The following is a 283,119-nucleotide window of genomic DNA, read 5'->3' as shown; positions in this document are numbered from 1 at the left end:
TTAGTGTGCATCTCCAGTGCAGCTCCCCAGAGTCCGTGCTTCTCTGAAGCTGGAGGGAGTGATCCTCTCTCTGCAGACAGCTCCTCTGCTATAGCTCTGATATGGTATGGCTCAAATCCACAGCAGCCACCAATGTAGCGAATCCCTGCATTGTAAGCCTCTCTGGCGTATTTATGAACATCCCAGCGGGTGATTACTCTGGTCTCCATTGCTGAGAGGGGAATATAATATTCCACTTTGTAGATTTTGTTGTAACAATACTCTCATCAAAGTGTACATATTGATTAAAGGTAGCAAAACATGAGCTCTACACTCAAATGCTGATTCTATACTTAAATTACAAAAAATTACAAATACACAAAAAAATAAAAAATACACAAAACAAATATACAAATGCTAACCAAAGGGGTACTCAGGTAGGCTGGTGTATCCACCGAGGTTGCACTCAGGTGTGTGAAAGCCCAGCGGCTGGATCATGAGATGGGCTCTGAGACCAGCTTTCTCTAATCCCTCTTTCATCAGCTTCACTGTACGAACACACGTCAGAGGGTCCAGGTGGCAGTTTACTCCAACAATGTCGGCTCCTGTACACGAACGCACGGACACAAAACACAAAACACATTCAGATTGCACAGCTAAGACTCTCTGACATGAAGTACCACCTGACAGGAGGTCCACGTACCAGCTCTGACCAGCCTGACGGCACACTCTCCAGGTGGGACTCCGTGCATGTCTCCATGAGGGGAGATGCACAGTGTTGCACCCACTGGTTTACCGCTGGTCTTCAGCACCTCCACCGCCCACACTGCCTCTTCCACATGATCGACAAACTGCAGGAGAAACGTGCATTGGATCGGTCATTCTTCGCTTGGGACAAAAAGCAGTAGAAACGAACATTGAGATCTGTTTTATCTGCTTGTACCTCTACTATAAAGAAATCGACGTCCTTTTTGAGGAAGTCGTCCATTTGTTTCTTAAAGATGGCCTTGACCTCGGTCTCACTGTGACTCTTCTCATAACAGGGAGTCTTAGACACGCACCCAGCGACCAGCGCATTACCCTCATTGGCTACCTCCCTGGCCAGGTCACAGGCTGCCTCATTGATCTGAGCCCCCTGAGTCAGAGGAGAACCAACCGGAGTCATCTAATGTAAGCAAAATAATAAAGATATAAGATTTTCTGATTTAACTGCTTGATTTTTTTTTTACTTACAGTGATGTTGGTGACGTTGCCACTGATCTCCAGCTTATCCTCACTGCAGTAGAAGGTGAATGTCTGAATCACATTGGCTCCCGCTCTCAGAAACTCCCTGTGCAGCTGCCGCACTGACAGAGCGAGGAAGAAACAAGGCTCGACTTATTGTGAAAACAAAGGCAAATACATAAACAGATAAAAAAGAGAAGCAAGTCTGCTGTCATGTTAATAAATGACGAGAGTATGTAACATGTACCAGCTTCAGGGTGTTCAACAGCAGCCTCAGGTGTCCAGTGTCCTGCCTTCACATAGCCACGTCGCTCTAGCTGCATAACATAACCTCCATCTCCTACAATCAACTCCCCAGCATTCAGACGCTCCAAGATGCCCTGGATACACACACACACACACACACACACACACACAAGCCTAACTCAGGTGCCTGAGATATACGTCATGATGCACTCTGTTCACTTTAATTAAGGTTTTCTGAAAATGGTCTGTCTCACATTGTTGTGCAGAATATTTAATGCATTTTTAATATTTAGTGCATGAATACGTCATGTAATTATTGATATCAAACACTTACAACACAGCCTCCATAAGTAGGTCAACGCGTCAATCAGTTGTGCTCACTTGTCAATATTATTTATGACCTGTGTATTTCTTACTGTCACCTTTCTTTGTGGAATAACATCATAAATAGTTAATATTTTACATTGCCCCCCTGACAAGAAGTGTATGAAAGACCAGTACACTCAAATTGAGCAAAGCATATCTTAAACTCAAATCAATTTGGCCAAATCAAATGATCAGATGATAAATGTCCACAGCTATCCTGCTCTTGTGTAAAAAGTGTATCACTTTTGTTTCATTTACTGATCTATCAGAATAGAAGAACACACACACTACACACATCTTACACGGTGCATACAGTGTAGCTTGTTAATCTGGAGGCACTAAACAGCATGAGGTGAACTTCCACCTCCTTCTCTTCAGCGCAGAGGCGCCTGTTCACCTTTTCTACTTGCAGACTAGTGCATTTCATATGTTCAGGGAGCGAATTTCTGTTGATCGACCACCTGCTCTCAGGAGTGAAGCCCATAACACTCAGCGCAGACCTACGCGAAACCACCTGCAGTTTCTCATACCTTGCTCTTCTTGCTCTCCATCGCTGACAGGTCGTCTGGGTGCAGCGGTCAGCACCAAACCTGCGCAGAAATCACTGCTCTCCGGCCGACGGTGCACAGAGAGCAGCACGATAATCTCGCGATATTATAGAAGCTCTCCTGATTTATCTTGTAAAAACAAAAACAAACGGAAGAAAGAAAGGACTGATTCATGCACTCATTCCGTGCGTCAGATGCAGAATACCAACCAAGAAAGTCTGGAGATGATGGAAATGAGTACTTTCTGTTTGGACACTGGCGCTGCGTCATGTTTAATGAATCAAGTCTACCTTTAGCTAATAGCTAATAGCTATTAGCACATATTAGCACATTAGCACGTCCTTTTACACGCATGTATGGAAATATTAAGATAAGAAGAAACATTATCGTATTGGTCTTGTAACACATCCATGGATGTATTGGTCTTATGACACATCCACGGTCCGCACACAGACTCGGCAGCCGTCGCTCCCGGCCCGCAGGGGGCGCTGCGCAGAAACGTGACGGGCTGTCGTCACTTCCTGGCGGGGTTTGCATCTCAAACGAACCGGTGTAAACAAAACCTCCTCTGAAGCGACAGTAAACAAAGCTTCACGTGTGAAATCTTTTTTCAGCCGTAGTTAGTGGCTAACGTAACACTGTCTTTGTCTAATTTCGGTGTAAGGGCAACGTTTAGGTCAATTAAACGAGGTAAGGTGTTTTAATTCACCTCCACCAGCCCCCAGTTTCATCTCGGTAACGTTATATAGGAGATAAATGTTGACTTTGACTAAAGCATGTTGTGGCGTGAAATGTTTGTGTACTTTACCGGAGGCAGAGTACATTAACCGAGGTGTTGGGCTGAAGTACATTTTTACGCACTTGTACTTGGAGTAGTTTCATTTCCTGCTCCATGTGTACCACCAGAGGCGAACACCTCACTTTAACTTCTTCGACTAGTTTCTCATACTGTGTCATTCTACACAAGCAGTAAGTCACTGTTGTTTCTCATGTAGACAAGACCACTAGTTGATTATTAGTTTAACTTTAGCAAATTGCATAGTAACGAGTAGTGATCTGTCAGTACTGCACTGGTCCAGTGGTTGTGCTCCTTGGATCAAACACAGGAGATCTGAAGTAGACTTTCTCTGATGGACCCATCTGACAGCCTGGGGAACCTCAACCACACGATGGAGGCCGTGGCACTGAATGACCTTCCTGCTCCTGATGGTTCCTCCGGAGAGAGGGATACCTCGCCTGCAGACATGCTGAGGTTCTTCTTCCACATCTGCTTTAACACTTCAATTTTTATTCATTTCACAGTGGCTGAGTGCTGGTTTATTTGATAAATCACACCCCAACACCAGTGGTTAAGATTCACTTTCCATCCACGTGTATCACGCACCCATGAAAGCTTTTGTCCTGTGACAATGGTTGAAATCTTTGTAATTGCCGGATTCACTCTCTTGTCAGAATAAGACAGCAGATGTCCAACCAGTGCTTTGAGATGGCAGTACAGCTCCACGCAGGTATATGAAAGTGCTTTATTTCCGTCATGCTATATTTTCATGAAGTACACAAACAAGGCATTAAAATCAAGTTTCCTGTAACAGGAAAAAGTAAGAGATCATGCAGCACATCTGAAGCTGAGAGAGACTTGTGAGTATTTGCATTTAGCCTAATTTTGCGGCTCTAAAATTTCAAACAAATGTAAGATTAAAGTTAACTTCAGAATTCACACTGTTCACATATATTTTTCATCAATTGTTCCAGACCAGATTATGTCAATGAACTGGAAATTGTCAAGACGAATCATTTTAACAGCACGTTGCCACTGCACAGGTGAACTGCTTTAAGAACTATCTTTTTTTTGTGATAAATGCTGGATTTCTCTGCATATATGATAAAACAATATAAAAGTATATTATATGATATACAAGGCATGAACCTTTGTTAACTTTGACCATTCACTAATTTGACTGGGGTCTTTCAGAATGCAGATGTGGCATGCTATTGGAGAAAAGCTGAAACAGAGTGATTCAGAGGCTGAGTATGTCAACTCACAACTTACTGAAACAACTCGTTCATTCATTTTGTTAAGACTTTATTTTGATGATTTTAACATTTCTGCTTTTATTTCAGTGGACTGAAAGCTTTGAGCGATCACGGCATGAGTCTTTGTGCTCGTATAAAACAACTTCAGACAGTAAGCAGCCTCAACGTCCATTGTGTGTCCATCATTTAATCATTGCTCCATTGTCTGCACTGTTATTGTTGTGTTTAAACATTTTTGTGTATAAAGTAGTTTAGCATTTTGCTCATGAAAAAGTTTCCACAAACTGGTTTCCCACTCATTTACTTACTTTAAACTTGAAAATTCCCAGTGTGTGGTCATATCAATTATTTTTTTTTGTTTATTTGCTGGTTAAAACAGATTTATTTGCAATTATTAATTCGATCTGAAAGGTGGAATTTGTTCCTACAGCTGATGCTTGTATTAAAATTATTGTTATTCCAAATTAAGGTTATTAATTTCATACCCAAATCCTTCTTGTTTTTTCAACAGGAGTCAAGAGCTCTTCAAGATGAAATTACAGAAATACAGAAGAAGAGACTTGGTATGTTCGCAGTTCATTTTTAATTTTGGTGTGATGGAGTTTTCCCCTGCTCCATGTGTACTTGACAAATGACTAACAATGAGTAATTTTCTGTTAAACAACTGTATGACTAATTGTTTTGACGCGAGACTAAATTTGGCACTGATGTTTTTTTGTGTTTGTGTGTGTGTAGAGATGAAACGGCTCACACATGAGAAAATGAAACAGACAGAAGAGTTGATGTCCAAGAAAGAGCATCCAGATACAGAGAAGTACAGAGCAGCGTTGGAGAAAGGCCAGGCCAACCTGGAGAAATATAAAAAGATGGCCATCATGACACAGAATGTCCTCAGGGTAAATTGTACAAAAAATGAAATGGTTAATGGTTAATGCATGCAGTGAACTTAGCAACTAATGTATTACTGTGTGTTTCTCCTCAGGGCATCCTCTTGGCCTGCAAAGTCAACTGGCTGGATGATCCCAAACTTCAAGACATTGTCATGACACTGGAAGAGTTTCCTATCTCCGACTAGAGAAGGAATCTATTCTCTCATGTTTATGTGTTTGTGTTGTATTGTCAGAAATGAATAAAACTGTTTAAAAAAAAAAAAAAAAAAAAACTGTTAAAAGCAACAGTATGAATTATTTGTAAAAGCAATGTAGATGCTGTCCTCTAGAGGGCGACGCAGAAAAGGAAGACAGACTTTAAACTTATGGCACATCCTGTCAGAGAAGAAGAAGCCGGGGTTCACACGTGTTTCACGACACCAGACGGATATATTTCAATAATTGTTTTAAATTTGGCCTTTAATCGGGAATATAACCGAGTAAAAATGCCGAAGGTTAAGGCGGAGAAGAAGAGCAGGCAGCACCAAGAGGTGAAGAACCAAGGTAGGAAGCGGTGTTAGCGTTAGCATGACGGCAAACACCGCGGTCAGCTGCTGGAAGAAAATGGGCTTTAAAGTCAAAGTTCATCGTCATGTCGATACAAAACAGCAGTTTTCAACCCTGGTACCATATTAGTGTCAGACAACACGCATGAAAGGCAACTGCAGTTCTCGCTGTCACGAGTGTTGATATTAAAGGTTTGTTTACCTTAGTAAAGCTCTGCTCACGGTCCCAATTATGCTCCAACGTACCAAACTTTATTTAAAAAACTATTGATTTGAATTGTCTCGTCGTGCCCGCTGATACCCACATGTCATGCGGCACTGTTTAAGATACTTGTTGAATTATCAGATGTCTTGTGCGTCTTTCGGCATTGCAAAGAGTCCACCAAATTATCAGTTAATGTTGAAACTATTGCCTATCAAGTGCTAAGTGTTTGCCTTTTGTTTCCATTGTAAAACCACTACATTGTATTTCCCATTATATTAATGAATACAGTCATTACTTTTCTCACTACATTATTTTTGTGATCCCATGTTACACTCACCACACAGACTGAATTTGGTGTTGTACCCTACAGAGCAGACTAAGATATTTTTGAAGGTTGTTTTTTTAGATGTGGATGTGCATATTATCTTAAGCCCAGCTCTATAGAGCCCTTGACTTAGAAGTAGGTTGTCAATGGTGGAAGTAGGAAATAGAATCTAATTGTTTTAACATGAATTGCTTTAGTGAATGACATGGCACAAGCCCAACATGCAGTGTCCTGTTTGTTGTCTCTTGCAGGGATCATGTTCAACACCGGCATCGGCCAGCACATCCTGAAGAATCCTTTGGTTGTAAATGGTATCATTGAAAAGGTGGGTTGTACTAATTTCGCTCTGGCACTGAGAAGCTCATGTACAGTTGAGTTTGTTTTTTTTTTTTTTTTTTTTACACATGCATACTTGGAAAAACAAAGGCATATTAAAGACAAATCCTGTGCGCAGACAATCGTGATACGCAGTCTTCCTTGTTGTGTCTGAGCTGGCGTGTGTCATGTTTTTCAGGCTGCTCTGAGGCCGACAGATGTGGTTCTAGAGGTGGGACCTGGTACTGGTAATATGACAGTTAAACTCCTGGAAAAGGCCAAGAAGGTGAGTCAAAAGGTGCTGTCTTGCTCCGGGTTGAGACAGGAATTTTTCTGAGATTAAATAATGCCTTTCTGTGTGGTATTTTATATAAACTGCAGTGTGCATGATGTTTGTATTCAGCTTTCCAAATTTCCTCCTATATCCTTATAAGAAGGGTCAGAGGACATAATCCAAATGTACACAGCTGTAAGTAAAGATTGTCTACACAACTAAGATTCCTGGGTTTGTAGTGTCCCTGGTGTATCACTACTGAATCACTTAAGTAATGCATTTAATATTTGCACAGAATTTGCTTCTTTGTAATGTTAATTTTTGACATGATTTGTGTATTCTTGTCCTTATTTACCTTTTGAGAAATCTGCTCGGTCTGATGCTGCTCACTCTGCTGCAGCCTCTTACTGTCTTCTTACAGTCAAATGGGGCAATAATCATTTAGGCCTATGTTATTTGTCACTGTTCAGTTTAAACAGTAATTGCTATCTCTGCAGGTGGTGGCCTGCGAGTTGGACGGCAGATTGGTGGCTGAACTTCAGAAAAGAGTACAGTGCACGTGAGTGACAACGACGGCACTTTGCCAACATATATTTGCATAGTATCTGCATTTAAATACAAAGTGAATATGTGAGGTAATGAAAGGACATTTATGTTTTTTAACAGACCCATGCAGACCAAACTTCAAATATTAGTTGGAGATGTATTAAAAACAGATCTACCTTTCTTTGACGTCTGTGTGGCTAATTTACCCTACCAGGTAAAGACGTGCTCTCCTCCATGCTCCACACGGTTGATTTGATGATATTATTTATTTCATTTATCTGAAGCTGGACATTTCTTAATGTCTTGTACAGATTTCATCACCATTTGTCTTCAAGCTACTGCTGCATCGACCTTTCTTCAGGTAAGAAAGTTTTAAAAAAAAAAAAACAAAACCATTTTTAACTGCATTCTTCTCATGACCACATGAAGTATTCAGCACCTCTTTTGTTTGCTTTTGTTCAGGTGTGCAGTGTTGATGTTCCAGAGAGAGTTTGCCATGCGACTGGTGGCTAAACCTGGAGACAAGCTGTACTGCAGACTGTCCATCAACACACAGCTACTGGCTCGTGTGGACCACCTCATGAAGGTCTGTGTGCACGTGCTGATGTTTTTCCACCCTGCTAACGGCAACTCTCTAGGCGCCACAGCGTCATGGCAGTCTCTTGTAAATGGTTAATTCATCAGGATTTTTCATGTGTTGCAACAAGTGTATCTCAGTGTTGTTGTTGTTGTTGTTGTTGTTGTTGTTGTTTCCCCCTTTCATCAGGTAGGGAAGAATAATTTCCGTCCTCCTCCAAAAGTGGAGTCAAGTGTTGTCAGGATAGAGCCCAAAAATCCTCCCCCTCCAGTTAACTTCCAGGTGAGATTTGATTCTTAAAGTGGTCAACGCTGTGGTCAATGGATTAGATGAATTAGTAGATACTTAACATTGTGTTTTCTTTTCTCCTGGAAAGGAGTGGGACGGCCTGGTCAGAATAGCCTTTGTAAGGAAAAACAAAACCCTCAATGCAGCTTTCAAGTGAGTACCTGCCTGCTGCAGACGCCGCCACTCTTAACTGAAGCGTGCACTGTCAAAAGAGCATGTTGGGGGAAACAAAACGGATGATCATGCTGATTCATAATTTCCAGGTCGACTGCGGTGGAACAGCTTCTGGAAAAGAACTACAGAATTCACTGCTCTGTACACAATGTGGTGAGTGAACATCCCAGTGTGCAGCTTTGTCGACTGACAGGGCACTGTAAATACTGCCCTTTGAATCTAAAGTCATGTGCTTCACCTCAACAGGAAGTCCCAGCAGACTTCAGCATCAGCAAGAAGATTGAGAGTGTTTTACAGCAGGCTGATTTCAGTGAGAAGAGAGCTAGGTCCATGGACATAGATGATTTCATGGTGTAAGTTGAGCATCTGTTAATCGATTGTTTCTTCGATTGCTCTTTGCCAAAGAACCTACTTTAAAATAAATGACTGATTTGACATGTTTAATTGTGGGTGTTTTCCTCATCCTCAGGCTGCTGCATGCATTCAACTCTGCAGGGATCCACTTTTCCTAAATGGCAGTGGGGACTGAAGAGAACAGCCTCATGACTCTTCTTCAATGCCTTTTTGATGAGTGGAAAGAAAGAGACTACTGGACTCATTTTTCCTCTTGTGGAGATTTGCTTGGATGAACTGAATTTCCAATGTTGCCATACTTGGATAGAATACATAAAGAATATTGGAGGATACATTTAAAGAGCTCATATTGAGTTTGCTGTTTTACCCTTACAAATATACATGTGTATATGCATGGACGATATTTGATGGAAGTTGTATGAGCCTTCTCGGTTGATTGAGGGACAGTCCGAGTGCGTGAGAAGTCAACATTCATCAAAAAGGATCTGTGATGGATTATTATTCTAATCAAAAATCAGTCTACAAGTTTTCTAAATCATTCAAAATATTTAATAAATGTAGTCGAGTGTGTGCATTCTCTCAAAATAAATTCAGATTGTCCACAAGTTTTCTTTTTGTCATTTTTCTGTGCTCACACCATCTGTTACTAAATTGTACCGCAGACTAGTGCTGCAGCTGTTACTTACTTTCTTATCAATTCATTTGTTTAAATTCATCATTTTGTCCAAAAAAAAATCACAAAGATTTCCCAGAGGCCAGGTATTTGTATTTATTACATTACGTGTTACAGTCTCAATATGTAGCTCTTTCAGTGACAGTCTTTTCTCTACCATGACCGCAGACTATGCAGATGTAGTTTCTCACTATGACCGCTAGAGGGCGATGAACATACTGAGTATGCTCCCCAGCTTCAGTCACCGCTGGCTCCTGCGGTATCAAGGAGGACATTGACATTAGTGCTTCCTGTGAAACCCTTTCACAATAAAACATTCAAACTAGGCAAAGACCCCCCCATACTTTGTAGAAGTCACATCCTCTTTAAAACAAGATGTTTGTTTACAGTCAAAATGGTGGCATCTGCGGGTCAACGCTATTATTGCAGCTGTATAACATCTGATGTGACGAACGAGACTCCTTAATGGTGGGGATGTATTCAGTTTGTCCTAGACATGCTGCTGAATCAACCCTTCAGGTAAGAAACTGGTTTTACCCATTCACAGCTGTGTGCAGCGTCACCTTCACGCCCACCTCTAAACCCGTCATCCTCACGTCACTTCAATGCATGACGTCACATTGGTTTCAATAGAGGGTGCCAGGGAAAGTTTGGGATGCACTTGTCACAGGAAGCGTCTGTCACTATGGGTATTGATGCACATTGTTTCCCTAGCTGCTGTCACAATGCGGTGTTTCTCTGTAAATGCAAAAACAACTCCACAAAGTATAATGCTATAAGATGCTAGGATACATGCTACATGTAGTTATTGTAAGTGGGATCTAATTGTTTTTGCGCTATTTGAATTCACCATGAGAGGTAAGACTTTGGTTATGCACACATTTGACCAAAATGTGAAGGTGAAATCTATGAAGCGGAGTATGATGCTAGTACAGGACGCTGTCAGAGGGTTTTATAACATAACCCATTTCTCCTTAGGTCTGAGGTGGCTTAATGGAAGTTATTCAGTCCATTTCTTTGGATAAGTAATTCTCACAAAAGCCATTCAAATGAGACACATGAATCTTTATTACTTCATCCAGCATTACACCCGGTGCAAACACTGAGCAACATAACCTATGGTAGGTCAGGTGTCTTCACTATACATTTATTAATAGCAGGTTTTTCTAGTTTCATTTTTGTAACAAAGTGTTAAACAGGGGTGGAAAACATGTTTTACATTAAGTAAGAATTCTTGAGTCAGTTGCCACATACAATGCAATGGCACAAACTGAAGCAAACTACATGTAAAAAATCTCTCAGGGACACAAGGAAAGAAACACAACAGAAGAAGCACAACTGTGGTTAAAGGCTTCTTCCAAACTGGTAGAAACTCTGAGAAGGAAGAAAAAAGAGAAGAGACTGCCTATCATGAGATATGACTTTACAAAGCCAACTGAGGACTCAAAAGCATGAAAACTGAGGACAGTGGCATACATACGCTATCACAGAGTGCACATGCAGACATGTCAGCCAGGGCAACCAGAAATTAAATACTGGTTTTGTGTGGTAAACCTTAAAACGTGTTCAATGAAGATCTCTTAAGCCAGGTCAAAAATATCCTGTTCAAATAAAGTACAAATAAGTATAAAAGAAAATAATTTAAGAAGAGCAGGGAGAGGAAACTAAACAATCTTAATGAAAAAAAAACCTACTAAAAAAGGAAGGAAATAGAACTATTTTCCCTCCTAAGTTTTCTAACAAGACCATAGTGAGTAAACAGCCAGTTTTGTTAGGAGAGGGATCATAACAAATGCAATTCCTTGAGCCTGTTGATACATCAGACAGTCCTTTCATTCTTGTTTTCACTGCTGCTCTTGACAGCACCAGTTGTGCCAAACATCTAGTGGTTATGTTTCTGTATGTGTCACTTAAACCTCTTCAGCCTTCAGTTTCTAAAGAGCACGTGGCCTCTTGGGATTGATCTGCTTACTGGCTTGCTCCTCCTCCTGGAGTGCAGAGCGGAATGACTTCACCTTATCTGTTGAAGAGAGGACAGAGAGGAACAGACATAATCATTAAAAAAAGTGATTGGGTTTTGTTGCAGCAGGATGTATTATCAACATATCTGTACTTGAGTCATACCTCGGAGCTCAGTGAGGATTTCTATCTTCTGATCTAGGATCTGCTCCAGTTGTGTGGCGTATGACTCCACATCATAATCCACCTCCTCTGTCATCTCCAGCAGCACCTTTTCATCCTCCAGCCACCGGATGGACTCCTGCTCACACAGTATACAATACACAAGAGCATAATTAGTTTATGAAGTAGTACCGGCACCACCGAACAATGACCTCCTACTTATTACAGCCTTCACAAATGCATGTGTTAGGAGTGTCAAGTTTTCTAGAGAGAACATGGAAAATGCAACTCCTTGTCACACAGATTTACCAAAATTATCAATAATGTGTCAAACTGTTGTATAAAATACCATACACAGCCTTTATTTAGTGTTTATGATGTCAAAGTGTGAATATAATTGTATTTGCATGACTAAAAACTGACTGTAAAGAAGTGAGCTGTAGTATTCTAAAAGTCATCTAAGTTTTCTTCTGTGTTCTGACCTGGAAAACAGCTCGGTGGTCCTCCAGGACCTGCTCCTCCATCTCCACTAACTGAGACACTGCCTCATGGAAGGTAAAGAGCTGGGGAGACACCTCCTCCTCCTGGAAAACACAATTACATGGTCAAACAGGGACACACAAATAGAGGTAACATGGCTTCAGTATCAATAAAAAGTGAACACGACAGACATATCTGGATTTCAGTGGACATTACTGATCATGTCGATTCTTTATTTGAAATGGTCTCGACCAAAAGTGGTGACACTTGATTTATTGGATTAGCCAAAAATAAACATTTCTATCTAGTCACTTTAAACTGTTTCTTAATTTTCGACAAAATTAAATATATCATAATATACTGTTTACCAATAAGCAATATGACGTTGCATATATCTTGGGAAAAAATGCATATTGCTCAAAGGGTAAACTCTGTTTAGAAGAAATAATTCTGTGTACTTACATTCTGCTCACAGAGCAGTTTGAGGTCGTCTCTCTGTGGCGAGATACTCAGCCACTCCTCGTCCAAAAGATCCAGCTGGTTCACCGCATGGATGTTGGGTCGACCCCCCTCCATCACTTGGTTGGGGTCTACTGTCAGCTCCTTCACCCTGCAGAGAAGAGACGTTGAACTGGTCAGGACTGAGTCTTTCACAGAGCAGACCCACTCTAAACGTGGCTGCCGTTTGATTAGGGGGGTGAGGTTAACTGCAGGGTCAAAAGTGTTCACAAACAGCACAGGATGGTAGCATCATGAAAGCAGTGACATCATGCATGAGGAAAGATGACTGTGTTGGTCCCTTCAGTGTTTTAAAAAAAAAAACCCTTATACAGTTTGTCTGGTTCACCTGTACAATATAATGCAATCCACTACAATGCTTCCCATGGGAAGTTACAATACTAACGACTCAGAGCTCATGTTTAATGAGGCCTCACAGAGCTGGTGAGATAGCCCTGTACCTGACCTGCAGGCGCAATGCTAATTAATTAGGATTATATGAGAGGGATTACCAGAACAAACAAAAGCTCATCCTGGATGCTCTTACTGAACAGCTTCATGGATGCTTTAGTGTTATTACTGACACCAAACAGCAACTACACCTCATTGAGTTTTGAACTGCCATGTATTCATTCTTTCTATGAATCACAACCACCTTTCACAGATATCCTGGCGTCACCACTGATGGTGTCACACAGGACAAATAAAAAGACACAGCGACATGGGTGGACGGAAGTATTGCTCTTCGGGAGTGAAAAGAAAACTATTATGTCCACAGCTTAGTCAAAGATAAAAGTGAATGCACAAGTCAAAGCATGGGAGGAGGATGAAAAGTGTCACATCATGCAGATGAGAGGAAGGATAAGACTGTGACAGTGCAGGTTTTCCACAGTGAACAGCTGATGAAGTGAATGAAAGCTGCTAAAATGAGATCATGGATGTGTATCATAATGTCATCAAAACCTGAAGGGAGTGCATGCACTGTGTGCGTGCGTGTGCATGTGTGTGTGTGCATTTGCGCAGTGCTTTGGGGAGTGCTTGACCTGCTGGGAGAGGTAGCAGCAAAGTCATCATACTCAAAGGTATTGGTGGGCGAGTGGTCAGGGCGATTCCCCTGACTGCCCTGGGAGAAGGGGATGTCCGAAGGACTAATCCCAAACTCCTTCACTCTACACAGCAGCACCAGCCACAGCAGCGCACAGAGGAGCAGAGGGCAGGAGAGAAAAGGGAAACAAAGCAGGAAAAAGAGAAGTGAGAGGGGACACAAGAGAGTTAGAGAGAACTACTGAGAGTAGGCAGAGAAACTTACATTAACAACATTGGTACAGCTAATTCCCATCGTATATTCCAATATCAGTACTACAGGAGCTACAATTGTATAATCTTTGTTGGTTCCTGTGGCTAAAAGGCATTGTCAAAATCACTGTAGTAGTTTAACATATTCCCACCTGTTGGCATAGCGTAGTGTGTTGAGTGTATTCTCACAGGAAGTCATACCAGGAGAGATGGTTGCAATCTGTTTGGAGACAGAGAGGACCATTCAGAGCAATGTCATCTAGGGAAGAGATATGAAACCATGTGCATAGATTATTTATGAAAACAATGAACTGACCATGCATGTGCGTGAATTTTCCCCAATGAAGGAGTCTCTCAGGACCTGGGTCAGCTTACTAGCTCTAAATGGAGTATGGGGCTTGTTACGGCCAAGAGCCCTGATACACTCCTGAAACATGAAGAGAAGCGACACGTGACGTCGTAATTAAAAAAGAGCAATTTGCAATCTCCGTGTATTTCGTCGTTTCACAAACAAACAAAAAAAATATATAAAAGAAAACAGCAGCAAATGCTTGGGACTCTAAAACAGAGCTACTGCCACTTTCATGTCAACAGACCTTCAGGGCCAACAGGCTTTTGTTGATCTCAGCTCCCTCCAGACGAGTCTGGCGGTCAGCACTCGATGTATCAGCCCCCCTCTCATTTCCCGCCAGGTCGATGAGCGAGAACTTGCCGTGCATCTTCCCCTTCCTCCGCAGAATGATCTGGAATACAGCGTGGCTGCGAGATGAGTGAGCGTTGGCCGACGTCTGCCCTGATGTTCTGGGAGAGAGAGGAAGGAGACATAAAGCTGAACAGAGTGCAAAGGTGAAGAGAGCAAGAAAAGAACAATTGCACGAGCAAGACAAGGTTAAAAATCACAACTCTCCTTGAATTGCCATAAACATGAAGTACAGGGAATATCACCAGGGAAGTCAAAGTTCATGCAGTTTTACAATATCATCATAATAACCTGTACTGAACAAATACAAGAATTCAAAGTCTTGGGATTGCACCACTAACAACAACTACACTGACCAAATTTCTGTTGTCATACCTGCAGCTGTTTCCCACTTCTATGAGTTTCAGAACATCTTCTGTACACTTGACCTCCTTCTCCTGAAGCCCAACAACCTGCACCTGCTGTTTCCCGTCCTCCAGCACCCTGAGCTTGGCCTTACGATTCAGCAGGTCAAACACCTAACAATACATACACACAGTCAGCGGTGGTTAATGTGGTTGAAGCAAAAAAAAAAAAAAAAAAAAAAAAAAACCCCAAACAAACAAATGATTACATATCACTTGCCTTTCCACTGTAGATTTCAAAGAAGGTTGCGTACACTTGTAGATCTAGCTTCTTGTAGTTGGGTTTCTTCAACATGAGAAATACATCCCGAGCTGCAGGAAAAGAGATTATATGAATAACCATAAGTAATAATGTAATAACCAAACAAATTATATTTGACATCCTCACTAGAACACCACAAATTAGCACAGAAAACATACCAGCTAATGCATAAATTCCTTTAGAGCAGTCTTGGTTCTTCCCAGAGAAATCTCCACCCATAGTCTAAAATACAGTGCACAACACAATATAAGTAAAGAGGTATTTTCAAATTATATGCAAGGGTAATAAAATAAAGCATCTCTTTAAATGAACAATAAGGTTTGATCTGTGTTAAGTGATGCACTTTTTTAGCTTTTTGAAGGAGACACTGCAGGTAACTCACATGTGTTTTTCCACTGCCTGTCTGTCCGTAGGCAAAGCAGGTAGCCATTCCTCTCTCAAAAATGGTCTCCACTAGAGGTCTGGCAGTGAACCTGCAGGATAAGACACATCACACATCCATTCACTACTCAATCTGCAAAAGCAAGATATAACATCTAACCATTACGGACCATAAGAAATATGTTAATCATGAATTCAGTTCTGCATTATCCCGATCCCATCAAGTGTAACCCATGTGAACTATTACAGCACATGAAGCAGCTTGGTCTCAGGGCTCGGTTGGTTTGTTGTTACAGACCTGTAAACCATCTCGTTGGTGGTGCTGTCATCAAAGGCGTAGTCAAAGCGGAAGGTCTGGTTCTCCAGGTAGCGAGTGAGGTCGACTTTTTGTTTAGGTTCATGAACCATCACCACGTCCTTACTGGGAATGGTGATCACATCCAAATCCTTCATGGCCAACTCTGGAACACAGCAGAGCCGAGATGTTCAATCACATTAAGACTTTGGAGAAAAATATTTTAAACAGAATATGATATATGATCATTGGTCACAAGACCAATGTTGTTAATGGTAAAAGACTCTACCTTTTTTGTTGAGTGGACGTTTCCTCACACAAACACATATTCTGTGCTCTTCAATCTGGAAAGTACAACAGAGAAGGACATTTTATCGTTTGTTACTGAGGGCCAACATAACAACCAGGAGAGAAGAAGCCGCCACTGTCTCTACCCACCAAATCTGCTGTGGTCAGAGGCCGGTAGTCTAGACTGGCTCGGAAATCTCGGATCATGTACAAGATCTCATAGTTAGGAATGGTGGTATCCACCTCCTGAAGAGGACAAGGAGAGACAAAATGACAGTGAGGTGGTGGCAGCTTTTTCACCAACAGGAAAATTACTCTAATGTGTTTCAGTTTATCATCTCAATGTAAATACATTTTGTTCATTAGAAGGGAGAAAGGTGAATAATATTGATGTACCTGAGCTCTCTTCTCCCTTAGCTCCTGTTGCTGAAGCCGACGCCTCTCTCTCTTCTCCTGTAGTTTCTCTACCTCCTTCACACAGTTTGACTTCCTCCTCGCTGCCATAAAGACAAGAAAAAAAGTAACTCTACTGCCTTTCACTGAAAAAGCCAACTGCCTCTCCTTCAAAAATGGTCTCTTCCTCTCTCATCCCTCTTCCAATCTGGTCCTTCTATTTCCTCAATCTTTTCCACTGGCTTGAGCAGCATCTTTCTCTCAGTGAGTCTTTTCTTTCTCTTGGTCTTCCTTCCAATAGAGGGATAAACCTTGGGCTATTTCCAACAAAGCAGAACAGTGATAGTGTTCAAGCACAGACCAGGATGCAGTGGCTTGCACACAGTGCCTCCAGTATAACACTAGCTGCTTTCTCTACATAACCAACAAAAGGCCTTTACAGTGTGTTCAAAACATGCTCTCTTCATTTATCCCTTCTATCTGTGTCCTAAAACACAACTGGACCAGGGGACGGGTCCAATTGTACACATCACTTACAATGCAGGATATGTGCATTGTGTTACTGCAATTACACCAATTAAAATTAGACTTGGTTTCAAAACAAGTGATTACAAAATTGCTTCAATCAACCAGAAGGTTATCCCAAATCTCCCAGCACAGCACACCCACAGATTAGTGTTGTTTCAGGTCAATCATAATCTCTTAGTAACCATAACAAGAAAACACAAGTAGTTAGCAAATATGTGAGTAAAAGCCACTTCTGATTCTCTGCAGAGTTCATAAAAATCAGTGTTATCTGATTAGCTTGCCGCTACAGCCCCAGCTTTCCACTGCAAAGCCTGCCCGAGGCCCTGTAATACAGTCCTGGTCTCCTGCTGGCTCCAGTCCCTGAGAACCCAGACTATCAGAGCAGAGGGATTAATAATCTGCTCTAATCTGGGAGGAGAAGATGAGCTGGGTCAACACCGGGACAAGGCACTGTGAGAGGGTTGCAGCACCGTCACTATTCATGGGTTACTCAGTCTCACGGGCAGTCTGCGGGGGAGCTGAGGGGGAACAAGGCGTTTCCCTCCGTCTCCTTTAATCCATCAAATGACAGCGAACACTTGGAAGGAACGCGGGGTAAAGAAAAAGGTTATTGTTGCTGCCTGAGCCTTGGAGTACCGCAGAGTGCCACACGCTTTTCCACGTGTGCTTGTGTGTGACTCAGCAGAAATCAGATGGGGAAAAGACAGCGCAGTCAAACAGCAGCACAAACCTTTTTTTTAAACTCCCTGTCTAATACCAAGAAAGCCTGTCTGCTGGATGGATTTGTTTTGGTACTTCACCAACACAGCAGAGCACTGAATAGTATATGACAGACATTTTGGGTGTACAATCTTCTCGACTAGAGGACTCTCAGATTCTATTGGGAACTCTATTAGAATCACCATGAAGCACTGAGGGCAGGGGAAACATGCAGGTGATACATACAAAGCTGTCCAGACTCCTTTCTGGATATCGGATGATGTGAGGATTCTGTGATAAACATGTAGTCAACAAAAACATGAGATATTAAAAAGTTATGAGCAGATGTTTGTTTCAGCAGATGGCCTAAATTAATTGATCACAAATGCTGTAAATGTTACAACTGGTTCCCTGAAAACAGTATTTTCTTGAGAAAGCTCACAGTTATATCCCATGATAAACAGTTAGTTAAAACACACATTATTGTTTTGATCATGTTACCATTCTGCAGTTGCTGTTGTGTCTGAGCTTGATTGGGCTGTGCAGGCTGCTGGGATGGAGGCGGTGGTGCCGGCTCTGGTTGCTGAGGCTGCTGGGGTCTGGCCCGGGTCGGGATAACTGAAAACACAAAATCACAAGGACTAAGAAAGAGACCGTTTGACTCATAGGCTACTAAAACACCACTTTTTAGCTTTGGATTGACACAGAGCCCACTGTTCTATACATTTAAATTAACGTAACAAACTTAAAACTAAAATGTGTTTGATCATGGGATCATGAGTTCAATTTTTTTTTTTTTTTAAATATCTTTGTACACTCAGTTTCCAGTTTATGAGGTACACCTAGACAAAACTAATGCAGCCTAGTACAACATCCCTAAAATCCCATAAATCCTACTTTCATAAAGGGTTTAATGTTTAATGTTTGGTTTAATGTTTAATGATTCAACTTCATAATAATTTTGGAGGCTGCAGTGTGGCTGTGGTGCTGTTTCATTGTTTTGTGTTATACACACCTGATTTTGTCCACCCCATTTATATCAGTGCAGGTCGACTAAACAGAAAGACCTCCATAATGCAATACATATAAGGCACTACAAACCAAATCCTCCAAAGTGACCATACAGTTGAATCAATGCCTCTTTACTAAGGTGTACCTTATGAATTTGTAACTGCTTTTTCCTATACATTGTGGGTAAACCAATCATAAGAGATTGTGACATGACACGTATAAAATGTGTGAGATATAGTAACTGAACACTCAGATAACATTTATCACTGACATGTTTGTATGTATTGACCTTTGCATTACTTGATGATAGTAAATTCATTTTAAAGATTTAAGAGTAATCTAGTATGAGCGGATAGTTTTACAAACAAACCTCTATTATCCCTGGACGGAGTGTCATTCTTAGTAGGTGCTATTGTCCGACGGTTCTGCAAGAGAAAACAAAAGCTATTCATAAGATATTCTGGGACAAGAGAATTAGGGATAGGTGATTTCTAATTTCACTTTTTTTATATTACTTTGCTGCTCAAAACTAAAAAAAGAGAGACATCCTTTTTCATATTAACTTTTCAACCTCTTCTGCCTGCCACTGTTATGTAGAGATACAGAAATAGACAAAGCCTGAGAATCAGATTAGAGAACTCTTATATTAACACTAATGTTTGTGATAGAACTGCCAATGCACACATCTTAAGGTATCTTTAAAAAAAAAAAAAAAAAAAAGAAGTAAAAGTCAATCCACTCATATACATCTACCTCTATACACTACCAGTCAAAAGTATCAATTTTTCTATCTGTTCTTTAACATCACTGTGTTCCTGTATAGAAAAGCATAGAAAAAATAAACAATTAAAGATTTTAAAAACAAGCAAACATGGAATATTCATGTTGAACTAAATTTAATCTTAATTTTTTGGCTCATTCAGCGGCTGAATTTACTCGTGGAAATCAAATATTGCAAAGAATGTTCATCCCAACATGATTGCAGAAGTTCCCACAAATGTGTTGCACTGTCCAGTTCTCCCTAAACCAGCTTGATGGGGTTTAAGTCTAGAGACTGTGGGTCTTTCAATGTGTGAAGCCACCTTCAGGTTCTTATCTTGTTTCAGGTCATTATCTTGCTGTAGTAGCTTGCTGAACCACTGACCAACCAGTCTGTCTTTCATTGTTACCTGCCTTTTTTCTCACCATTCTGATAGCTATAAACAGTACTACTTCCTGCAGTATAGTATTGTCCCAATAATGCATCAGAGTGTAGTAACACAGTTTGTTCCAACACTGTGATTGTAGATATAGAAGGTTTGTAAGTGATCAACAAAAGTTGGGTCATATGTATGAGTTTGCATCAGCTTTCAAGGCTTTATTCCATTGCAAGCTGATAGTTAAACAATGTATTAATCCCTGGAAAAGGCAGGTTTTCTATGAAATTTACATGATTTTTCAGCTTTTGCTTTTATCTTTGGCAGTTTTCCACTCACCTACGTACCATTTGAGGATATTCACTGGACCTGAACTGTAGAAATTTCAATAAAAACTGGAAAAATTGGGTTGTTCTAAAAATGTTTGTGTGCATACACAGTAGAGGTCCACAAGTATGAGACCCACTGGTTCTACTGCACAGGTTATGGTAAAGTACTTCAATTATAAAATTGTTACAGGCCAAAATTACAGTCCTTTTACGGTGGCAGAGCCCTATTTCTGGAAACTTAAACAGCACATTCTGAAGTAAAATCATTTTATATAAATCTATTTATATTCAAGCAACATAATATCAGTTAACATTGCCTCGCAGTTTTGACATTAAACGTTTTATATGTTGAAAACCTAAACGGTAATTTATACTATAAAGCAGGTTAAATCACCACTGCAATATTTACCAGAATAATCCAAGTGTTTACATGACAATATGGAGCTGCCCTAATCTACAGTGTACTTCACACACTGTGCTTAACGGAACCAATTAGCTGGTTACATGGAAGGATCCAGGTTCTATATTAAGGTACAGCAAACTGCAACCACATAACTTCCTTAGCAAGTCTGAGCACTTTTAATGCCCTCGTTATAATGTGAATGAATGATATAAAACAGAGGGAGGGAATCCAATTTAAAAAGACAGTAAGTAACCCTTGTATTTAAAACATCTAAAATTACACCTTTCACTGATTTGTTACTGTTGTTGCCAGATATGCTGGGAGTCTGGTACTCACCTTTGCGATTTTGTTGACCTTAACACATGTGGGTGTAGGGGGAGGTGGAGTCTCTGGACTAGGGGCAATCTCCTCATCTGGAGCCACATCTGGGTTAAGTGCAAATATACTCTCCAAGTCAATCTGTCCGGAATCAAAGGAGTATTAATACCAAAGTCAACTGGATACATGTATGCTAGTCAGTGTAATATACTATGTATTCCTAACACTTTCCATTTGTCAGACATAAACATTCAACATAGAAATACTTTGAGTCGATACAGAAAAACTTAGCAACCTGGAAATGAACATTTCAGAAATGCATGTAGTTCACTTCAAGTGTTTTAAGATGGATCATAGCTCTAGTTGTAACCTGTGATCTTTTCTGTTTTATATTTGTGCTTAAGTTAGATACATTTGTTTTCATTTTGACATTAAATAACTTTTTGGTGATAAGTGTTAAAGAAGCTGAACTACATCCTCTGCATTTAACACTGTACACATGTAAAAGAGGGTTGAACACTTTTTACAGGAGCTGCAGTTTTACTTTGTAAATTCAAGAGACTTCAATCACAATCAAATGACTTTAACATTGACTTCATAAAATAAATAAAAAATTAGACTTGCATTTTGACTTGGACACTGGTGAGTTGAGACTTCTCATTATGGGAGGCCAATTTATGAGTGACACTTATAACATAGAAAGAATACAATAAAGCTGGTTTGCAGAGTAGTTGGGTAAACTGTTGAGTATACACAGTGTGGGACATATGACCAGAGTGACAGTTTGTGTTAGTTATGCTAACAACAGCATACAGAAGGTGATGTCTGGTGGGACTGTGGTACATGCAGGCTGGTTGTGTAATCATCACAGCTCCTGAATGTCTTTTGATGCATTATTCATTTCTTTGGAACATAAAAGAACATGCCGCTGCTACTGGTGCTGTGAGTGATCATGAAGGGTGTTTTACCTCTTTCCCTTTTGTGTCTCCATTTTCTATCCACTCCACGGTGACGCTCTCGTTGTCCTCATTCAGTGAGGTCACCATTGCCTGGTGTATACGTCCTGTGAAAGTATCATAGATAGATAGTAAACAGGGGTCGGATTGGCAAAATAACACTATAAAGTGAGGCGGTGCTTACTAAAGCCCAACTACAAGCTTTTGAATGCCAAGTTGACCAAATGATAGCAATACTTTATATTGTTTATGAGAGAAGTAATACCGCTCCTGTAGTATTTGTATTCTCAAGATTTTCTCTGACACACACAGCTTCATATAAAGAGGATTGCACTAATACCTCTCCTTGTAAGGTATCAGTAGGGTTAATTACAAAAGGCCTAATTACCACCTGCTAACCTGATCAGATCTGTACATGGTGCAGATGCAGCAAGATGGAACAACCTGAAAAGAATTCAAAGTTTTTGATTATGTAGTAAATTGTACTAACTCTTTAGTCACAACACCCTGATGTACTGTGTTCATTTCAGTTTTTCCTCATGTGTCTACATAGTGTTATATTCTTATTTTTTAGCTGCCCTGTGCCATTTATCTAATCTTATTTGTGGAAAACATAATAAACACATTAACAGTGATTCAATATTGTAGTTTTTCACAGTTCTCTGCTTTGAACACAGGTTAGTAGTGGAAAATACTCATACTTGTGATCATGATTTCAACCACATTACCCAGACTAAAATACTTCACTAGCAGTGTTTTGAATGATACCCTACTGCTCTGTCTATTATCACATTATAAAGCAATAATATTTTTTTTAGCATTTTTATTTTATCTAAATAAATCAGGAGGCAATGGGTTCCTTTAAGTTTCCAGCGAGAGCACGGTAATAGACTGAGGCTAATTTTGGTAAGTTCTGACCATAAGGTTTGATAATGACCTGTTAAAGAAAATCACTGATAACGGAGACAAGCACAGCTGCTACCGTATGCTTCTGTCCGCCTCTCTGTCTGCAGCGTAATAATACCAGCTGTAAAGAGCTCGCTCAGCCCTCCTATCTTTGTCTCTGTGGATGTGACTATATGCTGTAAATTCCCAGCACAATCCAGGGAAACACCATATTCTTGTATCCATTATTCAGAGACACAGAGAGCTCACAAGCAAAGATGCTTTTAGTGTTCTTAACTGCTGAACATTTGACTGACTTACCTTCCAGTGGTTTTACACTGGCAAAATGCAGAAAAAGCAAATCCAGTGTCTTAAAACACAGGAAGTTGGGAAAACTCTTTTGTGCACCTTAAAGATCAGGTCATTTTGGCTAAAGAGGATAGACCTATCCCATATGTTAAAAAAAGAATAAATTCTCCCCATCAACCCCATACAGTTGTTAATTAACATTTGATCAAGAAAACATCTGAATTAATTTGCTATGCATGTAAATGAAACAATAAATAACTATGCATAATTTTGTATACATAATCCACACTGGAATTCATGCCACAGCCATAAAACCTTCACAAACATTGATGATGTCAGCCTACCATCCAGTCTAACCCGTTAAAAATGACTGTGGGCCTCAAAAATCTGTTACTCTATTTTAGTGGTTGAACCAGTGCTCAAACCCCGAGCTCATAACGGAGACAAAAGTTTGATTTTTACTGTACTTCAATAACTACTGTCCTGACATCTGCAAGGTCTGGACTGTGGAAAGACAGCTAGTAAAACACCAGTGCAAATAATCTATTGTCAAACTATGATAATGTAGCTTGCATACAAACCCTGATGACAGTAAAGATGGCTGGAATAACAGGCATGTTGCGCATGGTGTCACGCCTCTACATAAGAAGTATTGAAAGCACGCCATGCTGCAATAGTGACTGCAAGAGTCACAGGATTTACAGAGGCAACAGTCAGTCAGTAAAAGGCCCTCCAAATCACAACTGCTTCCTCCTAATGTCAGAGGTTAGGTTTGAGACCACATATTTCCTGTGGGTTAATAGATTGGACTCCATTCAGCAATATACTGCATGACAGTAGCTGAGCAAAAACTTCCTCCAAACCACTTGCAAGGAAAAATCTTGTTATACTACATATCATCTGGTGAAGCTAAAGTTAATTCAAATATATGTTTTGAAGCACTTTCATTCCTAAAATACACAAATTGTAGTTTTGCCCATTCCAATGGTTTTCTTCCCAACTCTGATGAATTAGCTTGATCTTTCTGTTGTATCAACTAGCACACAGTGCCATCTTTTTTTGTATGTTGACAGCACTTCATCTCTGCATGCCAAGAGAGGTTGACATCCTGGCAAATGCTAAATCAAACCTAAGCAAGGTTATTACTTGTAGAAATATGCAGTTATCAATGGCACAGACTGTATAAACTGAGAATGGAGGCCGAGGCCACAGTAACACCATACACAATAGGGACATGTAGCGCACCTGTCTAACCTGTTGTGGCCAGAGGCCTAGAGATCTGGGGTCATGAAGGCCAAGACATTTTTTTTTTTTTTTTTACTGTAAGACCAACTTACTGCCTCCACATCCAGTGATGACTCAGTGCAATAATGCGACAAAGCTAAATTGAGGACCATTTAGATAATTGATTTAACTATTATTTTTGCTACTAATCATTCCATCTATAAAATGTATTAAAAATAATAATTATCATTAAAAATAATAATTATCAGAGTCCAAGCTCAAAATGTATGTAAATATACTATAGACAGTTAGTGTATATAAAACTACTTTAGGTAGGGAATTATTTGGTGTTGGTATCTTAAACTATTACCGTTGTTTGCCTTTTAGTCAAATGAATAACAATTTCATCATTAAACATTTCATGATAAGTAAAGAGCCCTCAGACTGTTTCAAGGGCACAGCATATGTCCTGTGGCATATGCTGTATACCTACAAGATCCCGGCATATTGCTGTGTACCTGTACACTATGACCTTTTGGAGAAGGGAACATATAATCCACCTATGTCATCAGTGAAGTATATAGGCTGTATGCCTCCTCCTCACAAAGACACACTGTATTCATATCGCCACATGAGCTAAAATTCTAAGTCACATACACTGGCTTGTCTTATACCAGTTGATATGCTGATATTCTGTAACTGAACCAATGTGTCCCACTTTTATACTAAAACCTGGCTGATTGGGTATGCTGACACCTCCCAGTAGCTGAAGGGGCTTAAAAAGGGTTGCTTTGCTACGCCTGAGGAACAAACAAAGCCTTCAAAGCATCAGTTTGCCTTTAAAACTAAAGACACCCATTAATGAAACTGTGTCAACATGTGACAGATCAAGAAAAAATATACAGACTATAATCACTAAGATGATAGGTGCCTCCACGTCTCCAGTTCTCTGTTTTGAAAGACACTATTATATTTCACATATAAATGAATACCTGATAACAAATAATCCATGTCAGAGATTAAACAGGGAATCTATTATTACATTTAAAAAGAGCAAACACACACCATTGCACAGGTGGATATACACTAAGCAATGACTACAGGTCATCAATTGAACAGCGCAAGATTATTCTGTATGACATCTTTCTCTCAAAAGGACTGACTATGAAAGGGAAAAAAAACGCAGAGGGAGTGAGAGTGAGTGCTGGCAGTACTAAGGGAGCTGGCTGCAACAGATGGGGTGGTGGCTAATAGCCTGAATCTGGCTTGAATCTGAACCAGCCCCGCCACCAACCCCCCAGAGAGAGGGCAATCCCTGCTCTGGATGCAACACCAACCGGCAGGGAAACAGACAGACAGAACAGCTTCCCTCTCTGGGCCTGCTGAGTATGTCTTTCACATCTCACCCCTGATCTCAGGACACCAAGGCCGGTATAATCAAACAACTCAGGGATGATGGTGTTAAGGACAATATGATTAACACCAACCCGGAGAATGGTTAAAAATACACACCTGTTCAAAAGGGTATTTATTGTTTAAGGGTTTACTGTAAAACACCACTGGGTTTAGCCTAATCCTGGAAGGGCCAGCAGGAGTGACATAAACTTTTCAGTCATCTTTGGCTGCCTGGCCCTGAAGCAATGATCAACAATTACACAGCACAGGCAGAATAAAGCAGGCATTCTCCCAGAGAAGAGTCATACAACAAACCGCCTCTCCCTTTCTCGGTCTACTTCTCAGTTAACCCTTCAAAAAAACTGCAACTCCAGTGAGTGCACTGTAATCCCAGGTTCTTCTTGGTGGCAGTTTAGCTACATTATGCAGTACTTCTGTAGCAGTCACAGGATCTGTTTTTCTTCATGCTAACGTTATCTTGACATATTATTTATATATTTATATATATATATATATATATATATATATATATTTATATTTATATATATATATATATATATATGATACATAAATCCGTTTCTACTATATTATCATCATTCATTGTCAATATAATAATTACCAAAATTCTAGGGATATGTGTATCTGTGATGTTTCTGTCAGTATATAGCATGTCAAATGTACACGATGTTCAAAACATTATTTGATATTGGGCAAAATTAGAGGGTGTTCATAATTACTAACGTTAGTTCAGTGAGCTCAGTAAAATGTTATAACTAATACATGAATTATATAGGACATAAAACTCAGACAAAGAGCAAACTTCTCGTTAACTAAATGGATCGTGGTTAGGTTTCAGTCCAGTGTTGCTGCTGTAATAAAGCCGGGTAACATTAGCTAGCGTTAGCCGTTTAGCTAGTGACAAGAGACCGTTGCTCTCTATCGAAGCCGCTAACGTTAAGCTAACTTGGTTAGCAATTGAGCTAGCTTGACTAATGTTAAATTTAATTCCTTATTACAATAAATAATTTGGGTGACGTTATATACGAACACCGACGCTGATATTTTAGCTTCGCTAGTTTTCCAATTGACCGCATTTACTGTTACCATACGATAATAATTTAAGGCTAAGGAGTCAAATGTCTCTTGGATTCGCATAGAAGCTAGCTAACAAAGGTAAAGGCTCATTCAAAGGCTTTGGCCATTTTGAAGCACTCCGCCCTGACAGCTAGTATTAACGATTTTCCTGTAGCTAACGTCAACGTTACGCTCCGCAGTCAGCAACAACGGCTGCTGTATTCAACACCGCAGCAACAAAGATCCTCAAACAACTTGCACAGTGCGACGAGGAAAGAATAGACTGGGTGAAACTTACCATCACTGCGCTTTATTTCCACATAGGTACCGACGACAATCTTCCCAAAACCCGACGCCATTCTACATTACTTTAAAAATTAACAGAAAACAGGACTAAAGACTTATTGTAAGCCGGGGAAATGCAGCTTCTCGTGTTTGGCAGGCTTTGGTAGGAGAGGAAGATGCAGGCAACAGAAATCAGCTAGCATTACGTAGCTACCAAGAATAGCTAAGCGTTTCCTGTCATTTCAAAATAAAACCAGGCAAGATTTCATGTGCACATCCTTGCTTGGATGAAAAGATGACATAGGTGAAGTCTTTTCGGTTTAAGCATTTCCAAACAAATTGGGTATTGTATTTTTATATGGCTCTTGTTCAAAGTTGTTCGATCATATACAGAAAGACATGACAGACATCCAGTTGATTGTGGAAACAGACAATAATATATTTTTAAAATCATTTTTCAAAATACACGGCAATATTGAAAGTCTGGTTCCTGTGAATTTTCAGTGGTGGGAAGTGAGTACATTTAATCAGATGTATTTAGTCAAACTATTTGCACTTTACATAAGTATTTCCAATTTATTGACTTGAGTATTTCGAGTTCATACATATTCTTCAAACATTTGCACTTTGCACTCGAATTTTACTTAAGAGCTGCAGTTACTACAATATGTTAGGTAGTAAACTCATAATATAACACTAACGGGTGGAAATCTCCCGCAATTAAGAGTACTTTATGGTATATATTTTTTATTGTATTATTGTACAATTTGCTCATAATACTTCTACTTAAGTACAAATTTTAGTGCAGGACTTTTGCTCGTAAAAGAGAGTGTCTGCATTGTAACTTTTACTTGAGTAAAGAATCTGGGTAGTTCATCCACTGTTGTATAGCTCAGTAATCACTACCTAGGTGTGCGAATCTTTCTCCACTGTAATGGATGTATGTATAATGCCATATGGTGGCACCCTATACATGGAATATTGCCTTTTCCTCCTGTAATAATCGATGAAGAAATAATAGATAATAGAGCGCAAATAAACTGTTCCAAATGCTCTATAGTATTTTTTCTTCTTTATTCTATGTTTTTTCCTCACACTGTACTGTAGGAGCTGTAGTGAAGAGCAGGAGTGGGGAAAAAGAGAGATGCATCAGAAATTATTCCACTGTGGAGGTCCCACATTAAATCTGAGGGGCAAGCTGAAACCCAGTGGACAAAGGCACTTTCAGGGTCAAAGTTTTTTTTTTTTTTTTTTTTTTGGTTTGTATGCCTGTGCATTAAGACATGAGCTACCTCAGTGACACTTGTTGTGACCAGCCACTTTTTTTCACCAGGGAGTAGCTTTACCAGGAGGGCGTAAGCATTTTGAGGCTCTTCATAACACTGATAAATCACACATGGATTACATAACACAACTTTCACAATACCAGTAGTTGGTCAACCACAGACTACTGATACAGATTTCTTTAAATAAGTGAGGATGAGTGGGTGGGGTATTTCTTGTTTCTCCTAAGAATCGTTAACTCTCGAGAACATGACACGTGGGAAACATTTCCTTAAGGCTACATTTTTAGACCTTTGAGCATAAAGAGACTATCTGGGGAAGATTCACTACAAAGGTCTAACTAACATTTGTGCACCCTTCAGGAAATGTTCACAGCATTTCTGAGCCAAAAAATCTATGACATATTTTCTAACCTTAGTTTGTGCATCAGTTCATATTTTCTATTATTCATGCCACATGGTTCCAGTATATTATTTTTGAAGTATGGTTTGAATGAAAAGAAAAATAATTTGATTATTCCAACATAAAATCCTTCATTTATTCTGAACAAGCATCAGGATTTTTATTTTCAAACTTTCTAAAAATATTATTTAAAAAGGCAGGTTAAATTGTTACACTTTAATTTAATAATTCAAATAAAAACACAAGTAATCATTTCATAATTGTCAAATGAAATTAGAGTATGGTCCACCTGCTCTATGTGAAAAGTCTCTTGAGATAACGTCTGTGGTGTGGTGCTATATAAATACTATATGACTTGACTTGATTATATTTTATTAGTTATCTCCCCCCTCTCACGTGACCTGATAACAGATACTGGCTGCTGTAGAAAGTACAACTACTAAAGTGGGATGACCACCTGACATAACTCTTCACTCAATTCTATTACAATTCAATGCATTCTAGTTAATCAAGTAAATGATCAATATCCACATGCTTATTCTTGTAGGTCCCAGCTGAAATAAATAATTTATTCTGACATTTCACAACCCAGCCTACCTAAAACAGGTAATGTTTATTAGGTTTAAATGTCAGGAATTGTGCAAAACTGAGTTTAAATGTATTTGGCTGACGGCATATGTAAACTTCTGACTTCAGCTGTATATTTATGATGATCCTTGTTGATATGATGCATTCTCTAACACCTAACTCTTCCCCTTACCACCACAACTAAATAACTAAACCCATATCATGTGGCTCAAGATCTTTCTCTTTCCAGAAGCTACCAGGTCTCTCTGTGGTTCTACAGCTGTCCCCTCACTGTCTCCATACACACACTCTTGTAAACCCCCCTCCCGCCACTTTGGTATCAGGCATTTGCTGGTGAGTTCTCAGCTGTCCATGCCCTAAATAGACCCTTATCAGGAGCAGACCATCTCTGAGGGGAGTCACTCTCACAGAGGTTTTTGAATGTAAAACAACTGTTGTGTTCATAAAATCATGGATATTTCAAAGACACTGGAAGGATATTAGTTGCAACACCAGAAATCATGGTTTATGTTAATTGTCAGTACAAAGTTGCTTTTAGGGACTTTTGCATGTTTGGAATGAACCCCTATGTGTGATGGATAGTCCACCTTAGCCCTCTCCCACCCCATTGAGATCCAGTATAAATATAAATTGATGTGTTGGTGGGGGAAAGTTACACAATAGTAGTTTTCAACAGACACTAGGGACTAGAGGTGCAGGCCACCCAAGTGAGAGGAAAAAAAAAACCAGAAGAACGTAGAAGAAGATCGAGCAAGACACAGAGCAGAGAATCCTAAAGGTACTGTACAGCTTCGACAGAGACCTTTTTTTTCTTCTGCATGTCAATGGGATAAGGGCACAGGGGGGGATAGACCATGTCTATCAGGGGAGCAGCTGGAGATGGTGTCTGTCCATTGAGAAAGTGGCATTTGTTGCAATGCTCCAACTAGGGTTCGAGACCATGCCCAAATAAGGCCTGAGGGGGGCCATTTAAAGTTAGAGATAGCATGTGCGTGGCCATTTGCTACAGGAGACCCAGGTCAGCAGAACACTTATTAGCAAGAATGGTGAGAATAAAAACATTTCTAATGCTACAGTAGGTTAAAATATTATTATGTTGACAGATTATGATTACCATTTTCCTGGGTGAATGTAATATAAGTGTCTGTGCTGTACGTCTCTGTTGGTTTTGAACTGCTTCTGTACTTCTATTCTAATGCTCTTTACCTAAAATGACAAAAGTGTGATATTGCTTAGCAGATGTGTTTTTAACCTTGAGTGTGTTTGAAATATTTGTTTTCACCCAGAAATCACTTTATGTGATGGGAATGTGTGACTTTGATATGAAGCTTCAGTGGCTTTATTCTGGTTAAAATACTACATGTACATTTGATAGACTGATGACACTGAAACTCCTCAGTTGTGCTTTGGCTGGTGAGGCGATACTGTCACATATAAGAGGTGATGAGACATAAGTGCTGACTGATCAGTTTAGATTTTACATGAAATACTCAAATGTTTTAGGATCTGTAGATTTTATATTTCATATGTGATAAGTCAATTTTCTACCAGATGGGAGACCCGGTCCAGTTAAAAGACGAGGGAAACAAGTACTTCCAGGCTGGAGATATCGACAAGGCCATTGAATGCTACACTGAAGCCATCAAGGTGTGCAAGGACAAAAAGGTGCTGGCTGTCATTCACAGGAACAGATCTGCATGCTACCTAAAAAAGGTAAGCAGTTAGGTAAAGCATACAAGCACCAGATGAAGTATAATTTGTAATTCTTTTGGTGAATAGACTTAAATGTTTCTTTTTTGTTACAGGAAAACTATGCCAGTGCAGCATCCGATGCATCTAAAGGTAGAGTAATAAATATAGAGGTTTAAATCAGACCAACCATGGTATCAACCCAAAGAATAGCAACATTAACTTGAATTATTCTTCCCTTTTTTTAGCAATTGATGTTGATGCAGCAGACATTAAAGCCTTGTATCGGCGATGCCAAGCTCTTGAGAAGCTGGGAAAACTAGATATGGCTTTCAAAGATGTGCAGAGATGCGCCACCCTCGAACCAAAGAACAAGACCTTCCTGGAGACTCTCCGCAGGCTGGGGGCAGACATCCAGGCTAAGGTCAGCATTACACAGACCAACACACCCACACACAGACACAGACTACAGACATCGCTTTACATAAATGAATCCACCTTTCACTAATCCATAACATTAAATCAGCACTGCTAGATGTGTTCTGTAATGATCTTTTGGCAGAAAAATATTATAATCATGATTGCTATTCTTGTGGAATGAAAATGAAATGTACATGACAGGTGGATGCCAGCATCACATGTCCACTGTCGCTTTACTGCTACTGCTGAATGATCAAATTTCACTTCTTTTTTTTTCACAACATTTTTTTTCCCACAGCTCAAAACAACCTTCTCCACAGATTCCAGGGTACAGAACATGTTTGACATTCTCCTCAATGAAGAAATGGACAAGGACAGGAGAGAAAAAGTGGGTATTTTTTATTAATGGAAAAAATGAATCAGCTTCCTACTTTTAATGTTTATCATGATGTTGATGCAAAGTTCATTCAGTTTTACAAAGTACCACTTCTGCTTTCATGTCTAGGCTGCCAACAATCTGATTGTGCTGTCAAGAGAAGATGCAGGAGCAGAGAGGATCTTCCAGAACAATGGAGTGTCTCTGCTGCTCAACATGATAGAGACAGGCAAACCAGAGATGATCCTGGCTGCTGTTCGTACTCTGTCAGGAATGTGCACGGGACACAAAGCTAGGGTGAGTATAGTCTTAGAAAATAAATCAAGACAAAAGGAGAGTGAAAATCGAAAAGCTTATGGGAATCCAGAAAGCCTTTTAACATATGCAGCCTCTTCCAAATACAACCAATCTTTAAAAGTACAACTCCTTTGATGCCCTTAGAAAAAAGAATAATATTATTTTTATGGTATTTTCACAAAATGTATATGTTTTCACTTCCCTAAACAGGCCATGGCTATCATTCACATGGTGGGTGTTGATAAGATGTGCAGCATCATGGCTGTCGACAATGAGGAGATTGCACTGGCAACCTGCAACCTCTTCCAGTGCATTAACGACTCCCTCACTGGCGGAGATACAAGGGAATATGGGAAAGAAGAGGCCTTGGTTTTGGGTGAGACAGAATCATCATCTGTATCTGTATGGCTTCAGCTATTGCCCAGCACTACTGACTGAGACATACAAACTTTTGTATCATCTGTTCCTCTGCAGATGCAGCTAAAGACCTAAAAACCATTCTCCTCTCGCTGCTGGAGATGGTTACTAGTAAGAAAGTATCTGGTCATGGCAGAGACCAGGCACTGAACCTCCTGACCAAGAATGTACCTCGCAGAGACAAAAAAGAAAAAGACAACACCAGGACCCTCTTCACCATTGATCACGGTGAGACAGGCAGCTGCACTACATCACCTACTTGGTTTGACCTGCAATCCATCGCTGCATCCTAGACTCCCTGACATGGTGTATTCAGCAGATAAACATATAAATGCATATATGTGCTTGCTTTCCAGGACTCAAGAAGATCCTCAAGGTGTGTGGTCAGGTTCCTGAACTGCCAGACCAGCTGCCCTTGACAGAAAACACCCAGCTGATTGCCAGCGTGCTCCTCAACAAGCTCTATGATGACCTCAAATGTGACCCAGAGAGAAGTAACTTCAAGGACATTTGTAATGACTATGTCAAGTACGTCCATAAAATAGAGATTCCCCATTTACCAATGCTGTAGCCAAGACTTTCTGAATGGAGACCAAGCTGACATACTTTATGAAAACTCTTATATTTTTCTTTCTTTCCCTTGTTCTCCCATTCTCTTCAACAGGTCCAAAATTGACCCCAACAACATGGACAAGACCATTCATGCTGTCAACACCATCTCAGGGCTGCTGCAGGGCCCCTTTGATGTTGGTAACGCCCTAGTTGGACAGCAAGGTATCATGGAGATGATGGTGGCGCTGTGCGGCTCAGAACGTGAGGTGGACCAGATGGTTGCCGTGGAGGCGCTGATCCATTCCTCCTCAAAGATGAGCCGCGCCTCCTTCATTATTACCAATGGTGTGTCACTGCTCAAGGATATCTACAAGAAGACCAAGAATGAGAGGATTAAAATACGTTCACTGGTGGTGAGTGTGTCTGGGAAAGAATAGAATAGCAGAACGTTATTGTTCAAAGACAATCACAGCATACACACAGTAAAGAATAATAAAACACATGATGAAAACATTGCAGTTAGATGTATGAATAGGACAAGACAGTGCAAGAAAGTAAAAACATAGTGAGCAGCCACTGTTGCTCAACCACACAAAGTGTGATTAGACTACACAACTTGTATCTATGTGTATGTGTATGTGTGCATACTCATGTCCATGTCCTCTCCAGGGTCTCTGTAAACTGGGTTCAGCTGGAGGTGATGATTACAGTTTAAGGCAGTTTGCTGAAGGCTCCACAGAAAAACTGGCCAAGCAGTGCAGAAAGTGAGTAGTCTGTAGAATCTCAGTTTTCATAAATGATAATAGAAAAAATGGTATCCGTTAACAGTAATTTTAAAACATAAGCTAAACACTGAATTTGTTTTTGTCTAACTTTGATGCAAATTGTTGGATTTAATTTCTTAAGTAGGCTTTAAAGTCTCAGAATATCATTGTACCTTGCAGTTATACTACTTGACAACTTGTACTATTCACACTCGCTGTTAAATGTTTGCTATTTTTCTTCCAGGTGGCTCTGTAATCCCCAGATTGATACCAAAACAAGGAAATGGGCTATCGAAGGTCTTGCTTATTTGACAAATGATGCTGATGTGAAAGATGACTTTGTTGAGGATGAGCTTGCCCTGAAAGCCATGTTTGAACTGGCCAAGGTTTGGACATAACAGTCAGAAAGAAACATACAATATATCTGATTAGACTCTGGTAATAACCTCTCTTCTTTCTCTTTACTTTTAGTCTAAGGATAAGACAATCTTATATTCAGTAGCTTGCACCCTGATCAACTGCACAAACTGCTATGATAAGAAGGAAATCATCCCTGAACTGATCCAGCTAGCCAAGTTCTCAAAGCAACATGTGCCTGAGCAACACCCTAAGGTATAAGAAAAAGGAAAAGAAACTAAACCACTCTCTCTGGCAGTTTACTACAGTATGCAAATTGTGCAAGCAGAGCAGGAAATGTTATGCATATGCATAGACACACTTTGTACACTCTCTTTTCAGGACAAGAAGGACTTTATTGAAAAGAGAGTGAAAAGGCTGCTGAAGGCTGGTGTCATATCAGCTCTTGCTGTCATGGTCAAAGCGGACAACGCCATCCTGACTGACCAGACCAAGGAGATGCTGGCAAGGTTGGAGAAGTGTTGCATAGAAAATGATGATATGGCATTTTTCTGAGACAAAGTCATTGTGCAACTAACAGGAATTCCCAAGAAAAAAAACATCCTTAGTCATCATTTATGACTCATCATATGTGACTCATATCATGACATCTGTTTCAACCCAAATAATCTTTTTATTTTTAGACATGCCATTCCCTTTTGCACAAGTTTTTTTCTAAAATGCAAGCAAAAACACAAGTAAATCCAATTTCTTGTGTATTCCTCCTTAAAGTACAATATTGCTTATAAATATCTGATTATCCAATGCTTTTTTTTATCTATAGGGTTTTCTTGGCATTATCAGAGGATCCCAAAGATCGTGGTACTATTGTAGCCCAAGGTGGGGGAAAGGTGAGTGATGAGTTTCAAAAATAATGTACAAGAAAATTTCCATGAAGTCACCGTGACAGACACTCTGTCACATATTCCACAGCTGGATTTCTAGGAAACTCTTTCGAAAAAGACAAGGGTGGAGTGCATTTTAATAATTTGCACTGCTACCACCCAGATAAACTAGCTCTTGCAATTATACTGTCTCCCCTATTGTTTGCTGCATTTTGTTTCTTTTAATCAAACTGTTGATCTTTCCTTAGGCTTTGATACCACTTGCTTTGGAAGGGACAGATGCTGGGAAGGTGAAGGCCAGCCATGCTCTTGCAAAGATCGCAGCTATTTCTAACCCAGAAATCGCCTTCCCTGGTGAGAGGGTAAGATATGCAAAAGTAACTGCTTTGTTTATTTCCGTGGCAGTGAGGTAAGAGGAATGGAAAAATTACTGAGGCACCACATTCTTCATAATCCCCTTCACTACCTCTTTTTGTGTCTGTCTCTTTGTTTACTGGAAAATTATGCAGAATCTATAAATAGTTTTTGATTGCTGTAAGTTTGTTGGTGGTTTTAATCATTAGCGTCATTGTTGCTATTAATCTTTTTTGATCCTGATGTATCTCTGCTGATCTGGCGTTTACCTTATAATAGCTCAACAAGGGACTTTTCACATTTCTAAATTGAGCTGTTTCTTGGTTGACAGGTGTATGAGGTGGTGCGACCTTTGGTTAGTCTCCTTCACGCAGACAAAGATGGAATGCAGAACTTTGAGGCTCTGAAAGGCCTCACCAACTTGGCTGGTTACAGTGAAAAACTAAGGTGACATCCCTCACCATCCCATGATGTTATGGTCATGGTGTTGCTTAACCGCATATCTCTCAGCTTTCAGTTCTTGCCCAATTGTGGTTACATTGTCATTCAACTTTCCAGAGTAAAGATTGTGAAAGAGAAAGCTCTGCCGGAGATTGAGAACTACATGTTTGAGGAGCATGACCAGATCAGACAGGCTGCCACAGAGTGCATGTGCAACCTTGTGACATGTAAAGAGGTGAGAACACACGAGAAGCTAAAATCCTCACATAATAACTGTTGATGCAAAATCAACACACTGTGTATAAACAACCGTTTCTAATTGAAAATTCCGACTCTGTGCATCTTAGGTCCAAGATCGTTACCTGGAGGATGGCAATGATAAGCTCAAGCTACTGGTGTTGCTATGTGGCGAGGATGATGACGATCTTCAGATAGCCGCAGCCGGAGCTCTGGCCATGATCACTTCTTCTCAGAAGAAGCTCTGCAGCAAACTGACTCGGGTGGTATGTACAACAGTGTTCACTGGTGTCTTTAGTGTAGAATATGAATTAGAGAGTGACGCCAGAGTCTGTTATAAAGGCATGTTTGCCCCATGATGAAAAATACCCAGATCCCCTGGTTAGCTTTCTCTCATTAACTGATAACTTAACACTAGCTGGAAGATGCAACAGGAGCAAATCACCTGGACAACACATAACACAGCATGACCCTGTGTTAAACACTTGCTGACCTTTCTAACACCTAACTACACTGCAGCTCATTTCTGTCACATCTATATAACAATATTAAACTTTGAACCTTACTAAAAGACTAAAGGTGCAGGTTGAATTTGACTTTGAACTGACTGATCTCTCCAAACAGACCACCCAGTGGCTTGAGATCCTGCAAAGGTTATGTCTCCATACCAACCCTAAGATCCAGCATCGTGGCCTTGTGATTGTTTACAACATGCTCGACTCAGATGACAATGAGCTGGCCAAGAAGCTGATTGAGAGTGAGATGCTGGAAATCCTCTCAGTGATTGGCAAGGCGGAGGACAATCCCAAGAGGCAGGACCCCATCGATACAGCACGCACATGCCTGGTCAAAGCTATGGAGCTTGGTCTCATCAAACCCTTCTCCAGCCCTTCTTAAAATTCTGCCAGCAATCTAAATGACAGCAATGGACCTTTTCCTTTATTTCCCCTGTTAAATAGCAACTTTTTTCCCCAAACAATTTTTCCATATCAAAGATATTAAATGATTCATCAACCTGGCTCTAAATCTCTATAAAGATATTGTCTCACAATTTTAACCAGAGGCCTTTAACATTTAAACAGAAGTGCATATTTGGGATTTCCCACCATGATGAATCATTCTCTGTTTGAGAGGAGAACATGTTTTTCTTGTTTCTTTCTTCATGCTGAACTGTGACTATAAATGAATGTTTAAAGACTGATCAGGTTGCATGCCACATTGGTTTCGTTAAGCCAAAATATGACCTCTAAATAACACCTCAATATTCCTGTGTCAATTTGGAATTTATACATATAAACAGATGCAAACACAAAGATAACTAATGATAGAAAAAGTTTCATGCACAAGTCTGAATCATCTATCTATCTATCTATCTATCTATCTATCTATCTATCTATCTATCTATCTATCTATCTATCTATCTATCTATCTATCTATCTTCCCCTTACAGCGGTGAACTGTATAATCAGTGATGGTTTTATCAAAGGTCATGTGCTATATGAAATAATGACACAATTCAGCACTTTGTCAAAACACTGACTGAGAACACACAGTGATGTAAATGAAACATTATCAAAGCTTTTTCTGTAACAAAATGCAGAACAGAGATTGAAATAGGGGGTGGGTTGTAGGTAGGAACAGTGCTGACATCCTGGAATCCATGTAAACCAGTAGTAGCAGCAGAGCAGTGGACTGCCCCAGGATCCCACACAACAACTATGATAGGGGAATTTCTTGCCCCTGAACTTCTCTTCTCCTCTGGCACAAGTTGATTATGCAGGCCACCCAGAAAAGGAGTGAGCCTCTCTGTATTGTAGGGGGCAATGAGTGGTTTGTGTAACAGTGAACCATCATTGGACAGTGCTGCACACATTGTGATGTTTGCTCCTCTCTGGCCTGGGACATCCATTGTTGCTCTCTGTCCAAGCACATTTCTTCCCCTGCATCGTGTTTTTGCCAGATTGAAACCAGCTTCAGCCACAAAGACGAATGTATCTGCAGTTTACCTGGCTTGCATCTCCATCACTCTCCAATGTACAGTAATTCCACAGTTTTACAGTAGCTGTGCATGTACCCTGTTTGGTTATTGAACAGACATCTTACCTAAACATATTAATACCAGAGTTCTTTCAGATGCTCACAGTTTCCCTCAAAGGGTACAGTGAACAACTGCTTCATCCTTATTTTATGTTTCTCTAAGACTCTGGTTGTTGTTGTTGTGCTGATCGTATTCACATTCCCAAAATGCTGAAATTGCAATTAGCTGTGTTTGGAATGATTATTATTTCATTTTATTGTAAATGTTCTGCTAAGATTTTCTATATATTTCAATATGGTAACTGCAGAAACACACGACATTTGCCATCATTCTGTTTTGCATGTGTTATGAACAGTTTTGAAAACAGTGTGTTAGCATTTGAAAAATGTGCTGCAAATATATAGTGTTTTGCCGTCGGTGCAGTATGAATGATATGGATTTTGGAAAATGTGTTCACTGAATGCATTATGTGTGAAAGCAATTAAAAAAAAAAAAAGAACCACAGTTTGGTTCACATAGACTTAAGTTTCACAGACTGTGATGAGTAACGAGAATGTGACTTCAGTTTTGATCAGTGACGATCATTATCGGTGCATCACTGACGTGCTGCAAGGTGGAGTTTGCCAGGAAAGGAAGGAACTCTGGTCCCGTAGATCAAGACTGTCAGTCACTTATTGAAATGGGGCACGTTTAAGAAAACAGCTTTCAGCTTAGATAACTTGTGTGTGTGTGTGTGTGCGTGCGTGTGTGTCAGTACATCATTGCCTGACTAAAACTTGAAAAACTCGCAAGCTTGGCATCTGTCATTATCGTATTCAATCTCAAAAATATGAATATATGATTTTCTATATTTGGCATCAGTGACTGTGCACAGTTACGTTCCCACAAACAGCGGGGGAGGTAAGTTGCACAAAACGACTCTCCCCGCCTCCTCTGGGAGAGGTCGCGCTTTGTAGTTGTTTCACTTTGGTTCACTTATCCCTGAGGGACTGGTAACGGACGGCTGGATTTAATCTTTGCACGACTTCCAATTGAGCTGCATCTTTTCGGGTAGGTTGCGTTTAATTGGAGATCACTAGGCTGGCTTCATCAGGCATTATGTAGACAAACACCTCATAAGGGGTGCGCAGGGACTCGACGAGCTATGCGCATCTGGGAGGCAGAGTGAGAGGCCGAGGTACCTGCGCGGTAACTTTCTAATCGAGTGATCTTCTCTGGATTGGAAGAGATTAAAGGTCGGGCGATAATCTTAAAGAAGATATTCCCTTTTGTCAGCACTCGTGTTTTGTTTTTGTTTTGTTTTTTTTCTCCACTGTTTTCAAAGACTCACTTAAAAAAAAAAAAAAAAAGGTGTGCAAGTTTTAAATGAAAAATAGTCCTACCATGCGTTTACTTTTGGAGTATGGAAAATAAATAAAAAAAAATAAATAAAACGACAGCTTGTCTCTTTATATGTTTGTATTGGGGGAAATAACTCGGATGCTGTCGCCATGCTGATCAAAATAATAACAAGCAGACTTAAAAACTGAGTAATCACTGGACTGAGGGCAACTCGTTCAGGGGCATGCCGGGGCAACTTTGTGTTGTTGATTTCTTGCCTCGTTTGACTTGTTTGATTGTGTAAAAGAAAATGCGACAAATTTCTCTCTTCTTCTGTCTTCCTCTCTCTCTCTCTTCTCTCTCTTCCTCTCTCTCTTCCTCTCTCTCTCTCTCTTGAAACCACCCCACGGACCCTTAGCCTGTATACCACAAACTACTCTAACAGGTTGAGTTGGAGTGGAGCTGCGTGATTGCGCCTGAGCTGTGGGTTGGGTGTGGTGGGTCCCGTCCGTGTTGACTTGCCAACCCGCCAGAAAAACCTGTGTCAGCTGTTTATAGGAGGCCAGCTGGAGTCTGCTTCCCCCGTAAATGTTGCTATTGTCATTTTTGCTGGGGCCTGAACCATGAAGAAAGTTGATCATATCCAGGGTATAAAAATGTCACCAACATTTTAGCCAACAAGATGCCAGGATTTGTTTTGCAGTCATTTATCCCCCATCATTCTTGGATCAGCACTGTCCCATCCCGCGTACAAACCAACAGACAGCCACAGTGGACCTGGGGAGGACAGGAAGTTTGTAAGATTAAGTCCTAATTGACCTTGTCTCAAAGCCGCATTTTGACCCAGGAATGATGCGGCTCTGAGGGCCGATGCTTGGTAGTGAATCAGAAGAGCCGGCTCCCAGTTTTTTTTTTTTCCATTCGCTGCTTATCTCAGTGCTCAGCCTGAACTCTGCCCAAGGCAGAACTTTTTTACTGTTTTGATTGGTCAGCATCGCGGCCAATCAGATGTGAGGATATAGGATCATACCATTATGTGAAAATGGCTGAAAATCCGCCGTTCAGGAGTCGAAAGAGCCGGCTCTCTGAAAAGAGCCCAACTTCCCATCACTGGTTCAGGGGACATAGATACTGAAGCTGCAGCACAGTCTCTGCGCGCACATTGGTCACACACTGCGCTGCAAATAAATGATCAGCCTTTGTTTTACAACTTTATTTTCAAAATCTTTTATTTATTTCGGATTTTTTAAATAGTCTGTTTTTTCACTTAACAATTCCAATGTCCGAATATTCTTAAGAATTAAAAGTTCATTGCTCTTTGAAGGGGTGTACTTATGACATGATGATGCCATAATTTGATCAAAATGGTCTTGAAATGACAATAATATTTTCTATCGCAATTGTCTTCCAACAAAAGTGATTTTAGACAGTCCAGAATGAATAGGGAAGAGCTGAGGAAGAGCAAAACAGGAGGAAGTGGTGAGCTGTGAATGTAAAAGGCCATGAAGAGAAAATAGACCAACTTTCATGCTGAAATGTATATCCAACAGGAAGTGTGCGGAGAACACATGTTGTGGTGAATAGCAGTGGAAATCAGCAGGATTGGGTTTTGTGATCCAGAAAACCTTCACAGCACTGACAGAATGAACAGTAGGTTTCTGACAATTCACCAACTTAAACTCTGTTAAATATAGAATATAACCACCAGAGTCTCACTTTAGTTTGTGTTTTTGTCTTGACAGACCTTATGTTCTTTCTGCTGCTGTTTGCTAGTGGTGCACAGTGCTCTCCAGTTATGGCAGGTCAAGGTAGGCATCTTTTCATGCTTACGCCTCTCTCATGATTTAAAAAAAAAAAGGTTGTGTGATGTGTCACTGATATGTCGTATATTACAGGTGGAAACACAACGGTGCATCTGTTTTACTGCAAGCATCCAAGATGTGCCGCTAATGTGGCTCGGGTATATTGCAACGATGAGCTGATCTTCACTCGCACTCCTCAAAACTCAATCTTAAACTGCACAGGACTTCCACCACCCAAGTCGGTCTGTCAGCATGATGGTCGGGCAATTGTTTCCACCGATACAGCTGGTCAATGTGAATTTGAAAGGGAGGCCGGTTTTATTGAGACAGAGAAGTGTACAGGTATTTACTTTTACTTTCTAAAGCCCATTACGTAGGCTTTCTGTGTCGTCCAGTTTTCTTGCAATGATTCACTCCATTCCTGAAATTAAGAATTCCATTTGATAATCCAGAACGCAAGACTGCATGTATTGACTTTGTTCACATGCAAATTAGTATACCAGTTTTTTTTTGTGTAAACCCCTTACGTGGGTTTCAGAAACCTGGGTATCCCCCGGTGCTAGTTTTGAAAACCAGTATATGTGTACGAATGAGCCCAAATTAGGCCCTAGATTAATATTTATTCTCTTTAAAATGTTCATTATGTTCTGTAAGCAGATTACTGATGATATTGATAAATGACATCTTTACAAACAGCACATTTTCTTGATAAAAACTATTGTATATAGTTAAGTTATAGTTATATATCGTCTCTGATCTCCAGTAACTGATGCTCTTCCGAACAACAGCACTTTGTAACACTTATTTTGTTTTCCCAACTAGACAACAGCAGCATATGTGCTCTTATCACTGGTAAGCTTTTCCTGCAGATGCACACTTTACATCATGCTGCCCGCTGTTTTGATTGATCATCGACTGGAGTTTTTCCTCTTTCCTCCAGATACCACACTGGGATCCAGTGAATCGGGAGTGATTCTGACAACCGGTAAACCTGACACTTACTCTGCAAACACCATGTGTCTTTTGCCTCCGTATAAGAAACTGTCAGCAGCTGCATCTTTCTTTCAAATAACTCACGTCCTCCATTAAGTATTTGTTAATTTTCTAGGAAAATATGGCCTTTCGCTGCTATTCAAAACTTGCTTTACTCTGCCTTGCTCTGTCTTCTTGCTTTCGCTCAGGACTCACATGCTTGCCTGTCAAATGCTGGTAATCAGGTCAGATCTAAAGTTTACTGATGCACACTTTCAATCATGCTGCCCGCTGTTTTGATTGAGCATTGACTGGAGTTTTTCCTCTTTCCTCCAGATACCACACCATCAGAACTGCGAGCCACTGAATGGGGACTGATTTGTGGGTTCTGAACACCAGTAAATCTGACACTTAGTCTGCAAACACCATGTTTCTTTTGCCTCTGTATGAGCAACTGTCAACAGTCTTTCAAATCTTGTAACCCACCTCCTCCATTTAGTGTTTGTTAAATTTCTTAGAAAATGTGGCTTTTCGCCGCTATTCAGACTTGCTTTACTTTGCATTCGAGTCCTGAGATCAGTTTTGTATTTATTGTGTATTTAAACATTTATCTTAAATATCCATCTCTTGATTCCTCACGTGTAGTGTCAGTCCTGGTCGGCCTGTCTTCCCTGGTCGGCCTGATTGTATGTTTCTGTAAAAAGAGACAAAACGAAAGGCAAAATCAACAGCAAGGAAGGTAATTGAAATTTGTCATTATTCACTAGGTTTCTTTATTCATATGTTTATCTGTTGTGATATCACCAACATGTTTAATGTGAACTTGTGTCAGTGAACCTGGTGCAGCTGAACTCCTAACAGTGAAGCAAAGCTCTGGAAACAATAGCGAGAGGTTAGTGAACATTAAATATGCATCACATGGCCCGTAGAATGTGCAAATGTAGATGTAAATATACTCATTCTGAGGGGACTTTTTACCCCTTCAGCGATCCCCCTGGTGGTCCTGCGTTGGATGACGGCAGCCCTCCTTCTCAAAATGGAGTCTGAACTTCTGAAGCTTCGTTTCCCTCTTCCTGTTTCATTTTTGATGACATTTTTGAAAATAAATATATCAAATTGAAACAGGCTGCCTTTTTTCCTGTTGTTATTGCACATGTGTCCTCCACAAGCTACTGTATGTGAGTATTTTTCTGCACTCAGTGACAGGGTTGCCAAAATTCTCATCACATGCAACAAAGTCACAAAGCTGGAAATGAAAAAGAAGAAACTTGCACAGCTGAGGGGGACAGGGATGAACTATCAGACTGAGCTGGTGTACGTATTGCTCCTGCAGAGGGCGTGCACGAGTCGCCCTGCATTTCTGCGTCCACAGTGGAGAACTGAATGGCACGGTTGTATGTAAAGAGGCAGGGCAGGGACACAGAGACACACGGGTCCTTGCTGCTCGCTGGAGAGGAGTGAGCCCTCGGTGGTCCACAGTCTGCCTGTGGTGGAAGTAAACACTGCGTAGCCTTTATTATTAACCGCATTCATTTATCGGTGAGGGATCATCGGCTTGGGGAGAGACCTCTCTGTCAGGACTGCGGCGGCCACTCTGAGGGAAATACTGTTTCTACACGGCTGCTCAAAGGAAGACGGCTGGGTGGTAAAGACTACCGTGAGTTTGATGCATCACGCGAAACGTTATTCCGATTCTCAGCGCTGGCACACAGACGCACGGTGTATGTTGTTTACCGATCACTGGGACACTTCGTGGTTCAAAGTGGTCACTTCTAAGGCTGTTGTCGCGACAGGTGAAAAATTGCAGGTGTGCGCTTAAACTGAAAGCCAGTGATCCAGATGTTCAGTTTCCTGGTGAGAAACGGGGGTGTCATTCCCTGGGAAAGACAAAAATAAATAAATAAATAATTAAATAAATAAATAAAACCCAACTCACCTGACCTTAAGCAGAGAGGTTGGATTTCTCTAACAAGCCCCCCCCCCACCTCAGAATCGGTTTTGTATGATTGGATAGATCAGAAGGTTGTAGGCATAAGGTTATGTTTTGTACTTGTCCAAGCTTAATTTTAATTACAATTCAAGTGAATGAGAGATTAAATGTGGTGGTGGTTAAGGGGGTGGTTTATTTGAAGTTCACCTTTATGCTCTTAATTAAAGTCTTGCTGTAATAGTTAGTCAGATAAAAGCCTCTTGTACAACCAGTTCGTGCTACTGTGTAGCTGCTGGACTGTTTGTTGTTTGCTGTATCAACATTTACTTTATGCTGCTGTTTACTAATTAATGAGGAAGTTTTTTTTTTTGTTTTTTTTTTATGTCACTGCAAGTCTGCCTTGCCCATTTAGTGTGAAACTGGAAGTCTGTTCAGTTTGATGGGAAATGAGGCAAGCAAGTTGAAGGTTGTGTAACACATTAAGGGGCCGAGTCACTCACATGACAATAATGGAAATCTGACCTTAACCCCCCCCCCCCCCGTGTGTATGTGTAGAGTAATACTATTGTTTAGCCCCCTTCATGTCTAGATATTGCTTGCTCACACAGCTGCTGGATCCCCTCTGACACACTGTGCTGTAGGTGAGGTGACAGATTTTCTTTATATTATCAGGATACATTATTAGAGGCCGCACTGGACCAGCCTCTCATTTACTGGCTCAGTATCTGTCACATTAACACTGTTCTTTACAGTGAAGTGCTACATTTCTCCCCCTGCTACTTGGCAGCCAAGTTCTTCATGATTCCCCCAGCCTGACCCGTCCCACCACCAGCAGACTCGCCGGGCTGTGACTGTGAAATAGCTTATCAGTGCAAGGAGAAAGAGAGATAGCTGGTTAAGTTTTTTTTTTTTTTTTGCTGTCCTGGGAGACTAAGAGCTGCCCAGTGAGGAGGGAAGTTGCTCAACAACAGCAATGTTTAGTGAATGATCTGGACTCACTGGTTATCATTCAATGACCGTTCAACTGTTGAGCTTGTGTTTACACGTCATTATATCATTGACAAAATACTGAATTTTAATAGACAAAATTATAAAATTTTGTGTCTGATGGGTTTTTTTTTTGCTTTGTCATAATGAAGGATGAAAAGTTGTGGCACATAATGATTTTCGTTTTTCTTAATCTGATGATCTTGAACAACTTTAATGAGAAATGTTTCCCTTTAGAAATGACTCTGTTCTTTTAATTAATGCAGTAGAGTTTCGCGATATAACAATGTGGTTCATTTGCTTTTTCTGCAGTTAAATTCTAAACCCTTTAAGCTCAGAACAGGGACACAGACACAGGGCATCCTGGTGGTGTCACTGATCTGACCTGTGACCCTTGTCATGCTATAGTCCTACGTCTCTGCACTGCAAAGCAGCTGATAAAGCAACAGATGTTAAAATATCTTGGGAGTGTTCCTTGAAAAATCAGAGTCTCAGACACAGTCACTCATTTTGATCAAAGTGTGTGTGTGCACCTGTGTTGGGAGAAAATGAATAATCATGCAAATGTGACTGGCTTCAATTTCAACCTTAGGACAAGGGCAAAGGTGTTACACAGGGATATGAGCCTGTGGTTTCCTTTATGATCTTCCTGTTTCTACCTCATTTGACTTGGAGGCAGTGGCATTGGTCCAGCTTGGGTCAGCTTGGTCAGTTTTGCCGCAGAGGATGTTTGAAAGGGAAAATGGCTCATGCAAATCCCCTCGCTCTCTCTTTGGGGATAACACCTGAGCTCTTATGCTGTGCAGCACACCGTCCTTGTACTGATATGTTGCTTGTCAGAGTGAGCAGCATCTGCACATTATGTAATATTTTCCATCTGAGTAGCAGCAGAAGTGCCACAGCACTGCAGAGCCAAAACCCTGTCAAGACACATCATATTTATTTTGTGACCCTCAGCCCTTTTCCCTTCGTGGGCTTTTACTGTGGTGGATCAGATTCTTTCCCAAATCAGCGATCACATTGTGACAGTGACTGTAACCATAATCAATAACACTGGTTCAAAGCAAGAGGCCATGTTCTTAAACCAACATTAGAGTGTCTTGTTCTTGCTGTATGAGCGTCTTTTGAAGAGGTAGCACAACAATTAACAACTGTAAGGTTTTTTAGTGCTGTCTTGTGATTTTGGGTCAAAGAGCACTCTGTGTACTGTGCTCGTACTGTACCATGGGATCCCAGCAGTGATAGGACCAAAATAACAGGCATATGAGGCTTATTAAGACAGTTACATAAGTCAGTGCCCTGAACAGTAATTCTCCGCTCTCTTTGTCTCATTCCTGATAATGGCCTGACTGACCCATGTGCCTCGTGTCCGCACGCAGGGGTGTGGCCCCCTACTGGGTCCAGCTACATTTAAGATAATAATCTGATAAAATAAAAAAGGGAAAAAAAAACTCACTGTGTTGTGATAATGAAATCTGGCACCTCACAATGTTTGTGTCTGTTTAGTGTGACCTCTCTTCCTACTACACCCACTCTAATTCTTCTCTCAGAGGAGCCTCTCTCACCCCCGTCTACAGTTATATTCTGGGCCGAAGTGCTAATGTGCTACATCCCAGCTGCAGCGAGCTGAAAGCACCACAGCACTTTGTTTTCATGCCAGAACTCGCCCTCTCGGGTTATGGAGCACCATGTCAATGTTTTCCTGACTCCGTTTAGTTTTTAAGACAAGAGTATATAAAAGCAAAAACATGGCATCCATTTTTGGATGCCCTACGAAACATTTGAGCAGTTTCTAATTGAGTGTTTCTGTGTTATGCTGCTAAGCTGTTTCCACAGTGAGTTAGTGCCAGGCCTTTAGGGGTTGCTGCCAATTGTTACTTTTTTATTGGTTAATCGAGTACTGTTTTGGTTAATCAGTTACTAAATTTGTCATTTTTCCTGTAAAATGTTAAACCAGCAAGTGGTCAGTTCACACTGATGAAATTAAAAAGTAAGATACTTTTTATTACCATCTGACTACACTAGATCTTTGAGGCAGATACTGGTTACATTTGAGAGTCTAAAATATTGGTTAACATTCATTTTGTTAACATGATCACACAATATGAATATTTTTGATTAAAGGATTGTGTTCAAGTTATGTACTGATTGAGGCATGGGGACACTTTTCTAAAATACCTCTGTTATAGATGTATTTGGTTATTTCTTTGTTATTTCAGTTTCTTGTTACTTATTGGTGGACATACACACTGATACTGATACTGATAAATCTGGGATAAGCTAATCTTAGTCATCTCAAAGGATCTGTATATGTGAAGCACTCACTAGCATGTTTTGTGTTTTTACCGCATACACAAAATATTTTGTAACTTATCAAAATTGGAATTGATTTGACTAATTGAATCAGGGATTCCAAACATCCTCAGAATACAGATGCACTTTTTTCCATGGCCAGCAGTATGAATCAGAGCACTGCTAAATAAGAGGATTCTTCGTAGCATAAGCCCCAGACAGGTCAGTGGGCAGGTTGACCCACATACTCTGTTGACCTGCTGAAGTTTAACCTCCGCACCTCTGTTCAGCTGTGTTGCACCTCTACCTAGGCACAGGCTGGTCCCTCTCTCTCTCCCTCTCTCTCTGTTATCTCTTCCATTGTGCTCATTTGTCAGCCAGGCTGCGCTCATGTCAGCACATACCACACACAGTACTACTGATAGCCACCAGTACTCAGTCAGGACTTGATAATGAACTGTCTTTTATTATCAGTACCGGGATCAATGTTCACCCTTGTCGATATAAAATATGTTATAAATGAAAGCTAGAGTCTTCCACGTTATTGGTCGCAGCAAAACAACACAAACAACACATGATAATTATCTCCTTAACTTTAAGTCACAGCCTTTATCTTGTGTTTATATGATTTGTTTCTATGATCCAGAGTGCAAGTGCTGTGTAGTAGGTTAAAGTAATCTCATGTTTATGTAAAAAAAAAAATATCCGCAAAATAAGCATTTGCTTTGTGACAGGATTAAAAAAAAAAAACGCACAACATGTTCATAGATGAAGTGAAAACAGATGATAAGTTTATTATGTGTTCTCATAAGCTTATATTGAAGTTCAGTCTTCACTGGCAGACCTCAGTGTCAACAATCCTCCCTGAAAATATGTTTTGACGGCGATGATCACATCTGTGTTTTCTGATTTGTTCACAGTGAAAGTGAAAAAAAGTCAAATGAATAATTAAAAGAAAGCTCCACCAATATGACACATGAATATCATATAATATTAGTCATGGGGAGCACTAACTGAAAACTCTTGTATTCAGTCTTCTATGGCTCTTGACCATTTGCTAAAAAATCTCAGCTTGGAGGCTCTAATGCTTCTTTTGTTGTTGCAAATGTGTAGCAGCTCATTGAAAAGTGAATCAGATTCGAACAGTTTATAGCTCCTTTTAAAATAGCTGAATTGATTTTATTAGAGGTAATATTGGATTTTATTTCGTTATAAATGTCAGTAACTGTGGTTTTTCAGGCACTGTTGCTGTTCTTTGCCCCAAGTCAGAGGTATTGTTGGAGTTAGAAAGTCCAGATATTTCCTACTCTGATGTTTCCTGCTCAGTTGCTCAAAATGATGATTTGAACGATATGACATTAATGCAACTTAAAGAAAAGATACTGTTTGGTTGCTTTATGGGAATTGAGTGTTTTGGCAGCTTTACTCCTGTGGCCCCTTTGAGTAAAGATAAACTTTTGTCACTTTCATGGCACCTTATGTAATCTCAACGTGACCTGACACATATTCGACAGTCAAAGTTGTTTTTCTGCTGCACTGACTTCTTAAATTCATGTTTGTAAAGAGTATTTGACAGAGTTATTATTAGAGTTAGTCAGCCTCTGTTTAAAATGCCCCTCATTTACTTTGCAGCGTCTGAATCTGGATGTAGACTTTTCCCACTATTATCACTTTGATCTTAATGACCTCCAAAGAGGAGTTCCCACCTCCTTGGCCCCGCGGCACGTCAGCACCAGCTTTTGAGAGGGTGGGAAAAAAAATCTCCCAGAGGAGGCCTGCAGCGGTGATTGGTTCATAATTGTTATCCTCTGCGTAATGATTGGTTGGTTGGAGGCTGCTGGCAGAGCGATGTTGGCAGCCTCGCAAGAATTCAGATTATTTGGAGGTTGTGATGTTTGTTGTTGTTGCTTGTTGTTGTTTTGGCCCTGCTGAGAGCCCCCCAGGTCCCCCTCCTACTTTCCTGTCCTGGTAATGATGAGGTTTGTGGAGGCCCACAGAAGAGACCCCATGGTGCGAGTAGGAGGGAGAGATGACAAAATGAAAGCGTCTGACGGCAAGACATGGAAGAGTGGGTGAAGACAAACAAGTAGGAGAAAAAAGTTAAAGAATGTGGAAAGCTGGCAACATGAAACTCCTCCTCTTTATCTTTAGCAGGCTGTGACCTCATATCAATAAGTCAGGTGTATCCACAGAGATATGCACAGGTTATAAACCTGCCTGTCACCCTTGTGGCTTTAAGAAGAGTAAGAGGACCTTTGGACTCCAGGGTAGGGCTAAGTAAGACTAAGCTGAGCTTCGCTGGGACAATTCTCTCGTCCTCTTTGTGTCGTCGGATCAGGTTTTCCCTGATCTGATGACACGGTTGATATCACTGGTGGTTGAATATAATAATCCTGCTGTGAAACGTCCTGTCGTGCTGTAGTGTATCGCTCCGTCAGGGCAGTCTCTCTCTGCGTCTCTAGAGAACATCTCTCTCTGTTTTCTCTCCATACACTCAGCAGCTGTATGGTCGTCCCCCCCCACTCGCTCTGTTGAATCATGTGACTCTCTGGACACAGAGGGTGACCTCCTCCTCACTGCTTCTCATGCAGGGTGGAACTAGAGTGAGACACTGTCTGAATTACAAACACAGAGGCCGAGTCCTCTCCCTGGGCTTCTTGTATTCTTGTCATCTTCATAAAATGAAATATTCATTCTCCTTCTGTATATTTTGTGATTATATAATGCCGCTGATTTATTTTCTTCTTTTCTGTCCTGCAGGGAAAAAATTGCTTTGCTTTCAATAAAGCTTTACATGTGGTCCTATTGTACAGCGTAATTGCAGAAATCACAAGGGAAGCCCCCAACTAAATATTTAAAACTATCACACCTTTTGTTCTCCATCTCTCTTTCTCGCTCCCTTTGTCTTCCTTCTCTGTCCCTTTCATTCATTTTTCACTCTCCCTCTGTCTAGCTCATTTCTTTCTGTTAATGTCACATCTGAAAGGTCAAAACGCCATTTAGGTGTAGCCTCTCTTTACCTCCCACCTATTGTTTCTCTTTATTTGCTGTTCTCAAAAGCTCAAATACCATCCTCACATGCAATGAGTTGTTAAAATGACCAGTGATATGTCTCACACATATCTATGGCTGAGCCCACTAAACTTTTCAGATTTAGTGGGATGATGTGCTTAGTACACACTGTGAACTCTGCATTGTAACTAGCTCTTGTCTCTGTCCTGCCTCTGCTCGCAGCACCATGTTGTTTAAACATAGATCTCTGTGTTTTTAAGATCATTTGTCCAACACCATACATTACATACATTAATTATTACACTACATTTCTATACATGCTGATTGTGCACGTGTTAACATACATGCTACGTACTGGATGTTACATGCTAAACCAGTAAAAATAGTCTCCCTGTTGTTAATCCAACCAATCAATCGTCATCATGAGCTGTTAGTGTCGCTGTAGATATTTAGTCTTGTTAAGTCACGTAGCCTTCACACACACACACACACACACACACACTCTTTGCCAGCTCTGCAGTGCTGCATAGTGCCTGGTGTATGTCTGGTGTGGACAGACACTGCTCTGAAGCTGCAGCACAGATTGTCCCTCAGAGGAAAGATGAAAACAAACACACCTCAAGAGGATACAGTGTAATATGGAACCAAATGCACCACGAACAATCAAAAATAATACCGTGCTGATGTTTTAAAGCTTCACCTGGTTCAGGAGAGGGTGTGTGTGTGTCTAAGATATGTGGGTGTTATATTTGTGTGTATTTGTACATGTTGAAACTGACTGTGTGTGTTTTATGTTGCATTTGCTCCTGTGCTTTTGTTAAGGTGGTCTGTTTGAATTGGGTGGAACCGGAGCAGAGCCTCTGAATTTTATCCTTTCTTGTCTCTTTGAGATTGATGAGCAGATATATATATATTTTTTACTGAACATTTTACAAAGACAGTGTTAGTCTATTCTTCCCCCTGCCTGTCTCTCTATTTGTCTGCCAGCAAAACACTTTCCTCAAATATCCACAACAGCTAGGGGATTGATCTGAAGGTTTTTTAAGGTGGTGGAAGACTACATATCTTTTTAAATTTTTTTTTTAATCATTGTTACTTATAGGCCATAATGGCTGGGAGCCCATACATTAGATGTTTTTTTTCCCAGCTGCGTGATTCATAACAGAACATGTCACATTTCATAGAAGAAACTATTTTACATGGTTGGCGTAACTAACACAATTATGTAATCACGCTGACACATACCAAATAAGTGTTTACACAAGACATCAGAAAGATATTAACTACTGCCCACACCACATAGAGTACATACACACAGGCATGGGGTATATAATACTTAAAGTTGTTATTTTATTTAGTCTATTAGCTTTTGAGTGTATTTCTTATTTGTTTCAGAGTATTATACCATGCTGGAATACACTATTTTTACATCCTGAAAAGAGATTTGATTAAAAAAATATAAGCATCAATGCAACTGAACAAGTTTTATGAGTTCAAATTTGTTTGGGAGGAGTTTATGTGAGCCATAGTCAAGGATCAGAGCAGTTAAGTTGATGAAGCCGATCCGCTACAGGCTGAGCTAAGCTGACTCCCCATGCATCTTCTTGATTGTATTCATCCAAATCCAGATATCTGTGCTTATCTAACGTCTCACAGTCTGGGATTGTGAAGGTCATGAAAGCCCAGTAGTCCAGTCCTCAGCGCTCTGTATTGCTGGTCTGCTATTGATTCTCCATTATGTCTCCAATCTGCTGCAGTAATCCAATAGTATCTGGGGACTGAAGCAAACAGGAACCTATATGTAGTATCTGTGTCCTGGTGATAGTTCTATGAGGGCCATCTTGACTTAATACCTCTCAGCCCTGATGTCATGGTGAGATGGTTTGACGCTCTTAGATAGATCACAGTATTGATAGAGATAAATGGTTTTTAAAATCTGTGTAACATATGTAGTGTGATTGTTCACTGGTACCTCTACATTGCTCATTGGAATCAGTGAGGTAATATTACCACTGCTACCAAGACTTCTTGACAGTTCAGATGTATTGGATCTGCATTTTTATCATACCAGACGGCCCATGTCTGCTCTCAGCAACATATTTTCTTTGCCAGGACTTCTTGGCTGCAGAGCGGCTATTTGACTTCCACGGGGGCTGACTGGCACCCTTGGCAGTATCTCTGAAAATGTGGAGGAGATATGGTATGAGAGCCAGTGTTTGATCTACACTCAAATGTGTTTGTTTGAAGGGTGGCAGGGTTTCTAACAAGGGCATGTGGACGAGTTGGAAGAGAGTTGTTCAGGAACAGAGAGAATGAGGGAAAGAAGAGCTAAGTAAGTAAAGTTTATAATTAAAGTACATTTTAAGAGCAGAAGTCACAAAGTGCTTCAGAAGCAGAAAGATAAAATGAATGCGATGTACTTAACTGACCAGGACTGGTTTTTGACCCAGTCACAGTTGGAGATGAAGTGAATTGCCAAGAAACTGGAGAGCTGCTTTGTCTGTGTATAGTATATTTGTCTCTGCATTAAATCCAAGCTCGACAACTGTGTGGAACAGAGATTTTATCCATAGTGGATTTTTCCTCATTCCATTGAAATTTTCCTCCGGTCTGCATCGTGTAGACATGGCGCTGGACAGTTCAACATTGATGATTCAAATCTTTATATAATCTTGCTTCACTTTCAGAAAGCCACAGGAACAAACACCTCAGCTCAGCCCCTCTACACAGGCCAGATCTGAATGTTTTCAATCACATCTACACTTTCAAGTACAGAGTGTCCTTTCTATTGATCAGCTGTATCATGTTACCCATTCGGTTCTCATCTAGACCACAAAACATCCACCATCTACCAGGGGCATTGATTTGACAATGATGCATTTTTGTATTTGTGGCACACAAGGTATCGTTTTACATATGTGTAACAGTGTACAATGCATGTGCTTGTTTGTTTTCCTCGTTACGCTCCTTTATGCCAGTGGTATTTGCAATTGGTGGTAAGACGTGGATGATTAGGACCATCCAGCCATCCGTCCATTCTCATCCATGTGTCTATCCATCTGTCTGCCTCTCTTTGTCGAGAGGTGAACAACAACAGACGAGCTGTTGTTCACTGCAGCTGCAGGCCTCTCATGGATTGTTCTGGAAACAGTCTGTTAGAGCACCGGCTGGGTTGTGGGGTCAGGTGAGAGAGGGAGGGGGAGAGAGAGAGAGAGAGAGAGAGAGAGAGAGAGAGAGAGAGAGGTCCAAACAATCCCTTCTAACACTGACACCCAGGGCAGGGCCGAGCCAGACAGGCCTGCCCGAAGGCTTGTTAACATTCCTCAGGTTCAGAGCGAACACATCCAGTCATGCAATACAATGGCTTAGGTGGATGAACACCTCATCACTCAGGTTCACTGCTAATGACACATGATCGATAACAAGATTTTGTTTTGTGAGCAGCATTTCAGGTCCCCCTCAGTTCTGGTTGCACAAAATGGACAGATAAAAAAAGCGACAGACATAATCTTTTCAACCAGAATGTGTGACTGTATGAGGCAAACACAAAGAGAAGACCCAAACAAATACAAATAGATGTAGTTATAGCAACAGAGGAGCTGGTGCACAGATAAGGAAGCCTGAAGATAAGAGCTCAGTGTCTGCTACATTCTTTTAATATCTGAATCACTGAGTGTGTGTGAACATGTATTCATGTGAGGGTGTGATTGTCCTTTTGAGGGCTATTTTTACACATGGCTGCAACATATTTGATCCTTTTATTGATGAGTAATACAGCATTGCAACATAGTTTCATCAATGTATCTGATGATGAGACTTTCAAAATAAAAGTGTTCCACTGCACAGTGATGAGAGGTTACATTCTAGGTGGACTGAGATGTAATTGCTGGTCACAGAGCAGGTGACAGGAGGACATGGTGCTGGAAGCGCTGATGAAGCAGAACGATATTGTGCAGTACTGAGGCTCTGAGACCTGCAGGTGCATTTATATGCAGGTGGTACAGTGACTGCAGGCTTGCCAGAGCTTATCAGACAAACCAGCACAAATTCCTTGTATGTTGAAACATACTTGGTAATAAAACTGATTCTGATTCTGATTCTGACAAAGTCCCAGTTTTGCCAGTGTTTCTGTTTCTGTCTCCTCACTTCTCCCTCAGTGTCCCTGTTTTTCCTGAGGCACAGTTATGTCACAGTTTTGTTGACTTATGTCACTCAGCCTTATTTTCTCTGAAGAGTGAAGGAGGAAATCATGCTGGAAAAAAAACATAAGGAGGGAGAACTTCAAAATGAGTGGTACAGTAAAATTCCTTGGGAACATATGAGGAAATGAGACTGTTTTTTGTGGCTCAGTAATGGCTTGGTTGTGCTGTAAGCTGGGCAGGGCCAACATTTCACCTCAGTGACACACACTCTGCAGCTCTGCTCCTTTATGAGCGGTCATTTATCCAACACTCACATAAGGCCTGCAATATGAAAGGAAAAATGGAAAAATATATATCTACCTGCACACTCCCATCATTTGTGAAACGCTGAATTAACAGGCAGGATAGTCTTGTTTCTTCAAAACAAGACTGTAATGAGAGGAGGTTGGACTGTCATTACAAACACATACGCATGAGTCATGAGTGACTGTCATAGCAGAGAGCTCCTGCTGGAGGCCAGTTCAACAGTGAGAGGGAATAGCTTCAACTGCCTCTCTCCTACCAGGCAGAGATCAACAGGAGAGTGATGGCATTAAGATGAACAACGCACAAGTGTATCGCAGTTAATTAAGGAATTTTAGCTGGTGGATCCCCCCCACACACACACACACTCACACACACACACACCCCGTCCTCAGCTTGTCACATCTTAACTTTGCAGCAGCAGAGGCTGTGAGCATTTTTTTGCCCTGGTTTTTTATTGTGTAAGACTAACTCTTTGTGCGTCTGTTCTCTTGTGCAGGGTCCCCTGACAGATCCAAACCTCCTGATGATTTCTCAACCTCACAATCAAGAGATGTCGCCCTGATTGCTGTTTGTTGGGGCACAGCTTTTCATTAAGCAAGGCAGGTTTATGGTCTTGACTTCTCAGCGAATTAGATTTTATTGTAGGCTCTGAAATCAGTAACAGCAATCTGTAAACTTTCTTACAGTCAGTTTGTTCTTCATGGTATTGCGTTGTGTGTCTTTCAGATGTCAACCACAACAGAAAATGGGATGGGAGGGCCTCAGAACACAAGCAGAGAGAAAACATATAAGAAGGTAGGAAAAATGTTTGACTGCTCATACAAGAGCCTCATTGTGTTAGGTTTGGTTTTATTTTACTCTTATGACGAATTTGAACATGCTCCCATTAACATTTATTTTGGAAAGCCACTGTTTAGAGCCAGCAAATCCAAAAGGCCTTTACTTAAGAGTCACATGAGTCCGTATAAATGTCCTTCTACAGCACATAATGTCCTGCCCTCTGCTAGGGCCCACTGCCAGAGATCAGTCAAGTGCTGGTCATACTTGTTTTCTTTTTTTTTTTTTTTTTTTTTTAAACTTTGGACGTCACTGCTTATGGCAGCATTTCTTAAGATGTCACCATTACAAGGCTCTCCACAGTAGCTGCCACTGTTCAGGTTGGGACTAAAAACTGGTCAAAGGTCTTTTTGTGGTGGCAGCAATCGTATGTTTGTGTCCCGGCCTGTAAGAAATGTTTCACTGTGCAGTGTGACGTGTTTGTGTGGAAATTATATCATAAAATTGTACCATACACAAAAGGCTTTCTTGACTTTGACCAAATCAAACTGTATGGTAGACATTCTCAGGTTTAATATTTATAGTGAAGTTAAATAGTGAATGCAGTAGGGATGGCAGTGACAGTGCGCTACAACAGCCAGGCTGATGTCGTGTTTTCTCCTCTATTTTCCCATCTAGACCACGTCATCGGCCTTGAAGGGGTCCATTCAGCTCGGCATTGGCTACACAGTGGGCAACCTTACCTCCAAGCCTGACAGAGATGTGCTTATGCAAGACTTCTATGTGGTGGAGAGTGTCTTTCTACCCAGGTCAGTGCTGCATACTGTCAACTGACACACGTTCATACTTATGCAGACAGATTCTATACACAGCAAGACATCTTCTATGATGTATACATCTTTGTTCAACAAGTTATTCGTGTGGCAATGGTTCGCACACAATAACAGCCAGACTTTTACATAAGCCCAAGGTTATCGGTCTGCAAGAGCCGATGAATCAGAGAGCTCCTTCATGCTGCTTATGTGTAGGTGGTAATGGGCTGCGCTTTGGTTACAATAGTTTCCTGACTCTGCAAAGTCAATGAATGGAAAGCGACTTAAGACTTTGCCCGTCTGCCCGTTTAAATATTATATGTCTGGGTCTTGTATTAAAAACATTTAAATCTATTATTAATCATGCTGAATGGAAACTGCAGTCGGTGGACATCCAGTCCAAAGAAATTATGCTGCTACCACAAACTGCCACCATCATCATTTGACAGTAAAGTGAATTTTGCTTGTCTAAGTCATGATGCAGGGATAAAACTATTCTGGTGGATTATCCAGCCAAGAACTGTGAAATCAGCTTACTGTGTGCCTCTTACAGCCACAGCGCAAAACATGTCGTCTCAGGCTGTCCTCGCAATTACATCAGCAGCTTAAAGAAACGTTTTATATAATCCAGAGCAGACTCAGGAATTCTTTGAAAGTATGACTCATGTATTCACACATTACCGCACACAGTTGACACATACCGTAAACTGTTTTTAAAATCAGTGTATGGAGGTTTCAGTCTGAGTCTCTCAGTAGATAGTACAGTCAGTTTTTGAGAATCTCAGCAGTTATCATTTCCTGTATCAATAGATTGACGCTATTTATTGTTCCCTTCTCTATTTAAATAAGGTGTTCACTAGTTAGTTTTCAATTCTGTCTGTGGCCAAATAAACAGATCATCCAAAACAAGCCTTTAATTTTGAAGCTTCAGGAAGAGAAATGCAGTCCTACCAGGAAATACTTTGTGGTTTACCTTTTCAGATGCTGCACCAGGATATGTAAACTCAGTATGGTTTATGCAAACCTAGGCTTGGCACACACACGTTGACCTTTTACCGTCTTGCTCCTCAGCAACAGACAAACATGACTCTGTTGGGTTAAAAACCTGCTGTAGCTTGTTGAGACAGTGAAGTACAAAGTATGTTTTGTTACATCATCTTCAATCTGCGCCGCATATCATTTTATTTTCACATAATGGTGAAGTAAAATGAAAGTTATAGTCATCTTTAGAGCCAGCACTGTGAAAACTAAAATAATTAATCAAAAAATTTAATTAATTAAAAAAAAATCAAGCCATAATTTGCACAAGACACAACAAACAAAACATAGAGAGAAAATGGGTGTTTTATGTCTGCATCTATTATGACCGTGCGCTTTTTGTTCTTTACTTTATCTAAGCGTTCTGTACTGTAATAGCAAACAAACTCTTCTCTTTCTTTTCACTGACAGAGTATCCTTAGAGAGTAGCTGAGTGATGGAGACGGCTCTCAGATGCTCTTATTGCCTCCCTCCGTCTCACCACTCTTCTCCCTCTCTTCCTCCTCTTGTTGTTGCTCCTCTCTTGAGGCTTTTCCTCTTTTGTTTGTCCTGTCAGTCTAGTTCTGGATGGCCGGAGATGTCGCAGATCACTTTGACTCACACACACGCACACACACGCACACACGCGCGCACACACGCGCGCACACACACACACACACACACACACATTTCTTAGTTCATATATCTCTGGCAACCATCACACCTCTTTGCACAGGCGCACACACACACACACACACACACACACACACACACACACACACACACACACACACACACACACACACACACACACACAGATGGCTTGCTGATTAGATTGAATGAAACATTTCCAGGTGCTGTGTGTTGTGAAATGGTTTCCATGCGAGGCGTACGTTACCTTCATGGACTGTCAGTCACTGATAACAGATAATTGTACCTGCCCTCACAGAGCAGTCAGATTTCATTGTAGAGTAATCACAGGTATAGTATTACACACCAGGGCCTGACTGTTGACTACAGCACCGACTCAAAACAACAACACGGTAGCCTCTTTATCCAGAAAATCATCCAAGTTCTCAAAATATTAACCAGATTTATAGATGCCCTGGAAAACAAAAACCTTTATTAACCTACTTCTTGTAGATTTAGGGTCAGCGAGATTGATTCCAATGAGGGTTTATTTGATGAAAGACTCAACAGCTGACTCACTCTAACCTTGTCAGTCGTGCGTACACCAATGTCATGGTGTTCCCGAGGGGCACAAGTTCGGCTAGTTGCAAAACAGGGTTGGTTTTTGTCAAAGCCCATTAATGTGTCACGTTGCAAAAAAAACTAAAGTAGGTTATTTTGTGGGGTTTTTTTGTGTTTTTACCTTTCTGCTACTCCCTTTCTCCCCCTCGAAGTAAAGGCTCATGTGTTGTTTGGTATTGTTTAGCTCCAGTAATCCAAGCTTTCTTCAGTCTCCAGGCAAAGAACTCACTATACGGGTCAGTTTGTCACAACAAAGCTGGTGAATCTGAGGTTCCCATTGATGACTTCACTGAGGCCTGGGTGGAGTACATTACAGGGCCCACTGATACTCTTACCAGGAGTCAATAGCCTAGATACACAAAGATTAGATGTTAGGGTTTACTTTCCCCCTGCTGTTGCCTGTATGGGATCCTTGTTTGGCCAATCTGTGTCAGTGACACTGACACTGATATGTTTTACTTATGTAATGTCAAAGTTTTTCTTTATCTCTCCTCATTTTAATTGCATTGCTGTATCTAATGTACCAGTGTATGTTTTTGTTTCCTGGGTGGCTTGGTTATTCATTGCACAAACCAGCGAGGGAAGCAACTTGACCCCAGCGCATCACTATCCCGACTTCCGCTTCAAGACCTATGCCCCACTGGCCTTCCGCTACTTCAGGGATCTATTCGGCATCAAACCAGATGACTACCTGGTAAGACTAAAATGTGGCTGAGCTGGTCATTATCTGTCCCACACGCACATGATTATACACACACATAATTCAGTCCTGCTTCCAACCAACTTATTATTAAATCATGCACACATCTGGTTCAGTATGTAGTAAAAAAAACAAAAAAACAAACCAAAAACAACCAAAAAAAAAACTTGTACCCAGAAAAATGAGAATTTTGGATTTTGCATTTGAAACTTAAAGGAATACTTTGACATGTTGGGGAATACGCTTATTTGCAGTGACTTCCATAGTCTCTGCTGGTTGTCTGCCCAGGAACTCACTGCTCTTGGCCAAGAAATAGTCCCGTACATAACCCCCCCCCATAAACCTTCAAATCACCATTTTTACACTTCAGTTTTTGCACAGGTTAAACAAGCTAGATATAATGTTTTATTTGTGATTTATTTAGAGGTGCTGCTAGCTGGAATTTGTCAACTTCAGCTTTAAGCTAGCCACTTGCTAGCTATAGCTTCATGCTGCATTAAAGGTATGGACTTGAGAGTGGTATCAATCTAAATATCAGCAAGACAGCAAAAAAGCATATTACCTAAAATGTGAAACTGTTGCTTACCTCACATCACTTAAAAAGTCTTTGGTGTAAGCACGTTGAGCCATGCACTTTATTTCTGCTCGGTAGCTGGTTTATTTGTCATCATGAACACCCAAGCGTGATTTTGTCTCACTGTTTATACACAACCATATGTCAAAAACAGAAATAGAAGTATGATCACTGGCCTGTTGGTTGTCTTTCTCTTGAATTACTTTCCATTGGCTAATCTTCCACCTTAGTACATACTTAATCATGCCAGAATCCAACATGTTTTTTTATTGAGTAGTGGGTGGGTAATGCCACACACCATCTGTGTGCCAGAAAGGCAGGATGGGAGGGTGAACTCAAGGCACAACATCAGGGCGGTGGCGATAGTGGAAGTAATGACTAAGCTAACGGAGCATGTCCTCATTACAACGGCTTTAACCAGCTCCCAGTGGTGAAGGAAATCAGCTGATGATTTTGTGATTTCCCAGCAGAATCAAAGACACAAACACACACAGACAAAGAGAGACAATGAGAGAGTAATATGTTAGAGGGATTCTGACAGACTTTTTCCAACAGGAGGATTTTAATCATTCATGTTTTTTTGTGTCTGTGAAAATATTCTGACTGACGCCTTGGATGTCTAATATTACTCACGATGCTTTCAAAAACCCCTGTCAAAAGCCTTCATGTTAATTCAATTTGCTGCTCACCCGAGTATACCTTGTTGCTATATTCATCCCTGTCCTACACATATGTTTCTTGCTTGGAACAGAAATTAGATTTTCTGTAATCTTGTTCGGGCTTTATCATGTTATGACGCCGTTTTCCTATTTTACATCTGCCTCCAAGCCTTCCAAAAACCCCACCAGCTGCATTCTTGTTTTTGAATGCCAAATTTGTTTCTGCATAAGTGAAAGACAAAGGGCTCTGGAGGAGAGACAAAGACTAAATGCAACTTCAAGGCAGTAGAGGGAGGATGGCATAAGGCACAGAAGCTTAGGGAATGTGTTCATGATTGATGTCCTTGAGGTGATGATGAATTCATTCAGACAGAGGACACACAGCGGAGTCTAATTAAAAGAGAGAGAACACACACACATTGTATCCTGAATGCAAATGCAATAAACTGCGGATGTGTTCCTGCTGGTAAGTCAATGCGACTGCAGACGGTCATCAGTGGAAGAGTCTCTGGAGAGGGAGAGCGGATGCCTCCAGTGTTTCTCCTCTCCTCTGAACATGTTGCACTCATAACGCACTGATTAACATCTAACGCTGCAGTGTACTGCTCTCACAGGCTCTGCCTCACACGTTGATTCCCATGTCGCAATGAAAGCACAAGCAGTAATTGCTCCTATTACCCTCAGCTGCTGTGAAACAGAACTGGCACTTTTGCAATTAATGGAAATGTGTTTGTGTAACAATAAACCAAATGTCAATAGAGACATGCTTTCATTGATGTGTTAGTAAAATGTATATTTGGCCAAATGTATATGGACAAACTTTTACTTCTTTGTGATTTTGCAACTGAAGGAAATCTTAATGCTACAGAATACAGTGATATTTTAGACAGTTTCAACATCACAATGCGCCTATTCAAAAAGCTAGGACCATGAAGAACTGGTTTTCCCATTTTGTTGTGATAGAGGTTGACTGGCCTGTGCAATGTCATAGCCTCACTTGCCCAAGGATGAATTGGAACATCAAATGCGATCCAGGCCTTATTGCCAAACATCAGTGTCCTACGTCATTACTCCTGTTCTGGCTGAATGGAAGCAAATCCTTGCAGCCAGGTTGCAAGATTTTGTAGAAAGTCTTTACCAAGGCTGCATCAACATACTAGGTTGAAAACTAGGTGTTGGCATCTGTTGATGTCAATTTTTCTCTCACTGACTGTGCACTAGTGTGCATCTAGTACTTGGTACTTAGTAATTGGTTTATGGTCAGCACACATTAATTTAACAATATGTATAAACAGTGATTGTGTTTCAGTTGTGCATACAGTTTATGCAAACACATTTCTGTACACATTTATTGAAATGACCACAAACTAGTTGTCACACAGTCAATCTGAAGCTGCCCATGAGCAGTCACCATTTTCTACCAGCTAGTAAATTAACCTTTGCAGAAAAATGGAGGCTATTATAGCATAATAGTGTTTTTAATATAGTATAAAGTATAATGTATTTAATATATTGACATAGTGATTTTGGAATGATATTGTTAGCGATCACATACAGTATGACTGTAATGTTCAGCAGTCCATATACTTTTGGACACATAGTGTATGGAGCTGCTGAAACAAAAACAAGCATTGGAATCGAAACCTGGTGCTTTGTATCTCAGGACTTACTGTAAATAGACTAAGGCAGTTTTCTGTTCCAGTACTAAACAAACAAAAGATGTCTGTGGTGTAATATCTTTGTGTAATAATAGTTACAAACTTTTTTTTTCTTTTTTGTAGTTTATGTGTTTAGAGCTGTTTTCAATTTTTTAATGTGAAATGTTAAACTGGTTTGTTTATGTTTTTCATTCCTCAGTACTCCCTGGTAAATGAGCCTCTGATTGAACTGGCCAATCCGGGGGCTAGCGGCTCTCTCTTCTACCTAACCAGCGATGACGAGTTCATCATTAAAACCGTCCAGCACAAAGAGGCCAAGTTTCTCCAGAGATTGCTACCCGGATACTACATGGTGAGACACAAATGTTTCTCCATGAGGTCTCCAGTGGGGAGGTGGCAAACCTCCACTTTTGAGTGTTGAATGTGTGTCTAAAATCCTCGTACTGTTAAATCTGAACAGCTATCAGATGCTGAAGTGGCATTAATAAAATACAGTGAATGTTCTCATTAGCTCCAGCTGTAACCATCAGACTGATGCGGCTCAGTCAAGGGGATGCTGCAACACATAAACACCTCAAAAGCTATTACATTAATTAATTAATTAATTAATTACATTAAGGTCAGAGTGGTACTCTATCGTGTGCCTGACTCTGTTAATCTAAAAATGGGCAAAGAGGTGGGGCGTATGTAGAGTCAAGACTTTGGTACATGGGCATCTTGCTTGAAGCCTAATTCATTTGCTAGCTAATTAGCTAGTTAACAAGCTAAGCTAACAAGCCAGGTCTGGTGAGCACACACCAGTACCTGCTAATTAGTGCTAATATATAAATGATATTTTATTAGAGTTTCACTCACCACAAAAAAACAGGAGCACAGACTTCCTTTTGTTCTTAAACGCAAAATCAGTCATATTATTTATCCAATATCTGCATGAAAAATCCTCCAAAAGGTACCAACACCACAAACACAGCCCGAGAGGTCACGTTCAGTAACTTGAGTTAGTGATCCCTACCAGCTAGCGGCTAGACACCGAGTGGCTCGCCAATTGTGATGGCACCTACTTGTCACTCAAAGTGGCCACACCCTCAATTATGCACAACTGTAAGCGTTGATAAAATTTTAATAGGTGAGTTATAAAAATATACAAATTCGGCCCCGGCACAGCTGTCATGAAGAGGGAAACATGGGGATCTATGGAGATTGACTCAATTTTGGAGGCAGCCTCAAGTGGCCATTCAAGGAACTGCAGTTTGACACTTCCAAGTTAGCTTCCTCTTTCAGCCCTTCAGGTTGTCGCTATGGTAATTTGCAACATTAAATAGCCTTTACAAATTAGGAACCAAACAATTTCCTTTTGTCTGCGTTATTAATGTATTAACAAGTGCACCAATGATCCTCTTCACAGCTTTGTGACCCTGTACTATTTTTAAATTCACAGAACTTGAACCAGAATCCACGCACGCTGCTTCCTAAGTTTTACGGCCTATACTGTATCCAGTCTGGAGGCATCAACATTCGACTGGTGGTGATGAACAATGTGCTTCCTCGCTCTGTCAAGATGCACTACAAATATGACCTGAAGGGATCCACCTATAAGAGACGAGCATCCAGGAAAGAGAGGGAGAAAGGCTGTCCGACCTACAAAGATCTGGACTTTCAGGATATGCATGAGGAAGGGCTTTACTTTGACCCTGAGACGTACAACAACCTAATGAAGACCCTACAGAGAGACTGTCGGGTACGTGGTTTTAGTAGTGTATGTGTGGGGGGGTGGTGATTTTGTGTGTGTGTGTGCTCATTCGTATCCTTGTCTGTTCATTGGACTGTCGTTGAAATTGCAAAGTCATACCACAACAGGAGAATCACTATCATTCCAAAAAACTGTACAGCAAACAAGGAAGTACAGAGTCTTTTTTCTATTATCAGATTACTTTCCTTAAAAAGGCTTTGTATGTTGAATTCTCATGCCCTCATTGCTTTGCTAAAACATTTTGACCTGTGTGCAGCAAAGCCCCACATGGACAATATGTCACGTGCCATATCAGAGCTTAGAGCAGATTGAACCTGGGAATTCACTGGAGTGAGCTGTTGATGGGATGTCTTTGACCTCTAATTCTTGTAACCAATTATGGTAGCTTAAAAACCAACACACGCAACCCTATATTGTGGACCAATTCAGGGCAAAATATTTAATGGGAAGAAATGTTTTGAAAAGACTGAAAAGTTTGAAGAGTTTCCATGTGTTTGCAGTGTATTTCCACTGTGTGTTCAGTCAAAGCGCGCAGTTTGCCCCGGGCTTTGTTCTCCCTTGTCTGTGCTGCTATGTTTCAGTACATGACAGCTCTCCAAACACTGAATGTAATTAAGATATGATCCTGGTAGTGTGAGAAACTCAGACCTTGATCCAAAGATAGTCCTCCAATCTAAAGGCTCACATTCTTCTCTATTTTAATGCAGAGACTCGGAGGCTGTCTGCTGGATGAGGACAGACAACACTACTTAAAATTAGTTTTCTGAAATAGATCAAAGAATAAATGATTTCTTATCCTTTTGTCTATCCACATTACATTTGTGTTAGAGGAAATGTATTTGAAAATAGCTTGAAGACCGAAGGACCATGCGCAAAAAATGTTCATATTATGCTGACGTGTTTGCGGACCACAGTTGTAAAGAAAGAACAAGCCTCCAGGCTTTAGACAGCAAGAGAAACAGAAGAGCTGAATTGCTCATTTCCTTGTTCTTTGCCTCTAAAGAAAAAAACAACAGCTGAGAAACTGTGTCTCTAAGACTCTTAGTTATCGCTTTTTAGTTCCTAGATTATATATGCTGTCCCCAAATAGTTCAGTGTAGAACCATTTTACAGGGTACAATAGATAAAAAATGAAAATGCTTATCTAGGTCACAAGAAAAGTCTCCATTTGGAGAAAATAATTATAACAGTAACTCATTTTACACATGTAATGTTAGTGGGAGGAGAGAGGAACCACAGGTTCCAGTTTTACAGGCTAGCTAGCATTAATGCCAGCGAAGCTATATCTGAGTGAAGGCATTCTGTACTACGTACAGGCTTAGCTTAATATATAATGTTTCTGCATTATGATATACTGCTTAGTAACCCAGCTACTTTATTTAATTTATTTTAATATTACAAGGAGCTCATAAATTTCAGTTGACATTAAGTAACATAAATTAAGCAGTTAGCCTTAATATGGCTTAGGCTAACTGACATCGAGCTGACACAGTAGATTAATGCACTTATTTTATGTTGAAATAATCATGCTAAAGAAAGACAGATGGTTAAACTGCAAGAAGTTTCGACATTAAAAAGAGAGAGATGAGTTAAGTTACCACAGACAGCCCCTGTCAAAGACCAGTTTGTGCCAAAAGTGTTTTTTATTCCTTACCAAACTATGAGAACCAGTGATATAAGAGGCTAGGAATAAATAAATAAATAAATAAATAAAAAAGATGGGTTAAAAAACAGTAAAACATTAGATTGATATAGTGACACAGTCATTGTGAAACTACAGTAAATCTTTTTGCGTGGATCCTACCCTGCACTGATTTAAGGTGTCTTATCTTCACAGTGGCTGGCAATGATGATTGAAAGCCCTCCGTGTTTTAATCCTACTTGTTGTGCTTGACATACAGTAGCTGCACATGCACACACATGCAGTATATACACCTACACACAAATACAAGGGGTATTCTGTGATATGTAACCTGAAATCAGACCTGGATGTTAATCTAAGTGTAGATCAGTGTATTAGATGAGGCCCAGTGACCAGGAGGAAAGACTTCCTACCCAAGTTCCAGCTGAGCCAGGTCAACCTGCCTGACCTGGCAAACCTGGCACCATTCAGCTAACAACTTAATGACTTCCATTACACGAGCCCCAACTTAAATGTCTCAGTTTTTAGTGTGTGTGAATAGAAGAAGCTTGACAGTTTTATTGCCAAATGGTGATTGATGGCGTATGGAGAAGAGTTAGTGGTAATGAACAGTGTGATGCTGTGTGTATATTCTCTTCTCTTCTCTTCTCTTCTCTTCTCTTCTCTTCTCTTCTCTTCTCTTCTCTTCTCTTCTCTTCTCTTCTCTTCTCTTCTCTTCTCTTCTCTTCTCTTCTCTTCTGTGTATTAGTGTATCCTCAAGGTAAGGTGTGTAAACAGGAACAACTGTTGCTTTCTCACCTTTTAAGTCAAACAGTATCTTAATCACGAGCACTTTGACAAACCAGGATCTTTGTTGGTTTTAGAGCGAGATTACAGACATTCAACTTCAAGTGATGTCCTCAGGTTATGGCCCTTCTCATCATCATTAACGAAACCGCTGACTTTCCCAATGTTCCCTGTTTTCTCTTTTCATGTTTTTTTAAGCAGATTGCAGACAGAATGACATCCTCCTCTCTTGCTAAGTCAGTGCTTCCTTAATGTTTAACCTGGCAGCACACACACATTTAAAACTGTACCCAAATGTACCAAGACATACACTGTCTATACGCTATGTGCGCATATACAGCCCTCTGTGTGCCACATACTGTGTGTATAAAGTATTTGCTTTGGTGTATATATGTAAGTGAGACTGGCTCGCTAACAGCAGCTGTTTGAGACTCTGTGCTTTGCAGTTTGTTATTGACGTGGCTTCCTGTGTTCGCCTCCTGAGCGGGAAGCAAAGTGCCCTCTAAGCAGAATCTCTGTCCATTTCCATGAGTAAGCAGCTAACCCCATCACCCCAGGAGAGGCCGCGGACCAAAACACAGAGGAGGGGTCGGCAGGAGCCGAGCGACAGGGGGTGAGGGGTGTGGAGGGAGCAAGGAAGTGGAAGGGGGTTGTTGTCCTGTGAAAGTACATGTTGTGAGGCCTATGAAAAATAAATTATTAGCTATTTTTCCAGAGCGTGGTTTGATATGATTTGTATTACATGGGAATGCAGGAGGTCAGAGTTGAGCTGGAGCTGAACGCAGAACACTGAGAGGAAGAGGAGTATGTGCAATGCTTTTGAGAGAATCAGATATTTCCGCTGTGTGGGACACTTGTAGGGAAACGCAGGGTATGCTCTCCATTTTAAGTCTCCTCTCTCCATTACTCTGCAGCTCCACTGATACGCCCCAAATGCCAAAACAACACAAGACATTAATAATTCATGCTGAACTCTACTGTACAGAGAGTGAGACAGAGAGGGTTTATAGTAGAGTGAGAGAGTTACCGGTGTGGTGCTGGCTGTTTGTAATGTGAGCAGCAGAGAAGAGCATCACGACCCTGTTAAATGACAGTGACTGTGTGACAGCAGCCGTCTGTGAGACGAACACAATGATGATAGTGATGCTGGTGATGACGTCAAGCTGTTAAGACAGTTCTGTTCGCAGCACGTGTCATTTCGGGGACAACCCAGACCAAATGACATTAAGATACTCTTAGAGCTGAGCTCGAGTGTTTGTGAAGTGGAAATCCTTTGATTTCAGACACAGACAAGTACAGAAATAGAAAGATTCAGACAGTGCAGGCATGCGTGCTTGGTAGGGGGACAATAATGGGCTTGCATGGCAGCTAGTGTAGCCAATCATAAACAGCCATTTACTGTATAGTTCCCCCTCTTCTCAGCCATGTGATCCTGTGATAACAATGGCCTCTCTCACTCTCAGCTTGCAGAAGACAAAGGCCGTGACCTTGCACTTGAAAGTGAGCAAGGCCTCGACAGGATCCTCAACCACATTCACGCAAATCTGTTTTTACCAGAAGACATGGCTTCAACCTGTTATTTACAGAGGTCCAGGGACGCATTTAATGATTATTTTCATAAGCGAAAAATCTACTGATCACAATATGCAAATGGGAGGCCTTATCATTGGGTTTCCATTTTATATGGCGCCTGTTTACAATCTAATGTAATATAATACAGTAGTCCTTTGTGAAGCTTATAATGTTCATGCTTATGTAAAAGTTTCACAGAGAATGAACAGTGAGAGAAATGTGTGTTTTTTACCATAATGGATAATGCTAAAATCTAAAAATGTTTGTCATTAATTAAAGTGTATGTGCCTTAACAAGTCTGGACAAATGACAAAATTAAAAGCCACATGTCTCTAATCTAATTTGTTGTGTCGTGGGTAGCACGTTGTACTCAGGAATCCTAGATGCATACTTTAGAAACATCCCCGTGATTGTAGCTGAACTCAGAATCAGCGTTTAAGTACCAATGCTTCATCTTGGCCAGAGAGGAGTCTAAGAGGCTCTGTGTCGTGTCTTTTCAGCACATAGTCTCATACTTAAGAAAGCTTGTAGTGTATTAGTGTTACACCAGCAAGCACTATGGGGAAATCTACAGCCCTGCTGGCACAGAGATAGATGGGTGGAGGAGTGCTACAGGGTGGAATATAAACTGAGAGACAGAAATCAGAGATTTGTCGAAGATCAGAGGCTGCTGCGACAAAGCTCACTTCCTACAGGAGTATTAGGATTAGCCTCTCCCATTCACTGTAATAAAATGAGCTGTTTTTGAAATGCGAGCAGAGGGCAGGTTGCCCCAAACATTTGGCTGTTATACCTCGAAGGATCAGTAATATTCTATTCATTGCTCTGATGTTTTTCTGTACCCGTACATATAAACAGCATTTGTCAGAATCCAAAGATTTGCCTTTAGCACAAAAAGCCATAGAAATGTAGCTGTTTTCTTTCTGTTCTGATGGTTCGATTGTTTGCTTGGGAAAGCTGGGGCCAGGACACGCAGTAATGGCCTTCTGTAGGCAGCCTGGTTTGCGTGGCTCTGTTCAAAATGGCTGCTGTTTGAATAGGCTGGGGGAGTTCGAGTGAAGGGATGCAAATCGTTGATATGGAACAGGCAAAGCTCGGACAAAAGCCCCACTGTTTGTTTGAGTCGGTCATTAAGTCTGTTTTGTGTTTGTGTGTTTGCATGCGCATGTATGAATGTGTGTGACTATGACCTGCATACATCAGTAGTGTCACTTGCACATGCAAACAGGAATGTCTTCTTGACTATGCATTGAAAATTAGTTAGAGAAAGATAAGGGGTAGTTGTAGTTCAACTTCAAAACTGTTTTGGTGTCACATCCTTCAGAGAGACAGGCTGGTTTTCTCTGAATTCATGGCTCTCTTTGATTGTATCAGAAGCTTTTTTTCCAGTACAGTATATGAAAATGTTATTTTTGAACTGTAAATGAAAATGTCTAAGATTATGAGGATAAGCTTACCTAGTCTTTTTCCAGGCTAAGTCATAAGATAAGGCTCTCCCTCTTGCCCTTGTCTCGCCACAACACTGCTTTCCTTGAGCACCAGGAGACGTGAAGTCACAGCGTCTCTGGGAAACTGGGCGAAAGGCTCCTCAGTCAGGTCAATGTGTAACACTTGGCTCGCTGTGGAGAAACACCTTGTTTATTTAGCTCAAACCTGGTTTAAACAGAGATTTCCCTTTGCTAGCTTTCTGGTCTTTGAAATGTGTTGGGTGATGAAAGTGTTTTGGGTGGAAAAAAATGTGTTTTTCAAAACATTTAATAGTGTGGCTGTATTTACTGTCGGGGAGTTGAAGGTGAAATAAATCTCTTCAGTGTTCAAACAGGTCACAGAGAATGTGAAGTATCCAGTTATTGCCATCAATTATCAATGGACTCATCAAGCATTTCTCGTAAAATCCCTCTTTCTTTGAACTTGTCATAGGTACTGGAGAGTTTTAAGATCATGGACTACAGTCTGCTGCTGGGTGTGCATGTCCTGGACCAGAGCCAGAGAGAGGGGGGTGAGTCGGGCCAGGCAGGCGGTGATGGCAGGAGACCTGTGGGCCAGAGGGTCCTTTACTCCACCGCCATGGAGTCCATCCAGGGAGACGGCAAGGCAGCTGAGGCCCTCACCACAGACGACACGTGAGTCAGCTCAGGGAGGGGAGAACACACACACACACACACACTCACACACACACACACACACACATTATGAACACATATTTGGGCTTACACACTCTGCCTTTGTCCGTTTCTTAATCTCCACCTTTTCTCTCACAGTCACAGTTACACAACTGTGCTCATACCTCGCACTCAGACGGTGTGCACACAGACTCACCGTCAGGCTCTCATATAACCATAGCTACACAAATACAAACACAGCCACTGTTCTGCATATTTACAGCAATACACACAAATGTAAATACTGTAAGTGCCTCTTTTACAAACACTTGTGAAAGTGCGGAGGCATATTGCCTTTATTTGAACAGTGTGTCAAACACTGCAGAAGAAGAACAGTCGCTCGTCTCTGACTGCTGGTGTGTTTTATCTCTGTTTTAGGATGGGTGGCATCCCTGCCAAAACACACAAAGAAGAAAAGCTGCTCATCTTCCTGGGTATCATAGATATTCTACAGTCATACAGGTACTGATCTTTAGGAGATTATATAAACCTGCTGTCAGACCTTCTGCCACTTTATTTCCAATACTCAGGCTTTCCTATTATTGCTGATTGGAAAATACATAAATCTGTAGATTTTTGGGTCCATGAAACACATTTAAATCTGTCTGTGCGATCTGCAGATATAGTATGTCTGTCTCCATTTCTGGAAACTAAACGGTCTCATCAATAACCAGTAAAGATGACAGTTAAGAGGAAACGTGCATGAATAGTTCCGTATGACAGGATGACAGGATTCGCTCTGAGTAACTGCTTGCACCACAACAAGTCCTCTTAATGTTGAATTATCTCCCTGCGTTGATGGAGAGAGCCACGAGCCACTTTACACACTCCTGAAAAGACTTGAGACTTTTTTTTCCTATCTAACACGATTTAAAAGGACACAGCAGTCAGTCTTCTTTATTTACACATTGATTTTCTTTGTCCCGAGAGCAAGCAGTGAGTCAGGAGGGGGAAGCCTTTTGGCTCATTGGCTTTTCAGACTTGTTGAAATTTAAAAGCGTGACATAAATCTTTGACCTGTTTGGCATCGAATGCACACAGAGTGTGTGTGGCGAGATCAGGTCAGGGAGGAAGGATGAAAAGGCCCAATTTTTCTAAATTTATTCTGCCCTGATTTCTCTTAGCTTGCCTCAGTCAGACGCAAACCTTAAAGGGTAAACGTTACATAACTTAAAGCTTTATTATATTTCTGCTATAATTCTAGAAAAAAAACCTTACACCAAGAGGGAAGCGTCTCAGGTTTGATCAAGCATAAAGGGGAAGTTGTTGTGTAAGCGGACATGTTTGTGACAAGGCTTCCTCTTATTTTGTCTTTCCTCAGGTTCATTAAAAAGCTGGAACACTCATGGAAAGCCCTGGTGTACGATGGTGTAAGTTGATAGTTTGCTCAAATCTGACACTGCTGCTTTTATGAATGAGCCTCTTGTTCAGACACATACTCTCTAAGTCTGCTGGCTAATAAAAGCATTTTTTCTGCCCGTCTCCAGGACTCCGTCTCGGTGCACCGGCCCGGCTTTTATGCCAGCCGCTTCCTCAAGTTCATGAGCACACGGGTCTTCAGGAAGACTCAGCGTAAGTCTGCAGGTTGATGATGGTCACACATGGGAGGGAAGGTAGCCCTTATTGCCCCAAAAACAAAAGGGAAAAGGGCAACAATGGGAAGTGGAAAGTAGGAAATCCCGGCCTGATAAGGAGAGTGAATTTGTGGGCTTCTTTTAGTGTCAGTTGCTGGCTATTAATGTGTCACTACAACATAATCAGATCAGTGGTGACTCATTTCTGTTAATTGAAAGAGTGTCAGGAATAGCATTTCCTTGTATTGTCCTTCCTTGCCCTCCATAGATAGCTGTTGGATTAAGACTTGGAGGCACATGATCCACTGTTTTCAGATTTCTTTGCTTTGATTCAATTTTAGGATTAAATATCAGACTTTTATCATTACAATGAAGGACTTCATGTTGGTTATGTGTAAACAATGATGTGGTGAAGTCATACAAAACAGACAGTGATGTGGCAATCCAGAAACACACACACAAAAAAACAAAAAAAAACCTCAACAAAGAAAAGCAAAAAAGGACACTGTTGTATTTCACTGAGATGAAAAGAACAAAAAGTTAAGGTTGATAAACTCTTCGGTCCAGTAAAGATGACATTGATTACCTCTTTTTAATGCCCACATAAACTGTAGATTTCAGGCATCGGACGCATAACAGCCTGATTCAACCCCTGTCATGTTTACCACGAAACCTTTTTAACCATTTCATCCACAGAGTCTGTTCTCACTGCGGCTGTAGATAAAGTGAGGAAGCTGTTTTAGAACTTCACATTAACATCAAATATAGTAACAAATGTTATGTAACCACGCAGGACCCCCCTTGTGGAAATGAACATGGTCGAGGCAATTATTTGTGGATTTAGCCGTGCTATTTGCCATCGCCAAGTCCGATCAGAGGGAGATGACAAGGAAAGGATTTCATTTCATGCTCCGCTTGGGAGGCTGAACAGGGATGGCTTAGGGGACACTTGTGTAGCCATAATTGTGCATTTTTTGTTTGAACGCTGCTTCAATTGGGATTCCTCTATCTCCTCCTATTACCTGCTCCTCCTACATCTTTTGCCTCTCCTCTTACATCGTTTCTTCTCTTCGGCGTTTTGCTCCGCAGCACTTCGATTCTCCCCTTCAAAGAGGACTCGCACTTCCATCCCGGCTCTGAAGTCGTCCTCCCAGGAGATCCTTTCATCGCAGGCAGATGAGAGGAACGAGGAGGACAGGAGGGACAGGCTGGGAGGAGCCCGCAGTCTCGCCAGTCTGGATGGACAAGGTACACAAAACATTTTCTAGGATGGATACCTCTCTCTGACTGTGACAACTTGTAGCTTACCATGAAGCCATCTTTTCATTCATTTGTCAGGCAGGACGTTTGACGGCGTTCAGGGATATTCATAGAGATGTCTCAATAAATAATGAGATTGCTTGAAACCCAAGACCTAAATGATTTTACCATACGCACTTGCCGTTTTTGCCATTCTCCTCATCCTCACCATCTCTAAACTGCCTCTTAACTAAAGCTATTTCACTCTCATTCATTTTACTGTTTTTCTGGTGTTTTGAAGCTGTTCAGAGACACTTGAGGACCGTAAACAGCCACTTGCATTCGGCCGTAGAAATGTTGTCCTCTCAGCACTGCACCAGGGGAAGAAGCTGTCACTGGCTGATACAGTGCTTGGCCTTAATGGAAAGAAAACAGAGGCTACCTTGTTATTAGCATCAGTGTGTGTCTATGGGGCATGTGCAATAAAAGAGATGCGTGGTTTTAGGCACGTTATCCTCACCTCCTCTCTCACTCTCTCTCATGATCACAATCTGACCCCGGTACGAGAAGGTGTATATGTATTGTTGGACTTCCTAAAGCTCTCCCTTATGGATACTAGTCTGAGAGCGGACAGAGGAAATCTGTTTTACTCTGGGGTGTGAGGTTGATACAGAAAAATATATTACATATCAGTTTTATCAGAACAATTTAATCAATTGATTTAAACCCAAATCTCATGCTCTGCCTTGTCTCAGTCATCAGGCTTATTTAATCTAAACTTAAACTAAACCAAGAATAACTTTTTCCACAGAGGACGATCCAGTGACAGCTTTACATTTGGATCAATACAGCTATATAAAGATGTATTGATTATATTGATTGATGAATGGGGCATTTAGGGTCCTCCTAGGAATCATGGCTGTGGGTGTCGGTTTGCTCATCATGGATAGTACTACTCAGCCTGTGAAAAAAAAAGTTGTGTAATAATGTATCTATGGACCTGGGTGAGCTTTTGAGAGGCGTCATCTCAGCTTGGCCTCAGGGACAACACTTTCATAAAAAAAGAAAAAGGAAAAAACAAACTGTTACAAACTGAGAGCGTGGATGTTGAAAGATGTTAGTTTACCAGGCAGTAAGAGTCAGATGGAAGAGTCACATGAATGTGAATGTTTTCCCCTCAGCTGTGTTCGGTTCATACCTGCGTCCTGATCTGGTCCCTGCCAACCCGTTGTTCTACGAGGGCTCCTCCATGGGAACCATCTCCACCTCCTCCATTTTCGTCAACGTGGACAACCAAACAGAGGAGAGGTACAGTGTCTGCTTGTTTTTCCTTTTCACTTACTTACTTTTGCTTTCACTTTATCATGACACTATGAGTTGATTTACGGGTTGATTGAGTAGTTTGTTGCGACGCTCCTGTATACAATGTGACCTTGAGTACGAGAAGGAAGGAAGAAAAGAGGGCATATAAATTCGCCGCTCCCTACTAAAACGCTCACACACGCCCATGTTGTTGTCACCTGTGCTGCGCTGACGTCACATGGTCTTTTATTGGTGATGTGTGTCATGGAGCAGGTGACTCAGCTGGCTTGGCAACATGCATCCAATACACACACACACACACTTCCTACACAGCAGGTGGACATTACAGTCAAAGGATGAATGATGTGATGGTGGGTACAGTTTGTCACTTCCATTTACAAGACAGGGGGGAAGGATTGCTCCCGAAGTACGACACAAATCTTTCCAGACTTGACTTTATTTAATTTCCCAGCAATTCCTACAGCATCATTTATTTATTTCAATGCTACAGTGTTGAGAAATTGATGGAAACCTTTATGAGGTGTTACCTCATATTATATTGCTGATCAAGTGGTAGTGTACATTATGAAATAATAATCAATGTTTCTCATTAACAGGTGTTATTACACCCTTGCGCGTCACTACATTGTATGGCTGTTTCATTCTTCCTCTTGCTATAAGCTTCTGAACTCTCTGCTCTCTTCATGTTTTCCATCTTTCACCTGTCCTCCTGTCCAGCAGTGTCAGGTTCAGCTTGCTCTCTGAGGCTCCATTGTGTGACTTGTCCGGTCTTGTCCCCTCACCAGTCACCTGCTGCTGCCCTGACATTGTTCTGTCAACTGTTCTCATAAATATTTAAGCAGAGCTGTGACACGGCTGTATACTTGGTGCCATTATGCTGCAAAAAAAAACTGTGAGAGGAGAGGACAAGTGGGGCAAAGGAGACTGAAATACCTGTCTGACAGCTGGTTTGTCTGTTACAGTAGCAACAAGATGTTTGAGGGCAGGACTGCTTTAAAACAAAGCAGTTCTGCTACTCTCTACCTGTCTTTTAATTGACTTTGAACACAGAAAGTAGTCAGTCACAAGGGTCATAGGAGCAAACACACATTCCTGAATTTATCAGGGAGTCACCTGATGTATATAGATGGAAAACAGCTCTCAATGCCCCCTGGTGGTTGGACAACAACTGTGAAGGAAAGGGAGGATGAATAAAGTTGCACCGTGTCTCCTGATTTCTAAACTAAATTTAAAGCCATATATTTACCAGCCACGACAGCGGGGCTGGTATTGTGTGTGTGTGTGTCTTTATGACAACTAGTGTAGTGGGAACTGGGGGCTAGTTTTGAGTACTTTGGCAGGTGTTGTATGTCTGTGGACAGATTTTGTCAAAAGCAATGACACAATTATCAATGATGACACAACTGTGAGATAGTCGGGAAATATTTCAAGTGTATAGTTGAGATCAAAATGAAGGCCAAAGATGGGTGTGGTCCAACCCAAGAGTGCAAAGTACTCATGTAAGAATTTAGTAATGACTGAGTACTCACGGGTCAGAACGTCAACATGTTAGTCTGTAGTTGATTCACATAGTTCACTGTATATAATTATTGAAGTATATTTGTGTGTTGCTAGCTTCGTGCTTTGTATTAAGTTTGAGTTTTTCTTTTCTGCATTTCCATTGACAAGTTAACATGTTGTACTGGCTGCATGGGAATAAAAGCAAAGTTTGGATTTTGTGTCTCGCAGAGTGCCCTAGTGCACTTGCAGGAGCACAAGGGTGGCTCTGTATGCTGTGACATCTTTCATGCAATGACTCGCCCACAAAATGAAACAAAGATTGCTGAAATTGAATTCGTGCAGTTTCCCAGAATAATTCATCTCTTAACTTCATGTTATACGCTGCTACGCTACAGAATGTTCTCCCACCAAGGGTTTCTTTTTGACTTGACACTCTCGAGGACAGTCTATTGTTCATTTCCTGTGGGAGCATTTCCAAGAATATAAGCCTCTCAGCTCTCCACTGGCCTCCACTGGCCTCCACTGGCCCAACACCAGAAAGGTTTCACATCCTGTTCAGTCATTTTGTCTCTTGCCTCTTTTATGTCAGAGTTTCTGTGATAGTCTGTGATTTGTGTCTGGACAGTATGTTTTTAATCAATTTTCGAAGAGTCTTTATACAGCTGCTTTACTTTCACCTAGTCGGTAAACTCCCAGGGCTGTCTACTACGCAGGTCAATATAAAAATATCTTTCTTCTGTTTCAGGGATGATGTTGCATCCAGCTCCACGTTTACCCTGGAGGACAGTGCTATCTGCCTCACTTCTGAGCAGAGCACCATGGATGTGGACATAGACCGCGATGACGGATCTGTTCTCGATGTCTACTTGGTGAGTTGTTCCTCCATCTGTTATTTCAGGTCACTGTGACTTTGCAGCCATTCTTGGGGATTTGTTGTCTTAAGGTTTTCAGGTATTGGTTATATGTTGCTTATGTGCATTTAGTTCACATCAAGAAAATAGGACTGAACTACATTAATAATCTTGTCTTTCCTCTCTTTCCCCCTGCAGTGAAAAGAGCAGCTTTACAACCTTCATTTCCTCCTGCCAATCATAAGACAATCGCCGCACTCCATTGGACAGGCCTGACAGGCCTTTAACTCCACTTCCAGTGCCGCTAGATCCATGTTGCCACTTGTATTGCCAAGACATAAAAAGACTGAGACTCTCCAATGGTTGAAGGACTAAAAGAAGACACAAACAGTCACAGCGATGGACATCTGCAGGAACCATGTGACATATCATGTAATGTGATGAACATCAGGCTGACCTGAGTGTCGCTTTTTAGAGCATGCATCAATGCAGTGCCATTAAGTTTTATATATGTATCCTGTTTTCATGGCCTACACAAGGATCTAAACCTTTACTATATATACACACACACAAGGAAAGGCTCGATACAAATCATTTCTTTAAATGTTTCTTTTTTTCTGCAGACCAGAAGGAATGAAAGACACGTTCAAAGTCTGCAGCTGCATTAGTTGTTGGTCAGATAAAAAATGTTTACAGTGAATTTATGATGGCATGGTTGTCCCTGATGAAGGGGGACGGGACAGCGTCAGACGGAGGACCCAAGCCAGCTTGTAGCCACAGCCAACACAGACGAGGAAAGACCCATAAGGACAGACTTGATTCTGACGCTCCCGAGGCCAAACACAGACTGTGACGTGGTTAAAGTGGCCACCTTTTCCTAACTGGGCTGTTATCCGTGCTGCCCTGACACAAACCTGAAGCTCTGGCGACGGGCGGCTGGAAAGTGATGTGAGAAAAGACAGTTACTGGCTCTTGGATGAAGCACAGAGTGGAGGGACAATGCAATCGCTCTTCACGAAAAGGCACTTTTGACATTGGTTATGATTACTGTAAGAAATATTTTTCTCTAAGGACGTTGCTTAGGTGGGTGGGCTACCTGACATAAGCACAGATTTGGATGTGTGAATATGCACTTTTTTTTTTTTTTTTTTTTCCTCTTTTTACTCTACAAATGCACACCTCTGTAAGTCATCGATACTACATGTACAGAGACAATGAAGGAACTTTGTAGATCATTTTTGATGTGGAGCTATTAGTTTTGTGAGGTTTGCGTCACGACTGGAGATGCTTTTACTCAGGATATCCTTTGATACTGAATAAGTGTGTCCTCTTCAAGAAGTTATGAGACATGCATCCTACACTTAGAAGCCGTCTGATACCTCTTCTTCAAGACCATATCCAACTTTAAATGTTAAATTCCACGATCACACGTCAGTTGAGACCATAATTTATGTAAATCTCAATATTTTACCATTTGCTGAAAAAAATACTTTAATCGCTGAATGTAAAGACAATGCATATTTATATATAGAAGAGACTCATATAAATAAACTGCTAAAAATTCACTGTCTACTTGTGTATAACAACTTTAGCATCTGAAGCAGTACTTTTCAGTGTTCCCAACATTTAACATTCTTTAACACTCTTTGCACATCACTGCTGTGTATCTATGCGTTGTTTATCAGTTAAATCAGAAAATACTCTGCACATCTCAATTCTGTTGTGTAACAATTTTTAATTTACAGAACATTGTCAAATTGCATTACATTTAGTGCAAATAATAACACTTCTGATGTACAACTTAGAAATATACAAAGTGTGTAGATTACTGACAAAATATCAAAATTAAAAACACTAAATGCATTCTTCAGCTGACATTGCTCATAGATCTAGCTCTTGTAATCATCAGCAAAACAATTACCCGGATCCTTCCTGACCTCTGATCCCTTCGACTGAAGATCTGATGGTTACATTTTTTAAGCATGCAGATCTACTGATTGCAAAACTCCCAACTTTTGATGGCATCAAACACAATCTAGAGTAAATATAAATCTTGAGGTAAGATGATGTGAAATGCTGACCCTCCCCTCCCCCCCAGCTTCATTTCAGTGTTGATAAATGCACATCTGGTGGCTGTACAGTAGAGAAAGCCAGGATTTTTAGGGTTCATCCTGGTGTCTAAGGCATTCTAGGGGTAGTTTATCAGTCAAAGGGCAGGAAGCAACTGCACTGTAGTGTGGCGTGTGAAATTTAATGTTACTAGTATGACTGAAAATGTAGGGAGTAGGTGATATCCTGTTCAGCATTATTCAATTTTATTTTATGCTGCAGAATGGCAGCAGGACTAATTTACAAACCTATCACATGAATGGACAGATTTTCTCGTCTGCCTCATCAGGGGCTGAAAATAGTGTTTAAAAAAAAAAAAATCAAAGGTGTGCGAAATGTATCCCCTCAGCGAAAGAGAGGATCAATTATCAGTCACTATGGTTGGTCATTTAGAAATATCTGTCAAAAACTGTGTGTGACATGGAGGTTCAAGACAGACATACTGACAATAGACCGCAACTTAACACCTACAGACCACAGTCACTTATAATTATATAATAATTACTTATCCAATTATTCATTATCAGTTTGACTATGAGTAAAAAAAATATTGTTGAACATGAGTTAATTCGACTTAAAAAAAAAAAAAGCTCTTCATCTCCCATTTCAGGTTTCCTTGGCCCATTACAGTCATCAATTTCAAGCGTTTTAACAGTCAATTCACATTTCTCACATTGGTAAACTAACTGAAAACTTAGTCTGTTTTCTCTGTACAATACATTGTGTCCATGGTGCTCTCTGAAAGCTACTTTATAACAATCTAGAAATATAAAGATTTCAAAGCTTTAGGCTCTGACCCCTCCATCAAACTGCAAAGAGAGTCATCACTAGAGGGACAGGAGAAGGCAAGAAAGAGGAGACACTCTGTACCACACCTCATCAATGCTTTTCCTGTCAATATCTACTGTCCTCACTCATGGTAGTTACTTTAGCAGCAGCGAAACAAGTAGCTGTAATACTAGTGATTAAAGCGAACCCAAAAAGTCAAGAAGTTTGTAATCATAAGAAATGTACAAAACAATTTACAAAAAAAGCAAATAATCGGTTACAACAATTCAAAAACCACTTAGGAAACGTTTGAATTTACATACAAATGTACCCATGACCAACTGATGGTGTTAAGCCATTATAATGTGGCTGGGCTGAGAACTACTGATGGATTAAAGCTGTAAAACCAGTCTCCTCTACAAGCAGGTGTACTGTGGATGATAAGGTGCCCTGCATGTAGTAGTCTCAAAACACCTTCTAATTGTCGGGTGAATGGGTCATATAGTCATCGAGAGCCTGTTCAACTATGAACAATGTAGTCTCTCCAGTGGGCAACCTCGGTCCTCTGTAAACCTGAAACAAGAGGGAAGATTAACAGTTAATATGCCAGAAAGTAACAACACTACAATAATATGAGATTCTGTACATCTGCTGGCTTTCATGGTTCAAAATGACAGATGAAGCACAGGCCAGGAGATGTCTCATCAATGAGCAGCGTCAGCAATGTTCTACCTATCACTTTAGCTGCTTTCTCAGTTCTAAAACAAAGCGTGTATGTTCCTGGTTACCTCTTTGTGTTCAGAAGAGGATGGGCTTCCCAGCAGTTTTCTCCTGGACGTAGGAGGTGAAGCGTTTGAGGAACTTGGGATACTCTCTCTTGGCCACAGCTCTGAGGACTGAGGCTGGAGCCCAGCCTCCCGGGTTTACTGCAGCCACACAGGACAGACTATCAGTAAACTGTATGTATGTGTTAACTCATGATAAAACGATTATGTCATAAACCCAGATTCAGTGCACAGCCTAGGGTGCCCTCTGGTGACAGGCAAGGGTGTAATTCTTCTTGTTTCAAATGAACTTCCATGACCTGCCAGCCTCTCTAACGATAAACTGGTTCAGGATTCCTTCTGCAGCGTTGTTTTAAGTCACAATCTCTACAGAAGCTGTGCAAGTCTGGACTGAAAAATCAAAGACACAAGTGCACAAACTGTCCCGCTCCAGTGTCAGCTACCAGCTGTACAGAGACCAATTAGCAGAAACATTGGCTGATAGGAGGTTGTTCTGAATTATCTGGAGAAAGCTGTAACATTCAAGCTGTTTTTGTTCAGGCTGACGTGACAGTTGAGCTCTTGAGGACTTCACTGCTTGATTTGGCTACTAACAAACACACTATGTTCTCTTTACCAGTTTGCCAGCACATTAGCCTGAATAAATACTGTAATGTTATATCATAAATGATTTCATAAATTTCTACTCTGTAGTCCAGGAAATTCATTGGGTTTTATTTACAATTGTATGGATTGTCTACAGACAACAGCTGGACCCCAACTGATTAGATCTTAGGGCTCATCTTAATACTTCCTTCTGCCACTTTTAGGTTGATTAAAGTTAGATTGATGATGAGAGAATAACTGTTTTTGTTGGCTGCTGATCTTTCCTGGGGTCAATACACTGAGGCTGGACAGGCACTTACCATTGGCAACGTAGGTGATCTTACAAAGGATGTTGTCTCTGCTGATCTCTTTATCACCCTCTGGTGGGCTGACCAGCGTTTGGCATATCATAGCGACATTGATTTTGGCACGTACACACCGGTTTGTGGGCTGGAAGTAAAACAAAAATCTAAATGCAAACAATCGCTTAGCTTCCACAAATCTCACTGTAGGAGATTTGACAGACGTGAAGAGGTCTAAAACTATTCTTTCTTCCATTTACACTTAAAAGGAGCTACACACAAAGTCATGTTCAACTGAGGGATGTTTATAGTTATATGCGGTGATGAATGAAATGCATTTAATCTAATCACAGTGCTAATACATATTGAAAAATAGGCCAAGACAGTTTCTCTCAACTTGATCCACCAGACACTCACTTGCAACACAGCATGATAAGAACAGGTGTGATCTTACAAGGGCATTGTTGTGGTCCACAGAGAAGTTGCAGACCAGCCATGTGTCGGGATCATTTTCGTTTGTTGCCATGATCTTCCTGATGGCCGACAGATAGAGTACATCTCTCTGAGAGGCAGGCCACACTCTCTGAAACACAACCAGAGACATTCATCAAATAGGCAGATCAAATTAGAGATCAAACGTGCAACATGTTTCAGCAACGTCTACAACCACCATAAGGTCAATTTACCTTGTGTGTCTGGTAAACAATGATGGCATTATCGGAGAGCTTTTCCACAACGTTGAAATTTTCAATGGTGGCTGAGGGAGGAAGAGTTCAGTAAGTTCATAACAGTGAAACAGAGAAAGTCAAACGGCGCTAATACGATGGTGACTTCTGAAATAGTGAACTTACTCTCCCAGTCCATTCGGACATCTGTGTCCCAGAAGTAGTGACAGACCTCATGTCCCGTCACCCCCTTCACAGAATGTGTTGCTTTGAGAGGATCCAGGACGATACCGTTCTCCTCCACCTCTCTTCTGTACACCTGTACCACACAGTGCAGAGCGTGAGACAGAACAAATCAGTACTGTAAACATATCATGAGGGATCCTCTTAGCGTTACCATTTACCGATAAGTTTTCAAGTAGGAAAAATTAGCTTAAGAAAATGTGAAATAAATTCATAGTGAAATATGTGGTGTCAGTGATTATTTAAGTAAAATTTTTAAGTGGTGTATTTTTAGAAATTTAATGATTTTTTTTCCCCATTGTGACTTTTTAAGTTTTAAAGCAAATAAGATTTAAATATTCACAGCTAGCAAACAAGGGAAATGATTCCTAAGCAGCGTCTCTCCTCTAGACTCACCTTCATCTCTCCTTCTTCTATTACCAGCTGCCAGTTGGCATCTCCACCCACATCCTGAAGAGAGTAAGTCATATGATTCTGCACCATCTCCTCCACCTGAGAGACAGACAGACATTGATTAAATTCATATGGTGGGAAGTCTTTTACTGTTCTTTACCTGCCTGTTTGAGGTCATGCTTTGAAACTGGACACAGCTCAGGGAAAAGAAGAATATATTGTATTAGGTGCACTACAGTCAAGTTTAATGATTTACAGTCTTGAGCCATCAACACACCTAGCACCTGTGCAGGTATTTTATTACTGAGGTTTTGATAATATTATCGGAGGCAAACAGAAAAAACTTATTTTGCTTTCAGAATCTTAGGAATTCCTTTGGTAAATGTATTAGCCACTGAGCAGTAACCAAGTAAATATTTAACACATGATCCTGCTTGCAGGTGTTATTCAACATCCCGAGTAATGCCTTAAGAACACAGTACGTAGACAGTCTGGATTCATGCCTGTGCGTGCTGTGGAAGACAGTGATGTGAGGAAAAGTGGAGAGGTTTCACTAGATTCCAGCCATGCAACATTAGACTTTTATCAGTGGAGTGATGACAGTCGTTATGTGATGAAGACAACCTGTCGGTCAATCCAGGAATTTAAATTTTGTCCTGTTAGTTTTTTTTTTTTTGTCTTAATACACCAGGTAATACTATAATATCAATGACATTGATATAAAATCTACTCAAAGCACAGAAAACTTCTGTGAAATCCTGGAGACATTGCTCATGCTCTCTCTGACTGCAGTGAAAAAGCAGTAGGCGTTTGCATCCCCTGCAGATACAGGTGCTCTCTGTCGACCTAATACAGTACCTGAGCGCTGAATCTGTGAACGTCATCCAAAGCACTGACCAGCTCAGTGGAAGACAGGGAAGAAGAATGGCTATGGAGCTGTACCGCAGAAAGAGCGTTAAAAAGAGAGAGAAATAAGGAACAAAACTGAAAGAGGTGCCGCTGCAGCAGACCAAAGCACACAATCACAACTTGCTCAAGTAGCATTTCATTTGAAGATATTATGTAAGCCTTAAAATATGGCAATAAGCACAAAGTGATTTGCTGAGCGAAGAAATTAAGTTCAGAGAAACTGCAGAGCTCTACAGTCAGGTCACACTTGTTGTAAGCTGACTAGGCTGCAAACAGAATGGAAAAGTTGTAGAAAAGAGGAGCAACTTGTAGCCTTAGATTAAGTAGGACAGAAATAAAAGTAAACATTAAAGATTATATAAGAAATGTATTGGAAACCTTGTTGGCCAATCGGTGTGTACCAATGGTGGAGTAGGTGTCTCCAGAGGTAACCGAGGAAGAATGAGATATCCTGACCTTCTCTGACTGGCACTGAGGGACACAGAGTAGAAGTTTGACAGAGATTAAGAAGACACACACTGGACAACAGAGACGGGCAACATCTCTGTGTATAATATATGAACTTTGCTTAAGTCATTTTTCCAGAGGTACAAAGAGAACAATAAGGCATAGAGGAACAAAACATATTCAATATGCCTTCTACACTAAATATATAGTTGTTTTATACATCCAAACTGCACTGGACATTTTGACTATGCAAAATAGAATAAATTTAGATCTTCATCACACCTGCTCCTCTATCTTGTCTTGTCTGTCCAGGGCTGCCTCCACCGCATCAAAGAACTCATCTTCATTGATCAGACTGTTTGGCCCCTCCTGTGAAGAGGACGAAACAAATGCTGTAAGATTTATGGGATTCCCTAGAGAACAGCCCTGACCAAGTGCAGAGTGATAAAAATGCACATGTTGGGGCCCATGGGACAAAGTCAAAAAATCATTCTGCTGTGGTTTATCGAGCCGTTTCTACTCCATTTAGTTTATCTATGTTCTTCTTGCCTCATAGTCCGGGCCTCCGTAGTGTGATTTTTTCTTCAGTTCATGCATAGCAGACTTGTAGGCATCTTCTACCCTCCTCCTCTTCTCCAGCTCCTGCACACAGACAGAGCAGTGCAGTACGGTTAGTGCAACTGTATTTAAACAATAAATGATAATGACAGCATGTAAACAGACATGCCAGTCGAGTTTGCATAAAAAAAATAAATATAAAAGACAGGTCTGCATGTCACAGTTTGGCAAACCTACTACATCGTTCAACCGTGTGGGCACTCAAACAGGTTTTACCTAATGTTTCACTCCCTGCCAGAGGCAACACAACACACCTCACACAAATGAACCAGAAACAACACTGCTGCTATACAATGGAGAACTTAAGTCCAGTTTCAGATCTACTGTGTTCATTTCGCTCTTAAAAAAAGCCTGAGCAATTGGTCTCTCTGTGTGAGCAAATGAATCAACAAGTATTTGCCACAGAGACTTTGCTTCGTTCATATTTCAGCCAGAGTTTATCCACAGTGGAATAAGAGAAAGCAAGCAAACTAAAGCAAATCTTGGTAAAAGTATACTGTAATATAAATCAACAGGGCTCTCCAGAAAACACTTAAATGTGGGGAACTCAGACAGAAAGAGACAAACAAAGGAAGGTGTGGACAATTAACACTTCCCACAAAATAAACATGAGGAGATCCTGTTGTCAGATGTGGGTAAAAGACAGACAGAGACCTACTGTAAAGAAGCGGCTGCCCGTCTGTAAGGGTATCCATCTCTGTTTCTGGTATGTGATGGGCTCTGTCCTCCTTTGTAGTGAAGACTTCCAGAAACTGCACCATGACGTCCGAGCAGTCATTTTCTAATTTACTTTCTGTCCAAGTCTGAGCAGGTGTGTCTTCCTCCTTTCTAGTGTGTGTTTTGAAACTATTTCTATTTCCCTACTTCACATCGGCAGCTAAACTTTACACATATAACCAAATACAGATAAGAGTGAGGTAGTTTCACTTCGAACTAACTGAAAGAGCTACCCGGCTTTTGTGAGTTTTAGGGTTGGGCAGCACGCCTTAGCACACAGAGGAGAAAAAAAAGGAAAAAAACTGGTTTGACAACATCAGCTGATCAGGATGCATGTGCAGCTCTCAACAGCATACCTTCACAGACACAGGGAGCTCTCTAGACCAAATGAAATCAATGAATGGATGAGTGTTATGGGAACTCCTGTCAAGGATTAAAAGTCATTATGGGCAACAGGTGCATCTGTGCTGGTAGCAAAGTGCAACTATTGTGAAACTGATATGTTCACACAGCCATAATGCTATATTTGATAAAGCTGCTTTTAAGTTCACACCTATAAACCAGCTACATCCAGTTAAACATACAGCTTCACAGTAATCTGGACTATGGAATTTCAAGACTGTTCTCTTTTTTTTTTTTTCCTGCCTTTGCTTTACATGGAGCTATATTGCAAAATGTCTTGCTATAGGAACCTTCCACTAGATCACATTAACCTTTCCCACAAAAAATATGTTGAGATTAACAGAGTAACTAATTCCTTTACAAGATACAGTTTAAGTTAGCAAATAAAATATGAACAAATAAATCTGGAACAAAAAAAGACTTAAACACATACACCTGTGAGATCTTCCATAACCAAGGGAGAGTTAAAGAATAGGGTCTAGTTGAACCAGATGTGAACTACGCCCTAAGACTGTAGGCTTGTCTTACCTGTTCATTAATAAAACTATACATTTTTTAACAGTATATTTCCCATCAACATGACTGTTTTTCACATACTACAATCGTGGCTAGACATGTCCCACAGAATGTTGCACCACAACCTCATCGCCTTAAAGACAAAACCCAAAACATCAACTCTTGGTCATAATTACCAACTCCTCAAAGACAGCAGAAGGCAACAAATAGCTCCTCAGTCTGCGACACTTCCACAGACCTAACACACCCACTCAGGAAACTGCCTATGATTCACATCACACTTCACTCACTGAGGGGGACATTTATTTTATTTACTGTGAGTAGAGTGCAAGAGCGGACCTTGTCCAATCTTTTCTGCCAGCTGTCCTCTCGTTTGACCATCAGCTCGATGCAGTGGGACAAGGTAGAGAGGATGCCTGCTGTTGTGGCCTTAAAGGTGATGGCCTCACCCTTGAAGTCAATCCCGTTGATACCTTTGGGGCTGGCGGGGGGAAACACTGGCACAGACAGAAACACAAAAGGCGAATCAGCTATTACCAGCACTGAGCAATCAAAATATATTTTTTCACACATATTTGTGATTGAAGCAAAGAATGTTTGGACAGTATGTTCAAGTAAACTCACGTTTCTCTTTGCTGCCATTGTTGTTGTGATTATATTCACCATCGGGTCTTGTAGTGGTAGGAAAGTCATCTTCGTCCTCCTCAACTACTGGTAAGAAAACAACAGCAAACTTAGATCTGTCTAATGTCTATATAGCCACAATATAAAATGGCATAAATACACAAATGTAAACATATAGCTAAGAGTATGTCCTTTAACATTTTCAAACCTATTCAATGGGACTAGTAAGCATTGCAATTTTCTCTTAATTTGATAATCACTGATGACACAATCCAACATTTCCCCATTAAAATGTCTAAAAATTACTAGACCTATGTTATCTATTATGTTGAGTTGTGTGCTTAGACTATCCCAAATGTTTCCAGCAATTTTCAAACCTAGAGAAATCTGTAATTTTAATCAAGGTAATGATCTGTTTCATTCAGTCGCCTGTCAATGGCGTCACATCCCCTTTGAGCATGCATCAGCGTTGTGGTTGTCTGTCAGAAGTGGTCAAAATTAATAATTTTTTAAGCCACTTTGTAGATCCTGGTCATTTTTAACTACATATTTTAACTGGATGAAGGATTTTAGAAATCGGGCGCGAGGATCTTAAATGATCAGTGAAGCATTATTAGCAAATATTGAGCAGCTGCTCGACTCCCAGCCCCTCTGACACTTTCTGTGTCTGCCAAACAGCACAGGAAAAACACTGATTTTTAATGTGAAACTGCTTCATTCAAAGTCTGTTTGTTTTGGAGAGGAGTAGACCTCTGCGTATAATTCAGTTCCCGGTAAAAACATCTTAAACGTCTGGATTGAGGGAAATTCTAACTGGGGGAAGCTGACTGCTGTGACGGCAGTGGTGGTGAAAACGACGACTTCCATAATTCCGCGCTACTTCCCAACATCACCAAACTCTTTTGTAATTGTTGTGATTGAGAGACCCCTAGCGACACAAAAATAAATATTGTGTGTTTAACCTACATAAACCAAGTTCAATATGAAAGTGATTTTGTAGGCTACAGAAAGTGTCTGCCTTGAGATTAAACAACCATCAAAGCTCCCTTTGATTCTCATACTACATGAACCATGTAAAGAAGCTCTCCTTCTATACATTTTTCCCTTTGCCAGTAAACATCAAGACTAATTCATCCTTTCCATGTCAACACTGCTCTAAATATGTGATTTGTTTGGGTAAAACTAATTTAAATCCATTTAAACTAAACCTCTTTGTTACTTTTTATACTATCTCATTAATAGTGTATTTATACAGTACCACATGTTACCTCGGTCTCTCTGAAATTCATCTTTGGAGACAGCATCAGCACAGGAGTCAAAGTATTTCTGCAGGGTGTCTACTTGTCTGCACAGAATGTCCCGAAAAGTTTCCATTTCTGCTAGCTTCTCACGCAACCTGTGCCCCTTCTGTGCAGAGAGAAAGAGAAGTACAGCGACGCAAACAAGAGCAAAAGAAATTTAGACAAAAGGTTGTCAGAGGAAACAGTCTTTTTTGTTTTGTTGTTACCACCATAAAGCACAGAGTCACGTGTGACCATGTTTTGTTTAGTTTTTTTTACCTTGAAGGAGGATGTGGATGTGGCAGACAAGGCACTGGCTGCAGAGGTGAGAGACAGCATGGAACCATGACGCCTCAGACTGGTTTCTGAACCATAACCAGACTCGGCCTACAAACCAGACAAGGGAGAAAGGAAAAGAATGGAGGAAAAGAGAGGTTATGATGAAGAAGATGGGTAAAGACAGAGGAAAACAGAAGATGTGAAAAGAAAGGAGGAGCAAGGGGGGGGGTCCGAAGATCAGTAAGTGTATAAAACACATTGAACAACCTGCCATATAATAAGAAAGTCTGCTGCTCATCGAAACTAGACAGAGACAGAGAAAAAGGGAGATCAATTCTAGCAGTCAGCAGCACTGAGTAATGCTGAGCTGCACCACAGCAGGGCTTACACCTACACAAACAGTCTGTTGAAAGGGACTGGGGCTGATGGACACATGCACCAACTCAGCCAAAAGACCTGATACTAGGTGGCTGAGAAACAGTGGAAATCAATTCAACTGTATCACAGAGTGAACAGATCTAGGCTAGATTGGGACTTTTTGGAGGAAAACACTATATAAGGACATTAAGTGTGCTGTCTCTCATGGCATTATGAAACAGACATATGACTGGGCATATGGGAGTGGCAGTGCTTGCATTTGTTCCATTAAACAGCCAACTTATGACTGGGTGGGGATTGCTCCCACCAAAGAAAAATATTCTTGTTTGTCCCACGTGCAGCTGTTAACTGTTTTCCACTACAATAAAGAGACAGACACCAAATTCATGACCAAATATTAGAGTTAATTACACTTAAATCTATCCCTTTACTCATCCAGTAGAAACAGTAATGTGGAGCCAGTGTGACATGTATGCAGTTCTTCTACTGGATGAAGCAGGATCCTGACATGCTGGTGGTATGTTTTATGAGTCTGAATTTATTTGCTTGGGTTTTGTGTTTAATTTCCCTCTTGATTATTCAATTCACAAGAGACTGTTAGCTATTCTTGCTAGCCAATTGGCATGCAGAGGTATTTCTTAAGAACAGTGACCAAACAGATGAGGGAGTCAAGTGACAAATGTAGACCAGGCCATCAGAAAAAAAGTCTCCATGTTTGCTGTTAAAGGGTAGGTTTACACTCATACAATCCTATAATTGCTGTGATATTAAGATTAAAGTCAGACATTTAAAATTAACACATCATATTCTCTCCCAATCACACAGGTCTGCATGCAGTAGGTGTATCTGATAATTGGGAAATTTACACAGAAATAAATGGGGCATGTTAAGAAAAAACAAGAAGAGATTCAGTTTGACAACCAGAGTCATATTATATTTAACTAGTATCAACTATAATCCCTATCAGATAACGAACTGCAATCAAAAACTGAAACATTTGGTACATTCATACAAGACAAACACAAAGGCAGTGGAAGACCACCCAATAAAATAAAATTCAATAACTCCACCCGCAAAAATGACCTGACCCGTTCGAAACAATAATTGAACATTAGAACATTCACAAAGTTACAATCAGAGCCGTTACTAAAGAGACACTACAGATCAATAAAAATGAAAAAAGTATGTAGAAAATAGTGACTTTTCTTGTGTAAAGACAGACTATGAGTGTAGATATTAGTAATTAACTGTCAGTTTAAACAACAATGTACTGGTTTTCGTCAGGGTAGACTGTGACTGACCAGTCACATTACTACAACACAAAGTAGAATAAAATAAAAAAAGTTGAGTGCCAGGAGTGTTAATTATTAATTACAAATTAAAGTCAATGAGAGTTGACATTTTGACTTGAGGTCCAGAAAGTGCTTTGGCTACAGTGTTTTAAGACCAATTGTTCCACAAATATAAATATTTTGATACCTACGATGCCACAATAATTTTATTTTGTAACTGCTTCTTAACTGCTTTCTGGTTTAAACTAATTCATCCTCACTGTTAGCGTATTCTGTTTCCTGCTACAACAAGACCTTTTACAAACATTTACTTGTTGACCTTTTGACATAGTCAACATTTCAAAGAGCTCATAATGACAGGAAAGCAGTTACATGGGTAAATAAACATTTGACACAAAGTGGTATTAAGGACTACAGGCTGTTCTTACAACACTGTCAGGATCAGATTTTCTGTAGTTTATTTTATTTGATTCGAGTGAGATATTGTGCAGGTTGCTTAAACCATTATTACAGTATTGCTAGTTTGGTCAGAAACCAAGAGGCAAAGCAGTGCACTGCAATGAAGCAATGAAGACCAATCTGTGACAACCCCAGAGACAGCCATCTTTATGCACCTGGTCAGCTGCATGACACACCCACGCAAACTGAACACCCACTCATACACAACATGTGAATTGGCATCTTATGCCCATGGCTTTGTGATGGTAATGAGATGAGTGCAGAGTAGCTGCCAACAGCAACCACCACTGAGTACTTCTACACATCTGAGCACACTGCTGTTTAGGGAATTACCTCTCATTAAAAATGCTGGTTGTCCAGCACACACCCATGCAGCATAAGCCTCATTTATAAATATTATAAATAGTAAATTATTTCTTACAAGACTAACATGCAGTGGAGTTCAATGCTAAAGCTAGCTTAACAGTGCTATTAATGTGAAAAACTGCATGCATGCAAACAGAGAATAATCATTTATTCACTGTTTGGATGAGGCAATGTGTACAGTAATTAATCATGTCACAACACTGGCATACTAATGAAACAAAAATACTTCAGTAATGAGTGACAGTGAGGAAGCAGCATGCCAACATGCTATAAGCCCACCATTCGGCCATTCCGACAGCCAAAGCAGAGCAGGACACTGCTGCAGTCCAGGCTGTTTGCTGCCCCCAACATGGCCCAGACGCTCCCCCAACACTCCCAATGTTCTGACAATTCAGAGGCTTAAATCCAGTATTCCTGTTTCCCTGGACACACCTCACTGATGAACAAAAGAGAAGAGGAGGTGGAGAGGAGAAGAGAAGCCATACAGGCTCAACTTAGCCCATCAAGTAAATCAGAGCTCATTAGATAAGAGAAGGAAAAAGAGAAGAGGAAAAAGTAGTCACTGGCTCCGTAGCAGAGAAAGGAGAGGCAGACACTAGATGCTCTATGAAAGAGAAGAGATGGACTGAGCCGAGAGGAAGAGTCCTGTAATTCCTTGGCAGAGTGAAGCAGGTCTGCTCTCAATCACTTCCTCTGGAGACACACATGTACATGCACTCCAGTTGCTCTGCATATATATATATATATATATATATCTCAACAGACCACACACCGTGATATGTGAAACCTTTTCATTTTGTCTATCTTTATGTCCGGCACCCATCACCGAGCAAGCAACCGTGACTGTGTGTGTTTGCATGGAAGAGAAAGACCGAGAGAGGGGTAAAAATGAAGGGTGCATGCATGTATGCATTAGAGAGAGAGAGAGAGAGAGAGAGAGAGAGAGACGAGGTCTGTCTGGAGCTGTTTGTGTGATGAACCGCTGAAGTACTAAATGGGTGGGCGAGTGAAGCAGCCTACTGTACATTATGACAGAGCAACGAAAGAGAAAGAGAGAGAGACACAGAGTAGGAGGCAGGGAACAACATTTGTCTGGATCCTTTGCTTTACTTCTTCTTTCCACCTCACTCTCCTTTCATTCCTTCTCATTCTGATATGTTGACATCCCCTTGTGAAGTCTGATCTGGACCAGTAGTGTTCAGACTGTGCCAACAACCAACCTGACAAAATGGTGTTAAAACTACAGATTAATCCAAGGGGTTTTCCCCATTCCTTCCCATATCACCCCTCTGAATCTGACAAAATGGAACAGTCTTCTCAGTTGTGATCAATGTGTCCCTCTTGATTTTTGTTGCTGTGAGAACGGGAGATTAAAAAAAAAAAAAAAAAAGCATTTTTCATCAAGAGCTGCACTTAACATCCCTACATTTAGCATGACTTTTCCCTCCACCAACACAAACACACCCACACATAAAAACACAATGGGATTAGACAAAAACTGCTTTTCTTCCCTTCACAATAACTGCCTAATTTTGTATTATGGATAAAAGCAAATGATAGTTGTTTGCAAAGTGTGCTGTAATTATGACTTGTTCAACCCATATTAAACCACATTTATATTTGTTAAACCTGAGATAAACCCCGCTTCGGCCAAGTATGGGTGTACAACAGTGGCAAAAAAGTTCCCTACAACATCTCAAGATATTTTAAAAAGTTAAAGGATGTTACAGTTTGTACTTGAATTAACTATCCAGAGCTTTCCAACAGGAGGCTGAACATTAAACTAAACGCTTATTGCTTTAGGGAGTACGTTTAAGATTTAATTACTTGTAACAAACAAGGATTAGAATTCAAAATATAATATTTTTCATCATACAGATGTTGGACACATGGTCTATGTATGAATGTGTGTGTTCTACTGTCACCTGTTTTTTTCATGATGAGATTAATTTGGCATTGAAAATAGAAGAGAAAACCACAAATATATTTATCAATATTTGCAGGCTGACTAATGAGTATATTTAAACTGATTAGCAGATAAGTGACACTATCCTGAGGTGGGATACACTGGCTCATTCATTCTGTTGGGCCCTGACACAAAGACTACAATCTGAATACAAGTGGTGAACATTGCATGGTGCAAGTCCTTCTTCGTCCAGTTGGGAGCAGTGCTGACACATTCACCTACAGCAGTACTGCAGGTAGCGTAGTATTTTAGCTCACCGAGGTTACTGAAGGCCACAGTCCAGACATAACCCTGAAATACTCTCACACTGTTGTTAATGGACAGGAGACCTGCGGTCACTCGCACTCAATTGACATGCCAACACCCAGCAGTTCTACGGAAATCATCCACAGCACCATATTTGTAGAGAAGCACAGCTAATGAGAGTTCACAGGATAGTGATTATTTTTACTAAGGGTGGTGTGTGTACTGTGGTCTCTTAGCTACATTTTTTTATGTGGCAAACACAAGCAAGATAAATAATTAATCTACATAACTCAGATCACTTATGCACTGGTAACACAGACCTGTTTTTTTACTCTCTCACAGACATTTCACACAACAACACAATGAGTGGTATAACCCAGGTTTATGTATTATCTGTAGAGTTTTTGAACACTGTATAAGCAAATTATTATTAATTATTAATGATTAACTAGCTTAATATGTACAACAAATGCAAACTACATACTAATGCAAACTAAACAACAAATTAAATTATGTATATCTAGCTGTATCATCTAGTAATGGATGTAATACTGAATTACAGCATTATCTGTTGAATGTGTAATAGAATGCAGTTTTTCTTTGCACTAGTTTATATTCTGTATCCTGATAAAACAAAGAAGATATTTTTCCCCTATTTTCAAATGTGCATTGTGTGGTGAAAAGAAAAACTTTTTGCCTTTGTCTCAATGTTGTCACATTATGTTTGTTATAAAGTTACCAACCCCATCTGGTCTACTTTATCTCAACAATGTGATCTTTGTGTAATAATGTTTGCAGCAACCAAAGCGCATTACAGACCCAGCATAATGAACTCCTTAACGAAAGGTTTGCTAAAGCCATGACTAATAAGACACCCACACAATAAACACATAAACCTAAATACAACCTTTGGCACACTAACTATCTGTACCACAGCACTTCTCCAGTAAGCCATGACAACATTTTCAGTGTGCTTTACAACCCCTATGTTGAGAAACCATACATCATTAACTAGATGTCCTTGCACAGTGAGCAGCTGCCTTGTATCTGATGACAGGGGATACCCCCACCTCAACACCTCACTCCTCAGATTCCTTACATTCCCAGAGTAAATGGCTCTGTGTGCGTTTGTGAATGTGTGTCCGAATCCCTGTCCAGCCACACCCAGGTCACTGAACAAAACAGATAACAGCCCGTCTGTTTCAAAAAACACCCAGACCCAAAACTGAACCTGTATACCTGAAATAGGTGAAATATGCAGCCTTACAATGTTGGCAATTAGGCAGGCCAAAAAAGAACTTAATATTTAATAAAGCCTACAGGAAAACAAAGCAGCAATAAGAGAAGGAAAGAGAGAAGAGGAAAAAGTAGTCATTGGCTCCGTAGCAGAGAGAGGAGAGGTAGACACTAGATGCTCTTCGAGAGAGAAGAGATGGACTGAGCCAAGAGGAAGAGTCTTGTAATTCCTTGGCAGAGTGAACAGTACAGGACTGACACCATATGGCAAAAGAAAATTTGTTTAAATTCTTCACAAACACCGAGCAAATAAAAAAAAAAAATCCCTGAACACAACAGGGACTGGTTTGCAGCTGACTTGCTTGCAGTTAGCAAACCAATGTGTTAAAAGAAACAGGAAAGATACACAAAATCTCTGTTGAAGAAAGAGAAACACGTGCTACTCACCTTGTGCAGCTCTATCGACTCAATCCACTGGAGTCTGTGCTCAGGATCTTCAGCTCTGAGGTACCAAACACTGTCGTTCACACTGATGTCAAAACGACACTCGTCAAACTCATGAGGCTGAACAGAAAGAAGAGAGGGCTCATGAATAGTTATTAGGCAGAGTGCAGGAGTCATGTATGGAAATACTATCACCAAATCCAAATACCTTTATTTGAACACAAAAACACAAAAACTCAGTGTAACAATTTCCCCTTGTTCAATACAAAAACTCAAAAAATAGGAGCGAAAAATCCTGCTGTAACACTTCTTCAAGTCATCTGTTTATGACACTGGCTGACTAGTGATGACACATTCTGGACACACGTGGATTCAATCAGTCACAGAAATGCCTCTGCCACACAATAAACAGGAATTTTAATTAGAAACTGATGTATTATGTCTCGAGCTGCAACAACATACAACCGCAGCAGAGCTATGCAAAAAAACAGATATTCTTCCAGCATGCCTTTGTCTGATCCTGGGTCCCCATGACCTTTCCTTCTACTATTGGACCAAATCTTTCAGCTATTTCACTCCCCCATTCTACAATGCACCCCACCCAGCTCAAACTACGGACCAGCACCCAAACACGTGCACTAAAGAATTCCCCCGTTTCCTCTGAGGCTGGAATCTAACCGCTGCACTCAGCTGAGGAGAGATCTGCTTTGTAAAGGTTTCTAATAAGAAATAAGACACAGGTGACTTGAATCTCCTCCCTGTCTTTCTCCTCAGTAGCAACAAGACTACAGCTGCTCTGTCAGCTGACATAACCTCATGTTGCCCAAGTTTAATTAGATTTGGAGAATAACACTCGTGCTGCCACTGACAACGGAAACATACACTCCAACTCTGAACACAAACTGTCAGCCTACATAACTTTCTGCAACATTGTCTTAACATTTTAACACTGGTATAACATTTTAAAAGTTGCATATCTGGGAAGCTGACAGGGACAAGTGCTTTTCTCTGGCCAGCAAATGCTTTCTATTACAGTCAGACATCTTCAGACAAAAAAAGTCTCCTCGCAGACAGGTGTAACATAAAATGCCCTCCAGTTTCAAAATTTCACTGTATGGAAGGCATGCAGTGGTACCCTCAAGTGCACCCAGCCATGATGCCATTACTGGTTAGAGAAATCCAGTCTATCTTACTGTGCTGTATCAGACGTGGTCCATAAACCTCTGCTTTACAATCCAATTTATACCTCTTTCATTCTGCCTGGAACATTATCTTTCCCCTTGCGTAAGCACTACTGTCCATGCTGCACTGGCTTTTTCCCTTGTATAGGATTGTGGCATTTTCAGTATAAGGAATGAGGAGGTTATCAGTCAAACACTGATAGTCATAGTTCATAAAAAGAGACATCTAAGACGTGGGTTCTTTCTTCCGTGATTTTTCTTTACACTAGTGTGTGTGCATACAGGTTTGTATTTTAAGTAAAATATTATCTCACACAATGAATATAAATATTTACTATTAATCATACAAGGGTGCTCTGTACAAACTGACAGGAAAACACTAATACATAGATAAATTATTCAACTGATGTGTGCTTTTGATACTGGATCTCGGCCTACGATAGGAATTTTCAGACAGTAACATTTCCTGCACATTTTGCCTCCGTGTGAGGACAGTCTGGTGTCTGCAGCTTCACAATGCGCAGCAGACTGATGTTAGGCAAGAAGAGAAGCGCAGGCATGTTTCTGCATTCCTGACTCCTCAGACCAGTCTCCTTAGACAGCACTGGCTTTAGATATTTAGAAAGAAGGAAGAAGCAGTAAGAAGTGGCTGTGTGGGTCATATTACTCTAATTATGAGTGAGCCTGAGTAATTCAACTGTGTACACTCTGAGTTAGTCTACTATAACAAAATTACAAAACACTCTGAATGCTGTGTGGATTTCCATTCAGATCTGCACAAACACAGCAATGCTCACTCAAATGACTACTTTCACCAGAAGAAACTAAGTTTTCCTGTTACTGTTTTAATCCACTTTTGAGTCATGTAATCCCATTGCACAAATCACAGTAAAACCATTTGTTTGGCCTCTGTACTTGGTGGTGGTTGGTGGCGGTGAATATTTAACCAGGGTGCGGGATTTCACCTTATCTCACCAAGGGGAGGCCTGCATAGGGAGAATACAGGTCCAATCTCTACAATATGTGGTTATTTGCTTACATTTTAACCGCAGGAATGCCAAATCCAGGTAGCCTGTGCAATAACTGCCATGGAGGAAGAGGCACTGGAGTGTGCTCTGATGACTGCTGGAGCAGAAATGCTTTTGTCTGCTAAAATACAGGTCTCAATCCCACCTGTTATCTTAGTAATGACCTCATTACTAGTTAATGTTTACTATTTTATCTGTGTGGAACATGGATTGAAGGAATAAAAGTTCAAGTCCATGCTAATGACAGGAAAAGACAGGATCAAAAGGCTGCCACCTTCTCAAGGGGTTAACTTTACCCATGATCCCCCATCTTATGAGCCTTTACTCACTGAAATGTTGAACAGGTCCTAAGCTCATTCTGTTGTCTATCTGTGTGTTAGACTGTCCCAGAGTAAATACTTACTGTGATGACAGCCTTGCTGAGGCACAGAGACCCCCTGCAGCCGTACTCCCGTTCATCCTCCGACTTGTAGTAGCTCAAAGTATTGTTTTTCAACACGACCCATCGGTCTTGCCATCCGTGTATATAATTTGTCCACTGTAAACAGACAACAGATACAAGACGAACAGTTAGTCGCACTTCGCAATGAATAGATCCTATCCCGAAATGATGACCCCGCAGGAATTAATTCAGTTGTCTCAGCTCATGTGTAATGTCCACATTGCTTTCAGTCCAGTGGTGCGTTATTAAGACACCTGAGCTAGAGGCAGTGTAAGATTCAAAGCATTTCACTTACCTTGCTTAAAACGCCTCCGAGCTCCACAGGCTGCCCAGATTCCGGGTCCACATCCTCATCCGAACCAGACGATGAGCTCTTCTCGGACATTTAAATCCAAGCTTCGTAGAAAACTTGATTCCGATTTTATCGACAGAGCCACGTAGCTTAATGCTAGCTGCTGGATCAGTTATCAGTTGAAACGCGTCACTGTCTGACCCCTCGACAGCTTCTTTAACTTAGCTTAACGCCAGCGAAATAACGTTAATTAGGCATTAACTGAGTGTGCAAAACATCGGCTGGAGAGCGTAATTTATCTAAAGTCGTTTAACAGACTTCAATCGAGATGGCTTGTCTTGCAGCAAGCTGTTCTGGAGGTGACAGCTGAGTCTCAACTTCTCGGTTTTGCGGGCTTTGTTTTGAAACTGACGTCGAATACCAATGAGCCTAGCTAGTTAGCGTTAGCTGTCAAACGACGCAACTAGCTAACGTTAACTTACCCAGCAACTTGTGACTGCTCTCGTTAGCTCTCTTAGCTGCAGTCGATAAGATACTCACAAGAGTGGCCGATAGAGAAGGGCCTGGTGTTAACGCTGTACCTCAACTTCAGTCTGTGGGTGACGAGCTACGAGCCGTGCTGCTGCTGTAGTTCCGCAGTTTAGTTAGCCGTAGCGGAGGACTGACTAGCTTGTCTTCATTCAGGTCCGGTGGGCTTGGGGCGGGGGGGAGCTGCGGCCACGCTTTACTGTGTACCTACAGAAAGCGGAGTCAAGCTAAACACACTTACAGGTAAACCGGACGCTTCGCATATCTGCCTTCAAATTAAAAGGGTTGCCTGGTCATGTCCGGATTGTAGTGCAATCGAAACCTTGACAAAAAAAAAAAAAAAAACAGTTGCACAGGTGGCCAATATTATTTTAATTGGGGACAGATTACTCCGTAAATATAAATACTTATGTTATACATATTGTGTGTCTGAAATACTATAAAACATTTACTTACATACGTGTACTTTGAAAGAAAACATACCGGAAACAGGTATTTTAATTTGGATAACTTGGATTTTGAAAACTGCATAAATGCAATGACTGTTTTGCATTTGAAATATATGTTATACGTTATGGTTAAGAGTGGTTATGAGTGAATTGGTTATTGGTTCAGTTTATTCTGTAGACAAGCTGACTGTGTGGCAAATCATCGAGCTTGATGTGTTTCAAACTGTGCCAAAGGTTACATTTCACAGTAATTTCTATGCTCTGTTATCTTTCAGTGGACCACCTTCTTGGCTTGTCCTGTGAACTTTAGACACACTGATAATGCCTCACTCTTGGGTTCATGAGGTACGCTTCATGTCAGAAGAAATGACCACTGTTTTCAAGTCATAAAGTCTCAAAGGAAACCCTAAGTTCATGAGGGCAAAATTACATCAATAATTATGAATATCTGTAGAAACCTGTGGTAACCGTTGTTTTCAAACAACCTATTACAAATAAACATTGGTTTCTGGGACTGCACACATCTAAAATAATCTGGAGACATTTTATATGTATGTATTCATATTTATATATTAGTAATTAGTTTATATTATAGCTTATTTGAAAAAGTGTCAAAAGTGAACTCGTAAAACTTCTAATAATGGTGCAGTGTGATCTCAAATGCCCATTCAGTCGTACAAAATACATTAATGATATATTCAATAATTTATTTATTCAAAGAGGTAAACAAAGCAAACCCCGCCCCTTCCGGCTATGACGAGTGTACACGGAAGTGCCGCTAAATTCGTCATCGATTTCTAAACAGGGGGTAGTAGAGACATTAGACAGCTGAGAGACTTTGAATCAGAGTAATTTTACCGGCTCAGAGTGAAAATATGAGTTTCTGAATTACTGTTGATTTGATTTTATTTAGCTCGAGAAGGCGCTCAAATAATGGGAAACGTATCTACGATATCTTACAGCTTCATCGGCTGACTTTAGAAGAAAGCTGAGGTCGTTGTGGATTCGACCATACCGCCAAAAACAAACGGTTGTTTTACCATCATGGAGAATGGGGTCACATCCACTAAAGGAGAGGGCTTCCTCTCCAGAATGGCCCTCAATGACAACAAGGCTGGTATGGAGGGTCTTGACAGGGACAAGATTAACAAGATCATCATGGAGTCATCCAAGGTACACTCAGACAACTCAAAGGCACTTGTTTAGTTTTGTGTGAAGTATCAGTAACTCATCATACATACATACTTCATACATGGTGTGATTGACTCACCTATGTAACCAGCTAGAATCTTAAAGGGATGTGTAGAAAAGTGCAACACTGGTTCTAGTGTGCGGTGGACAATATGAAATGCAAAGTCCACTTTTACAGATTGTGTCCAGCCTTGTGTGAAAGTCTCATATCCCCAGTGTAATGACATGCAGTCCTAAAAAAAAAATAGATCTGCTACTGTAGCTTTTCATTATATCTGTGCTACAGAATCTCTCTCTGTAACTCTTCATTGTCCTTGTCTTTCCCCTGCAGGGATCAAGGTTTTATGAGAATGAGCTGAAGAGAGAGCAGCAGGTGAACCAGCGCATTGAGAAAATGATGCTACAAAAGGCACAGATCACAGAGCAGCAGTTAAAGAAAGCACAAGCTCAGGTAATACATGTTATGGACTTAAAAACACATATGCAGACAAACATGATGTACTGTCAGATGAAAACGCTGCATTTCAAACATCATGGCACGTTAGTGCTTTGACCAAATCTGTCTGTGTAGGTGGACAAGATGGCTTTGACACTGGAGAGGAGTCGCGATCTAAGCCGTGTGATTATACATGTGGACATGGATGCTTTCTATGCTGCTGTGGAGATGAGAGACTGTCCTGAACTGAAGGACAAGCCCATGGCTGTAGGATCCATGAGCATGCTGGTGGGTGAATATATTACCTGGGAGATTAGGTGCATCAGATATTATACATGACAGATGCAGTGTAGAGTATAGCCACATAACACTTTGTGACACAAGCAAGTGGGACAGGGAAATAGTAATAGAACTAGAAAAAAACTATTTTCATTAAGTTATTGGCCATAAATTACAATTTTCTGTAATGCAGTCCATCACAAACCCTTTAGTCACAGCTTTGCAAAAAATGTATCGTTATGTTTGGAATATTTATCACATCATTATAAATCTCCTAACCATGATTCTCACAGTATAATGCAGCAATACCACAGTTTCTCAAATAATAAGTAGGACTAAGTCTTCATATACATTCATTTATTACTAAATCCTTGATATTATAAATCAATTTCACAATACATTACTGTAAAAATGAGAGATTATGGATATTTAAAAACCAGTGCCAACATTATATGAATGGCTTCAAAACAAGTTTAGTATTCAGATAAGAGTTTTGTATCTGAAATCCAGATTGCTTCTCTTACGTTTTATTTAGATCTCACCCTTTCTTTTTCAGTCAACATCTAACTACCATGCCAGGAAGTACGGGGTCCGAGCCGCAATGCCTGGCTTCATTGGGAAGAAACTCTGCCCCAACTTAGTCATCGTTCCACCTAACTTTGATAAATACAGAGCTGTGAGTGATGAAGTAAGTGCGATGCCAAAACAAACACACATAGAGACACACACAAAGAGATAAATTCAGACAGACAGCAGATGCTATGCAGCCCTTATGTGGCTTCTTGCTTTAACTAACAGGTGGTCATGAATTTGTATCTCTCTGTTAGATCCGGGAGATTTTTGCAGACTATGACCCTCACTTCCAGCCAATGAGTCTGGATGAAGCCTATCTGGATTTTACAGACCACCTGGACCACAGGCAGAGCTGGCCGGAGTCCTCTCGCACACATTACTACCGCGCCAGCATCACTGCTACAGGCACGACTTGATTATATGGAAATTATATGGAAATATAGAGTGCTTATGTGGTGGATCGTGTTTTTTTTTTTTTTTTGGAAACTGCAGCTTTTGCCATTTTTACTGCGGACATGACAACATGACAGAAAATGTTTCATACACCAGTAATCGATCATTGTGTGAAATCATGTATTTTCTGTAAAGGTGAAGAGCAGACTGAGCTTCTTCAGGAGGCGCTGCCAGAGGTGAAAGACCTCTCTCCTGTCCTGTTTGAGGACAGCCCGAGCTCCTTGCCCTGCTTGCCGCGCCATGGTGGTGCTTTCGAGGTGTTTGGGACGTCTGTTGAGGAGGCTGTGAGAGAGATGCGCTTCCGCATTGAGCAGAAGACCATGCTTACTGCCAGTGCAGGTGAGGGGAAAACCACTCTGGTGTGACCGATAAATAATTATGTAATGATGATCACTTTTGTATGCATCGCCTTCATGCTATTGTTTAGCATTTTGCTTTTTCATTTGATTCCACAGGAGAATTATAATATACATATACTCAACTTAGGTTTTCTTCCCTCTCCTTCAGCACTTCTGTACTCTCTGAATAAAAGCTAAATGTAAATATAGTATAGGCAACTCTACTTTATTCACTGTAATTCATTCTTTACAATAACAAAACTGCTCAACAGTAACAATAAAAGTCTGCCTATGTATATCTAGTTATTAGATTTACCTTTCAATTACACTATTATTCACTCTCCTAGGAATTGCTCCAAACATGATGCTTGCGAAGGTGTGCAGTGATAAGAACAAGCCCAACGGCCAGTACAGACTCCCCTCCACCAGAGAGGCAGTTATGGACTTTGTCCAGGTTCTTCCAGTTCGCAAAGTACAGTACACATTGCTCAAACTAAAACATAAACACAGCCTTTTGGCGTTGCTGTTGAATAATTGTGGAAAGATTTTATAATGTAATCATGAGTTTGTGTTTTCTTAAAGGCTGGTAGGTGTGGTGTGAAGTGACAAATGATGTGCTGCAGACGGGGAAAAGATGGTTACAGGCAAATCTATATAAATATTTAAAAACAGTAAAAAGGTTCTTGTGTATCCCTCCAGGTTTCTGGCATAGGGAAGGTGAGTGAGAAGATGCTAAATGCTCTGGGCATCAGTAGCTGTTCTCACCTTGGCCAGCAGATGGCACTGCTGTCATTGTTGTTCTCGGAGACAGCCTGGCATCATTTCATGCAGGTTTCCCTGGGTCTGGGCCCCACATATATACCGAGGTAATGTCAGTTTGTTTAGTAAACCATAGTTGATTTGGAAAAAAAAAGAAAGAAAGAGACACTACTCACTTTCTTTGCTTTCATGCAGGCAGGAAGACAGAAAAAGCATGAGCACAGAAAGGTTGGTTTTTAATACAGCATAAATAGACAATGATATAATTGAATCAGTTCTTTTTGCATTCATCCTTGTCACTCTGACTCATTTCCATTTGCGATATTTTATTTTCCCAGGACATTTAAAGAACTGAGTAAAGCTGAGGAACAGTTTTCTTTATGCAGGGAGCTCTGTGAAGATTTAGCAGAAGATATGAAGAAAGAAGATCTGAAGGTACTGAATGTCAGAGTGGGTTGCTTTATGCAGTGCAAGGGCATTTATATTTTGCACAAGTGGGTTAGAATGAGAACATTTTTGGCTTATACAATACAACATTTGATGTAAGACACTGTCCTGGTTACATCAGCCATGCATGTGGTTTTATTTTATAGCTGAGGCAGACTCTGCTCAGCTGGATCTTGCCTTAGAGGTCTTAAAGACTGTCTCAGAAAAATGACAAAAGCAAACAAGCACAGGGAATATTTGAAAAGAAATGGACGAAAAAAAAATGGACTTGGAGTCTATGGTAAGAAAATGAAAAAAGAAATACCATCTAGTCCACCCTAGAATCACAATGACTCTAAACCAAATCTCGTACAATTACCTCAACCTGTTCATTCCTTTTCGAATCGATTGCAAAAGCACGACCATCACCCCCCTGCCTGGGTCCCGATGTGGCCTTGATAGCAGGAGGAAATGGAAGGCCATTAAGGAGACAGCAGGGGCTACTATCAGCCTAGGAAATGTCTGCCTGGGAGATGATCACATTACTATAAAGGCGCTTCGTGGCGTGTTAGGAAATGCATTCTGACAAATCAGTCAGTGATATGACAGATTATACAGGTTTACATCTCTTCTATTTATGTCCCTTCCATAAAGTACCATTGATTATGTCAGTAATTAAGAGGTTGTGAACTGTTTTACTTAACACAAATTCAACTGTGTATTTTCTTCGTTTTCATGAAGGGTAAAACGGTAACGCTGAAGCTTAAGAACGTGAACTTTGAGGTGAAAACCCGGGCACTGACGCTGCTGTGTGCTGTTGCTACAGTGGATGAGATTTTTGCTGTTGCTAAGGACCTACTGAAAACGGAAATAGAAAATGAAAGCCCCCAGCCACTCAGACTGAGACTCATGGGTAATTAGATCGAGCAATATAACTGACATATCAATTAATATAACTAGCTTGAAATAAATCTAAATGATCTGTGACACGCTGCATGTGGAAATAATAACACAGTTGGCATTCATTTTGCACTTTTCTCCAGATAATTTGTTTTTGTGCTCGTAGGTGTTCGAATTTCTGCTTTTGTCAGTTCGGATGATAAAAAGCCCCTGCAAAGGAGCATCATTGGCTTTCTTCAGCCAGGAAAGACAGACTGCACTGGCCCCATCCAAGGGATGCATCAAAACCTTGAAAGAGAGAATGCCTCCAATCACTCCATCCAACCATGGACTCTTACTTGTCTTCCCACTATTCAGAAGTGCCAGAAACAGGAGGAAGTTCCCTGGCGGAGCAAGCAGAGGGAGTTAAAGGGGGGTCAGAGTGGTGAGGAACCCCAACAATCTTTCTTCCAAAGGGCCCACGCCAAAAGATTGCAGCTCCATGCAGCGAGTTCAAGCACACAAGAGGAAGGGGAGAATGTTCCTGTGATTACTTCCATAGGCTGTCATGCTGAAAAGAGTTTAGAGCCAGTAACAGACGTGCAAAAGGGTACAGCCTCAAATCTCTCGGAGAACAACTTTGTTGAGGCCCATGCATCCACATCAGGCTGTGGTGGCACAGTGTCAGAGAGCCTCACCTGTCCGGTGTGTTTCAGGCAGGTGGAGACAACTGATTTGAACGTCTTCAACAGACACATAGACCGGTGTCTTGGTGAATCTTCAAGAAAGCCAAATCAAAGCACAGATCCTGACTCGGACTCAGATTTGGACTTAGAGAATGATCATGAAGATTGTAACATGGTGGAAACGTGGAGAGAGGAGTGTGAGGTTGAAGAGGAGATGGCAAAGAACAGTGAAGAGTTGGAGTTGAACAAAGTCAATCCTCATCCCAAACACAGCTTGAAAAACGATTCTCCTCAAACAGTTTTGTTGATCACTGGTGACAACGAAACCGCGACCTCACAGCAGCCTCAGTCATGTAATGAAAAAGGCGCTGTCCTTGTCTGTCCAGTGTGTCAGCTGACCCAGGACACTGATGACCTCACTGTCTTCAACCACCACGTTGACCTCTGCCTGAACCAAGAGGTCCTACATGAGCTGGGGGGACAGACATCATCTCGCATAAATCCACCTTCAGTTACAAATAGCAAGGCCATAGGTGAGTGTGTATATTAAATGACACTTCCTCACTTAACACATTCTGTGCTCTTTTTTCATTGTGTTGCATCATTAGTTCTGCGTTTTGTTTTTGGTGTACTTTGAGGTCGACAGATACAGTCCTGTTAGTAACTTCTAAAAGCTGTGGGTTAGACGACATCTTTGGAGTTAACAGAAGAAATGTCTGCTCGGGAGACATCTGTCTGCGACCTATGACCTTGTTATTTACTGACACTGACATTGTGTGAGAAGTCTGTATCAATTCCTACAGAGAAAAGACATCCCATTTCACCCCATGGAGCTCTCTTTGCCCTGGTCTTGGAAATGGCTAAATCACTTTCTCACCTATTCATTTCCTACAATGAACTGCACCCTGGTTTCCTCTTAAACAATCCTGCCTCAGAGATTGCACTCTTTATATCCCAGGAGAGGTGCTGCAATTGTGTACCTCCTCAGTGGATGTCATTTTTTTTGTCAGAGAAGAGATAAAAAAAAATTAAGTTTTTTTTCTATCTATTTGTTATTGTTCACAGATAAAGGCCATCTCCTGCCAAGGCAAACAAGTAAAGGCAAAAGCAAAAGGTGAGACTGTTTGATCGCACATTGTTGCTGCAAAAAATGATGATGCAGTCTCTGCATATAGCATGTGCTGTGGGTAAAGTAGTATGTTTCTACAATTAAGTCAACAAGGAATGTTTTAACTGACAGTTTTTTTTTTGTTTGTGTTTATTTGACAACTTTTAGAAAGGACACGCCTTCCTCTCCTCCTTCGAAAAGAGCTAAAGGCTTCGATCCTCGCAACACCATCGACAGGTTCTTCAGGTGACGTTCATGCACACATCTTCACCTGGAGGACCTGGGAAAGTCGTCCCCAGTCTCTTGGTTTCACTGAGCAGGTTTTAGTCATGCTATGGACTCTCCATGAACTCAAACTGTCTTCACAATCATTGCATTCAAAGCCATATTGATTTTTTCTCCTCACAAAGCTGTACCTGTAATTAAGATTGCTGATATAAGAAAGTAAGCATTTGCACTGATATGCCTTACATGTTTTTAATATCTTTATTTTAATTTTGGCAGATTAATAGAGATATATAATGACCTTGTTGTCTGTCAGTGCCAGTTTCATGTAAATTGCCTATTTTCTGTTACACACTGAAGATAAGCCTAATGTTTTTATTATAATGTATGATAAATGGAGCATTGGGATATTTATTAAATTCTAGCTTCCACTGTTATTTCTAATTTATCTTCAAGTTATTTAATGCATATATTTCTTAGTAATTTCTGTGTGTATTTATTGTGTCTTTCAGTGATAAAATGTATGTTTAATAATGAAGATAAGAGAATCCTTCTATCAACAAATCAAAGTTGCAATAAACTACTATTTTATTATTTTACAAATAATATATCGTCCATTCTGTGTTACTCTGATTTAATTTAACCAAAAAAATACTTCTCCATGTGGAGCCGCACGGTGGCCGGCAGCAGAAAACTGTATTGCATAAGGTTGTTTGAATGTAAAACATTGCTGAAAAAAAGCGTGTGTAACAAGTCAAACCTCCCTGGACAAACAAGTTAAACTACTGTTAGAGCATTATGTTAATCTTTCGTAAATATTGCACTGTGTTCATAGAAATTACAGTTTGAAAAAGCGCTTGGTATAACATCTTCATGTCCCTCAATGCGTGATTGAAATGAAGCCATACTCATGCCACATACCAGTCATGGAACACAGGTCGCAGTGTGTCATGTTAAGTATACTCTCTTTCTATCAGCAGTCTCTCAAGGGTGTGAGCTAAGTAAACATGGATCAGCCCTCCAGCAATTAGGAAAATAGTAGGAGTACATTTCCATTTCAAGTTTTGCTGTTGGGTGTCTGAGGAGAGGAGCTCCATAAAAACTGAGTAGTTGGTTTGGTTTGCATTCAGTGCATACATTAAACCAAGCCCACCTCACAAAGAGATACTTTAAAGAGCTTCACAATGGAGAAAAGAGCTTCGGCTTTGAGGGTGATGATCAAGAAGCATTATCCTAAGAAGGAGAATCTGGACCCTCGGACATGGATAACGGAGGACACTGTGAAGGGCTTTGCTGACTTCATAACCAACAAGCACTCGGACAAAGAGACAGACAACAGCTTTGACAACAAAGAGATGTGTGAGTACACAAGGACAACAAAATGAGAAAAAGTGGAAAATAAATACGACTGGCTGGAAGATCATGGAGCAAAATATTCTCCTCAGAATTGAACCCTTGAGTTTTTCTGCAAATGCCGGTGTTAATCGTTAGTTATTAGTGGTGGTGGAATGACTGTATTGCCAATAGCATGACAGAAGAAACGCAATATTTGCACAAGGCTGATATAAGAGAGAGACACACTCAAGTTAAAGTATGTTCCTGTTGACCCAAATGCCACTGAAAATGCCTCACACATCAGCTGTCTATTAAACTGAGTACATCCTATCATGTACAGTATATTAAAGAATATAGTATATGTGTAAATTGTCATATGTAAAACTTTCCTGCCTGTTGTGCTGCATAGTGCTTGATGCAGAGAAGCAGTTTATGGAAGCAGCAAAGAGGAATGATGTGGAGACCATGAGGACTCTTGGAAAAGGGTTGAACCCAAATGCAAAGAATGTGGTGGGTCAAAAAACACAATCTCTCCCTGCATCTCATTACATCGCACTGTACTGAGTAACATCACACGCACTCAAAGGCTAATCGTCACTGGGGTTTTGGAGAAACCTTTGTTAAATGGATAATATACTGATTGAGTTGTTTGCCTCAGCATAATAGGACTGCCCTTCACTATGCAGTAGCTGGCAAGAACAAGGAAGCTGTTCAGCTTCTCCTCCAGCGCAGGGTCAAGGTGGACCAAAAGGACAAGGTGAGAAGGTTTCAGATGCCTACATCTGAAGACTTGAGCCACAGACAATAGCTTACGCAACATTTTCAAGTAATCACGACTTTCCATTTTGTGTTCTGTGTCTGACAGTATGGCGTGGCACCCATTCATTTGGCTGCCTGGTTTGGCAGTTTGGAGATCCTGAAATTATTAGTGCAGGCTGGAGCTGAACACAAGGTTGAGAACGAGGTAAAGAAGCAGGGAGCTTTGTTCTGCTGTTTCTCATTCACTGGCAGAGAAAAAAATATTTGTCTTAAACAAAAATTAGCTCCTCCTCCGGCACTTGTTGATTAATTTTCATTACCCTGGGTTATCCTGGATTTTGTATCTAACATTTGCATGCTTATCTTGTTTCAAACCTCAGGCCAGATGCACTTGTTTCGTTTTGTGCAGTTCAAGTTAAATTTACACTGCTCGATTCAACAGAAAATGTTTTTGAAATCATAACTTTTTTTTTTCTACCTCAGGAAGGACTGAACATTATGCACTGTGCTGCCATCAACAACCACACTGACATTGTCGAGTATATTATTAATGACCTACAGATGAAAGAATTAGACAAAGATGACCAGGTATCAACTAGACACTTGTTTTTCATAAAGTGACTGCATAATTCAGAACAACCAAATTAGATGCCGCAAATGTGGTTGTTTGAACCTTGATTCTTATACTTCAGTCAGGGCAACGTGCATTTACACTGGCGGCAAAGCACGGCTGTGTGGAAATGTTAGAGATGCTGATGGAGCCATACAAAATGGCCACCATGAAGCCCAACCAGGTGTGTATTTGGACTTGTTTGTGTGTTTCTAGTGCACCTATTGACATTACATGGCTGTTTATGCTCACATGTGCCTGAGTGCACATCTCTGTGTCACACCTGCAAGCAAGCTCAAAGTCAAACACTCTTTGATGCCAGTTGTTTCCCTCCCTCCCTTCTGTCAGAGAGGTGACACGCCCCTGCACTTAGCTGCCAGGAACGGCCACTTGGACGCCGTCCAACTGCTGCTGCAGAGCTTTGATACTCGGGATGAAGTCAATACGGTAGACAATCAGTGAAAACATCCTCTCTATATCACAGTTTGGTTTGTGACAGTGTGTGCTCAGTGGCTAATTCACTGCTGGATGGAGGCTCCACTTTGGATTAATTAAGATGTGTCAAACATGTACTGGTTACTATTATATAACATGGTACACTGGGTTCTGGCTTGAACTGGTAGTGCTTCTGACCAGAGATTCTGCTGACTAGGAAAGGTATTTCATAATGGATATGATCTATGTTACAACAACAGTCATTATTATTATTATACTGTCACCTGATATTTAATACTTAAATGTTAAATGTTAGCATAGACCAATAAAAATAATGTATTGGCTTTTAATTTACTGAAGCCTTTTTTCTGAATTCTAGTTAGTTATGGGTCTGAAACCATTATATTTTGTGAGCATACTAAGTCTTTTTAAAATGAGGTCTATCTGAGAAGAATTGTCTGCTCCTGTTGTTGTTATTCAGGCCACTACTATATTTTACTGATAGATCTGTGTTGCAGGATGGGGAGACAGCTCTGTACCAGGCTGCAGACAACGGTCGGGAAGAATGTGTTCTGGCCCTGCTGGAAGCTGGCTGTGACCCCAACATCCTCACAATGGTACAATACGGCGCTATGCTGACTCATAATTAAATCCTTGCTAGTGTCCTGCTGTTAATGATGCTTGTTGCATAACATGTATCAGAGGTGTTAATCCTTAAAGCAGCATCATAATATGTGGTAAATGAAATTATTTTTCTCTTAAACATAGGCTTATACAACTGAATTCTCTCTCTTTTAGGCCAAATGCAGCGCTCTCCATCCAGTTTCAGAAAGAGGAGACACGTCTCTTGTCCAAATCCTCTTAGAGTACAAAGCCTGTACTGACTTTCAGAATCAGGTAAGCACACGAGCTAGGTGGCAGTGGTACACCCCTTCAGTAAAGTTTTCTGGCAACGTAGATCACGTTCACTTAAGTTACGTTGCTGATGTGCTGCCTGGATGCATCTCACTGTAATTTTACATACTTTCTCCTAAATTAACAGTTCACTTTTTTGGGGTCATGCTGCGTAACAGGATATTTTTGCTCTCAGCAGTTAGAGGCTCCTCTCCACCTGGCAGTGAAGAACAGTCACCTCCCTGTCATCCATTCTCTATTGGATGCTGGCTGCAACATTAATGTAACCGACAAGGTACAGCCACCCAACTAACACAGTAAAATAAGGTCAACATGTATAAAGATTAAAGTTGTGACTACATGCTGCATTGTGCTTTCCTGTGCTATGAACTTCTAGAGGTCCCAGACTGCCATGCATCTTGCAGCAGAGCTGGCCAGAATAGAAGTTGTGGAGATGCTTCTTAAAGCCGGACTGGATCTGACGCTCCGGGATAGGGTAAGAACTCTAACAAAAATTTCTAGAGCTAATGTTGTGTCGATGCCGTGTAAGCTCAAACTTTGCTCTTGTATCTATACTGTATCTTTGCACTATATATGACTAATTTAAGGCATAACAGCAGCATGCTACACTGAAACTGTAGGACAAAAAAATCGAAATCTGATACATTATAGTTCTAATTATAGTTATGTACTTTTTTTGTACATGTTCAATGTTGGAGTAGCAGGGTAAGACAGCTCTGGGTACAGCGGCTAGAGCAGACGAGGTCATTATTGTGGACATGATCATCAAAGCAGAGAGGTACTACGCCTGGAGGAAGGTGAGAGAGTGAAATGATGCTTGTAACTTTTACTCTTTTCACATGGCATAATCCATTCTTGAAGCCTTGAAATCAATAATTACATTCATCACAGATGATTCATTTCCTAATGTCACATTCTACATCAGCTGAGTCTCCTCTAATACTATTAAGGTATCCATGGAAAAAAAAAAAAGACTCACAACTAGAAATATTTGACAGCCAATTTACTACCAATTTAATTAAGGATACGCCAGATTCCCTTCCCTTCATGATTTTCAAAATGTTTAACTGTGGCATTCATATTGCTAATCATGTGTGTGAGTGTCTTTCCAATAATCCTTTCCCATGCCCCTGTGCTCTCTGCGGCTAGTGGCCTTTATCAATCTCCTGACATGATTTAATTGCCCTTTCAGGCCAACCCTGAGCTTAATGAGAGTGTTCACAGCGAGTATCCGCTAACGTTTAAACTCGACCACCGCTATGAGACCAGGCAGCTCCGTTCGATGGCCTGGCACCTGGCATACAAGCTCCTGAAACCAGGAGGCTGGAAAAGACTGGCAGAACACTGGGATTTCACTAAGGAGCAAGTGTCTGCCATCGAGGAGCAGTGGACAGGTGCCACACCTCACACTGACCACACAGGCTTTTGACTGTGCTTTTGGCACTTCTCTGAAATACTATAGCATAAGCCTCTTGTAGCCAAATGTTAGAGATTCAAATCCCTGATGAATTTACAAGGAAAACTTGGCTACAAAATTAATATTCTTGGCTAATTTTATTTATCTTTTTGTTTTTTCTTCCTATGCACAGAGACAATCTTTTTTTTTTTTACTTGGTGAAATGTTTTCCTGACTGTACAGTGATGTGTGTTTGTCCACAGGTCAGCACAGCTACCAAGAGCATGGGAACAGGATGCTGCTGATCTGGCTCCACGGGGAGGAATTGGCTCAGAAGAGCCCTGCGAAAGAACTCTACCAGGGCCTCATCCTCACAGGGAACAGGAAAGCTGCAGGTACATTCAGTAAACTTTTAGTTTTCTGTCAAAATAATTATACTGAAGATTATATCAATGTTTAGCTGTGCCATCTGGGGATGTTTGCCAAAATTTTATTAGAGAAATGTTAATTTGTCTTACAGATAAGATTCGGATGGAGGTGGAGAGTGTCAGCAACAAGAGCTGCAGCATTTCGTGAAGATAAACACTGCAACATCCGGAGTGACAAAATCAACTCCATGTTTACATCATTTTCAACTACTGATCTGTACAGAAAGTAAAATAATTTATTATGAAAACAAAATTGTGCATCAGATCATTAACATATGGCTTTGGTTTAGTAAAGTAAACAACCCGTGGTGTTGGACGGTCAGTCTCAGTAGAAATCATCGCTAGCACAAATATTTAAAATATGTGGTTTTAAACTTTACAGTACAACCTCACTTGTGCATAATTTAAAGTCATTTTTTCAAAGAAATAAATGTCCATTTTGCAATTCTTAACTATCCAGTTGGTAATAATTAAATAATAATAATAATTAAAAACATTTACATGTGCGGTTCTTAACACCTGTGCCTACTATCCTGAGAAAAATCCTATTGCTCAGGAAACTGTATATTTCACATTCATGAAAGGAAGTTGAAAAATGACAATTCAAATGCAGAGAGCTAGGGCAAATTCATTCCTAGATATCAAAATAAAATGGATTTGAAACTAAAGCCGAGGTAACTATTTTAGGATTATTGCATAGGATGTATTAAATCTTAAATCTAGACTAGGTGAGCAACATTTTCTGAGAGATATGTGTGTGTGGTCAGTCAACTACTTTGATGGAGTGTACATGGCACGTGCTGGTGTGTGTTCTGGAGGAGCCTTTGCCTCCGGCGGAGCTGTGGCTTTGTTGGGAGGAACGAGGAAATTTAGCAGCCGTGGCCTGACCAATGGTGAGCTGAAAGAATGAAAAAAAAAAAACAAAAGATAATGTTCATGTTCTTTTTCAGCTTCACATGACTAAAGGTACACACACAATAAAACATAGACAGCGATTCTTAATGCTGATGCACACTGTCCCATACCTGTGTAACAGGATGATGGCGTTCAACTATCACAGAGCTCATGGGTGGAGCCACACCCAACACCTGGAGGTTGCTGCGCGCAGCCTTACCAACATCAGGTCGTGCAGTGACACGAGCTGTTACAGTCTTTGAGGGTTTTTGTTGACTGGCTGTGACAGCACGACCACTGACCTGAAACAATTTACACTCATGATTAAATGTGACGTAGCTGAGACTTTTTTTTCTTGCTAAACTTGATTCATTCTCTATTGTTGGTCACCACACTCATAAGCATTTATCTGATGATATAATTACTGTCAAAGTTACACATAGCTGTTATGAAAGTGGACAGAGGCCCTTGTATCAGAGCATTTCTACATGTCTAATGCTAACCTGTTTGTTGGAACTTGCAATGCTGCCAAGTGGGAGGGAGCTGTGCACCACTGTGGTAGGGAGCACTTCTGCCCTGGACACGGAGGCACCAGAGCCCACCTGAGGAAAAGAGTAAGTAAAAAAGCAAATTTAACATTACTGTATATTTACTTATTTTCAGTGGCTTGAATGTAGAGCCAAAATTTATAGTAGGTAATTTTTAATAGAAGGTAATATAAATAAAGGAACAAGAAAATTATGCAAATACAAAAGCATATTCAAAATTCAAATTCAGGCACCGTTTATATGAAAAATAGATTGGATCTGACTGATCCAATGAGATATTTGACAACAAACTGAACTATGGCAAACTGTCAGTGCCTCACCACATCCTCTGCTTCACTGTGGGAGGGAGGGTCTGGGTGGTCAAAGTGGACTGGGCTGAACCGTGTGGAAGAGATGGGATATGGCTGAAGTTGAGCCATTGTAGCAGAGCCAGACTCATGCTGTGGAGGCAGAGGATCTATAGAAAGAAAAAAAATAATTAACTGACTCAGTCTCTGGAACAATAGCTACAGAAAACCACTCTGAATGAAGCTGAATGTTGGATGACTCAACTCTTGATGACCAACACCTGTGAATTAAAAGCCTACCCATCTGATATTTCCTTTTCATTGATGAATTTCATTTTCTAGCTGTCGATACTAATGAATAAAAATAAATATTATACGTGACTATGTATGAGTTGCAATGTCACTTGCTTGTTTGAAGATATGTTAATCGTACAATTTTTAAACTGAATACATAACAAAAGCCAAAGCTAACTACACCTTACCTGCCTTGGTAAATTACAAAGGTTAAAATACTAATCATTAATGATGCATAACTCCTATCAAGTATGTGTACTGAATATCTCTTCATATCAATTTGTTTTGTGTTAGTCTGGTTGGCAAAAAAAAAAAAAAAATTAACTCTTGTTCAAAACTATCCAGCCAATCTTTCAGTGTCACATCAGAGTTATAATTTGTACACCTCAGCCAGCCTATGCTCTGACTCATCACCCCATTAGATGAGTCAGTGAATGACTTCAAGAAAAGGACAAAGACCTGCATCCACTCCACTCATTCATAAATCTACACATCTGTCAATAGCACAAGGCTGCACTCTATTGGAGAAATGGTGTTTCTGTCTTTTTCTTGCCTGTTAGTTTCTAGTTGTTGAATCAATACAGCACAGAGGCATGGTTAGCAACACCTTTATGGTTTGCTGTATAGAGCAGGGGCCTTTTTATGTAGTTATGGTGCTTGTGATGCAGAACGTTTAATGTGCCAGTTGTTTAAAGAGATAGATACTATCTAAAAATAGGTTTGTGTGGTCTTTCTGTTACAGACCATGCTGATCATTAACTGGAGTTTGCTCCTGCCGTCCCTCCGAAGTGTGAAACATGCTTAGAGCCTCCATGTTGAGAGCACACACGCCCCTCATGAAAGCTTTCTTCATAGATTCCTCGTAGTGCTCTCGCTCTAGTCGTAGTCTCTGAATCTCTGCCTGAGCCTTCTCTATAGCCTCACAGTGCTGCGGAGACAGAGAGACTCAGTCATTTAACAGCTTATACAGTTCTGTAAACACCACCTGGTGTAGCTCATTTTCTTGCTTTCAGTCTTTGGGCTTTGTGTTACACCCGCAATATAAACCGTAACACTATCAGTAACACTGTTATCCATAATTAACCCTTTTTTCTTTTTGCTCTATGGTGATTTCAATGCAAACTACTAATCAAGTTTAATGATGCCAATTAAATTGCATGTATTTATAACAATTCACTGATTAAACCTTAAAATAAATACATTTCGTTATGTAAGATACTAATATAGTCATTGTAACTAGTGGTGCTTTGGGTCTGGTTCACAGGACTCAGCTCTGCTATAAATGAACAATGACCACAGAGTGCTTTGATCCTTATAGTAAAACACATCGACTGAGGTAGTGTCAAGTATGAATTCAGCAATACAGCATCACCATAGACACACTGTTTCATATGCAGGTCCTTCACCTCCTTTAGTTACCTCTGCCAGCTTGGCCTCATACTCTGTAGACAGGTGTGCGCAGACTTCTTCAGCCCTTGCACGGCAAGCCCGCTCCACCTTGACCTTCCAGTGTTTCTGGACCAGAGAGTGCCAGCCTAACCATACCTTCTTCTTCAGCTGCAGATTGTAGTGCTGCCGCGCTACCTGAGCAGCATGAGCCTGGCAGGGAACCACAAGACCGTGAAAATATTCACGAGGAAATAATTACACCCATAATTCATTCTTGTGCAGGTGCAGTACATTTCGTAGTGGTGCACTTTCTGTGTCATGGTTTAGACAAAAATATGATAATAAACAAATGGCATAAAAAGCAACTTCGAAAAATGGGAACAGATCATCTGTTCATTAGTGCACTGACTAAATTTCATGATGTAAATTTTGTAAACAGGGATTTTGGTGTGAACATGTGGTATATGCATGTTCAGTGTGCAGTGAGATAGTGCATAGTGATGTGTTGGTCAGTAACTGATGCAGAGACTGATCATTTGCATAAACCATATAACTGTAGTAATCTATAAATGTTAAGATGCATTCACTACTTGTAATCTTACATCCATTTCTCAAAAAATATGCATAATATATGCACAAATAATACTATGTGATTGAAACTGAAAAACAGATTAAAGCCTGTAGTAATAAGTGAACTGACAAAGGTGGTTATAAGATGTTGAGATGTGTGATGCTATTGTCCAACACACACACACACACACACACACACACACACACACACACACACACACACATACACACACACAAATTTTATCCCGCTCTTTACTTTCATATCAAGTTCAAGCAGCACGACAGTAGATTTTTGTCTGAGTCAGTTGACTAAACTAGGAAGCATCTGTGTACATCTTCTTGTGTAGGAGGAGAAAAGACAGACAAGTGTGTGTTATGCAAGGTGCGAGAGTTTTAAATCTAACCAAAGACAAACAATCTAGTCTATACAAACGCCCACAAAGACTCTCACCCCTACTGTAAATATTACCACAAATAGTTTTAAAACCTGTGGGAAACACCACAATGTCATCTGTGTACCTCTTCTTTGGCCTCAGTGTGCTGAAGTCTCCAGTGGGTGAAAGCCTTCATCTTTTCAAGTTTTTCTTTTTGTCTGTCCAACACCTGGCTCAGGTTCACAATCACCTGAGAGAGCACACAGCGCACAACAAGCTTGTCAGTCCAAAAGCAGACAGAAAGTCATGAACACATGGATCAAGCCCACCAAGTACTAACTTCACAACAATGGAAATTACTGGACATAAAATCTCAGTTTCGAAATTACTCCAAGCACCCACATTATGTACTAGGGGGAAAAAAAAGCAAGACACGTAGTCACCTCATCTTTTCTATGGTTGGACGTCTCATAGGTCTGCAGCAGCGCCTTCAGACTCTCTAGCTCTGACTTCAGGCCTGCTGTCTGGGCTGCATACCTCTCCTTCTCCTTCTTCATCTCCAGCTTGTGCTGCTCCACAAAGGCCAGTTTCCACTTCCGTAGCTCCATCAGCACATTTGACTAATAAGGGAATAGAGGGTGGGACTGTGATGGTGTGTCCATTAACATGGACAAATGTACAGTAAGAGCAAACTATGAACCTGGCATATTTAATCTCTGGTCTTGTCTTATTGGATTCATGTCTGGAAACATTTTACTGGGCATTTACATTTTTTGAGGAAGCACACCTCTGATGAATTCAAAGATCTAGAACAGGCTTCCACATGTAGACTCCACACCACCTTAATGCAGAAGTATAGCATAAATATGGTCTTCGAGGTAAATAGTTAAATTGTGATCTCAGCTAAATCTCTATAGGGTCCAACATGCCCAACACCCACAAATGTAAACATCTTTGTCTTATATGGAGGGTAAAACAACAGATTTTTGTCCTCAACCAATTCTAAAAGCGTCTCAACATCCTCTACTACAGTTCATGGTCCTCTAATGCCTTTTCCCAGATCAAACTCTACTCTTTTATTAGCACTGCTTAGCAGGTGATTGGTTGTCATCTGCCATCCATGAATGAGCTGTACAACATCTGGAGTAAAGGGCAGGAAAGTGTTCCCACATGAAGCCACTCACCTCCTCTAAAATCACTCCTCCGGGAGACAATTAAAAGGTCACTGGTTCCGTGAAGAGTAGAGCTGTCATCCAGTTCAAAGAAACTCAAACACTTTGCATTCCCTTTATAATTTTTGACCACTCCCTCACCACTGTCCACATACATGCTCCGTAGTATTTCCTGTATTGAATCCATCTCATTCTAACTTTCTAATTACAAGAGTATGGGGAATGTCAGTATAAACCTATTATGCTGATTTAATTCACTCATACATTTATGCATTTTTATAATTATATATAATCAGAAACATGCAGCGATAAACAGAGATAAACAGAGATAAACAGAGTAAAATGTTTGGTTTTTTTTTTTAACAACAAAATTTCAGTTTTTTTCCCACCATGGTATTTTAGGTTTTTGTAAATAAACCACACAGCAAAAAAGAGCCAGTAAACTGATTGATTATAGAAGAACAGTTCTATTCTATAAGGAAGCAGACCTTCAGATTGTTGCTCCACGTGTCCAGAATATTCTCCATCTTGCTTATGTTCTTCTCTGAAATAAACATCTCTGTCACAGCGGACTCGAGGGGGTCTGGGCTGTTTGGCCTAGACCTCTCAGACATCGTGTGCAACCTGTCTGAGGGAGCGTCTGAGAGTGCTGACGCCCTGCCAGATGATCGACCTGCCATCTCCTGAGCTGGAAGGCAAAAAAAAAAAACCAGAACCACACGCAGATAGAATATCACTAGAAAATGAAGCAGCACTGAAACTTGATGGTCTTGGTATTTTCAAACGTATTTGATATTAAAAGAAAATAATATACAATTACATATCACACGTAACCATTTTGCATCTTTGTCATTTTAATTCATTTTACCATGAGAGGCTCTTGAGTGTGTGGTGGGCTCAACAATCAAGGGGGAGGCCTGTGATGATCTCACATTCCTGTTATAATGCCTCCCATCTTTAGCTTCAGTAGCAGCATCTGAGAGGACAGATGAGGGAGTGAAGTCAGCGAGTCAGGTACAATGCTACACAGATAAAAAGGATATGTTGCTACAATTTGACATGGAATAAATGAGTAAAGTAAAATGTTGGAAAACGAAAGACAGTTTAAGAACAGAAAAAGGTGAATGCTGAATGCTGAATAAGACAAGCATGGTCCTCATCCAGGAATGCACTTATGTCAATATCTTAATTAAATACTGCAGAGGGAAGAGAAAGCCTGCACTCTAAAGAGCAGTATGGGCAGAGTGCCAGGAGATCATTACCAATCAGCCCGTCTGCTTTCTACATCCCTGTGCACTACTCCATGACAGTTAAAGCACCAAACCTCCAATGAGAGCTACAGCTGGAGCTGGAGCTAGAGCTGGGGTGGGGGGTGGGCTGATAGACTGTTTAAGATGTGGGCATCATAGGGGAAAGAGATAGGGGCTACAATCTGACAGACTGATATCATATGCATCTTGACTAGGCTGGTTTACAAGCAGAAAATATCAGGCTGATAAACAGACACTGCATTTTTTTCATGTTGTGATGCCAAATCCTTTTTGACAGCTGATCATTTGATGGGGGCAATGTCTGGAAGGGCTCAAGTTGTGTTTCTGTCAGAAAGGCTTAGTGAAATGTGTGTGTATGAATGTTGCCTGCATACAAGAGGAACCCATGATACCTGCTGGGCGCTGTGATTTCGTGTCATCTCTTCTCTGGGAACCCCGAGCCTCTGTAGACAGATGCGAGGTGCTCAACCGTTGCAAGTAAGCACTGGTGAGTGTGTCAAGCTTAGGGGTGACCACAGCATAGCGGAGGAGCTCCTCATATTCATCCTGTTGATCCATAAACAGTAACAAATTTAGATATCTATGATATAAAAATTCAGCTTTTTTAAAAAAAACATTTCATAGTTTCTTATTTGAGTAGTCATCGTTTTTGTTGGTTATAATAACATTTCAGCCATCATCATCTTTAATTTTGACATGCAAAGATGTTATATACACCCTTACAGTGGAGTCTAGTGAGTGACACATGCAACTATATAGATATTTTAACAGGTTCCCTGTTTAAAAATGTTATCTAAATCACTTACTAGGAAGTGAAAACCATAGTGAATGTTAAATTACTATACAAACCACCTGCTGAAACTATCAATTTGTCAGAGAAACCTCTGGCTTCAACTTGAATCCACTTGCGTGCATTTAGTTGAGTTTTTTTTACATTGCAACAGGCAATTCTAATAGATAGCTCAGGTGTGTTTAGCTATGTTTTTACTTCTAAATAAGTGGTTTGGATTATTGATTGAAACTGGGTGTATGTTGAAAACTTGTTTGATTTGCCTGATTGCATGTGTTACTCACCCTAAGTGGCTGCATACCCAGATGTGAGTGATATGACTGGCGCAAACGTAGCACATACATTGTGAGTGTGTGTGTGTGTTGTTTGTGTTTGTTTTTTTCAAATCACCTGAAGCTCAGAGGACACAGAGCTGCCTTGATCTGAGTCCTTGGGCAGAACAGGGGTGGTTAGCTCCTCTTCGTCTGAGGACATCTAGACAAAAATATACATAGTTGGAAAGGTGATAGTAAAATGAAAAACTAACAGCTAAAAATTGAAGGCCTTAGTGCCTCAAATGTCATATGTTGTCCAATATACAGTTTCTACTGTATATACCGTTCATACTGTAAACTAAACTAAACTATAAAAAAAACGGACAAGATAAAAAGATTAAAAGAAAATTGAAAGCATACAAAAATACATATTTGTGTGTTCATGTAATGGTATAAAATACACCAACTTTACATTTACACAACACTGACATTTTATTTAAATTTGACAGCCATAGGAAAACTTTCATAAATAAAATAAAAGGTGGGTTTCCAACTGCGTTAAGGCTTTAACTACAATGTGAAAGACCCTCACAACAGTGAGGTGCAGAATACAGAGAACCGGTGGCTAATTAGCGTCGGAAGCTTAACTTCTACGTCGTACATTTTTTTCAAAATATCTGACTAACTGTCTGTTTTATCTGCGAAATGGAAGAAATTATGCATAATATTTTATAAGTTTAAACAGCGGACAAAACCCAATGATAATACACGGGATTGTAACTATTCCTGCAGTTAACGGTTTCTTATAGTATTGGACAGGTTAATTAGATAATTATGTCAAAGCTAACGTTAAATCTTTAAAGAAAAAAAAAAAGAAAGAAAAACACACGTTTCCTGTGTAGCTGCTGCAAATCGGGGAAAAAACAGAACTCTTTGGAGCGAGTTGTTAGCCTCTACTAAGTTATAAGACAGCTGCATTTGGAAGTTTTTACCTGTTATGTATATATCTGTCTGTACAGGCTGCCACTCTCCTCCGTTTCCCCAAGTTATTCGTCAGTTGGAAAACGCTTGCTTTGCTGTTTCAAACCGATTGAGTGTTCAACAACAGACTGTCTGATTGGCTTGTTTTCCTAAAGCCTCCTGTTAAGTCACCTCTGATTGGGTAAACTGTTTCCATGAGAACGGTAAGCGGAACAACGCTAAGCTCAGCAGCTGCTCCCTCCTCAGTTCAAGACGAACACTTTACGAGCTTTTTTCTATGATTTTGGCAAATCGACTCGTTTACTTCACCGTTTATTTTGACAGCGAGCAGCAGCACAGTATAGTAGCCAGATATCATGGTAATCTTAAAGCGCAAGGAGTCACATGAAGACCACTTGCAGTTATTATTGGTAATGGCCTGACCACACAAGATAAGCTAACTACTATCCTTTGGCAAATATTACCTCAACTTCTATATGTGTTTAAAGGAATATAATGTTAGTGTATGGTTTGTTAATCTCATTGAAAGGACGCCGGTCTGATTCTGTGATTGGCAAATCATGCTGTGTGCCCATCTAAAGAGCATTATGGTTTTCACACCGTTTCATCAGTAGTCTGTCTGCATGGAGATTAGCTGATTAAATCAACTGTCAAAAGAAAGCAAATTTACCTGTGTAAGGAAGGTGTACGTCCTTGGCGAATACCACCACCCTGTGAACTTCCCTGTGGCCATTTCTCTGTTGTTCACAAATACAGAACAGGCAGTGGTTCACAATCTGAATTACAGCAATGTCTTAACCCCCCGAGGACCTAGTGCTTAACAGTATTAAGACACATATGTGGGTTAGGCCTACCGGCTTGGCAGTCCTGGGCATGGACAGACTCCAAAGGGAAGAGACATATGGTCTCTCTCAGCCATGGCAAAGCTGCAAGCAGTACTGTTGGACTCAGGCCTCCTCACCACCTGGCTGTGTGTTGTGAGTACTTTGCTGTCTGAAGGTGTCCTGTCAGCATTGTTACGAGAGAGACTTGCAGGCTGGCTGTGAAAAGGGAGAGAGCACGATTGTAACATCGATGACAAACTCCCCAAAAACAGCTGATCACAGTGTTAAGGTCTGCCTGTGGAATCAAGGATTCAGCCTGATACATTTCATATCCAATACATATTAGAAATAAACTGAATGATAACTTAGTGCAAGCAAGGCCTGGCATAGACACCCCTCAGCACACACACACACACACACACACACATTTTATGATAACATGTCTTGACAGTTGACGCGGGCTATGATTTTGAACCAGAATTGTGAGGCAGAGGATAATCCTTGCTGCTCTGCGGGGAGTGGAGGTTTCTTGTTGAATGACAGGACGCTGTAGCTCCCACAGATTACTTATTTCCATTTCAGAGCAGACGATTCACATGTTTTGAAAGGTTTTGGTGATGTGTTCATCACAGTTTCTCTGTTAGGGTGATTTTGTCATCCCAGCCTGGCTGGTTGGGTACACTGCTTTTTTATCGTACCATACTGATGTTGAACTGCAAATTCCCTATGCTTGTCTCCTTTATGTAAATTATTATTGCAAGGACTGGCTGGGAATAGACAACTGGTGGGTTTGTGGTAGGCTTGGTATTTTAGGCATTTTATGTACTGTATTTGTCTTACTGGCGACCCTTTAATAGCACAATGAATAACAGCCAACTGTTAATCTGGTGTAGTGCCCAGTCCCTGCTTGTTGGGTATATAATGTGTGTATTCTGTTTGTCTTTATTACTGCATTAATTGCCCCATATGGGATTAAGTGGAATTGCATTATATTGAATTACTATCTGTCAGATATGTACAGAATAATCCATATGCTCTTAATTAACACAAAGTAGTTAAGATCAAAGGAATGCTTTGGTTATTAAATCTGTCTTTTTACCCACACGAGCACAGCCATGAATAAAATAATAAACAATAACTTAGACCTGAGTTTAAGATACAGACAGACGATAGGGACAGGAGGCCATTCTGTACCAATTCTGTATAATGTTTTCCCTTTGTTGCAGACAAAGGTAATAAGCTACTGTTGATAGTGGCTAGATTAAAGCCAGTATTACTGCCTCAAACCTTTCTTTAGATCCCTTTTGTAAATTTCACCTTCCTTTCAGCAAAAGAAATGCACCTGGGCTTGTGGGTTGAAATGGGATTCAGCTCACATTCTTCTCTCATAGCCTGTTCAATCTGTTCCAGGACAATAATCACAATCCATTTGACTTTCTTCCCCCTGGTATTTTAGCTCAGGTACGTTAGACTATTCAGGACCTTGCAATGATAGACAGAACAGAAATTAGGAAATAATGTTCTGTGCTTATACCGGTTAACTTTGTTAGGGAACTTTTTATTACAGTACTTTTACATTTTTATGCTGCAGTTTGCTTTTGACAGATTTTTGAGAAATGCTATTAAATCCTAATCTTGTTTTGTATATGTGTCATTTGCATCCCTATTGTAAAACTGCAGATTATAAACTCTGTGTAAAATTGTTTCTGCTTTAGATCGATTTTCAGTCAGACGTATTTACAGACAGCCATAACTCCTGAAGACAACAACTAATGTGCTATCATCAATCGTAATGTTATCAACCCATTTTTCTCGCATATGAGACAATGACGACCTCTCATTGAACACAATGCTGTCAGTACTCATCTTGGAGTTATTCATAGCTGCCTACTGTTTTCAAATTAGTTTTCATTACATTTTGATGGACCAGGACTTCCCCCTTGGGCCTCTGTAATCCATCACATCTCTCTATCAGTGACACCAGTGTCCTTTTGTTTCTCTTTCAGAATTCTTGGGTGCTGAAATTGCCAAGGCTTGGAAACACATGGCTTCAATGATCACCCTCAGATAACATAGTGCAGTACTAACAACCAGGTGAGAGACAACAAGGCATCATCATTTCCGCCATTATTATGTAACATATCTATGCAGTATGGCACATGCTGAGTCCAGCATAAAGTAGTCAGCCACATGAGCGCAGATGAGCAGTGGAGGCTGAGGACAAAGACGGAGACTAAATCAGTTAGCACGAGCCTCTATCTCCAAAAGGCACCAACAATTACCGTCAGCGTCTGCATCTGTTTGTTATAATCTGGTTGAAGATAAGCAGCAGACAGTTCTTCCAGTCTACCTCCACCTCTCTATTCACTTCTTAGGGAAAGCTGGCACTGCAGGCACTACACCCATTTTACATCTTGGGGGAGTAGGAACAGGAATTTAATACAATTTATTGTATATACCTGTGTGGGAACATGCAGTATTTGTGTACTCAAACATTGCATAATGTCCATGCAACACAATTCCAGTGGTTTTATATTTGGTAGATTAGAACCACAAACTTACATACATTATGTATTGTATATCATAATTAAGTAGGCCTTCTGTGTGTTTTATAAATCACATAGTATAAGTATAAGCGCATGTATATTTGCATAAATTAATGTAACAATGTCATGTACTAAGTTTATGTATATAATATATAAGCTTTACATATCACAACTCATACCATTTGTATGGAGAAGATGAGAGGGATACCTAAACACTGAAGGGTCTGAATTGCTCGGCCAGCAGGATTATATGGGATTCCAACACTGTCACTTTCTTACTACAGTACCTACAACCAACATTATCTTACATTTACCGCATGTGGAATGGGAATTCATTACTTTGACAGCTATTCTGCGTACATGTCAGAATCCAATCTGCAAGCTCTGGAAAAATATGGAAATTCATTGTATTTTCACTGTAATAAAAAGACACTGAAATTCATGTGTACCTTTCTTGCTTGTGTGCATGTTGATGTGACAAAGAGAGGAGAACAAGTCTTACAAGAGAAGAGGGAGAGAATGCGCTGGCATGCGCAATGGACTGTGTGTGTGTGTGTTTTGTGTGTGGGTCATTCTACTGTCCTGTACATTAAGCTAAGTGCTCCTCAGCTCTCCAGCAGTAGTAAATGGAGTCTTATGGCTTCAGGGGGGTTTGTCTCCCAACCCTGAATCAAAGGCAGAGAATGTCCCAAGCCTCAGGTCACTGCTTCTGTGAATCATCAAATTCAGAGGAAAAAGATAGATGCTTTTTTTTGTTGTTTATAAGTTTGTGTGTGGCTTTGCATGGTTTTGTGTTGTGTGTGTCTTTGTGCACAGTGTATCCATCATTTACAATCCTGTTCAGGATCCTTTGTGGTGAATATGATGCACAACCAGTGTCAGAGTCATAAGTTGGTGTTTAAACTCAGTAAGCAAATGCACAACCAGGCTCCGCTATGAACTGCATTTCCTTCATTGAGGCATTTTAACATGGAGCAATTGAGATTTACTTTTTCTAAAAGTGAGAATAAGGAAGGACAGGGTGTAATACATCAAAGAGCTTGCTGATACTAATTTCTGCTGTGGACTGGGTCTCACTGGTAGTGCTGGTCTAGTTTGCAGGCTTTAACGATGTGAATGCTGAAAGGCTGAATGTCCCTGTGCTTGCATCAGTCCATCACCCCCCCCCCCCCCCCCCCCCCCCCCCCCCCCCCCCCACACACACACACACACACACACACACACACACACCCACCCCCATTCTCCAGGAACCACTTGCGGGTTTCAGAGGCATTAGGATCCAACATAGCAGGCACACAGTCACTGTCTCACACTTCATCTAAAGAGCCTACTTATCTCAAAGAGCCTGTGCTAGGTTATGCAATTATTGTAACAGGATTGTATAATCTTTGTGTGGTGTTCGTCAGTAGTATTACTCCCTATGTGATCATCACATGCAGTGTTTTATTGTGCTTAAATTGCATCTGAGCATCGAGGGTTTTACTTACTACACAGGCTACTTTATGTTGTCAAATTAATTCAGTGGAGTGTAAATGAAGGTAAAACAAGCTGTAAATGAGAAAACAAGGTATGTCAACCATAAACATGAACCCTAAGCTGTACCGTAACAAAAACAATACTATAAATAAAAACATAATCTGTAACCAATGATTCAGCCATGTCAGCACTTCTACTGGCTTTATTGTGTAAAATAAGAATTATGAATGTCCTGTAAAGGTGGTTTTTATGAATTCTGAATGATTACCTGATCTGGTGCATTAGCAAGGAATATTGCACATGTGCAATATTATACCAGCAAATTCACCCGTGATCTGGGACGATGTAGGTAGTATGCCTGAAGTGTAAAAATCTTCTTCCACCATATTGTCTTTTCATCAAGTGTCAGGGGGACAAAGTGAGAACTCAGCCTGTCATTGAGATTCATTGAACCAAAGTTACAGTTATAACAGCTCTTTTACTGAATGTCTCTGAGACTTGTTGTGATCAGGACCATCAAGCATCGGGGGTCCTGGCCCTCGGTGTATAGCAAGTGACCAGGTTTCTGTCAAAAGAGAAACTGTCTCTTTCTCACAGATTATATATGTATATATTTTACAACATTTATTATCATTTGCCGTGTTTATGGGTTGGGGTTAAACTGTATGGCTTAAAGGTATCCTGATCTCATTTATAGTCCATTATCTTAATTTGATGCTTTACTTAGCTCTGTCTTTCCTACTGAGCTATATGTGGACCTAACGGGAAGTCAGATGGAGGCAGTTAACATAGAGCAGTGGTGGAAGGATGCTTGGAGTCAGTAAGAGAACAAGCTCATGGTTACACTAGATCACGAATGTTGGCTCTGGGTTTATTTGTGCCTTCATTTATATTGATCCTGGCAGTGTGTAAGGTTTTAAGTCCTTGGAAGAACTCGCCTCCTATAACAAACGTCATGATTAAATTATTTTAAAAGCTTGTGTTTTATTACTTTTCTCATAATGGCCTTGTTATATCCTGCTATATTGCGCGTTCTTTTCCTTCTCATTTAAAATCCCAGACACCATTTACTCCATCATTTCTTCTTCACGACCGATCCATTTCTTAACTAACTCTTCTTAGGAGGAGTTGTCGAGGGAAGCCTGTGACTCAGAATTGTGCACATTAAAAACACTTAAATGTTCGACCGGGTGTTCAGAGACGCGAAGTGCGGCCATCCGTGTGTGGCATCTGCACCAAACCTGGCGCACTGGAGCCGCTGAGACGCGCAGGTGTGGGTCAGCACCACGGACAGAGACCGTGGTAGAAACGCGCTGTGCGGCTCTACAGCGGACCCTGCACAGACAAGGTGAGCTTCCAGGCAGCTCTACTTTTGTGAAACTGACGACTGGACGCACTGAATCGCAAAAAAAAAAAAAAAGACGAATCAGTTGGCAGCGTTGGCAGAATTCAGATGTAAGACCAACCCGGCAGCTCACCTGCAAAAAAAAAAAAGTCCCAAACTTTTAGATTAAACAGCGGTTTTAGCCTAAGCGGACAAGTTTCTCTCTCTTGCAGAAGCCTGGCTCTGTTTATCATGCTTTAACTGTTCTGTAAGATTGAAGCACATAGTCAGTCTGCACTGAAGTGAATGGGGGACTCGTCGGCTGCTCTTGTCTGTTTAGCATTCATGCGCTGCGCTGTTTTTACGTCATTCAGTCACCTAACTAGATTGTTCCATCAGACGGAATTACCCGCATCACTCAATGAAATACAATTATTGATTACACTGCCTCCCCCCCCTCCTCCTCCTCCTCACCCCCTCCCTGCGTCCCTCCCTCCCTCCTTCCCTCCCTCCTACCACCATCTCTCTCTTTCCCTCTCTCCTTTCCTGAAGTGCTGCAGCGAGAGGACTGCATCGGAGAAAAAAAAAAAAAAAAGAAAAAGAAAAGCATTGTCGTGCGCTGGCAAATTACCTCTGATCCTATTCTACAATAACAAATCCTACAAGATTCTTTTTTCCCCAGTCTGATGCAATGGGTAACTATCAGCTCAGCCCCCTCTTGTCGCCATAAATGACGGTAAGTGATGACTTTTTTCCCCCCTGAAAACATACTGACTGTGTGACACTTCCGAGTTAGAAAAAGCCAGTATTTTCTGTTTCACTCCTCTGTAGTCAGCTACATTTGGGCTTACAAGTGATGTTGTGAAGTTTCTTGCATCTTTTCACTGACATCTCCAACTGAGACACAGGGATGCCTCATTATTTATTCATAAGTTTTTGTTTCGTTTGTTAAAAGTTGGGATTGTTTCCAGGCATGTGAGTGTTTTTTTTTTTTTTTCTTCTGTGGGTCCATGTGCCTCCTGCTAAAGTAGAGAGAAATTGGCAAAATTATGTGAAAGTAGGCTGCAAGCATCAGAATTGATCATAGCCTAACTAGGGATGTAGTGAGTTTCAGTTTCTTACCTTTTCATTTGTGGAATTCATTCATCATGTTGTTGGGGGTGACATAAAATCTTTAAATTCATTATGCAGTCAAGTGAAGTAAATTTTTCTTTGTATATCACCAATTTATAAAATAAGTTATTTCAAGACACGGTACATACAGTCCATCTTGGAGTAAAATATCTGATTTAAGCTCCGTGAATGAGGTCTGTCCATGAATTTGTTCACTTGAACTGTGGCTTGTAAGCTCTAGATGGATGTGTGGTTGTTGGTGTCTGCTGACTGGAGCTCATAGTTTACCCATCTTTTGCTGAACAGCATATTTTTATACTTGTCCTTGGCACGAGCAGAGTTTTGGGTTGTTGGCTGTGGACTGTGCACGCTGTAGTGCAATCCAGCCACCTGCCCTGGGGCAGTTAAAGCACTCTGCGCCGCCAAAAAGAGGAGAGGATTCGGGAGCAGGCAACTGACTCATCCGTGAACTGCACCTCAAGAGGCAGCGAGCGATTGACAGGCACACAGCCGGTGAACTGGAAATCTGTGGCAAAGTGCTTTGTTTGCAATGCGAAGGCTGCTGTAGTAGTCCTGCTGGGTGAACACCGAAGGCCTCCATCAATGAGTAAGTGTTAGCTGAGGTAAAGTGATGGCAGGCTGCAGAATTCATTCCTTTGGCTCCACTTATCATTGATTTCAAGTTAATGTTGATTTTTTTTCTTTCCGCCACGGTAAACAAGAATCTCATTGTGATTCAGAACGCCCCTCCTCTGCATTCAATAACAGCTCCTTCTCAAGCATCCACACTGACCTGTAATTTTGTTAGTTTTCCTAAAGTGATGGAGCATCACACAACTTATTTTAAGAGGTAGACGTTTTCTATGCCAGTGTTTTATAGATGAATGGAAGAAAGGACTCTTTGGAAAGTAAGCTGTGCCAGTAATGATGCAGCGGAGAGTAGAGAGATGACATTCCTAGGCAAATGGGAAAATAGGTAATGAATGAATTTTATTTTAGGGTCAAGTTAAAATCAACAGGTTATATTAGATTTAAGATTTCTCCTCACATCTGTCCGTCCGCTAGAATGACGAAGGAATGATTTCCTTTCAAAAGATGTCGTAATGTTTTTTTTTCCCTGTTAATTTTACGATCTTTGTGAATTTTAAGGACGCGTACACAAATAATCTGCACCACATTAAACAGTTAGAAAAAAAAGAACAATTAATTAATTAATTAATAAAAGAATTAAAAAAACAGCATCCTGTGCCTCATCAGTATTATCATATTATTGCAACACAAAACAGTGGTGGTGGCACATTACGTTTTATACGTCCAATGGAACTGTATTGTGTCAGTAGTGAGGTCTGGCGAGGCAGAGAGACCATATGTTTACAAAGAAGATCAAACAAACATCATCCTGATGCAAAAAAAAACAACCCCCCCCCCCTCCCAAAACATCTCCAACTCCAAAAAATATGTTTTCTTTCTTTCTGTTCAAATGTAACCACTTATGGATGAAACAGATTCATAGTTCTGAACACACACATTCTGTATCCTTTGTTATTTTAATCAGAGTAAGGAGATTCACAGCATTAACATAAACAGAGGGGAATTCCTTTTTCCTCAGCTAACCTTGGCACAGAAGTGAGTGAAGCCAATATTAACAATGCTAGCTCCTCCTGGTAGGAAAGGCAGATATCAACCTGCTCCAGCTTCACTATGTATGTATCTAGATGATGTAACATTAACATGTCTTGCAATCAGCCGTAAGCTGTGGCTTTGTGTCTAACAGAGATGATATGAGGTTTAGGTGCCTTGAAAGATGTCATGTGGTGTCGTGATTCTGATACTGTACGTCAATTGTTAAATTTGTGTTTTATTCTATTCCCCGAACAACCATGTCCTTCCTCTATCTTTAAGTCCTTTTATCCAGCCACCACTTATTCTGTTATTAATACTTCTCCGCCCACTTCTAACCCCCATCCCCCTCCACTCAGTCAGTAATGGCATCAGTGTTTGATGAAATCTCCTAACGGAAGACATCCCGGGCTGGTTGGGCCTCTGCCTTCCAGATGAGGTCATGGGCTCTCCGTTTTGATGGGATTACATGCGGCTCTGCCCACTTAGAGATTGGACCTGTCTTTCTGATGCTAATAGAACAAACCAGCCATCAAGCCACTGTGCTTGCGCACGTCTATGAAAGGGCAGGACAGTGACAAGTCAAACAAGACTGAGATGGAAGGCATGTGTGATTTTTGTGATTCCTACAGTGCAAATGGTGCAAAAACATAAATTGTTAAACCAGTTTAATGTATAGTGTTTGTGATATTTAGAAATAAGCAAGGAATGAAGAAAATTGCTATAACTGGAAGGGTGCATTTATTTAACATTTATTGCGGTATAGTTATAGTATATAAAAAAAAGAGAGGGGCACTGCTGCCTTAATTGTTTTGCATCATTACTTTTTTTGTCCTGTGAAAAAGCCAATGTCTGAACTAATGGACCGCACTTAGCCAAAAAAAAAGGCACTATTGATTTTCTTTCAAGTTCCCATGAAAAACATTAAGTATTTGTCTCCTACAGCAGTCTTGCTTAACCCACAAGTTAAACAACCTGAAATTCTAGGACCAGAATTGATTTTTTACTTCTTACTCTAACAACCTGCGTGCCCATACCAGTCTGTTTGGTGACTGCTGGACAACACCAACACTGACGTCAATCCTTTTGACGATGCGCGTTGCTTGCAGGAAACCCTTACTGTGCTGATAATTGCTTCATTACGTTTTAGGTTCTTCTGACTCAGGCTGTTTATTACTATTATCACGATTGATTTGTAATATGGTATTTATTTTTGTTAAAATGTTGATTACTAGCTGCATTACTACTACCACTGTTAGCTAACAATCCATGATAAGCAATGAAACAGTGTTAAGTGGACAGAGTTGGTTGAACACACATACTCTTATTTTTTACTTTTCCCCATTGCTTGTCCTGAGTTGGCTATATGGCCAAAAACTCCTGTAACTCTAATGTCTTCATCTGTCTTTATATTCATGCAAGAGGAGATCTGGGGCCAAGTGATAGCTGACCCAGTGTTTTTTCAGTACTTTAAAGAGGTTGAAGGAAAGCAGGGCCATTATCCATCATGCAGACAGGGGGTATTGCCAGAGCAAGGCCTATTTTCAGCCACCCTCACATGGTTCACAGCAATGGTACACACACTATATTAAATCTATTTATACCAATTATAGAGCGCAGCTATGCCCTGGGTTCAGTGTAGAGGCCTCTTTATGTTCCAATGCTTTTACTCATCACTTTGTTGGTTCGTTATCAATAATCAATGTTTAGTCAATGGTTAGAGTGCTTGGTTACCTTGAAGCGAAGTAATGAGGGTTTGAACTGAACATAGGTAATGAGGTAAAGAAGATAGGTATAATAGAAACCAGGATTTGGTAGAGACCTGAGTATTGGATTGACAACAAGGGATGTGCTGATTGATATTGAGGCCTGGCTAAAGACAGTATGTTGGAAAAAGGACTAGAGAGCTGGTTATGGTATCAAAATGACTTTAAATGCACGAATAAACATTTTCTGACAAACAGGCATCATTGGAAACAATAGATACAGAAAGTGGAGTCTGAAAGTAAAGAAAGAAATAAAGGAGATGCAGCTGAGAGACAGCAATAAAAAAAAGGGTTGGTGGTTATCCAGTTTGATTGTGATTTCTCTCATTGCTCGGGCTGTCTGTGCTGTCGGGGTCTCGTCAGCTGTGGTCAGGTGAGGTCGGCCGTCTGTGTGCTCGGGTGTCCTCTGAGCTTCATCACCACTGACAGCAGGCCTCAACATACACTCCATTGATTCTCTGACAGGCAGGCTTCACCAGGATGCATCCCCTTTTTGCCGGTGTGTGCATGTGTGCATGCTCGTTGTAAGTAAAAAGAATGTGTGTGATAGCCAACATGACCTGATCCTGAAACAATAACTGGCATCGGTTCAGTGACACCACTGAACTCTGACGTGCTCCTGGCAGGGTGTTTGTCTACTGAGGAATTTTAAAGTAAAATTTCTTTAAATGTCTCCATGTACCTCACCAGTGATACAGGGAACGGTTGCCATATGACACAAGAAACAAACAGATTGCTAAAAAGCTATTGTTATGAATCATCCTTGGGAATGTGTGAGGCACCACCCGTGTCGGTAGAGGTGGTACAAAATTATCGGCCTTTGTGTAAAGGAGTGTGCTCATAACCACAGAAGTCATCCAATGAGCCAAAAGGGATTAGTGGAGTCACCTTGAATCAGCAGTGTCATTTTACCCAGTAAAATGGCATTATGGGAGATGGAGCTGGCCCTGTGATTTGTGTCCTCCTGACAAGGCTTCAGTGTTCATTAGAGGCTGTGGTAAGCAGCTCCTAGACACATGGGAACCGCACACACTTGACAGCTCTGACCATCCCCATCCTATTCCTAAGTATCTAGAAATCTTTCATATGCTGTGAGAAATTGCTGATTGAATTTCATAATCATTTTGAATTTGTTTAATAATGGTTGTGAATCTGTGCTATGACACGTTATAGAGTAAACAGGCTGGAGTGAGCCTGTGGAGGCAATGTGATGATGAACCGTGGATCACAGTTTGAGCGCTCACATGAAATCATGTTACATCATTCACAGTGCTAGGCTGGAGGGGGGGGGGGGGGGGGGGGGGGTCTCCCTCCCATCAGTGCTGGTCTGCCAATGGGAAAGGGCTTCCCCATCCATGCTACGTGTGCGCACACTCACATATGTGCATAGCATTTTTGAGGTGTGTAAGTCTGTCTATTTGTTTTTGTGTTCTTCTTGAAAGTGTGTGTGAATCATTTTATGTGTTTAAGATACCTGCCCTACACAAATTTAGAGGCCTTAGTTGTGTGTTTGTGTGTGTCAGAGTGTGCATTTATCTGCACCCACATGTGAACGTTTCTTCTTCCCTCCTTTCTTTGCACGGATTAAATATGACAGTGCCGTTCTGGTTGGATCGTCACTCCCATTATAATAAACCAGCTCTTTATTGGGGGCAAATTGATTTCGAGCAGAACCTTGTTTATTAGCTTCTGTTCCCCAGAGCTGATCATGAGTCAGCAGATTCAGCATCTCCGTTTAAAATGCTCATCCCTTCAAAACTATAGCCAACTCATGAAATATAGAACAAGAAGAGCGCCCCTGGAAATTGAATGTTCATTTTGAATAAAAACTGAACACTATACAGCCAAAGCCTTTTTCTCCTCACATCACTCCAAATGATTAAAAGGCCTGGGAGAATGGCGAGTGAATGATTAAAGAGGGTATGCGCTGTCAGTGCGATGTCACCTGTTAGTCTGGGATAGTTACGAATGTAGCAGGGGAGACGTGAGTTATGAGCACTCTCTCATGATCATCTCTCTTACTTTCTTTCTCTTTTCTCTCTGATCTCGCCCCTGTCCGTCCTCTTACTTGCTCTCTTTCTTTTTTTTTTTTAATCTGTCTCTTACTCTTCCCCCATCTCTTTCAGCCTGACCAATGATTGCTACAACCATTGAGGGTTATCTCCTGTGGTGACTGCAGACTCAAGAGTTCCCTTCCCTCCTGCATCTTGAGACCCACTGATCTCACCATTCCTGCAATCCTCCCATCAGCCTGCCCCTGTTCACTCTTTCTTCTACTTCAAAGTATTCGTTGAACCCCCCTGAAGACCTACCAGTGGAGGCAGAATGGAGGACACTTACAATAACAGGACTTCTCTGGTTAAGGGGGCCAAGGACATAGTCAAGGAGGCCAAGCGGCAAGCAACAAAGAAAGTCAACAAGGTGGTAGACCGTGCTACAGATGAGTACTCATCCCACCACAACTACAGCAGATTCCAGGATGAGGAGGATGGAGATGAGGATTTCTACCGGAACCCCCCGAGGCAGGACGGAGAGGGTTACCATGACAACGAGGAGGGCTCCAGCGATGCCACAGAGGGCCACGATGATGAGGATGAGATCTACGAGGGTGAATACCAGGGGATCCCCTCGGCAGGAGACAGCAAGCATAAGGAGGGCCAGGTGGCACTGGGGCAGCCGATGTCAGATGCCACAAGGGACCGTAAAGAGCTGGAGCAGGAGAGGCAGGCTGACGAGGAGGAGCTGGCCCAGCAGTACGAGCTGATCATCCAGGAGTGTGGTCACGGGAGGTTCCAGTGGCAGCTGTTCCTGGTGCTCGGGCTGGCACTCATGTCAGATGGGGTGGAGGTGTTCGTGGTGGGCTTTGTACTGCCCAGCGCAGAGACAGACATGTGTGTGCCCAACTCCAGCTCGGGATGGCTAGGTAAGGGAGCCTGTGTGCGTTTGAGTGTGAGAAAGCTTGCTGTGCATCTTCTTGTGCTAACACGAAATAATAGAGTTCCTTCAATATTAATTAAATTGCATGTGCTGAAAACACTCAATACTTGAAACGTTTCAGCGCTTCTATGCCATGTGAAGGATATGGGTGTGCATACAACAGGAACTGAAATAATGAAGGGAGGAAAAAACCCTGATGATGTTGTGTTGATATCATGTTAGCTTGGGCCTGGAGTCTACAAATGTTTAACAGAGAGCCTGTGCTACATATTGGTGGCATGCAGTGTGAAAGACGTGTTTACAAGGCAGGTAATGCAGAAATATAGTGTTTTGTAGGAGAAGGTTCAGTGTGTGCGTGTCAAACTATCATCATGGGCATCGTGTCAGGATGCAGGAAAAATATAACCATGAAACTCCACTCTCAGGAAGGTTTATTCTTAAATCTCATGAAAGGCAACTAAAATATGAATGGGGAAGAACACATGGGCTGCAGAATCTGAAAAAAACAAATTAAAGATTAAAGATTAAACTATACAATAAATCAAAGTAGCCTAATGTCTTTCTTAGAGAAGAGTAGAAAATGAAAAAACTAAAGTTCTCAGAGACTGTCATGGACCTAGTATAAGAAAAGAACAAAACTTCTTACCAGAACTGCCGCCCCATGTAATGGTGAAAGAGAGAATGGATGGGTGTGAGAGCTCTAAATAACCTTGTGGTGACCAGGTGAACTCGATCAGACAGTGAGAGGTGGTGAGGGTGAAATCAAGGGCCAATCGGTGATAAGGAAAGGAAAGGAAGTGAGGTAGGTGAAGGATTGGAAAAGTAAAGAAAACAGGAAACTTTACTACATATAGTTTTCTGTGGTTTTGGTGCTGCACCCATGCTAGGTTCACATGATCAGAGGACATTCTCTTATCAGTATGATGGATAACTAAGCAGGATGTGCAAACATCAGTGTGTGTGTGTTTTAGCTTTTTGATCATGAAACATGTTTTTGGCGTAGTAGAGGAGCTACCTAGTAAACCCTTGAATGTGACAATGCAACTGTCACGCACTCTACATACTGAATATATGAGTGTTCAGTAACGTTTAAGAATCCAGACACAACTGCAACCTAAATGAAATGATTTTAGTATGCAATTATAATCCCTTTTGTTATTTTCCCAGTGTGAACATGTTACGTCAGGGTTTGAATTAGACAAAAAGGAGGGCCACACTACTTCCTGTGGGGTATCGTTCGACTGAAAAGATAAAAGATTAGTTCTGTGTGTTTGCGTTATACGTGTCACACTTTATCCTAAAGTTGTGTTTCACATGGAGGAGGTGTTTCGGTCCACTGGTCTCTGTGTCAGGATTAAGAAGGTAGCTAGTATTCCCTGAATGCTCAGTGTGTTGAGCAGGAGTCCCAGCAGGCCCCATGGCTGCAGGTGTATAATCCATCACCACAGAGCTGTGTACAGGGGCTGACTCACTGTGTCTGTGCCAGAGTGGCGAGGGCATTAAATCAGGCACACAGCCCTTAGATACTACTGCCACAGTGAGACGTGACAATACATCAACTGCAATGCATCATCTGATGCAAAATTGATACAGCAGGGCCTCTTTGAGACTCGAGGTTGTGACAAATTTGGATTACAATGGGTAAATGTTTAAAATAAGAAGTTTACACACCCTTCCAGGTGTAAAATATGTACCTTTGTCATTATCATCATCATCATCATCATAATTTTGATTGTAGTTACAGTACATACAAGATTGTTTATTTAACCATGTCGGATAACAAAAAGCCAATAATTATTGCTTTATTGCAAAGGTTGCCCAGATTGGAAGTGTAAATATTGTTTAGACATGATGAAATAGTTTGTTTATAGTATATGTCTATGAGGATGTCTGTTAAATCCTCACAAGATGTTGAGTACCATGCACCTTCATTTTTCTCTCTTTCCAAGTATCCACGTAAACTCTTCTCTTCCTCTCTAACCAAGCAAAGTCCTGCAGGCATTCATGCTCTACGCTCTGCTTCTCCTTGTTCGTGACTCCATCTCTCACCCCCTGTCCCTCCCTCTCACCCTCCATTCTATGGGCTTCTCTTTTCTTCTCCCATCCTCCCCCATTCTCCCCTCCTTTCTCCTACTGATTGCCCCGAGGCTCCTCCCTGTTGAGGTGAACATGATTGGTGTTTTTTGTGTGTGTGTGTTTTGTGTGTGTGTGTGTGTGTGTGTGTGTGTGTCTGTGTGTTTGTGCATGTCTGAGCATAGCCTACATGATTACTATGACCTTGCTGCTGTCCATTTGGAGTTTCCCAGAGTAATTACACTTAACTACAGCCAACAAAATGAGGTGAGTGGATGTTTTACAGGTGCCATGGCAATATTTTATTGCCTTGAAGTGCAGAAATAATAATTGTGAATAATTTTGATTAGGGTGGTCTTGTTTTTCACGTGCTTTTTATATAACCTTTATTTAACTGAGCAGAACGAGGTTCTTATTTTGCAACGACAGCCCTACAATGAGATGTCCTCTTCATGGCGATCTGGTGGTGGCAATAAAAAAATAGCCTTCAGAAGGCACAGAGCCTAGACCACCCATCATGAGGTCTGGGTAAAGTATTAGCAGTGGTACCTGCAGCTTGGTTGTATGATCAATTTACTACCGTTGGCAGATTTGACATGTGGAAGGTCTGTGAGGGACCTTGTACTTGTAATTGGAATATGGGATTAGAGAAATCTGATTTCCCAGCTAGATTATTTGAGAAAAAAAGTTCATTTCTTGGCTATTTATATATGTAACCATTTGTCTAAATGGCTTTTTATGTATGAGCAGGTGCATGACAAATACTTCATCACTGCAGATGAAAGGGGAAATCATCAAGCATGAAATAATTCCATCCAAAGTCCAATTAAAGCTAAAACTTTTTTTCCGCAGCTGGAATTTGACTTTGTATAAATCAGACTCATTTGTGTTATGAGTTAAAGCTGTGTGCTTTCACTAGAGAGGAAGTCGTCTTAATGCATGTTGTATCACTGTTACAGTAAAGGTAATACTTCCAAAATAAGGTACCAGGATTTACACTAACCTTGCTTAAACAGATTTTTCTGAGTAACCAGTTCCTTGAGCATGTAACTGTTCAGAGGAGGCAGTGGTTGTTGACACAGCCAGTGATGGAGTCAGCAGTAAAATAGAACAGGCCATTTGAGAGGAAATCCCCGATCCCACCCAAAGCAAATAGCTTTTAAATAAATCAAACATAGTTACACAGCGCATAAGAAATTATTTATTTCATTAGAAAGAGCCATTTGGTGTTTAGTTAGTTTCACCTACGCTACACTACCATCATAGTTGCATTGCGCAGCTCCATTAACCATATAACAGGCAGAGACAGACGCAAGCTGCATGGACTGAGCTGAGTGTAATGGGATGGGATGGAGGACTAAAATGATGATTCGATTACTGAATTCAATTTGGTCCCACCAGTATCCAGATCTCGCAGGAATCTTTAAGGCTACATGGGAATGAAGGATGAGAGTTGGGGGTATAGGAGGTGGTGACACACTGTATAGACTTTAGATAAGAGTGGACGATGTGGGAAGGAAGCAGGAGGGAAAATGCATGCTGTGAAACCTCAATATGTGTGATGAACAGGGGAGAGGAGAGGAGGAAGGACAGCTTTGTAGCAGAAAGAATGCCGAGTTAGAGAGGAGTAATGGGGAGAGAGGTGTGGGTGGATGGGATCAGAGAGATGGAAGATTGGTGGTGTTCACTACACCAACAATGTGAGGGAGAGGCTCAGCTATCATCTCAGGGCGCAACAGACAATGGAAACGCACCGCCCTATCATTACTTATTTGTTCTCTTAGGCTGTCTTTTCCCTGCTCAAACTCCCCTCATTTCTCCCTCTGACTCTCTCAACTTGTCTCTCCTCGTTTTCATTTAACAGCCACCTCTCCTTCTTTACCGACGATACTTCCCCTTCCCTTCTCATTTCCGCTCTACTTTCTCTTCTTCTTCTTTTCATCCTTACTTCCCTGTCTTCTGATCTCTCATACCTTTTTCCTTTCTTTGGCTGCTTTGTGTCCCAGCTTCACTCTCCGTCTCCTCTCTAGCTCCATCTCTACATTACTTCTCCCTCTTTGTCTCCTTTCTTTGTCCCCCCCCCCCGTCTTTCTCCCTGCCCGTGTGAGCCAGCTGGCAGGCTATGTGGGGCTGCGTGGTCCAGGGGCAGCTGAGCGTGGCTAAACTGCAGTAAGATCGCAGCGTCACTGCAGAGATTACACTACTTGAGTAGTGCAGCTCCACATTGTGTGGGAGAGGAAGAAGGGGGAGTGTGTGACAGGACTGAGTGTGTGTGCATTTGAGCGCACATATGGACCAAACCTGCTGCCACCAGCAATATCAGCCACAAGTAAACCATGTCTAACTGCTCGCTCTTATCAGAGGTTCATAGCATCACCATACTTCATGCGAATTATCCACAGTCCTTAATGTAATGAAGGTTGGATCATTACTGATGCTGAGTGAGTCATTTTAAACCCTGCACTCTCAGCCCTACAGTAGGTTACTTTCATATAGATTTCATTGAAATCCCCCCCCCCCCCACTGATATGACTTAAATATGACAAAAAGCTCTCTTTTTCTGCGGAGGTGGCAGAGGACGGAGGCATGAATCCGATCAAACTGACACGATGTAGTACAAATGTGATTACACGCTGCTCAGTGTAAAGGAGCAGATGACAGTGGAGCAAAGAGGAAACTAAGGCAAATAAATGAGAGGGGAAAACACAGAGGAGAGGAGAGAGGAAGGAGTGAAGAGGGGAGAAAAGGAAGGAAGGGAAAATGAGAAATGAGCCAAGAAATTGGAAAAGCAATAGGAGAGGATGCAAGCTGAGAGAAAGAAAATGGGAGGAGAGGTGAGGGAAAAGGAGAGGGGATGAAATAAGCAGCAATGAAGAGATTGACAGAAACAGAGAGAGGGAGAGGAACACTTTCAAACACAGGGAGGTACCACGGTGTCGACGTAGTGCGCGCCGGGCATGCTGTTGTATGATAGTATCATCACTATGAATAAAACAAGACGGGTGTTTTTTTTTTTTTTTGTGCAACGCTCAAACAGTTTGCACCGCTAAGAGCGAAGAGCATCAAAGCATGAAATCAGAGAAGAGGTCGTGATGCAGCTCGGCGCTCCCACGGCTCTCAGGGGGCTCCTCAGGATGTGACAGGACAGAAAACACTGCACCAGGGCCTTCCCTTTCCTCCCCTCCAGACTCTCTTTCTCTCGCCCGATCCAGCAATTACTGAACTCTCCTCCCTCATTACCTTTCTCTCTCTTTTGTCACCCCGAAACCCCGTCATTGCTTTTGCTCTTTCTTCTGCTGCTCACATATTTCATCTGCTTGCATCTGTGCTTTCTCCTGCATAAATTTTCATTTTTATCTTCCCTCCTTCATCCTCAGCTCCTCAGTGGCCAGTTCAGCCACACCAGAAAAGATTAAATGTATTTGAAGTATTTTTAATCTATGAATTAGATTTATTCTTTGGTCTTTCTTTGGTGTGTGTGTGTGTGTGTTTGTGTGTTGTGCTATGCCATGCTCCATATCTTAGCCTAAAAGAGCAACCCCTTAGAATTAGTCTTGTCTTTAGAGTGTGCCTGTGATTTTGCTGAATATTTACCATTCCTGGAGATGTGTTTTGACATCTCAACAGAGTGTCATGGGGCAAAACCTTTTGCTTCTGCCTGAGAGGTCTCCTGACACACTGTCATTTTCTGATGGTGCTCAGAGTCTATATGGGTCATCAAGTCCGAATTCAGCTGTATTTCACGCTCTTACGGCGAGACATTTGTATCAGCTGGCATCTGCTCGAGGATTTTTGCTTCTTACACGTCTAATCGATGTACATCTCTCCTGTGCATGAAACCAAGCCCTTAACGGTGTCCACAGTTTCAGAGGCAAATTTCAGTCTTAAAATTAGGCTGACCTGAAGTCTATTGATTATACCCCTCTTCTTAGTTTGCAGGCCTGAGAAAGGATAGCTCTGCTTAATCAATCACAGGGCAGTAGTCACTGAGGGCGCTTCATTAATTGAAATACTCCCGTGGTCCATCCTTATCAATACCATTGTGTTCAGTATTGACAGAGTGACTGTAGCCTCAGCATTCACTCCTATGAAATGTCTCAACATTTCATGGGTGATATATGTTTTACTGTCATTGAAGTGGATAACTAAAGAGAACTGGCTTATGGGGATCATGGGGATTGAGAAAAAGAAAAACGCTAGTACATAACCCCCAGCCCCGGTAAAGATGAAGAAGAAATGTTATACTTAAAGATGCATGGATAACCTTTAAATCATTGCATTGTGTGAGCTGGGTCCGTGGGCAGACCCTTAAATTCTTTACTCAAAACCTAACCTTGGAGATGACAGCAGTTTTAGTCAAAACCCCGGGCGTCACATTCCATCATCAGTGGGTTTTCTGTCACCTTTAAAAAGATAGAAAATCCCATTTAGGCTTCAAAACGTTAAACTGTGACACCCGGCCACATGTTACTGTCACTGAAGTTAATGAGCATGTGAGGAGCCATTGGTTACTTTGGAGTAAAATATGCTGCTTATGGTAACTGCTTGGTTGGAGTCCAAATGCTAAAGAATGTGACTGTATCAGACTGAATGTGGAGCGTGACTCATAAACAAATTTGAGAAGAGGCAGAGGAGACAAGATGATGTTGGAATATGTGTCGTAATTCTCTGACATGACAGGTTAATGCTGCACAAACTACCTCTTGGTCTTTTGGGGATGAGACAGACCTCATAATGTTAAGGGATGTCTGTGCTATTTTCGGATTATAACACAGCACAGCCGCTACTTTCCTCTTTCCTGGTGCAGGCACTGCTGACATCATCGCCGAGATGCCGTGCAGCAAGTCGGACAGAACATCAATAAATTCATTATGTAATTGACTGTCCTGTGAGGGATGTACTAATTAGTCAAAGTTTTATTGCTTTTTTCTTTCTTTCTTTCTTTTTTTAAAAAAGGGATTAAAATAGCAGGAATCTGAGGCTCTTTCTTTGTCTGTTTTTTGCCAGTATCTCTAAAAACCTAAAACCAAAAAAAAAAAAAAAAAAGAAGATAAAAGAAAAGAAAAGAAAAAAAGAAAACAGTTTATTGTTTGTATGAAAAGTTGAGTGCAGAAATAAAATGAAAAGGCCTCTGGATGTTTGGATGCATGACATTTAAATGCAAGGCCAGTGGGTGTTTACGAGTGCACCGTATTTCTAGCCTCTTCCTAATGAAGCAAATGTGAACTGTGCGTAGACTGAAGACTTCCTTTAAATTTAGAATTGAATTTATGTTACCTTCAGGCGAGTATCTAGATGGCTGCCAAATGTGACAGATAGCTGGGTTTTGACCCCTGAAGCGAGAGAGTCAAACAGATATCTGCTCACAGCAGAGGAGAGGAGACCTGACTGCAGACATTACAGGAAGGAAACACATCTTGCCATTAAGATTATTGCAATGGGATGAACAAAGTGTCCCTACGGCTGAGTCATATCACTCCCACATGTATGACTGCCACTTTCCCATTCTCTTCTTTTTGTGTGGATTTAATATTTGAATACAAATATCCTCTCAGGTTTATGTTTATGTGTCTGAATATGTCTGGATATGGATGAATACAAAACTCACTGTAATATTATCCATTAGTAAACTATTTTGCCTTTTAGCCTTGAACAGAAATCTCCAAAAAGAAATGAAAAAAAAAAAAAATGCAGTTTGAGCAGCTCTTTGTAACAGATATTATATGTGCATAAAGCCTGCTAACCACACGATGCCAGATACAATGTAAACTAAAGCCGTGACAATAAGCTCCTGTCTCCAGAGCAGATTCATGATGATCAGAGGGAGAAATCAATGCCGTTTTGTTGGTGCATTGATCCCATTTGTGATGAGAGAGATTCGAAGAGCGCAGAGGGCCCTTTTGTAAAGTCACCCTGTATTACTGTTCACATTTGTCTCCTCATTGATCAGAGCCTGTTTTCAGTCCTTTACACGCTGTATTTACTCATCAACCATACAGTGTGTTACGGAGGTTGAGGATTATCCAACTAGGTTTCAGGGTCATTGCCATCAGTCAATTTTTAGGATCCTTAGGATTAGGTCAGATTAGTAGGAATATTGTGGCTTTAATTTAGACAGTGTATGTCTAATATGTATTTTGGGGAATGTGTGTGTGTGTTATGTTATAAAACAGCTATTTAATCTATTTCACCACTTTTTAAAACAGCACGATCATCTATAAATGTAGCGTTCCATATGGAGTCAGTCATTCAACATAACTTCCAATTCACTGATGAACATTCAGCAATAATGGAGGCACAGGCTTAATGCGGCTCCATAATTTAATTTGACACTTCGCCATTTGCCAGCAGAGGCACATTTGGAGGACACGATTTCTAAAAAAGCTTCTTGGCTGAGAGTCAGTGTTGGGTGACTTTGAATACTTCGGCTAAGATATTTTTAAAATCTGATCCCACTAAGTTGACATTCACTTAAGGGAGTGTTATTTTTTGTGATATATAAAAATGTAAAATACAAACCTGTGAAGATCATCTGTTCACGCTGTCAGTAGGGAGTGAATGCATGTCTGTCGTAGTTACTTACTCTTACCATTGTGTCTTTGAGCAAAGCATAATCGTTCTTTGACTGAAATGTTGTTAACAGTGGTTAAGAGCAGATAACTTATTATTATGTGCATGTCGGTAACTATATTAACATTTTTATATCCATGGACCATGGTGTTTCTTGTAATGAAAAAAACTACAGAGAATTTTCACCAGACTCCACAGCTCTCCTCAGCTCTAATGGTCATTATAGCATCTTATAACTTTCACCTTATATCAGAATCATGGTAAGCAGTTACCCGGTGAACATAGTAGAGCTTTTAGCAGCTAACAAGCCAGGTATTTCACTGAGGAGAGGGTGGAGACCAAAAGCAGCATATGAACCACCTAGTGGCCAAAAAATCTGTTATTGCGGGTTTAAATTACTAATATTTGATAATAATAATGCTAATATTGTTCCTAAAGAAGAAGAAGATGTGTGTTTGTGTGTGTGTGTGTGTCTGTGTGTGTGTGTGTCTGTGTAAAAAAAAGACTGTGCAAGGTGACTCAGATAAAAACTAATAAGAGCACTGGCAGCAAAGTCATCTTTATAAACCCCCATAATGTTAGTGCAGTCCTGGAGACCAAAGCATACAAACTCAAATTCACACATATTCACATGCAGGAATGTAGAGATGTGAGGTAATGCACTGTATATTAAGGCAAACAAACATCAGACCCCTCTCTTCCCTTCCCTTTCCAGGCAGTGTTGTTTACTTGGGGATGATGGTGGGGGCACTCTTCTGGGGAGGGATGTCTGACAAAGTGGGCCGCAGACAGTGCCTCCTCATTTGCATGTCCACGAATGGCTTCTTCGCCTTCCTGTCATCTTTTGTCCAGGGATATGGCCTCTTCCTCCTTTGCCGTCTCTTCGCAGGCTTTGGGTGAGTCTGATACAGCTGAGGTCATTCTGGGGCAGAGGAGGATGGTTTAAATGATCTGTAAAACTCCAGTCAAATCCTACACCATCGAAATCCCTTCTGGCAACGAGATGGTCACACTATTTGAATGTATACAATATATGTCCAAAGTGTACACCAGGACTACATCACTGACAGTAAAAAATGTATCTGTTTGAGGAGTGTTTTTCTGTAGGCACGTCTCTGCTGCTCGTAATTATTACTCCTGACTTCCACTGAATAATTGTCAGAGTAGTTGAAAAAAACCTGAAAGCAATTTCCTTTAATGATTACTTAAAGCTTGTTTTTCTGTCTCACTGCTCTACTCTTTCATCATGGAGTGTTTACTATACATCTATCTGTCAGGTTTCCTTTCCAGCGAAATGAATGCAATTATCCCCTGTTATTTCAATGCAGAGCAGTAAGAACTACTAACAGACAGTGTCTAAGATGTAATAGCCAGTGGCCTCCTCTCTCCATAAGGGAAACTCCTTGCAATCGTAGAATCTCCTAAAGTAAACAGAGTGAGTGAAAATGAAAACTCTTCCAGATGGTGTGTCATCCTCTTGTGACATCGTGATGGTGTACACTGTGATTTATTGTGTCCTCTTTGGCAGGGTAACTGTTCCTTTAAGAGCTAATTTAGTAATTGCGTCTCCATCATTCTCCCCAGAGACCTTCAGAGTAATTGAAAAGGCTTTCCAAACTGCCAATGCGACCTGTGCCACTGAAACACAAGGAACTGGCACTATGGAATCTTTTTGTATTACTCTTGGGGAAAGAATCTGCTTAGCTTTGTTTTTTTGGTTTTTTTTGCTAACTTTGTCTCCTTTGTATTCTGTGCAATGACCTTCTAATTAATCTTATTTTATTGGGGGAAAAAAAAACACTTTACAAAACAAAACAAAAAAAGCCACAAACTGAGGGGTGAAGACAAAGCATGTGAAAGCAATCATAAACACAACTACTGAATGTGAAAAATGTAAACCTTGGGGATTAATCAGGTTCAGTGTCTGCCCCGTTTTGGCTCTACCTGCCTCACTCCCACTCACTTTCCCATTCTCTCTGGTTCTTGCAGGATAGGAGGTGCTGTGCCCATCGTTTTCTCCTTCTTTGCAGAGGTGTTGTCCAGGGAGAAAAGAGGAGAACACCTCAGCTGGTTGTGTATGTTCTGGATGATTGGAGAAATCTATGCATCTGCTATGGCCTGGGCCATCATACCACACTATGGTGAGTTTACCAGTACTAAGCTTGCTTTATAGTAAAGGAAAAATGCCAATTATTATTTTCATACTAACAAAAGTTATGAAAGCCTTGTCAGGGTTAGGTGTAACAATGCTGATGGGATGCTTGGCAATGTGACTTCATGCTAAGCTCCTGACAACAGGCTGCAAAACCTAAGGCTATAAGGCTTCCCTGTGGCCGTGGGTTGAAGTGCCAGTTTTCCCTGCCATGAGAATCAATCACTTAATAGCTTTGAGTAGCTGCAGGCTGGGAGAGGCAGAGGTTAAGAGATTAACGTATGCATGGATACAACGGGGCAGACACATGCTGAAGGGGTGAGGGTGATTTATGAGAACACTGCATTAGATATCAGCTGGACTCATCAAGAAAGGAAACAAAACGAAGGGAATGAGTTTTCTTCCTCTCCTCTTCTCCTACTTCCTGCTTTTTTTTCAACCTGCAGTCCCTTCCTTTTACTGCATCCCCTCACCTCCTGTTTTGTACTCTTCCCATCTCTCTGCCTAACTCTGTCCTTCCTTTTATTACCTTTCCTCTCTCTCCATTCTCTGTCTCTGCAGAGTGTTCTTCTTGATCAAGCATAATTAGGTTTTTCTCCTTGCTCTAATGGGACAAAGCTACAGCCAGAGGTGATTTATGGCCAGACCATGCTTTAGCCAACCTGTGACGTCAGTGAGAGAGTGACAGTGCGTGTGTGTGTGTGTGTGTGTGTTTTGTTGCTGTAAGTGGCATGGAGGATGTTTTACTGGGCCGCAGCCACATACAGGTCTTCTTCAAGGGAAATTGAAGGCAATAACATCTGACACTGTAAGAGGTCATTCAAGTTAACACAGACACACACAGAAAGGCACATGAGAACACACACTCACACACACCATGCACTGTGTGTGTTTGAGTGTATGTGTGGCATGGAGTTTCTGATCAATGGTGAACACGCTTCACAAGGAGATGTATACACACATGCACAAATGCACACAGTGCTTCAGATCTGCTCACATGGATGAAGAGAAGCACACTGGTGAAAGACTCAGAAACCAGAATGAGTCTTCATGAAGAAACGCTGCTGTCAGATCTGCTGATATTGTACTGAGGGGATGGTAGTGGCCTCACTTTGCTCTTATTCTCTCAGACACTCACTACCACTCTGCCTCTCTTTCTCTGAAAGGGAACTACGTGTCTTGCATACATACTCCAGCGTTCACCACTGGGTTTTATGTTTCCCCTACAGTGCTGCAGTGGCTTCAGCCAACAGCACTATGATGGGCAAAAATGCCTGCAGCACAGATACCTGTATGTCTTTAAATGAAAACATCAGTGACGGGATATGATACAAGTGCCTCGGTTTGGGTGTTTAATGCGCCATTAGAGCTCTCATTTATCTTCTCTACTTGCTGACTTCTAATGTCTCCCAAAAGCCCCCCTGCCAGACTCACAGCTGGAGTCCTGAAGGAGGCCTGACTGGCGCAGATCCTCGACACGCTGAAGGGAGAGTTCGAGGGGTTTACTTGCTGTCAAGCAAGCCCACCAGTAGAGCAATATCATTAGACATCGCTCAGATCTACAGATTAAAGTTTAAACACCTCCAGTGGACTCCACTTCATTGTCAATTGCTTGTAACTTCTTTACTTGTGATTTATTATTTTTGAAAGGTATTGATTGTAGTATATAGTCATTTTGGCCTTCTTCATAATGATCACAAATTTTATTTAATGCTTCTATACGTCTGAATCTCTCAGTATCTAGGCCTGGGAGTAGTGTAGCACTGCTGACTCAGTCATCCATAGACTTAGTCAATTATGTACATAATCCCTGTAATGAGATTTCCAGTGACATGGGTGAAACACTAACCCTGTGGGGCAGGAAGCCACACTACATATCTGTAGAAAAGGCAATCACTGTTGAACAACTCCTTCCCTTTCTCTCTCTCTCTGTTACTCTGTCTCTTTCTGTCTCGTTCGCTCTTCATTTCTCTCTCTCACTCTGAGTCACTCCAGACATACACACACACTCAAACACACGCACGCACAGAGAATGACAGGGAAATAAATAAAGGGACTTGGAGGAATACACACAGGCGAGACGTTGTCTACGAAAGCCATTACTCCTGCTGCCCAACAAAAGACACAGTGAGAGTGAAAACCAGTTACAGACTCACTTCTAATGTATATTGTCTATGTTGTCACTTATCACAAAAGCTGAACTTTAAACTAGCCGGTAAAAAGATTACATATATTCTGTCAACCTTGCACATTGTATTGTGTTCTGTACATCAAATTATGTGCCGTTAACAAATATAAAGACAAACTACATCCTTTTTTGTTGTTTGGATTATTTCATTTGTTCTACTTTTATCTTTTTTGTTTCATTTCTGATTTCTACCGAGACATTTCCATCTCTCTGGTCTCTATTGGGATGCATTTATTATACCACTTATGACAGACGCCCACCCTCCTTTGAAAATAGTTGTTTTTAGCAGTTGATATGCATTGCTATCAAAGCCGGATTTTAATATGCTGTGAGATTAATACCAAGCAGCGTTTATCTGGCATAACCATTAGTGTTAACCCCCCCTCCCCACTCTCTGACTCCTCTCCTACGCCTGTTGATGAATAATGGTGCTATTCCCTTTGGAGCAGCATCTCCATGAGGCACGATCTGTCGAGAGACGTGGGAGGTCACGACTGACACGGCAACCCCGCTCTGTGCTTCTTCCCAAAAATGATAAAAAATGAAGTCAATGAGAGCACAAATACAGACCTGCATTTTACATCCTGGCTGGTCCTGGCACTACTGTATATATACTTTAGTTCCACTTTAGTTACATAACAACCATTCCTTTCTGTAACTTCACATTAAACCTTTGCACATAAAAGAACATTGCATCAAATAGTCCTATATTTGGAGAGACAAAACATACTTCCACACATTTAAATTGCACCATTAGTTTGAATTTAATGTCATAGTCATTAAACATTAAACATTAAACATTAGAAAAAAAATTGTTTTGGAGATTGTATATCTATGACCGAGATGAAGAAAGAACCACAAATAAGGTTGCTCGTGTATTTGTGCAACCTGGCACCAATGTCAAGCCTTTTATTATGTTTTCTTGCAGAAAGAAATCTGTTCTCTTTTCTCCACTCAAATGGTTTAGAAAATAAATGTCATTTTTTCAAAAGGAAAAGGAGAAAAATGTATGATGTATAGTTTTGTATGTATGTTTGTGTGGGTGGTAATATGGCATTATAGCATTATGTTAGTGGTGTCAGTGTCATCTGCATATGGTAATTCCTGTTATTAATTTCTTTGCTTTTTTTCTCTTTTCATGTGTGTGTGTGTGTGTGTGTGGGCACATGTGCATCTCCCCCTTTTGTGCAAGTGTATGTCTGTGCATGCGTGTGTGCGTGTTACAATGATTAATGAGTCTGGGAGAGTGCCTGTGGGCTGAGATCAGGTGCAACAAGATTTAACTTAGCAGAAAACACTCAATTCCTTTCCTACACATTCAATTAACCCGTCCCCGTGCACTTCTCTCAGCTCCCCCTGCAGAGCCATTCATCTCCCAGCTCACACTTCACTCTGCTCGGGCCGTGGAGCGCTTGTGTTTAAATGCCATCTTTTATTTGGAGCCCCTTTGTGTTCACAGTATGAGATTCACACATAACATTTAGAATCTGCCTCTCAGATCAAGTGGCCCAGTCCCTCCTCTGATAAGCATGTACACTACCACATTAGTCTAATATTATTTAGGCACTGCTTCTTCAAAGCATCGTTTTAATCGTTTATTAAGTAATCATATTTACTTTTATAATGCCCCTGTGAGTTGAAGATTGGCTAAATAGCCACCTGCTGAGTACATAATTCATCAGTGAATTATACAAGCACTTCTAGGTAAAAAAAAAAGAAGTGCCATAGTACGTTAAATGTCACTTAGCAGCATTTGTGAGCGTAAAAAACCAAAGCACTTTGATTTGTGAGCTTTCAGATGAATATGAGACAACGCTGGAGCTCTGGAGACACCAAAGCATCTTTTAAATCCTGACAAGTCATGACAATGTGCTAAACATAGATAAGATAAACAAAAAGAAACCATTCAAAATTAATATGTCAGACATATATATTATACTATATTCAGTATTTTGGTATCCAACATAGTGTATTGCAGTAATGTTTGCAATGGTGGTCCTTTTTTTAATTTTTTATTAAAGAATCAGAATCAGAAGGAGGTTTTCACATATGATGAATTTGCTTTGGTGTTTTGGTGTAATAAACATAATAATAAGAAGAAATATAAAGAAAGAAAAAGCAAAGCAAGTACTGAAAGTCAGATAGCTTAAATATGAACAGAAAATGGGAAAAGGCAGTCAGTGACAGTGGAGGTCTCTGGCCTTGTTAAAGAGGCCAACTACAGTTGTAAAAATGCTGTTCATGGCATGAGGTTTTCTCAAAAGGTTTGTGCACAAAGCTGCACAAATCCATATTTTTTTGACATAATCAAATGACGTAATTTGAGTGTGTAATGGCAAACGTGTTCCTTGTAGTGGCAAACCCACAGATTATATCACAGTTTTAAGCCTCCAGTAGTTGATTGTATCGGTTTGTTAAAAATAGTTTCTACCATCAGAGAACTTTATGGGAATCTCTCTGGTGTAGCAGCTATAAAAATACCAATGGACCACATAACCACTTGTAAGGGGGATGAGTCACTTGAAGTGACAAACCCACAGAGAATTATCATCATTATTACCACCAGACTCTGCAGCTCCTACTCAGCTCTACACAGCTTTATAGGATCTTATGTCTCATCATTTTGGTTTTATGGCTGGTAGCTTTACTGTTTTGGTTCTCTCTCACCTCTCAGCAGCATCAGAGCTAGCATCTAGCTAGTGAACATAGTGGAGCGTTTACCAGCTTAGGACAGATACTTCCCTCAGTGTCTGGTGGAGACAAAAACAGCTCTAAAAAGAAAAAAAGTAAAAAGGGTAAATATTGGATTCAACATTCGTCAGATGGCCCAAAACACAACTACAAACTGACTATTATTGTTTTCTGTATCTGCTGGGTGTAAAATGAGCAACTGTTGTGCTACAAGTTCACCACAATAATGTTATCCACTAATAACATGTCATAGTTGTATTTATAGCTTCTTCCACTGCCCTCCTCCCCCAAGTGGTCCAAAAAAGTAATTTACAATAATGCTGCTTCAAATGTTAACATTATTTTATCTGCTCTCTATGTTGATGTAGTGCACTACGGCGAACAGTTATATTTTGTTACTGAACAATTGCATTGTTGTCCATCAGGTTACATTTGTGGATTATTGGGCCTTATGAATAATTTTTCAGGTTTGGTCTATTTACCTTGTTAGATATTTAAAAGGATTCATTTCCTATTCTGCTATGTCATCCATCTTCATCTGACCTGATTGTCACTGCTGTTGTATGAGGGATGTTGTTGTGTCTGACTCTGTTTACAGGTTGGAGCTTCAGTATGGGCTCAGCGTACCAGTTTCACAGTTGGAGGGTGTTTGTGGTTGTCTGCGCCCTGCCCTGTGTGTGTGCTGTGGTGGCACTTACCTTCATGCCTGAAAGCCCCAGATTCTACCTTGAGGTAAACAGAATTTGTTTTGAAGATCCCGTTGTATCTTCGAGAGTGCTGCATCATGGTGCTGTGTCATTGTCACTGACTGTCTGTGCTTATCAATTTTGCTCTCAAGAAAAATAGATCAGGAAAATTGAGAGCATTTGGACATTTCCCAACAGATCAGACCAAAAATATGTGACTCATCCCAAACAGGCCTTATCTGTATCTGCAAAATAGAAGCTGAGAGGTCCGTGACAGTAGGTTTGCTGCTGCAGGATAATTACCCTTTGAAGTAAAGTGAGTCACTGTTGTCGTGACTCTCATCATTTTGGCCCATCTTGGAGAAATCAAAGGGACGTATTTATGTACAATATACACGATTGTGGCTGTGAGACTGTTGATGTTCCTGAATAAGCGAGACTGGTGCTGATCCCATGAATTTATCTCTCTCTCTCTCACCTCATTTTCCCTCCTGTCAGGTGGGGAAGCATGATGAAGCCTGGATGATCCTCAAACAGATCCACGACACCAACATGAGAGCGCGTGGGCAACCGGAGAAAGTCTTCACTGTGAGTGTTTGTTTCTGTCTTGGCTGGGTTTCCTGACGCTTTAGGAAGCAAAGAGGCTTATATTCTGCCACTGCTGGGACAGGTTTTAACGCTTTCACTGTGCAGGATCACATCTGAATTATGAAGGTTCTGAAAGCTGTTTTGTGTCATTCAGGCTTATGTGCTGTGTGAGCTGCACTTCGGGAAAGCCTCTTAGTCAACACATGTTTCTTGAATTGATCATGTACTGTAGAACACACTGTTTATATTCACCTTTTTGATTCTGATTTCATTTTCATTAGTTATCATGTATGGTAGTGTTTTCAAACTAAAGATGATCGCACAGAAATAAGTGAAAAGTCACGATGCTTCATCATCATGCACAGTTGTGTCAAGAAATGAACATTGTTTGTATTTTTGTTAAACGATTTCCCATAATTCATTTTACAGGTAAACAGGATCAAGATCCCCAAACAGCTGGATGAACTGGTTGAAATGGAATCAGAATCTGGCAACCCAGTTTCCAAGCTTTTCTTTAGGATAAAGGCTGAAACACATGGGGTAATTATTTATCTTTTTATTCAATTTCATTTGAAGGCTATTTTTGCCAGTCATTTTTTATTTTTATTTTAGGAAACCCATTTCTCTCCACTGCCCCAACCCCAGATATGTCCTGTGATTACATGAAGTGTAATAAGTCTCTTGTACCTCTTTAGATCTACATGAATCTGATGAAGTGCTTCAACTACCCTATGCGAGAAAACATGACGCGCCTTGCCATAGTGTGGTTCACACTCTCATTCGGGTGAGCTTGTTTCTGATGTGGCTTGTGTCGCAGAAAAATCAGACAGGTGTAATTTCTCTGGTCAGATAATAGCACAAGGCAGTTGGGTTTGTGACCACATTGCATTTCTGTCAACCCAATCTCTCCGCTGTGCAGAAGTTGCATGGTCTCAAAATCAATCACAGTCTGTGGATCAATACTGGTCCATTGGTGTGTCAGTGGGAGCAGAGACATGGGGGAAAGCTGTCAAAGACAAAAAGAACAAAAAACAACAAAAAAAACCAAACAAAAAAAAACCACTCAAACCACAACCACAGGTTTCTTCTGCTGTTCTATAATGTCTGTCTGGCTCTCTGCCTGTGTCTGGATACACATTTAAGAGTGTATCTATCAATATTTTTGTCAAATCTCAGTCTCAGATCAACACTCTTTGGCGGAAGAATTAATCAGTTGATTCTTGATATCCTGTTATCACTGTATCATTGTGGTTGCAGGTATTATGGCCTGTCAGTCTGGTTCCCTGATGTCATCAAACACCTTCAGGCTGATGAGTATGCCTCCAAAGTGATGATACACAGCAATGAACGCACTGAAGACTTCACCTTCAACTTCACCTTGGAGAACCAGATACACAAAAATGGCCTCTTCATTAATGACCGGTATGTCAACTTACCAGCAGGATCAGTGGAGGCAAAGTCACATGGATATCTGTTTAGTTTATAATGTTGTTCAGTTATAGACTAAGTTAAAAGAAGTATTCAGACTACTACAATTAAACAAGTACAATACAAACAGGGAGATTTAAAATGACTGCACCGCAGTTAAATTGACACTACACTATAACTACTCTACTGTGATAGAATATTAAAAGCTGAATGTAACTGTGTTTCTTCAGATTCATCAATATGAAGCTGAAGTCCGTCACCTTCATCGACTCTACCTTTCGTAACTGCTACTTTGAAGACGTGACATCAGTGGGCTCCTTCTTCCGTAACTGTACTTTCATTGATGCATACTTCTACAACACGGGTGAGACACTGGGATTAAAGATTCTCAGACTCTTATTTGGACATAAATACGCAGCAGGAGTGGTTTGTTTTGTGTTTTTGTCATGGTGAAAAAGAAAAATAGTCTGCTCAAAGTCATAGACAACATACCTCTGACAGGTGCCAAATTGTGATTTCTTTTTTTTTTTTTTTTTGGGTAGACATTGATGACTCCAAGTTGATAGATGGCACAGAGGTGGTTAACAGCACATTCACCCACAACAAGACAGGGTGCCAGATGACATTTGATGATGACTACAGCGCCTACTGGGTCTACTTCATCAACTTCCTTGGGACCCTGGCTGTTCTGCCCGGCAACATTGTGTCTGCCCTTCTCATGGACAAAATTGGGCGTCTGTCCATGTTAGGTAAGAACAGGAGCATAAGGGCGGGGTTCCTGTTTGCGTGTGCACTTGAGTAATTGGTTTTCACATTGACTGTAGGATGCTGAAATGATTCATGCTCTGGGTGCGGCATTCATCATTGAGTTTGAGAGGCAATTTCTATGAGCCCATATAATTTAGCTGAACATCAGTCAAATGAATGTCACTGGCACTAACTCTTGCTCCTTCGCTCTCTTTGTGTTTGTATGTCCATCAGGTGGCTCTATGGTGCTTTCAGGCATCAGCTGTTTCTTCCTTTGGTTTGGCACCAGTGAGTCCATGATGATTTTCATGTTGTGCCTTTACAACGGCCTGAGCATCTCTGCCTGGAACTCCCTGGATGTGGTCACTACTGAGTCATTCCCTACCGTCAGGAGGTGAGCAGTGATTCAGATGATACAGTTTTTATTTGCTCATATCATTGTTTAGACCTGTTTATTCATGTCTATATATATATATATATATATATATATATATATAAATAAAGAACATGCTGGTGATTCAACCTTTACACATTTCCCTCTCTTTTTATCCCTCTCCTGTCCCTGATTCTCTCTCTCTCTCCACAGAGGAACAGGCTTTGGGTTCTGCAACGCTTTGTGTAAGCTGGCCGCAGTCCTGGGGAACCTGATTTTTGGTTCTCTTGTTAGCATTACCAAGGCCATCCCCATCCTCATGGCCTCATCTGTTCTCGTCGGTGGAGGCCTGGTTGGACTCCGGTTGCCTGACACAAGGTCAAATGTCCTCATGTAACAGCAGCGTGGAGCTCATCGGCTGGGATAAAACCTGGATAAAACCTGGGTGAATCCAAGAGGACGCCCAGGGATTGTTGGGTGAGGAGTGCAAATTGCTTGGTTTGTTCATATTTCAACACTGATTTTCCCATTTCACAGATGTACCTTAAGTAAATCCAGATAGCAACCCACCTTTTCTTAGTGTGTTTGACGTTTAACATACGAGTCAAACTCTTTAGTTTCCATGTAAGTCAATGATGAGCTCAGTCATTTTGTGAATGTGCTGTCTGGAGATTTCACATGACAGAGCTGGGAGTTTCCACAGGTTTTGGCACTGAGACTTTGGTGGAGTTGTGTTCAGTGACTAGTTGCACCTTCCAGCTGCAGCTATAACCTTTTGCGGAGTCACTGCAGGGTTAAAACTCAAGGCTTTTAATATTGATACAGTCTTATTAAGACAAGCCAGATGGGGAGAAAAGTGAAAAACAAGCTGTAATGAGCACAGTCAAGCTGCTGTTTGACAACGTAGGGAATAGATGATCAGACGGAACGGACACACGACACAGCTGGATGACAGCTGGCTTGCCCACAGGACCCACATACACAGGGCATGTTGTAGACAGTGTGCAGAAAGTCAACACAGATATACTTTATGTGCAAATATATGTCTTAAAATAGACTGACACTCACATATATCTACACTTTTTTTTCCACTCAGCGCTTACATCATTTTGTACACACAATACTGTATTTTGCTCAACATGACATTTGCTCAGACATCTGCAACCTTTTCAGAGTTGATCATAGGACGACACCAAGCCCTTTGCATTACCTACCCAGCCAAGAATCAAAAAGGCCATATTTAAAAACTGTATTTTCTTGTACCAATAATTGTATGGTATGTTGAATCTGAGGATATTCATTTTATTTTCTGCTGTATTATTGTGGAAGTTGGAAAGATTAATTATTTATTTTATCCAAATGTTGTTAGTCCAGGTGCCCTTCCATGTGTATGTTATTGTACAAAGGCTCTCTGATGAGCTGTCCTTCTGATTCTCATTAGCTTTGTGTTGGATATTGCTTGTGGCAGTGACATTGATAATGACATGTCATGCTGCTTCCTTTTAAAAATACTGAATGGCCTTTTTTAAATGTGCCTCTCCTTAACTGGAGCAGTCTGCTCATAGTCATGTAGTGTCCCAAGGTTATAAGGAACTGACAGAAACTGAATAGGAAATCAATAGATAGAATTTTGTGAATATATGTGAAATATGTGGCCAAAACAATATTTCATTAGGGTGTGAATTCATTTTTGCTCTAAACCTCATCTCTTTTGTGAGACATCCCTATTTTAATAAAACTTTTATTTCTGTGGGATAAGACTTCTCCTCCTCTCCTGAAAACAGAAGTTCAGTCATTACAACAGGTAACAGTGAGTCATAACATGACCAAGTGGTGTAAACTTTGATGATGAAACTTTACCTCGGGAAACTTTTTGGCTTTTTTGACTTTCTATTTTAAGTCATCTTGAAAAAAATTCATCTGATGTTATGTTTTAAATTGTGTTAAAAACAGTTCTGAAGCAAATACAAAACCAGATGATAAAATTTGAGCTCTGTCATTTTTAGTGATTTTGTGAAAAATCTACTTTTGCCAACATACCTACCTTGTACTAATTATTATCCTGTCTCTCAACATTGAAACCTCAATGCATACTGCTAAAGATAATAATAATAGGATAATAGGTAATATAAAAATAATAAAGATAATATAAGATTGTGTTGCTAAATACCTCTAAAATTCAAATTTGTATTGACAATTTCATATATATATATATATATATATATGAAATCTGACATTTTTCATATATACGTATATTATTTACAGTATGTATATGAAAAATGTCAATATATGTATATATGACAACACAACAAGCCAGTTGCTTACAGTCTTGTTTGTTTAATTTGTGTTTGTGGATTGTATTTTCTGTGGCTCACAGCTTGTGTTCTGCTTTTTTCTGCATTTGTGGTATCTGTGATTGCAGCATAGAGGTAGTTTGCCCTCACACTGCAGTTGGCTCTTTCAAGGCTACTCAAAAAAACAAGAAGGAAAAAAAACAGGCTTCCAAAGTGGTACTGTATATGTGGATCCATTTCCATAAACCTGACTTTTTCATATTTTGACAAATCAGTTGGAAATACATAATGAGGTGTGCTGCTATTGTGGAACAGATATTTTTTGACCATGTGATTTAAATATTTTTGAAAAAAAAAAAGTATGGCATACAGATTCTAAATAAATGCACTGATATCAAAAGCAATGACTTTTGCCCAGCACCACTGATAGTAGCAACAATAACAGAAAGAGTGATCTGTATGGTTCTGGTTAAAACCTTAATTAGAGGAAGATCTACCTGTTGTGTTATACTGGGGAGAAATTAGGCCTATATTACTTATGTTTGGGGTATTTGGGGTATTGGTTATATGTACTATATTTATGTGTGAGTGTGTGTGTGTATAAGAGAAAGAAAGAGAGAGTACTGTATGCGTGTGTGGGTCCGCGTATGGATGCATGAGTGTAAATACTATGTACATATCAAAGCTGATATTGGTGGAGTTCTGGGTTACATGTGTATAAACTCCCTGATTGACTCATGTTTCTCCTGCTCTGTCTAAGCGATAAGTCCATCTGCTGTATCTCTGTTGTACATCTCTGTGTGTCCTTGGCTCTTATTCACCTGCTACTCTGTGTGTGCGTGTGTGTGTGCACCAACTTGCATGTATGTAAGAAAACTTATGTTCTTTTGTGGTCAACTTTGCGTTCTTATTGTAAACTCTTCTGGCAGAAAACGATGGCAATATTAAGATTTTTGTTGAGGAAAAATGTGAATGTATCGCTCTTGTAAGTTCTGTTCAACCATTTTATGGAGGTTAACAAATGTATGTGGAGAATAAAGTTGTGTATATTATTGTAAAGGGCCTGCCAGTCATAGGATGACTGAGCTGTATGTTCAGAGGTCCATAAGTGTGAAAATATGTGAAGAAATATTTGCCAAATGATGCTCTATCAATAATGTTTGAAACTGCAAAGGCAGGAATTGCAGACTGCGCTGCTTTTGAACATATATACAATAAAAGTTATGTTCTCTAGCAAATTATGTTGTGCTTTTACTTCAAAACCTTTATGTCAAACCTCAGAATAAAATTAACCTATATACTCTTGATATATTACATTACTGCACTTACCTGTAGAGATTTGCATGCCCTAATTTTGTTCATTACACACTCTTGGGGAGAAATTACACTCAGACTTGAAGTGCAAACTTTTCCCTCACGGTTCTTTCAATAACAGTCACAAAGTAATGCTGCTACCTAGTGGCTGAACTCCAATATTGAAATTATTACAGTAAATGATAAAATTTACTGTTACAGCATGGGATCATTATTACAGACATGTTGAAAATGAACTTAGTTTTCTTTGATGATAGGAAGATATACATATATACATAATAACTTGAATGTACGATTTCAAACTTGCTTGATTTTTCTCCCCGGTTGTCAGTGTTTGTGGAATTTACATACACACACACACACACACACACATACATATATATATATATATATATATATATATATATATATATACACACACACACACACACACACACATACACACAGTATTTAAATGACATCTGTCTAAAAACCTATTATTTATTATTATTTGTTATTTATCATGATAAAATGTGAGATTATTTTCAGTTCATGATGTAATTTTTAAGTTTTTGTGCCCTTCTTTTAAAAAAATTAACTGCCTATACGTTACTGATCAGCTTGCAGGGGTCACACATAGGTGAGGCAGATTTATGTGAATGGCACCTTTCAAGACAAAGTACTTTACATGACAAAAAATGCATTAAAGAAACACGAAGCAGAATAAAATAAAATAAAATTATAATAATAAAAATAAAAAATTAAAGTATAATAATAATAATAATAATAATAGTAATTTTTATAACAACAACAACAACAGCAACAATAATAATAATAAAATAATAATGATAATTATTATTATTTAGAGCTGTGACGCGCGTGTGCGCTCCACAGTAGTGTGGTGATGGTTTTTACCCTTTTTCCCAAGCGGCAGTGAATGCAGCATGTGCCACCTTTTGACCAGCAGGTGGTGCAAGGTGCTAAATCTTCATCTCCTGTCCCGTCAATCATGTCATTTCAGAGAGTTAGCGGGGGCAAGATAACACGACCAGGGAGGACTGCAGCCTGAGAAGTTCACAGCATGGGGGTTGTCTGCCACAAGTGACATTTGGCGCTTACATGTAACTTCTGAAGACTTTTGTTTGCCATTTTCGGCTTTTAAAAAAAAAACAAAACAAACAAACTTCCCCAGTTATTGACAGCAGCTATTTCATTGATATCAGTATCTCCTGAGAGGCGCGGCATACTGCTGGCTGCTGGCTGTCACGTTAGCTTGAAGGCTGAAACTATTTCCAGTTCAGACGAGTTCACAGGTGGAGGAGGAAACGAGGCAGGATGTACCATGAAGAAACCTCAACTTTACAAAAGCCACGCTATGGAAGTAAGTACCACTTTTTTTTTTTTTTGAACGTTTTTAAGCTAACATTGCGTTACCTCCTTTAGTTGCTTGGTTATGAGGGACAGAGGATGAAAACATGCTAATGTAAGGTGCCACCATGGGGATGTTTGATGGGCAACAGGTGGTTCAGCTGCGCCAGGCTTCACTGAGCAGCAGGACACCCTTAGTAGGTGTGGCAGTCCTTGGAAATCTGGAAAAATAGAAAGTTAATGTGGTCAGAGAGGTGAACAAAGTGTCAATAGGTTTTTAGGCTAAGGACTCGCATCCTGGTTGTTAAATTCAAGCTATAAATGTGGTAAGTTCAGGGTCCAGGGTGTACATGTTGGGGATTTGAGGGGCTGCAAACTGTCCTCAATTTTAACTCCTGAAGGTCTTGAGTTGTAGTTTTCCATCAAAGTGCCCCCAGATGTACCACAGTGATTTTATCTATTTATTTAATGGTGGTAGGCAGCATATCAGCTTGTCTACACATTTGGCATTTTCTCATAGGTTAACCATTAACATGGGATTTTGCTGCTGTTGAGAAATCTATAACTGACTCCATGACTATGCCAGGAATGTAACTTAGTTAACTAAAATTAAAAAAAAACAAAAACCAACATCTTAAGTTTGCAAAATGCTTCACTAATTAAGGGTTTGCTGTAGGTATCTTGTCACTTACCAACATATATAGGCAATGTACAAATTTGACAGATAATGCCAATCAATTATGTTGTCAGTGCAGTCTTTTCCTTTGATTTGGCCCATTGAATTTTATTGACCAACTTGGTCAATAAAATTCAATGACCAACTCTTGTCTTGTTCTGCATACATGCCACCACAGCTTATTATGTGTTCATAGGTAGATGTTTTGTTGCAAAGACTGTGAGACAGGGTAGTCTTAGCAACCAACACGCTCTCTTTAATTTGCCCCTTCTATGCATTGCATATTGCATTTTTGGCAAATCTAAAAGAAAAGTCAGTCTTGATTTGTTGTTTCCTATTGACCCCTCCCAAAAGGTTAGGTAGAATAACCCTGTAGCTAAACAAAAGCATGAGTCACAATCATAGAGCCGGTAACTCAGGTCCAGTGGTCCAATGACACACAAAGACAACAGACCCATCCTGAGGGTTAAATATAACGCTCAGTACAAGAGTGCAGACGGACTCTTCCAGGAAGTGTGTGAGTGAGTCAGCAGAGGTAGTGTGTAATGGCTGCACTGGGGTTGCTCTGTCTCTGAGATAAGTGTTCATACAGATTTGCATCCATCTCAGCTGCACAGCTGGGCCACTGATTTATGGTTGGATGGCTGGATACTGTGCTCACAAGGGGTTAGGGTTTTTTTTATTTTTCGAGTGTGTGTACCGAACACTTTTTCAGGAACCCCATACTAACGCTGGTTAGGGCCTACCTTTGCTCTCAAAACAGTCTCAATTATTGATTCCACAAAATGTTGGAAACATTCCTTTGAGATTCTGGTCCATGTTGACATGATTGCATCACACAGTTTCTGCAGATTAGTCGGCTGCACAGATATGTTGCTAATCTACCACATCCCAAAGGTGTTCTACTGGATTCAGATCTGGTGACTGGGGGGCAGTGAAGTACACTGAACTCATTGTCATGTTCATGAAATCAGTTTGAGAGGACTTTTGCTTTGTGACATGTTGCATCAGTGTGCTGGGAGTAGCCATTGGAAGATGGTAAATTATGGCCATAAAGAGATGCTCATGCTCAGGCTGTAGCATTCAAACCATGATTGATTTCTATTAAGGAGCCCAAAGTGTGCCCAGAGAACCAGACACCATTGCACCACCATCACCAGCATGGACTGTTGACACAAGGCAGGTTGGGTCAGACCAGGCTATTCCAGTTATGGTGAACCTGTTTGCACAGTAGCCTCAGATTTCTGTTCTTGGCTGACAGGAGAGGAATCTGATGTGGTCCTCTGCTGTTGTAGTCCATCCACCTCAAGGTTGGATGTGTTGTGCACTCTGAGATGCTCTCCACAGTAGTAAAGTGTGGTTATCTGAGTTACCTGGTCATTCACCTCTGACGCCTGCCATCAACATGTTTCCATCTACAGAGCTGCCGCTCACTGGATGTTTTTTGTTTTTTAGCACCATTTGGAGTAAAAACTCTAGGGACTGTTGTGTGTGGAAATCCCAGGAGATCAGGAGTTTCGGTACTCAGACCAGCCCATCTGGCACCAGCAGTCATGATTTTATACATTGCAGTGCTGCAACATGATTGGGTGTTTGGATAATTACATAGATAAACAGGAGCACAGATGTTTCTAATAAAGTCTTAGGTGAGTGTGTGTGTTAGGCCTGTGTCTCTCATCACATGCAAGTATTAAACACTCATTTACACCAACTAATGGAGTCTAATACAACAGTTCACAATTCAATTCTCCTTTCATAAAAGTTATAATCATCAGTTTGTGTTGAAACAGTTTCATAGATGTGTTGATTGAACTTTGTGGTCATTTTCGAGGCTGTGGTGCTGTGAGGCTGTGGCTGCTTTGCAGTGCTGTTTAACTGTATTGTGTTATATGGACATGTGTTTCTATTATTTTGTCCATCCCATTTGAGATCAGGCTAAGTAACAGAAACACTAATGCAATGCAGATCAGTAGCACCACAAACTACACGTTCCATAGCAATAAAGAGTTAAATCAACAGACATTACAGCACCAACTAATTGAAGCACAGTACAATATTACAGATCTACAACTTTGATGAATTTGAATATAGTAAACAGCTGAATTGGCTTCATATATGGAGAATGCCCATGGTAGAATGCACTCTCAAATGCTAGAGTAATTTTTTCCCTCCTCCTGGGCACTGGGAATACATCGTTTAAGCTGATCAATCAACAGGTTTAACCAGTTGAACTTAGCGTCACTAGAGGCAGTAATATTCATGTCACGTGTGGCCAAAAGATAAATTGACTCTGGTGTTTGTTTACTTGAGGTACTACACCCTTAGAAAAAACAACCTATACCATGGTAAGACTCAGTTGCCAGTCCGTGGTCAAACTCAGGTCAGGGTGCTTGTTCCAGTTGAAGAAAACGCTGTGCTTAAACTGAGCTCCCGGTCCTGAGATTGTCCCTTCACTCAGCCAGAAATAAAAAGATTTGATTGGATTAGTGTGGGGAAAGAAGTGTTTGGGGGGGGGGGATCTCACTAAGCTGCAGGTAAAGGTCGACTCTCAGCAGAAGTCACATCAGTCGGACACCCCACGAAGGCCACTTTGACACTGCAATTTCATTGACCTCATAAAGGGGCTCAGTGGAGCATGCGGTGTAGTAAAATTTCAGAGGGGTAATCATTAAGCTCCAGTAAATTAAAATAAACCACCTTTAACAGGAAATATCCTGTCAGTCTGCGTGTGTTTGGTAGCTATGTGCAGTCTTTGATAAGATGAAACTACAGTATCATAATTGAGATGAATGGACTAAAGTGAGAAATTCTCCTGCAAAAGAGTACCTGCACCATCCATGTCAATGTCAGTACTGTTCCCTTTAGACTCCTACCAAGCATCAGCAAAATTCATTCCTTTTTCATTTGCTTCAGGTTATACCGTCCTTTTCACGTAATGTAAAACATTTCTGTTGTGAGGAGATAAATGTTTGAAATAGCCTGTTGTGTGAAAAAGCTGTCATGTCATGTCGTGAATGACTAACGCAGGTCATATGGATCTGGACACTGTACTGGCTGTTCACCCTAAAAACATACAAACTGTAGTTTCTTTTACACACCTAAAGGATTTGGTTTCATGTAATGAATGACAATGGAAAATGGGTCATGTTTTAGTTTGATCATTTTATGTGATCATTTTATCTACCGCATTGTGACAAATATCTTTATCAGAAAATATACATAGTTGATGATATTTGTTTTTAATATGTCACTCAGTTGTACTTTTAACTGTAATGATATTTATTAAGCACAGCACACCAGTATGTCAAATAATGATGTGATTTTTATTTTTTTGTTTTTTTTCAGCGATTCAGGATGATGAGAGGTTGTCAGCAGAGGAGATGGATGAAAGGAGACGACAGAACATCGCCTATGAGTATCTGTGTCACCTGGAGGAGGCCAAACGGTAAGACGGGAGGAGACATGAGGAGCTGGCAGGAGGCGGGAGGGACGGGTGAAGGGAAAAACCTTGAAGATAAGAGGATCTTAACGGCACTTGCTGACTCAAGCCAACCACTTTCCTTTAGGTTGTTTGCTTTGTCATATCTCTGAGCTCATAGGAATTACACTGGGTGTGTACCTGAGTCAACCATTAGGCTTCTTTGATGTTTGATTATGTAGAACAGCTTTTTATTATAGGTTTGTGTTAAATGAACATCGTTATGCAAATATCAAAACCACAAGGAGTGTTTTGAGAAATGAAGTGATGTGAAGAAAGTGAGGAGAATATGATAGATAAAGGAACAAAGCAGAGCGTTATTAAATAATGTGTGCAGTAGCATGGAGCTGTAATGAGATGACATGGAGCTGTAAGCATTCATGACAACGTGCATGATTAAAACAGGGGAGGTGCTGACTTAGAGGAAAGAGTGCCTCTTTCCATCATGCCCTCAAACTCTGTGACTGCTGAAATAATCAAAAAAAAAAAACAAAAAAACAACTGAAACTCTACACGGTTTGCTGATAATTTTCTTAGTAGCTTCAGTGAATACTTTTTCTCTGATTTCCACAAGAATCTTTTTTTTATTTTTCAAAAGTATGTTACTATGAAGACAACATAAATCTGATGAAAACTCTTTTTCTTGTGTGGTGCCTGAGCAAAAAAGACTAAACCACTTCCTTGCTTCTTCACAAGGGCATCCATCTGAACAGGAAGTGTGATCACTCCTCTTTTCATATGCTGATTTTTTGACAACTCCACCCTGTCATAAACAGATTAATTCTCAGGCTGGATTATTTCTCCTTAAATCCATTGTAGCATGCTGTAGCTTAGTGGCGCTTCAACAATCGGCCTTCTACTTGTGCCACTCTTCATATGAGTGCGTGCAACCTCATTTACATCAGCATTTCCTCAGAGATTACTGTTTGACAACTAAACTTGCACTTTGACTCAGTGAAGACTGTTTGAATAGCCTACATTATCTCCTTATGTCACAGGATAATAAGGGTCCACTAGGGCAGGTAGCCTAGACAAAGCACCAGTTCAGTCATTCGTTATAATTGGGCCACGCCTAGATGATGGTACTTTTTTCTTTTTTTTTTGTGTGTGAACGGCACAGTTTAGGGAACAGATGCTTTAGTAACACTCAACCTCAAAATGACCACTATTTTACTCTCACACACACTCACATACATTTCCCACACATTCACTTTCTAGCTTTCTGTTATTCCATCCCAGTGCTACTGACTCACTCCTGTTAATTGTGCAATGGTGCCTCTATTCTGGGAAAGGTGTCAAATTAGATTAGGATTAGACAGATCTCCGAGGAGGCTGTCAGGCGCAGAGAGCATGGGATTAGGCTCTGCTCTCTGGGGTCAGGAGTCAGCAGTCACTAAAACAAGGCAACCATGAGGAAGCAACTCTTTGAGCACACCTGGGGTATGATCTTTGAGGAAATTATTTTACATAAGTGCCATGGTTTTGCCTGTGCACATGCAGGGAAATGCTGCCCTTTAAAACTGTTTCTGAAATGTGTAGTAATGAGTAGAAACTGTATCCTGAAACTGATGCAACTACATGAAGTTTTATTTACACCTTTTGCTACTATGACATGTCTTAATGTTCTAAGTGATAATGTGATTATGTTTATAATTTGATTTTTTATCAACAATATAAATCCCAGGCCAGTTGCTTTTTGGTCCTTTGAGAACTAAATCATTGATCCATTTGTGACAAATTGGAAACGTTTCCAACCCATTGCAGTGTGAATGAATAGCCAGCAGCTTCAGTGATATTCTCCTGACTGGCAACATGTGCCAGTGACAAGATGGGCTGAGACACCATTGGTTTAAAAAAGGTCAAGGTCAATCCAAAGTCATTTTCGCTGGGTGATAAACTGGTGCTGCAGGGCATATATGAACCAGAAGTCTTTATACAGTGGATAGCCCACATGCTTTGCTGTTCAAAGTCCCCTACGTTTTTAACTTTGTTGGTGTTGTTGTCAGTTGATAGACACACCCTCCCACACACACACACACACACACACACACACACACACACGCACACACGCAGGTCTCTGCAACAAGACTTTGTTCCCTCTCCCGAGAGTAAACAGTTGATGGTTTACATTTGTAGCTTTTTTGGATGGGGGCCATTTTGGTTTTGCTTTGATATGGGTCCACTCTTAGGCATTGTTGAGCATGTTTGTTTCAGAAAATTATACTATCCTAATTTTTAGACACTCCCTTCCTCACCACAAGCACTAAATTTCTTTGCTCATACACTCAAACTCATGACCAGCATGACTAAGCTAAATGACGCAAAAGACACTCAGTGCAGACAGAAATACTGCAGCTGGAAGCAAAAAAGTGTATTTTACTAATAATGTGTTGAGATGGGATGGACCCAAGTCCTAGAGTCCACAAAGCTGTGTTTTGTTTAGCCCGATGGGTCACAGACTGGACAATGACAGGAAGGCCTGCTTTAGAGGGTTGTAAACAAGGGTACTAGCCTGTCCTGCTTCAGGAGACACATGCTCCCTACATTGTTTTAAATACAGGAAATGAAGTTTCACAGCAGAGCTCTGTTGTCCATGCAGGATGTTCCTTTTGATTATGTTTTCATGTTCCCGCCAACAATCCGTTCTTTTTTTTTTGTTTTTTTTTTAAGACAGATTTCTTTGTACTCAGTAATCATCTGCATTTGATCTCCATCAATGTGTCACTTCACTGGTAATATGAAACTTGAAAGATTCAATGGGCTGTGTGGATTTTGAGCTGCATCACTACTTTGCCTTGGTTGGCAGGGAGCAAGGGTGGGGTTGTATGTGTGTGTCTGCCTGTATCCATTTCATAGTCATTCAGTGCCAAATGGGTTTTTCCTGACAGGCAAAAGTGTGGCTGTTTAAGGTTGACTGATGCATCATTATATTGATGTAACTAAAGCATCTGCTTGATACCAGGCCCAAAAGTGCTGACATAACATCATTGTAGGTCATCAGTATTGGTGACCATGCAGATATGGACTGAGAAAATCACCCTTAGATTACTGTTTTTAAATAAAACCAACTCCCAGGCTCCAATCTCTTATAAAGTGCTGGAGAGCCATGTAATGATTTCTTGACCTTTGATCCCTAACCCTGAGCCTTGTCTGTAAAATTATGCACTCATCATGTGGGGAGAAATCTTCTACAAGAAGAGGCAGCTCATATCATAAGCAAATGCAGTGGCTATCTGTGCTCTCCATTTTAGAAGACACTGGAGTAAGGCAGACGTCTTCTTCCTGCAAAATCTATAGCATCAGGTGACATAATTGGTCACACAGATGGTTATTCCTCAACAGTGGCTTTGTTTTGACAGTGCATGTTGTGTTGTGGTTGTCCTTAATGTGCTGACACAGATTTCGGCAGACTGGATCTGTTTAATTAACCTAAACAAGGTGTCCGTGGGTGTGCATGTGTGAAGGAACACTTTATTGCTTTAAGATTGAAAGAAGACAGGAGTTGCTGGTGTGACTGAAACACAAGCAAACCAAATCACTGAGCACTGCACACTGTTTTTTTTTTTTTTTTTTTTTGGAAAAGATTAACTCAATTGTAGGATGATGAGCAGCAGGTTAACAACTTGCACATTTTATTTGTTAGTGTGAGACCATCAGGACAGAGGTGTAACCATAGTTAAAAATATGGTGTCACTTCCAGGCAGTAAGATAATGTGTAACAGATTTTCAGACCATGATGATTCACTGCTCAGAAATCATTCACCAGGTCTTAGGAATGAATTTTTCCTAATATATCTGGGAATAGCCTGGAAGAGACTCCTGCTCTGAAGCCACTGTTCAACCTTTCAAAGGGAAATGACATCAGTTTGACAGCTGGCCAGCTTTGTTTTAACATAAACTGAATATTCTCCATTCAGTTTTTATTTTTTTGATTGTAGCAGCACCACATGTAATGCTTCACTTTCACTCATAATCGTACATTATAGTGAGGTGATCAATTCAAGATCTAGATTAATTGAAGTAGTATCAGATTATCCTGCTCAGTGTTTACCTCTTTCACCTCAAATCGTCCACATGAAATGACTAACCAAAGCTCAGACTGCAAATCTGTCTACAGCCCCCTTCCTAAAGCATGCTGGGCACAGTGTGGGTGTTGCCTGTAACAATGCCCAGTTCTCTTTGGCCAACACACTACTTTGTTTCTCTGTTTAACCAAAAACCTTGCAGTTAATTATAGCAGCTGTGACACTGGTGTGTAATGAATAAATATGTATGTCTGGAGTTGTGTAGCCTACTGCCCAAAACCACAGCAAGATCTCAGGTGGCAGGGTAAACAGACTAGACTGTTTGTTTATGTTCTGCATGTAACCATAACATTTTTTTCATTGTGATAGAGAAGTCAGTAAATTGAGCGTGGAATTTTAATGCTGTGGAGATTACACAGGAAATTGAGCCAGTTACTTTGATGAGTTACTGTACTTTCCTAATGAGAGTAGTTTTTTTATATTTATTTTTTTATATTCACCTCAGTGAGTCAAGCAATAATTTCAGATAATGTTATCCACTTTTAAGCTTTTACATTAAGCCATGAAAATCCTCACTTAGACTTCAATTATTAATTTATTCAGTAATTTGTAATAACTTCCTCAAAAGCAATTTTCTCCTGAGCTCAATTCAGGTGCAGGTGATGAATAATCGAAAATCCTCTGCCTGGTCTGAGGTTGATATTTGCAATGTTACTTTCAGGTGGATGGAGGCCTGCCTGGAGGAGGACTTGCCCCCTACCACAGAATTGGAAGAGGGACTGAGGAATGGCGTCTACCTTGGCAAACTTGCAACTTTTTTCGCCCCAAAAATGGTGTCCGAGAAAAGGATATATGACAGAGATCAGACCCGTTATAAGGTAAATCCTCTTTCTTTTGCATGTAAACTGTTTTCATCTTCCCTCTCTAGGTCAGCTCATAGTTGTACTACATTTGCATTCTTCGCCAGCTTGCATCATAGCAGGCAGGAAGACTGTTTCCAGATCTTTCAGGCACTTCCTGACAGTTTAAACAGCCACACAGGAAAGGGAGAAACGTGGCAGGCGAGTGATGGGGCCTCACTGTAACATGCAGCTGTGCTAATAGAGTAAATCACAAAAATAGCTGAGTGAGATTTTTTGCTTGACTTTGAGGTTGACTTTTTATTTTCTCTTTGATAAATTTGAAACAAACAGACATCAGATGCTGTAAACTGTTTGGGATTCAGTATGAGGAATTTGAATATCAGTGGGACAGCTCAGCTTTTGTGTGTGTTTTAAGGTCACCGATGATAAACTTGTTTTTCTATAATGCAGCAGCATTATATAACAACCCCTTTATCACTGCTTTTCATTTAGTGGAGTGGAAAAACTTTGGACCATTTCTTTGTAATTCCTTATAATTATGTGGCTGCATTTCTGTCTGTGCTCCTGTTTTCATCTCCAGAGCAAAGGGCTGCACTTCAGACACACCGACAACACAGTGCAGTGGCTCAGAGCTATGGAGTCAGTGGGCCTCCCCAAGGTAAGGTGCACACAGCCATCTATGATACAGACACCCACTCCCTGTTTAACAAAATTAAGGTGTATGGACCCATTTGAGCCAGACTTCACAGTCATCGCACCTTAAGAGAAGGCAGCTTTTGTTACAGGCAGTATCCCATCTGCAGATGAATTAAAACTCATGAACAGTTGATATTCTGTGAGGCCCTTTGCTAAATTAAAAAAATATCCATTCTTCATCTCTGTAACGCACAGTTTCAGTTGGAACAACCCATACATACCTTTAACAATCTGAAGTACTGTACCAGGATAGTGCTTTCATCAAAACAGCAGCATGTGATGTCAGCAATACTAATCAATCGTTCATGATTACAAAAGACTTGACTTGTTTCTAGGAAAGGACACATTTTTAGACTTGTTTGTTTCAGGTTGTCGTGTTGTTTATTTGGAAAAAAAATGTTATGTGTCAAGCTGGGAGAAAGCTGTTTTTTTCTTAGAATGTAAAACTTTATGCATGTATGTGTTCATTTCTGTTGTTTCACCACTTTAGTTGTGTATGAGCTGTCTTACAAACCCATGTGGGCTGGGAACTTTTGTGTGTGTGTGTAATGTGAAAGATACACACATCATCCAGTGAGATTCCATTTAAGTGATGCTCTGCACCATTAACTATGGAATTGGGAGGCACTGGCTTTTTGGTGTGTACACTGGCTTGGTATATACTCATATTAGAGGGAAGAAACCATCGTACAGGTAGGAATTTGTAGCAACAACCAATACAGAGTGGAATCCATCTATCGAGAAGACTCCAAAACTAGGACAAGGTGTAATCTGTCCTCTGACGTGCAGAATGAATTTCAACACTGTCTTTGGGCTGAAACAATCCACTGACAATCACATAGGCTTTTTGTGTTGCATAATTCCATGTAATTGAGCAAAACCACATGTCATGTGAGGTATGACGTGACATTAAACTGAATATATGTATAATGTCATATATTTGTTAGTAAAGGTCAGACAAAGTTTTAGACATTATGTAAATATCTGTTAGATGCCTGTTTGGGTAAAAAGGAGGAGAGCACCAGCATGAACATCTGTAAAATATAAGCCAGTCCAGTGGCACTTTGTGATGGATAGTGTGCTCTTGAGTGTCAAGACACTGATAAAAGAGGAGTGTCTGATACCGATTGTGGTTTCTACTTTCAGATATTCTATCCTGAAACGACAGATGTGTACGATCGCAAAAACATGCCCAAGGTGGTATACTGCATACACGCACTGAGGTAAGGCTGGAAGGATTCCAATTCATTCAAAACATTTTTCAGTTTACTGTCCTCATGCATTTTTTTCTTCTGACAGCAAAATTGCCCACTCATCTCTAAAATCTTTTGTTTGCGCAACAGTAGGGTGACCAGCTGCATGTCTCAGAAGGTGCCACACCTGACTATCGGGTGTGACTTTGCTTCTGAGAAAGAAGAGAAAGCGAGTAGACTAAACAGCTATTGCTATGGAGGACCTTAAGACCAGTCGCTGGTGTCTGTTAGCTAGAATAAAATTATGAGCTGCTGGGCGGATAAGGTTCAGCAAGCATTGCATTTCTCTGTAAATGTTGACTTATTCATGTGTGCAGCAGTAGTCTGCTCATACTCCTTTCACTGACAGGTTACACACTGTCAAATTTAGATTCATTTCCTTTCACTCAACGGTTAGGCCAGACCATGTCATGTAACACTTGCATTTGACTGACATGTAGTGGTTATTTTGCAGGCACAGGGCAGAGAGTATTCCAGTTACAACAACTCATATGTAGAATGACAAATGTATGAAATTGCTTACACTAAGATTTTTTTTTATTACTCTCTGGGGTTAAGATATGGCCTCTTTATGTGTCCATTAAGTTAATTTATATGTCAGTAGGAGAACTAGTACTTAGTAAGTGATGTGAAACAGGAACTGGAAAATGTTATTCCCACGTATATAAGGCAGTGAGAAATACAGACCTTTCATGTTTTGTATTAAATAGGTCAAGGTTATATTATACAGCACCATGCATTTAGCTATATCCAACTACTCCTGCAATGTTCTGCTAGTTCACACACTTTCAGGCCCTCAAGTGTCTGTTTGCCCAAATAATTATGGGCCAAGGAGAGTTACATTTAGTTTTTTTCAGTGTGTCTTATTTGAGTTTGTTCTGACACTTTGATGAGCATAACCACACTAAACACACTGCTCATATATGCAGCATGTAACCAGCGGCTTTCTGGCAAATCAAGTGTAGTGTTTAATTGTTTAACTCTTTACTTAAAGTCTTACTACAAGGGATATCTCTTTGTCAGGGTTTCAGGTTTGTGAAAAAAAAAAAAAAAAGTTGGTGGTTTTATTGTAAAATTGGTGGCTTGAGCATTACAACTTTAGGTCATTGCTTTTTCAGCTGAGATGACTTTGAGTGTACTAAAGTCACTTTTATCTATCTGACCCGTCCAGTGAGCCAAACACAGATTTAGGGAGTGGTTTGGTGAGCTACTTGGATTGTTTTCTCTGTTGTAGTGTTTTGTTCGGGTCCTGGGAGAATTGATTTCCTTCCCTCTGTATGCGCACACGTGCTCTTCCTTCCTGCGAATCCAGCTTAAGTCCCACAAGACCTAGTGAATACTTTGCTTCCCTGGGTACAAACACATGCAGACATGGAGGCAAATCAGCGGATGCTCCGCCACGCTCAGTGTGGTGGAAAATTGAAAGGGAACACAATATAAAAGGGGCAGACTGTGGCTTACAAGTACATTTTTAAAAAACTTCTGGCAAAGTGGTTGAGACTTTTGATTTATTTGTTTTTAAAGTTAAAACAGGGGGGATCCACAGTCTGTAGAGAGCTAGTTGCTCCAGGCTAGTCAGCTGATTGTCTGTAACCCCTGTGGCTTGTAATCGGCCACCTTCATTAACCCCAGTCAGCTGTTGCTGTGTTTTTATCTCAGATTGAATCAGCTGCCTGCATGTTAAAACATTACCCTTTGTATAAGCAGAGTTTAGATAGTTGTATAAAGCCCCCTGTGTCTCAAGGACAGAGTGCATTTCATGTTTACACACACACTGTGACCAAAGGGTAGGATAATCAGCTTCTGTAACTGCTCCATTCACAGCAGTGCTGCTGCCAGACCTGCCTTAAATATCTATAATTCATTGCTACTTATCAGGTACCTGTGGGAAGATGAAAGTTTTATGAAGTTTCCAGCCACCTGCTTGCTGAATCAGTTGTTCAGCGGTGGACTGAGCCTGCTGGCTCCTGGCTGCTCGTTGTAATCTGAGCCAACACTACCGCCCTGTGGTATGACTGTGACACTACAGGGGTAGCCGTCTGGACAGATCACAATCTAAAGGGGAAAAATAAAAATAAATATAAAGTTTCAGTTTCATGATGTCAGATTGTTGAGCTACACAATGTTTCAAGCTTCTCACTGTTTCCTTTTTTTGTATAAATCTTACTCCACTTATGTTTTATTTCAGCTTGTACTTGTATAAACTGGGCATTGCACCACAGATTCAGGACCTGCTGGGGAAAGTGGCCTTCACAGGTAACACCTGTTGAAATCATTGTAGCACAAAAGTTATATAAATTTCAAACAGCAGAAGAAGCAATGAAGTTGCCATTGCTTTCAAAATGAAGGATACATGTTGCCGTAGGGCTTGTTGATACACTGAGATACACATGTACATTTAATGAGAATCCTCTTGTGGGGATTTAATTGGGATTTAATTGAAAAACATAAAAGAATGATATAATGCACTCTCAAGCATGTTAAGCTTTATGGGCATGTGTTAATACATCTCGTCAGTAATTTAGATGTTTGAATTATCAAACGTTTCATGTTAATCAAAATATTCCCTGCGACCATCCAAATAATACTGAATGAGATACAGAAACTACCAAGCTTCAAAGCTTTTGACATTGGATTGTCCTGAATAAGCCTCAGGGCATCAATTCTGTTATTTTTTTATTTTTCTCAAATTTAACTTGCATTTAAAATGGCAGTGTTCTTTTTGTTTACTGTATGTTACATTTTTTCCTCAATTGCTTATGCACATTTTCTGAAACACCAAATAATTTTTAAACTGATGATGTTCTTACTGCAAACATGGAGCTTCTGTCATCCGTCTGTGTTGACTCCTTCTGACCAAAAACATTGCATAATAAAGTCTTCCCTCTGTATGGGAGGTCTGTTGTGCTTTTATGATATCTGCCTGGCTCATATCTGGTATCTGTGGCAGCTGCATAAAACTCAGTTTCTTCCCCAGGCTCAAATGTTTTGCATTTGGATCTACACAATGAGCATATTGGTGAACATGAAAATCAGTTCAATCCATTTTGACCAGAGAGTTTAACATAGTGCATGACTGGAACATTTGAAGATATTTGTGCATAGTAATTTGATTTCTGAATGAAAACAACAGACAATGTTACTGTTCTGAGCAAAAGAATCGTTTTTAGAACTGAATAAAGTGATTTGATAATTGTTATCCTCGTTTGATGATTGTGCCAAAGCAACTGACAAAAACTGTCAAAGGAAGATAAATTGTGTTACTTTTAGCCCTTATAATGCCATACTTTATATCACTACAATTTTCCCTGCCAATATCTCACTTCCAGAGGAAGAGATCAGTAACATGAGGAGTGAGCTGGAGAAGTATGGCATTCAAATGCCGGCTTTCAGTAAGATTGGAGGTATCCTGGCTAATGAGCTCTCAGTGGATGAAGCTGCCTGTAAGTCCTCTGACCTTTTAATTGACCTTTTGATTGATGTTTTTGACAAAAATCTTAGAAGGTGAAGAGATGGCATCTGACACAGTGGGTGTTTGTTTTGTTTCCTTATGTCTTTTTGGCCAACACTAAAATGTTCATACACTGCTTTATCTTTAGTGCATGCTGCTGTGATTGCCATCAATGAGGCAGTCGACAGAGGTCAGGCATCTGCGACGATGGGAGCCCTGAACAATCCTAATGCAATGCTGAGGAACATCCAGGAAGCTCTGGCTGAAGACTATCAGGACACACTCAGCAAGGCTAAGGCTCGGAAGCAGGATCAGTCCTCAGGGAGGGTGAGTGGCCGAGCAAGCACCTTAGTAACCTCTTAAGTTTTAGTGTCATTTTATTTTTGTAATTATAAGTAATATAATTTTTACTGGCTTTATCTAAATAGAAGACATGTCAGCCTCTGTGAGATTTTCACTGTCTATGTTCATGACATACACATCACTGTCTCTCTCTATTTGGTCTAGTCAGATATTGAGTTACATAATATGATTTAAGTAACACTACCATTAAATGAAATTGCTATCACCAATAAAAACACCTTTCCACTAAAGCTACTGTATGCTATGTCACATCCATAGTTAGCCCAGGTTAGGAATAAGGTTGCAAACCCTGGTCTGAGGGTATATGTTGACTTATTCAACACCAACAGATGTGGTGCTATGAAAGTCGTATCACTGTACTAAAATTACAAAATAGAATAAATGTAAATGATTTGAGAGTAATCATGTATTATATTCAAACCAAGTGAAAGGAATGCAAAAAATGTAGACATACAGTACAGTGTATTGATGACTACAGTAACTGAGGAGGACTCTGCACTGAGGTCTGAAAGCAGTTGTCTGCACCGACTCATTCCACTTGCCTTGCCAGCACATTCCAGTGGCTGCAGTGTCAGCGGTCCTTCACCAAAGGCTAACCCTCCCCTCCCTCTGGGATCTCACCTCCTATTCTCTTAACAATAATGTGAAAACAAGAGCTGTCCATTTTTAATAGCTAAAATGTGTTATGTAAAAATGCAACCTCATTAGTATGAATCAGGAAAAAAAACAAATGTGACCAAGTACAAATTAAATATGCCATGAATGCATTTTTTCTGTCTGTCTCTTAGCGCTCCTCGATTGCCACTGAAGAAAGAGATGTTTATGAGGAGCTGCTTACACAGCAGGAGATCCAGGGCTGCATTGACTTAGTTAACAGTAAGGACTTTACCTCCCACAATCCTTGCATGCTTTTTTCCCCCATAACATTGTCCAGCACCGTAAATGCATGCTTTTTTGCAAGGGAAAAAATGAATATACAACAGAGAATGTGCAATTTAAAAAAAAAATGTAAATTACATGCACTTATTTTATCTCTGAGCTTATCTGAAAGATGTTGAAAGAAGATACATTATCCCTCAGTGACATCTGTTGCTCCCTCTCTGCAGTCCAGGCAGCAGTAAGGCAGGTGAATCAAGCAGTGTCAACCCAGGATGAAGCTGCTCTGTTGGCTGCACTTCGGCTTGAAGCTCTGGCCCTGCTTGGTGTTCAGGAGTCAAATTGCCGCTGGTACCTGGAACATTTTACCACCTACTGCCAACATAAATCCAAGGTATACTGATTCAGAGCTTATTTGCTCAGTAGCTGCCAACTCAGGCCCCTTAGGAGCCAGAGCACCTCTGTTTTCTTTTCAAGCTGTCAGGTAATTGCATTTGTTTGCAGTTGTTAGAGACATACAGTAAATGAGCCTTTATTAGATAAAGAGAATTAAAAAGAAAAAAGGTTCTTGGGGTTCCTCAGGGCCATAGTTGAAAATTACTGTGTCGTCAACTGACAAGCCACAGAAGATATGAATTCACTCAGAGAAAAATATTTAAAGAAGTGTTTAGAAATGAACAAATCAGGCACATTTCTATGGTAATGTACATGAAATGTTTACAACATCCTTTCTAAACTGAAATTTTCAGTGCCCATCTAGCAGAAGCTCCACTTGCACGGCAGTTCTTTGGCTGAGGAGATTTAATGTAGACGTTAGCTTCTGTTGTGTTGTTTCACTACTCAGACAGTGGACGTGAAATGTTATAAAGAAGCATAATCACACCTTTGGAGTAAAAATAATCAGCCACTGTAACCTCAGTTGGAATGGACACCTCAGACACTTTGTCCTCCATGGCCCTGCATGAAAGCAAGCTGAATTGCCATGGGATCTTCGTGGTATCTCACTAGTGTACTCTCATCTTTGTGCTGCAGGATGGAGGGAGGTCCGTGATGGTGGACAAAGAGGAGATTCAGAGAGTCGTCAGCTCTTGCAATGACTTTGCTGAGGCTGAGAGACGAAGTAAGCACCTTGTGTTACTTACCATGGATGTGTATTATCAGTAATTACAAGTTAGTTGAAAATCACACATGTACCCACTAACTACACTCACAAAATGCAGAATGTAACATCTTATCTACTGTTAAGTACAGTTCAAGATGAATATTAAGTCAAAGGCATTTCAGTGTGTAATTGTATTGGAGGGTAAAAGCATAATTTTCATACTGAGGTGCCTTTGGGAAATTGAATTGGGTTACTGCAAAACATCTGTGCCTAACTGACTATCTGTGAAAATTTTCTTGACCAGAACTCGACGCCGTAGCTGCAATCAATACCGCCATTCGCCTTGGCAATGCAGTGGAGACGGCGGAGCAGCTGATGAACCCTGAGGCACAACTGCCAATTGTCTACCAAACTGCTGCCAACCTCTATCAGGCTGAACTTTTCAGTTTGCAACTACAAAGCGGGCGGGTGAGACATCATGTTTAAATGTTTGACACTTTCATCTACACCCACATGCTCAGACAGATATGTGTCTGTGCCAGATATACAGTGGTGTCCAAAAGTCTAAGACCACGAATAGGAAAGCATATTGCAGTTAAAAGTCAATTCATGCTTGTGATCCAGATGTTTATGTTTTTTTAGTCTGGCCTGAGCCACGAGGAGCTGAGTGTAGCTGTGGAGATGCTGTCAGCTGTAGCAGTGCTGAACGAGGTGCTGGACACCAAAGACCCCCAGGCTGTGATTGAGCAATTAACGGACTCTCCTCTGGGCTTTACCAATATGGACCAAGACAACCTCAACAGGTAAGATGGCTGCAATACAGACAGCTGTGGACTACAGATGGGCCAAAGGTATCAGTGAATTGTGTAAACAAGCACTAGGAACACCAGTTAAACTATGGTGATAGGATTTTAGGAGGAATTAATTTGATTAAAAGATTTATAGAAAGATTGTCTTTAGTTTGCAAGTCACAACACTCTAGGTCTCTCTCCACTGTTACTTTATCAACCCTGGGGTGGGCTACTGAGTAGTGATTCATATGATGTCATGAAACCATTTTGAAGCTCTCCATGGCACTCTCCCTCAGGTATGGTGACACACTTATCAACCAGCGAGCCGAGACTCTTGCCAATGGCCAAGAGTTTCTCACCTGGAATGATGTTCAGAAGTGTATCGACACAGTCAACGTTCAGGTCCATGAAGAGCATGAACGTAAGGAAGTCTTGCAGATTTTTGGTTAATTTGCCTTGTTCTGTGCAACAAATAAATTAGTCAGCAGTTTAAATCATTGGAAAAGTGTTATTTTAGGTGCAGCTGTACAATGACAATTTTTATAAACACACAATGAATTAAACACAGTAACTGATCAAGTTTGAAATGTGTCTTGTCCTCTGCCTCTAGGCATCATAGCCATCGCTGAGATCAATGAGGCACTTAACTCACGTGATCATCAGCAGACACTTGCAGCCCTGCTCCTCCCTACAGCCAAGTTGACTGGAGTGAACCCAGCCACAGCCAAACACTACCATGATGTCCTACAATATACCAAGCAACTTCTCTGTCAGGTAATTTGATAGTGTTTTTTTTTTTTTTTTTTTAATTTATTTAGGACTTGAGTAGAGAAATATGCTTGCACCTCCCACATCCTCAAAGTGCAAAATACGCAAAAATGGCTGAATAAACCAGTGTTGTAACCACATATCATAACTTTCTCATTCTTTGTAGTTTTACTGGAGTTGCCCAGCACCCTCTCACCCCTGCCATGACTGTATTTTATATTACCACATTTTTATGAAGCTGAATTGCTTTATTGTTTATTTAGAACTTTTATGTTCACATTTTACATGTGATGAAAATTTGGAAGGACAAGAGTAAATATCTATGTGAATATTGTCTATTTTTTCATGTTTCACTGTGACTGATGTTTTGCTAGGTCTACATGATAGGCTTGAGTAGCTTTTTTTCTTTTTATGATACTGTACAAAGACTGTTTTGTTTCACAAACACTGTTGTTTTAGACCTAACAGAGATTGTGGTACTACCCTGTTAAATTCACATTGTCCAGTCTTAACTTTCACATCCTTGTTTCTCGTGCTTCCCTGCTGTGCCCCAGCAATGGTCCAGCAAAAACATGTTTATTTTTGTGCACACACATCCAGTCTCAAGCCCTTACTGCTTGTCTTTGAGGTATCTCACGGAGAGAAATGAATTGTAGTTCTGATGTTGCCGTCTTGGAAACGAGCAAACACAGGAAGGGATCCAGACAGCTGTGGAAGCAGCAGAGACACACTGCTACTCTGTAGTATCCATACAGTCTGTCGTCCCCACTGGAAAACAGACGGATGTAGTGGGCGATATGCAGGATGCCGCTAGGCAAGAAACACACCACAAAGATGATAAAGACCACAGTGCTGACCCTGATAAAAGGTCTCCAGTCACAACCAGATTGCCTTAGGTGGTATACCACTACCACATGGGCATAGATGCAAATCAGGAAGGGCACTATGAAGCCCAGACAAACCAGCATCAGTCTGTATAGCACCAAAGGTGAATGGGATTTTTCTTCTAGGGGGAGTACATCATGGCAGGTGGTGATTCCCAGCTGCGTAACCTGGTAGCTCTGCCTAACAAGGAGCTCAGGCACAATAGCAGCCCCAAACAGGAACCATACAACCAAGCACGTCCCCATTGCCAGTGTCGTCTTAGTTAGTCTTCTGTACAAAAACGGTCTGACCACAGCCAGGTAGCGCTTCAAACTGATGCATGCTATAGTTTGAGCTGCACAGTAAACATTTCCATAAAACAAGGCTGTGATAAGCCGGCAGGAGATTTCCCCAAATATCCAGTTGTTTCCGTTGAAGTGGTAGTGAACACGAAGTGCCAGAGAAAGCAGGAGCAGCAGGTCAGACAAGGCCAGGTTCAGGTAAAGAACTACTGTGGACATGGAGTTTGCTCTGAGTCTGACTCTGAGGAAGCCCAGGATGTAGGCGTTGGAGGGGATACCCACCAGCATGGCCAGGATGTATGATGAAGGTATGACCCAGGTGCTGAGGATCCCTGTGGTATAGGCTGTCACTGGGTCCTCTGGGTCCACATAGAGCGAAGGGTTTGTGCTGGGATGGAGTAGGGCTGGCAGCTGGTTTGTGTGATTAGGTTTGTATATCCTCCCCTTGAAGGTTTTAGGTATTGCAACAGTTGAAATATTGGTTTTGGTCCTGGTTCTGTTTCCTATAAATGGGTTTAAAAACAATGTTCATGGCTTTAAAGCAACCTTAGTTTTATTTAAAAAAAAGTACATTTCAAACCACAGTAAAGCCTAAAACATAAAATCATGCTGTATGTCGTCTAGTTTTCAGTTTATTTTATGTTTGAGGACTTTGAAGTCAAATCTCTTTTGGTGTGTACCAACACAACTTAGTGTTTCAAAAAAGCAAAAGTGCACATATCTAATTTTGGAAAAAATAAATCCCCTTGTCTTTTTGGATAACTTTTTTTTCAAGATATTGTAATGAACTTACCATCATGCTGAATGGTCTGCACTGCCATCAGACAAATGAGTAATCCTGGCACAAAGTCTGCCATATCACTCTTCAGTCTCTTGTCCAGAGTCTTCAAATGTTTCTTGTCTTCACCTCTCTTGATGTTGCTTCTTTTTCCTTAATGTATCAGTTCTCCACCGGTGAACTTTGCTGTTTAGCATTGCAACAGAGCAACAGGAGAACTGATATAATAGTGTGCACTCAAGCCCAGCTGTCCTGCTAGTGTGTGTTGGATGCTTGTCTGTATGGTGCTATGAGCACGTTTCCTGTTCAGGCTTGAAAACTGAATCGCCTTTGTGCCTGCGTCAGTGACTGCCCACTGACTCACTGGGGTGGGAGGACACTGCTTAGTGGTTTATAAACAGTTCAACAAATTATACTGATTACTGTTACAATAAGTAATTTTATGGTATGAAATCAAGGAGTCACTCCTCTGCTTTTTTATCTGCATTAAAATGTATGCTACTCTTCGAGCACTATTGCATTATGCAGTGGTTAGGTCATGGGTGTATTACTTGATAATGTGTTTGATGAAAGATGAAGGATGATTACCCAGCACATATGCTCTGGTTTGTCACATAAACTTTACACTGAAATCTTGTTACATACACAAAAATGAAGAGATGCTCTTTCATAATTAACTATAGAGAAAATGTTTTGAGCCACAAAGGATTTTTTCATTGCATAATGTCAGGAGGGAACAAGGCTGATCTCAAAACATGAATGGTTCGCTGGGAAGTCATCGGTTAGATACAGATATAAATAAAGAATTGTCTCAGTCTGCTCAGTGTTTTAGGGATGACTTCCGTCCTGCTGGCCCTGTGGCCTCAGTCCCCAGCAGTCCCCAGAGTTTTCTAAAGTTAGTCTAAGAACAAATACAAAATCAGGCTGAAGAAACATTCATGTATTTGTTGTGATGTTATGATGTTAGGGTCTGATTTTAGTACATGGTAGTTAGTTGAGTGGCAGTGTGGATACAGTGTGTGTTTGTAGTGCAACTATTGCTAATAATTATTCACTATATTTTTTCCTTCTCCTTAGATCTTACCTCTGGACACAGGGGAAATGGTACTGCCTACTATTTGCTGTTGCTCTAATAGCACCAGCTTGTGTAGTGTTTGTAATCAGTGTTGCTATGAAGTGCTGTTGTTGTAGAACTAAACACTGCATATACAAAATTCTACAATCCTAACTTGATTAATTTGCATAGTGTAACAACAAGAATTTCTAACCTTTACAAGATTGTTTTGACTAAAATTACTTCAAAAGATTAATAATCTTATGTCAAGTTAGTATTGTGCAGCTATGCATAAACTACACACTGTGTGCCTGAAGTATAGTTTTGTCTCCCTTTCTAAAAATAAGAGAAATAACCTTTTTCTGTTTGTTTGTTCTGTACTTTTTCTGTGACTGCAGAGCTCTGGAGACGAGTCTGCAGTACTGTGGCTGGACCAAATCCAAGAGGCCATACTCTCAGCCAACCAGGATGAAGAGGAGGCTCTCACGTGTATGTCCCCAGAGTTGAAATTCACTCATCCATATCTTCACCACTTGAAACAATAGTTGATTCAGGCTCAGTTAATTCCTCTCAATTATAAGCACATGGAAAACAATATTCTGATTATGGGATGGAGGATGTGTATTATTTTAAGATCACCAAACAACTCTTGCTGCAGATGTTTTTCTCTCTGAACTGCTCTGCTATCTGGCAGTTCAGCCTTTTTCTAGTTATGGATATTTGACATTGAAATGATGACGCATGATGTCACTGGAATTAAGACTATGCACTTTCACTTACATACACACTGTAATCTAGATTACCTTTGTGGTGATACTGTCATTCTGCCGTTGGCTTTATGTTTTAATGACCACATTGCTTGCTCTCTTACTTACTTGGTATTTTTTACTGTGCATTTACTGTGTTGTTTTTCATGTTTGACTCAGCACAGCTTGACTGCTTCTTTGGTTCAATCTTGTTTACTTAACCAGTGGCTGGAGCAGTAGCTGATATTAACAGGAAGGTGGCTGAGGGAGACTCCCAGAATACACTGAAGGCTTTGCAGGTTCCCAGTGCAGGCCTGAGAGCGGTCCTCCCTGAAGTTGCTGACACATACCAGGCTGAATTGGTGCAGAGACAAACCGACAGTGCTATGGAAGGTAACTGGGTTTACAAGTATCACAAGAAAGGATGCTCTTTGTTTAAGAAACTGACACCTGCACAGTGAGAAGTGATCTGAGTTGGTGGCCTATAAAATGTTCACTGTGTCTAAAAGGGCACTTTTTTCTTTGCTCCAGGCAACACAGATAGTGTGTGGGTAAAACATTGCATCAAGGACAGATATGATTACTTCTATAACCTGGAGACTGGACAGGGAACCTGGGAGGAGCCTGAAGAATTTGAACACAATGGTGGGCAGCTCAGTAAAGAGGAAATCCAGGTACTCCCTGCTGTACTGTGTAGTTTCACTACTCATGGATAATGTAATGTTGTGTGATCACATCCCCATGATGAGACTGATTTAAAACCTGAACACATGCCTTTCACCCCTCAGACTGTTGTCAGCTGCGTGACTGCTGAATATAACCGGGAACAGTTATGGTTGGCCAATGAATCCTTCGTGACCCAGCTGCAGGCCAGGATCAGAGGTTACCTGGTCAGGAAGAGGCATGCCCAGAGAATGGAGTATCTACGCCAACAAGAACCACATGTTGTCAAATTGCAGGTAGTGTATGGCTTCACTGTGAACCTGTGAATAGTGATTAATGTCAGATTACAATTTGCTTTACAAACACTACACTGACTATGAATTTTGATGTTAAAATGTAGAACACCCAACTTTTAATATGTTTTCCATTTTCCATATTTTTGATAGTATTTTTTTTTCCCTGCAGGCTTGCTGGAGGGGGTACAAACAAAGGAAAATGTACAAAGACAGGATGAATTTGCTTCAGAAAAATGTTGCTTCTGTTGTCAAGGTGATAAATCTATTAAAATAGTTGTAGAAGCTGGGAGCTGTAAACACATACTAAACTAATCTGCATGTATGTAAGAAATTAAAATGTTGCTTTAAAATCTAAGACCTGATGTAAAACACTTGATGTTTTTAGATCCAGTCCTTGGTGAAGATGTGGAAAGCCAAACATAAATACAATCAGAGGTTGCAGTTCTTTAAAGATCATGTGAGTATCACCTCAGTCAGTCAGCATTACTGAGCGGCATCCTTTGGTTTTGTGTGGTCCATGTTGTGTTAGGCTCATTGTTATCTATGTTTTTAGGAAAAAGAAATTGTGAAGATTCAGGCTTTTCTAAAGGCCAACAAAGCCAGAGATGACTACAGAACCCTAAGTGAGTCAAAAAGGCATTTAACACTGAGCTGTACTGATTATAATATCAAAATTGTCATGTGAGACTAGATATTGTCTGGAATTTTGATTGCTATCATATTGCATTATTGGTTAAATGAGTATTTTCCTGGTTTTAAAGGCTGCGTTGTTGTTAGGCGTTACTAAGATGTGAGCTGCTCTAGCTTAACCAGTGTAGTCATCACACTCTCATTAGTTCATTTGTATGAATATGTGTATCGTATAAAAGCACCAATAGCCATTCCTAAATTATAGCAGTATTTAGATGCGTATATGTTAATACTTAATGGGGAAAATAAAAATATCATTACCATTGTGTGCATGTGTGTGTGTGTGTGTGTTTGTGTGTGTATGTATATAAAAAATTAATGACCAGGTTTTTTCTGACTTTCTCATGTGCCAAATCTTAGCTGGGGCCAGGGATCCTCCTCTGTCTGTGGTGCGTAAGTTTGTCCACTTGCTGGAGCAGAGCCCTCTGGATCTGCAGGAAGAGCAGGAAGTGACACGGCTCAGGGAGGGAGTGGTCACCAAGATTCGCTCCAATCAGCAGATGGAGAAAGACCTGAACCTGATGGACATAAAGATTGGACTGCTCGTGAAGAACAGGATCACCCTGCAGGTTGGCGACCCTTGCTTTTGTGTCTACAAGGAAAGAAAAGAAACTGTGATTTTATGTTGGTTGACATTGTTCATTGCATATTTCAGGCAAAGGCTCCTAAGACCAATCTGTGATTACATTCTTGTAATTATATCTTGCCCTGTTGAGTTAAGCTCCTTAATTCATTTGATCTTTTTGTCTTGGAAAAGGATGTTGTGTCCCATAGTAAGAAAATGAAGAACAAGAAAAATAAAGCGAGTAAAGAGGACTTGACTGCAGGAGACAGACTGGGTATTAAGGGCCTGAGTAAAGGCAAAAGAAGGAAACTGGAGGCCTACCAACATCTCTTTTACCTGCTACAGGTATTATAAAAATGTGTCTCACTCCACCTCATCTACCCTGACTCAAACTACAGCTTACATCTATCAGACTTAAAAGGTTTAATAAAACGTCTGTCCAGTTGCAGACGCAGGCTTAATGTTATTCCTCTCTTCCCTCCCTTTTAGACCAATCCATCCTACCTAGCCAAGCTGATCTTCCAGATGCCCCAAAACAAGTCCACTAAGTTTATGGACACTGTGATCTTCACCTTGTACAACTACGCCTCCAACCAGAGGGAGGAATACCTGCTGCTGAAACTCTTCAAGACTGCTCTGGAGGAGGAAATCAAGTGAGACCTGCTGTTCTAAACAATACTTTGCCATATTCAATGTACCTGATTTCGACTTTGTAACTATTGTAGTGATGTAATATATTGATTGCATAAGTGAAATCATATCAGATCCTGATAGATAATAGTTTGGCATTCCCTGAAACTACACAATCTTCTCCATGTGCCTCAGTTCTAAGGTGGATCAGATCCAGGACATAGTGACAGGGAACCCAACAGTCATCAAGATGGTGGTGAGCTTCAACAGAGGTGCACGAGGCCACAACACACTCAGGCAGCTCCTGGCTCCTGTGGTCAAAGACATCATTGAGGACAAGAGTTTAGGCATCAACACCAACCCTGTGGATGTGTACAAAGCCTGGGTCAACCAGCTTGAGACAGCTACTGGGGAGGCCAGGTAGGCGCCAGTGGGATGGTGATGTATAAGATATAAGATACACACCATGAGACTTATTCTGGGTTTGAGGTTTGAGCAGTTGGTTCTCCTCTGGTATGTAAATAGGTTTGCTATGTATTTGATGTGCCCAGAGGTCAGTTTTGTTTTTCATTTGTTGTTTTCTTGGGTTCATTTGTGTGGTTATATTACAAAAGGTTATTTCCTGACAAGACCCCGTACGTTGAAGTTTTCATTAAATCAATAGCTAATTATCTACAACTTGCGTGTACTTTTAGTTACAGCTAATGTCTTTCCAAAGAATATTATCAGCTTGTGTTAGATTGATCATCTGGAAAGCCTCTGTTTTCCACTCACTTTAATCTCTTAACATCTGAACCAAACAACAAGGTAGAAAAATGATTCAAAATTGTTACGCAAAGTAAAAAAAAAAAAAAAAAAAAAAAAGAGAGAAAATGTTGCTCACTGTGTTTGATTGCAAATCTCAAGCAAGGCTTAGTTTTCTGGTTTTCTGGAAGTTTTTTTTTTTGTTTGTTTTTGTTTCCTTTTTTTTTTTAACATGTTTGAGTGTTTGCCTTGTCTTTCCTCAGCAAGCTGCCTTATGAAGTGACTCCTGAGCAGGCCATGTCACATGAGGAAGTACGCAACAGGCTAGAGGCGTCCAGTCTGGCACTGCGTTCTGCTACAGATAAGGTCTTGAACTCCATTGTGTCCTCACTGGATAATATCCCGTAAGTTTTGGGATCTGTTAAATGTCAATGTGCACTTGTCCTATGTGTACGCTGTGACAGTTTTGTTTTTCAGTGCTCGACCAGATTGGTTTGTGGGATTTTGTTTTCTGCTTTTATTTATTTATTTATTTATTTATTTATTTATCTTTAAACCAGAAATTTAAGGAAGACTATATAAGGATGTGCCTTTGACATTTCCCATTCAAAGTGTTTAGTTATCAACTTGGAATTCAGTATCTTGCCATTATATAGGGTTGGACAAAATAACACAAATATATTACACTGTGATGAAATCTAATACAGCTGCCATTAGATAAATAATGCGTTTGAAAAGAGATGTTGTTCAAGTCTCAAGGCCGTAATTTGGGATGGCTGTTGGGTTGTACAGGACAGTATTATATTTTAAGATGTCCCTGTTGTTCTGTCCACCCCCTGCACTCTACCTCAGTACAGTGCTATTTTAAAAAAAAATCTATTTTCTCATCCTTCTATTGGGTGTTTTCCTGTCTCTTCTATTTTTACATTATTATCTCAACTATGTAATGAGAGCAATGTGACTAAAATAGAGCTAAACAGGATATGATCATATGCTTTGTCATGTAATTTACCACTCATTCTGGTTGTTTAGGGTTCAGCTACATGTTAGGACATGGTCATCACTAGATAATCATCACTATGGCACAAGCAGTTATCTGCTCAAGAACAACAAAAGAACTGTGCTCTTTGGCAGCATGAGCCACACCCAAGTAACCCAGTATTGTGATTAGAACATAAATACTTTTTTCATTTTTTAATAAAAAAAAAAAAAAAAATTTTCAAAAATTTCTGAAGACTAGACTTAACACCACTAGATGGTGATGTGTGATTACACTCAAAGCAGAGGACGGCTCTTTTTAAAAAGTGGAAATACTGTACATCTAAAGAGACACTGACATCCATCAATACTTGCAGTCATTGATGAAAGTATTGATATAAATTCTCATAATTCCTTGTCATTAGCTTGTTTTATCATTTGCCATATAGTAAGTGAATGCATGTTGTTTTGTGTTTGATGTTCTGTCAATATTTTTTGTTTTGCATGTAGTTATGGCATGAGATACATAGCAAAAGTTCTGAAGAACAGCCTTCATGAAAAGTTTCCAGATGCCTCAGAAGATGAGCTGATGAAGGTAGAAGCCCTCAAAAGTATAAATATATATTTTTCCACTTGCAGTACAGTATTTGTATTTCAATTGTCCCCTCTATATGTTCTATAACTGAGTGTGCTGAGGTAAGAGCAGGTATGTTTTACAAAATAAATTTTAATGACACATTCTCTTTTTTTCGTGGAAGATTGTAGGAAACCTGCTCTACTACCGCTACATGAACCCAGCCATCGTGGCGCCTGATGGCTTCGACATCATCGACATGTCAGCAGGAGGGCAGCTTCACCTAGACCAGCGTCGTAACCTGGGATCCGTGGCAAAGATGCTCCAGCATGCTGCTGCCAATAAGCTGTTTGAGGGCGAGAATGCACATATGACGCCGATGAACGTCTACATATCTCAGACATATGAGAAGTTTAAGTAAGAAAGAAAAAGTTAATACTGACTGAAAAAAATTATGCTGTATATGTTGCTGGAACAAATGTGCTGTAGAAACTTTTAATTGTCTATCAAAATATGTTTAGCTCAGGGCACTGTTTCCATGACATTGTAGTTATATTTGATAGAGTTTTGGTCCAACCAACACCCATAAAAAGGGAAAACACACATGGTAGAAAAAGAACAAATGGTCCTTCCAATAATAAAGTCAGGCGTTTGAGAAGTTACTACTGATAAACATGTTTTGCTTGGAGGGTGAGAGTCAGTTTGAGCTGACATGGTGGAAGTAATAAGCTACCTCATCAGTATTGAGGAGACGTGTGTTGAACTGATCTCCAGGTGGACTTGTACAAATTCACAAATAGGAAGGGCTGGGCCGGGATATGTCTCATTATCTGCCCCACATTAGGACACTGTTACTGGAAATCCATATAAATATTAGTCCATTTTGTGGAAGCAAGTTGGGGAATTTGCCTAGAAAGAAATCACTAGGGCATCAAAGACAATTCAGCTATTTGTCTACTTTCCTAATGCTGGTCATAACCTCTAACTACTGATATTTTCTTCCAGGCTATTTTTCCAGTCTGCATGTGATGTCCCTGAACCTGAGGAGAAGTTTAATATTGATGAATACTCAGACATGGTGACCCTGAGCAAGCCTGTCATCTATATCTCAATAGAGGAGATCATCAATACGCACTCGGTAAACCCAAGCAAAGTGAATCTCTTAACATGTCTACGGTAGACGAGGTTGGATTCAACTTACCTTCCTTCACATGCAAATTAATGACTCTACATTAAAATTACATCAGTTGAGGAAAACATGCAGTCGTACAAATTGCATGCATGTATTAACTGATGATTCATACTTAATTGTAAAGGGGTTGTCCTTCTGTCAGGCCAGCGTGTGGTTGCACTGATTCTACAGTTGCTGTGCTCTTTCAGTGTCAAACCAGGCTGCTCAGACTCTCATGGTTTCATGTTGGTCTCATGTATCTTCTAATGTTTTATCCTTTTCTCCCAGTAAGCCAAATGTCAGGAATTTCAAAATATGTATCAAATATCTGAGCTAATATTTACTAAAAATGCTCCGCTTATCTTAGTATGATTCTTATTCTTAACACAACATCTTAAGCAAATCTGAAAAGTCAAAATGTGGTTAGATATATAGGCTCTCAGTTCTCATACTGCTTAACTCCCACAAATTGTGACCGCTTGTGGTTATATTTGCCCTGTAAGTTTAGGATCTTTTGTCCCTTTCACATCCTCTTGTTTCTCACACAGCAAACTTAACTTTCTTTACATCATCATCCTGTTTCCTTTCTTTATATTTACAGACCACTTCCTTGGAAAAGGGGGGTGGTGGTGAGGACACCATTGGCTAAAGCCATCTGTGTCCATTTATCATCAGTTTCACTCTGCACTTACTCGCAAAGGGAACAATGGAGATGATGGGGATTAGGCAGATGCTGTCTCAGCCTTCATTTTACACGCAAAGATCATTTTATAATTTCCTGTGTGTTTTAATATGTAGTTGTGGGGGCATCATGCATTTTCCCGATACATTACTTTATCATATTATTTTTGGGCCTCGACTAGGTGTCTGTTTTTGCAATCATAGTGAATACTTGACCCTCATATACACATACATACAAACACACATACATATATATGTATATAGATAGTGTACACGTTCTTAAAATTTACTTATAAAGAAAGAGAGCCTTGTAGGAGAAAATTGCACATGAAATGTTAAAGCTTCTGTACAGAACTAATCACATCTGTATTTGTTTAGCTGCTTTTGGAACATCTGGAGGCCATCTCTCCAGATCACAATGACTTGCTGCATGAGCTGCTGCAGGATCTGGGAGACGTCCCAGATGTAGAGTCATTGCTCGGTACTGTCAAACAAAGCTTTATTCATATTAAACACGAGTTGGCCATAGTATGTTTATCATTTCAAACACTGTGCTGTTTTATTTCAGGTGAAGGAGCAGTAGACCCTAATGACCCAAACAGAGAGAGTGCTCTCAGCCAGCTAGCAAAGACGGAAATCTCCCTCAACTTAACCAGCAAGTTTGAGCTGCTGGAAGGGGACGACATAGACCTGAAGACTCTAATGACAAAGTAAGTTTATTATTGGAGGATGCTGAGATGAAATTCATCCTGCTGAATTCTTACAGCATACGGATTTGTAAATGATCTCAATTCAGTGTTTAGGCCATGTAGCTACTTTCTAGTCTTTGATGTATTTTTAAAACCATTACACTGAATCACACTTACTGAGAAGCGACGGATATCGAGTTTGGGATTGCTACGAATGCTGAGTGATGCACTTTACTCAACCCTTCTTGACACAGTGTGTGCTTCTTTATGGCTATCACTCAGTAACGTGTCTTTGTTGTCTTTCCTGCCCTCCTATCATTTTCCTGTCCAAAAAGGAAGGGGTTTGGTGGTCAGTGTTATCTTGCCTATAAACATGTATCCGTCTGCATCGGTTTCTTAAAAGAGACTTTGTTAGACAGTTGCTCTCTTCATTACTTTCAGAGGCATGTACAATTTTTAACAAGGAAAAATAGAAGTAAATTAGTATTTCTGTGAGTTTATACAGTGGGATCCAGAAGTCCAAGACCACTTTACAACCACTGTATCTGCCCATCGTCTAATTTGTAATTGCATAATGTATTGAGGCCATGCCAACAATACTTTGGTAATCAATGATAGGGATATAGTATGGAACATTGAAGGAAAAGAAAACAAACTTGTTGGGATTTTACAAAGGTTTTATGTGTATTAAGCCTGGCCTATATTGACATATTCATGATATATACATATGGTGGCACTATTGGGTCTGAACCTGGACCAAAAACTAATCAGATATTCCTCTGCTCATGGCGTAACTTTGAACCAAATTTCATAGAAATCTGTTAAATAGCTTTTGAGGTAAATGGACAAACGGACAGACAAACAGAATATCGCCGATGACCTTACTGGTACTGTATATGGGTCGGGCATATTAATTCCTGTCTAAAGAGCATTTATGATTGAAAATGGGGAATGATGATTCAGTTCTGCTGGGAAACATGGTTTGTGCTTGGTGGTATCTCACATGTTACATGTCTGGATACTAACAACACAGAAGATTTTGTCTGTCATCAGATGATGGCAGCCTGATGAAGTTTTTGGTTTTGGTGACATAACTACTGAAATAAAAGAGAGGTCTGGCTCTAAAAGATGATCTTTTTCTGTGTTTGTGCATGTGTCTGTGTGTGCACGGGTCAGGACCAAAAAGTTAATAGTGGATGTGGTTCGGATTCAACCTGGAGAGACTTTGCCTGAAATTCTTGAGACCCCGGCTACTGCACCACAGGTGATATTTTCTTTTATCTTGTTTTCCCAGGAACATATGCAATAAATGTTTGGTCTTTGTTTGCAACCTAATGTGCTCACTATTTTGTGTTCTTCTTCTATGATTTCTTTCCTGAAGGAGTTGGAGCATACTAAGATTGCAGAGCGCCGGGCAGTCCAGGATGCTCAGACTCCAGAGGGTCTGAAGAGCAGCCCGGCAGTACTGGAGGACAGCCAGCTGCCTCTCGAGCAGAAGAAGAGGAAGATCCTGAGGAACCTCCGTAACCTGGAGCAGGCCGGCCTTGCTAGTGCTGGTAACAAATACCAAGACCTCATCAACGACATATCAAAGGTTCATAAGCAGCCCACCACTACCAACTTGTAAGCACTGTTAGGTTTGTTCAGCTTCTGAATTTGTAAAAACTGTAATTGGCAGGACATTCGCTATCAAAGACGCTACAGACAGAGAAGGAAGGCTGAGCTTGTGAAGCTCCAGCAAACACTGACAGCGCTCAACTCGAAAACTGCCTTCTACCAGGACCAGATGAATTATTATGATACCTACATCAAGACCTGCCTGGATAACCTCAACCGGAAGTGAGTTGTACCTTCATTTCTTACACCTTGTTAGGATAAAGACTTTTTTACAAAATATTTTTTCTCTGTTTGTGCTTTGTGCTTTGTGCTGTCATTTGTATGGATGTCATTTACTATATTGCTGTGCTTTGTGTATCCAGGAATTCACGCAGGTCTATAAAACTGGACAGCAAAGGAGACGAAAAGGGCAGTAAGAAGTGGAAGCCACAGTCTCTTAAGTACACCGCAGCAAGGCTGCATGAGAAGGGAGTCATTCTGGAAATAGAGGGACTTCAGACAAACCAGTGAGTTGAGCTGTTCACCACTTAGATAGCCATCAAAAAGGGCCAGGGACCACTGGTCAGATATTGGATTTTTACAGTTACAGCACCTGTAATGAAACCTCTAGTGTTAGGTTGCGACATGCAGAGAAATTCTGATTGCAGTGTCGATGATGAAATCTATCCCCCAACCAGCCCGCATCATCAGTGTTGCAAATTGGTGTGTATCAACTTTGAACACTCGTCAAAAATTAAATATGTACCGTATCACAAATAAGACGGAGCCATTTAGACAATGTGCACAAGTACTGCAAAACTTTTTCATACATTTAGTGTACGTCTGTAGTTACCAACAATCTCTAGTTTCTATTAGTTTCCTTGTATCCTACTTTAGAATATGATTCTTCTTTGTTAAGAGGAAGAAACATATCCGTTCATAGTACTGGGACTTGACTATAAACTTTTTTGTAAGTCCCATTTGTGTTAAAAGTTTCATGCCCAAATTGACCTTTGATTCTCACGGCAATTACTGTGCTCTCTTCTCTGAATTAAAATGTTGAGCTGCACCGGAGAGGAATCAAACAGCAGTTGTTTATAAATGAAAAGCACGGAAATGTAAGAATGTGTAGTTCATCTTGAGACTAATTGACTGCAAATGAAGCTCAAATGTGTTAACACAGGGAAAAGCTGTTCTGAGGAGATTGTTTGCTGATTTGGCCTTTATCCAAAGTACTGTGGAAATACCAAAACCTGTAAATGATGGTCCTGTTTTCCCCAGTGTGCTGTGTTGTCACTTTTTTTTAAAAATTCATTAATCCCATTCTATTGTCTCTCTCATGTCTCAGGTTCAAAAACGTCATGTTTGACATTTCACCCACTGAGGAAGTTGGGGATTTTGAGGTGAAGGCTAAGTTTATGGGAGTTGAGATGGAAAAAGTCCAGCTTCATTTCCAGGTACACATCCCAAAGCGGCTCACACTAACAGTGCATCAACACTAAAACTTGATGACACATGGTTAAATGTCCTGTTCCCCTCATTGGACTACAAGCAGGAAATTGATGGAAATAAAGGAAATATTTTCCAGTTCAGACACACTTGTTGCAATGAATCTGTATTTTCTTTTCTGATTATGAAAAAATGATTTGAGTGAATTCTTACAGGAGACTATAATAATTTATCTAATAATTGAATTTATTTTCCTATGTCAGACATTATTATATGATATTATTATTTATCTAGTGTTTATAAAAACCTCCCAAATTTGAGTTTCTCATTGCATTTGTTGTATTTTGTGTCCAGGACCTCCTTCAGCTGCAGTACGAAGGCGTGGCCGTCATGAAGATGTTTGACAAAGCCAAAGTGAACGTCAATCTGCTAATTTTTCTCCTAAACAAGAAATTCTATGGGAAATGAGAAAGTAAAGAGCAAGAGGGGAGAAAGCTCAGACACAGAGAAGGAAACAGATTGTGCCTTCTGACAGTACTGAGTACTGAGATGCGCAAAATTAATTTTGAAAACGTCATATGGTTCTGGACAGTGTTTTGTTTCGTCTGATTATAATTCGATGGATCACACCAAAATGAAATGTAGTTATTATTCAGTTATAATATATCCATTCTGTATTTTTCCACGTGGTGATTGTAAATGTGATGTATTTTTAAGAATTTAATTGTAACGATATTCATGTTTTGTATGTAAAAGAGAGTAGAAAACACACTTATTGTCACCTTGTTTGCTGAAAAAACAAAAAGGGCTCGATGGACATGGACGAAGCAGCATGATCAGTTCACAAATGGAGCTTTGGGAGCAACTTTCCAGCCAGCCTGCATGGCTACATGGAATACTGTAGTTTACCAGTGCCTTTTTAATTAAAGCATTTAAAGAAACATGTTTTAATTAATAAAACATTCAAAACTTTTAAAAGCTGCAACTGTTGTATTTTTTAATGTATGTTCTCAGTATATAAGTGATTTCTAATGCTTGAACAATGTGGATAATAAATTACACATGCTCAAAATCATTTGACCTTTTTTCGCATCTGTCCTCAATATTGTTAGTTTTGTCATTATCTGTCTGTTGTTTAACATCTTTCTATCAACAAATACTTTGAGGGAAAATATTTTCATGTGAAGAGTAAGGTGTCAGTAGTAGGGGAGGAGGCGTGTCCACACTGGGTTCTAATAACAGGTTTGAAGCTGGCACAAAAACACTGAAGCGACTCTTCTGGCAAACAGATCATTTCAACACTTATTCAGAGGATATACAGTGAAGCCATGGGTCAGCTGTTAATAGGCTTGTTGGTATTGTTTTCTGTCCAGAGCTCAGCACTCACCTCTCAAAATGGTAAGTTGCTTTCTTAACCATAAACTTTGTGTAGAATTGAACACTATAACAGATTGTTGTGTAAATTCATATAATCACACCTTGTACAGGCTTGCAATTACAAATGCAAGATGAGTAACATTAAGTGTATTCACATCTGTCGTGTGATTGAAAATAAATATGGCATTTCCTTTTTATACAGCCCATAATTCTCCTTATTTTAGATGACAGTTTATATTGTATATAATAGGCTGGACTATAGGAAATACTTAAACAGGAATGACCCTGCGTTCACCTTCCCAACAATGCCTGGGAAAATTAGTGACTAAAACTGAAAGAATTTGATGGTAATCAGAAACTTGAACCATGATGTAGAACTAGTGGCTAATAATCTGTAAATCTGCCATGGGACATTTGCAGAAAATAATTAAGTACAGGTTCTTAAGTATGGTATGTTTCTTGTACTTATCTTGGTTATTTCAATTTTGTGCCATTTAATGTATCTACTCCACTACATTTATTTGTAGTTACAATTTTGCAGGTTAAGATTTTACCTGAGAACGTTATCAGCTTGATACATTGTTTGACTAATAAACAATAAATTAAGGAGTTAAAATCACTTCCCTCAAACATTCAGTATTTATCACATCAGTAATAATCCAATATAATCATAATTACCACTTTGTAAGGGTATTTCTTATTTTAAACAAAATTTAGCTGATAATACATCTGTACTTAAGTAATATTTTGAGGGAAGGATTTGCAAAGGATTATTTATACAATGAGTTATTACTGCCTTTGCATTAGTACAGAATCCAGATACTTACAATACCACCGGCCGTGGAAGATTATGAAAGGGTCAGCTGTAAAACAAAACATAAACCAAAAAAAATGTTTAAAACAAAATGATTAATACTAAAATATGTTTAGTGTGTAACTATGCCAACCCTGTCATGATAAATCTTTGTCACTTTTTTCTGGAATTATCTAAAGATGAAAAGAAAGCAACATGTATTCTGTTTCTCTGTTCTGTCTCTTTAAAGCCTCAAAGCTACCACGGACTTTTTCGGGTCACTTTGTAATGGTCACTGATGAGCCTATAGACTACATTGACCTGTCTGCGTTGGACAGTCTGAGGGACGACACAGGGTCTGGCTCAGGATCGGAGCAGGAGCCAGTGAAAAGACACGGTCACCATGGCCCACACCGTCAACCCCAGAAGCACTATTTTGTCTCAGAGGAGGCTAAAGGTTTTCTCCAGGGTCGCCTGGCAACAAGCTTTGTCCCGACCATTTACGTCCTCGTCTTCATCATCAGCGTGCCCCTCAACCTTGTAACTATGGTGATGTTTGTGCATCACATCCGTCCCAGGAAGCCAGCAGTGATCTACATGCTGAACCTGGCCTGCGCTGACCTGCTGTTTGGCCTGCTCCTTCCCTTCAAGATTGCCTACCATTACCATGGCAACAACTGGATCTATGGCTCCTTCATGTGCAGAGTTGTCACTGCAGCTTTCTACTGCAACATGTACTGCTCTGTCCTGCTCATGACGTGCATCAGCATCGATCGTTTCCTGGCTGTGGTTTACCCCATGAACTCGCTGACGTGGCGCAGCCCTCAGACAGCTTCCGCTGTGTGTGCTGCCATGTGGCTGTTAGCCCTCGGAGGAGTGTCCCCTCTGCTGGTCTCAGGACAGACCATCTATTTGCCAGACCTGGGCATCACCACCTGTCATGATGTGCAGGATGTGGAGAAACTACAAGCTTACTATCTTTACTTTTTTCCCATCTACTCCTCTGTCTTCTTCTTCATCCCTCTTGTCTTCACTGTTGTCTGCTATGTGCGTATTATCCAGGCGCTGGCAGCAGCCAATGTGGAGAACCGCTCCAGGAAGACTCGGGCTGTGGTGATGGCTGTGATCGTGCTGATGGTGTTTGTGGTGTGCTTCACTCCCACCAACATCATCCTGATGGTTCACTATGTTCAGCTTTCCCACAAGTCCAGTGACAGTTCCTACCAGGCGTACCTGATCTCCATGTGTCTAGGCAGCCTCAGCTGCTGTCTGGATCCAGTCCTCTATTACTTTGGCTCCTCTCAGTGCCAGAAGCAGGTGGCAGCACTGTTCAGATGTAGGCAACTGGGACGGGCAGGGAGCAGCTCAGAGACACAAAGTACAAGAACCAGTGGGCGGACAGACAGCAGCAGGTTATGCAAGATGGAGAACGCTCAAACTGGCCTGGGGGGCCACTACAGCAGGCTGGTGGCTTAAGTTCACGGACATGAGGAGTCCGGTCGGTCTGAGAGACTGTAAACTTGCACATACACCCAGAGTATTATACTTCAATCTGTATTTGAACCATTACCATGGACATGCTTGGGTTGGATCCAAAGAGATGATACAAAACTATGTCTACTGTTTATTTTCACTTTAATTGGCTTGTTGGATGTATCATTTTTTACATTTCGAGCCAGTTCACCTTTTTAATTTGAAATCATAAAATATATCCACCACCATGACAGTGTGTGATATGTTAAATCAAATTCACTGCCAGCAAAGCAGAAATTTGTCTTTTCAGATTTTTTTTTCATCTTCATGTTTTCAATAAATCATAGGAATTAAAAAATTAGTGTGTAATACAAATATATTCATATTATTATTATTGTAAATAATAGTGTAAAGGCATAATTATAAGACAAAAACAGCTGTTAAAGATTTTTATAAGTGAATATGTAAAATCATTAATCACATGATGTATTGGCCCATGTGGCTAAAAACGTGTGTGTAAATAATTAAGTTCTTTTGCTAAAGCATATATAATTCAATCAGAACAAAACTACTACATTATACACATTATGCTTAATACAAAAGTTGCTTTATCGCTTGTCTTTTTTTTTTTTTTTATTGCTGCTCGCTCTCTTTGTCGTCTGGACACAGCTCTGAAACACAGGAAAACAAGAAACAGGATAAACTGTGAGAGAAGAACAGAACAAACTGAATATGACATGACTATCATGAAGAAAGATTCCCTCTCCTGCCTTTGTGTATTGTACTTCATGGTATTACTACAAACATAATGAAGGTCATTTTGTATAATCATATTTAAATATTGCATTTCAATACAACATCTCCACCTTGTGGAAACTTGTGGAGGTTGTGGTGTCCAGTAAAGATTAAGAGGACAATGGATGAATAAGCTGGTCACTAATGAGTTACTGACCTGTTTGGCCATCGTAGCTATGGAAGTTCTCCGGGAAGTTTAGACACCCAACTTGCTTCTTGAAAATTTCAACATTTTTGGGATCTATTTTTCCTGTCCTTGCTGAAAGAGGAGGGAGAATTTAACAAGAAAAAAAAAAAATAAAGGACTGTGCATATTTTAAAACTCAGTCCAAATGTGTTGATAAGGACAGAACTTACTGAACTGCAGGATGTATCTACCAGTGACATCCCCGTTTCGAAAGGTGTCTGTCCACAGCAGGCAGTCAGAGCAAGTCTGAAGGATATGTCCTTTGTGCTCTGACAGATTTTCTTTAAAAGCAGAGGGACTAATTATTAAATGACATCTGATGTTGTAGGCATCGTCGTTACTGCAGATTACTCTAAAGACAAATTACATTTGTCTGCCTGTGGTTCACTTACTGCGAAATGTGGTGGCCAGTCCTGAGACTGTTGCATTCACCCCCCCCAAGATACACCGATTACTGAGAAACAAGGATAGATTGTGACAGAATTTTGTTTTTTTCAAGCTAAAAAATCTGATGAGCCATTGAAAAAATAATTTTGCTTTTCTAATATAGTACTACAAACTCTTTTCCACTAACGATTCTGCTTAATTAACTTACAAGCAGTGATCTCCCCATCGTAGTGTCACAATTTGACTGTCAGAAGTGGCAGACAAGTCGATCCAGGAGCTTTTCAGAGACTCCAGTGCCATGTGGTACTGCTTGGGGTCACCAGCTCCCATCACATACACCCATTTTCCAAACACCTGCATGTAAGCAAGTAAGATTTATGTACCTATATTCCAAATATCTCATGATGGTTATTTTACATCCAGTAAAATCAGCCATCTTTGGGATAAATAAGAAAAAGACTAACCTGTTTGGGGTCTTCTGGCATAACAGGTCTGACCAGGTCCTTGCAGTCAGGTGCAGAAGCGGCAGTGAGGGAAGTGAGAGCCAACAGAAACACAACAGCAGGCAGAGCCATGGTCAGGCAGAGGGATGAGGACTGAGACTGAGAGACAGCTGCACTGCAGAGGATGCTCTGGGGTTTCAGAAAAAAAAAAAAAAAAAGAAAAAGAAAAAAAAGTTGTTGTGCAAGTGCTAATATGGGGGAGGAGGGGGGGTTTCTACATGCTCAAATGCACCGGTGAAGGTTATTTAATGACCATGCAGAGCCATGCACATCTCTTTTATTCAGCACTGAATGGCCTGCTCAACACTCTTCTGTTGCCCATGCTGCTGTCCCTGAATGAATTCAGGCAATGTGCCATGACTCTTCTTGGACTGATGAGACATTTAAAAAAAAAAAAAAAAAAGGACCTGAAGCATCTTTTCACCAGTAGAGCGGAGGTTGTTTCCCTGTGGGGCTGAGTGGACTCCTTGTGGGGACAGTTTAAGAGTTTGACATCTTCTTTCTCCCCCTAACAGTGATGATACCCAGCAACAGCTTTTGTTGAAGTTCCTGGGAACAGTGGGGCATTTTAGAAGAGCTGTGTTAATTTTGATGAAGCGTATAATGTTGACATATGGGTTAGCAGAGTGTTTGGCAACCTTCCCTGGGATTTGAGAGAGGATTAGCCAAATATTTTTTCGGAAATAAATGACTGGAAGACAGTACAGAGTGGGACTGTTTTTTTATTTACCACACACAACCAGTGGGAACAGAGCTGAAGCATTAAAGGAGACACTGAAGTGGATTTACTGAACTGAGCTAGAGATGTAACATCACATGACAACAGCAGGCGTTGCACTTTGTTACAGGCTGAAAGCAACTTGACGACAAATTAGAAATTATCTCGCAACGCAGGACAACATCAGTGCACAAGCAAATCACATCATGACACTACTTAGTACATGTTAAGCTGGATTTGTTTGGGTGCTTGGAGGCTGTTCAAAGGGCTATGACACTTCCGCGCTGTGCTTTACTTTGCAGTTGGCTCAGTATCAGTTTGATCATTCTCTGTGTTCTCAGCAGCAGGTGAAGCAGAAGTCTCCCTGTCATCCGGACACAGTTCTGCAATGAGAGAAAAGTCATAGAATCGAAAGGATTTATTTGATAATTAAATTTTGTGGCAGAGAAATGGCTGACGACTGACCGGTGCCTGCAAAGTGGTACTCTGGGAGGAATTTAAGACATTCTGCTTGCTTCTTGAAGGTCTCTAATTCAGATGGCTCCAGACTGCCGGTCCGTGCTTTAAAAGAAGGGCCAGAGAAAGAAAAGAGGAGGGTGAGATGGTGAGGCGATGTGGGAAGCCAGGGGAGAGGAGACAGAGAGAAATAGCAAAGTAGCCTAATATCGCATAAAAAACTATAGTGACCCAAAAAAAAACTTACTAAAAAGAAAAAGATATCGTCCCTTTGACGTGCTGTCAGGGAGGAAGGTGGTGTCTTCAGACAGGAGACAGTCAGCGCAGGTCTCATAGTACTTTCCATCATGATATGAAGTGTGACCATTGATGTTTACTGTGGAACAAAGATTAAAAATGGCAGAGGGTGAAATGATTTCCATTCCAAATGATTTGTCATGGACCTAGTTGAAATTGTGCACAAGAAAAGATCATATAATATTGCCAAAAATATGAATATATGTGGAGGCTTGTGTGACTGTTTTCTAATAAAATCCACGCACTATTGTGCTTTCGCTGCATGCATCACCCACGTAACATTACACAGCAGAGACGGACAGAGAGAAAGATGGTGAGTCAGGGAGATAACAGAAACACTGAATATGTCGAGATACATACATGTGGTGTGGCTGGTCATTCCTGAGATGGTGGCATTAGCCACACCCTGAAGACATTTATCATCATGTCTGAAGAAACAAGAAAAAGGAGCTTCACAACTTTACATTTTATGTGTGAGAGACAATGGAAAATATAACATACAACACATATGGTCGTGTGACTGATCATTTACAGTCTGCAGTGTCCTTACAGGCGGTCGGCCCAGTACATGGTGATGACTCCACTGTCGGAGGAAGCTGACAGTTCCACCCAGGAGCTGTTCACCGACACAAGGTCGTTCTTCAGGCTGGGCTGGTCCCATGACCCCACATGAAGCACCCACTTCCCATAGATCTATAATATAATATAATATAATGCTCTGTCATGTCATTGTTTATCTACTCAAAATGGACTTGAAACCTTAGGAACAGTAGATGCCAACAAAAACTGCAAAGATGAGAAATCCATAAAATGCTCACAAATTCAAATTTAAACATACATTTCAATGACTACTCTAATTACTGAGGAACATCACAAGTAATATGATCAAAAGTGCACAGATAGTATCACAGTTGCTTTTCTGCTAACGGGGTACATAATGTACATCAGACTTGATATACAATACGCATTAACGTGCATAGGAAACTGGATGCCAGTTACTGTCAGTTATTCACAAGTGATGCAATTAATTCCCTGATGTGTTTTTAAGATTCATAGACACCTTGCCATAGACATTTTTTTGGTTCTTTTTAATGACACTGTAGCTCACTTTAACGAAAAGTGCAGTTAACAACAGACCAAAACTCAGCTATTCAGGCCAGCTCATAACAAATGATCGGTGATACTCACAGGGCTGTGGCTGTCCAGTACCAGAGGTTTCACCAGCTCTTTACAGTCCGGTTCAGATGCAGCACCCAGGGAGGTGAGAGCCAGCAGAGCTACAACCAGCTGTGCAGCCATGGCTCTAGACAGCAGGCAGCCAGAGAGCAACACCAATGTCAGGGATCCTGCCAGCTACAGTCTCCTCAAAGGAACCACGGGAAGTGTTCTGTAACAGTGGGCTGGGCCAAACACACACACACACACACACACACACACACACACACACACACACATGCACACACACACACACACACTCCTCCTCTCCTGGAGAGAAGGAGCAGCTCACGTCTCACATCCAGTGTCAGCAGGGGCTTGTGTCCTATTTACCCCGTTACATAACAGCCATCTGGCAGAGTCTGAATAGCAAGACCCCTGCATTTTTCAATATGTGAACACCCCCTGCACAGAAACACACACACACACACACACACACACACAAACAAACACACAGAGCCAGAAGCACAGAAACTACTCCTCTCCTGTCCTCGTCTCTTATTTCAACAATAGCAGTGGCTTCAAAACTTAAATTCTTTCTATGAACTACTTTTATTTGCTAATATATTGCACACACATAGCATCTTTGACATGAAGTAGCTTTTTGTTTCCTCAGACCAGGTCCAGGCTTGCGTAACATGCTCTATGTCCGTTTTCCCAGGGAAACAGTTCAGAGAGTGGTTGTTCAGTTTTGTTTTTGTGAAGGGAACAAATCATTATTGGTAATGACACTAATGGTAATCCTAATTCTTCGCAAAAGGGCACTGGCCACTTGTCAAACATGCTTGGCCAAAAGACTCTCACACTCATATCAATAAAAGTAGATTCAGCCAGATGATTAGCTCCATCTGAAACATCCTTATTTGAGGTTCACACAAAAAAAACTCTGCAGTGAGGACAAGTCAGCAATCAATGTGTTTGCACGTCTGTTTGCAAAATGCCATTTGTCTATTGAGGGACAGGCTAAATCACCAGTTATGTTTCATGGCCAATTATGTTTCATTCAAGAGTTAAAGTAAATTTTGTAGGGGAGTATCTTTCATGTGTTCTGCTCTCCGCTTGTGTTTTTGCTCAGTTTTTGGCAGAGCAGATGGTCTATAGAGTTACAGATACCTGTTATGAAATCTTGCTAGATATTGTAAGGGAAGCAGTACTGTTGACTCTTAATGGATGTGCACTGACAAGGACCGTGTTATGTAACACACAAAGACCTCATTCAAGTTGCCATATTTAAGTTTCAACTGATTTTGCTGTGAATGCTTTGGGATGAATACCATTATTAGCCACTGGGAGAGGGTGACAGATGGTTCAATGTGAACCTGAGGTACTTCAGCAAGAGGAAGTTGCACAATTATTTGATTCTTTCGGTTCTTTCAGGAAAATCACCACACAGTGCAAGGGGCTGCACTCCAGCAGAAGTTTCTCACAGCCATGTAAAACTGTTGCACCCCATCCTTCAAGGGGCCCTCCAACAAGTAGACAACATGAAAAGACTAATGTTGAGGTAGCAGCATGAATGAAACAGCTTTGCTTAGTATTTCCTTCTTTGACTCCCCTAACACCCATTTTAGTCACAGTCCGTAAGAGTTGTCATACAAACTCTAGCTTTGCAGGCTTACTGGAAGGTACAGAGAAGTGTCAGAGCCAGAAAGTGCATATAGACTGCATTTAATACAAAACAGAAGCACACAACCACACAGTGACTCCTTTTTCTTGAAAAAACCTTTTCCATCTTGATTTCTGTATCCAACAGTGAATGTGAAATCAAATCAATTTAATACAGCAAAACGTACAGTATCTACTAGCATGGTGAAAACCCTCAACAGGCTAAGTGGCTTTTTGTGTACGAGGCAGAGACAAACTTAAACTGGAATGCCTGTTAGCACACATTAAACCCCCCTGCAAGATGAAAAATGTTGTTCTCTTCACATCTATTAAGACATCAGTGGTACATAAAAGTGGCACTGGGAGTTTAGGGTACATCTAAGAGATTGTACTTGAATACAAATTTAAGTGATGCAGTCTCAGGGTAGATTTGAGGTTCACGATGGGTGACAAGATGCATTTTCTCTATTATTTGTCTTCAGTTACAGCTGTGGCAGGTTCCTTCTCATCAGGGCACAGGTCTGAAACAGAGGTGGGAAATAAAGTTGATAAGTGTCTCAAAAAGTTAGTTGTACTGGTTACTGCTGTGTGTAGCAGCATCTCACCTGTGTCTTCTCCTTCTCCAAAGTGGAACTCCGCTGGGAAGTTGAGGCATGCAGCCTGTTTCTTAACAACGTCCAGATGAGCGGCATCCAGTTTCCCAGACTTTGCTGCAGGACAGGGAGGGGGCAGGGGCAAGTTAATTTGATCTCAATTAAATAGTCAAAACATAATTGAGTGCTAAAGCTCTGAGTTTTGGACTTTTTCCACATGTGTGTAGAGACAACTGTGAACTCACTGAAGAGGTAGAGGTTCCTCCCTTTTCTGGTTTCCCCATTCTCCACCATCACTGAGTTGTCTGTCCAGAGGATGCACTCAGGGCAAGTCATCAGGTGCTTCCCAACATGCTCATGAGTGGAGGAGTTAAAGTAAACTATTGGATATAAACAGAAGTTTAGTACCGCTTAAAGCACATAGAATAATATGTACTATCATATACTTACATGTCACTTTGGTGGAGTTTGCCGAGAATGTACAATTAACGCTTCCATAATTACATTTCCCCTCACTTCAAAAGAGAGGTAAACATAACATGAGACATATGAGAACTCACATATCTCAACTCTTATCTTATGCACTGGACCTTAAATGTATTGAAAAATATGAATTTTCAGAAGATCAATAGTTACAATTTGTCTGCCCAGCGCAGGGTCATATCATCACTGTCAGGTATGGGTGAGAGTTCAATCCAGGAGCTGTTGATCTTTTTAAGGTCCTTCAGGAAGTCCTCATTGTCTGATGTTCCAGCGAGGAATATCCATTTTCCAGAAAGCTAGACACAAATGTGCAAAATTAACACTCATATTTCTAGCAGATCTGTACTCAAAGAAAAGCTCCTGGTAAACAGATTCTGGAGCACAGATTTAAATTGTCTTTGAGGGATATAAAATACTAGAAAAACAGTCCAACCTTCAAACATTATTGAACATTACTTTAACCATACTGATGGCCGTTTATTCAAGTTCTACATATTGGAAATCGACTTGATAAGAAATCTCTCACAATGAACATTTAGGCTCTTGAATTTTAACTTGTCGGTGTGTTCAAGTGCTTCTATTAAACTCCAACACGTGAGACATCAGAGGTGGCTGCTAAAGAGTGACCGCTTCATTGTAGCTACACTTCCTAAATCACATTATCCTCCTCATTGCCCTCATGTTTACTTATTTTTGTTCTTCTAGCTTGAAGATGCTTGTAGCTGTCAAATAGTGGTGATGGAATTTCGAGAACACATCACAACATGAACACACCTCAGTAAAAATGGGAGTTGTTATGTTGTTGTTAAATCTTGTAGAACAAAGAAAACTGGATTTTACTTGATGCTCAATGTAAATCCTCAGGACAACACTTACCCCGCTTCGATCCTCCAGAGGTTTAATCAGCTCTTCACAGCCTGGATCAGACGCTGCAGTCAGAGAGCAGAGAGCCAACAAAGCTAAACAAAACTGAACAGACATTTTTAGAAGCCAAATGACAGCCAGCTTGACACTACAGCAAAAACAGAATGACTGCCCTTCTGCAGGAAAGCTGGTGTGAAGACTGGGAGAGGGGATGTTACATTTATATAAGAGAGAGAGGGTGGGAGTGTGAGGGGGGCAAGGGGTGGGTGGGTGGGTGTGTTTGTGTCAATGGTAATATAAACTGAAATAAAGCTCCTACAGACATGGTGGGATTGTGTAATAAATGGTTCAAATGCGTCTTTGCAGAGACCGAAGAGTGTATGCGCACCAAACTCTTTTAGGCACCGATGTGCAAAGAAGACTATATTTCCAGATTTCTCATCTATTTGCTTTAGTGATGAAGATATGGTTGAATATTTCAAATATGCTTAAAGTTTATTGCATGTGTTTGTGTGTAGGAAAGACACCTCTTTGGTGCTGTGTCATGTAGTTATGTAACAGAAAGGCTGTGGTCTTTGTGGTTCTGCCAGAGGCTCACTCACATCCCCTCCTGCTGTCTTGTTCTGTTGTGCAAGATGAAATTATTCCTGCTGTGGGTGATCACAGTCTCTCTCTCTCTCTCTCTCTCTTTCTGTCCTCGAACACACAGCACAGAGAGAGAGAGAGAGAGAGAGAGAGAGAGAGATGCACAGAAAGATATGCACTCATGCAATATGGAAAGCTTTAAGTGTGAAGTGTATAAATATTATATACCCTTACCCCATGCAGCACTGACATGAACGGGATTGCACAGTTTAGAGACGGTGAGTAAATAAGTAAATAAGAACTGCAGTGACGATGCTGTTAACTGAAGTCTTTTCTTTCGGACTCTCTGGCTTGCATTATAAAAAGGTGTCTGCTGCTGGGTATAAAAAGGTGGCAACTGGAGCACAGTTGTAGGCTCTTGGATTAACACCTGGCACTCCCATGTCTGAGCACTAAATATGAAGCTATAGCCAGCAGCTGGTTAGCTTAGCTTACATTAATGGAGACAGGGGGAGCAGCCTGGCTCTGTCAGGTAAAAGGTAACATAATCTGCCTACCAGGACTTCTAAAGTTCACTAATTAATGCCTTATATCTCATTTGTTTATTCCTTACAAAAACCAGAGTGTGAAAACAACAGGTCACCATTTTACTGGGGTTATGTCCTGCCTAAGCTAACAGAGCAGTACTGTGTTCAGACATGTCGCCTTGATAAGTCAGCCGGCTGTGGGCTGTAATGTTTGTTTAACGTACTGCCGAGTGAGTGGTATCAATCTTCTATTCCTTTAATGCTTGTTCACTTTTATGTCCCTCCTATTTTCAGTTCTTTTAAAACGATTTTATTTATCCAGGTCAGACACCGCTCACACCTGGAAGCTGTCGTTGTCCTTTCTCAAGGGCAACAGCTCGTAGTAACATAACTTTGTCTACAAACATACTGAAATCAACCTTCAAGTGACTGCGTTCATGTCCATATAAACACACAGCCCTCAAAAAAGAAAAGAGTTGACACCTTGACTAAGGGAAGAGAAGCTTTATACCAGCATATTCAAAACTCATGAAATACTTCTCTGTATTTACAAAAACATAATACAAGAATAAAAAAGAGAAAATGAACACATCACAAATGGAGTCCCACATACTGCCACAAAACAGAAAACATGATCCGATTTACAAATGCATCTTCTTGTACTCCCACACATGGCTTCGATCTAACAAAAAACACAAAATAAAAATCTCTGTTCAGTTGTGATGGTGTATCATCAGTTCACTGCTCCCTTTTGCGATAATTCTCTCCAGATTTTTCTTTAAATAATAACAATAATATCAAATACACATACAAGACAGCGGAGCTACATTTGTGAGCTGTACACTTTGCAGTAAGGGAGGGGAAAGGAGAATGTTCACAGGCATGTTGATCTTTTATACATGATGATAATACATCTCGGGCAGTGAAAAAAGTTGAAAACATTGATTAAAAACGAGCTTATTTTAGCTTTCTGTACCAACCAACCTTTCATATCACACTGAGATCACAGTTTATCCGAAGACAATAAAGTATGAGTGACCAAAGTGACAAGCTTGTGTCTCACCGTTTACTATCCATGCTGTTCATTGGTCTTTGATTTCTCTCTCATTTTAAAACTTTATGTCCAGTAAACTGTGACATAACCTGATAAACCGTTTGGATCCAGGTTTAAAGAACTAGAGGTGAGAGAGATGTCAGCAAACAATAGCAACAAACTATGTGACCACAGATATTTGACCACTTGTTAGATAACAAGTTTATAAGAAGTTTACATAAGAAAAATCAATTGTGTTTTGCTGTCCCCTTCTTAAACTTTGTCCTGTGGTTTTGTAGTGAGCAGAATGCAAAATCTTCCGAAGGGATGCTCGATTTACAACTACAGTCTGAATGAATGGAGAAAAAATCACTTTAAAAAAGCGGCCAGACTTTCAGTCTGTACAATGCTATTAGGTACTAATTTTTGTGCAAACATTCTTCCCCAGTGTTATCCTTACTGCTCTCTCCAATTAATTTACAGTTAAGAACTGATCTGATATCATTTAAAGGGAGACTATGTAACTTTTGAAAGAAGAAATAACAAATTCTTTGGCTTACAAATGGAAAGTTGAAGTCGTAAACAATAAAATGCACCATTGCTTCTTTCAATACACTCAGGGTTTTTGCTTTTACAGCCTCACTTGGTCTGGTATGACCAGTAGCTTTTGGTTGCTAAATGTTAGCTAATGTTACAAACTTTATCTGCTCTATAATGGACAATACTACGCCACTTAATGGACTTTATGACTCCTCTGCTGGTTTCACATTATCATTATAATTTATCATTATCCCGTAAATGTCACTTAGTAGCTCCTGTTCAAAAGTTACATAGTCTCACTTTAAACCTTGAACGAAGGTCTTTTTTCACAATAACTATTCAATGTGCTAAAGCCTTACTGTAAATTATGATTAAAGTCTGAACAAAGAAGTGATATTGATCTGCACTTCATATGCCTCATCAGGCCTTGCAAATGTATCTTACATTTTCCACATTTCTGACTTTGTTTGTGATGGCATTTAAAAAAAAACCAACAACTTTTTAGACCCATAGTATAAAACATAGAACACAATGTTAGTGGTCTTAAAGATTTAGACAACCACAAGAGTTGAAAAGACTTAACAAATATCTGCACAAGCCTCATGGCAATATGATTGTGACATCTCTCCAATTCTCTCCCAGTAATGGACAAAGTAATTTGTCAGGTCAAGACAAAAGATGTTCCATGTGACAACCAGATAGATTAAATTTTTGACATCAATCAAAAAGTGTCTATATCTCTTTAAACCCTTGGAAATTTAAACTTTAGGATAAATAGGATACTGGCCTTTTGTTTTGGGGCATGAACTCCGTGACATGATGCAAAAGGTGGAAACATCTGCCTGTGACTGGAGTGTGTGCACAGTCTCATACACACTGTATGCAAATATACAAAGAGTTCTCCTGCGGGTTTTTTCAATTTGGTTCCTTTGTACAGTCTCATAGTTGCAGAGAAAGAACTGATGAATGTAGCAGAGTCACCACTTAGAACGGGAGAAGAAACAGGAGAGAAGAGACGTGGACAGAAACCATGGAGGGATGGGAGAAGGGAGGTGGGGCTGGGGGGTAGTAGAAGGACGGAGCCTGGGGCAACTGTCCTAACTAGACAGGTGGTGATGGAGGAAGAGTCACTGGCCAAGATGACATCACATCCAGTCTCTCTGCTTTTTCACCAATCCACTCCAGCTTACTGAGCGACTGACTGACCCGCTACCCAAGCCTTCAGACGCTCATTGTCATGTTTGGAGAATACTGCAGAGATGAGATAAGGAGAAATAAGTTAAGTGTCAAAATGTGTATATGAGAGAAAGAGCAAAGAGGTTTTGTAGTTAACACTGTTTTACACCACCATCCTGAATTAGAAATCCCTCCAAAATGCTATGGATCAGTCAAAGTCAGTCGAATAATTTCCATCAATGTGGGTAGCAGAAACCCTCACACATGTTAAGTATAGTTTGACATTTTGGAAGCAGTTTTTTTCTTTTAAATTTCATGTTGAGAATGAGAGATGAAAGCTCTAAAGTATAGTTCAGTATAGTAAACCTCTAAAGTATTGTTGTCCTAGTGTGGTTGCCAAGCAACCAATGGAAAGTAACTGGTCTAAACCAAGAGATATGCACAAAACACCTGTAAAACCAAAGCTGGTTATTTAAAAACTTGTGTTTAATTATCCTTAAACAAATGATGTAAAACAAATGATACAAATGACATTTAGTCAAATGAAGACATGTTAATGAGTGTTTTTTTAAATTGTACAGAGCCAGGCTAGCTGTCCTGGCTGTAGCTCCTTATTTAGTATCCAGATTTGTAAGTGGCATCTTGTCATTGTGTATTTCCCATAATGTCAAGCCACTCCTTTAAAAGCACTGACGTATTTTTAATCCTTAATTTAATTTGAGTTCTCAGCAGCACCACCCAACACCTTCCTCTAAATCAGCCCATACGGCAGATAACGACTGACTTACACTTTCATTCTGAAAAGGGTTAAGGAAGTTTCCTCCCATCTCTCCATCCTCCCTGGGGGTTCCCGGCTGGTTACTCATACTGAGGTTACCAGGAGAGTTCTGTACAAAGGTAATTAAAACAAGGATTAATGGTAAGCTGCAAAAAATTTGGCAGAAACTACAGGTTCAAAGTACATAAAGAGCTTCTCTTACCTTAGGCAGACTGTCCATATCACCTGACCCTGAGAAAGGGAACCCAAGTATGAAAATAATGCAACTCTACACATGATTGTTTGTTTTGCATCAATTAGGGAAAAACATAACCAGAGATTTCACGTCAATGTAGCACCTACAAGCAACTTGTTCCTGTACCTAATGATCCGTTCATGTGATGGGGCTCCATTCCAGCTATTCCCCCTAATGGACCATCGCCACCTGCGCCCATAGGGAACTGAGGAGAGCACACAGAAGAGACACTGATAGACTAAATTTACTATCAACAAAACAACAAAAATTAAAAACAGTACTCATTTTTCACATTAAAGAGATATCTGAGGGGAAGAAGGTCTCACATTTGGTCGGCTTCCACCTGGAGGGACTGTGTTTATCATCGTGTACATGTTGTCGCCGGAGTTGGTTGAATCTGACATAACAAATGGAGAAACAATGAGACGATAAAGAGCAAAACAAATTTATATGCTTACATACAGATGCATACACAGGGCTTACCTGCTGGACTTGGCATTATTGGGGTCCCAGGTGGCCCTCCTCCTCCTGGAGGTCCCTGAAATAACAGTTTCAATTTCATTCATTCATGAGGTAATAAATACCAGCCTGTAGAGCAAAATTTTAGACTCAAACATACTGTACATACCACATAACTTCCTGGAGATGCGGAAGAGTAAGGGGTCTAAAAAAATACAAAAGGAAATTATGAAAGAAATGAAATAACTGTTAAACTTTCTGTTAGGTTTCTTTGTTAGAGCACTTACCGAATTGGAGTTTGGAGGATTTGGCCAGGGTCTACCCCCACCAGGTCCCCTGGAACACACACACACAGACACACAGAGACATACAGACATACAGACACAGACACACACACACACACACACACACACTTTAGTTTTCTGATTTTGGCAAGCTTCTTTGTTTCGAATTCATTTGGGCAGAGTTGGCAAAAACAAAGTCTTCCATTGCCAGAGAGAGGTGATGGGAATAACAGCAACAACAAAAACATACAATATAAGACAAAATATAGGAAAGTGAGCTCACAGCTCCACTTCCAGACCAGAGCCAAAACCATATTGTAAAGCTGTAATCAAAAGCTACATAAAGGAAACGGCTCACTGCATGTACTGAGGTGACAGATAAAGGATGTTTGGGGTTTAAGCTGTCCCTCTGAGGAACAGAAATGTGGGGGATTTACAACTCAAAGAAACAGAGGTGAGAAAGTGGATTTTTTTTCTCTTTAACTTTAACTTAACACAAGTAACCTTGTGCTATTCACTTTGTATGCCTCTCTCTCTCTTTCTCTGTGTGTGCGTGTGTGTTGTTCAGACTTTTGGGGACAAATTTCAGATGAAAGACCTGTTAATTGGGGATGGCTTGTCCAAATGGGGACCAAAGCTGTGTCCCCAATTGGAAAAAAACTGATTTTTGGGTCAGTGGCTAAGGTTAATGTCATTTCCCCCAAAAGTGACAAAAGTAAACATGTGTGTGTGTGTGTGTGTGTGTGTGTGTGTGTGTGTGTGTGTGTGTGTGTGTGTGTGTGTGTGTAGATTACATTGATACCGCTTACATGTTCATGCCAGGCATCCCAGGACCAACTAGGGCATTCAGTGGCGGTCTCATTCCACCTCCATAGTTCTAAAAGAAACACAAACATGCTTTTAGTTATGTCTATAAAAAAAGTAACAATCAGAACCAATTTTCATAATTATCCCCACAGATCATCTGGCTCTATACCTGGGGCCCCAGCGGTACCATGCCTCTGGGAGGAGTCATCCGCTGCATCGGTCCTCCCATATTTGGATGTCCTGACACATAGAAAAACAGTTAAACTACAACCAGCAATCAGCTGTTTTCTCCAGAACAGTGTATTCAGGATTCAGGACATTTTATTGTCATTTTAGGTGATGCATACCCTTAATATCTTGCTTTCAGCTGGAAGAAGTGGAACTGTCATTTGATTACATGACCTTTTTTACACCTTTGTCTGGACACTGTAATATTTCAAAACCCACATTTACAGTTGCTTTAATTTCACAATTGTCTCATTCTAGTGTTGAGCTAAACAGTAACTGAACAGTTGGAGTCTTTTAATCTATGCATAATTTATATGTTGTCTAGAGGAAGCAGCAGTTTGCGTAAACTGGGATTTGCTGAAAGGATATGAAGAGATATTTTTATTGTTATCGGCTCAGCCCGAACTAACAATGAATTTATCCTGCTAACAAGTATTGTCTGTGTAGCCCCAGACTGACATAGTTTATGCCTTCATGCTGTAGAACTTCACTGCGATCAAAAATTATTAAAAACACATAAAGATGCCACAATGTTGAATTGAGAAAAGATTCCTTCATTACAGTGAACAAGGCAGGTGTATTTTATTCCTCCCAGCTCATCAAAAATAGCAAACATATATAAAACCTTTTCCCAGAGCATGCTCCATGAACTCTGTGAGTTGCAGTTGTTCTACAATAAACTACGCCAACCAAGCTCATTTTAATGAAAACGTGTCAGCCTGTGATACAGTGTGGTTCTTTACTGTGTTTTTTTTTGTTTGTTTTTTTTTGCCATGCCTGTGGCTTTAGGGATAGCAATGTCAACTGGTCCACAACTTAAGTCCAAACTGAAATATCTCAACAATTATGAGATGGATTGTCATAAAATTTTTGTTTCACAGCCCCATGAGGACGAACCGCTCTGACTGCGGTGATCCCCTGACTGTTCCTCTCCTGTCACAATGACATTTTTGTTTTTTAGTGAAATGAACTGATGACTATTGGACGGCCTACAATGAATCCTTATGACTTTGCGACCCCAAAACTTTCCCTCTTGTGAACCCATTATGGTGACAATTGTGATTTTGAGTGAAATATTTCAGCATCTACTGGATGGAGGGGCACAAATTTTGGTACAGACATTTGTGTTCCCCACAGAATGAAATGTAACAACTTTGGAGATTCTTTAACTTTTCATCTAGCGCCATCATCAGGTCAAAATTTTAATTATGACCAAATCCCTGCAAAACTAAAGTAACTCCTGTTATTAGCTGTACTTTGAGTTTAATGCTAATTAACAAAATAAAAGCATGCTAATACAATAAAATATGACGGTGAACAAAACATGCTAAAGATCTGAATCATCACTGTGCACATGTTAAGATGTTAAGATGTTAACATGTTAACATTAGCATTTAGGTGAAAGCACTGTTGTGCCTAGTTTATAGTTCTGTCAGTTCTATGAAAAAGCTCTATCAGGCTGAGAACATACTTTTTGGCTTAAAAGATAAAATAATGCTGGTTAGTCTTTAATAAACTAGGTGCAGTGTTTTTGTGTTTGTGTATACCAGTATGTCTTTGTGTACCTTGCTGTCTTGTGGGGTCCATTCCACTAGGTAACATAGGCTGGCTACCTGGGACTCCTCCAAGACCCTACAGAGGAAAGAGGATCCATCACCAGCATTGTCATCAGTGTCACACAGATGCTGCTCATTTTCACCATCCACAGTTCTGTTTGCTGCCTGGAGGTGTTAGCATGGCTCTTACCTGATTGGGTAATCTGAGGGGTGGTCTGGGTCCTCCGGGGTATCGAGGTGACATAAATGGCTAAAAGAAACACGGCAACACTCAGGGTTATAAATACTGTACACGCAATCTATCATATGCATGACATACACTCAGGGTCACCACGCTAAGAGTCTTTAGAGATTTTAAAGGAAAATATATTAAAATCTAGTACTTGTGTACTTCACTTAGAATTTGATTAAACTAAAAGAAAAATCAACCAAACCACCATGCTGGGTGACAAACTACAGTCCCGCTTCTATAAACCCCTTCACTGGAACAAAAGTGGTGTACAAACTGCACTATGGGAAGTTGTTTCACTCTCCAAAACAGGAAACCAACCAGAACTACTGCATATGTCTTCTGGTGAGTTTTGGCCTCATTTTCCTTTTACAACAATTCCATGACAGCAGAGCGGGGAAGTCGACCGCATTTTCATTGGACTGCATTTATGGAAAAAGAATGAGGGAATAAAGGATGAGGTTTGTTAATAATGATGCCAGTGTATGTGTTAACTGTGTGGAATTTGGCAGCATGTGTGAGAAGCTCTTTTTCAGCTGTGAGTGGGTTTTCACTTGTCCTCGCCACAGACAGTAGCAATGCTGTCGCAGTGTCTGCTGAACTAATGCCTCTGTGGTGAGAAAAGTCAGTCTGCAGCGTTGGAGAGGTAATACCTCAACAAGCCACTAGAGAGCAATGGTCCACTTGTTTTGATCGGGGTCTTCTCCTATTCCCCCCTCCCCTCCTGTCCCATCTCCCAGCTGTGCTGAAGATCCATTAAAGGAAAACAGATACAGTATTTTAGATCGATTTGATTGGTATAATGATAATGAAATTTATAATAATGATAACTGAAAACCTTGTTTCTACGTTTATAAAAGCATGCAACAACTGAACATAAAGCGTTTAAAAATGAGTAAGTGAATCAGTGAATTACTAAATTCATAAATTGACTCAATGAATCAAAAAATGAAACAGGTTTAAAGCTAGATGTGTAAAAACCTGTGCATGTACATGTATATTTACTGGCATAGGATGCATTATATGTCTCTCTCTAGTTAACCACAACATTCAGCTATAATATTCTGGTCCATATGCAATTAATTTTCTGGAACCTGTACGAAGAAGTGGCAATTTGGTAATTGTTGCATTTGTGTAACCAATTGGTTTTGACAAGACCCTGTCTTCAAAGAACACTTGATCTTCAGAAGGAGATGGAAAAGGCTATTCAGACCCGGTTTTGAGTTTTTTGAAAGAGCTGAGAAATGCCTATGAAGGCTATTGATCTGTGTGTCAGATGTGAGCGCCTGAGTTTGACTAATAATGACGGTCAATCAATGTACAACTGGCAGAATCCTTCTGATGGAGAACAGAGATGATCAGGGACGAAGGTGCATGTCTATGTTTTTGTCTGTGAGAGATTTCTTTCTCCTGTCACGCTCTTCTCTGTCTGTTTTGGGAAACACACAGCGGTGCATCTACACACAAATAAATACAGACTGTACACATAAAGGTACTGTTCACTAGTTAAGTTTGAGAGGGTGAGATTTTTGAGGAGCAGTTTCACAAGTTAAATACTCACATTAGGAAAAAGGAGTAATACTGCTCAAAGTAAGACAGGTGCCCTGGGATGAACAATCATTTACCCCGTGCCCCTTTCATTTAAGACTGTATGTGTGGCCTAAAGACCCAAATAATTATCTCTCTCACTTTCTGAGTGTGTGTGTGTGTGTGTGTGTGTGTGAACTGTATACCTGAAAGAATCCTGGAGGGACTGGTCCCACTGGCATGCCCTCTCCTGGGGGAAGGTTCCCAAGAACCGGGCTGGGGGCTGCTGCAGCACTCTGACAGGGGCAAACGCATGCACAGAAAAAGACATTTACACTCACAACTCCAATCAGCCTACAAAACCTCAGCACGTCTTTGCTCAGCAGTGGTGGAAAGCAACTAAGTACATTTGGTCACATACTAAACTTAAGTTTACTGAAGTACTGAGGTACTTTAGTATTTCCATTTCATACCACTTTAAATATGACACACTGTTAAGGATGAACCTAGCCAACAGAATACAAAAGTTAAGCATATCAACCGACAGTAAAATAATACTTACACCCTAATGCATCAGTTATAATGATCAATAATAAAATACATTATTTTATTTATTTTTGATCCTTCAAGTCCCTTTTCCAAACCAAATTTAAGTGATTTTACTTAACTGACATTCTCAATGCAGGACTTTTACTTATAATAAAGTATTTTTATATTGCACTATGGCTATTTTTAACTTAACTAAAAGATCTGAATACTTCCCCCACCAAAGGTGTTTCTTTGTTAACACCTACGATACAAAATCTCTATTGAACTTGTTACCAGTGAAACAATACAAGAGTCATAACAACAAAACAAAAAAATCCAATCCCGGGGTCTTCCCCCATCTCTCTCTTTCTGTCTCTCCCTCAGTGGGCTATTTCCTGTTTCTGCAGATGCCTTGCCATGCTGGCACAGGTTTATTTTTATACCTTGTGTTTTTTGTTGTTCTTGTCCCAGACGGGCGGCGCTGACACATTTCAGCACTGCCTCTGTCTGCTTCCTGTGGCATTGTACTCCTGACTAACCCGGAGTTACCACCCAGCACCGGCCTCTTCCTCATCCTCATTAGGAATAAAGAGCAGACAACATGCAGTGTGGGAGAGTGTATATCCATATATATGATAATGTGTGAACAGTGAGCCAGCTTGTTTGTGTCTCTGTGTATTTTTTTTCAGAATCTGCCCACTCTCTGTTCTGTTTCTCTGATCTCTCCTCTCACTTTCTCTGCCTCTCTGAAGGCATCGGGCTGGGTGTAAAGAGCTCCAGTGAAATTCACCCACAGTCTCTGAAGTTTCCGCCAGCTGACTTTTTAGGTCAGACAGGAACAAGGTTTAATCAGAGCTGAGATAAAAGCAGACTGACGACACTCCTGTATCCTCCTCTGCTCCACCCCGCCACCCTCGCTATTCCCTCATCCTCATTCTCCTGCATATCTCCCAATTGCAAATGTTTGGCAGCAGGGAACAGGATGCTGTGCAGCTTTTTGACTACATACTCTGCTGCAAACACAGTCTGTATTTGTCTCAGCAGATGAATGTACAGATGGACACAGATGGATGTTGTATCTCCGTGGTTCGGTGGTGAGAGACTGCATCAACTATTGTGATTTTGTGAGACTTTTTTCTCCTTTCTTTCCCTCTTCCCTCTCACACCCTGGATTACCCAGAATGCCTTTACTCCCTGGCAGCCTGGAGGTCTGCTGAGTTTGCCTTCATGCACAGAGAGAGAGAGAGAGAGAGAGAGAGATAGAGAGAAAGGGAGGGAGGGAAAGAAGAGAAAAGAGGACAAAGCAGAGATTATGAGCGTGCGTGTATGTGTGCGTGTATGCGTGTCTGTGTGTGCATGTGGCAGAGAGTGTGTGAGTGCTCTAAATGTTTTTTTTGTTTTTTGTTTTGTGTGGGAAAAGGAGAACTGGGGGAGGGAAAAAAATCTACCTGACCTGCTGACAAAGCAGCATTTTCCAAATACAGCAACAAGAAAAAAATAAAAATAAATAAATAAACAACGCGCCAGGTTATATCTCCCTGCCCCAAACCCAGCACCACGCTCCATATACAGAAAACAAAAACAACACTGGCAACAACACTAACTCCTCTGCTACTGACAGCTTCTCTTGATTATGACAAATCAGATTGACTCAAATGGCATTAGAGAATCTGAATGAATCATGCTGAGGATTCACAAAGCCTCTTTAGACGAGAAGCTGTGAATCTTTTTTCCAGTTTGTTCTTAAGACACCTCTAAGTTGGAGGAGTCACATGGTTTGCATAATGATGCCTGTGTAAAATTTCTATGGTACTAATCTGACACCTGGTTTGTCATTAGCTTACCACTAGGTTTGCTTAGTTTAGCACAAAGACTGGAAACATGGTCATGGATAAAAGCAGAAACGCAATCCGTCTTCACCAGAATCGAACATGATCCAACATTTGGTTGACCCATCCGTCCACCTCAACGTCCTCCTAACACATACTTTGTTGCTCCATATACAACATCATTTAACTTCATCTTTTGCTCCCATCGTACAGTAATTACCACGGCCACTCAAGGTTGCCTAACAATAAAATGTAACTCTGGCTTGGAATAAGCTGCTCCTCCTGTTTTTGCAGGAGGACAGTCTCATTAAATGTCCCGATACGTACAAATCAACCTCACATTTCTTTAAAAAAAACTAATTTCAGGGAAACTGAAAAATGTTTGTCCATGTTACATGTTTATGTAGAACTATAGAACATGCCTTTCAGTCCACATATTGTATATTGGTATCGCCCTAATAAATGTATGTTGTAATATAATTAAGATTTCTGTACAAGCTGAGCCACACACTAACACATGGCCTGAAAGCTGTGTTATACACAATACGAGTGCTCATTGACATTGTTAGCAGCAAACAGTTGATAAAGCTTAAAAAGTTTTTATACTCAAGACGAGGTACAGATAGAGTTAGTGTTAATTTAATGCAAAAATATGCTCACAACTTTCTTAGTTACACTAATTACCTGTATCAGCTGGCTTGGGGTTGGTTATAGAGAATGAAAAGACCTTTACTGTACCACCCCCATTCAATGACTATGCAGTCAATCCTGGCTGTTCATAATTGTGTTAACAGTGAGATTGCAGGGCTTCACCTGGTGTAATGTAACTGTATCAATGTGGTGCAATTAGCTCATATTAGTTACAACAGTGTAGTGACCAGGAAGTTAATGTGCTCTGAATCTGACTCTGTAAATTCCTGTTAGCCGGTCTGTTTAAATACTGATTCACAGCCAAGCTCAACATATTCCAGCACTTAACCTTTGTAAACATGAATGGCACACAGAGTGTTACACACTGTTAATGAGTCTATCATTTACACTTCTCACAGACCAGTGTTTACACTTTTCTGACAAGGCAGAGAGAGAGGAGCAACGGAGCTGCTGGCTTTACACATTAGCACATTGTATCATAGTGTACTGTATGTTATGGTGTGAATGTAACTGTCAACAATGACTTGTGTGGTGCGAGTTGGTACATTACTGACTGAGTTCAGCTAATATTCATTACGCTTGACCCGATGGTCTTGAAAAAAAATAGTAAGACCCAGATTATCTCGCAAATTACTCACAATTTCTCAACTGGTAACAAAGAAAGTAACTTCTTCTGCTGTTGCACTGAATCACGTCTAATGAAACACATGATTGAGAACAAAACCACTAATTCGAATCCCATCCAATCCCCTCCAAATTGTCACATTTTCTCTTTGTCTGTTTCAGAGTTTTGCTTCCTCTCCCTTGATTCGCTGTGTTCTTCTCCATCTCTGCTATTTTTACAGAGATCCCAGAAAAACCTGATTAAGTCATAACAATTGGAAAACAAGACAATCAATTAATCCGTCTGTCCATTCAGCAACCCCATTATACTAAGCCTTGTGAATCACTGAATTGTTGAATGATTTGCTCTTTGTGTCTCGATGTATACTATGATCCCTACATTCATACTTACTGACGTCGGAATCAAGAGGTGTTTGTGATGAAACCTGAGGCGGTGGAACAGCCACTGCATGTCCTCACAATAACACCTGCATCTCCTGGTAAACTCGTTTGTTGCATAAATTATTCAAACCACCACCCTCGAGCAGAGCGCTACAGTATACCAGGTATACACAACAAGACATACAGTACAACATACTACATTACTGAATGTGCACCAAAGTACACTGCCCTCCATAAAGACAAAGTGGGGGGGTTAAAAGGGGGTAAAATGGGATCAGTAAAAGTAGATTCTCATATCTAGGATTTAAAACAAGTGTCTCTTTTCCGCTCTTCTGCCATCACAGTGTTATAGACTTGGCAATGACTACAATTTCTCCATCCGAAGTGACGCACTTTATTGATATACAATACAAGCACAATTCTTTATCTTATCAAGCATCCTTTGCTTTACATGACTGTGGAGTGAGTGCTGGAGGCAGAGCTGGCTGATTATCAACAAAAGGGAAAAAAAACAAAAACAAAAAAAAACACGTACAAAACATTTTATGTGAAGTATAAAAAACCTGCTGTGTAAAAAATGCCTATAAAAAATATAAAAACAGCTGAAGACATTTAAATGTGGTGCAATTACATTACAGTTCTCTACTTTGCAGCCTAATCAGACTTTGTACACACTACATTCGCACTACACTAATCCCATCAGACTAAAGGGCTCAGTAATACTTAATGAGATAAGTCGCAAACTCTTTTGTTCCTATATGTTTACCAATCGTTAAACATCGGTTCCTCGTTGATGTGTGTGAGCAATGCGTGCGTACTTTGGGTGTGTGTGTGTGTGTGTGTGTGTGTGTGTGTGTGTGTGTGTGTGAGAAGGTGGGGAGTCAGTTTCATTCAATACTTCAGAGACTGAGAGACCCTCAGAGATGCGTGAGTGGAATCTCAAAAGGCTGTCTATGTCTATCTCCTCCCTCTCTCACTGTCTGTTTATCTCTCTCTGTCTCTCTCTCTCTCTCGCTGTCTCAACCTGCATCGGTCACTGTCTGCTCTCTCCCTCTCTCACAGGCACACTTTGTTTCTTTTTTAAGATAAGGATGGCAATATTCTATATTTTTCTTATTGTTACCAAATCTCATGAAAACACAAAAAAATAACAATGAATTGATCCTACAAACAAACATTGATTGTGTATCAGATGTAACTTATTCCTCCACTGTGAACCAAAAACTTATTAGATACACATGAATGAGCCACGTTGTTGCACTTTGTGACATGTTCTTTCATTACAGTGAACATGGGCAATGTAATTTATTTTCAGTCAAGCCAACATACACTGTCCTGCTGCAGTAAATAGAACCAAATGTGTATTCATGAAAACAGTCCCCAACAAATGCACTGTGAAGTCCTGTTTGAGTACTGCTTTTGGAAAACTGCAGTGCCCAGATGTTTCAGGAAATTAGCCTTTTTAAGAATTGAACCTTTACAAGTGTGAACAATCCTCAAAGATTTGTATTTAGTAGGAATGAATGGGCTTGATACTGAGCGCCACAGAAAGGATAAGGTCTCAGTCTGAAAGATTTGCTAAGATTTGCTAAGAATCATATACAGTAGACTAATACCAGCCTATACCTTAATATTTAAGTGTCAAATTATTTAATAGAGCTGAAACTAACCATCAATAAAATGCTTTCTTTTTTGCTATCAATTGTCTCTGCTAAACAGCCGAAAAAGAAAAAAAAGCAGTTAATAATGCTTGTCACAGTTTCATAAAGCTCAAAGTGACATCTTCAAAGCTTCTTTTGTCTGACCAACTGCCCAAAACCCAAAGATATTTAGTCTGCTATGATATAAAAGACAGAAAAGGAGATAATCCTCAAAAATGAGAAGCTGGACCACAGAGTGTTGACCTACTAAATAATTAATCACTCACATGTTTCAGTTCCAACATTCATGGTGGAACTACAGCCAATGGGTTAGGCTTTACGTATTTCTTCAGGTATTCAACTGCAGCGGAAAATGACAGGTGGACAAAGCAGTCAGAGAGTACGCAGACAGAAACGTAGAAATTACAGCTTGAGGTGCAAGTTCATAAATCCTGTCCGTATGTTGGCTGTCTGTGGACAGCCGTTGGGAGGGGGGAAGTGGTGGGGTTTGGAAGGGTTACCACTGAGTCTCAAGGCCACCCGCTGTACAACAGGATCTACAAATGACACACCACACAGGAAGGAACTCTGTTCCTCCTCCCTCTCCCTCTTCCCAGCTCCCTCCATCCACTCAAATGCCATTAGTCCACTTCCTGAATGGCGGGTAGGGGGGTAGAAAGAAGAGATGCTAGCAGTCTGCATGACACACAAACACAGCCAAAGCAAGCACACATTCACACACACATTAAAGCATGAGATTGGTAACACAATAAAAAAGATTGATTTCTATATTACTGCATATGCACAGACTATGACTTTGTAGTCTGTCACTCACTGTCAAAGGCATAACTACAACACATCTATAACTGAAGGCTTTAACTAAAAAGAAAGTAAGAGAGACAGAAACAGATAAGAAGTGTGCTTTAACAGCATAGAGATGAGAAGGGGTGTGCTCTGCCTTCGACCATGTATTATTCACAGTCTCCTGTGGCGACCAGAGACAGATCAACAAGCTCCACCATCCAATCCTGAGCCAGACTCACTTTTCAATTTCAAGGCAGATAGGCTTAAAATCGCCCTCTGGCATTCAAAGCTCCCTTCTTAACCAAAACATGCCATATGCTACACCAGTAAAACACAGCAATGAGTGGAAAAAAGTGTTCTCTCTGTGTTCTTCATTCCAGATCTCTGCTGTTTAGCAACAAAATCTGGCTGAGTTCAAACTGCCAAAAAAAAAAAAAAAAAAGAAAAAAACACATTATATGAGTATAACCATGTGTTTGTCTGTCACTTGTATGTTAGGCTAAGTATGGGACACAGTGATAACTGATCTTATTGAACTGATCTTATTTTTGTAGTTCTGGCTACTGGTCCTTCTGGTAATTTTAATACTGTACTCTTCAAGTTAAGGTTTAAGTTTGGTGAATATATTCCTCATTGTCAACAAATCACATGTTACGACCAAAACGAACAGTGAATTAATCCTACTAGCAAGTATTGTCTGTGTAGCTGCTAAGCCTAAACTTAAAAGTGACTGAGGGGCTACAAAAACATTCATACAAGAATGCATTACAGTCCAGGTCTCCATGATGCCAATGTTTTCACTCATACCTCACAATGTTTTCACGATGTGATGGTCAAAAATCATTTATCACTACCATGTAGCAACACCTGGCACAAAGGTCCTGCCCAGTTAAAAGTTGACACCCCATGAGCAAACCGGTGAAATACATCTAGGAAATGGCTCCTACAGGTTGTGTAGCCTTGTTCCTCTATGCATACCCCTAGAACATGGGCACAATAATTGTTTTTTTTTTTTTTTTGAGGCAATCCAACACACGCTTCCCTTCTACCCTAAATACTCACTAGCACGTTAAATGTGTACACATCCACATCTGAAAATAGGCCCCTAACAAATGCACTATGAATCCTGTCTGAGTAATATTTGCTAAAAACTACATTGCCCAGCTGTTTAAGATAAATACTGAGCTTTTTGGTAAAAATGAAAGTCACCCATTTTTAAAGGTTTTTATCTTCAGTAGAAACCAGTGAGCTTGGCTGAGGGCCACAGACAGGGAGAGTCAGACAGTATTGACAGACTAAGGTATTGTTGGTGTTGGCTTTAATTGGATTTGTTGACAATAAGAAAAACATTATTATTAATGATCAATGCTATACTTGTATTTGCTGAGTTCTGTCCACTAGGTTTTCATTTTAAAACAATCTCTGTCCAGATGGGTGTTTCAGCTCCATATCAGAAATTATCTGAAATGCCCATCCCATGACCATTCAAGTACACTGGGCATGCCCAGATTGTCTGCTTTGCATGTGGTTGCTTAGTTACTATGAACATGAACAGCAATGGGTTGCATAAGGTGGTCATGGCGGTGGAACATGGATTGGAAGCCATTATAAGTTTTCTTGCAAAAAAGGGTCACATGATAGGAGTGTGACAAATCAGGGAAGGATATGTTATTACTGATAAGACCCAATCAGGAGGTGAGCATGGGTGTCTGTGTCATTATTTCCAAAAGTCTCAGTTTCTGCCTGTCCAGAATAAAATGCAACCTTGGAGTTTTCAAACCAAAACTTAGTTTAAGGGGCTCGAAAACTATGGAGTAGAATGGACGCCAGATGTGAATGTAACAAAAGTGATGCATTTCAAAAGTAATACCTATTAGTTTGGATGTAGCCTGAGGATGTGGTGGCATTACCAAAAAGAGGTAAAGATGGAGCAAGACAAGGTGAAACATTTAACTTTAAAACAATGAAAATAAGACACAAGATTTTGCATTAACAAAATCAAAAGACTCTGACTACAACAGAAACGGAGGAGGAAGAGGCCACCTCAACCTGCACAAAATCCTCAGCTCTCAATGATCGCTTTCAGCTTCACCTTTATCCCATATAACAAAATTCCCACCAGCACCCAGACATTCCCTAGTGTAACATTACAGGTGATTACCAAGTAAAGTGGCAGCACAACACTAATCTACTTGGCTTCTCTGGGTGATCACAGGTAGGGTGATATCAGCTCCACAGGGGGTGACTATGAGGGGGGTGGTAGGGTGGGGCACCGGCTGTATTTCCTTTATCACTGATGTCATTATCGACCCTTGTAAACATCTCTGCAAGGAGCTGTATAATATGTGAGGTGAGGCCGCGGGCTGATGCACTGTCAGATACACGTACGGGGTTGAAAATGATAGTTGCTTTGGTGCTGGAGACACACTTCTCCCACCACTATCTCAATTGGTTCAATGACACGTGGGGGAGATAAGGGAGATGGACTGAACACAGAGGAGAGGAACCACAAACCCCAACCCCCCCCCCCCCCCCAAAAAAATACGGCTTGAAATGAATATGTCATGGTACTGTCTACCTTTGCATTGATTTTTATGGATTCACCAGACATCCACATATGTTGTCATATTTAACACTGAAGGGTCCATTGCTTGTATTTTGCAATTGCAGAAATTAAAGAATGAATTGGAATTAGAAAGTTGTCAGAATTGTTAATACGAAGCTTCATCAATCCAAGACACAGGAAGAACTAGTGAGAAATCAGTTTGAATCATCTTGCAGTCCCGCTAGTGCTGGAAGGCCAGATACAGGAGACAGCACGAGATAAGGATATGTGTGTCTACAACAGCAAAAATACACTGGGGTTAGTTGGGGTCAAAGAGATAACTTGCTGGTCTGATCGTGTCAGCATTCTCACTTTGCCCTCCTGGTCTCCCTCCGTAGTCCTGCTGCCACTTCCACAGTTCAATCTCTGGATCACTCACTATAATCCCCTTCACATACAACCTGTGAGGTTACTGCTGTGTAAAGTGTAACAGCATTTCTATAACTTTCCACCTAGATGGGTCAGGGAAGACTGGACATTTAAGAACACAGTGTCCAATCTGCTCACTTTGACTGATTCCAAACCGAAATATTCAATCCCAGTTTCCCAGTTGCACAAAATATCAACTCCAACATTAGTTATTATTCTTGAGGATATCTGGGTGAAGCAGCATGTGTGAAAGCTCAGAGAGCACCTTAACTCAGACTGCTATAGACACATAAGATATGCTCCTGACTAAGCCCCTTATTTTCATAATCAATAATAATAACTGCAGTCAAACTAGAAATTACTCTCCCGTATCCTACAGCTCTGTTAGAGCTTGTTCTCATTCTTACACTCTCTTGTCTTCCCCTGCCCTCAGTTAACCTCTCCCCTCCACTCTGCACCATGCCTTTGTCTTTGCCCCTGCCCGCCGTAGAGCAGCAAGCCGTGCATATGTCAACATCACATAAACACTCCACCTCGGCATGTCCAAACACGCATGTGACATGACTCAGCGTAACAGGCCAGTGGAAAACACATTCCTCCGAGACCAGAGGGCTGAGCGCAACAGCCCAGCGAGAGAGGAAGGAAGATGATAAGAGACATAAAGAGGAATGTAGAAAGACAGAGAACAGGGACAGAGATAGACAGAGGGAATGAAGGAGAGAAAAAAAACTGCTGATGTGAAAGAGCGAGGAGGAAGCAGTGTAGAGAGTAAGGGGGGCCAGCAGAGGAGGGGGAAAATAGGAGAAACAGAGCGAGTGATTGTAATGTTTTTCCAAAGAAAGCCAGAGAGGTAGAATATAAGCAGCCCAGTATAGTTATTGTTCAATTTTCCCTTGTTTTTTTTTTTTTTTTTTCAACTGTTGGAGATCATGACAGCCATTTCCATCTCTGCTCAACCTATGGAAATTCCCGTTCTTTTTCTGCCTTCAATCGCTCTTCACTCAGCTTGCTCTTCATTGCCATGGCAATGATGTTACAGTGAGTCACCTCCACATCTCCCTCCTCCTCAACACCGCCAAGAAGGAACATGGGAGTGTGTGAGAGAGAGACATAGACAGAGAGAAAGAGAGAGAGCGATAGAGAGAGAAGGAGAGAGCGCTCTGTTTCCCTGGAAACAGACTGGGGGTCTCCCCAACCCCCATTGGTTCTCAACTGGTTGGAGTCAGCTTGTTACCCACAATGCTTGGAGCCAACAGAGTCTCTGTTTCTAGGTTGTCTCTGTCCTCTCTGTTTAGCTGTCTCTTCATATGCATGCACACTCAAACTCACTCACAGGTACTGGTCAGAATTCAGGTTTGCATTTCACACCACTGAATCATGCCTTCTCAGATTTGGTTTATGCTAATCCTTAATCAGATAATAAAACATCAGTCCCCAACAGGATCTTCCAGAGTTTTTTTTTTTTTTTTTTCTTTTTGTAATTACTGTAGTCAGGAATGGCTTGAACAAATGTAATGTGGTTTTCAGCAACTAATGTTCAAATATCAAAAGCCTGAGGGAAAAAAACTGAAATACTGTAAGGAACTCACTAATAATCAGTATGTAATTTGTTCCAGTAAGAGGTGAAATTATCTTCAGAAGATTTAATGCAGCTGGTTGTAATTGTAACAATATGTAACCAAGGATTGGAAAAACAAGTTATAGCTGGTTCAGAAAAGTTTTGCTGAGATTTGAATTGGTGGAGCTTTTTAGGAGACAACTTCAGGGGAAAGAAATAATAGTGAATAACATAGAAAGAAAGAAAGCAAGAAAGAAAGTTGGACTGTTGGACCGTTGAGGTGGAATATTTATTTAATTTTTGATCTGGACTCTCAATGGGATTACTTTTTTTTAGAAAAGGTCAGCGATTTAAAAAAAAAAAAAAAAAAAAAATCACCAGTTCTTTCAACCTGATGATTTCGTGTGAAACAGACTGGAAAACAAAATACTTTGGTTAAACCTGTTACATTACAAGTAAATAAATTAGATAATCTTGTGAACAAAGAGGACACAATTCTTAAAAGCAAAATGGAAAGGCCTATTTTCAGGGAAGCATGTATGTGAGCAGTGAATTTTATGTCAATCTGCTCGTTACATTTTGATATTTCCTGGGCACAAGTGAAAATTCTAGCAAGAAAAGGTCGGCACATACTGCCATCTTTGCAAGGCTAGAAAGAAATTAAACATTAATAATTAATCATTTCAACATTACAGCATTTTCTATTGCAACTCCGTGGCAAGTGCTCTGTGTTATTGGGTTATTAAGGTTGCAGAGCGTCAGCATGTAAAACTGTGCTTGTACAAAAGAAGACCACAGAACCCAAAAAAACATGTCCATGGTCAAATGAATGAATGAGTGTCCTTCTGTTTAGTGTAACGGCCCACATGTACAGTGTACACTGCCTGTGTCTCATTGCAGACAGGAACCGTTTTCAGTTAAACCCCACGGTCACCACACCTTCCTGTCCTTCAGCCTCGCACAGACAGCACAGTGCATTATGTGTTTCCACAGATATTAAATACTGAGAGTGCATCAGGATGCAAATGAATAAAGCAGTCCTGTGTATTTTTACAAATGCGTGTATCCTTAATAAAGACCGAATGTGTGTTCTGCTGTTAAATTGAGCAGCGTGAATACATTTCCATGCAAGAGTGAGAGAGTATGAATATAAGATCTGGCAGCGTCAGACGGAGCTTTTTTATCAAAGGGGGTTGCTCTTGGCACTGCCTCTTGATCTCTTCTTCCCCTCTAACTGCCGTGTGCCTGCTATCTCCCACAGTGATGCCACACAATGATACCAGACTCCCTGTGCTATAATACTTGCCTGTAACACTGCTGCCTATCTACAGTGCATTTTATGTTTGCTGCTCACTCTCCAGTTCATCCATCTGTCACTCTCTTTGTTTATTTGAACTAAATTAGCTTTGTACAGGCAGCCAGCAGAGCTGACCACTGACACAAGTTTCTATTTGCAGTTTTACCAATGTACAAAATTTTGCCAAGTAATAAAATCTTCAAACGATGGTTCCCAACCTGGGAGGCTGTCTCGAGATAAATCTGAGGGGTTTCATGAAAGCATTTAAGGGATAAGAAAGAAAAATATATACTACTGCAATACAACACAACTGTTCTTTTTTTGTGAAATGTTGGACACTTAGCCCTCTTCATCCCTCTAAAAATAAAACAACCTGAGAGAGAATTATCACTCTTTGCCTGAAATGCTCAGAACTTGTTTTTCCACACTATGGTCATAACATACGAGTTGTCACAAGTAGAACTAAAATGATTAGCTGATCCAAAAGATTTGCTATTTGCTGTGTGTCAAAGTAAATTGAATATTTTGTGGCATTTTTCTGCTGTTTTTTGTCAGTGGCCGAGAGAGCTCAGTACACGTGCTGCAACCTTTACTGGCCAATGTACTTTTCACTTTTTTTTCTGTCATTCGTTTAATGAACTGAACCATTAATCCATAATGAAAATGATTGTTAGTTGCAGTAAATGAATAGTGTTTCCTTGTAAGGGGTCAATATGGGGTAAGGGGAAATAATTTGACAAGGTAGGCTTTTTTTTGCATTATGCAGCAGCACACAAATTCTTTGAATTTTTTGGGGATGTTTATTGGTAGAAATATTCACCAGCTGGTCTGTCTGTCTGTCTGTCTGAATTCCTTAAGTTTTTCAAATTGAATTCTCTCCTGTGTCCCTGTGAGGCTGCATGCCTGACTGTTTCTGCATACATTATGTGGCCTGTTTCCCTAGTATTTGTCTACTTGTGCTCTGATCGACCTAATAGCAGTTGGGTTTTCCACTTTGAGGTTTCATCACATGTTCACACAGCGATGAGACGTGGGGCCAAAAGCCTGATCACAGTGTGATAATGGCAACTGTACATGTTCAGCTTATTACAAAAGACTTTCACAACCACCTACAACATTTCAGTTCACAGCATATTTTCAGTCACAATACCCACTTTAAAAAACACCAAAACAAAAAGGACTTGAATCAAGGACTTGCTTCGGTTAAAATGCACATTCTTATCTGGAGGCTGCACAGCGCGACCAGTACAACTGTTGGACATTGATAATCTCCAGAAATCAGGAGTCAGGTATCGCTCTCTGTGAGGTTTTTGCTTCAGTTCTCCTAAACTCCCCCAATTTTTCTAACTCGTCAGCCCTTCTGGCACCAGTCTGCCTTCCTGGCTCTGCACAAACCGTCTCTTCCAGAACTTGCAAGAATAATTCACTGAGGGAATTTTGAACATCATGCACCAATGCACTTAACACAATTTATATGGACACATTTATATTTCAATTAAATTGACCATTTTTCAGTGCAGCAAACATTTTAAAGGGTCTAAATGTCATTATGGAAATGCTGTTAATATGCTCAATATTGTTTCCACAGGCCTTACAAGCAGTTTCATGCTGCTTGATTCTTTCTCGCTTCATTTTCATTTGCTCATATTTTGTAAAAAGATCACAGAAATTAGCTGGGACAAAAAGTTTGCAGTCAATACAGAAACTACTCTATTTTTCCAGCAGAAATCAGTTCAAAACACAGGATTGCTGCCATATTTCTCTCAATTTATTGATTGGCTTGAGAAATTACAATATATATTTGCATTATAAACACATTATAATGCATACTAATACATATGCTATCAGGAAAACCTGAAATGACTTGCATTGTTTGTATCTTATCCCTCAAAGCTAGAAAAGCAACAGTAACTGACTTTTGTTTCTAACAAGGACATTTCCAGGTCAAGCATAAGAATATAAAAATAACTTGTTTTTATGACTTCATGGCCTCTCGCAAATGGAAACTGCTCATTTAGTATCGCGAACACAATTTACAAAGCACTTAACAGAACTGTAAATGGCCTTTCTGATGCCTGAAAAGCCCTGTCTGAGGACGGAAATCAATAACATTGCATCTCACTTTGTTCATCAGTCTTTTCTTTCCCCTTAACATTAGATTACTGTATTAATGTCCTTGAAGACCATTCTCAGATGCTCAAATCTAGTGATATGATGGACATATACAGTACACAACTACATGCAGAACATCCTGCACAGTCAAACAGACTTGGCAAAAAAAAAAAAAACAAAAAAAAAAACCACAGTTAAAAGCCAACCGTATCTACAGCAGGTAGCTCAAACTGTGATAATCGTGTAAATCGAGTCAAAAGCCTTGTCACAGTCCCATCAATTATCAAAGGGAAAAGGGACACAAAGATGATGTGAATGAGCTCCTACGTCTCCCCAGCATTAATTAGGACTTCACTCGGTAATTAGCTATCTGAAAATAATTACCATCAAAATGTCTGATTAAAATCTCCATCAGTCTCAAAGTCAGGAGACTGAAAGAGAGGCACCAGCCTCAAATTAAGGCGTGCTACTTTTTCCAACCTAGTCCACCGCAGTTGTCCCCTCATTTTGTTTTAATTGAGTGGCAGATATGTGGGTAGTACCTCTGATTGGATCTGCGAAGCAGTGCAGCGTTGCAACAGTTGATTGAAAGTGACCTTGGTCTAATTACAATTGGTCTAATTATAATTCTCTGATTACATCCCTGCAGGAAATGTAAGAATGAGATGTTGCTGGTGGCCTCCACTAATGATGTTAAGATATATTCGGAATGATTTCTGAATTGAATTGATTCTGATAAGATAAGGAGGAAGAAGATACTGTTGTTGTCACCTTAAGAACAATTACATTTTATGACTATAAATGCGTTTTTGTGAGACGTGTTTCAGACAAATAAATCAAATAGAAGTGTCTGCCACTCTTTTTGACTCATTTCTATCCATTTCTACGTTCCCTTGTTTTTCCTCCACCTTCCTCCTCTCCATTCTGTCTGCCTCTCAGGTCTGAGGTCGTGCTGCCCTCCAGCTCCCTTCCTCTGAGCCAGGATGACATCATCCCATATAACTGCCTCGTCCTCAGAGTGCCTATTCATCACCCTGATCATCATCGCCAGCATCAGCAGCATCACCTGCGTATGTACACACACACACACACACACACACACACACACACACACACACACACACACACACACACACACACACACACACCTACAGCAGGAGGATAAAAGAGAAGAGAGCCCCAACAGTTCTGCAGGATTGCAAGCCAAAGGGAAAGAGGGAGAGAAACGCAGGGAGGGAGAGAGAGAGAAGAGGACGGACGATCCTGCTGGGGTAGGCAGAAACCCCTGACCCGTGCTCCTCTAACAATACATCTCAATAAACCACTGTACAGACAAATCTGATGAGTCAGACTTCAGAGGGAAAACAACAACATAAAAAGCTAGAGAGAGAAGAACCCCCCCACCCACCCAACCCTGCCTTCCCATCTCCACTCCACCTTGCCACTTCCTGCGAGGGGAGCTCCACTTCTTGTCTCTTAGTCACCAGTTAATCTAAAACTTTGTGCGCTCTGGCACTGCTCACTGTATTCCAGTTACTGGATGGTGCATGACTGAATCAACCCATGCCTTGATGTGTGGGAATTACAGCAGTAAAGTGGAGACACACTGACAAAACACAACAATAAACAATGTTTCCACCACATGGGCCACTGTCTGCTTGCCCAGTTTGCTCTTCAGCGTAATGTGCTCACAATATCTTAGCCAGATATATGTGTGTGCGTGTATTTGTGTGTGTGTCAAGTACAAGTATCAGGTACTATAAACCTTAAGATGCTCACTGAAATTCTTTATCACACACTTTGAATGTCGCAACAAGCATTTAATTAAACACCACTTCGGATAAAGGATTCATAACAAGATTAAACCTGTTTGCAAGGATGTGAAGACAAGTCATAACCATCGTATTCTGGGATTAAAGGTGAGAAAGTGATAAAGGTTGGTGAATCATAAGTCTCAACTTCATGGTCTAAATGTGCACCAAAATTTGCATCTGATCTCTAAATCCTTGTTTTTTTTTTGGCTGTAGACGCTACCATTGTAATGATGAAAAGAGAAACAACAGGCCACTCTCTGTGACAACCACAGGGAAGATGGAAGTAAACAGAGACACTGGAGTGAGGTGTTGTCTTTACACATTGTTTTGATGACAACAGTATTTTTAGGAAGACAGTCACCAGTTTGGACACATTTCCTCAGCTGACCTTGGTGACTTTGGAGATCCAAAATGCTCAATATTAAATAACTATTGATATATTTATCAATTTATACAGAAAAATATAAAGCATAACTGTAAAATTGTGAAATCATTTTTAAGTTCAGTCTTACGAAATGTTATTTCATCTCGATTTTTCCCACAATATCAGTTTTATAATAATAATAATAATAATAATAATAATAATAATAATAAATTATGTTAATGTGAAAAGAAGCAGATGAAATAACACATTATGATATGAACTGACAATAATCTATTGAGCTTTGGGTTTCCATATATTACTGCATCGTGCTACAGTTCCAGAAAGAGCAAGGAAAGCCACTTCAGGGCAAACTCACGTAGTCATGAAAGGCCTTGGCCTCACTGGAGTGTTCACATGTGTCTCTTCTCTCTGGAGCTGCACAGTACAGGTCCCAGAAAACACTGCAACAAACACAGAAGGCAGTCAGAGAGGAGAACTGTGACAGAGGAAGCACATTGAAACCTGAAAGATAAAACTAATAATCCATTTTAGTGGCAGACTAATCCTGCATCAAGCCAATAAGTTTGATTCTATTATCAATATTACAATAGATTGCTTTAGGTGTTAGACTGGGTTACAATTTGTAAACAACAAACTGGAGAAGAGCTTTTGGGAACAATTAATGAGATGATGACAAATAAAAACAGGAGGAGATGGAGGGAGGATTCTGTTCAATAATGTCCGAGACGAAAAAGCAGCATGAAGATGAAGGTAACCTGAATCATTACACAACACAAAGGCACTCACCACCACCATGAGTGGAGGAACCCCGGGGGTTCTCCTAATGTGATGTTCTTCTCCCATCGGATCTACACAGACAGAGAGAGAAAGAGACAGAATGAGATGCCTCAGAAACATACTGAGAATTAAAACATGCCCAACCTCTGAATTACCCGCTTTACGAGATTGAAGAGGTTGCAAGGGAATTCCTATAACACATGCCTGTATGTAATTATATTATGATTCTCATGCCTAGATTCATAAGTGGATAAGTGTGTGCCTGAAAGCCCATCTATTCACAAGTCAGTGAAAATGCATGTGTGCAGGTGTGTGTGTGTGTTCACTTGAGTCAGGAAGGTGCACAGAGTCTGAGGTCAGAGACATGTACCAGCCTGAGGAGCCCAGTCAAACCTTTGTACAACCCACACACCCTTCGCTCTGCTGCTCGCCCACAGTGTGTGTTTCATTCACTCTCTCCTACTCTCTGGTCCTTCCTTGTAACTCACTCCTGTCCTGTATGACTATATTTTGTTGCTTTTTTTAAAAGTACAATTATTATTACAGTATTTCTTCCTTGACTTTCTTTTTTTTCCTCACCTGTCAGATTGTCACTTTTGTGAAGTTACACAGCGATTCTCCGGTCATAGCTTAGTAACCATACACGGCTGGGCTGTCTCGTTTTGGATTTCTCCACATGTTGAAGCCATGTGCATGTATCTGTTGTATTCTGTATAAGAGTTTGGGTTGGTTTCTTTCTTTCTTTCTTTAGCTTTTAAATCAAAACCAAAACCAAAAACATGAATACATCAAGCTGCGTGTTTACCCTCTGTAATGGAACATTACTTCCAAGGCTTTATACTTTTATTTTGTGGGGCTGCACCATTTTACGCAACATGTTTGTCCTGGATGTTTTAAGAGTTAACAGTAGCACCTCTATCCTGCTCATTATTACATTTTACACCGGAGGAAATAATTAGTCGTACTTAGTCAGTCTTTTCTCTCATTGCATTGAAAGGGAAACATCTCGTGGTGCGGCAGCAGTAAGTATTGAGTTCAGACACTGTTTGACCATCTGACAAGCACCTCAGTTGAAGCGTTCTGACAGCTTAACACCTTGGTCAAGGTCAGCGACTAACACGAGTGCTGACATCACCCACAGTGGGGACGATTTATGTTTGCACACGATGTCACCATCCAAACAGCAGCTGTGGGCAGCAGTCAGACCGCTACTATCAGACTATGATGGTATTGTTTAGTCTGCCTCTCCTCTCTATAAACACACTTACATCATCTCTGTCGCTCAGGGTTTTCGAGTGATCTCATGTTCGTCTTTTTAATTTCCCTCGCTGCAATGTTTCATATGGGTATAAAAGAACGAGACTATTGCACCACCTGCTCTACTGGCGGTGTGAACAAGCACTAAAATAACAGGAAAAAGTGAATCACTGCGCTTTCAATCAGACTGTCCTGACCTCAGCTGCAGATCAGACACAGTGACTTTTAGAAGGAATGTCTTGCTTTGAAGTTTTTTTTTTTTTTTTTTTGGTGGGGGAAATCAGGAACTGCCTCCTTTTGTTTATCCCACATGCTTTCACTCTAAGTTAGCAGTTCTAGTGAAGACATCAGTTAACTTGAAACGTTATAGGCAGCCAGCAATTTCCATATACACCATGACAAAGATGGATTTTCCTCCCTCATCATTGCTCAAGTGGTACAAAAGATGTGGAATGGGCATGACATCCCTCGTTTCTCACATTTAATTGGCTGCAGCTCAGTCCAAACACGATTGCAGACAGTTCAGGTCAGGACACTTTTGAGCTTGCTCTTTTATCCCCCCTTCATCTGGAAAGCGTCAAAAAATAAAAAAAATAAAAAAAATAGCACCGACTATGCCCGCATATCCTGTCTTCTTGTGGTCTGCACTGCCGGGAGCTTCATTCATTTACCTACACCATGCTACAGTGAGATCCCTTCAGCATGATTATTGGCAGATGTAGGCTGTGTGTTGCAGGGGTTGCTCTCATTGCACCGAGAACTGAGATATACTAAAAGCCTCACTTTCAGAGTTTTCTTTCTGCCCGTACAAGTATTTTAGCCCTTTTAATATTCCCTTGCCGTCCATGCGTTTCCTTGTGTATTCTGTCAAGGTTTAAGTATATTTTTGTTATTACTGTTTGAGCCATCAGTTTAGTTTGACAGCTTCTTGTTGCCCGCTCTTCTGAGCTGTCTGTCTGTGCTTTGGTATTTACGTTTAGGTCTCCAGGTCTGATTCGTGACTCGTCTTTCTGGGCTCTTGCTTCCCGAGCCTGAGGATACACTGTAAACAGATGTGGATGATAAAAAGTGGATAACAGGCCTTTAAAGCCATGTATTCACTCCACCCCACTATTCCAGCGTAATGCTTACCCAGTGTGCGTGTGTGCGTGCACACATGTGCACGTGTATTGTATACAAGCAGCTCTGTTTATACTTGTTGCACTCTTGGCTAATGCGTTCCCACACTTGAACATGACACCGCCTATCCTTTTCATCTCTCACATCTGCGGAAGAGAGAGCAAGTAGTATGGCAGAGAGGAAAGGGTGTCAGAGAGACAGAGAGGTGTGTGTGTGTGTGTGTGTGTGTGTGTGCGCATGTGCACAAACACACTAAGTCAGAGTGATGAGAATTGGTGCCAGCTGATGATGTAACCTTTTCCATCCCCCCCTCTCTTTGTTCTCCTCTTCCTCTGGCCGATGTACAACAAGCCTCTAGCCACTGTCTTCTACATTGTAATTTATCGTCATTTAAGGCGAAGCAGCAGAATCAGCTGACCTCATTTTCACCCCGTCACCTTTTTACCTCAGCAGAATCAAAGTGAAGACAAGCTCTCAACTCAGAGAATTGGAGAGAAAGATCAAAAAGAGAGAGGAAAGATTACAAAGAGAGAAAGAAGAAGAATAATCAAAAAACAGGACAGGAGTGAGATTGAAGGAGATGGACAGACACCAGCTCCAGGCTGAGTATTAGAACTCTCCCTGTGCTCCTGCTCCAGTCCCATTAAATACAACACTAATGTTAGGAACCTGTTTGCTGCTACTAACCTGTTGGCTCAGCACTGTGAGGCCAGGCTAATTCAATTAGCTGCTTCACTTACTGGACACATTGCATGAGGGTCAGACCACCCTTCAGACTGTACACAGAAAGTACACGGCCTGTGCTCTCTGACAAACAAACAGATACAGCGTGACTTACCTCTGAGAGAAAGGTCTGTGCTGACTTCTGTGCTCCTACATGCAGCAGGTACTCGTAAACATACAGAGCTAACCTGCACAGAAAAATAAAGAAGACAGTGGGAGGACGTGAGTTAGTGTGGTCATTAAGATCCAGACTGTCAACAGCAGATGTTAGGAGAGTGAAAAAACAGACTGAAAAAAATATAAGAAAAGTGAAGGCAAACATGTACAATAAGAGACAGAGAGTTAACAGTAACAGTCTTGGCTTCACAAGCAGACAAAAATTAAACATTTGAAATTCCCGCCTTCACATCACAGTGAGTTTCACGACTTTCTCACAAACGTTTCCTGGTCATGTCTGTCCAACTTTGGGGCCAGAAAACAACTGCTTTGGGACCACAGACAATCATACTTCCTGCTCCATATTTAAGATAAATCCATTCTTAAAAGAGAGTTTCTCTCAGGATTGCCTAAAAATAAAAGACGCAGGAGCCTACGCATGGATACAAATTGCTATGCAGCTCCAGGATGCAGCGATGTGCAGTGATGTGTGAGGGCGTCACAGTCTGTTACAGATCTCTCCAGAAACGAGAAAGATGCACAGCAGCTTAGGAGCACTAATCATCTCCTGAATGCCAAACAACAGACAGGGCAACCTTTTAAGACATCTGAAATTCAGCCAATGTTATGCTTAATCTAAAACCCACCTGTTTGAAGAGCAAACAGCACGGTGATAGGAGTATGCTTGGTGGGACTACACTGTGAAACACCTCAGCCTCGTGCCTCGGGCTCTCCACAGACTTCCTCCCATGGCTTTGATCGCAGTAAGAATTAATTACAGGCTTGATTTGTTAATCAATTCTCCTCCCAGTGTGTCTGTGCCTGTACTAACAGCAACTTAGAGAGGAGGGGGGGCTGAGGATCTGCTGGTCTATAACTACAAGATAAACACTGATCCACAGGAGATCAATAGCAGATCACATCGACTCCACAAATGGCACCCTGTAGACTTAGAAAGAAGTCCGGTGCAACAGCATTTAGTCACTGTACTGGGCTGTGAATAACGAGGTTTCTCATGGATTTAGCAAAGAAGGCAATGAGCATGTAGGCCTACATTTGTGACTGATCCTCACAAAAATCTATATTACCCAGCTTGGGGGCTGATTGGTGTGACTTATCAGGTGCTTGACAAACACAGTCGTTGAAATGTTTTTATTTTATATTCCTGAGATGTAGGCTACTGTATGTATTTAGCCATATTAGAAAATGCATGCCCAATTAGAAGTTGAGGTACTGGAGTATAATGGGACATCAAGTGTGTTCATTTAGCAAATTCTTTCCCCATAAATCATTTCTGCTCATGGTGACTCAATTAAATTACTGGTTTTGTCAGACCAAAACTCATAAAAAAAAGATGCACTGTTTACTATTCTATATGACAAAAAAAACAAAAAAACAAAATGATATAAAGCCAACACATTTTCACACATGTAGCTGGAACTAATGCATATTTGGTATTTACGCTTTCAAAATAAATTGCATTATTAGTTAATTATGAAAATAGTTGAAGATTTATTTTCTGTTAATGGACAACTTGATTAATTGACATATAGATGTGATGTAGACACAGAAAACTGAAGCTGAAGTGTGACGCAGCAGAAGCTTTGACCTGGAGTTCGATGTGTCTCTGTGTGTTTGTCCGTAGATGTTGATGATTATGTATTGTCAGGAGTGAAAGATGGTCACACCAGGACAGCAGCTGTCCCAGAACCCCTGCTGGAAGGTGCTACCAGCCTGCTGTAGCCGATCCAGACTCCTCTTATATCGAGGTAAAAATAAACTCCCCAGACAGCCCTGTCTGCCTGTCTGAAGATGATGGACTGCACACCTTTCGGCTTTGCACAAAGGTACTCTGCCCCCCCCAACCAACCAACACCCCCACACCCTACCCTCTCTCTCCTCCATTTCCATCTCTCTTCTTCATCATTTTCATCTTCAGTCTCCACCTCTCTCTCACTCTCTCTCTCTCTCTGTGCCTTTACTGTCTTGCCTGTGTTCTGCTTTCCTCCTGTCCTCTTTTTGGTAAGAGGCCATGTTCATTTAATGATGGAAGGATGAAGGAAACCTCTTCCTCTCCGTCTAGCTGTCCCTCTCTCTCCATCCCTTCCTCTCTCCACCCCTCCCCCCGTGGCCGGGCAGTAATGTTTAACCAAATAGACAGAGACAGAACGTTTCACAGGGACAAGGTTAACGGAACAATGAGGGGCTTGACAAAACTCTTGACACCTCGACAACTGAACATGAATAAAAGATGTGCTCATTTTTTTCTTTTTTCCCCAGACAGTGTACAACTCTGAACACTTCTAGAAACAAACTTGCTTGGTTGCTCTGTTCTGCATCGTTTTCCTGTCAATCTGTTTAAATCTGTCAACTCCCCTGTGAACCCTAACCCCAGCCATGGCAGCCTCAGTATAGAACCATTTATTAACACTGAAAGAGCTGATGTTTCTGCATCATAGCGATGATGCAGAGCCTGATCGGCTGCATGAACAAATTCATTGAATCAGTGGGAATAAATAAAGAAATGAAAGCTCGTCCTCAGCATGCATTGGCCTGTATCCAGCCAGCTATGTATTACCACACACACACAACCACAGCCTTGCTTGGACTGAAAGGTTTGACCTGTGATTGATTTCTCAGGAGCTCTAAGACGTGACCTTTGGCCAGGGTCAAAGAAAGTGAGGAAACCATAGAAAGGTGGGCGGATGAGGGCGGCGGTGGGGAGATAGGTGGTTCAAGAAAAGAAAGAGAAACATTAGAGGGTATCAGGGGTGAATAGGCTAATGCAAGTTGGAGAAGAGATGAAAGGGCAGGAAAAATGAAGGATGTCTTAATTCATTCACTGCTCCTGACCTTAAAACACAACAGTTTAAATGCACTGATGCTTGAAAAAATACACACATAAATCATACTTAAACCACTCCTCTCTCTCTCTCTCCCTCCCTCTCTTTTTAACACTCACCAACAGTAGAGAGGCAGAGTTGAAATGGGACTGATAAGCAGGCAGCAAAGCAGCAGATGAAGGCACTTTGTTAGCATTCAGTGTATCTATTGAACTTTAACTCAAAACTACTAATTTCCTCAAAGACGAGTGATAGGCTTTGAAAACACTAAACCCCTCACACTGCTCTCTCATTGTTCACTTACCACTTGTTCAGCCGAGCCTCCCGCTGATAAAAAGCGCCCAACTATGTGGAACTCATCTGACTGACAGAGTCAAAATACTGAGCGGAGATAAGGGTTGAGGATTAGAGGACGGGGGGGGGGACTGTTCAAGGTTAAAAAACCTCTAAATTTCACACATTGAAGTGAAAGCATTAAAGAGACTCCATTGTCATTTAATAAACTGTCATTTTAAATAATCTCTGCATTAGCATTTGAGGTAAAAGAGCTCAAAGTGAGGCAGCCAATGCATTAATAATGTTTTTGATTCCACATTAGGTCACTCACATTAAAGCTCTTTTGGTGTTTGCCCTTGCTGTCGGACATACACCAGAAAATTGAAGACATTTTTTATTTCCGGCCTGTCTGCCCTGGCAATTTGTGTTGTAAATAAGAACCACTTTACATTAATCACAACTGCAACCAGGATGATTGAAGAGATCAGGTGGCTCCCACTTTGCTTCCTCTCCCTGTGTGTTAAGCTGTGTGTGTGTGTGTGTGTGTGTGTGTGTGTGGCGTGGGAGGTAGTTGTGGTGAGTGGGTAGTATTGGAGAAGGTGGGGCAGAGAGGGGAACTTTAAGATCCTCACCTGACCCCTTTCTCCTTCAAATTCAAGTGGTTTTGTCTTCTGTGAGTCACATTTAATTAAATTCATATTTGAAGCCGACCCTGATTCCTGTCTGATTCTGTAAATCTGCACAAGACCAGACAGCCAGCGCGCTTCCACAGTCAGAGACTGAGCTTAGCTTGATGAAGGCAGCAGGCAGAAACAGTGACCGGCTCCTGTGCTGTCTTGTTACTGAGCCTTACAGACAGAGGAGAGCAGGAAGAAGGGGAGAGTACCTTGCAGCTCAACCACAGCCTCAGCTTAAGGCATAGACATGAACCTATTTTCACAAGATCAGCATTTAGTAGAGACCAGTAGATCACTTTTAATCAATTTTACTGCCATGGCGATCAAAGTCTGGCAGAGCCTCCAATCACAACAGACAATGGCTTCAGTGATTGGATTTGCCTGTTATAGATTAGCTCCAGATTATTTCACTCTTGTTAAAGATGAAATGGAAAAGTGATTATACTTCTGATGTGAATCGGCATGCTAATTGACATATTTACAAGATTTGCTCCTCTGCTGACACAGCCTAACAACACACATTTAACCAGGAAAAATCTAATTAAATGTTAAGTATGTGAAAAGAGAAGTACATTCTTTCCAGTAAACATGCCATCCCCATCAATGATGCACAAGTCACCTCCTCAGCAGATTTGTAATAATTACAGTACAACAGTGCATTAGTTGTAAATAGCATTTCTTATATTGAAAAAAAAAATAGTGCATGTAACAATTTTCCTTTTGTAGCTGCAAATATTTTTCCATAAAAACATGCAGCATCACACAGTAAAAACACCCCCCTCCAAGGAAGATGCCATAAATTTGCCTTCTTTGCCTAAATTAAATTCTGGTGTTGGGTGTGGGCAGCGGCAGGAAATCAGCTCTACCCACAGAAAGCGAGGAACACAATCTTTCTTCTAAACAGCATTTAGTGGTTGTGTGGCCAGAGAAGGATGTCTTGTGTCCTTTGGTGCTCTATATGTTAGGATCACAGGCTGCAAACTGACCCGTACAGTAGTAAGAGTACGCTGTGTGTTTATTTTATTGCTGTTAAATCAGATGAGTTCTGGACTTTAAGCATACATTTTTTCTGCCACAAGAAATTGTAAACACAGCATTGATATATTCTCCTTAAAGTTCTTAAGGCCAGCTTGTTAACAAACAGGAGCTTATTTACACAACCAAGACACACAACATTAACATTAGCATTCATTTGGAGTCCTATTTCTGGACACGAATACAACTCCTTTTACCTCTATTTGGTTCTCCACCACCAGGGAAATCTGTGGCTCTTTAAATGCTCCATGTCGTTCACCAGCTAGTTGCTAATAGAGGTAGAGGTAATGAGGTGAAATTAATGTAACTGATACCCAAGTATGTAGTGTATACAGTACAAGTGAGAAACAGAAATCAAACTCAGGTTTAGCGGTTAGAGTCTCTGGATGGCGTCAACCAGGAGTTAACCAACAATGTCTCATATGAATGGGACACACACAGGTTGAACACATGAAAATAAATCTGACAAGTGATTTTCTAAGGTAAACCTTATTAGACAAATAAATGACAGAAAAATAAGAGCAAACATGCAGAGCCTGAACCATACTCCCCTCTCCACTCCCACCACAGATGGAAATTACAGAAAGAGAGAGAAAATAAGAGAAAGAGCAGGATGGGGTGACAGGAGTGTAGCAGAGAGGGATGAAAGGTTCTGGTGAGGAGAGGAGACTGAAGAAGGAGGATTAGAGACAGAAAAAGGCAGATGGGCAGGATGGAGGTGATGGGTGCTGGCGGATAAGCGCCGAGATAAATACCGGTGAGATCTGTAAACTTTCATATTCTAATGTTGAGGATTCTCAGTGCGATTGGTGTCTCAGTGAGCCAAGCACCCTGCTGTGACCTCCTTCTGCAAATTAACACAAAATCCAGCAACAAAAACAGTCAGGCTGAACCAGACTGGAATCCCAACATTCTGCAAGAGAAGAATAAAATGACTACATGCTGTGTTGAAAACACAACATACAGAAAGGACAGAACGCCTTAGAGTATGCATTGAATTTCATTATATTTTTATAAAATGAATTTCAATGAGTTCTGTGTGAGAGCTAATAACAATGGAAAAGTAATCCTCGATTGAACTAAGTCACAGTCAGGAAGTTGAAATATTGTAATTATCTCCTGGATATGCTTACCTACTACAAAAGGCTAAATTATGGTCTTAAATCTCTGCTGTGTGTTCACAGCAAAGAATAATGTTAGTAAAAGTGACACTGTGAAGTATCTACTGAGAGCTACAGTGTCTTTGAAGCACTTTTCTTTCAAGCAAATGGAATACTTTACAAAATAATAAAGCAATAAGGAGAAATAAAGTCACCCCTTTAAATTTCCTATGAACAAAAAAGCAGTACCACCTTAAAATAAATTAGGCCCGCAGGAAACTCTAGTCAAAAGTCATGATGTTTAGTTCCAGCACTGCTTCCAGTGCTGTGCTTTTATTACCTCTGCTTAGGAGGTTTTGTTTTCACCTGTGTCTGTTTGTTTGTTGATTTGTTTGTTTGTCAGCAGGATTATGCAAAAAGTGCTGAACCGATTTACACCAAACTTGGTGAAGGGCTGAGGTGTGGGCCAGGGAAGAACCAATTACATTTCATTTCATTGCGGATGACTTTCTGCGAATTTGAATTTTTTCCTCTTAAGTCTGGTGTATGTTGTTTGACATTGGTATGCGCTCTACTGAGTGTATTTTATAGTTTGTTTGCCTGTCAGCAGGATTTTGCAAAAATTACTGAACCGATTTTCACCGAACTTGATGGAGGGATGGGGCATGGGCCAGGGAAGGTGCTTCTTTCCTAAACATTGTATATATATGACATGATAAGACATTTTTCAACATTTCTGTGAGTTTCTTAGGAAATAATGTTTGGATTGTGATGTACAAAATCAGGCGCATTCATGGTGTTGCTATGACTTTGTACAGTCTGGTTCAGATCACAGATGTGTAGGATTGTTTGGCCTTGGCAGAGGTATACGCTCTACTGAGTGCCATTCAAGACATGTAGTTAATCAGATATCTCATTCTGTTTTCATCAGTCCAGGTGACGATCTACTCGTGCCCCTTTGCCAGTGTAGCTTGTTTGGACAATGTCAGGATTTTTCAGAATTTTCTACATCATAACAATCTGCATTATGTATGACTGATGCAATACAGGCACTGACAACAGTACCCACAAACACAAAGACAGTTTCCTTGTTCAAAATGAGCCATACAATGAACAACATGCATCAGCTTTGTCCAGGGTCAGTCATTGTTACAACAAGCTGGTTGTGTAGGTGCACTAAAGCCAGATGGTTGCTTTCTACACACTGACTGACATGGGATTTTTGAGGCTGAAACTCATACCAATATTTGGAGTTTTAAAAAATATCCAATATACCAGCCTAATAATTTCACATATCTGTACTGCAGTTTCTTATTGGAGGACACACACACTGAAACTGATCCAACTGCAATAAGCTTATATTGGCCCATATATTGGCCTGGCTGATTATCAGTGTAGCTCTATTGCTGTCATCTTTACATATAGGCGTTTTCACTGTTGTTTACAGTGGTTTATTGCTTTTTGTTTGTATCCTTGATCACTGACTTGCACTGTCTTTTCATGATATCACACCTCGCCACGAGAGCTGCAGGCCATGAGAGCAACACAAGTCACAGACCCTTGTCTTTGACTCTGAGGTGGGATCATCAGCATTATCATTGTCAGCAAGCCCAGTCTACATTGAAGCCAAGCCACCTCTAACTCTCCAATCAAACTTCCAAAAGCCCACCATCAGAGACAGGCCACCTGTGGATGAGGAGCGTTGGCAGCTTGGGCCCCTGACAACTCTGGCGAGAATAGAGAAGGACCCCGCCATAAAAGAGAGCACAACGATCAAACTGCTGCCCCTGCTGAGGACAGCCCTGTGTGTGACAGCCAAACACTTTCCCTGATTAATCAAGCCTAGCAGCGGGGCTTTATGTGCCATTAAGAGCCTTGCAAAATGACTTCACTTCATTCATTAAAGTGGAGCATCCTCTGCGGGTAGAGCGGCTCTGCTTGCCAGATAGACAGACAAGTGAAAGCTGGGAGAGGGATGCTGGTGGGGCAGCGATGAGGGTGGCGGGGGCACTGAGGCAAGATAAACAACGACAAATATAGACCCATTACAATGCTGAATAATTCATCTTATATGCAGGGCTTCAGGAAAACAAGGAAGGGAAAAAACAACAGCCCAGACAACCATGAGGATTATAGAGCCTTTATACAGAGAAGAGCATCTCAAAACAGGACTATTTGTGCACACACCTTGTATATGAAAGGTACAGCGACAGGATCATGGCCAAATTACTTTACATGGAAAATCAGGTTCCAGTGGACTAATCCCTGATGCATTTCATTAAGCAAAAGTAAAGTTTTAATGAATCTGGGCAGGGGAGCTAGGTGTGAGTGGATTAACAGTTTGAAAGCATGTTAGCTGCCTACAGTGGCTGCTTTGAGCTATTACTTTAACTCTTCCACAAGCAGACAATTCACATAAACAAAAGTGGGAATATTTACAGTAAAACTCACACACACAGTTAGAAAGAGGCAAAGAGCAGAAGCCAAAAAGAGTGAGAGAGTACAGAATGTAAAGGCAGTGATTCACATTGGTAGCACTAAGAGAAGGGCAAAGATGGGTAATTTACCAGTCAACAGAGAGATAAAGACATAGAGATGGAGAGAAAGATAAGGAGAGAACGATTAGCAGCAGCAACAAGAGAACTGGAGGGTAAAAAGGAAGAGAAAGAAGAAAAGGGGGGGGGGGGGCAGAAGTGAGATGGAGAGAGACAGAGAGGAAGGAGAGAGTAAATGATTAATGAAAGGAGCTGGGAAGTGCAGGGGAGGTCAGGACGGAGCAGAAGAGGAGTGATGCTGCAGCTTGTGAGCAAAACTGAAGAGGACAGCATTATGAACATGCCTGCTGCTGTCACACACCTTCATCAGGGGGGATCCCTGAGAGAGTCTGCGCCGGTACTAGGCTGACGCATCCCCTTAATACGAGATTTGCACAAGAATAAGAGGCTGGATCGCTGCCAGTAAATTTCTCCCCTTTTCATTTATAAAGACAAAAACTAGTTGGTCAGCCAACAGTGTGTGGTTATATAAAACCTGCATTTTCACCAAGTTTATATTATCATGTAGAAGAAAAGATCATTGGGATGATTTCCTACTTAAACGTGATAAAACACAGACACACAAGACTTCCATTAGACTGCTTCAACTTCTTGCCGTATCTCAAGTAAAATACATGCCTTCAATTAATTCCCAACTGGCATGTGCTGTGGCTCTATCGCTGGCTGCTCGCTGATGCATTTCTAATTGGTATTTTTGCTGATGGTCACAAGTTAAATCTATATTCTCCATTACCCTTCCACGGCATCCCCTGGGGTCTCTCTAATGGCTCCTGCTAAAGGCAGAGCACTTGAATAGAGATACTCATATAGAGTATATTGTCTCTGGCGCTGACTGGCCTCTGTGTAGACTTCAGTTGCAGGTTCGGTGCGTATCGTTGAGAGTCAGAGGGAGCAGTGAAAAGTTCACTCCAGCTTTGAAGATTAACAAAAACGCATGTCATAATCCCACATAGAAACAGCCTGAGGAGAGACACTCATAGTCAAATAAGCTGCGTTTTATCTGCTCATGTCCCCTGTTTTGTCTCCACTGAGATGGTCTCACATGCTGCTTTGTTGAGCAAATGTTTGTTGTAGCCTTTATCCGTCTCACTTCCACAACACGTAGTAAAGCCCACAGTGGAGCTTTGGCTGGGTGACAGGCCTGAATGCTCCAACACCAGCTTGGCAAAGAGCAGTGGTGGCCTGCGCTGGCTAAGAACGGTCAGGGTGATCACTGCTGGTTGACTTCAGAGCCGTGTGAGAGGCTGACCAGCAGCACAAATAAAATCTCTATGACATTATGCGAGTGGCTTATAAATGCTTGCGGCATTTGAGGGACAGTGATGTTGACACACAGCATTATACTGTCTGTCTGCAATCAGCTGATTCAAGAAAATAACATTAAGAGGGAAAGTTTCTCACATTTGTCATATAATAAAGAGGCAAAACTGTACTTGTGGCTGTAAAAAGGTGAAGCAGCTCTTGCTACATTCCTCCTGCATAGAGTGGAATTTGCCAGTTGAAAGATGAAATGTCATGCGTAAAAGTATAAGTCAAAAGAATGAAGCTCATATCCTGACAGAAAGGAAGAGTCCTGCATTCTTTGGCTCACCTCAGAGTAGTCCTTGTGTTTATCTTTCATTAACTAGAGATCCCAGAATCCTCTCCTCCCCTTCCCCACCCTTGGGACAGTCCAATACAAGGTGAAAATAGATGTTGTAAAACAGGCACTTGAAAGACAAATATTAAAACACTAAAGGTTATAATGTTGGGAAATAATTCAGATGGACAATGTTTAGTTTTTGTTTACATTATTATTACTGTATGTAGGTATTGGTTGGCCATTTATTCTCTGTAAGATTCATGTCTTTTAATGGCAAATGCCCACCAGAGCCCAAAGTGAAGTCAATCATCTACAATGCACTACAATGTTGCTGAAAAGTGACCAATATGCTATTTTTAGCCTTGATTAGGAAGGAGAATAATGTATGAGAAAAAAAAAACCATAAACTCAAAACTCTGTAGTAATCCAAGCTACAGGGCGAAGACTGATAACAGCAAAACTTCATCTAGATACTGTGACCACAAGTCCAACTGTTGACTGTTGTTGCAAATCTCCACCCTGTGTTGTAAGTGTAGCACACACTGTGTTCCCAAAAGACTACACCCAGAAGTGGTTATCATCAAATTTGTGCGTCAAGAAAAATTGTAAACAGAACAGAAAGTCAAACAGAGACTAAACTAAATATTGCGTAATCATGTGAACACTCGGCCTTGTCCAGCCTTAGTCAGGATGCATCAAGCCCGTTCACTAGATTGATTGTTGGTATTGATACTGACCTGACTTTGACTTCAGTCAGTTCTTAGTCACGGTCATTGTAACTGTAAGAAATTCATGAAGCTTCAAGAACAATATATTTCAATATATTAAATATATGAGCATCAATAAAGATGATAATAACTGATGTGCACTGTAGTTACAGACTCATGTAACATTACATTTCTAACAATCACAGTTGCTATCAGTATCTTGAGTTCAGATATGAAAATATGTAATGTTAGGAATAAAAAAATAGGAAATCCAAGCAGGTATTGGAGCAACTTCCTCCTTATTGGCCTCACCTTAACTTCACTGTTTAATCTGATGACTATTTTCTGGTCTACAAAATGTTAGAAAATAGCAAAAATGACAGGATATTTGACAACTGACTACTGGTTTCAGATTTTACAGTTACTCTACTCTTATTTGTAGCTGACAAGTGTGCTTTCTCAGTTTTTTTTTTTTTTGTTTGCATTCCTGCTTTATGTCACTGGAGTAAAGTGTATGCCTTGGCAGCGGCATAAGAATATTGATAAATTCATCACTGTGCTTTGTGTTTGTGTATCCATGAAAGCACTGACTGTGAGTTCAGTGGGTGGTGTGTACCAGACTATACTGACTGGGTGGTGGCAGCTCTGGCAGGATACACTCCCCCACTCGCATCTTGAAAACAGCAGCATTAGTGCAGCTGCAATTAAGACTTGAACAGACAATACAATAAAAAGGAAGCACACCCCCGCTTGATACAGGCCCAATCAGACAAAGTGAAACAGTTCTCGTTCTGTCAGCGGAGCAGAGACTCGACTTTCTCACAGAGCAGACAACAATACCCAGGGCTAAGATAACAGGAAATGCCAGCTTATCAGAGAGAGGGAGAAACAGAGAGAGCATGATGGGTAAGCTCGCTGTTTACCAACACTCCAATTGTGCAAAAATCCAGCTGTGTCCTTTTATATGAAAATCTATCATTTACACAGGTTACAGCCCGTAAGATTTTTCTACAACTGATATTTGTTTGCAGAACATGTAAAGTGGATAAAATAAATAAAAGCAGAGGCAAATCCATCACTTTCTTAATTTGAGTTCCATTTCATTGGCTTTGATTTGTTTAGATTGAGTCACCTCTCGTGGGGAGTTTGTTTAATTTCACAGCTGAAAGAACACCAATGATTTTTAGGAGTGTTTTCCTTGTTCAACTTTTTCTACAAGCTATTACAGTAAATCTTGAATGCAACACAGCCATAAAGCCCAGAATATTAAACTGCTGTTTACAGAGAGAACTTCGGGTACGGTGACAACACTTAGTGATCATATGGAGTTAATTACTGTGTTCTTTTAAAGTCTCTTTATACAGTTTCTCAGGAAGAGGAGCGTTCAAAGGATTGTGACTATACAGGCTACGAAGAGCAGCAACAGAAAAACTCCAACTCCGTGTACTGTGTACAACAACCCCACAATAACACAAGCTATAGACATGCTGGGGGGGTGACTGAAAGGCTGCACTCAATTTCTGTCAGTGAGAGCAAACTGAAACTGCACATTTCAAATTTTTAGTCTCCCCTTCTTGACAGAAATTTGTGCAGCCCTTCAGTCCTCTCCCCAGGATGTCTATTTAACCAACTCAGACCCTCAATCATGTCGCCGCGCACAATTTTATTCAGTAGAAACAAGTTGTTTTACTTTATCTTCCTCTCTTACACAAATCCTCTCCCTTTTTTTCCTCTCACTTACACACACAAACACGGTGGTGCTAAGGTGTTTCCTCGCTGCCATCCCCTAACCGAGTCCTACCGACACTCCCCTGTCGTACAGTACACAGGACATGGAATGTGACAGCCCGGGAACCAGTCGTCTCTTTCACCAGCCTTTCGCAGACCGTCCAGCAGCACAACGTCATTGTCCAGCTCACACAATGCAACATTCCACAATCGGCAACAACTCCCAACAAAATCAGAGGGAGAAGGAGACGACTGGGAGGACTGCAGTGCTCTAATCTTATAGGATTAGAATTCCTTTCTACAGGGCTCTAATAGGCCTCTATTCTTTTGAACAACAAAGCTTCGAGATGAGATAAAAAAACTGATACAGATGAAGGCAATCTAGAGCAATTTGGGGAAGAATGTGAGGCTATTAAGGCCTGCACAGACGCTCTGGAGGAAGTATAAATAAATGACTAACCATTTAGAGAAATATATCTTGCTGCAACATGAAGTTGTATAAATTAGCAGTTAAATTTATGAACTGAGATGTCTGTGAATGAATTATATCATTTAATAACAAAGAAAAACTGTACCAGTTGTACATATTCCATCAGTGGAGCCATCCTGCTGTAGAGTCTCACTGTTGCCCTGGTCTGCACCTGTTTCTCTATGGTTGAGAAATGGCATTAAGTAGACCTTAAAAAGTCAAGAACTCTGTGTCAGCAATTTAAATCCTAAGCGAGGGGATATACTGCCTTGCATTCAGAGGGGAGAAAATGCCATTGTGGACTTTATAAGGATCAGTGGACAGACAGCCTGCACGTGGTCGTGTAAGGACGGTACATTTACGGAGAATTAAAGTGAAGAACTCTCGCTTATAACTTCGCTAAACAGACCAGGAACGATTGAGAGCAAGACATAGAGGAACGGTGGGCTATGCAGAGAGAAGGCACAGTAAAAGAAATGTGTGTTTGTGTGTGCAGGAGAGAGAGAGGGATACAGAGAGAAAGTGTCTGAAGCAGTTCCTAAGCCTGGCCGTCACGCATGCTTAACCTTGCGCTAGCGCCTGTGCGATGCAGCTTGCATATCAATGATGGAGGAATATCAGCAGAGAGGCCTCCAACCAACCTCCGCTATACTCAGCAGGCAGGGGAGGCACAGCAGCATCCGCAGCTACACTATGGCACTTGCAATAGCAGTGCAAGTCACACAAGAGCAGCTGTCATACTGTAAAAGCAAGGCACACACACTTTGCTAAAAATTAGGAAAATGATGACAAATAAACAGAGCTGGAGAGGACATGTAAATAAATAAGGATACTAAATTAATTCGGACAAACAAAAATGTTGGGCTTCAAGCATAAAAGCACTCTTCAGCTGAGCCTATAGACAGCAAGTGTTGTGTTTCCACCAACAGCATTTACATTAGTGCTGGAGCTCTCAGGTTACAGGAAACGCTTTGAGGAAGAGCGTCCCTACCGTGCTGTGGTTTGGAGCAAAGCTGTGCATATTTGGTGTCACCAGGGGCAACAAAAAACTTCCTGACAAAACCACAAGTGCTACCACTAACAACATGAACGAATCCTGACAGCATGGATTGTAGTTTCCAGTCATGGTCAGCAAAGCATAGTATAAAATGCCAACCCCCCCCCCCCCCCCCCATTCACAGCGCAATGATCTGAATCCTCCACCCCCCCAAGTGTCAGTATCTCAATCCCAAAGACAAACCTGATGCACTGTAAGTGGAGAGAGGAGAGGAGAGGAGAGGAGAAGGATATGATGTGTTGGCGTGTTTCTAATTAAAACAGAAGCATTCAGGGACACCCATGGGGTCCTAAGGGACCAGCACTGGGTGATAAACTCACTCATCCGTACCCTCCATCTTTTGAGGGGTGTGATAAAAGACTGTCAGGATGCTGTGCCCTCTCCTCCTCTCTTCCCCTCCTTTCCCACATGCTATCTGATGCCGACGGAGGCCTTTTGTCACATCGATCCTTCCCAAGGACCCCAAGGCGTCCTGTGAGGGTGCCTTCTACAGGGTCCTGGCTGTTGATTGACACGTCACCCCTTTTTTTTGCCTGTGCCGATCAGAGGCTGTCTCCCACCTCCCTTCCACCCCCCGCTACACACAGCTCAATAAGAGGCTGCTGCTTTGATAGCAGTTCTGTGGCAAGTTACATCTCTGGCAGCAGGGATAAGAGAGAGACTAGGAGGGATGCCAGCAGATAAAAGAGGACTTTTAACAGCCTCTATGTGTTTAGCAGGTTAAAAAATGTTTTCTATCAGAGCCTTGTCAAACTGTCATCATCACTTTTTTCTGAAGACAGCAGTATATACCCAGAAAAAAAAAAGAAATCAAAGCCTCATTTCTTCTCTGGTTTTCTTGTAATCCCAGGCTGATGCTAATCTAAACGGCTGTGAGGATTTAATACATTGGCAGCAGTTTTAAGTCAATATCTTTCACTGACCGTCAACGCTGCTGAATGACAACAATAGAGAGCGGTGACAGTTCTCGGGGTTCTCGCAGTTGTTCACAAGTGTCCCATAAGAGCTGGAGAGGCTATTAGCTATTATAATGATCACTGGATGTTGTAGTTCACATTCACACAGGCAGCATGACAGACAGATGGAGGCTGATTTTGGGGGATGAAACATATGGGGAAAGTGCTGTAAGCACGCAGCTCAGATGGGCTTACAGACTTAGACACCCAGTGTGATCTCCACTGACCCAAAACAGCAAAGAGCGGATCAAAATACACACACGCATAATCATCACTTTTATATTGTTTTCTGTTGACTTAAGCAAGGAGGAGCACTACTACCACTACGAGGCTCTTCTGTATGTATGGGAGTGGGGGGTTTTATCACTGGGCTTTTCACTCCATCACTGGACGTAAGCCAACAGAATCAGGTGTGTCCACTTACCAGAGTAAGTGATCCACAGTGAGAGTGCGATGTGCGCAGAATGCAGAGATCCGACTCACAGCCATTGTGGAACATTTAGACCATGGGGTCCAGCAGCTGACCTTGTCTGACCTGGACACAAAACACTTCCTTTCCTTTTGGATCTTTCTTTCATTCAGTCCACGCTTTTTCATTTTTTAACCTCTCAACTGTTGAACTTGTGTCAAATTTTAAATTCGTTTCCCATCGTTCAAGTTCAAAGCTCGTTTTCCACACGCAGCCTCTCGTTTTAATCTCCAAGTTGACCAGCAACATATGTTTATCCTCCTGGCTACATTCTTTTGTTCATGCTCTGACAAATTATCTTCCTTTCCCTTTCCTCTAATGAGTGCGCCTCTGTCATTTCTCAAGGACAATGAGATGTAGTAACAAAAAACTCATCAATTTCATTCATCAGGTGGCAGCTGGCACGGACAAAATCAGATTCCCTGCCCAGTCTACTCAAGGCATTGTGAGCATACAGTGTGTGTGTTTGTGTGTGTGTGTTAGATACTGCTCTATTTTTATTGTAGTTCTCCTGTAATGTGACTCACTGTCAGAGCCAGAGTGGCAGCCTGAATTGCCTCTGTCGGATAAACACTCCCAGCATGCATTGCTTTGCCTCAGTCTGCGCAATGCTGCATTGGCAGCCTCCTGGCAGGATTCTGAGGTGTCTGGGTTCAGAAGTAGCTATGTGTGTGTGTGTGTGTGTGTGTGTGTGTGTGTGTGTGTACGTATGTGTGCAGAATGATGATTCTTACAGCACCAGAAATGCTTAAGTCTGCACCAGACTGACGGCTGCCACTTGCGATACAGACTGAACAACAACTACACTCAAAGATAGTTGGACTTTTCACAACTGTGAGTTAACTGCATTTATTAATATTGAGTGTAAAAAAAAACAAAAAAAAAAACACAAGTTGTACTCGCTGGGAAAAGGTAAACAGAAACCAACATGTGCTGTATGAGTCTGTCAAATAAAATGGAGAGAGAGTGTGAGAAAGGATTTCAGGGTTTAGAATTTGAGTTTGTTCCGCGATTAACTAGATGCAGAGAAAAGAAAAAAAAAAAAAGGAATGTGTTCTATGTGCAATGCAACTCACTCAGGACCACAATCCCAGAACTATGTGGAATGTGTCCTCTAACTGCCAGTGACTGAAACCTACACTCGTTGAACAACTGCAGTACACAGTCAGTGGTCGTGTAGTGTCACTCCGAATCAAAATCAAGTGCAGACCGTAACACTGGTACAGCCACAGAGAGAGAGAGAGAAGAGAGCAGAACAGTGCTGCTGTCTCAAACACACACAGAGAGACTGTTCACTAAAGAAACATATGTGTAAATACTGTGTCTGATTTGCTAATCACAGATGTGTGGGCTATAAGTACAAAGAAGACCTATTAAAAAAAACGTGTATGTCAGGATTTTCATGATGCCATAAAATATGACAGACATTGATGATTTGAAGTTGCAGCCACTGTGGTGCTATTCACATCTCTGTCATCTTTTGCAGAAGTCCCCTTTACTCAGTATAACCCGCAGACCCTGCTGCAAACGGTGTGTGACTGGAGCTGTCTTCTACTGAAGACATAGTCCTTATCAAAACTATTACTGACTATGTTTCTCTTGAGTTTTTTAAATGTCAGTTTCAGAGTTTTGAGCACCACATTGCCACTGCAATATTTACAGAGGCGGATATCTCACAACTGAGGCACATCCAACCAGAACTACCTGTGAGGCGTGATACCATTAGGGAAAAGTGAGACAATACGTTTACTTGTGTAGTTTTATGATTTGGGGAGACCTATCCTTTAAAAACGTACTCATCTGCTTCTCTTTATCTGCATATCCTCCTCTGCGAAGGACAAAGATTAAAGCAAGGAAATCAATAAGTGATAACAGCTTTAGTTACATCTTCAGTGTGCTTCATGAAATGTGCTTCTAATATTTTGTGCAGTCAGTGTTTGCATGTGCTCTACGCTGTAAAGGATATACAACCTGGAAAAGTGTTAAGGTGAATAGGCCTCACTGTGATGATTAAAGTAAAATAATGGACAAAATCTTCACTTCAGGGCCAATTCCCTTTGGTGCATTTTAATGTAATCTTTTTAACATACAGGAAACAACACTGATCAAAGGGGTTAGCCGACAAAACCAACAGGCTGTAATCAAAGAGTGTGGACACAGAGACAGTAACTGTCCACACAGTTTCTCATTAGAGAAAAAATGAGGCTTCCTTCATTTTGTTTGGTAAATTCTGCTGACGGTATTTAATGTGGAATCCTTAAAAAAAATATGACATTTTGTGATTCTCCTGAAGCGAGATTTTTATCATGCTGTGTTACATTTTATCTCCAAGTGTGCAAACTGCAAAACCACCGGATAAATATTTAGGAATATGTGATACATTAACCACTGGTGAGTCAAAAACACATGTTCCCAAAATGCATCTGTCGCAAGGAGGCACCACACAAATCAGATGCTTATCGCACACACGCGCACGCACACACGTACACACACACACACACACACACCAGTGAACGGAGCTGTATAGAGGTAGGTCAGCTGCATTTAGAGCTCCTCTACATCTACATGGGCGAGACGCCAGAGCCCTGTGTCTGCGGGGGTCCATTCTGAGGTCAATACTACAAGACTGTAAACTAATGATCCAGCAAATTCCCTCAGTCCTGCTCTCTCCCCTCCTCCTCCTTCTTCCCCTCAATCTGTTGTTGCCCTCTTGTCTCTCCCGCTCTCTGATCCCCCGCTGTGCTGCAGAAATGAGAAACAACTGAAGCCTCAGCAGTGCTGGGCCCGCTCTGCTTCTCTGATCCACACCGCTGATAAACAAGGCTGCTTGTTAAGAGACAAATGAAACTCTGCCTTGCTTGATTTTTGCCTTTCACTGCCTTTTCATCTGGTGTTTTCTTGACACCCAGTCCTTTCTTTTGTGGCGGCCTTGGCGGCAGTAACACACAGTGGAACATCACTCTTGTCTCAAAATGTAAACATCAATAACAAAATGATCGGCAACAACACGGAAGTCTAAATTAAATATAATGTCAAACAGTGAGACATAAAAGTGAGTTTAGCATCTGCGGGAAAGAACTTGCCTGTTTTGCTCAGTCTAGCTAAGCACACAACAGAAATGTGAGGTTGGCTGTCAATTTTAACATTAAGGAAAGACTAATCTCCAGTAGAATAAGAGGATAACGCTGTAAATGGTTCATTTATGTTAAATAAGCATAATGTATTTGTGGTGGAAATGTTAAAAGTTGTGCTTAACGGCATGCAAACTATTATTTCAATCACACACAGTCAGGAGTCCATGAATGTTAAACCTCCTCTGTGGCTCTGAAAATGTGGGCCTCTACATCTGTGAACAGCATTTCGGTGGATGTTACTTTTAAAGACAGTGGGTAATCCACTCATAGGCCATGTTACCACAGCAGGTCTGAAAATGTGAACTCAAGTCCCTTCATCAGAGGTGAACTGAGCTGCTCCACAAACTGAACAACTACACTGCTACAGAATAAGTATCTACTGCGTTTCCATCAAAAAGATTATCCCTTACATGCTTACACACACACACACACACACACACACACACACACACACACATGTGCACTCGCTTACATGTGTTCACACAGAGTATCTTCAGGGCCTGAAGGAAGCTTTCCATCTCTGCCTCTGTCAGTGCATGTGATAAGGCAGCGATAGAGCCACTCTGCTCAGTCCTATCCTTTTTCATATCGATTGGGGATAAAGAATGGGACTCAAGGGATGGCGCTGAACACTCAATCACCCTGTTGACAAACATGAGGGAACTGGATTCAAAAGACACAATAAAAGAGTAGCAGTAGCAGGGAGGAGAGGCGAGATGATTAATCTTTTATGGACAGATTCCCAGGACAAGTGATCTTAAAGGACTCTCACAGGTGGCAACAATGGAAAATACAAGTTCAATGCAATGTGTAACTTTATCACTGTATAGTCATGTCATACTATAACCCCTTTATCAGATCCTTTATCTATAAATGTTTCTGTCTGCTCACAGACGAGGGCATATCATCAACAGATACATGCTCCTCCATCCCAGCGGGAGCTGATCTGTGACCCCTGCTCACTGACCATCTGACCCTGTGCGCTCAAAAGGTGAGCAGCTATGCCTTGTTAAATGCAACTGAACAGGGGCTTCACCTTAAAGCACCCGACTCTTACACAGGATCTGTCATGCTTTCTCTTAGCATCTGGGTTTAGAAACATCTGAATTTGGTGTAAGAATTACAGGAGGTAAGAAGTGGTGTTGAAAAGTGACACAAACAGACAATGTGCCAAACTGCATATATGGGTTGTATTTTTTTTTTTTTTTTTTTTAATATAAGTTCAGGTATTTTTAACAACCTGGATGGACATGGTAATTATGTAAAACGAAATGTGGTCGTCCTGACCTGTCCAACTCCAAAACTGTCTTAATTCAGTACAGTAAAACCTCTCGTCTGATAAGGAAAAAGCTTAATTAGCTCCATTCTTGGGTCAAACTCTGTTCTCCGCTCATTGAACCCTGTCAGCGAGCAGTCGGCACAGCACAGCCATGACAAGCATTTCCATTAAAAACCGCGTACTGTCTCTGCTTGCTGATATGTAAAATAGAAACTGCTGGACATCTTCCGCTATATGGCGAATTATTACCAAAAAAAAAAAAAAAGGCTGCTAAAATGTGAAGACAAGATAAGCGTCTGCTGTCACAAATCTCATCTGCTGCTGCTGCTGCGGTGACTGGACTCACGCAGCGTGGCAAGACAAGACAGTCTCAAAACACGCAGCGGCCGGCGAGCAGTGAAATGCGTGGACTTCGCCGCCGCCTCCACGGCCCACAGACCGCCGCGCACGTCGAGCTCCGCTCCGCATGTTTACAAAACAGCTGCGCCGTCACCGAGTTCAATACACGTGTAAAGACGCAGGCGGAAACCGAGGCGGCATTTACAGCCGAGGGGTTCAAGACGAAACAGCTCGAAATGAAACGAAACGGACAGCGAGCAGAAAGACGCTCGGGCATCACAAGAGGAGGATGTATTCAGAATAAAAACCTGAAATTAACCAGTGAAGCAGAAACTACGTGTTCAATTCTGCACTACTTTTTCTAATGACAGCAACAACAACAACAAAAAAAAAAAAACAAAAAACAAAACAAAACAAAACAAAAAAAAAAAAATCCCCCCGCCGACAAAATGTCTATCTTTCTTCAAATAAATTAGGCAGCCAACTTTCCGAGCGCCGCAGAGCGCCGAGCAGAGCCCCACGCCGCTGAGTGCGGCGCCGTGTGCCCTCCCCTGCCGCAGCTCCGTGTGTGACTGCCCCCGGCCGCTCATGAACTTCCCTCACAGCCGCGGTTTCCTCCCCCATAAATAAAACTTACTTTTCTCTGGCTTGGCTGTCGGACGGCACGTTGCTACTCTTGCCTTTGGCGTACATGCTTGCAGAGAGCTCCGATTGTCACGCACCTGTCAACCCATCACAACCTCCCTGGGCACAGCCCCGTCACCATGGTGACACAAGCGGCGTCGTCTCCCATTGGATGTCCCGCTGTTCAGGACCGCCCGCTTGCCATGGCAACCGCCAGTAAGTGACAGCTACCGGGCCACGCCCCTCACAGGGAAGCCCCACCCCCCGTCTCTCTCCCTCTCTCTCTCTCTCTCTCTCTCTCTCTCCGCTTTCTCAGACTGTCTGTCTGAAACCTGTCTGTCTGTCTGTCAGTGTCTCTCCCTTCTCTTCCCTGATTGGAAAGGCTCTCCTGACACGGAGACAGACTGACATACGCGCATACACACATATATATACACACACACACACACACACACGCACACGCACGCACACACACATGCACGTACATCCGCACTCGCCCCCCTTCCACTCTCTCTCTCAGTCTGAGGGGGGATTTGAAACCGTCCAACCAGGATTTTAAACAACTGGCTTTGGCTGTTCCTTTTATAGACAATCACACCCTCTACCGACGCACACGCAGCGCACTGCGCAAACAACTCTCGCAAATGTGAGCTGCATTTGCATTTATGTTTATTTACATAGGTGTTAAGAAACCCAAACGTGTGGAGCTGAGCATGTTGGGTACAGACGAGCACTATACCGAGGGCCTGTAAATAACGCCCCCAGCATGCACAGGGAGGAGAGGGTGCACTGTGGGAAGATGTACTGTGTGAGCGATACTAAATGCAGTGTGGATGGACATGTTGAGGATGGTCAGCTGTAAAGTGTAGAGGGTGACCTGTTGGAGTAACGGACACATGTGAGTTGAAATCCCCTAAAGGCCTTTCACTCCGTATGATTGAATCCATGTGCTGATGCAGGTTTGGTACGTTTACAGTCCTGCTTTACAAAAACTAGAGGTCTGTACTGACTTTAGAGGGACATAGTCTTTTTCTTGTTTGTGGATGTGCAGCAGGGAGGAAGAAGTGCTACGTCATGCTGCTGTCCAGTCTGGCAGTATATGGAGAGGAGGGTTCACTCCACTGTCATGATGTACTTATTGCAAATCCACTGAGATAAAGAGCACGAGGGAAAAGAGATGCACCACAGCTTGGTGCCGTACAGGATCTGACAAACACTACACTGTCGTACAAAACGGCTGATTCCCAGACAGTAGTAAGCTTTGGAAAGACACAGTGTGTATGTGCTTGTGTGTGTGTGTGTGTGCTAAGGGCATAGCACAGGGGCAGCAGTGTTTACGCTTACGCAATGCTCCCGCGATGTGACCCAGTTGGAATGGATGCACGCTCCCTCTCTCTCTCTCTCTCTCTCATCTCACACTCTGAAACCACGCTCTCTCTCTCTCTCTCTCTCTCCCTCCCTCACTCTCTCTGTCTCCCCTCATGTGCCAAATGAACCTCCTTCCCCCTGGAGAGAGGCAGAGGTTCTATTTCAGACAAGCAGAACTTTTGGTTTTGGGATGAGTCCCTTGGGGTCGATCACCATGACAACCACTCGCAGGCGATAACCATGTGTTCTGGAGGATGGAGGAGGATGACGATGAGGATGAGGAGGAGGAGGAAGGAGGAGAGAAGAAAGGGCAAGGAAGAGAGTGAGTGAGATAAAGAATGTAAAGGTTAATAGGTCATGTTATGTAAAAAAGTCAAATCAGATCAAACATGATCGGATCCGGTCTCTTGTTTGATGTTATGTTTTCAGAATTTATGGTACAATATCATCACATTCATATGTGCATGTTTCCAATGATCTGTTGTAATATTTACTGCCACCTCTCAAAGTGAAGAGCAACAAAAATGACAACAAAAATTAGGGTGTTATTAAAGGGAGGGAGGAGAAATCTAAGATAGAGAGCTAGATAGTGAGGAGTAAGTGGAGGGGGTAAAGATAATCAGCCAGCCCACTCTCTGTTATGCTGAGTTGACCTCTGTTAACAACATGGTGCTCCAATCCTCACAGAGGTAATGAACATTTAGCCTCTGCTGACGTTGGAGTTAACTTCTTCTCCCCTCGATTTCTGCATTGTTCTTCCCCTCTGCATTTCTTCACTCCCCATTTCATTCACTTATTTCCTCTTTGCAAATTTTATATTTGGAACATGATATTTATGCTGCTTTGGCACGACAAGATAGAAAACCTGTTCTTGCATTTTGGTTAATAGTAGGCTACATAACATGAGCTGTTAGAAAGCCAATTAGCTTTGTTGCAATTTCAATAATCATCAATCATTTAAGTCAATTATTGAGCAAAAATTATGAACCTTCACTATTTTCACTTTCTCAGATGTGTGAATTTTCTGCTGTTTTCTGCATTTTGACTCTGGGAAAAGGTGTTAGCCATTTTCATAGTTATCTGACACCGACAGATTAATTGACAGTGAAAACAACTGTCAGTTGAAGTTATTTGCAGCCATAAATATAACTGGTATCATCACTAATAATAAATTCACTCTGAGTATGAATTCAAGTTAAGTCATTGAACTAATGTAAATAATATAATATAAAAATATTAAAGTATATGGTATACTATTTCTCCTTATTAGGCGTTTCTTTCCTACCTCCTTTCTTTCCCCTCTCTCGTCCTCACTATTTCAACTTCCTGTCTCCTTCAGGAAGCTGCAGGTGGAAAACAGTGCGATGGCCTCCGTTCTACTACAGGGTTCTTCAGTCTGATCTTAGTAGCTCACTTCCACCCCCATTCATTTTCCCCAAGGAAGAGAAGCAGGACAGAAGTGGAGTTAATGGTGTGAAACCTGTCTTACAGACTGATAAACTTGGCGGCAGTTTGGCTGACTGATGGACTGGCTGGCTCGTTGACCAACTGGCTGACTGACTGACTGACTGATGAATCGACTGACTAACAGGTTTCCTACCTGGCTGAGTGCCTGGGAGGAAGCTGGCTGAAGGCTGTAGATGTACTCCATCATGGAGCACTCAGCTCCTTTCCCATAGACTGGCCCAGTGTAATCTGTGGGCCTGTGGTGACAATCAAAACTAAGCCCTAGCTTGTTAACACTGAACACTACATCACTGAAAAGCACAACGGCAGTCATGGGAGCACACGATCTTATTCAGAAAAGTGAGGATGTGGCAAAAGAGACACATCATCCCATTTATTCCTTCAAGTCTTATTTCATATTTGCCACCAAATTTTTTTTTTTTAGATCGAGTTCTACCATCCCACTGCTTTCCAAACTACACAGACTGGAGGTCTAGGTGAATTAGCAAGAGGAATGAGTAAAATATAGTGCTGCAGGAATGAGTCCTAAAACTCAGAGATTAGTTGCGCGTTGGCACCTCCAGTTCCCTCATCCTGAAGTCTGTGGGTTTTTTGAATGGGCTTTTGGTTAGATGGCTGAAATAATTAATTCATTAACACAAGCTCAAGACATTTTCACGTTTTATTCTACAACATAAAATGCATCAGTAAATAGGGGAGAGCTGGGACATAGAAACACTTTTCAGACAAACATCATTATAAAAGATAATGTTACAGACAGAAACAGTTTTTCGTTGTGATAAACAACTCACATACCAGGTGTTATATTGTACAAATAACACCTGGTATTTCGGTAGGTGTTGTAACTTGGTATAATTTGACTTTGAACACAAGTTGTGCATTGTTTCTTTCCTTCTGACCTGTTCTTGTTTTTATTAAAATTGTATGACATTGTCCTTCTTAAAATTCTTAATATGTAATTGCAAATATATTTTTTAATTTATCTTCAGAAAAACTGTTAAATTTCATCTTCAGAACCTAAGGTCAAACAATTAATGACACGCATTTGGGTTTATTTTCTGTGACGTTCTCATATGATTAATAAATGCTGTAACAGTGTCGCCTCGTTAGCGACGGGACGAGAAAACGCTCACTGAAACAATAGTTTCAACCTGATTTGCTTCTATACTGAAAATCTCGTGACATTGCAAACTTCTGGATGTGTTAAAGTACCTATTGATCTGTCATATGACCATGACAGTGACGCTTAAAACAATACACACAACTTGTCATTCGGAAAAAAAAAAATGTGTGAGTGAATTTACTTACATAAAACAGTCTCTTGGGTAAAACTCCACAGAAGTATGACATATCTGTGTAATTTATCACAGGTCTGGTAAGTAGTGAGTGCTGTATGTGCTGACGCAGTTTGCCATGTCCGACTTGTATGGGTCTAAATAAGACTAACAGAGGTTGTCCAAAGGTTATAATTCATGCTGAGCATGAAAACCGATCTACTCACTTCCACGTGAGTCCAAGTCCACCTTTACACCTTTGTTGTGTTTATACTTTTGTATCAGAAGTAAGCGCTTAATCAGACCACAAGTTGGAAGTTGATGGTGATGATGAAGTCATGCGACTGTGGTGTAGTTCGTTTATAGCCCAACATTAGCTGTGTACTTATGGCAATTGTATTTAGGCTTCATAAATCTTCAAAGTGAGGTATTCATTTGTGAAGATCATCTTGCTGAACAAAATAAATATTATAAACCTTTGTTATTTTCTGCATTAATCCAAAAACCAATGTAAGAATCCCTTTGTCTTTCTGTAAAGGTAACCAGAGTGGAGCTAACCTCTCAGTTGGCTTACAAAAATCCATCATCTCTGCAGCACTATGGCCTCAAACCCCACCCCCCAAATCACCTAAGAAGTTTAGTGGCACTGCTAACAAGTGATCAACATCTAAAATGTAAGGGACCACAACAAAATGTTGTTTTTTTGTTTTTAGTTTTTAGTTTTTTTAAAAAAATGGTTATATGTCAAAAACCACTGAATTGCAATGCGCTATGTAAATGTAGTGGAGTAAGAAGGACAGTGTTTCCCTTTGAAATGTAGTTGAGTGGAAGAAAAAAAGTAACATTAAAATGTACTCAAGTGAAGTACAAGTAGCTCAAATTGGTATTTAAGTGCAGTACTTGTGTAAATATACTTAAATATAAATATAGTAGTAAATATAATTACTTTTAGTTAGCTACTGGTCATGACATAAAACCAAGATAAAGACATCTGTCAGATATGGTCAGATAACATCAGTCCTGTTGCCTGTTGGCCCCCTTCCTTGCTTTCATCTCTTTCTTTCTGTCTTGCTTTCTCTTCTCTCAGTCCGCCCACCACGTCTTTCCTTTCAGTTTTGCAGCACTCAGCCATCTGTCTGAGGTCATCTATTCCAGGCTGTCTTGCCAATGGACTCTCAGCACTGTCCCTTATAAACAAGCCAACATGTTCACTTACGGTTAACATGCAATCACTGTGGAGTACAGAGTGAAATCAAAATCACCCTCTTTCTTTGATATTCCTCTTTATCTCACCTTCTTTGTTACTTTGCTTGCATACATTCACATACAGTCAGCTACACACACACACACACACACAAACGCACGTATACACAAAGACATAATAGATTTGCCCCTCTCCAGCTTTACAACAACTGCTTTGGCATTTTTGGCAAACAGCCTTTGTTTACTGAGCCCGTCGATGGGCTATGTAATCGTATATTTCCACTGAGAGTGTCTGTAAGCAAGGACGCTAATTAGCAAACGATTAAGCTCTCACACAAAAGAGGTTCTTGAGATTAATTGACGCTGAAGTTTACAAAAGCTTGTGACTCAGTAAATAATTTAGCATGAACAATAGTACACCTTGTCACACTGTGTTTTTGTTTTCTGATAAATAATTGGAAGCGTAGATCACTGTTCAACACTGGTTCTTCGAGGTGGACAGTGGAGTAGCAGCGACGGCATGGTGACAGTGTTCTGATGTTCAGTCTAAATAAAATCAGCACACTGTCAAACCACTAACAGCTGTTGCCTCTGAGCTGCATGCAGTGTAAAAATATGGGAAATACTCCTCTGAGTGGAAATGTTATTCTGGTTCACACAGCATATTTAACTACAGTATCCTCAGTGAAATGAACCATGTCTGTTACCCTGTGGAAAACGCCCTCCCTTGAAAAAACACCGGGAGAAGCTGCTTTACAGTCTTGTCAGTGCTACAAGTGTCAGCCACACGCTGTAAACATGGAAACACACACACACACACACACACACATCACAGACACAGATACATCACATGCTCATGCAGTACAGACAGTCGGGGAGAAATTGAATCTACAGTACCAATGTGAGCATGTGGGCTGACGTGAACACAAACACAAACAAATGCAGCACATGGGAGACAAGGAATATAAATCTTTGGTCTCAGGTTGTATCAGAAATCACATTCACTGATCCCTAATCACTATCCAGGGAGTTCTGTGTAGAGGACTATATAGTGAGCTCATCAGTACACATTTTTGGAAACTACTTGGGTAATTTTTTCTGTGCCTTTTTCCCTTTTAAAAATTTTTTTAAATGGTATATATTGCTTGGTTAGTGACCATCCGTTGTACACTACTTTTCATGATACATTATGGGATACTATGAATCCACTATATAGGATATAATAATTCCCATTCTAATACATTCGGACAGCACTACAAAATGGCAAACTCACTATGTGGTGGACTATACAGGGAATAGTGAGTGATTTTGGACACAGCCCCAGTCTCCTCTGGTTCAGGGCTGTCTCGAAATTGCCTGCTCCAAACAACATTTGCTGTTCCCTCCTCCCTCTCCTCCCTGCTGATGAAGAGGGTGTCCCAGCCGAGGGCTTTGTTAACGGCGGAAAAAGTTAGAAATCCCACTCTTCTGGCTAACAAACTTAGAAATTGCTTTCATAAGCACAATGGATCTTCCAGTATGGACAAACAAACAAACAAATTGCCTCTGGGCAAAATTTGATCAGCAGTGTAAAACAGAGGCAACTTAACAAACTGGTTTCGTAGTTTATCTAATGGGAATCAACATGGTTATACTGCAGCCATAAGATCATCCAGGCTAGACACTGAAATAAATTTGGCATTCAAGGAAAAAATGTTTGCTTTCAACAGTTGATGCAACAGCGAAGCAAGAGCTGAAAACATCCTAATAAGCATGTCTCGAAACACTCTACGTCTCGCTGATTTAACAGACATCTAAAGTTAAGCGGCCCTGAAAATATGGGCCCTGCTGTGCCTACTCTTCTGTCCTGATGCTAGTTGACTCAAAGGATTAATGCATGTTTGCAAAATAGCCTGTCAGTTCGTTGCAGGGAATCAACCAACCAATATGTGTTTAACTTGAACTGTGATTCCAGAAGGCGTTCATTATAGATGCAATGGTGTGTACTGTATGTGTTTTTTCAGTGGTTATCAAATTCTGGCCGATTGATCACTGTTGCAAAGGTTTTTTGACAATCAACAAATACTTAATAAAAAACACTCTCATAGTAACAGCGTCCAGTTCAAAATAGGAGGAGGGACATTTTTATGGCGTTCAGCAGAAACATCCAAAAATATATTGTATGCATGTGGCTCTGATACAATCACATTTGTTTCTGATTTGGCAGAAATATGCAGCTTTTTCAGACGTAAAAAAAAGAGAGAGACAGAGACAGAAACAGTAACAGTAACAGAGACAGAAAAAAATCAAATTTCTGCATTACAGAATCGCACATACACTGTATTCGTTTGACCATTTTACGGCCTATGATGTTGATTCATACAGCAATTAGACAGCTGTTAAATGGTTTATTACTAAAACAGCCTCTGGCATTTTTATTCAACAGCTGTTCAGAAATCGTACAGATGATATCACTTTATTTTGATGACTGAGTTGTATGCAGTGATGGCCACTATACATTAAATGAGATATGATGTTAATGGTCATGATGCAGAAGTAAATATAAACCCTACAGCAAATGTAATCATTGCTAAATTATTGTACTGAGGACCCAAATAGTCACAATTTGTCTTGATGATTGGAGGATACCTAAGGGGGAAGAAAATCCTACCATCCTGATTTGGTCATGAAAAATAGACTTTTCTTATGTATTGTAGATTTCATTTCTTCACTTAATTACACAGGTGAGATGAAACAGCATTTCATCCTGGGACTAAGCAGAGAAAAAGTGCAGTTGAGTCGGGGATTGTAAAAAAAATCCATCACAATTAGATATATGCACAGCCTTTTTCTGAATTCTGAGCAGGTTTTCCATCGGTGAAATTCCTGATGATCTGAGCTGGGCTGAGCGTGCGGTGGGTGCTGATGTGACTAACAGAACACTCCAGCAGCAGAGCGCCTTTTGGGCTGTCGCAGAGGACTCTGGGTAATAAGGCTGCAGATGAGTGCGCTGCGACCCAAAAAACAAAATGGGAGAGTGGGGATTGGAAGAGTGTGTGTGTGTGAAAAAGAAACAACACCTCATGTGCTGCTAGCCAAAAGCTCACTCTCAGACCTGCAATACTGAGATGACCCCAAGCAAGACTCCTCCAAAGAGCACAACATGCTTCTGTGGAAGAACAGATAGACACTACCACGGACATTCTTCAGGTGATACACACACACACACACACACATGCACATACACACACACATTATTGGTTGCATTTACACTTAAAGGGCCAGTTTCATCATTACTTGAGATGTAGTAAATTTTTTTACTACATTTTTGGTGGTAAGAGTAAATATTTCATAATAAGCTGCTATCATCAATATTCTTATGTTGACAATGAATCAAACGGCTTCCAGTATATAAGAGCTGGTGCTCATAAAGGTGAAGCCACAGAGAATTACCACCCGCAGTTTCCCATAGCGATACAGAGCGTTTGCGCCTCTTTCAGCTCATTGTTTTGGTTTTCTGGCCTGCAACTTTATTGCTGTATATCACTCTCTTATCTCTCATCAGTATTAAAAAAGCTCAGAAAATGACCAGCGTACAGTTGAGTGGCAATGTGTGAATAGGAAACTCTTTACTAAATTTATAAAATAAGAATATTTCAGTATTGTGTTTATGGCTTGCTGCACTGCCAAAAATGGTCAAAAATGGTCCAAAAAACTGGTTTAAATACTACAATGAAAGGCATTTGGGGAGAGCTGCTTTAGTTTGTCAACTGGCTTGACAGGACTGTAACAGACATGTGACAGGCCATGGTCTATCTCAAAAAGACATTTATTGAGAAGTTTATAAACAGACAGAAAGTGGAAATAAGACACACATACTGCATCCGTCTTGTCCAAGCTCTCCCACTCAGTCTGAATATTAAGGCGTCTGTGTACATGATGTGTATGTGATTATGGCATATTTCACATAATTTTTAAGGTATACGTTTTTGTTAAGTAGTAAAATGGGATTATACAAAAAAAAAACTAAAACAAAAACAACCAATGCAATTTACATGGCTTTCAGTCTGTCATGCAGAACATGTGTCAAATTCTTTCAAGTCTCCAAGTTGCTTTCAAATCAGAGCCAAGTACGATGAAGCTGATACTGTAGCTTTGATTCTATCAATGCAGACCTCTCAAAGTTATCATTAACAAGACAAAACAAAGAAAACTTTGCAAATATGTGTGAGTATATTTTACATTTCATATTTATGTGTTTGTATGCTTAATGTGGTTATAACAATAGGAGTTGTGGCCTTTTCATGCCAATGTTCTCACTCCCCTACCATCTCAGGACAGAGGCCGTACACTGACTGGGATGGAGAGGCTCTAACCTGGGTTAAAGTGTACTCCATCTGGATATACCTCTCAGCCTCATCCCTTCACTGAGCCTAAATGATGGATGGTCCTGCATCAAGGTCAAGACAGAGGTTGTGTGCCCATATTAACTACCCTCTTCTGCTGATAGACTGTCAGACCCTTTGCGTCTGGAAGCCTCCCACTGGCCCTGATGTAAACAACTACAGCAACAGTGGCTGTGCGATGAGAGACAGGAGGGGTCCTAAACATACATCATGTGGACAAAATATACATCACAGGCAGTTTCCTGGAAAAAGGGGGGTTTTCATTCCTTATTACAACCGATCTTTTATGGTATTTTAGTGCCTCATAATGTGATCAAGCTGCAGTAAATGAGCACAAGTTGTGTCAGGACTATAGTGGTTCAACTGATGGCGTCTCTTTCTTCACTGAGTCATAAAGTGGAGTTTAGGGAGGAGATCAACTGGATTTTTTCTTTTTTTCTTGACTTCAGACTGGAAGACTTGTTGAACAGAAAAATATTGAATACTGCCTCATAATGCTGCTAATATGACTCTTAATCATGTTGTGTGTGGGCATCTCACATACATGTAGATTCATGCAGGATCAAGTGCAGTCTAGAAGATTTGCTGCCAGGGGGAAAGAATGTCATGTTAATGTAAAAGATAAAGAGTCAAAACATAATTAGATCCTCTCCTCTGTAAGATTCACAAATTCATAAGGAAAAGGAAATCTTCATTTCATAAATGTTCTAATGGCTCACATGACATTTACTTGAAAGGCCCATCTTTCATGGGTGAATCACTGGGCATCATACACAGAATCATACTTCTACTTATGTCGAGGCCAAAGTGGGCTAAAATGGGCAATTATAACATTTGAGGGAAAGGTGCATAATTGAAAGTGATAGTTGAGAGTTACACATAAAGCATTGAATTTTGAAACATTTTTCTCATAAAAAAAGAAAAGAAAAAAAAAAACACTCAAACTATCCCAGCATGTCGCTTTGTGCATCAACATCTCTCTCTCTGCTTTTAAGTCATACCATTCATTATTTCTAAGCCATTATCAAACCCAGACCTGTCTCACAATATCACTTATTCTTCACAAAAAATCTAAATCTGACTTGGCTTTATATTGATATAATACCTGCAGACACCAACAGCGGCGCCAATTCATAATATTTTCCTCAAGGCTCACAGCATAGCCAGGTGAATAAGAAGTGTGGGCTGCCTTTGCCTGTAGAGCACCTGTGTCTTCATGCTCCACTGCCTGCGTTAAAAGAAAGAGTGTTGCTCTGTTCCTCGCCGAGGTCTTTGGAAGGTGAACGGTAATTGCTGAGGGAGGATTTAGCCTGACGATGGAACAAAGCACCTCTTTTGTTTCACTGAGGTAACTCTTATACTCTGCGATGGAGCACTACTTTAGACATGAACTTTAGACATGAATATAGCATGTGGGCTGGCGGTTCCATTTTGTGTTAGTTTGTGTCGGGGTGTCTGTATGTTAACCAAAAGGAGAGACAGACGGAGGACGATTTGTAGGCTGCATTACGAGACTCCACACTGTTCCTGACTCATTAGCTGTAGTATTGGCCCTGTGGTAATGACATCATGGTGGCAGTATTAGCTTTTAAAGTCTGACCGCAGAGCGAGCACACTGTGATGCCCTTTTAAAACAGGATTCTTTCGCTCTGACTTCATCATGTGGTAAACTTTTCAGGAAACCCCAAACAGGTCCATTGTTTGACTCATAAATAAAAGTTATTGGATGGACAAACTGTTAGTGAATTAACACACAGACAGACGTGGATTTAGACAGACAATCAGACTGGTTCTCACACACACACACTCACACACAACACATGGTTATTAGAGTTCTTATAAGACACTGGACATTTAGCCTCTGCTGTGCTTCGAAAAGAGAGACTGAGAAAATGTTTTTACACATAACATACTATAAACGACACTAACAATGGAGGATGTAAAACACCGGGATGCATGACGATTGTGAAGTAACTAAACATGATCTTTTCCTGGAACAACATGAAGATGTCTGATCAGTCGGAGGCTGACAAAAAGCTTGGCTCTGCCTGGTTACCGGGTCTTTCAACACCCCTCTAGAGCCTCCTCAGCCCTGACCGGCATTGTTTGTGGAGAAGAAAGCTATCAGAGGATCTACACAAGATTAGGGTTGCCAACTGTTCCCTCTGCAGCTTCCTGTTTTGCCGCAGGAATTCTTTTGGCCGGTGAAAAAAAAAAGAAAAAAAAAAGTACACAACTGCACAAATCTGATATAGTTAACCCCTTCCTCTCAACATGCTTGTATTTGAAGTCTCAAATATTTAAACACAAGATTTATAGTATTTTAGTCTTGGGTAGGTGTAGTCCATAGATCCATCAGACAGACATTAAGGTACCTGCACATTTTGGTGAAAGGATTAGTTCAGCATTTTAAGAGATACACTTTGACCCATATGCTTTTTTGTTGCGAGTTAGATAAGAAGATCAATACCACTCTCGTGTGTATGGGAAATATAAAGCTGCCACCAGCAGCTGGTAAGCTTAGCTTAGCATAAAGCTAGCCTGGCTCTGTCTTAATACTCACTTAGCTCACTAACTGGTATGCCATGTCTTGTTGCAGTGCACCTGGTCATTAAATAGTCAGGCACATTACTCCCCCATAAAACCACAACGTGTTTTTTTTACACTTTGGTTTTTTTACTTTTTGTTTTGTTTTTTTTGTTTCCAGTCTTTGTGCTAGACTGAGATAACCAGCTGCTGGCTGTAGCTTCATATTTACCATACAGATGTGAGAATGGTATTGCTCGTCTCATCTAACTGTCTGCAAGAAAGCAAATAATCATATTACCCAAATCATCTTTCTGTAAATGTGATGCATAAAAAAAACAACTGTAAAATAGTATTTCTTGTGTGAGACTTTGCATATTGTATCAATTCAACTAACAGAGTCTAATATCTTGCTAAAATTCTCATTTTCTGTCATTCAAATCCACCTACTCTATTTTCTGTTTTTCTCTCTTCCCACAACCATTTTCCTGCAGTGCACCCATCCTCCTGCTGTCTACCTCTTCCTTGTCTTTTCCTTTTATCCATCATCTTTCCCTGTCACTCCTTTCAGCACTCCTTCACTTTCCCTCCTCGTTTTCACCCTCCCACACCTCCTGCTCTTCTCCTTTCCCTCCATCTAAATTGCAAATGGCAGCAGTGCCGACTGCCAGAGGAGCTCCTCAATGTCATTAGAGCTGACCCTGTGGATTAACTAGAGGAGAGAGGCGGTGTGTAGCAACTACAGATCAATAACACGGCTTATCCACTGGGTTCTTTTACTTCACTTTGGATTTAGATCTGACTAACTGCCACTGTCTACTCTATTCTATTCCTGCACAACAAACAATGGAGTTATAACGTGGTAAAAATCGTCAAAATAGAAATCATTACACAAAGATTTAGGAGTGATTAGAGGGGCGAAATCATGCCAGAAAAAAACAGAGTAATTCCAAGTAATTACTCTGTTTGAGCTCACATGAAAAGTGGACAAGAAACTTCGATGAAGAGGGAAACATGTTGCACACAGCAGCTGCCTGATTATGGGGAGCTGATGAGGGCTCTTCTAGACATTCAGAAAAGACAATGTCAGAGGAAGTATCATCATCCAAATCTGTAAAGGTGTATTTCAATAAATTAAAACAACTTAAAGCTGGAGAAAGAAATGCCCCAAGACCAACAAAAATGAAGCTGTCATAGACGTAACTCCACCAGAACTGGACACAGCTAGATCAAAACACCAGTTCCTGCCGTATGGATGATCCAATTAACAACGTGATGCGATATCCCCGAGATAAAGAGATGTGTGTACGTGTGCGTGCAGGTGCATGTGTGCGGCCGTCGTACCGTGTGTGGTTGGTTTACCGAGTTGGCAGGCAAAGTCGAGTCACCGTGAGCTCAACAAAACCTGATAGGCGCCCTTATCAGAGACAGCTAAAGTCAAAGCCTATTATAAACAGTTGTGTGTGTGTGTGTGAGTGAGTGCACTCACCCAAACACACGAACATGTTCGTGATCAACATGTAGATCTGCATCAAAAGACCAGGTTGCTAAGACTCTTTAACTGGGAAGCAGAACCTGCCAAGTTCTCATCTGCATCAATTTTGCACATAACCAAAACCAAGCTACTCGAACGTATTATGTCGCAGAAGCTGATGTTCCCTCAGCACAAAAAAGATTCACTACAGGACTTGTTGAAATCATGTCTCTCTGTAACATTAAGCTCATGATTTTGAGTCAAAGATCTGTTATTTGGCAGCAGCGCGGGTAAAGAGGTAAAAAGGCAAAAAGGCAAAAGTTTTATTTTAACACAATAATCTTATTCCGCACTTTGCTCTTTTTGATATATAAAATTGAATGAAGGCTACAGGAGAAAGGAGTAACTGTGCTTGATGTGATAGCTCATATCCATTAGCTAAACTTTCCAGGAGTGTTACAAGTAATCCTTAAAAACATCAGAGTGGCCCTGATGCAAAACAGCTGGGATCTTGATTCCATGTGAATGCCACTTTGCACAAGTTTGCTATCTGGGCCTCCAGCACCATTGCAACAATAAATTCTTTCCACTGTTTATGCTGCTGAAGTCTTAGAGCAGCTAATGGACGGTTAGTCTTAATAGCAGAGATGATTAAAGTTTGTTGATCGAAGCGATTTCTGCTGCTCAGCTCTTCCTGTTTCGAAAAGCGGTTGAGGCACATCGTCGAGATTTTGATCTGAATATCACCAACTGTCTTGTCCAACAATTTACTTGATGAAGGCCAGCACATAAACACTTAGCAAACACAAAATTAACCTTTGAACAAGATGGGAGTTTAACTAAAAGTTGCACTAAATGTTTGGTTCCCTGAATTTTGTAAAGCTGAATTCCTGCAATAAGTATATGACAAGGCTGTTAATCTACTGACAGTGCATATTGTCTGCAATTGTGGGGTTCGATGATTTACCAGCTCATCCTGTGATAGCTGCCAAAAGGTGAATCTAGTATAGTAATCAATGCATGGTTTCCATATATCTGTAACAGCACAGACACAATCTCTGACAAGTCATTTGTCCAAAATGTTGTGCCTCACTGCACAACAAAAAAAAAAAATCTCATACTTAAGGGGGAGACTTCTGGCGGGTCTATTCCCTTCTCAAACAGAAGAAGACAGCAGGTATGAAAAGATATGTTGTCAAGTTAACTTGTGCCAGGAGTTTTGTGCTGTCAGGTTTAATGGGTCTTTATATGCGTTTTATGGCTGCATTGTGTATCATAACCCTATCAAAGGGCAGTCAAACAACGTGTTATTAAAGCATAACACAACATTATGTTTAAAATGCCACTGTGCAGCTTATTCCAAGAGTAGTTCTGCAATGATTGAATTGCATCTTGACGAAATATGACATTCGGGTTTGTAATGACACGTTATGCTGTCAGTAAGGTCTGTATGGTCTGGTTTTTACTGTAAGATGCACAGTGAGCATCACAGTAGTAAGTGTTTAGTGCCATCTAGTGGTGAGACAATTTCAGCTCGTTAAAGGGTCAATACAACCAAATAACTTCTAGTTGCACAAAGGCTTACCAATAGTTGTTGTTTTATTTTCACACTTTTGGCATCGCTGAGATTTGTGCTTCTTCTTTTTCAAAATTCAAGAGATGGATATCTGAAAACATGGGCGAACAGAACAGAAACTGCAAAACAAAGAAATACCTGTAGAGGTAAGTCTAGAGGTAAGAAAAATGTATTTCTGGTCAATTGGAGGCTCTTTAAAAAAATAAAAATAAAATAAATAAAAAAAAAAAACACCATGTAAACTAGTTTCTGTCAAAAGCAATTGAAAGTCTGTTGTCTTGAATCACCCCAGAAACATCTTTACAGAGTTAAATTAAACAACACTGGATATACAGAATCCTGTTGCTTTTACAGCAGTAATATCCGCCTCAGTAAGCCTCCAGCATGAGGTGCTTTTGTCTACACCAGCATATTAGTTGTGAAACATGAAAATGTGCAGCCAAGTTTTTCAATAACTTTGATGCTAATAGCATGTTGTTTGGGATACAATCTGTCTTTTCATGGTAAAGATTATCAGCAGATCCTGTTTTACACATTTTTATTAGGTGAAAAAAAAAATCCCATCCAGAAGACCCCACAGTTTGTGATATTTCAAAACCACCACAGAAAAAAATATCTTCATGCTGAGATAAAATGATTCAGAAAAGAAAAAAGAAAGAGGACACTGCCCTCAGGCCAGAACATCAGGATACCTCTCAACAGATGTGGAGAGGCAGCAAGAGACCAGTCATGTATTCATTCATCATGACCCTAACGTAGGCTCCTGACCTGCTGAGAACTTGAAGGATTTATTCACGAGTAACAAGTGTCTTGCCATCCAGTATTTTACTCAATGAATAATATGATCTTAACATCCAAAACAACTTCAAAAGCTTGTATAAAAACCTAAAATCTCCAAATCCTCTCAGGAGCTGTCATGCATATTGGAAGCTAAATGACCTGCTGTCAAAACAACGAACATTTCTTTGCTATTCTATTCAACATAAAGTAACTCATTTCTGAATTAGGCATTTGTCTGTTTCCATGTAAAACCTCTGGCTTACAAATGCTTTTTTATTACAATTTTGTAATTGTTATTGTTTGTTATTCAAATGTTATTGTAAATTATTTCTGGACTATCATTTTATTTTTAATGTTTTTTTTTATGTACAGTCAGGTCTCTCTTGAAAATATGGTTTCTGTCTCAATTGGATTCACTTGAATAAATAAAGGTAAAAAAAATGAAAATGAAATAAAATAATAATAATAAATAAAATATTAAAAATAAAATTTTGATAACAAGCAGAGCAACATAATGCTATTCAAGGGACACTTGAAGACATCTGTGCAAGACATCTTAATTTCAAATTACATAATCATCTTGTTGTTGTTATTGTGTTGTTTAGTGTCTCATAAAACAGCATGATGAATATAAAAATGTGTTGTATCTAGCAGTCGAAGAGCAGATACCTTTAACTGTTGGATTTTAGTTTGGGCCCTGACAGGGATGTTTGTCAAATGTGCAGAAAAGTTACAGATGGTCTGCATTCCTCTCATTCCCCACAGTTCCCTCACTGATTACTTAGTGCTGGGGACTCGCACAGCGCTCTGCAAAGCGCTCACTCCCGGCCGCACAGGACATGGGGCGGTGGCTCCGCCAGAAATCAGGGCCGGCCCTCCGGCGCGTAATGCGCCTGCGCGATCTGTTCACTACACTGTTTTGTTGGCGTTAAGCTGAGGAGCATCACAGCCCACCCAAGGGACGCGTTTGTTCCTGTAAAAGTAATTATTATTATTATTATTATTTTTTTTTTTTTGTCACAAGAGAGGTCATTGTTGACCTTAACTCGGGTTTCAACGATGTTCCAGCAGTCCTTCAAGAATTTCAACATCAACTTCAACGCTTTGAATGAGAGGAACACTTTCTCCAGCGGCGATGTAATAACTGGACACGTCTCCTTCGATCTTACCAAGGAGACGAAGATCACCTCGATAACGATGACCCTGGCAGGGAAGGCGGATATCCACTGGTCAACCGGAGGTGGAAAGAAAAGTCGGCGCAGGAACTTCTCTGCAAAAGTGGAGTACTTCAACCTCAAAGACGTCATCGTGCAAGAAAACAACGGTATGCGCTGACTGGAGTTGCCCGGGTGCAGTGTTGCGACACAGACGGTTCATCTTTGTTCACTAAAGTTTTGTCTTCCTCTCGCAGCCATCGACAGGGCGACAAGGCTTCGGCCTGGCGCGCATATGTACCCGTTTACATGCCAGCTGCCTCAGGGGTGTGTATGAGCTGCTCCCGTTCTTGTTGCTGTTGCGGGGTCACATGGCGTTTCAGATAACGACGCACAGATATGCAAAGACCATCAGAAATTCTAAGGAGAAATAAAAAAGTTATTTAGACAGCTAAAACCAGATGCTTTTATCTAGTTTTCTGTAAAGTCTGAGCTTGATGCATCTAAATCTAAACTTTTGCATAAGAATTTTGTGGGGGAGGGGGTTTGTCCCAGATTGCACAGGCTTTTTATTATTTCCACCCTTTTTTTTTTTTTTTATTGTTTTGCATTAATGCAGAAGCTTCCCTTCCACCTTCAAAGGGGTCAATGGAAAAATAGCATACACCTTGACAGTAGGCATCAACAGACCCTGGCGTTTGTCTAAGGACTTTGTGACAGAGCTGAACTTCGAAAGCAGCATTGATACCAACCACCCAGAGCTGCAGGTAAGTGATCCATGACCAGATTAACCTACCAGGTATCCCCATGGCAGAGAAAAGGGAGCTGCTGGGCCAATATTACCCCTCATGTTCTCCCTACTCTCCTTTGCAGTGCTCCTTTCCTGCAGGTTTTGTGTATTGCAATAGACCTTTATCCACAGCAGACACTGTGACCTTTCATAGCAAGAAAAGTACAGGTGGAGCCACTAACATTAACAACGGCTCTCTGCAATTAACAGTCCCAGGAATCTGCCCATGCAGTATCTTGACATGCCTTGACGTGTCAAAATGAACACTTTAATATACGCAGGCTTAAAACTGAAATGATGTCTGAAAACTAGATTTTGACACAAGCCCCCTCATGTCAGTTTATGCTGTACTTCAATACCTTCAAATGTATTTTCAATTAAATTACAACAATCTGTTAGAAACACAAGCTGAGCCATAACTCCATATAGACTAGCACATATTGAGTTGAAATTAACGCCCCCCCCTTGCTCCACAAGGCAATCCACAATCAAAGTGGTGGGGGTAGCAAGCAAAGCTGAGGAAATGAAACCAAATGGTGATGAGACAAGACCTGAAAACTTACTTTGTAGTGGCATTTAAAGTCCCAGTTTGATTAATGCCCATTGGCGTACTGTATCAGTTGTTTGTCAGCATGGTGGGTGAAATATGTTGATTTCTGCTGCACCTCTGTCAGTGTGTCACTGTGCTGTCTTTCCTTTTGTAGGCTCCTCTCTCAGGCTCCAACCAAATGACACTGTGCTGTCTGTGGTATGCCTCTCGTCCTATCACAATGACAGCCAGAGTAGAGAAGAAAGCCTTCACTCCTGGTACTGTGGTCCCATCCATCCATCTGTCCATCCATCCATCCATTTTTCTAATGAAATGCGCATGATAATGAAGTTTGTCTGTGTCTGTTCTTCCTCCAGGCGAAACTGTGAAAATAATTTGCGAGTTTAGTAATGGCTCATCTCAAACAGCTACTCCAAAGGTGAAGCTGCAGCAGAAGCAGACCTACTACACCCACAATAGGGTCCACAAGAGGATGATTTGCAGAAACTTGGTGTCAGTGACTGGACAGCCCATCATCGCTCACGCGCATGACGTGCACACTGAGATCATGCTCACTATTCCCTCGACTGCATCACCCACCATCCCTAACTGCAGCATCCTTGTTGTTGATTATTTAATTGAGGTTGGTACTAATGAAAGACTGATACTGGAAGAAATTATTTATTTATTAATGGTGATCCAGTTTGACTGCAGAATTTAAGGTGGTAACGGCTCATCTGGGAACAAGTTTGAATTATTGACTGCACTGTAAACTGAACGTCTGTTTATCTTCTTTTCTTGTGTCTCCTGCAGGCGAGCCTCTGTGGATGGGCTTTACCTGACCTCACAGTTCTGTTTCCCATCATCCTATGTAATACTCCTGTACATGGCCAGCCCCCACTGCATATGTGAGTACATATGGGTGAGGCCTCACCAGGAATGATTTCCTCCTCTCTCTCTCCTTCTAGCCTTGGCTGGGTGTTACCATGGTAACCCCACTCAGTGGAGTGGGTTTGCGACGGCGTGTGATTGCGACTTTGTGACATTTGCGGTGGCGTTACTTGGAGAACCTTACAGTATTTCTCAGGATGCTTGTATCAGGCTCACCTAACCCGGGAAGACCTCTGTCAATACATTGTTTTTTTATTTTGTAACTCTTTTTTCTTCTTTTTCTTTTTAAAGATGCCTCTTTTTGTTATTTTGGCAAACATAATCAGCTTATTCTAGTCTTCCCACAATCAAATCGTATCTCTTTATGTTAATGTGTATCTATCTACTGTTGCCAATGTCTGAATGGATTGTGAGGATATGTAAACAATGAGACCTTTCCTGACTTTTTTGGTTGCCTATAACAGCCAATGGACAGATTTCTATGTAAAGAACTCCAAAAATGCAAAGGATTGGTCTATCGGTGATGGAAGGGTAGACTGCTCCTTGTTCTTCACCTGTTCATCCTTTAATTGGCACAATTACTGCCACTATTCAAGACTTTTCTAAATGTTACACATGTTACATATACAAACTGTAAGCATGGTTCCCCCATGTTTTTACTTGGTTTTGTCAGCTTTTTCATATATGTTGTCAGAAAAAAGTTAGAATTTCAGTAATGAAGAATGTGATTTATATGATTTTTAATATGAACTTTAACAAGACCTTTTTGAAATTGTTGACACTGTTTTGTTTTTGAAAACTCTGTTTTGAAGATGGACTAAAACACTAGATGTCATCTATGGCAGCATAAAAATGAAATATCAGTTTTGAAATGATATACACCGCAGTGCTTTGTTTACAAATCAAGTGACTCTTCAGTATATTACTTACAAGCCAAACGCACAAAGCCTTCTTCATGGAAACTGCCTTAAAGCATCGTCAATTCACTGTGTGTGTGTGTGTGTGTGTGTGTGTGTGTGTGTGTGTGTGTGTGTTATCTATGTAATGTGTGTGTGTTATCTATGTAATGTTAGTTTTGGATTATTGTAGATGCTTACGGGACATTCATCCTACTGTGTTACAGTATGAATGTTATTACCACTTAAAGCCATAAAAAAATAGTATCAAGATCCTGCATTGATGTACTCTAAATGTAATCAGAAAAGTAATTTGTATTGTATGTATTTTATGTTTTTATTGTTTCATCTCAACTTCCATCATGTCTTTTATCTTATAAACTATTGTCATATACAACTGTTGCATGTAAACTGTATAGAGATGTATTTTACTCTATAACCTGACTAAATTAAAAGTTTGGGAACATTTAGGGTAAATGTGCTCTTGATGATGATGATGATGATGACGAAGAAATGCAGAGCAAACAGCTGAATGCTTGGCTGAACTGATTCAATACCATGCACCAACTTACTTTTTGCTCCCTTCACTGCTGAATTCAATCTTTTTAGCCAAATTATGTATCAATGCGAACACCATTTGCTTAATTTCCTGGAGGAAAGCTGTCTCCTCTTTGTTATTCAGCCAGCATCCACTCTAAGCGAGCCAGTATGTTAATATTCACTAACTTCAGATGTCTGGCTGAGAGCAGCTCTGCACATCTAACCCTTTTACAGACTTTTGTTTAAAGTTTTATTATTGATTCAAATGTGGGTTCACGTCATCTCATGCCGCTCCTTTTCATACCACTGCTGTGTGGAAATGAAAATTTTAATGTGGTTGTGTAATAAATGAAACAAATCTACAGTCTTGGAATTTAGCTCCTACCCGGAGCGAGTTAACGCCTTGACTGCTATAGCTATCTTAAGATGTTGCTTGGCTTGAAGGTGGTTTGACTGCATCAACATGAATTTGTCATCTGTCTGTCTGGAAGGCTGGTTTATGTGAAGTTTGAAATAACCTTATTCAAGTTGAACTTGTCTCAACCCTCCAACCGGGCCTCAGCTTTCTTTCTCTATGTGGCTGTCTCTCTCATGTCACACACCCCCTCGTCCTGTGTGTGTTTTTTCAAATGAAGTAGAATTACATTTTTATGTCAGTAGATTTTGCGTCACAGTGTTTTGGTTTTTTTTTTTCTTTTTGGGTTATCAAACTTTTCAAAAATATTGTTTGTGCCCATTTACAACTGTGTTTTGGTTGCAATTATTGTGCGTTCCATCTGTTTTCCTATAGGGGACAGCAGAGGGCAAGGATACACTGTGAGGAGCTGATTAAAGAGAGATGGCTCGGTTTATCTTTCTTGTTTGCTTGCTTCATACCCACCCAACCCCACCCCAACCCGCCCTCCCCAATCCCCAATGCCCCAAACGTGAAATTACAACTAAAAATTAAACTTCTTAGCAATACCCCACATATTTCACTCAGTAGTTGAGTCTGATCTGAGATATCACTGTCAGACTGATGGTAAGACCTTGACAACTACTTTAGCCACATACCTATTGTTGTCTTCAGGGCAGCTTTAAGGACAGTCTGATATCAACAGTCTACGGCTATTTAAGCTTTCACATTAAATTATTTGTTCCATTATAGGTAATGTGCTCAACTGTAATATAATAGATTGTGCCATGTTTTAGTGCACAAGGCACTGACACAATATGGCAAAAGAAATGTGTTTTTTGTCTTTTGGGTTTTTTTTGTTTTTTTGTTTTATAACTATGAAGTACTTTGTAAACCTGGTTTTATAAATCAAACTTTACAGGTGTTATATGAATCAAACTTTACTAAGAAATGCTCAACAGAATAAAATTTAAAGATGACTGGAGATTTATACACACATTTCTCCAAAAAATATATATTTTTGTTCACATTATATTGCTCTCATGAGTGCTTATCTTCACACCTTTGGACATGCACCAGGTGCACTGAAGCACCTCCCCTGGTTTCCACTGACTCATTACTTCCAGCAACATGTTAACTCACATGATCATTGCTTAATGTGTTTGACATGTGTTTGACACACCCACATAGAGAGCCAGCAGCAGCTTCCAGTAGCATAGGTCACCATCAAAGTTGTCAGCCCTTACACACTAAATGGTCTTCAACATCACTGCTGATTTATGCAAGAAATGTGCATGTAATATTTTCTATCCCCAGAGCCACATTTTGTATTCTTAAAGCCAGTAATTCTTGTTTTAGCATCTACAAGTCTGGATCTAGACAATAAGCCAGATTTATTGAAGTCCTGTGGTTTAATTATTACCAAAACCAATGTGTCTGTCTGCATCCAGAGACGCCCCACACAACATATAAAATCCCTGTGCGCACTATCTCACCTGGCACTTTTATCTTACAGCTTTGCTTAGCAGTCACACAGTGTATCATGTCAAACAGTGTGAAGAGTTTTTCAGTGGGATACAATCCCATAAACAAAAGCGACATTTTCACCAGTGGTGATCGCCTTACAGGACAGATTACTTTAGAGCTGACAAGCGAATGCAAAATAGATTCACTCTGTGTAAAGCTGAAGGGAAAAGCAAAAGTCCAATGGACTGAGCATTATGGAAAAACAACCGTAACATACCATAACAAAGTGAAGTACTTCAGTATCAAGCAGTTTCTCATTCAGGGGGACCAGGGTAAGTGCACTACTTATGTCATTCGATGTAGAAATAACCTGCTGTAATCAGGTTTATTTTATTCATAGCTTCACAGCATAGCCATATTGTATGAATGTAGCTCTCTTTGAAAATAATGTATTGCTTTTCTATGAAAGTTTTATTTCACCTTTTCTTTTGTTTTAAATATGACCTTTAATTTGTATCTGTTAAAATGTTTCTGTCACATAGTGGTAGTAGTTTGATTTTGATTAAAATACCTTTCTACATTTTTCATTTCTTATCCCATATTAAGTGTATTTGCACATACAAAGTGAAACACAGTGCGGTATCCTTGGTGGTCATTCTAAGAGTATTCCAAAGTTTAATAAATCCCACCATCAGAATTTAAACACATATACATACAGAGGGATTTAGAAAAATCTGACCTAAGATTTGACTTTAATAAGATGTTTATGTGTTTTTGACACAAACATCTGCAGCTCTCACCAATAGAGAGTTGCAGAAAAGTTGTAGAAGGAAGACTTTGTTCTGTCACTCTGGTTTCTTTGTCAGGAGAATTAACATATACTTTTACCATTCAGTGTGAGCAACCATGCCGAACTAGTAATCATTTATAGTAGAATTTACAAACCTTGCCATAACCAGTGAGGGAAGCCATATTAAGTCACTTTGTTGTTTTTCAGGCGATAAAAATGTTGGCCCAGGCTGCCATGTCTACCCATTCACCTTTCAGATTCCAGCAGAGTAAGTTCTTCAAAAAATGAATCAGCATTAACAACAATTACTATAAAAGAAATCATATAAAAGAGTGTTATTGTTACTTGTCTCCGCTCTTTTATATATTGTGTTGTCATGTCTTGCAGAGAGCTGCCATCCTCCTTCAAGGGCTCGCATGGAAAAATCCTGTACACACTGGAGGCAAACCTGAGCAGGCCCATGAGATTGGACAGCAAAGCTAAGGCGAAGTTCACCCTCATCCACAAAGAAAACCTAAACTCTAATCCATCGCTGATGGTACCCACCTTACGGCAATCACATACACACACAGGCTCAGAAATGCTGTTTGACTTTGACATTGCTGCAGTAATGACAACTAAGACTATCTCTAACTAATTTGTTATTTGTCTGTCAGGCTCCACAGCAAAATATCATTGATAAGAAAATGAAGCTCTTCACATCAGGAACAGTTGGCATGGATGTAAATATTTCAAGAACAGGCTTCCACCAAGGTATTAAATTATACTTCCACTCCACATATAATCTAACAGTGACTCTTTGCTCTTTGTTGAATAATGTGCAGCTCAAAGTCCCCTTCATCCTGGAACTTTTTTATGGTCTAAAGATAAGACAACAACAAATGAGATGTAGGAATAGTAGTGAGAGATAGTCCAAATATGTTCTCTAGGTTAGAGGGACTGTTCATTCAAAACACACCAAGCAATGTCAGAAATGTTAAATTAATAACCAATGTATTTAGAGAAAGAGATAGCACATTCATTCATTCATTCATTCATTCAAATGAAAAGCTGAATTTCTAAATATTAAAGCGCACCCTTACTCACTCAGGAGTTTTGCTGCTATAGCCTCACTTTGACTTTCTAAAGCTTATAGTGACTAACATTTGTCAGTGCTAGCAAAATTAAAGTTAATATATTTGTATAACAGACATCACTGAGTCAGGATATGGATTTTGTAACCCTTCTCTATTTGTACTACTGCTGGGCTAGATTCAACATTTGTCATTTTTCCATAATTTCTACTCAGAGCCAGAGGCGACTGTTCAGCAAATGCTGCATAGACTAAATTTAAGTGATTTTTACTGAAAATTAATTTGGGGTATTAATTCAAATGTCATTTTCAAAATTAAAATTCTTTCTATTTTGAGATGCAGTAACAGAAAAGGAGACATTCTGGAACAGCATGTACCTTCATGCTGAAAGGTCAAATAATGAAGTGGCTTTAATTTGTCATGTGTTTACAACTAATGCATGTGTGAACAGCAGACCTATGTAATATTGATATGCATGCCTTAAAAATCCCAACCAGAGAGTTAGGCCACTGTGTATTAAGTGCTGCTCTGCTTTCCAGGGGAAGGCATAAAGGTTGTGGCCTCCATTCAGAACAAATCATCTCGTGACATTAAGCCCAAGTACTGTTTGTATCAGAAGATCAGCTACTTTGCGAAGTCAAAGAGGAAAGTCGAAACCAAAGACATCCTGAAAGAGGTGGGCGAAGCCATCCCACCTTCTGCAGGTCAGACTGTCACCAGGATCATCACCATCCCTCCCACCACGAGTGTGTCCATCTTAAACTGCAACATCATCAAAACAGAGTACAGGCTCAGGGTGTGCATTTCCCTTTCCAAAACATTTCAGCACATGTGTTTCTGGCAACATGGCTCCATGATGGGTATAAGTGCTGATAAGTGTTCTTTTTCCACCACAGGTCTATCTGGATGTTAAGTATGCTTTTGACCCTAAGATCAAGTTCCCCATAGTCATCCTGCCTGCTTTACAGGAGCCTGATGAAGAGCAGCCACCTGCATATTCAGACTATGGATTTGGAGCATTTGCTAGCTCAGACATGCCAGGATGGACCAGCTTTCAGCAAAACCAAACAGCCTCAGGCCCGTCTGCTCCACCTCCATCCTATGGTACATATGGGATGTACCCCTCCTTGACTGGTTCTGGTGGGAAATCCTAAAGCTAAACCATGGAATCGGAGAAACTTTCTGAATTAACAGTATAACATAACTTTATGTTGGGCACCAGCAGTATAAAATGCTAAACAAGTCTTTGATTAAATCCTCTTATTCAGACAAATGGCAAGAATGATGCCATTGTAAAGACTCAAAGAAAATCTTACGACTGTGAATGAAGATAGTGGATTCTTTTAGGGGCTAAAAAGTAGAAAACTGTGAATTATAAATATAATATTAGTAGTATTATAGTTACATGCATTACTTTACAGTCTTACATTTATTTTTTGTAGGACTGAGTCCCTTGTGTTAAGTTGAACTCTCAACCTTTACTCTGTGTAGTGACCCTTGTATCATTGAGCTGCTCCTGTATCACTGGGACGCCAGGATGAGATTGCCAATACTGACTTTCTTTACTTCACTCACTCTGGTTTATGAGGAATACTGATATGTTGCAAAGAATGTCATTAAGTATACATGTTTGACTATACTAGAAGCTAGTATAGCAAAACTAGTTTTGAATAAGCACCCTCTATAGCTCCATAATCAAATCTCTTATTCCAGAGATCACATAGTACTGCACAGAGAAAATGTATTTTCCATTCTTTCCATATCTACTTCAGTAATCACATGAGTCTGACAAGCAACTCAGACATGTTTACTTATTAAACAAATTTCTCCCTTTGCAAATATCAATAGTTATTGTGTGACTTCTAATATACTGCAGTAACCTGTCATGCACTTTCTCTAATGCGTAAAGACATCCTTCACCTTTGGAAAACACCAACTATTTAAACCTCTTCAGCCTATATTGTTCCATACTACTCTAATTGTTTATCTGTTCTATAAAAACATCCTTCATCTTTTGAAAATACCAACAAGATAAACTAAATTGTTCCATATTTGCATTTTATTAGTAATATAATTGGTAGGTAAGCCTTGTTGGTTACTACTGTTACGTATAACTGATGTTTTTCATAATCATAACCCATATAATGAATGATAAACATTTCAATAAACTATGATATCTGACAGTCATAAAGCAGTGTAATACTTTGCCAGTTAAAGTGTCTCTACCCATTTTCAGTGAAAGATTATCAGGGATTTTGGTCGTCATGGTTGTGGCCAGTTTCAAGTTACAGCCACACTCACCGGCGTCCACAATAAATTCTACGATCATAAAACTGATAATGTTCAGGTTTTGTTTGAGTAATACAGTGGACACAACAGGCATGCTGATTTTATGCAGATTGCTCATTTAGGATGAATTAAATTTTATTGAGATCAGCTGTTTAGCAAGAAGACAGACAGGGAAACAAATGTGCTGTAAAAAATGAATAGCTACACTGAATGAGTGAATTAATAATAAATAAAGGGAGGAGGCAATATCAAGGAAATAAATTGGATTCCTCCTTCAAGTTTGGACACACCTAAAGTGTCACTCAGTCTGGTGGTCTGTCTTTAGCATCTCTGTTTGCTAGTGCCTTGTGTCACGTTGTCCAACGTGAAGAGCTTTAAAGTCACCTGTAACTCTGTTCATGGGAAAGACGCTTTTACCAGTGGTGACTGGGTTTCCGATCAGGTCACTTTAGAGGTGGCCACAGACTGCCAAATAGGCTCTCCTGTTTATTAAGTTCAAAGGGAAAGGTGAGGTGAAGTGGAGCGAGAGGTACGGCTAAACTACAGTTGTTTACCACTCCAAAGACAAGTACTTCAGCAGGAAACTTTACTTTGTCCGAGATCAAAATCTCACAGGTAGGCAGGCTTCCATATTTGAACAGGGACTATAAGTGTTATACGGTTTAAATGTTATTCTATGCGTTAAAGAATTTGGCATGGGTTGGCTACTTTGCAGAACTTTTAAACAATGTCAAGAATTTCCAAAACAAGAGTGTAGGTTTGGTTTTTATCTTCAGGTATAGACATTTATTTATTTATTTATTTTGTTCAAAATAAGATGCGCACTTGATCTCCGTTTCTATTTTCTAATGCACACACGTGTGCTGTGCCCCTTTGTTCACTCTTCTCTCTTCTCTTGTTCATGCTCCTTTGCTGGCTTTGTTTGCCGTGACCTCCCGACTCTCTGTGGGAGTGACAAGGCTCCCCTATCATTAGCACTGCTGCTACCTGATGCAACAGCTCTTCTCTGCAGGCCTGCTCACAGCAGTCTGCTCCACAACACTCTTTCTCATGGGCAGCGACATAAATACTTGCTTAAGGTTAATCAAGAATGAACAAGTTTACTTCAGTGCCAGCGGCTACGACACAGAGTCTGCCAGCTGAATTTGTCAGGCATCAGCAGCAACAAAACAGAGTTTGCGTGGAACAGCTAACTCTGTGAGAAGGACAAAGGAGCAACCAGCGACCTTCTCTGCAACACAGAAGGCTCACAGCTAGGACTTTACTCC

General features: G+C 40.7%; 20 protein-coding genes across 39 annotated transcripts in view; 11 read left to right on the top strand and 9 right to left on the bottom strand.

Annotated features, from left to right (window-relative positions):
• LOC139624013 (betaine--homocysteine S-methyltransferase 1-like) overlaps positions 1 to 2,520 on the bottom strand; it is a 3,336-nt gene extending 816 nt beyond the window's left edge. Inside the window, exons 1-7 of one of the 4 annotated variants that reach the window (XM_071482756.1) lie at positions 2,346 to 2,520; positions 1,451 to 1,583; positions 1,213 to 1,325; positions 923 to 1,144; positions 683 to 830; positions 402 to 584; positions 1 to 211 (exon numbers count right to left, since the gene is read on the bottom strand). The exon at positions 1 to 211 is cut by the window's left edge and continues 18 nt beyond it. In XM_071482756.1, the coding sequence (XP_071338857.1) occupies positions 1 to 211; positions 402 to 584; positions 683 to 830; positions 923 to 1,144; positions 1,213 to 1,325; positions 1,451 to 1,583; positions 2,346 to 2,366 (1,031 nt within the window). In that variant the 5' untranslated portion in view covers positions 2,367 to 2,520. The other 3 variants (XM_071482757.1, XM_071482754.1, XM_071482755.1) reach the window with 3 other exon arrangements.
• Positions 2,521 to 2,803: 283 nt separating this feature from the next.
• On the top strand, positions 2,804 to 5,559 carry cenph (centromere protein H). Of its 4 annotated transcripts, none has more exons than XM_071482763.1 (10): positions 2,804 to 3,053; positions 3,511 to 3,615; positions 3,816 to 3,871; positions 3,956 to 4,001; positions 4,116 to 4,184; positions 4,336 to 4,392; positions 4,485 to 4,548; positions 4,909 to 4,960; positions 5,133 to 5,293; positions 5,380 to 5,559. In XM_071482763.1, exons 2-10 carry the CDS (start codon positions 3,533 to 3,535, stop codon positions 5,470 to 5,472), a joined length of 681 nt encoding a protein of 226 aa, XP_071338864.1. In that variant the 5' UTR covers positions 2,804 to 3,053; positions 3,511 to 3,532; the 3' UTR covers positions 5,473 to 5,559. The 4 variants fall into 4 exon arrangements, with proteins under 4 accessions (XP_071338864.1, XP_071338861.1, XP_071338863.1 ...); XM_071482760.1 differs by having other exon boundaries at positions 3,470 to 3,615; XM_071482762.1 differs by having other exon boundaries at positions 3,443 to 3,615.
• Positions 5,560 to 5,623: 64 nt separating this feature from the next.
• On the top strand, positions 5,624 to 9,495 carry dimt1l (DIM1 dimethyladenosine transferase 1-like (S. cerevisiae)). Of its 2 annotated transcripts, none has more exons than XM_071482758.1 (12): positions 5,624 to 5,830; positions 6,614 to 6,687; positions 6,877 to 6,963; positions 7,449 to 7,510; positions 7,618 to 7,711; positions 7,809 to 7,858; positions 7,960 to 8,083; positions 8,264 to 8,356; positions 8,451 to 8,515; positions 8,626 to 8,689; positions 8,783 to 8,889; positions 9,006 to 9,495. In XM_071482758.1, the coding sequence occupies exons 1-12, from the start codon at positions 5,653 to 5,655 to the stop codon at positions 9,046 to 9,048; spliced, it is 1,041 nt and encodes a 346-aa protein (XP_071338859.1). In that variant the 5' UTR covers positions 5,624 to 5,652; the 3' UTR covers positions 9,049 to 9,495. The 2 variants fall into 2 exon arrangements, with proteins under 2 accessions (XP_071338859.1, XP_071338860.1); XM_071482759.1 differs by lacking the exon at positions 5,624 to 5,830 and adding an exon at positions 5,840 to 6,024.
• A 1,112-nt stretch (positions 9,496 to 10,607) lies between these two features.
• On the bottom strand, positions 10,608 to 27,458 carry LOC139624012 (kinesin-like protein KIF2A). Of its 4 annotated transcripts, XM_071482749.1 has the most exons (22): positions 27,247 to 27,452; positions 22,074 to 22,168; positions 21,124 to 21,246; positions 19,290 to 19,344; positions 18,410 to 18,526; positions 18,155 to 18,199; positions 16,685 to 16,785; positions 16,439 to 16,534; positions 16,290 to 16,344; positions 16,004 to 16,166; positions 15,707 to 15,797; positions 15,483 to 15,546; positions 15,283 to 15,374; positions 15,034 to 15,176; positions 14,555 to 14,759; positions 14,275 to 14,385; positions 14,111 to 14,178; positions 13,706 to 13,831; positions 12,627 to 12,774; positions 12,167 to 12,268; positions 11,688 to 11,823; positions 10,608 to 11,583 (listed from the first exon to the last, which is right to left on the bottom strand). In XM_071482749.1, exons 1-22 carry the CDS (start codon positions 27,305 to 27,307, stop codon positions 11,498 to 11,500), a joined length of 2,283 nt encoding a protein of 760 aa, XP_071338850.1. In that variant the 5' UTR covers positions 27,308 to 27,452; the 3' UTR covers positions 10,608 to 11,497. The 4 variants fall into 4 exon arrangements, with proteins under 4 accessions (XP_071338850.1, XP_071338852.1, XP_071338853.1 ...); XM_071482751.1 differs by lacking the exon at positions 18,155 to 18,199 and having other exon boundaries at positions 27,247 to 27,458; XM_071482752.1 differs by lacking the exon at positions 13,706 to 13,831.
• A 2,697-nt stretch (positions 27,459 to 30,155) lies between these two features.
• unc45b (unc-45 myosin chaperone B) lies at positions 30,156 to 37,315 on the top strand. The gene is made up of 20 exons (XM_071482736.1): positions 30,156 to 30,285; positions 31,059 to 31,220; positions 31,313 to 31,349; positions 31,445 to 31,620; positions 31,915 to 32,004; positions 32,122 to 32,289; positions 32,500 to 32,665; positions 32,764 to 32,934; positions 33,063 to 33,234; positions 33,371 to 33,671; positions 33,928 to 34,022; positions 34,267 to 34,408; positions 34,494 to 34,634; positions 34,761 to 34,888; positions 35,203 to 35,269; positions 35,512 to 35,625; positions 35,949 to 36,064; positions 36,176 to 36,293; positions 36,406 to 36,561; positions 36,920 to 37,315. Exons 2-20 carry the CDS (start codon positions 31,059 to 31,061, stop codon positions 37,190 to 37,192), a joined length of 2,793 nt encoding a protein of 930 aa, XP_071338837.1. The 5' UTR covers positions 30,156 to 30,285; the 3' UTR covers positions 37,193 to 37,315.
• Positions 37,316 to 43,799: 6,484 nt separating this feature from the next.
• pip5k1bb (phosphatidylinositol-4-phosphate 5-kinase, type I, beta b) lies at positions 43,800 to 78,508 on the top strand. Of its 2 annotated transcripts, none has more exons than XM_071482746.1 (15): positions 43,800 to 44,084; positions 55,593 to 55,695; positions 55,823 to 55,891; positions 56,552 to 56,682; positions 59,530 to 59,647; positions 62,744 to 62,896; positions 63,983 to 64,282; positions 70,215 to 70,417; positions 70,835 to 70,918; positions 71,778 to 71,826; positions 71,944 to 72,028; positions 73,120 to 73,278; positions 74,451 to 74,577; positions 76,838 to 76,961; positions 77,142 to 78,508. In XM_071482746.1, exons 3-15 carry the CDS (start codon positions 55,823 to 55,825, stop codon positions 77,142 to 77,144), a joined length of 1,605 nt encoding a protein of 534 aa, XP_071338847.1. In that variant the 5' UTR covers positions 43,800 to 44,084; positions 55,593 to 55,695; the 3' UTR covers positions 77,145 to 78,508. The 2 variants fall into 2 exon arrangements, with proteins under 2 accessions (XP_071338847.1, XP_071338848.1); XM_071482747.1 differs by lacking the exon at positions 43,800 to 44,084 and adding an exon at positions 44,263 to 44,281.
• Positions 78,509 to 78,658: 150 nt separating this feature from the next.
• Positions 78,659 to 98,663, bottom strand: LOC139624008 (ceramide transfer protein-like). 4 transcript variants are annotated; one of them, XM_071482738.1, is made up of 18 exons: positions 97,919 to 98,663; positions 97,585 to 97,719; positions 94,976 to 95,092; positions 88,586 to 88,693; positions 88,295 to 88,433; positions 87,027 to 87,113; positions 86,742 to 86,899; positions 84,699 to 84,791; positions 84,432 to 84,518; positions 84,081 to 84,173; positions 83,652 to 83,729; positions 82,797 to 82,892; positions 82,344 to 82,476; positions 82,179 to 82,249; positions 81,947 to 82,075; positions 81,511 to 81,640; positions 80,609 to 80,746; positions 78,659 to 80,393 (listed from the first exon to the last, which is right to left on the bottom strand). In XM_071482738.1, exons 1-17 carry the CDS (start codon positions 98,006 to 98,008, stop codon positions 80,619 to 80,621), a joined length of 1,872 nt encoding a protein of 623 aa, XP_071338839.1. In that variant the 5' UTR covers positions 98,009 to 98,663; the 3' UTR covers positions 78,659 to 80,393; positions 80,609 to 80,618. The 4 variants fall into 4 exon arrangements, with proteins under 4 accessions (XP_071338839.1, XP_071338840.1, XP_071338841.1 ...); XM_071482739.1 differs by having other exon boundaries at positions 87,027 to 87,110; positions 97,919 to 98,661; XM_071482740.1 differs by lacking the exon at positions 83,652 to 83,729 and having other exon boundaries at positions 97,919 to 98,661.
• A 989-nt stretch (positions 98,664 to 99,652) lies between these two features.
• Positions 99,653 to 107,098, top strand: polk (polymerase (DNA directed) kappa). The gene is made up of 14 exons (XM_071482737.1): positions 99,653 to 100,065; positions 100,415 to 100,534; positions 100,655 to 100,807; positions 101,355 to 101,486; positions 101,626 to 101,776; positions 101,960 to 102,163; positions 102,510 to 102,634; positions 102,862 to 103,028; positions 103,117 to 103,149; positions 103,260 to 103,356; positions 104,089 to 104,260; positions 104,414 to 105,445; positions 105,978 to 106,026; positions 106,189 to 107,098. The coding sequence occupies exons 1-14, from the start codon at positions 99,937 to 99,939 to the stop codon at positions 106,268 to 106,270; spliced, it is 2,646 nt and encodes an 881-aa protein (XP_071338838.1). The 5' UTR covers positions 99,653 to 99,936; the 3' UTR covers positions 106,271 to 107,098.
• Positions 107,099 to 107,218: 120 nt separating this feature from the next.
• On the top strand, positions 107,219 to 112,579 carry ankdd1b (ankyrin repeat and death domain containing 1B). 2 transcript variants are annotated; one of them, XM_071482745.1, is made up of 15 exons: positions 107,219 to 107,604; positions 107,990 to 108,090; positions 108,239 to 108,337; positions 108,446 to 108,544; positions 108,823 to 108,927; positions 109,032 to 109,133; positions 109,298 to 109,396; positions 109,903 to 110,001; positions 110,183 to 110,281; positions 110,478 to 110,573; positions 110,676 to 110,774; positions 111,001 to 111,096; positions 111,492 to 111,693; positions 111,959 to 112,090; positions 112,216 to 112,579. In XM_071482745.1, exons 1-15 carry the CDS (start codon positions 107,430 to 107,432, stop codon positions 112,269 to 112,271), a joined length of 1,659 nt encoding a protein of 552 aa, XP_071338846.1. In that variant the 5' UTR covers positions 107,219 to 107,429; the 3' UTR covers positions 112,272 to 112,579. The 2 variants fall into 2 exon arrangements, with proteins under 2 accessions (XP_071338846.1, XP_071338844.1); XM_071482743.1 differs by having other exon boundaries at positions 110,475 to 110,573.
• On the bottom strand, positions 112,340 to 121,069 carry poc5 (POC5 centriolar protein homolog (Chlamydomonas)). Its single transcript, XM_071482742.1, has 13 exons — positions 120,959 to 121,069; positions 120,103 to 120,186; positions 119,315 to 119,468; positions 118,520 to 118,627; positions 118,140 to 118,339; positions 116,923 to 117,099; positions 116,625 to 116,729; positions 115,566 to 115,745; positions 114,891 to 115,074; positions 113,886 to 114,022; positions 113,521 to 113,619; positions 113,149 to 113,319; positions 112,340 to 113,021 (listed from the first exon to the last, which is right to left on the bottom strand). Exons 2-13 carry the CDS (start codon positions 120,184 to 120,186, stop codon positions 112,887 to 112,889), a joined length of 1,734 nt encoding a protein of 577 aa, XP_071338843.1. The 5' UTR covers positions 120,959 to 121,069; the 3' UTR covers positions 112,340 to 112,886.
• Positions 121,070 to 121,160: 91 nt separating this feature from the next.
• Positions 121,161 to 157,627, top strand: sv2ca (synaptic vesicle glycoprotein 2Ca). Of its 4 annotated transcripts, none has more exons than XM_071482726.1 (14): positions 121,161 to 121,357; positions 123,778 to 123,865; positions 133,743 to 134,539; positions 143,912 to 144,092; positions 145,186 to 145,337; positions 150,826 to 150,959; positions 151,412 to 151,501; positions 151,931 to 152,041; positions 152,197 to 152,285; positions 152,759 to 152,923; positions 153,160 to 153,293; positions 153,472 to 153,678; positions 153,911 to 154,070; positions 154,263 to 157,627. In XM_071482726.1, exons 3-14 carry the CDS (start codon positions 133,942 to 133,944, stop codon positions 154,444 to 154,446), a joined length of 2,205 nt encoding a protein of 734 aa, XP_071338827.1. In that variant the 5' UTR covers positions 121,161 to 121,357; positions 123,778 to 123,865; positions 133,743 to 133,941; the 3' UTR covers positions 154,447 to 157,627. The 4 variants fall into 4 exon arrangements, with proteins under 4 accessions (XP_071338827.1, XP_071338830.1, XP_071338829.1 ...); XM_071482729.1 differs by having other exon boundaries at positions 121,161 to 121,924; XM_071482728.1 differs by having other exon boundaries at positions 121,161 to 123,865.
• Positions 157,628 to 158,656: 1,029 nt separating this feature from the next.
• iqgap2 (IQ motif containing GTPase activating protein 2) lies at positions 158,657 to 192,891 on the top strand. Of its 2 annotated transcripts, XM_071482723.1 has the most exons (39): positions 158,657 to 159,017; positions 163,026 to 163,125; positions 167,905 to 168,061; positions 168,627 to 168,704; positions 169,889 to 169,965; positions 172,184 to 172,251; positions 173,325 to 173,438; positions 173,595 to 173,773; positions 174,598 to 174,685; positions 174,916 to 175,079; positions 175,718 to 175,805; positions 176,092 to 176,255; positions 176,430 to 176,590; positions 176,875 to 176,999; positions 177,189 to 177,352; positions 180,368 to 180,394; positions 180,743 to 180,833; positions 181,316 to 181,483; positions 181,622 to 181,764; positions 181,879 to 182,049; positions 182,219 to 182,302; positions 182,435 to 182,506; positions 182,603 to 182,672; positions 183,100 to 183,308; positions 183,497 to 183,649; positions 183,794 to 183,957; positions 184,130 to 184,354; positions 184,942 to 185,082; positions 186,167 to 186,251; positions 186,415 to 186,647; positions 187,236 to 187,368; positions 188,461 to 188,563; positions 188,651 to 188,792; positions 189,948 to 190,035; positions 190,153 to 190,365; positions 190,450 to 190,610; positions 190,751 to 190,894; positions 191,716 to 191,824; positions 192,171 to 192,891. In XM_071482723.1, exons 1-39 carry the CDS (start codon positions 158,972 to 158,974, stop codon positions 192,282 to 192,284), a joined length of 5,016 nt encoding a protein of 1,671 aa, XP_071338824.1. In that variant the 5' UTR covers positions 158,657 to 158,971; the 3' UTR covers positions 192,285 to 192,891. The 2 variants fall into 2 exon arrangements, with proteins under 2 accessions (XP_071338824.1, XP_071338825.1); XM_071482724.1 differs by lacking the exon at positions 180,368 to 180,394 and having other exon boundaries at positions 158,658 to 159,017.
• Positions 177,367 to 179,579, bottom strand: f2rl2 (coagulation factor II (thrombin) receptor-like 2). Its single transcript, XM_071482731.1, has 2 exons — positions 179,306 to 179,579; positions 177,367 to 179,015 (listed from the first exon to the last, which is right to left on the bottom strand). Exons 1-2 carry the CDS (start codon positions 179,367 to 179,369, stop codon positions 177,949 to 177,951), a joined length of 1,131 nt encoding a protein of 376 aa, XP_071338832.1. The 5' UTR covers positions 179,370 to 179,579; the 3' UTR covers positions 177,367 to 177,948.
• Positions 192,892 to 193,072: 181 nt separating the features above from the next.
• On the top strand, positions 193,073 to 195,473 carry f2r (coagulation factor II (thrombin) receptor). The gene is made up of 2 exons (XM_071482730.1): positions 193,073 to 193,214; positions 194,237 to 195,473. The coding sequence occupies exons 1-2, from the start codon at positions 193,145 to 193,147 to the stop codon at positions 195,460 to 195,462; spliced, it is 1,296 nt and encodes a 431-aa protein (XP_071338831.1). The 5' UTR covers positions 193,073 to 193,144; the 3' UTR covers positions 195,463 to 195,473.
• Positions 195,474 to 195,894: 421 nt separating this feature from the next.
• On the bottom strand, positions 195,895 to 197,884 carry LOC139624005 (saxitoxin and tetrodotoxin-binding protein 2-like). The gene is made up of 6 exons (XM_071482734.1): positions 197,293 to 197,884; positions 197,037 to 197,182; positions 196,834 to 196,895; positions 196,612 to 196,722; positions 196,412 to 196,513; positions 195,895 to 196,130 (listed from the first exon to the last, which is right to left on the bottom strand). The coding sequence occupies exons 1-6, from the start codon at positions 197,401 to 197,403 to the stop codon at positions 196,093 to 196,095; spliced, it is 570 nt and encodes a 189-aa protein (XP_071338835.1). The 5' UTR covers positions 197,404 to 197,884; the 3' UTR covers positions 195,895 to 196,092.
• A 151-nt stretch (positions 197,885 to 198,035) lies between these two features.
• On the bottom strand, positions 198,036 to 200,181 carry LOC139624003 (saxitoxin and tetrodotoxin-binding protein 1-like). The gene is made up of 6 exons (XM_071482732.1): positions 199,991 to 200,181; positions 199,353 to 199,495; positions 199,163 to 199,230; positions 198,753 to 198,881; positions 198,515 to 198,610; positions 198,036 to 198,432 (listed from the first exon to the last, which is right to left on the bottom strand). Exons 1-6 carry the CDS (start codon positions 200,099 to 200,101, stop codon positions 198,341 to 198,343), a joined length of 639 nt encoding a protein of 212 aa, XP_071338833.1. The 5' UTR covers positions 200,102 to 200,181; the 3' UTR covers positions 198,036 to 198,340.
• A 1,488-nt stretch (positions 200,182 to 201,669) lies between these two features.
• LOC139624004 (uncharacterized) lies at positions 201,670 to 203,770 on the bottom strand. Its single transcript, XM_071482733.1, has 6 exons — positions 203,575 to 203,770; positions 202,852 to 202,994; positions 202,666 to 202,730; positions 202,461 to 202,595; positions 202,228 to 202,332; positions 201,670 to 202,143 (listed from the first exon to the last, which is right to left on the bottom strand). The coding sequence occupies exons 1-6, from the start codon at positions 203,677 to 203,679 to the stop codon at positions 202,091 to 202,093; spliced, it is 606 nt and encodes a 201-aa protein (XP_071338834.1). The 5' UTR covers positions 203,680 to 203,770; the 3' UTR covers positions 201,670 to 202,090.
• Positions 203,771 to 205,163: 1,393 nt separating this feature from the next.
• Positions 205,164 to 255,145, bottom strand: LOC139623997 (single-stranded DNA-binding protein 2). Its single transcript, XM_071482722.1, has 17 exons — positions 254,999 to 255,145; positions 234,115 to 234,187; positions 230,910 to 230,971; positions 230,479 to 230,563; positions 213,733 to 213,822; positions 211,961 to 212,020; positions 211,780 to 211,846; positions 210,156 to 210,226; positions 209,989 to 210,056; positions 209,183 to 209,231; positions 209,065 to 209,100; positions 208,920 to 208,974; positions 208,763 to 208,833; positions 208,563 to 208,641; positions 208,404 to 208,432; positions 208,212 to 208,310; positions 205,164 to 207,498 (listed from the first exon to the last, which is right to left on the bottom strand). Exons 1-17 carry the CDS (start codon positions 255,052 to 255,054, stop codon positions 207,469 to 207,471), a joined length of 1,080 nt encoding a protein of 359 aa, XP_071338823.1. The 5' UTR covers positions 255,055 to 255,145; the 3' UTR covers positions 205,164 to 207,468.
• Positions 255,146 to 271,965: 16,820 nt separating this feature from the next.
• Positions 271,966 to 275,768, top strand: LOC139623996 (arrestin domain-containing protein 3-like). Its single transcript, XM_071482721.1, has 6 exons — positions 271,966 to 272,362; positions 272,450 to 272,519; positions 272,812 to 272,959; positions 273,687 to 273,789; positions 273,889 to 274,154; positions 274,325 to 275,768. Exons 1-6 carry the CDS (start codon positions 272,098 to 272,100, stop codon positions 274,421 to 274,423), a joined length of 951 nt encoding a protein of 316 aa, XP_071338822.1. The 5' UTR covers positions 271,966 to 272,097; the 3' UTR covers positions 274,424 to 275,768.
• A 1,891-nt stretch (positions 275,769 to 277,659) lies between these two features.
• Positions 277,660 to 281,498, top strand: LOC139623995 (arrestin domain-containing protein 3-like). Its single transcript, XM_071482720.1, has 6 exons — positions 277,660 to 278,031; positions 278,697 to 278,757; positions 278,877 to 279,027; positions 279,146 to 279,242; positions 280,102 to 280,358; positions 280,459 to 281,498. The coding sequence occupies exons 1-6, from the start codon at positions 277,776 to 277,778 to the stop codon at positions 280,714 to 280,716; spliced, it is 1,080 nt and encodes a 359-aa protein (XP_071338821.1). The 5' UTR covers positions 277,660 to 277,775; the 3' UTR covers positions 280,717 to 281,498.
• Positions 281,499 to 283,119: the final 1,621 nt, after the last annotated feature.

The sequence above is a fragment of the Trachinotus anak genome, unplaced genomic scaffold (genome assembly GCF_046630095.1).
Source record: "Trachinotus anak isolate AG129_WGS33_773 ecotype Australia unplaced genomic scaffold, CSIRO_AGI_Tana_v1 ptg000008l, whole genome shotgun sequence".
NCBI lineage: Eukaryota > Metazoa > Chordata > Actinopteri > Carangiformes > Carangidae > Trachinotus > Trachinotus anak.
Note: the sequence above shows the minus strand (reverse complement) of the source record. Positions and strands in the feature narration are given on the sequence as shown.

Excerpts from the sequence above, each read along its gene's own strand:
- cenph (XM_071482760.1), top strand. The coding sequence starts at position 3,494 with ATGGACCCATCTGACAGCCTGGGGAACCTCAACCACACGATGGAGGCC. Across the intron at positions 3,616-3,815 it reads TCGCCTGCAGACATGCTGAG|AATAAGACAGCAGATGTCCA; the intron begins GTTCTTCTTCCA and ends CTCTCTTGTCAG. Across the intron at positions 4,393-4,484 it reads CAGAGTGATTCAGAGGCTGA|TGGACTGAAAGCTTTGAGCG; the intron begins GTATGTCAACTC and ends CTTTTATTTCAG.
- dimt1l (XM_071482758.1), top strand. The coding sequence starts at position 5,653 with ATGGCACATCCTGTCAGAGAAGAAGAAGCCGGGGTTCACACGTGTTTC. Across the intron at positions 7,511-7,617 it reads CAGAAAAGAGTACAGTGCAC|ACCCATGCAGACCAAACTTC; the intron begins GTGAGTGACAAC and ends GTTTTTTAACAG. Across the intron at positions 8,690-8,782 it reads ACTGCTCTGTACACAATGTG|GAAGTCCCAGCAGACTTCAG; the intron begins GTGAGTGAACAT and ends TCACCTCAACAG.
- LOC139624012 (XM_071482749.1), bottom strand. The coding sequence starts at position 27,307 with ATGGCGTCGGGTTTTGGGAAGATTGTCGTCGGTACCTATGTGGAAATA. Across the intron at positions 16,345-16,438 it reads CTCTGACCACAGCAGATTTG|ATTGAAGAGCACAGAATATG; the intron begins GTGGGTAGAGAC and ends TGTACTTTCCAG. Across the intron at positions 15,547-15,706 it reads CAGGCAGTGGAAAAACACAT|ACTATGGGTGGAGATTTCTC; the intron begins GTGAGTTACCTG and ends ACTGTATTTTAG.
- unc45b (XM_071482736.1), top strand. The coding sequence starts at position 31,059 with ATGGGAGACCCGGTCCAGTTAAAAGACGAGGGAAACAAGTACTTCCAG. Across the intron at positions 34,409-34,493 it reads CCATGTTTGAACTGGCCAAG|TCTAAGGATAAGACAATCTT; the intron begins GTTTGGACATAA and ends CTTTACTTTTAG. Across the intron at positions 36,562-36,919 it reads GCAGCAAACTGACTCGGGTG|ACCACCCAGTGGCTTGAGAT; the intron begins GTATGTACAACA and ends CTCTCCAAACAG.
- pip5k1bb (XM_071482746.1), top strand. The coding sequence starts at position 55,823 with ATGTCAACCACAACAGAAAATGGGATGGGAGGGCCTCAGAACACAAGC. Across the intron at positions 62,897-63,982 it reads TGCTACCCGGATACTACATG|AACTTGAACCAGAATCCACG; the intron begins GTGAGACACAAA and ends TTAAATTCACAG. Across the intron at positions 72,029-73,119 it reads GGTCTTCAGGAAGACTCAGC|CACTTCGATTCTCCCCTTCA; the intron begins GTAAGTCTGCAG and ends TTTGCTCCGCAG.
- LOC139624008 (XM_071482738.1), bottom strand. The coding sequence starts at position 98,008 with ATGTCCGAGAAGAGCTCATCGTCTGGTTCGGATGAGGATGTGGACCCG. Across the intron at positions 97,720-97,918 it reads TCGGAGGCGTTTTAAGCAAG|TGGACAAATTATATACACGG; the intron begins GTAAGTGAAATG and ends GTCTGTTTACAG. Across the intron at positions 87,114-88,294 it reads TGAATTTCAGAGAGACCGAG|TAGTTGAGGAGGACGAAGAT; the intron begins GTAACATGTGGT and ends TTTTCTTACCAG.
- polk (XM_071482737.1), top strand. The coding sequence starts at position 99,937 with ATGGAGAATGGGGTCACATCCACTAAAGGAGAGGGCTTCCTCTCCAGA. Across the intron at positions 100,066-100,414 it reads TCATCATGGAGTCATCCAAG|GGATCAAGGTTTTATGAGAA; the intron begins GTACACTCAGAC and ends TTTCCCCTGCAG. Across the intron at positions 106,027-106,188 it reads AGTAAAGGCAAAAGCAAAAG|AAAGGACACGCCTTCCTCTC; the intron begins GTGAGACTGTTT and ends GACAACTTTTAG.
- ankdd1b (XM_071482743.1), top strand. The coding sequence starts at position 107,430 with ATGGAGAAAAGAGCTTCGGCTTTGAGGGTGATGATCAAGAAGCATTAT. Across the intron at positions 108,338-108,445 it reads AGGTGGACCAAAAGGACAAG|TATGGCGTGGCACCCATTCA; the intron begins GTGAGAAGGTTT and ends TGTGTCTGACAG. Across the intron at positions 110,574-110,675 it reads ACATTAATGTAACCGACAAG|AGGTCCCAGACTGCCATGCA; the intron begins GTACAGCCACCC and ends ATGAACTTCTAG.
- poc5 (XM_071482742.1), bottom strand. The coding sequence starts at position 120,186 with ATGTCCTCAGACGAAGAGGAGCTAACCACCCCTGTTCTGCCCAAGGAC. Across the intron at positions 118,628-119,314 it reads GAAATCACAGCGCCCAGCAG|ATGCTGCTACTGAAGCTAAA; the intron begins GTATCATGGGTT and ends CTGTCCTCTCAG. Across the intron at positions 116,730-116,922 it reads CCAACCATAGAAAAGATGAG|GTGATTGTGAACCTGAGCCA; the intron begins GTGACTACGTGT and ends GTGCTCTCTCAG.
- sv2ca (XM_071482726.1), top strand. The coding sequence starts at position 133,942 with ATGGAGGACACTTACAATAACAGGACTTCTCTGGTTAAGGGGGCCAAG. Across the intron at positions 152,286-152,758 it reads TGGTTCACACTCTCATTCGG|GTATTATGGCCTGTCAGTCT; the intron begins GTGAGCTTGTTT and ends TTGTGGTTGCAG. Across the intron at positions 153,294-153,471 it reads TGCATACTTCTACAACACGG|ACATTGATGACTCCAAGTTG; the intron begins GTGAGACACTGG and ends TTTTTTGGGTAG.
- iqgap2 (XM_071482723.1), top strand. The coding sequence starts at position 158,972 with ATGTACCATGAAGAAACCTCAACTTTACAAAAGCCACGCTATGGAA. Across the intron at positions 176,256-176,429 it reads TGCAACTACAAAGCGGGCGG|TCTGGCCTGAGCCACGAGGA; the intron begins GTGAGACATCAT and ends ATGTTTTTTTAG. Across the intron at positions 182,303-182,434 it reads ATGTTGCTTCTGTTGTCAAG|ATCCAGTCCTTGGTGAAGAT; the intron begins GTGATAAATCTA and ends TGATGTTTTTAG.
- f2rl2 (XM_071482731.1), bottom strand. The coding sequence starts at position 179,369 with ATGGCAGACTTTGTGCCAGGATTACTCATTTGTCTGATGGCAGTGCAG. Across the intron at positions 179,016-179,305 it reads GCAGACCATTCAGCATGATG|GAAACAGAACCAGGACCAAA; the intron begins GTAAGTTCATTA and ends ACCCATTTATAG.
- f2r (XM_071482730.1), top strand. The coding sequence starts at position 193,145 with ATGGGTCAGCTGTTAATAGGCTTGTTGGTATTGTTTTCTGTCCAGAGC. Across the intron at positions 193,215-194,236 it reads AGCACTCACCTCTCAAAATG|CCTCAAAGCTACCACGGACT; the intron begins GTAAGTTGCTTT and ends GTCTCTTTAAAG.
- LOC139624005 (XM_071482734.1), bottom strand. The coding sequence starts at position 197,403 with ATGGCTCTGCCTGCTGTTGTGTTTCTGTTGGCTCTCACTTCCCTCACT. Across the intron at positions 197,183-197,292 it reads TGCCAGAAGACCCCAAACAG|GTGTTTGGAAAATGGGTGTA; the intron begins GTTAGTCTTTTT and ends GCTTACATGCAG. Across the intron at positions 196,723-196,833 it reads ACTGGCCACCACATTTCGCA|AAAATCTGTCAGAGCACAAA; the intron begins GTAAGTGAACCA and ends CTGCTTTTAAAG.
- LOC139624003 (XM_071482732.1), bottom strand. The coding sequence starts at position 200,101 with ATGGCTGCACAGCTGGTTGTAGCTCTGCTGGCTCTCACCTCCCTGGGT. Across the intron at positions 199,231-199,352 it reads ATGTACTGGGCCGACCGCCT|ACATGATGATAAATGTCTTC; the intron begins GTAAGGACACTG and ends TTGTTTCTTCAG. Across the intron at positions 198,882-199,162 it reads AATGACCAGCCACACCACAT|TAAACATCAATGGTCACACT; the intron begins GTATGTATCTCG and ends TTTGTTCCACAG.
- LOC139624004 (XM_071482733.1), bottom strand. The coding sequence starts at position 203,679 with ATGTCTGTTCAGTTTTGTTTAGCTTTGTTGGCTCTCTGCTCTCTGACT. Across the intron at positions 202,995-203,574 it reads CTCTGGAGGATCGAAGCGGG|CTTTCTGGAAAATGGATATT; the intron begins GTAAGTGTTGTC and ends ATTTGTGTCTAG. Across the intron at positions 202,144-202,227 it reads TGGAGAAGGAGAAGACACAG|ACCTGTGCCCTGATGAGAAG; the intron begins GTGAGATGCTGC and ends CCTCTGTTTCAG.
- LOC139623997 (XM_071482722.1), bottom strand. The coding sequence starts at position 255,054 with ATGTACGCCAAAGGCAAGAGTAGCAACGTGCCGTCCGACAGCCAAGCC. Across the intron at positions 213,823-230,478 it reads CCAAGGCCTTTCATGACTAC|AGTGCTGCAGCAGCCCCCAG; the intron begins GTGAGTTTGCCC and ends TGCCCCTGTCAG. Across the intron at positions 210,057-210,155 it reads TGGTACCGCTGGGGCCCCAG|AACTATGGAGGTGGAATGAG; the intron begins GTATAGAGCCAG and ends TGTTTCTTTTAG.
- LOC139623996 (XM_071482721.1), top strand. The coding sequence starts at position 272,098 with ATGTTCCAGCAGTCCTTCAAGAATTTCAACATCAACTTCAACGCTTTG. Across the intron at positions 273,790-273,888 it reads GAAGAAAGCCTTCACTCCTG|GCGAAACTGTGAAAATAATT; the intron begins GTACTGTGGTCC and ends TTCTTCCTCCAG. Across the intron at positions 274,155-274,324 it reads TTGTTGATTATTTAATTGAG|GCGAGCCTCTGTGGATGGGC; the intron begins GTTGGTACTAAT and ends TGTCTCCTGCAG.
- LOC139623995 (XM_071482720.1), top strand. The coding sequence starts at position 277,776 with ATGTCAAACAGTGTGAAGAGTTTTTCAGTGGGATACAATCCCATAAAC. Across the intron at positions 278,758-278,876 it reads ACCTTTCAGATTCCAGCAGA|AGAGCTGCCATCCTCCTTCA; the intron begins GTAAGTTCTTCA and ends CATGTCTTGCAG. Across the intron at positions 280,359-280,458 it reads AAACAGAGTACAGGCTCAGG|GTCTATCTGGATGTTAAGTA; the intron begins GTGTGCATTTCC and ends TTTCCACCACAG.